Source organism: Columba livia, chromosome 3, assembly GCF_036013475.1.
Source record: "Columba livia isolate bColLiv1 breed racing homer chromosome 3, bColLiv1.pat.W.v2, whole genome shotgun sequence".
Classification (NCBI taxonomy): domain Eukaryota; kingdom Metazoa; phylum Chordata; class Aves; order Columbiformes; family Columbidae; genus Columba; species Columba livia.
The window spans coordinates 15,406,313-15,633,413 of record NC_088604.1 but is presented as its reverse complement, the minus strand read 5'-3'; the positions used below and the strand labels follow the sequence as shown (position 1 = coordinate 15,633,413).

At 39.9% G+C, this 227,101-nt stretch overlaps 3 protein-coding genes and 1 long non-coding RNA gene across 29 annotated transcripts; 3 read left to right on the top strand and 1 right to left on the bottom strand.

Annotated features, from left to right (window-relative positions):
* Nucleotides 1-1,099: 1,099 nt before the first annotated feature.
* On the bottom strand, nucleotides 1,100-10,739 carry E2F6 (E2F transcription factor 6). 4 transcript variants are annotated; one of them, XM_005506844.4, is made up of 7 exons: nucleotides 10,432-10,739; nucleotides 7,568-7,616; nucleotides 5,856-6,072; nucleotides 5,381-5,539; nucleotides 4,236-4,350; nucleotides 2,585-2,732; nucleotides 1,100-1,844 (listed from the first exon to the last, which is right to left on the bottom strand). In XM_005506844.4, exons 1-7 carry the CDS (start codon nucleotides 10,495-10,497, stop codon nucleotides 1,795-1,797), a joined length of 804 nt encoding a protein of 267 aa, XP_005506901.1. In that variant the 5' UTR covers nucleotides 10,498-10,739; the 3' UTR covers nucleotides 1,100-1,794. The 4 variants fall into 4 exon arrangements, with proteins under 4 accessions (XP_005506901.1, XP_013223887.1, XP_005506900.1 ...); XM_013368433.3 differs by having other exon boundaries at nucleotides 5,862-6,072; XM_005506843.4 differs by having other exon boundaries at nucleotides 10,441-10,739.
* A 160-nt stretch (nucleotides 10,740-10,899) lies between these two features.
* LOC110362115 (uncharacterized) lies at nucleotides 10,900-14,395 on the top strand. Its single transcript, XR_002419172.2, has 2 exons — nucleotides 10,900-11,822; nucleotides 12,115-14,395. It is a non-coding gene; the product is annotated as an uncharacterized LOC110362115 (long non-coding RNA).
* Nucleotides 14,396-18,969: 4,574 nt separating this feature from the next.
* On the top strand, nucleotides 18,970-116,539 carry GREB1 (growth regulating estrogen receptor binding 1). 15 transcript variants are annotated; one of them, XM_065055886.1, is made up of 34 exons: nucleotides 19,195-19,291; nucleotides 31,815-31,982; nucleotides 56,037-56,193; nucleotides 62,737-62,856; nucleotides 63,573-63,749; nucleotides 70,277-70,459; nucleotides 70,776-70,919; nucleotides 72,238-72,363; nucleotides 74,266-74,388; nucleotides 75,263-75,400; nucleotides 75,584-75,769; nucleotides 76,335-76,685; nucleotides 77,505-77,633; nucleotides 79,088-79,213; nucleotides 79,664-79,861; nucleotides 79,952-80,132; nucleotides 81,959-82,151; nucleotides 82,734-82,870; nucleotides 84,108-84,447; nucleotides 85,974-86,089; nucleotides 86,802-87,001; nucleotides 88,652-88,741; nucleotides 90,145-90,779; nucleotides 98,773-98,875; nucleotides 100,561-100,719; nucleotides 103,130-103,272; nucleotides 104,042-104,203; nucleotides 105,846-106,050; nucleotides 106,878-107,052; nucleotides 108,015-108,233; nucleotides 110,445-110,580; nucleotides 111,119-111,319; nucleotides 112,914-113,052; nucleotides 114,844-116,539. In XM_065055886.1, exons 3-34 carry the CDS (start codon nucleotides 56,037-56,039, stop codon nucleotides 115,005-115,007), a joined length of 5,856 nt encoding a protein of 1,951 aa, XP_064911958.1. In that variant the 5' UTR covers nucleotides 19,195-19,291; nucleotides 31,815-31,982; the 3' UTR covers nucleotides 115,008-116,539. The 15 variants fall into 15 exon arrangements, with proteins under 15 accessions (XP_064911962.1, XP_021149299.2, XP_064911963.1 ...); XM_065055894.1 differs by lacking the exons at nucleotides 19,195-19,291; nucleotides 31,815-31,982 and adding exons at nucleotides 45,686-45,849; nucleotides 52,027-52,114 and having other exon boundaries at nucleotides 56,034-56,193; XM_065055889.1 differs by lacking the exons at nucleotides 19,195-19,291; nucleotides 31,815-31,982 and adding exons at nucleotides 45,718-45,849; nucleotides 52,027-52,114 and having other exon boundaries at nucleotides 62,740-62,856.
* A 6,043-nt stretch (nucleotides 116,540-122,582) lies between these two features.
* On the top strand, nucleotides 122,583-204,665 carry LPIN1 (lipin 1). Of its 9 annotated transcripts, XM_065055905.1 has the most exons (23): nucleotides 122,583-122,820; nucleotides 145,296-145,352; nucleotides 165,953-166,153; nucleotides 167,455-167,550; nucleotides 169,106-169,440; nucleotides 169,820-169,939; nucleotides 171,072-171,179; nucleotides 174,426-174,555; nucleotides 176,403-176,712; nucleotides 178,216-178,309; nucleotides 179,624-179,811; nucleotides 180,913-181,006; nucleotides 182,333-182,402; nucleotides 185,052-185,129; nucleotides 185,254-185,346; nucleotides 186,727-186,803; nucleotides 189,200-189,344; nucleotides 190,887-191,035; nucleotides 193,082-193,168; nucleotides 195,938-196,090; nucleotides 197,941-198,055; nucleotides 200,030-200,133; nucleotides 200,927-204,665. In XM_065055905.1, exons 1-23 carry the CDS (start codon nucleotides 122,731-122,733, stop codon nucleotides 201,084-201,086), a joined length of 3,054 nt encoding a protein of 1,017 aa, XP_064911977.1. In that variant the 5' UTR covers nucleotides 122,583-122,730; the 3' UTR covers nucleotides 201,087-204,665. The 9 variants fall into 9 exon arrangements, 8 of the variants coding, with proteins under 8 accessions (XP_064911977.1, XP_005506902.3, XP_013223905.3 ...); XM_005506845.3 differs by lacking the exon at nucleotides 185,052-185,129; XR_010471111.1 differs by lacking the exons at nucleotides 185,052-185,129; nucleotides 197,941-198,055 and having other exon boundaries at nucleotides 200,927-200,969.
* The last annotated feature ends 22,436 nt before the right edge of the window (nucleotides 204,666-227,101 follow it).

Below are 227,101 nucleotides of genomic sequence, written 5' to 3'. Positions count from 1 at the left end.
CACAACAGACCAGCAAGGCAAAAATCAAATAGCAAGGATGCCATCTGGAAGAAACCAGGGACTGAAGAAAAAGGACCTTTCTGTACAAAAAAATGGTTTCTTAATTTTAACCCCCACCTCTAGCTCATCTGAGGAGCACCTTCCCTCTTTTGATTGTGATCCACATACAAAATGTGCTTTCACTTTGCTTTATTATTGTAACAACTAAGCTTGTAGTTTGATTTTTACAGAAACGCAGAAAAGTAATATCCAACACTGCACTGGCAGCACATACACAAGTCAGGATTACTTTCTGACACAAACCTGCACTCACCATATTTCCGAATTTGCGTAGCGTAATACTACACATTTTACAGAACTAGCCAACACTGTAGAGAACTGGATTGACTCACAGCCTGTACTTCGTAATATTTACGCTCTTCAGTGTCAACTGCTCTACTTTATTTGTATTTATTAGTAGAATATAGGACATTTAATTTCACAGCATGTAAGGTAGCTGGAGAGTTGCTGGTTAAAATGTTTGGTGGTTTATTATCTTTGTTGTTTCCACTTGTGAGTAGATGATGGTTGTTGACACTGTGTGATGGGAAAGCAAGGACTTGGAGTTCTGATTTAAAAATACACAAACCAATGCACTCACCTCTCCCCACACAAAAGACTAATGTACGCTTTTCAATACCGGGGTGAAATGAATCTAAGTTTGGCATTTGTATGATGACATTTCATTCACTTTGAAAACCCAGTATAAAAAATCTGAAGCTTCATTGTACAGATACTAAAGATGGATGAATACAAATGTAGTTCTAAAGTATTTTATGTATTTGTGCAAGCTAAAGCCACAAGGAGATCATGGTACCAGGCTAAAGCTATGCTGTATCTGAACTCTAGAAACTGGAGAGGACCAATTTAAATAGTTACTGATCACCATGTTTCTTCTGAAAATTGCTATGCTGCAGTGGCATCACAAGGATCAGATCTAACTGCTAGCTGCCAGCACCACATACAACAGATTTAAAATCTTCACATCAGTTTTAATGTTTCTAGCTACCCAGTGAATTTCAAAGACAACACATTTCGTTAGACTGACCAATTAGACTACTTATATGTTTAAAGTTTTATTTCTTTGCTGTACAAAAGCAGAAATGCAAACCATCTCCATAAATCTACATTGGTAACTACTTAGACATGACACAGATATATACAAAAAGCCCAATTATTTAGCTTCAGTGTTGATACCATAGTTCATGCAGAGCTGGATGCAAACAATGCAAACAGCATCTACACAGCATAAGGCATAACTCTCATGATATTTACATCTTGTTTCTTACAATGAAGGCTTCTGATACACCAGTTCTTTGTTGCATTTCTATTTGACGATCTCGCTTTGTAGTAGTGCAGCCTAAGAACTGAAAAGTGCATTTCTTTATTATATACATTCTCTTGTGGATTGTGGATCGTTCCAGAAACAGCTTTCAAATCTTCATTTTCAGAAGCAACTCACTGCCTATGTCTTCCACCAATTAAAATTATTTCATAAACTAAACATATATTTTTCCCAAAGCTCTGTAGATCGTATGCAATTATGAAAACAAAGCTCCTAAAAGCAACTCTAGGAACTGTTGTCTTCTGACTTGGGAAGATAAACAATCCTGTGAAAGCACTCTACCAACCCACTGCTCTTTTAATTTTACAACACTTTGGAACATTTCAGGTTAGGAAGTCTGTAGATCCAAGCAGCTTTGGAAAAGCTCTATAACACATATTTACATTCTGTATTAGATTTTTGAGTTGTAATTAATCTGTCATCTCAGGTGGTTTGTTTTTTTCTTCCTCCGGAGATCTCACTTTGAAAGTAAAAAAACAAGTAAGATTACTGTCACTGTAGGAAATATAATTCTAAGTGTTTTTGCAAGCAAAACAAAGTAAAAAAACCAAAAACCAAAACAAAAACCCCCTAAGCTTAAAAAGTCAACTCTTCAACTACAAAGCAGCACTGCTAAAAATACTTTATCCTTTGTGTTTTGAGCTACTCCCAATTCCCGCCACATTTATTTTTAAACCACAACATCCTGCAGCACTGGGGGTCTTGAGAGACTAAGTTTCAGCCAATCTTGCTTTAGGAAATCAAACTACTACATCCCCTCCTCTGTCTGCCTTCCCTTAGCCAGGGCAGCAATGAGCAAGCACAGCAAACTCTCATCTGAAACAGCATCCTGACTCATCGCAACTATTCCAGCTGAGCTGCTGGACTCTGCAATGGAGGAGCTGAGAACTGACACACACTGTTCCACCTGCAGAGTGCAGCTCCAACAGGAAACCAGTAACGAGTGACAGGAGGAAACGGTCAGGGAACCAGTGTGCCTTGCCATGCATGCACGTACTGTCTCTCCGACCTCCAGCTGTGGTGAGGTGACACAACAGCACAGGCTTCTCTTCCAGGTGTTTCCTATACTCCCACACATCTTGGCTCAAAAACTATGCCCAGAAAATTATACTTGTACCAAACAGTTTATCAAAATGGTATGACAGTCTTAAAAAAAAAAGAAAAGTTACATAGGGGAAAAATGTAAATGGAAGACACTACCTTCATCAGGAGGAACTGATGGCTCAGTTTTACAAGTGACAGTATCCATATCTTCAAAAGTTTTGGCACCTGGCTTCTGTTGTTCCACCTCGCATAGATACACGTCAATGGGTCCATTTGTGCTCTTCACGTGTACTTTTATGCAATCCTATAAAAGAGCAACTTGCACATAAACCAAAGAACAAATCTTACACAGCTATTTTTGCACATTTTTGAAGCCAACAGATTAAAACCAGAACAAATATATCATTCCTGTTTAAAATTGTTACTACTTCTACATAAACTATTACTATTACAGGCATTTGTAGGTCAATTATTAAGCACCATTAAGCTAACAAGGTTTCATTTTTTATGAATATGTACCTAAGGAACCTTTGCTTAGTCTTTTCACTTACATTTGATATATGACCAAGATTTACTATACTTTTAGGAAGAGTAACAAAATTAAAAATTTGACACATCGATGCCACGGATCAGAAAACAAATCAGAGCACACGGCAGCTTTAATAATATGGCAAAGCAACTAAACCTTATCAATCTTACTGCTTTCCTGTAGGAAGCATCACAAGGCACAGAGCAAATCAAATTTAACGGGCAACAGACAGAAGACTCTGTTCTCTAATGTACAGCTTTTAAAACCCTTCCTTCTTTTGCTTCAGGAAGCTTCTGAAACCTTTTTCATCTTCACAGGATGAGAACCAGCTCCTGTTACCAGTAGAACCACTGGAAATCTATGCAGTGGATCAAAGTCTTCTGGTTTTATTGATTTGTATCTCCTTTTCCTACAATAACGCCTGCCTCCCTTTCTGTGCACACAGCAAGGCAAATTTGATGATTACAGTTAAGAACATTATAAAAAAAAACCATACACATGCAAAAGGAAAACAGAATTAAAGCTCCATTTGTTATGTTAAGCCTACTTCCAGTATTTCCCCTCTTTCACAGCACTACTTTAAACAGTGGGTTACCCGTATACAGGACCAGATGTAGGTGCAAAGTGTAAAGCTGTGGCTCTTCTGTATGACCTGAGTGGCAGTGTGCATGTTGTACCATGAGGTGAGGACAGGGGACAGACAGCCCCCCCATCTCCCTGAAAAATCCTTCTTGACATGATCTTTTAAGTGGTAAAATGTTTTCTTTTGTCAACCATACTGTGTTTCATATTTTAATATTATAGTGACTATAGCTATCTACTCATTAAGCAGTAAGACACCATTTACACTTTGTTAAGATGATTATCAATTAATGCTTATTGCTTTGTTTGGTTAGATTTGTAGTTTTTGTAGAGTTTAGAATACAAACAGTAACAGCTCTTCAGAAATCTCATCATCCTGGTAATCATCAAGCAAACTGACAGTGGAAATAAGTAACATTTACTACAGCTGTTTCATTCTCTTTAATACAACCAAATAACAGAAGCTCAGACATGTTTACTGTTTAATAGTTTAGGTAAACAAAAAAAAAAAAATGCTGAAAATAAGTTTCTCAGACTACTACCCCTACAGCACTGTTTAGTGGAGCACAAGAACAATGAAGTACCAATATTTGCTATATATGACAAAGAAAATAGAAGTCAATTACTGATTGCTGCTGCAAAAAACCCACATTTGAGAACATCTGTTGCCTTAAGATAGAAATGTATAAAACTTACTTCTTTAGGAATTGGTATTTCCAATTTAGTTTCTTCTGGAGCTTTGATTGCAATGACAATCTGTTCTTGAAATGCTTGAATGCTACAGATATCTTGATATGTCACGTAAGCTAGTGTACACATTGGTCAAGGATTCTGTAAACTGTTTTGCTAATGGACAGAAGCAAAGAGTATAAGAGATGCTGAAGCAGAATACCAACAGTGGTAGATAGCTCAGCTGAGGTTACTTTAATACTAGCTTTGTGAAATTAAATATGAGCTAACAAATGGAAAACCTTTTTTCTTTATTTCTAGGAAGGAAAAAACCTTTTAAGAATTTTGAGATATTAAATATTAAAATACAGATATATTTGACAAGTTCTCACAGATGCTTTCATAAGTCTACGAAGCTGAAGGAATGCTTACCTTTGAGAAACTATCATTTGTTTTGTAATAACCATGCATGTAAACAACTTCCTGGAAAAGTATGGAATTATTTTCTTAATCAGGACAGGTAAGGCATAATGAAAAGTTTTTCTGATGTCATACAGAAAATTGACACATTTCCTTTGAGCACAGACCTTAACATTCTGCCAGACAAGGGAGATAAGCATTGTTTTATTTTATTCCAGACCCAAAATCCAATGTTTGTATCATATTAAAAGAAATTTATTTACTGTTATCAAAACTCATCAAAATGGGACTGCATTGGAACTTCACCTTAGAGACAGAACAGTATTAGGACACAACCAATGTACACTTGCATCTTCCTGGCGACAGGCCACTGGGATTCATTTTTGGGTCCTCTTTCTCATCCCACTAAGCAACTCAATCTCACTGGTAGGTCCAGATCTGCCCCTGAGTCACCTTTATAATGGAGCAAACAAGGTAACAGGGCACTGAATACTGCCCCAATTCCATTCTTCTGCAGTGAAAAGGTCTAACAAGTAGCACTCCCCTAAGAACAGGCTGGATTGCACATGACACTGCAAAGCAGGACACATGACTAGTCTACACCAATCTAAAATAACCAGCAAGTTCTTATTACAAAACTCATTATGGAGTCTTACTACATACCTGTGGCATCAGCTTACACATACTACTAGATATCTAAATACTTGCAACCAAAATCACATGTTGAAGTAATGCAAGAGTTAAAAGGATATTTTTCATTTTCTTTGTCATCTGTTAGTTCAAATAACTGATGAGCACAATCCTTGATTAATTCATCCAGAGCTTCTTCCATGGCTGACAAGTCAGAAAGTTCATCTTTAAGGTTTTGCTGCTCTGGTGCTTTTCCAACAACTTGGTCAATATTAGAACCTCTAGAAGAACACGAAAGTTGTCTAGTATGTTTACAGAAATACGAGCCTATTTATTGAACACAAAGTGTACTAATAGAAACCAATCACGAACTCCAGTATCCTTTACTCTGCTGAAATACGCTTCATCGTGCTTTTACACTTGATAGTCATTAATACACTAAGTAATTCCCACAGCCTAAAGACATAGTAGGATTTAAAAATCTTTTTGGATATTCACAGTAATTCAATATACTTAAAAATACTCTGAGTTTTAAACATTACTCAACATTGTTGGGTTTTATTGTTTCAGAAATTAGAAGTTTCAAAGCCAACTCACACCCACTGGATAAGATTCTTAGATATTTTCTGAATTAAGTGGATTCCATCCAAGACATTGGTGATGTCATACACTCTTCGTTTTCGTACTCCAAGAGTTGTTGCTACTTCATTTAAATCAAGGACACCGCCTGGAGCTGTTTTGACAAGATCCATGAATTTTCGGGTCAAATAAACCAAGGACGCATCAAATCGAGGCTTTTTGACTTTCACAGTTCCTGTAAAGTTTTGACAGAATATTAGTAAACAACTACAAGAATGTGAAGCATTCCTTAAAAAAACAATAACAATAAAGTATCAGTGAAGATAAAAGTATAAAACCAGTCATTATTAACACCGACATTGTAATGGCATCATAAAGTCTATTAACTACATAAAGCTTAACTTGTTTGCAATGATTGTATCTAAACAGCAAGCATGCATCTTCATGATTTTAACGTTCATGACTTCTTACTGCTAGTATGGATATTAATAGGTAACTGTATGTTCTATAGGAGCTCAGGCTACTGAATGAACACCAGTGAAGCCTTCAGTTAATGACAGTGTCAGGGCGTTGCCAGAGCAACTCAATCATCTGCTCTGTGACACTTAAAATCATTTTTCACAGTCTTTTGGGCCAGCTTAACCCATAGGTCTCATAAATTACTCTCAGTCATGGTTCAGGAGTTAGCCTGGTTTCAGGGACTGTTTCAGCCTGGATGCAACCAACCTGTTTTGGAGCCCAAGAATTTTATATATGGACCAACTCCAGTTGTACTACTTGGCCTCAAGGCAAAAGACTTGGTGATGCCATTATTTAATTTACTAATGCAACAAAGATCAACAGGTACCAGAACACCCTGTACAATGTGTATCCCTTACCAGCATATTCACAGAAACAGCAGAAAGTTATTGATGAACAGCTTAACTTCAGACTGTTATTCATGTATGCATAAAACAAAGTATGTATTTTTAAAGCACAAAAAAGACATGGCACACATGCACTCATCTGATGCTAGAGCCAACGAAAGCCTATCACATCCACCTTTTAGTTCTCTTTTCTTCTGCAAAGCAAACCAGCTGTTTCAGATTTGATCCATGTCACTGAGTAATATTCCAGTCTAATGCTTCAAGAGAACACGTGTGTTCGTGCACACTGTTGCCTGCGTAGGGAAACTTTCCTAGAAACACTCTACTTCAAACTTCGGTATTTTTCCCAGGATGAATGAGAGATACAATTTTACTCATACTATATCACACCCATTTCATGGTTGCAAGATTGTGCAATCTTTCACATGAAGTGACAGGTCTAACAACTCAGTTTTGGACCGTGTTACTGTGAGATGTGTGAGACTGTTCAGTTGGTGAGAAGAAAAAAAAAAACAACACATAACAAAAACGATGCAAATTCATTCAAGTTTGTACTTACATCTGTTAATACCATTTGAAAACCAACTTTTGCTAGCACAATGTTCCAGTTTTCTCTCAGTTTTCCCATAAGTTATTTTCTTTATAAAAGTGGGAAGGTATATTGCAGCAGATTTAAAGAGGAAAAACTATGAAGAATGCATTGCTTCATATCTGTTATTTCATTTAGTGTGCAGCATTAGACACATATATTAGACACTCCTATATTAGACACATAACAATTTCTTATTTGCTTACAGCGTATACTCAGCATTTAAAAAAAAAAAAAGCATGAATAGTCTTTATACATGGAACACAGCAACTTACTTCTCACAATCCGTACTTCTTGATCCACATTCAGGTTGATCATTGGTGGCTGGGGAGGGGAAAAAAAAAAAAAAAATATATATATATATATACACACACACACATATAACTGGCATAAAAAGCTGTCTACATAGCAAGCTTATTCAGAATAAATCCCCAGATCAACTCTAGATGCTACAGCCATCAGCATGCTGACAACTCAACAGATATTATGGTGAAGGAATGTCTCTGTAGACAAGGGACACATACTCAATAATTCCTGTCAGAATTTTCAGCCTTTAAATCTCAGTCCATCTCCCTCTGTCTTGGAAAGGGGGAAACACCACTGACCTCCCTAATGCTCGTGCAACAGTCACAACACCAACAGATACCTGTATAAACTCTACAAGTACAAGCTTCAGCTATTCCATGTAACAGCTCACATACAGAAAATACAATGCTATTTTAGAGCATTACAATTATTTTGTGGAAGACTTCCAGACTGGCAGCAGAGTCTGTTCTGGTCAAGACACTGACACAATGAGCCTAAATAGGTACTTAATTCCACCCCCCACTCCAATTTAACTAAAGGAGTATGTTCAAATTCAGACTCATTCCAGTTGAGAATGTCTCTGGTCCAACCTCCAACTCCAAACAGGAACAGCCATGAGATGACAGCAGCTTACTCAAGGCTTCACTCAACTGAATCCTGAATATTTTAAGACATGGAAGCTACACCTCTCTGGGCATCCCATTCCACTGCTTGCCCATCCTCACAGCAGAAAAGTTTCACTTCACATCAAGATGCAGTACCTCTTGCTTTTGCTTCAATTCACAGCTACTTCCTTTCAGCCCCCCATCATACATGGCTGTGGCACTAGCTTTTTGTTAACTTCCTTTCAAGTACTGAAGGGCTGCTGTGGCTTCACAAGCTCTCTCAGCATTTTATTAACAGCCTTCCTGTACTGGAGGGCTTAAAATGGGACACAACATTCCAGGAGCAGCCTAATATGTGCCAAGTGGAGAAGAATCACTTCTCTTGATTCACTGGCTGTCTTTCTGCTAATACAGCCTCATATGCCTCCATGCCAGGGCACAGTGTTGGTGCACATTTAGCCCACCAGCCCCCAGGACCCCCAGGTGCTGTCAGCAGGGTGGTCACCCGCCTGTACTGCTGCAGGGCACAGGCCCAGGTGCTGGGCTTCACACCTGGATTTTCAGCCTCCTTGGCTGAAGTTTGCGGTGTCTGACGACCTATTCCTCCAGCCTTCCCCAGCCAGAAATATCGTAAGGGTACACTCCACACCCTCCTATCAACAGGACAGACCCCTGAGGAACTCCAACTTGTAATCCATTTTCAGGTAAAGTATGAACCACTCCTCTCAGAGACTAATGATCCAGCCAGCTTTTTTTACTCATCTAGTAGTTTATGATCTGTAACATCCCAATTCAATGAGGAAGATGCTGCAGAAGACCATTCCAAAAGTCCAGCTAAAGCTAATGTAGATGACATCTCAGGCTCTGGATCTAGAGATCTAGTAATTTCATCACCAAAGGTAACTGTTTGCAAGTATAGTCACGTTGGCTATTCCCAATTGCCATTTCCTTCACGTTCCTAGAAACAGTTCCCAATAAAAGTTGCTTTTTGATTTTACAAGGGACTGAAACGAGGCTGACTAAGCTGTAGCTGATCCCTACAGCCTCTCAAAGATGATAAGAGCAACCTCACAATGACGCCACACAGCTCTCTTAGGATGTAGCCCAGGTGGGTGTTACGGATTTGTATGGGTTGAGATTCCTCAAGAGATTCCTAACTTGACACTTTTCCAGTGCTGGTTGTTCCTCTCCTTGAGTCCTATCTCTTAGACATGAGGCCCAGGGAACACCACTTCTGAAGACCCATGCAAGAAGGCTGAGTACTTCAGCCTTATCTGTGTCTGCACTTCCAAAATCACCTGCCCCACATAGCAGCAGGTTCACACTCCCCTCCCCTGCCTCTAATGAAGCAGCAAAGGTTCTTGTCACCCTTGTCATTCCTTGCTAGTTTCAACAGTAGAACTTTGGTCTTCCTAGCACCATACCTACATGTCCAGACAATATTTCTTAACCTTCTCCTTTATAGTCTGTTTTTGCTCCCGGTTTCTGCATATGTTCTTTTTGCCCTCCCCAGTGTGCAGGTACAGCTGTGCCCACGCCTCAACCCATTTACTTGCTGTCATGAGCATCAGGATGGAAAACGTCCCTGTCCTTGCAGGCCTCCACCTCTTCAGCTCCTCCAACTTTCAAAGTGGTCCCTGGCTGACTCATCTAAACGCCTACATAAGAAGTTGTGCCCCAAACCCTTTGTCTCCAATAATAACAAATTTCCAATTACTAGCCTTAAAACTCACATAAACTTGGCTTTAAGACCAAGTAACACTTAGCCCAAGTCAATAAAAATAAGCAATTTTTAAAAGTTTTACATAATTAAAAGTAGGGATGCTTTTTGTTAGATACCTTTTAACATTACTAAAAGTAGCTGTGGAAGCCACATATATGATTACCTGAACATCACAGATGTTCAGAGAATAACAGAACACACAGCTGTAGTCTGCTCTTCCCAAACATAGCTACAACCTATTTAACTCGATTAAGAGTCTATAGATACTGCAGCTAAGAAAATCACCCCTTTGCGCTACGAATAACACCACTGCACTTTCCTTTCCCAGGCGATGAAGGAGGGAAGTACCACAACGCCCCATCGTGCACCGCTCTGGCCGGGCCTGCCGCATCTTTCCACCTCAGGGCAGTACCTTCGGGAATCTCCTCAGGCGCTCCGGGAGCGAAGCGCTGCGGGCCCGTCCCCCGGCCACGGGCAGCGCCTCCCTCCCCCACCCGCTGTGTACCTCACTCACACGCAGCGTGTCCGGCCGCAGCGGCCTCAGATGCTCCCACTTGCCAGGGCTGGCCATGTCCGCCCGGGCCCTCCTCCTTCCTTCGGCCGGCCGCGGCCTAGCGCGGCGGGAGGCCTCTCCCGCCCTGAGGCGAGGCGGCGGGGGGCGGCCACTCAGACGCCTTCACGACGAGCCCGCGAGTCCATGTGGGAAGAAGGCGCCGCCATCCCCACCCCCAGGAGGAGGGGGCGGCCGGGGCCCTCCCGCTCTCACCACGCTCCGTTATGGCCGCCGCCCCCACCCCCAGCGGACTAGTTGGGCGGGAGAGCGGCAGCCCCGCCCCGTGCGCACGCGCGAGCCCGCTCTCCCGCCCTCCCGCCAAAGCCGCGGCGCGAGAGAAGGCGGCGACGACGAATCTTCACCCGCGGGCGGCGGGGCGGCTGCCGCCCTTCCCTTACCCAGCGGCCCCTGCGCCGCCCCGCCCGCTCCGGCTTTCCCGCCCGCTCCGGCTTTCCCGCCCGTTCCGGCTTTCCCGCCAGCACCGGCTTTCCCGGTCGTTTGTCTGTCAATCAGTCAGTCAATCAATCAGTCAGTGGCCGCTGTGGCCGGGCAGCGCCGCGGACCCCCGTGTCCCCTGAGCGCGGCGGGCAGGTGTGCCTTCAGGAGAGCCTTCTCCGCTGGACGCCGGGAGGACGGAGACTTCTCCCAGTATTCCCCGTATTGGCGCTTCTTGCGTTCTCATCACCCGCCAGGGTGCCGGAGGAAACGATCTGCTGTCCCCTCTGTCCCCTGGTCTCGCCGGCGAGTGCAGCAGCCGTAAACCCTGCAGTGGCTTCGAAAGGGAGTTCTCACCCTCGGGCTCCTGCAAGGAGGGGAGGTTTTCATCCCTTGCCCTAAAGCATGAGCGTCCTGCCCAAGAACCATCGCATAGACAGGCGTGAGAGGAATTACTATTACTTTCTTGCCAAATGATCTACTTCAATCACAACTTGCTAATATAAATAGACCAAAGCTGCATATGTTGCTCACGAGGGAGACAAGGACCGTGTGTCCATGTCAAGAATAAGTTAATGATGCGAGGCTTGTGGGTAAAGGGCCAGACAAGAGCCAGCAAATGTGGCTTGTCTGAACTATGCTTGTCCACTTCCTAGCAAGAGGTCCCAGACCTTTCCTAAATCCCAACTCCATTGCTCCTGCTTTTTCTTCTGGTAACATTTTGCAAGCACAGACTGTTGCTTGGCTTATATTTCAGCATCAGCAGCAATCTCAAAATTTCCAATTTAGTAGGTAACTTGTGTTTTTCAGACAGCGCCTTTAAAATACAGTGCCTTGTTAAATGAACAATGTGCCTTGTTAAATGAACTTTATGGCAGTTAACTGTCCGTGGCCATGCTGTACAACAGGTAAGTGTCATGTATTTCTTTTACTTAAAGTATTTGTGAACTATTTTGCTTCCTCCACCCGTATCTTAGGTGAAATGTCCAGTCACTTCCCTTCTCTGCACTCTGTACAGATGTTCTTGAGAAATAAGAATTCCATTGGACATTGCGTAAAACTGCCACTCTGGTATGAGAAATTCAAAGCCATGAAGAGCTTCATTCATCTTCTGCTATGCTAGACTGGACAGGTCAAATAGCACTCTATTATCTTGGAAAAATAATGAGTTAATTTACTAGATGTTTCTTTTCTCTTCAGGTTACACATTATTTTTGGAGTAGCTTATGTCACCACTGATACATCAGATGCCTTGGTAGAGGATGGAGTTTTCTTCATAATAACCAACTTTCAGTCAGTGACTTGCATGGTAATAATTGTCCGTGTACATGTATGTAGAACTAAGGTAGGTTGTTCTCATGCTCTCATCAGTTTGTAAGAAAAAAGAGAGGGAAAAATATGTTATAGCTCTTCAAAGGCACAATGTCTGTGTTTCAGGAGACATGAAGCCTTGACTGCACAGTTAAAGATGTACTAATGTTGCTTGTCAGTATTCTAAGGAGAGTTTAGGCTGCTGCAGGTGCAGAAGGTTTTCCTATCATGAAAGCAACACATCACTGAAATGTAAAAATGATAATTTTTGTATGGACAACATGATCATTGATAACTACTCTGTGGTGATAAAGGTAGTCCCATAAGGAATTAATATTTATCCCCCTTTGTTATGCTCTTAACTGGAAGATGTATCTTACCATTGTAATCACAGACTGTATAAATCCACTGTGATAAAGCAGGTCTTTTCCAGCTGGAACAGAAAAAAAATTTGGAATAGAGGTTTTAGGCCACTTCAGTTTGGGGTGGTGTGAGGAATGTGCTGTGCAGTATAAAAATAATTTAATAGGATTTTGATGATTGTTGGGTAGTCGGATATTAGGAGGGAGGCTAATGGTTCATAATTTCAGGATTAGGATACGTGAATTTCTGTATTAACCCATGTGGAAAACATTGCATCAACATTTAACTATGCTGTTGTTCTAGCCAGTCATAAGATCAAATTCTGTTGTTCCTGTGCTTCTCTGTCCTTGGCCACTGACCTACCCAGCTGAGCAAAGAAAAGCCCTGCATGGATTCAGATACAGGAATGTTTTTCTATATTTACATGAAAAATATAAAGCCTAATTATTTTTTAAAACGAAAGTTAGCTTTTCAAGTAACCGACTGGACTATCAGGTTTTTAGGTTGTGGCATTCAGTTGATCAAATAATTTGATTCTAGTGTGTTAGTGTTTACATTTTATAAAGCTGATAATTATTTTTTTCTCACATTTTTATTACTCCTGTAGATGAAAATGTAAATTATACCACATTTACTGTTATCTCATTGCATATGAAAATAGCTATGTGTTCTTTTTAATATCTCCAGACATTAATTGTACAAGATATGATTCTTAAAGATTTGCTCATTTCTCGGAGGTTGTTTACTTTGATTGCTTTGACTCTTTATCTGCCACCAGGGGGCAATAATTCCATTTCCTAAATCTGATCTTTTACCATTAACACATTCTGAACAGTGGTTATCATTAACGTTTCTGAAAGACTATGTGTGCAAGTCAAAACATAATTTTCTTAACAATGCTTCACTTGAATAATTTAATGCTAATTACATTAGTATTTTCATATTTTACCCTGCACTATTTAGGCATGTAGGCTTTGCTTTTATTTTGAGCAGCTGAAATTACACTATGTGAAAGTTTTTGCTGGTGAACCTCATGCAGCACTGGAATGGTTCAAGGTTATTATTTCGTGTGAAATAGGATTCTAAAATGTGTTGTATATTGCCATTGTCAGATTTAAAAATTTGTTTTGAATGCCGTTACTTTCCTGTTATTTTTTTAATTAGTTTTGTTTTGTTACACTAACGTCCAATTAAAATTTAATCCTGAATTTGGGAATTATATTATCTGACAGGTACCTTTATATCCTTATATGATATGTATTTATTTTATTAATGGACGTAATAGTTCCATCACATTGCAGTTAAAGCCAATGCCACCTTCTGTAAAGATCTGTAAAATTCTGTGTAAAATGCAATCTTCCCTTTAATACTGACAATATTGTAACTGGATCTTCCAATAGGTCTATATATATGGATCTTCCAATATGTCTATATATATATGCAAGTATGAGCCAGAGGAAATATCTTCCTGCAAAGCTGCAAAAGTACATATTAATACTGGTATATTTTATTGAAAAGGTTCTTGTGTTCTTGATAAGGTTTTGACACTTGGCAGCAAACCATCTCCCATCTGAAAGCGTATGCGGAGTTCTAGGCAAAGTCTTAACAGAGCTTGTTGGAAATTTTAATCCATGCTAAGGACTATGTAAGCCGAAGAAGATTCCTGTTGCAAAAGGGCATTATTATGTTTGCTGTTTGTTATCTTTTTAATTGCAGCGGAGGTGAAAAATTGCCTGGTATATTTCATTTTGTCAGCTTAAAATAAATGGAAAAGTTGAAGTATGTCCTCATAAAATGGTTGTCTTTATATCTTGAGTCTCAAAGTATCTTTGAATTAGTTTTTTTTTACCTTAGGTAAGATTGCAGTTCTTGTATTATTTAAAATTAATTTTATTATTTAATAGTGCTCAGTGTCCATGGCATGCCTCAGGGGTCTGTACTGGGACCAGTACTGTTTACTGTCTTCATCAATGGCATAGACAGAGGGATTGAGTGCACTCTCAGCAACTTTGTGGAAGACATTAAGCTGAGTGATGCAGTTGACACGTCTGAGGGACAGGATGCCATGCAGAGGGACCTGGACGAGCTTGAGAAGTGGGTCCATGTGAACCTCATGAGGTTTGACAAGTGCAAGATCCTGCACCTGGGTCAGGGCAACCCCTGATATCAACAGAGGGTGGGGAATGAAGGGATGGAGAGCAGCCCTGCAGAGAAGGACTTTGGAGTACTGGCGGATGAAAGATTGGATGTGAGTCGGCCATGTGCGCTGGCAGCCCAGAAGGCCAATTATATCCTGGGTTGCATCACCAGGAGCGTGGCCAGCAGGTCAGGGAGGTGAATCTGCCCCTCTGCTCTGCTCTGGTGAGACCCCACCTGGAGCCCTCAGTGCAGGACAGACACGGACCTGTTGGAGAGGGGCCAGAGCAGGCCACAGAAATGATCTGAGGGCTGGAACAGCTCTGCTATGAGAACAGGCTGAGAGAGTTGGGGTTGTTCAGCCTGGAGAAGAGAAGGTTCCTGGGAGACCTTATTGCGGCCTTTCAGTATTTAAAAGGGGCCTATAAGAATCACAGAATCACAGAAAGTCAGGGATTAGAAGGGACCTCAGAAGATCATCTAGTCCAATCCCCCTGCCAGAGCAAGAACACCTAGATGAGGCTACACAGGAATGTGTCCAGACGGGTTTTGAATGTCTCTGGAGTAGGAGACTCCACAATCCCCATGGTCAGTCTGTTCCAGTGTTTTGTTACCCTCACTGAGAAGAAGTTTCTTCTCAAATTTAAGTGGAACCTCTTGTGTTCCAGTTTGAACCCGTTACCCCTTGTCCTATCATTGGTTGTCACCGAGAAGACCCTGGCTCCATCCTCGTGACACTCACACTTTACATATTTAAAAACATTAATAAGGTCACCCCTCAGTCTCCTCCAAGCTAAAGACCCAGCTCCCTCAGCCTTTCCTCATAAGGGAGGTGCTCCACTCCCTTCGTCATCTTTCTTGCCCTGTGCTGGACTCTCTCCAGCAGTTCCCTGTCCTTCCTGAACTGAGGGGCCCAGAACTGGACACAATATTCCAGATGTGGTCTCACCAGGGCAGAGTAGAGGGGAAGGAGAACTTCTCTTGACCTGCTAACCAGCCCCCTTCCAATAAACCCCAGGATGCCATTGGCCTTCCTGGCCACAAGGGCACAGTGCTGGCTCATGGTCATCCTGCTGTCCACCAGGACCCCCAGGTCCCTTTCCCCTACACTGCTCTCTAATAGGTTGTTCCTGCCCAGATGTAAGACTCTACATTTGCCCTTGTTATATTTCATTAAATTTTTCCCTGCTCAGCTCTCTAGCCTGTCCAGGTCCCGCTGGATGACAGCACAGCCTTCTGGCGTGTCAGCCACTCCTCCCAGTTTGGTGTCATCAGCAAACTTGCTGATAGTACACTCTATTCCCTCATCCAAATAATTGGTGAATATATTGAATAATACTGGCCCCAATACTGACCCTTGAGGCACTCCCCTAGATACAGGCCTCCAACTAGACTCTGCTCCATTAACCACGACTCTCTGGCTTCTCTCCTTCAGCCAGTTCACCATCCACCTCACTACCCGATCATCCAGACCACACTTCCTCAGCTTAGCTGTGAGGATGCTGTGGGAGACTGTGTCAAATGCTTTACTAAAGTCAAGGTAGACCACATCCATCACTCTGCCATCATCTATGCAAAGAAAAGAAAGATGGGGACAGACTTCTTAGCAGGGGCTGTTGCAACAGGACAAGGAGTGATGGTTTTAAACTAAAAGAGGGGAGATTCAGGCAAGATAAAAGGAAGAAATTTTTTACAATGAGGGTGGTGAAACACTGGCCCAGGTTGCCCAGAGAGGTGGTAGATGCCCCATCCCTGGAAACGTTCAAGGCCAAGGTGGATGGGGCTCTGAGCAACCTGATCTAGTTGAAGATGTCCCTGCTCATTGCAGGGAGGTTGGACTAGATGACCTTTGAAGGTTCTTTCCAACCCAAACTATTATTTTATTCTGTGATATATGATCAGGTATTTGAGGTATTATTACTCATCCGGAGGTGGTTGCTGTAATGACTGTAAGGATTTTTTCTGATCTGAAAACAGTTGCACAAATGAAGTTCTAAGCAACTTCCTGCTACAACTTCGGAGTGGTACTCTTGTCCTTCTGGAGCAGTAAAGGCTATTGGAAAGTAGTGTGTATACTGACGGTTGGTAGGAAATACTTCTGTACATAGTGCAAGATGGCACTAGTTCTTAAGCATATTGCAGCCCAAATTCAGAAGGAGAGTCTTCATGCTGGCAGTCTGGCTAGGTGTCAAAAGTTATCCAGACATTCAAGACTTTACTTTGTATTAATTTTTTGAAAAAGCTTTGCACTGGTTTTGAGATGTGAGATTAATTTTGTTCTTTATATTAGGTGAGACATACTGAGGTGCAATTCTCTTGAGTGTGAGAATAGGCAGCATGCCTTTTTGCTGCAGCACAATACCGTAGCTCATTTCTGAGTATTAAATGTAAATATCAGTTGCATTTGGCTAAGTTTAAACAATTTGCCAAGAGGTGCACTTGCTGTGCCTTCAAGAGGGAGGGGGGATATAACACTGTGCTGTGATACAGGTCTTGCTGCAGAGGAGAAGTTGGAAGAAGCTGCTCCATTGATTCACATGCTGAGTATATGAGATTTGTCAAGTCTGGATTATACTTTTTTCTGAAGTCTTCATTTCTGGGCAAAATTATTGAGATGATTATGACACAGTAAATAGACTAGTTCCTTAATTTAATTTCAGTCATTTAGGTTATCATCAAATCTGTCTTGTTTGCCCTAGTTACTGAATGAAGATAAAGACTATGTTGTGTTTCTTTTCAAATTCGTCAAGAGTTTTATGGAGATTAGGTTATAATTAGATACAAAATAAATTCTTCACCACAAAGGTGGTGAACGGGCTGCCCAGAGAAGCTGTGGATGCCCCATCCCTGGAAGTGTTCAAGGCCAGGCTGGATGGGGCTTTGAGCAACTTGGTCCAATAGAAGGTGTCCCTGCCCATGGCAGGGGGGTTGGAACTAGATAATCTTTAAGGTCCCTTCCAACCCAAACCATTCTATGGTTTTATGATCAACAGATTGTTTTGATATGGCAGTTTGTGGCCGGGAAGAAGGGAGCAAGGAGGAGGGAGGAGGAAGCTGGGACTGTTGTACTCGAAGAGCCTCTCTAGAAGGTACCTTTCTTCTATTTGTGAGATGATCCAGGGAATGCGAGCAATTCTTTCTCTGCCCCGTGGACCACCTGCTGCTGACTGTAGATGTGTCGTGCCTCCTAGTTGCCCTATGAGGCCACCAGCAATGAAGAAACATGAGCTAGGATATCTAAAGTTTTGGATTACTTGTAATTACTGCACCTTCATTGTGTCCAGCCTTGGCCTTGCAGTAACTAACTTCCTGCTTAGTTTTAGGCACTCAGTAAAACAGACCCCATGAAGTAAGTGCCTAATACATCTTCAGATGTCACCAGATAGAGTCAGGTGCCTTTCAAGGCCTCCAGAGGGGGATCCTGTCCACTTAAATACAATGCTTAACCTTAAGCAGACAAGATCTTTTAGAAGTCTTCAACAGCAGCTACCTCTCTCCGTAGTCTCTATAACGAACATAAACACTTTAGAAGGACTAGTTTATTGCATGTCTACAATCAAGTGCTTAAGAAGAACATGCTGGCTAGCTGTAATTGTACGTGATTTTTAAAAGCCATGTACTGGTCACCTGAAGGTGCTTTAGTCATCATAACTGCTGAGAGTGGAAAAAATAGCACTTGAACACATTTATCATTCAAGCTGAAAAGTCAGAGGATTTGTGCCTGTGTTTTCCATGATCTTGAAGGTGATTATTTAATAGCTCATAATCTTAAAAAATGCCACTGGTTACTTTTTCACTTCCATTCACTGTTGCATCATCAGATTATACTGGTATTTAAGACTGGCTTTGCAGGGGGAAAGTTTGAAAGCTTCTTTTAATAAAGCTATTTAGAATAAGGATGGAGAAACAAAGAGCATAAACAATAGGTAAGCTGGATTTGGGAGATAACTAGCTATCCAGGGCACTTTTCCTTAATCTGTATAGATCTTTTAAACTAATCTCCAAGTGGCAGGCTTTGGCTACTGTGACTGGATTTTTTTTTTTTTCACACACAGATAAACCCCCAAAGCTTCCAGTTTCTCCAGAAGACTTCCACTTTCCCTTACATATCCCAGGTCTTCCTTGTGCATCTTCTGTTTTATAACCCTTTTTTTTTCCTCCTAGGTCTGCTGAAATTGTGTGCGCTTTAGACCCTGGAGCCACATAAGGCACGTCTGGTTGGGAAGATACCATATTCAGTGGGAAGCAGGGGTGAGGATGTGTGAGAGTGGAGAGGAAAAGGCAGGGGGAGGGTGAGGGGTTGGTATTCTTGACCTTAGGTAGCTGGTGCTGAGAGGTAGCGCATTGTGTGGAAGCAGACACAGAACTAGAGTTTGTGGATGGGAAGGAGAGAACAAGGAGGAGGGAGGAGGAAGCTGGGACAGCGAGGGGGGAGGAGGAGGGAGCAGCATCTCTATCTTCCTTTGCAGACCACGTTGCTAAACAGCGACGGGAGGCTCATGCTTCCCTAACATCCATCACTCCCCGCTTCCAACGTGGTCACAGAGCAACAAAGAGGGTCTCAGAGGTAAGATCCTTGCGACTTGCAAAGCTGTAGCATCTGCTGAAATCAGGAGGAGCAGCAGCAACAATGCACAGGAAAGATTATCAGCACCTGGGAATGCTCAGGGACGGCAGGGGGGTAACCGGAGCTCAGGTCCCCTGAAGGCTCAGGAGGTGTTACCGCAAGAACGGAGTAAGAGGGGAGCAGATGAGTTTGGGGGGATCAGGATATCAGTGAGCAAGATTCAGCAGTGGGCAGTTTGTGTCCCAACTGCCCGTGTAGGAGGAGGAGAGAATAGGGTAGGAGTATGAAAGCAAATACTCTGGTACTTGAAATACATGGCTAAATAAGGCTTAACAAAATATATGAATGGTTTATTTACCCAAAGTGCAGATCTGGAGTGAACAAAACAATTAATTACTTGGTGCATGTCAGAGGGAAAAAATATAAATGAAAAGCAAAGCTAAAGTCTGCATATTGTTTTGACTCATGTAAAAAGAAAGTTTATTTTTTCACTGTAAGACAATTTTTCAGTTCAGAAAGGCATTTAATAGCAACAAGGAGAAAAATAGGGAAAATACCCAAGTTATTTGTTGTTGTTGTTGTTGCTTGGTTTTTGAGTCAAACAAAATGGGCTGTTTGACAGTTACTGTGAAAAAAAATATTTGTGATACCAAAACAAGGTATGCTCTCTGACCTGAGAAATACTGTTTCATTTCATTGAGAGAAAAAAAGAAACATAATTCTGTACTGGCCTGAAATGAAATTTATAATTATGTTTGATTCATCCACTCAGCCTGAAAAAATTAGCAATTTGGTTAGATGTATTTACAAAGTGAATTGTTTTATTTTTAGTTGTGGATACTGGAAGCTTAGATGAAGGAGACAGAAGGTACAGCATCTATACATGGGCAAAATTGGTGCTTGCTTTCTCCTTATGCTTTGTGTCATTTACTTCTCTTTTTGAGGTGTGAGCTACCTGGGTTTTGATGTAACACCTCATGGACCCTTCTGAAAATTATTAACTAATAATGGTAGTAATGTCAGTGCTTGTTGTTAAACGTATTGAGCCAACTACAAAGAAAATTAACGGTGGCTTGTATGAATAAGATTCTTTGGGATTTAAAGTCTTTTTTCTTTTTTTTTTTTTTTTTCCACTGTGAAACATAGAATCATTCCCCAAAGGTGAACCTTCTGCAATATTTGTGCTTAACTGGAAGTTTTTGTGTTTTCATCTGCACCTGGGTAACTAAAATAGCTGCAGTGAGTTGATTTGATGTGTGAGTGAGGAAGTTAGAGCCACCATTCCCTTCTGCCTTAAGCAACCTGGAGATAGTGGACCTGATTGGAATTCGCTTTTTCATCAGTGTAAATTTATTGGTACAAGCGTACATGAGATCAGCATCAGATTCTGTACCGGTCTACTTTGTCATTGCCCCATTTTTCTTAAAAAGAAGAGCCACATCCCAGCAATAGGACTTTCATTTCACCAGTTTTTACAGTGATGTTAATTGCTAATTCAGGGCTTGCAGTTCTGTTATTTTCAAACAATAAACAACAGTTTGACTCTAGATCACCTTATCTGGTGTGGTAGTTGTCAGCTCTAGCTTTGAAATTGATTTCAGTCACTAGAGAATCAGGGTTTTTAGTAAAAAACAATAACCAAAATAACTTCTTTTCCTGTCAACCTACCCACTTGCTTACATGACTAGTTTAATTTTTTAATCTATGTTTTTGTTTGCTAACTACAGGAACACCTGATAGATTTTTGAAACCTCTTGATCTGTCTTGTCTGTCTTGTCTTGTCATGTACAGCTGTTTAAGAAAATCCCAAATGAGTTGAGGCTTTGAAATTGATATTTTGTTTCTTCAGAAAAACTGAGCTTCCTACATACAGAATTGCCTTTTTTTTCTTTTTCCCTACGTTTTGATTTTCTGTGCCTTTTGTTAAAGAAGTGGATTAAAGAAGTGCATTAAAAAAAAAAAAAAAGAAAGCAAACCTAATACAAATATACTACTGCAGGTAAATTTCATTTGAAGCTAACATTCTTTTCTACTTAGACAATAGTTAGCTATTGTTCTCTTAAAACAACCTTCCATGAACTATATTGTTCTTGAAGTTTATATGGGCTGGATGCAAAGCTCCCTGAAGTCAGGAAGAGACATTCCATTGACTTCAAATGGCTTTGGATCAGGCCTGTCACGTGAGATTAGCCCCTGACAGAAGATCTTACAAGCACACGGGCAGAACAGAATGATTTAGGGATGGAATTTCACTTATGCCATTGTTGTCTTTGCTGTGTGAATATCTGTTAGACACAATGTTTTTGAAGCAGTGCTTCAGTTATTTTGTGATAAGAAATCTGTACCTCTTGATATTGTGAATATATAGATTTGAAGAGACTGAATTCTGACTTAGGTCTCAGATCTATTGTCTATTTGTGTCTATATTTGAAGACTTCGTTAAGGGTGTCTGTCTTTGGATATGACGATTCAGAATCTCTTAGATGAGCTTGTATAACCTTAGTATGCATAATATGCACAAAGTTAAGGACAGAGTTTTCTAACGTGAAATAGTAAACAATGGTTTGAACTTATTTTTCTTGTTAAACTACAATAACATATTGTGTATAAGACAGTAATGGCTTCCATAGATTCTCTTTTAAAAAACCAACACCTGCCCCCCCAAACCCAGAAGAGATCGCTCTATAGGTTGTGAAAAGTGATGGTCAGTTTGACATTCATAGTTTTTCTGGACTTATGCAACTTACACAATGTAAAAGTAACCATGAGGAAAACCAGTATAGTTTTGTGTAACAAAATAAAACAGGAGCAGTTTACAGTATGTGTTATGTAAGGCCAAATTTGGATGAGGAAGCTTTAAACTTCCAAAGGTGATTCTTGTAAATAGACAAAAGCCTGTCAGACTCCTAAACACTCTCATGACACTGGACATAATTATCTTCAGGGAAAAATTGCCCTTGGTTCTTATTGATTGTGGCTTTTCTAATGAATACAAAGTCTGCACAGTGAATGATAAGTGATCTGCCATGTCTTCTTTCACCCTCATACAAAATGATGCAGGCACAACCCTGGGTTTATTTCATGTGAATAGCAGATACATTAAGGGGCATAAAAGACTAATGTAACTAAAACCAACCTAAATCTATAAACAAACATCCCTACTTATACAAAAACATGACTGCATTTGTGTATTGCACACATGCACAGGGAAAACTGTGCATTTTTAACCACAGCTGAAAATTCTTTGCTTTTTTTCCACTTAGACTGTGGTTAATGATTCAGGCAGTCTGCAAATCAGACTAACTCTTCAAAACTTCTGTTGCACAGACTGTGACAGGAAATATTGTTATTTACTGCAGAAATTTAGATGTCTCACTTATGCTCATTTTGTAGACATTTGTAGCTCTTCTTTTGTAATTACGCTTAAGGATTCCAAATAGCATTGGTTTGTGTTTCAGTTTGCCTTCATTTACCATTATCCATGTGTTGCTTTTCATGCTTGAATGTTTGTGTGAAGAATAAAGGAAGTCTAAGAAGTAACATAACCAGTGCTATATTTCTGAAAAAAACAGTAAAAGAAAATTGTCACTTAGACATTGTATATCTTAGGAAAAAAATGCTGTAAAATATACTCACTGAGTGTTACATGAAGAAAATATCCTTTTTCTAGCTAAACAACTTAGCAGTACTTTATATACTAAAAGCTATCTGTAATGATGTTGGAGGTATATTTTATGTAATTATGCAGTAGATAGAAATGAAAAATTATCTGTGGAAAGTGTATTAACATCACAGTCATAAAAATAGGCAGTACTGACAAAGAAATGCCATCAAAGATGTATTTCTAGGTATGAGCATTCATCCTGATACTTAGCTTATTGACTCTTTGAACACTTTTTGTGTCATTTTAAGTGGTTGCCTGCAAAATGTACCCTTGTTTTTAAGCTAGCTGTCTTAGTTTTTAGAGGTCCTTAGGAGGAAAGTGTAGGGCTAGGTCTAATGTTTTCATAAGAAGGAGAAAATACTTAGATTTCATCTTTTGAAGATGGGAAATTTTCATTTCCATAACATTTCTTATGCTTTTTCCAAGGATAAACATTTATTTAAAATAAGAGTAGTGGTGTCATCCTGTCCTGTGAAGTTATAGTGTCATTATACAGTGCTTTGAAATGGTAAGCTGGTTTCTAATTACTATAACTGCACTTATGATTTCATCATACATGTCCTCATCTACCTGGTATATGTATCCACTGCAAGGGGACTTGAATGGGTATATAGACAGATTTAATAGCACCAGTTTTACTTGTATCAACTAGAAGTATAGTGCATTAAAAAACAGAAGGTATAGTCTTTTCTGATTTGGGACCACATTCTCATGTTTTCAAAATCTCTGTACTTTCCCAATTTCTTTATGAACTAGAAATTAAATAGCAAAATAATACCCTATACACAAAGCGATCAAACCATATGCACAGAGTGGTGGATGAAACTGTAGATATCACTGGTGTAATAATTCATCATGTTACTTGTAATAACATTAGTGAAAATATTTTTGACCACAAGTATGATTTGGAAGTTGCTGAAAAGTTGCGGAGATAGTTTCATCCTAATCTGGCAACTACTTTCATTATTTTCACCCCAGAGGTAATTAAATGGTTGATTTATTATGTAAATGCATTTGTTTTTGAAGAAAACATTCATTACTTAACTGGAGCATCCTTTCCATTGTCAAGTAAGTGAGGGATCCAGATCTCAGTGGCATTTTTGTGTAGATGCAATTATAAATGGTTTGAGCCCTAGTTGTTCAAACCCCATGCATGAGTATGTTGTGGAGATACATGTGGACATATATGTGTAAGTTGGGCTCAATCATTCCTGCCGCCCATGAAAAAGTCACTTGTTACTCCCATTAGAGAAAGAAATGCATCTAGATACCAGCCGGTTCAGACTTGCCAGAATAGATCTGATTTTGATGTGTGGTTCTCAATTTTAACATTTTATTCAATTAAAAATCTTCTGTCAACAAGTGTATATCTTGCTATACACTTCATTGCTTTCCCCCTTGTTTGCTGTATTCCCACATTTTTCGTCATCTTTTGTGTAAAGAAGAACACAGTGTTCACATCAGTGGTAATTAACGTCTCTGTTCAGAAGGGCCTTGAAGCAAGAGCATTGTAAAAGGAAGCAGATAAGCCAAGTCTCGTCTTCTCAGTATGAGGCAAATGTCTGACTCGATATCCAGCCCCCCAGCTATGATACCAGCATCTAAAAACACTTACACTGCAGCATTATCGTATGTCTTTGAGGTTCTCATGATGCTGGAAAAGCAGGAGAGGAATCTTGGTGATGTAGCGTAGTACTCTGCCTCACAGTGGGATCCCCATTTGGAAGAGCATTTGGAAGGAATATTTCCTCTTGAACAGCATTAGTCCCATCCCATGTGTGCGATACATGGCCCAGCGTGGCGTGGGCCACAAGCTGTTAACCAGGGCTACTGATGCGAGAGGGTGGCTGAGCAAAAAGCAACATACAGTGCACTTCTGTGTTTAGAAGAGCTTATAAAGACCTGAAATGTCCCCTGAAATTCTGTGAAGCAAATCTGGGTGCGGAATCAGAGAGGTGGTGTTTGGAAACCTCTGGTCTTCCAGTGATACTGCAGTCCATTCTCTAGGGACACATAGGCTTCCACAATGTGAAAGGAGGGTGCAGCTCCACAAGGAGAACTTGCTGTAGTTTTAGTATTGTGGATGGATTATTGTGGAATTTACTGCCTCTTATATAATCTGAATGTCTTGCAATTTTACTCTTGTCATTTAAAGAATTGTTTAGAAAGTTAATTTTATGAATTAGTTGAAAATTTGTTTTTGTCTAGCAATGCTCGTCTAGGTCTTGCTCAGATTGAACAAAGAAGTTATAGGTATCCAGCTTTCAGAGTAGTAAGGTCAGTCTCCTTGCATCCTAGGCACAAATCATAAAATCACCAAGGAAAATTACATTGTGGACTTATATATCAGTAAATCTTCTGTTTTAATTCTTGCCACTGAGGGAGGTGCTGTGTGCTGTTGTCTCAGGTCAGACAGAACAGCAGTGCACAGTTACTGTCAGCTTTGAACAGCTGAGTTCTGAACCACTGAAAGTCCTTCTGACTTTCACTGAGTTTTAGTACCAGGTCTCAAAATTCATCAGTAAATATTTGGTGTTGCTCTGCAGACATATGTGGCAGGTTCAGATTACTTTGGTAGATTCCCAGACATTTATCTGTGATGTGAGGAGAAATTTATAATAGACCCTTTGAAATTCCATTTGTTTTTATGCAATACTTGTTGCAGAGCCATCATACTGTATACTTTCTTCCTTGTGGACCTCTTTACAGGAAACCTGGGCATAGGAAAGAAGCTATGTAGTAAACTATCTCATATTGTCTTCTTGCTTTTGAGAAGTTTATCCTGAAAAATGGCAGTGAGACTGTCATATAATGTTACTGTATCTTGACCACCTTTGGACTGTCAGCTGTAAATTTCATACTGTTGTAACTCAGAAAAAGAAATCAGCCTTTTTTCTCCATGCAAGAAAATTAACAAAAATATTACATAAGTGAAATTATAAGCACTCCTATTTTTGGAGTATCTTCCATTTGCCTACACTAGCCCACTGGTGAACATTAGCACCAATATTGCCCCTGAAGTTCACATGGCCTCAACTTGAACCATATACTGTCTCATTTACAAACTGTGCGTTCATGGACAAGAGTTCACAGCCTAAACAGACAACATATGCTATGGATATATCTACAAGTTACCACAGCTTAGCTGCATGCTTGATCAGCTGCTCTGTCATAGTTCCCCATGACTAAAACTTTTGTTTGTGAGACTGTAATAAAGACGCGAGAGACTTTAGGCTACTTTGCACCAAGACTTTGCCACAGTCTCTATCTTACCAACTGTGTTTCTAACCTTGTGCGCTGTATTTCTTCGATACTTCTGCCACTACCTTCCTCTTCCATCAAATCTGATCATAATTTTCTCTTTTTTGAAAAGCTCTGTATGCTATAATATATAAGTATGGTTTTGTACAATTCTTGGTACAGTTCTTGGAGGGCTGGGAGTGTGAAAGTGGGGATTTTTGAAAGGCAAGCTATTATTTTCATGTACTTGTCTACAAGCAATCTTTACACGGACAATCCTACATCTTCCAATTTAGTGCTTTTATACGGAGGTTTAATACAAAAAGAAAAAGGGCTCCTGCTCAGAAAAATAATAGGAGGAACAACTAGGAAACCAGGCAGTGTTGCTGTTTTCTGGGAAGATGTACTTAGCACTGGTGAGAGAACAGAAGGGGAGTACAGTCAGCTCTCTTTTCCTTGGGATTATTGAACAGGCATTGGGTTTGCTGATGTAAAAACTGGTCTTATTCATGGCAGTTGAGATAGCTATGTTAATGAGGCTCTTTGGTTAATGGACCTATTAGTCTTTAATGGACCTATCTTTGGCCTACTAGTGATCATTCTTTTTTCTGTTATACTTATGCCATATATTTTTATAGCTTAATTCATGTATGTTTTGTGTGACTTGGAATGTTGCTTCACCTGATTAATTTTGTGCTCACATCCATCTGAGTAATCAAGCTATAACATCACTATCCATATGGATGCTTTTTATATGGGTGGGCGCTATATCTGTCTAATGGGCTACCTTCCTGTGTGGGGAAGGCAATGATTCCTTGTACTGTATATATCAAATTAGATGCAGGTTTTATCTACAGTTTGGCTGATTAGTTGAAGTACATAGAAAATGATAGTATTCTCGAGATATAATGCAAGTCTTCTACTGAATTTAACACTGCAGTATTTTGTAAAAAAGATGAGCTTATTAAAAAGCTAGATGATGACTTTATAATCCCTGAAAATGCAAAGCTTTGTTATCCCTATGATTTTTTTATCATGTCATTATTACTGTGCCTTAAAGAATACCTACAATCTCAAAAGGTCAGTTTATTGTTTTCAATTTCACATGAATTAAAATATCAACATCTGTAAAATCTCAGGCAGTGACTGTGCATAGTCTCCTACAGATGTTAGTGTATGGGATTTTTGTATATGTGTCTTGTTTTGTTTTATGCAGTGAAGTTTCCCATCACATCCTGGTGTTTATTTTAATTCTTTTCTTTCTGGTATGCAGCCAGCATTTTATACGCTCAGGGGGAGGCCAAAGGCAGCAGAGAGATGCAACTGGGAGTATCAGTTGGTATGAAAAAGACTTCAGCAAGTGGGGCAGGTGACTTGGCTTTTCAGTTCGTTCCCAGGTTCCAGCCCAGTGCTGATGCTCATTGTGTGAATGGTGTTCTGTCTTGGGTTCTCCTTTACCATAATTCAACAATTCCCCTCCAAGGCAAAGCTTAAGCGTTGTTCTGGAGCTAATTTATTTCAAAGACTGCTCCCACTAGGCAAAATGGATGACATAATTATGACTTTCTTAATCCCACACAATTTTCTAATACTGTTTAAGTAAGTTTGTTACCCTGTGTAATGTGATACAACATCCTGTTTCATACATCACATGCTTTTAGTTCCATGCCAAAAAATGTTGCTCTGATAAAAGCTGCAATACAGCATGCATAATAATTGAATTAATCTGACTGGGGAAAGAGCTCAGACAATTATGTCAGGGCCATGGAGGCCCAACAGAGGCCAAAAGACACTTTGACCAAGCATGAAATGATGTGAACATGGTGCTGCAGTGTGGATGCAAGCAATTCTCCATCCCTTGATGTAAAGGCCAGGCATTTTTTCCTGGTCCAGATGCTTTTCGCAGCAGAGGTTCAAGGTCACGGTGATGGGCCAGTCTGGATGTGATGTTGTGTAGGTGGCAGCCAGAAAGCAAAGCTTGATGGGTGGTGCTATCCCCATTTCAAATCAGCTATACTGCTTCACAGTCTTTTCACTGCTAGGTGGCATTGCTTTTGCATGTAATTTGGTTTCTTTGGCAGTGTGTTCCTTTTCTAAAGAAGAAAAGGCTATCTTGAATCCAAGCTAAATCTTACAAAGTGTTGGGGTGATACCTTTAAATTTTGCCAATGAGGTCTTAATCTACTGGGAAAGCTTCCCTGAGGTTGGTTGGTTTGTTTGTTTGTTTGTTTCTTCACTATGTGCTTCTGTGAATCCAAGATGAAATACATTTTTCTTTTTGAGGTGCATCTTTTGATATATCCAATTAGAAATTGCTTACAGAGTTGCGTTTGTTAGGTTAGGTGATGAAAATCTGGCAACTCCTTATGAAGTTGACACAGTGGATAAAGAATAGTCTGACAAATACCAGGATTGCAAAGGAACAATCTATCGAGTCTCCTATCTTCTGCCTGCATCAGAATTAGGTGTAACTGCAGCTTGAAATGAACAGGGGTGGTGAAGATGTATTATGTTAACAGTTATAACTTTTCTTACTAAAGAGGGTCAGGGATTGCTCACAGGAGCAACTATGAGGGTAAAACTGGCAGGGCAATAATTTCCAATGGCAGAGTAGTAATGACCCTCTGTAAAAGTGTTGTAATCTTTTCAGTGGACACTGCCAGAACCAGGGGATTTGTTGATGGCCTTATGTGCATTGAATTTATGCCACTGATTTTTTAGTCTTTTCATGTTGCTATACAGTAATGACCTCAGGTGTGTGTATATGTTGCCTGTTTGGGTGTGGTTTATGTTACCTGTGGTCAGGATGTAGTTAAATGATAATAATGAAAATATTTACAGACTTGTAGTTCAGCAGAAGTTGTTGTTGTGTGTGGTGATGTTTTTTTGGGGGGGTTGTTTGTTTGTTTGTTTTGTTTGTTGGTTGGGTTTTGTTGTTTGTTTGTTTGTTTGTTTTTACCCTGGTTTAACATTATTTGTTTTACATTTGCTGGAGCCGCTCTGAGGACTCTCTACTGATTCACAGTGGTCTCCCTTGTTCTATCTGAAGACATGCAATTTGTTTTTAATATGAGAAGAGTAACCACTGAGCAAAAATGCTCAGGGTCTGGTTTAGTTCAAAACTCACTGAAACCAATAGGTTGAGTTCTAACTGCCCTTGTATAGGTATCATCAGCATTTTGTCTGAGAAGTTTTTCAGTTCCAAAAGTTAAAAACCCCTTACTTTTCCCCTTTTTTTCTACTATTTGCCGGTATTTGCCTTACTTTTTATGGTAGTAAATTAATATAGAGGAGAAGAGGAGTTTCTATAGGTGGCAAGAATTTTGGTCATTCTAATAACACTCCATTCCTTCTGTGAATTCAGTTTCACTCTTCTCTGATAGACATCTACATTAAAGTAAATAAACATTGGCTGAGTTGAGTAGATATTAGGTGATTTAGAACTGGCTTTAAAACAAGCACTATAAATCCCAATGTTTTCATTACAAATTATGAACAGTTTTAGTTTTAAAATTTTACTTTATCTGTTGCATTATCACTGATATGTCATTGACTTATAAATCAGGAGGACTATTGTCAGTGTAGAAAGAAATTGTATCAATGCTGGTTCAGAAAAAAAAGATATTGCAAAGCAGTTTATGACTTGGGCACAGATTTTTAAATTAGACTTACCTTAGAAAAGTGTATTGTGAAATCATCAAATTTTGACCAGGCTTTGTCCTCACTCCAAGCAACAGAACTTCACAGCAGGACGATATTTTAGCAGCGTGTTACAAGAGTGGTTGTCAAATCACAAGAGACAGTGTATAGACACTGCTTTGGCTGAACTCCAAATTTGTAAATACATATTGATCTTCAGTAAGTTGGTCTTGTTAGAGTTATTACTTACATATAAGAGTTCCCATAATAATGAAGGGTAGGAGGTTGTTTCTATAGATGTTTACCTGGCTGAGCTTGTGCAGAAATGTTTAAATGCTGTGGGGGAAGGATTGTGGTGTTGATGATGTTAGGGACTCCCAGTGTCTTGGCTAGAAGTGTATTATTTCTATTTGGCCATTTTCTTCAATTTTATTTGCTCAGAAAGGGAGAAAATGAAACTGCTTGATTAAAAGTACCCATGAACATCTCTGATAATTTTGTGGAAAGTGTTTTCTCTAAATATTTTGGAAGATAATGGGAAAATGATCCAATTATCGATTACACTGTGTGTAGGGGAGAAAAGATTTTGAAAACCATTAAACTGTTGCATTTTTAAAAAAATATGAACTAATGTATTGAAATTGGTATCGGTCCTTAAATTACAGCATGCACACCATTTAAAATGTGTACACTTAGTGAGTGAAATTACATTAGCAAGCTCATACATCTGCATGTTAATACTGGAATTCTGTACGACACTAAGTAATAATACAGTGGGTATGTGTGCACAATGCGGCATCATCAAGAAGCTTTAGACAGAGTGGTTTGTGAAAGAAAGTAGGTGTTTGGGAATACTTTCACAACCAGAAAATCGAAAGTGTTTTCTCTTTGACACTTACCCTTCCGCTCTTTTTGTAAACTCTTCTTAGCGTTCCCACTGGTACATTAGGACACAAAGCAATTATGAAAAGCAAAAGAAATCCTTAGTTTCTTGGCTAAATTTGGAAAGAATTTTTGACATGGCTGACCATTCTTCAAATAAGATCTTTGTGGCAGAGTGCAGAGGTCAGGGTATAGAAGCCTTGGGATATCAAAAGGTGGTGAGAAGAATGGCCGGGATTTCCAGCAGCCAGAGAGCTCTTTTGTCTCTAGTGGTCAGTTGTCGAGGATGATGCCTGTGGACATCAAAGAAAAGTCTAAACAGTGTTATCTGGGCCTGTCCTTTGCCCCCCACCATGTAATGGGCCTCTTTTCAGGAAAACATTGGGAAAGCTGAGAAAACGCCTTGTCCTATGCTAGTGTTATTAATTCAGCAAGAAAGCAGATCAATAACATTTGCACTAACCAGAAAAACAATCATCTGTTAGTTTCTAAACATGCAGATTAGTCAAGCCTTTAAATTACACATTGCACATCCAAGAATTCATTTTAATTATTTTTCATAATGTAGGTGTTATGAGACTTGACTCTTAAAATAATTCATTTTCTGCTTCTTTGACGTATTATGGAGAACTGTGCTGAGGAAACAAAGCAGAACAAAAACCCCACTTTCCTTTAGCACTTGCAAATAGGTTTTTGTTTTGTTTTTATTACTTGTTCATGGGTTGTATGCACTGAGATATTATTAAAGTTAAAAAATAAGCTGATATTTGATGCAATTCGTGCTTAAATTGTTGATTTTGATGTTTGGAAGAGTTATGCCATCATTTTCAAGGTGGATTGCTTTCCTTGTCAACAAATAAAAGTTACAGTATCAAAACAAAGCCTGTACCTAGTATATTTTGGCTCCTGTATTGCCTGTTCACCCTGTTTGTACATTGGTGAGGGAATAACCATTGCTAGATGTTTCTTTGTACAATCAAAAAATCTATTCTGTAAATGCTATGGGAAAATGAGTTTATTGTAAGTATTTTCTATCACTGCCGCTGTGCAAAAGCAAAACATATTGTTTGCTCCGTGTCATTTTTGATTTCTTTTTAGAGATCAGAGCTCTTCAAACCCCCTATTTTGCAAGTTTGAGTGAAGAACAAGGGTAATGATCTGGGACCCCAGCCATGTGAAAGCTCATTAAGCCTAAAATAGGTAGCAACAGAGAGGAAGTCGGACTAGAAATGGGCCTTTGCTTCTGATTCCTGTGAATCTAACTCGGTATGTGGGGTTTTTTGTTTTTGTTCTTGTTTTGTTTTAATTCAAAACCTGCCACTCTTGAACTAAGCAGATGCAATGTAAAAAACATTATTTGCAAGACTGAGGGCTAACTAAGTAGAATTTCTAGTTATGGATCAGTCTCTAGGCATATTAAATAAAACAAGCTTTTAGGATTAATTGCTGCCCACATTTTATTAAGACTACTTTATTGATTGAAATCTACAAGTTAGGCCACATCAGTATACATAAGTGCATTACTGTCAGAAGAAAACTACATGAATTCATTATCAGATACTTAAGGTAAAGTAAGTATTAAAACTAAAACAAACCTGTGGTTGAATCAGTGACAGTTTCTTAAAAAGAGGAAATTGAAGCTGGGATTTGTCAGTACATAGTTATGTGATATCTTTAAATATGGCTAAAAAAGTAAGTGCAATGCAGAGTGCTACAGATTTGCTGGTACTCCTGAGTGACCCCAGAGAGGCTACATGATTTTCACTGCTACATCAAGAGTCCAAAGTAAATACTTCTCACTTTCTTGAATGTTGATACCGCAGCTTGTGTATTCTGTAGTTAATATATTTTATAATATGATACGATATAATGAATGATATAACATTCAGAAAAATGTGGAGAACAAAGTATTGCACCTCTTGTAATATTCTGTGTTTTTTATTCTTACACCTGCATTGTTTTTCTTGTCATAGCTGCATCCTGATTTTGCAAACATCTACGTCCCTAGCTTTACACAGAGAACATTCCCAGTGAGTGAAAAAGGACAAAGGCCCCACAAAAAAGGAGTGTTTACAGAAGTGAGATCCTGATCCTGTAGTTAAATTATGATACTAAGGCTAAACAGACGGATTTAAATTTTTGTCAGAAGTGATACATGTCTACAAGTATCGTATTTCAGCAGTGGCTTAGATAATAGACTTAGCTAATGAATAGGTCACAGCTGTTTGCCAGCAGAAAGCAAATTCTGTTATGTCACGAATGCATAATTTATAGGTTTGTTATATGATATCCCTAATTACTATGGCCGTCCTCACTTAGGCAGGTGCTGCTGCTGGCCCCTCATTCGCACAACAGCTGCACAGCTGCATAGGTGCCATAGGCATTTATGTGGCTATATGGGGAAATGGTTTAAGGAATTGATCTGGCTGAAGATCAGCTTAGAAAAAAAAGCAATATAGTTTTCAGCTAAATTATGCTCTAATCCCACTTGACATGTCCATGTATGGATACCTGTGCCCAAACAAAATAAGAAGCATGAATGTGCAGCTTGGGTCAGCCCAGAAAGGAGAGGTACTCAGTGCACACACTGGAAAAACTACTGAAAGAAATGCTTCAGAACCTGTGCTAGGGGAGAATGGATTCCCCCTACTGACACCTGCTTGTACACATTTGCAAGTGTTCACGTCTGAATTAAGAAGTGCAAATTTGACATTCGTAGAAGTACAGAAATTACCTTTCCCAAATTCAGATGGGCTGACCTGTCTCTCAGATGTTTCTGTGTGTCTGCTGTAGAACATTTGTCTGTCAAGATGATTTAAAAAAAAAATAATTAAGTACTGGCTTTCATTCTACATCACTCACTCTAGAGCAGCCTAATTAGAATTACAAGAGCTGCTCGAAAAGTCATTATAACTTTTGTAAAGCGAAGTCAGCCATTGTAGATTTTCATCCCCAATTGTACGGTAGAATTAATGACCTAGTAATTAGATGATTGACAGCATCTAGTGTTATAAAAAATGAAAAGTAATAGAGATGGCAAGTAGATAGCCATGAATAGTGATGTGATTGGAATTAACTCTTCACTCTCAAGAGAAAGGTTTTAAAGTTGTTAGGTCAAAACTCAGTGGCAGTTAGGCAAGTAAAAAATTAATTACTTTGTTTACTTAATTATTAATTTATTATTAATTATTAATTTATTTAGTTAATTTATTTACTTATTTTAAAGTTGTTAGGTCAAAACCCAGTAGCAGTTAGGCAAGTAAAAAAATAATTATTAAGAGGATAATAAATAAAGGAAGAAAAAAGGAAAATTGTATTTTGCCAATGTTTTAATCTGTCATCTACCCATATCTTGAATAATGTGTGCAGTTCTAGTCTTAGAGTAGAGCCAGAGGAGTCCTGGAATGGAAACAAGAATGACTGGAGGTATGGAGGAGTTTCCATAGGAAAGACTGGCTGAGCAAGAATTCCTCTGCTTTGGGAAGCACAGGAAGAGGGGATAGAAGTTCTAGGAGGTCTAGAAAGTAATGGAATATAAGAAGTTTTACTGGGCATACTTATTCACTATTTTTCCTAATAAAATAATTAAGGGAGCCACCAGAATTATTGTGCAACAGGTGAAGAAACAGGTTGCTTTTATTATATCTTCTTTTTTTTTTGACATTTTTATTTGACTTCCCATGTTTCTCCATAGCACTTTTCTTATGCATATGCTCATTTTCATCATGAGAGAATGGTTTAAATCTCACTTCTGAACTATGTCACATATAAAAAATCGATGTGTATGATATGGTGCAATTAGATGAAACAATAGTGAAGCTTGAATTTTACAGTAATTTCTGAAAATGTGGTCTTCTATGTTGTTCATCAAGTGTTTTCTCTAATAACCTTTCAGAAGCGAGTTTTGATTTTGAGCAGCCAGAGATGTATTGATGTCTGAGATCTTAAATTCTATCCCAAATTTATCAGAAAGAATGAGGTGGGAAACCTGTTACAGACCATGGGAGAGTGCACAGCAATTTGAGTAAGCTGAAAAGAAGTAAAAGGTAAATGCTGCTGGATAATACAGGTTTCATGCTCAGAGAAGTTGCAACCTAAGTTCAGGGGAAATTTTGCAGCAAACTGTATCGGCTTCCCTGCAAAAAAGAGGTGCTTACCTTTAATTGCTATATTTTTAAAGGAGCCTTGGTTATTACATAGCTGGTTAGAATTAAAGTTAAAATAAAATTAAAAGAACTCTCTTACTATGCCAGGAAAAATACAAAAGCAAGCTTAATGCATTTTAGTGATACAAACGGGTCATCAGGTCATCATACAGCTTCTTATTCTTTCTAATGTATGCTAAATCTCCTGTCAAGACTTGCCTCAAAAAATGAAAGCTGGCATTGTACAGTCACTTCTCTTTGATAGTGCATAATGGTGGGGCAGAGTAACAGAGATGAAGTAAAAGCAGTTTGAAAGATGCAAACTAATAAGAATAAACACAAAAGAAGTAAACCCTTTCTGAGAAGAATGAGAATTGTCTTAAGAAATTTGCTGCTGAGTGGCCTGAGCAGCACATCACCATCCGTGGTGTTGTGCGTAACCAAAGGCACAGAGAGAAGCTAAGACTTAAATCACAGTTTGGAAAAGTCCACCAACAGAAAACCACAAGCTTATGCAGGTTTACTAATACAAAGAAGGCAGATAGGCAACTTGCTCATAGATATACTTCGTCTATGTGCTTTAAAGGTAAAGAGAACAATGTCTCTTCTCATGGTTGCATGGTATGTGTGCAGCTGCAATACAACCAGTATAGTACCTCTGGGTCTGCAACACAGTCTCAAACTGCAACTTTCTTAATCTTTCATAACAGTGATAATTTTAAAACCTAATGGTGTGTGTCAGTATTAGTTGTCTCATTGCTGGATATTTCAGTTCTTGGAAAGGAGAAGGGGAAGTGAGTGTGTATGTAATTTGTGGGAAGGGCATTTAGAGAGAACAGTTTTAAAAAGACAGTGAATAGAAAAGAAATCAGATAAAGTGTGATGAAGAAGGGAAAACTGTGACCAGGATGCACATGGACTCGAAGGTGGAGGCTGCAGTGCTAAATAAGATGTCTCGAGGTGAGGCTGAGCACTGAAACTTTGATTAGAGTGGTTCCTGGTGCACTTTTGGCCTGTGGCAGTTAATGATCTTCCAGATCAGCCACCTCGACATCTGCTGGAAAAGTATCATGGTGAGCTGTAGGCAATCCATAGGCATAGAAGAGGAATGACATTCCCGGTTTGGATGTAGCTGATAAATGGATGTGGTTTCTGTGAAACTGCAACCTCACATGAATGTGAGTGCCTGCCTTATATACTTATATACTGCTAAAGATGGGCTTTGTCTTTGTGGGTCTTCCAAGAAACTAGTTTTGACAGAGTCTACCACTAAGGACAGCTGAATGTGACACATAGAGAAAAAGCGACTAATAGGAATAACTAACTCACTCTGTAAAGGTCATATTTTATCTTTGCATTTTGTGCAGAATTCTTGTGAGGTAATGAAAGTAGGGCAATGCGTGTCAACTTATGAAGGAAACTACTGCATAAGCAAGTGTCACGTTATGCATCGATAACTGAGCCTCAGCCTGAGGACACATGAGACTGAGTGCATGTATCGGCTGATAGGTGTGTACGTACAGGTGGTACCTACCCACCCGATTTATTTTTATCCATCACTGAAACAGAGCTCTTGCTTTGAAAGAGTTTCTTATTAGCATACTAGGACACTGTTGTCGCAATTAAGAAGGTGATAAGCAGAACTTATTCAACGGAAGCAAAGCTTCAAAATTGCTTATAAAGTAAAAAACTTTTCAAGAAAAAGTTTTATAAAGCTCTAGTTTGGTAAAGAATAGTCACCTTAGTGGGAAGATGCTATTCACGTAGTATATAGACTGTTAGTTGAATGCAGAAGATGATGAGGAAAAGATAATAATGTACTATTTCTAAGTTCATAATGTCAAGCACTGAACTAGTTACCAGTCAGAATGTCAGAAGAAAAGGATAACAGATAACAGAATTCTAGTGGAGGTAGGTTTTGCAATTGTGCGAACCAGTTATTCCTCTCCTTTCTTCTTCACAGCTTTTGGCACAAGAGACAGTGAAGAAAAGTAATATTTCTGGCTGAAAGTGGCTGGGCCCTTTGTTGGCCTGACTCTTACTCTTTAGCCTGAGATCATGTTCCTGAGTCTTAAACAGCTTGTACATAAGCAACAGTTAAAATGATTATTCCTCAGTGCTTATGGAGATGTTTCCTTATGTAGGATAAATTCTTTAGAATTCTTCATATATGGCTAATCCCATATTCTATCATAGAGCTACTGTTTGGGTACCTTTAATATAATGTTTTTCTTTATTCTTCAGAAGTTAAGTTCTAATGTGGTGTTATTTCCTGCAAGTTGTGTAGTAGTATTTACAAAATAGGCAGTACTTGGGGATCCAAGGCATTTCCAAGAAAATTTTTCACTATGTTTTCAATAAGTAGAATTATCTGTATTTTACAGTGAGAAACTACATATAGGTTTAGAAAACAAAAGCTGAGATAATATAATTAAGGTATGAGGATGCGTTATGGCAAATTAGGATAATCTTAAACCTCTGAAAATCAGAGATATGAGACAAAGTAGGGAGACCAAAGTGTCCTGTGGTGGGGAGGTGAAGTGACCTGATCTGTATCAAAGAAAATTGTAATTTTCTAAGTTTGAATTAGAAGTCTAAACCTGTTGTCTGCTGATCTTGTGTTAAAATTTCTGAATGCAGCTTCCTAATGCTTTCAAATTATGCCATAAGGCTGAGATATATTTTTCTGAAAGAGCCTTTATCTAATATCTGGGAAAAATACTGTCTTTTACAAGAAATGCTTCCTGCTATTGAGCAAGTGATATGTGTGTAAAAATACTGGAGGCATAATTACAGGGAAAATGGATGCTGGCAGGTGTGAAAGAGCCACCCCTTTAAGCAAATAATTTTGCTTTTATACAAATTACAGGATAAATGGATGCTGGCAGAAGTGGAAGAGTCAGCCCTTTAAGGCAAGAATTTTGCTGTTACATAAAAGCTTGTTCCTAGCATGTCAACCGATACAATATGTGCAGTTGTGGTGTTTCAGACATACCATTTTGTGCTGTTCATGCTGTCTGTGTAGAGTGCTATTCCAGTCTTTCAGGTAGTCACACAAACTCTGTCCTTTTAAATCTTTCTTCATTGTGAGAGACTTCTCTGCTGCTGGGACAGTGCACAAAGGATAATACTCAAATGTGAGAGCAATGCCCAGTTTTTTTGAAAAATACGAGGCACTATCAACCAACTGAAAAGTGGCATTAGAAATAATATAAATGAGTGTCTTAATTTTTATACTTGTAGCTACAGTGAACTATTTATCCTTATGCAGCCTTGATGTGCCAGTCTTCATTTTGTAGACATTTAGCAAATGTCTCTAAGTTGCCTCTTTTCTGTTCTGAAGAACTCCAGCCAACTAGATAGTATTGAAGCTTCTTAATGCTTGTGGTCTTCCTTCTGGTCATTCTTTGAACCTCTTCAAGTTCTGCTGTGTCCTGTGAACCAAAGTGCACACAGTGCACTCCAGTGTAAGCAGATTATAAATTTATACAGTGGCATAATAATCTTTCTGCTTAATTCTTAAAATCTGATTTGCTTTTTTGCTTGCTATTGAGAACAAAAATAATTAAAATGTTAGAAGTTACTCAGAAAGTCACTTAATAAACTGCTGAGGTTGCTTTTCTCAACCAAGACACTGACATTCTAGGCCTTTTCTTAGTATAGAAGTATAAAATAATTTCAGGTACAAAAATTGTTCTTAATAGGCATTTTCTTTGACCACTATAATTACATATATAAACATCATAATCATTAGGGTTATACAACATATATGTACAACAGAGAGCAAGACAGAGAGAATGTAATTATCCTTATGTGGTATATAATTGCCATTGGGCTGTCTTAAGATTTTTATGGTAAACAAAATTACTACTTGTAATTTGTACTCCTTTTTGTATAGTTATATTGCTCTGGATTGCCTCTACTACTAATACTTCTTGTGTATGTGTTGTATAACCTGCAACAAAGATTTCATGCCAGAGCAAGACAAAATGTCACAAGGCAGAAATATCATAATGACAGTGTTCTTCCTCTCCAGCTTCTTTTCTGTAGTATGAGGTGGTAAAGATTTTAACACTGCTTTCAGCATAATGTCAGAAATTACACATCTGTCAAATTAAGTTCTAATTTTGTTGAAGAATTTGATATAATTCTGGCAGACTGGAGTCCAGAATTGCTTTTTGATAAATTCTGAGGATAAAAGAGCAGACATTATACTTAATCATGTAATTTTATAATAAATGCTTGCTGTTTCAAATGTTTACTTTTTTTTTCCCCCCAAAAGTCAACATCATCATATATAGTTTCTATGCTATTTCAGCACAAAATTTTGGATTTGCAGACTGTTAAACTAAAATAGATTTTGTAGAACCTTTGTTGCTGCAATTTGACACTCAGTAGAATCAAAGAACAGAATCACAGAATGGTTTGGGTTAGAAGGGACCTTAAAGATCATCTAGTTCCAACTCCTCTGCCATGGGCAGGGACATCCAGTTTGACCAGGTTGCTCAAAGCTCCATCCAGCCTGGCCTTGAACACTTCTCTGGGCAGCCTGTTCCATTGCCTCACCACCCTCATGGTGAAGAATTTCTTCCTTATGTCCAATGTAAATCTCCCCTCTTTCAGTTTAAAGCCATTACGCCTTGTCCTGTCACTACATGCCCTTGTAAAAATGCCTTCTCCAGCTTTCAGTACCTTTAGGTACTGGAAAGCTGCTATTAGGCCTCCCCAGAGCTTTCTCTTCTCCAGGCTGAACAACCCCACCTCTCAAGCCTGTCCTCATAGCAGAGCTGTTCCAGCCCTCTGATCATCTTGGTGGCCTCCTCTGGACCCTATCAGACAGGTCCATGTCCCTCTTATGCTGGGGCCCCGAGAACTGGATGCAGTACTGCAGGTGGGGTCTCATGAGAGTGGAGCAAGGGGGAGAATCACCTCCCTCAACCTGCTGGTCATGAGTCTTTTGATGCAGCCCAGGATGTGGTTGGCTTTTCATGGAGGAACAACATACCCTGACGGCCCTGTGGTTCTCTGAGGGTGATATGATTAACCACTGAAGTGTTCAGGAATTATGATACATATTCTATGATCTGAAAAAAGAGAAATCGGAGAATCTGGTGCTTCACAAATCTAAGAGGGAACCATTTTTATTTAAGTGAGATTGAAAATTATGCTGTTGTGAACATTGTCAACTATTGCATCCAATATGCAACATTAAACTCTTCAGTATCAATCAAGTGACCAGATGACAGAATTCTTAAGAAAAACGTATCTAAACCCAAGGTAAACTAAAGAGATTAAAACTTTAGTGATCGCTAGTAACTAAAATAAGGGCCTGATAGAAAGTTGTGCTGTAGTCCAGTTGTGTGTGTAGTTGTGCTGTGGTATATTTGTTCTGCTCACAAGCAGAGATATGTATTCCTCTCTGATACACTGAGTATGAAAAGAGACATCGATTGGTAAACATGGACACGATTCCTTCCAAAGTGTGTATGGGGGTTGAGAACATATATAAAAGGCAGATTGGGAAATAGGTACAAAACATGGCAATGACAATGGAAATTGAGCAAGTATCTTTAGTAGTTTGCAGTGGAATAGAACCGTCGCTGTCTTTGAAGCTGGAGATGGGTAGTGGGGGTTAATGCGAGAGTATCAAATCACACAGACTGAGCACAAGATTTGTTCAATTAGTTTCAGTTCACATTCGTGACAGAATGTAATGTGCCTGTTCCCCAGGTATAAGATGGTGCCACATCTTGTCTCCTGACCCAATGTACTGTACAGCGTCCTGCATCACATGGCTTGGCATACGAGGTCTTTCACAATGAGAGCGAAGAAAGTTGAGAGTTCTTAAGAGCTGTTTTTCTAAGCACTCGAATGGATGTTACTCAGCCTGGAGGTTCGGAGGGTTTTGCCAGTACTACAATTACTAGAGATGAAGGAACACTCTTAAGAAAGTGGTTTTTGAACAGTTCGAGCTGTTAATAGCTACAGAAGTATAAGGCTGTAGCTTTTAAATTTTTACAAAATGGTCTTTGAACATTCATTTAAGATTTTTACACAGGTACAGCATGACTGAACAAGTAGCGGGTGCTTTTGTGCAGTGCGTGAATAAAAATGAAATGTGGGTGAGATATGAAAGCAGCACCAGTTTCGGTTACCCTTGAGAGCAATGAAGAAACAGTTGTGACTCCCTGAAATGTTCCTGCTGTGCATGGAGAAAACGAAGGGGTTTTCTGGCATAGGTTGTACCAGTTGTAAAACAAAGTGTCTGATTAATAATAAATTCTATTGAAAAGGAATGGAAGTTTGCTTGGGTATGATTCATTGTTGTCTGCTGCAGTAATTAAGTCTGTTGTTTGTCTTAAGGTCAGGATGACCCTGTTTATTTTTTTGGTCCTGAGACTCTGCACAGTTGGTGTTTAAGTGGGAATTAGCAGTTTATTAGTTTCTCTAGTTTTTGGCAAGTGTATTTTTTTTCTTTTCTCATTCATTATTGAAGCACTTGGTTGGTTGTCTCATAAAACTTAATTGACCTTTTATTTCACTCTTTAAAAACATTATTTTTTTCTCAGAGATTTTAAAAACATATACTGTCATGTTTAAGATCCTTGTCAGTTCAGTGATAATAAGAACAATACTTGTATGATTTTAAATACAAAGCAGTATTTTAAAAAGTTCTTCTGTGCCTTTAATACATGTTCATAGGAAACACAATCCTGTTCCAGCTATCCTGTTACTTTATAAATAGAAGTTCACCACAGTTTCCTTTACATTTGTTAGTATTTCACAGTAGATGCCTGCACATTATTTTGCAATTCTCCTCAGTGTCTTTTTTAAAACTCCTATTTCTTTAATATCTACAAAAAGTCAAGAGTAGTCTCCTGACATTTTTTTTTCTGGCAGCATTATAGCTGCAATCTTGAGTGTAACTGTTCTCTGTATCTTAGAGAAGTGATATTATCCCCAATTTACAGTCAAACAGTGGACGGACATTGAGGTTACAGGGAAAAAAAATACAGGCAAAAAACTTAGAAGAATTTGCACAGAGCATCCCAAACGGAACTCCTGGGAACCCTGATCGACTATTGTTCCCCTGGAAGAACCCACTTCCAGTTCCTTGGACCCAGAGCTGAGGGGGAGATTAGGTGCATGGACTGTGTTGTGCGGTGGCCCTGACCCACGCTGCTTGGGGAACGGCAGGGCTGTGTCTGCCCAGCCCTCCACAGGACCTTGGTGCCTCTGAGACACAGGTTTTGTGCATGTTCAGGTGACCAAAGTACCGTGAAGTACGTGTCACAGTTAGCCGGGATGGACTGTTCACGGTCTCGTGGTGTTGCATGTGCTGCATGCCTGGGCGCATGGAGTGAGAACAGGTGGGTGAGGGCACCTTTTGGGAAGCTGCTTGAGAACTGTGTAGGGTGGTGGGAGCAAACTTGCCACAATCTTGTCCATGCTGCCTAGAAAAATGAGAGCCTTATTTAACTACTCACACAACTAAAGCTGAGCACAGAATGCCTGGCTGTAAACTAATGTGTATGTGGTGTAGACAATTGGGTGATCAGGCACTAGAAGCAAACTCGAAGCCAAGATGTTTGACAATGTAGATGTATCCATAGACATGTCAATTTTTGACTTTGAGAGTAGAATTTAGTTTGAGATTAAGGATTTGATTCAGCTTCTTGTTTACATGCTTTTGTCATTTGAGACGTTCTCAAGTACTGTGCATTATCTGGTCTCCTGCAGGTCTTACATTGTGTTTCTGGGGCTTATGTAGCTGTCTCAGATACCCTGGAGCATACAAAGACCGATAAACATCTATGTGTAAGCAACTAAATCAAGCTCCAGTACTCCTAAATATAGAGGTCTTCAGGTAGATGTCCACAGCTGTTACTCCTGGTAGTCAATGGTTGCACATTACACCAGCTCTTTCTTTGTTCTTCTCTATAAATGAATGTCCTGGTAGAATATTTTTGTGATGCTGTTAATTATTTTTGTTCTAGTATCTTAGTCTGTGCTTTGAATTTCTGAAAATCTTGTTACCCTGAGGTTATAACCTCAGGTTATGTTCCTTGTTTCACTTCTGTTTCAGTGTCTTCAAGCTTTGGAAAACATGCCCTGTAGATTCCTGTAAAAAAGCAGATTCTTTTCTGTAAGTGCATAGGGTACAAGGTATATATTGTGCATCCCTTTTGTTAGCATAATTACATGGTCAGCTTTCCCCTAACAACTGTTCTCTCAATTCATTGCTTACATTATTGACTCATTTCACACAGATTCAGCAACTCATTTCAGCAGGCAGACGTGCTCTTTTCTTCTGGATGTTGCATCAGCAGCTGCCTACTGACCAACTCCCACTGGTTCTGTGTACAGGATCCTTACATAGAACCTCATAATCCATTCCTGGCATTCCTGCGCTGGGTATGAATCAAACACAATGGGCCCCTCTGTGCTCGTTTGCCCTTTGTCCTTCTCCTCTGGAACTCCTGCTCCATGCTTATATCCAAGGCAGGCCCCTTTTACTTTTTGTATTCCATTATTGAATATCAGGTTAACATCTTCTTTAACACCTACCCTATACTAATACTCGTCTAAGAGTGATGTGATGTTTCCAATCCCACAGCAAAGTCAGAAGTAGGCAGGCACTGCAGCATCCTAAACTTCATTCTAGACAGCACCCTACTCAGCATACTGGAGAAATTTTGTTCATAAATGCACTACAGTATTGGGGCAAGTATGCTTGGCTGGCACCAATCAAGTTGTTCCTCTTTAAAATGTCAATTTTCTGGCTTGTGTTATTGTTGACCTGGTAAATTATTAAAAGTGATTCTTCCAAAAATCAGGTGCTTTCACAGACATGCATATGTATTCCTTGCAGTATTTGTTTTCCTTTCGGATTTCTCTAAACTTTGGTTTTCAATACAGTCTTTTCAAGTGTCATCTTGTCAGGTTAATATGTTTAAAGTACACAATTGTACAGTGCTGACAGGAAACCAGACAGTGATTTCTGCATTCCCTAGCTGAATGATTTTGTACCCTACTTGAAAATGACATAACTGAGGTCTCCCATGCTTGATGTTAAGTATAGAACATTTATAAAACTTCTAGTTCACTTCCATAGCAACAGAAAAACATACCGATAACTCCTAGAACATTACTTACTACTTTCTGTACAGTTTCTTTTTCACATTTTTTCATGCAGTGCTTGCATCTAAAATTTTAAGTATCGGATAGAACAAAATAGGCGATTTCAGTTGGAAGGAGCCTACAATGGTCATCTAGTCTGACCAATTCAGGACTGATCAAAAGTTAAAGCATGTTGTTGAGGGCATTGTCTAAATGCCTCTTAAACACGACATATATAGAGTATAGATTTTTAAAAAATTACCAGATAAACATTGAAAGCCTTCCATTGATGTGAAAACTGTTTTGAGTTGAAACACTGAATCACCTGTGTCTCCAAGGGATTCCTCAGCAGGCTTTAAAATTCAGGTTTTTTCCCTTTTGTGTTACAGAAGAAGAATCAGAAAGTGTAGTTTTATGATCTAAAAATGTTATTTAAAGCATTTTCATAGTCTGGACAAAAAGATCCTGCTCTCAACACCATCCCTAGGCGCATGTTCCTGGTCCTTTCATGTATATTTATGGCCTTACACTTTATGAATAACTTGGAAAGAGATCTGATCTATCTGAACGTAACCCTACAAAAAGGACTGGTTTTCAGCCATATCAGCTCAGATCCATGCTGCTGAACAACAGAGGAGGAATGTATGATCACGAGTGAGAGACATTCCTCCTCAGCTGTAACTTGAGTTTAGAGCAGCTTGAACCACTAATGAAACTGTGCCCTGAGAGTGAAGGCTGAAAATGAAGTTCCACAAGCTGTATTGAAAAATAATCTTTCCTTGTTCAGTGGATCCTGCATGCAAAGGTTATACAGAACCTTAATTCAACTGAAAGCCTAGATAAGTGCTTAATTTTACCAATTTCAGTGATGCTTAATCAAGTTTAAAATCAAGCACATATCTGAATGTTTCATGACTTGGAGCCATAGGAAAGAGAAAATTCAGTTTTCAGAATATTTGCTTTCATCATCTGAAGTGATGTACTGCAATTTGTGACCTAAGGAAACGTTTCATAAATATACCTTTACTGGAAATAAATGTTATCTGTACACGTGTTCTATATGTATCTTGAAAAGATGCAGTTTGTTTAAATGTGATCCAATAGCCGTTCCTTTGTATATCCAGCAGTATATTGAAAATAATCTCTCAGATATTTGATTTCCTACTCTGTTATTCAAAAGATACAGGCGTAATACCAACACAAAGATAATATTGCTACATATCTGATTTCTGTTGTCCTGTTAATCTTTTGTTCTGTTAGCAAAATAGTACCCACAGTATACACTTTATGCATTCTTTAGTGATTTTGTTATCTATATAATGCAATAGGACACCCCTGTTTGTTTTAAAAACCCCACCTTCAGTCCTTCTAAAAACCTCCAACAAAATTGTTGATGTTAATAATGCTTCAGACTGATAGATTGATGTGTGCCTGGCCAGGAGCACCATGACCCAGCACAGCACTTCTGTATTAATAAGACATAAAGTCAGACCATTTATCATTTAGCATAGCACACAGATTAGAGAACAGCTTGCCAGGGTATATTGTGGTCTCATTACTTTGTTTTTGCCAGAGTTGCAGAATAGATAGCTTTGAAACCTTCCTGTGCTCTGCTGTGACAGGAGAGTGTTCATGTCACGGTGACCCGGCTGAGTTGTTCAGTTGCGTACAGTGCTGACTCAGGAGCCTTAAGTGTCCTATCCAATTCGCCCAGCAGCAGACTCTTCTCAATCAAAAGAAGGAAAACTCCATAAAGATATAATCACTGGCATTTACCACAGATGTAAGGCGTTCAGCAGTGCAATCAGAATACAAAACTTTGGGAGTAATTTGCTGGCTGTCACTAAGGAACACGTGCTTTTATTACGGTACAGTATATTTTTTATTACATAGCTAGTATTTCTGTGCTGAAAAATGCTGTTACTGTTTAATGAAAACATTAACATAAGATGGCATACTCATGCTGCCTTATATTGGTTACTTTTCAAATATTGTAGCTGACAGACATTTAACATCTAATCTTCATGTTTTAAGCAGATGCATCTGTTTACATTTTTGTGTACCTCCTGCCTTGTCAGTCATTTGCTGTCTTTGGGGTGAGTGATTTCCTTTTAGGAAAACCAAAACAAAAAACCAGACAACTTGAATTTTTAAACTCTTGAAACAGCTCAGATCTCAAACTGCTAAATTAAGTTTCTTAAATGGATGAAATCTGAGCTTTGTAGTGGTTCTTTAAGTAAAGATGCTTGTTTGATGTTTTGGGATTGCATATTTATGTTCATGAACATTTCTTATGTAATTTAATTTCAACATATAATACATGTGCAGCTGATCTCATGATTGAGTGTACCTTCTTGCCCAGTTTTAATTTGCAATGTAAAATGTTCATCTAGAGAAGTATTTGCCATCCACAGATAGCATATTTTAGGCTTCTCCCGTTGTATTTCTGTCCACTCTTTGTGCATGAGATGGAAAGTATGATCCAGATACAGTGCAGTGTGCTCTGTCAGAAGAAATCAGTGCAGATGTCTTTCAAGCAGTGAGGCCCTTCTGTGTGAGTGAGGCAAAGCCTCCGAACCGGGGCAGTCTATGTATCCTTGGAGAACCTCCCCAGACGCTGGCTCTACCTCTGCTGCTCTGAAAGATGTGGCTCCGAAGTGTCTTCCAGCTGTAATTCCTGGTGTCCCTGTGTGCTTGTGGCTGCCGCAGGGACAGCTGTGGCACTGCTGCCACCAGTGAGCCCAGAGGGGTACACTTGGGGTAAGGAAGAACAAACATCTGGTTTTGAGGATGGCTCCAAGCTAACCTGTGCAGTCAGTGTAGGATTTGTATGTTCATTTGGGATTTTGAAAAGATTCTCAGAAAGTCTCTAGCCACTGGTAGCTGGAAGGAAGAATAATATACCCCATGTGCTGATTTTGTAGAATTTTCTTTGGAAAACACGCATTTCAAGGTAATCTCTTTCCTCCCAGCTTGCCACTCTGCTTTCTGCTGCTTTACTCTGAGATCTCAAGTGCTGTACTCGAAGGCACAGAGCAGAGGTGTGAGATGGTTCTTGAAAAGGGAGTTGTGTCTCTTTCCCGGGTAATAGCGAGAAAGCCTTTGCACTTACAGAGCTGGGAAAGGGAATGACCGAGGCCTGTACAACTTAGGGAATGTTTTTTACTCATTTTCCACTTGCTGCTTTGATCATTGCTCCCTAGCGTTGATTTGTGGCACCTCCTTCCCTCCCTTTCTCCTCCCTCTACTTGGCTTCTTCCTGCTGCTTAACAAGCTCAATTGGGTTTATGTATGTAATTCTTTTTTTAAGAGAGTTGGAAGGTGGTCTCTAAAAGAATTGCTTTCATCCAAAGCCAGGAGTTGATCAAAGCAACACACAAAAGCTGAATGGGAGCCAAGGCAGAGCTGCCTGGCCAGCCATAAGTTCAGGGTTCTGTGCTGGAGAAAGTCAAGCATATCAGCTGAACTGCACTGGAAGCTGCTGATAAGGGATTTTCTCTCCAGTAACACCTGCAAAGTTTATGAGATCCTACAGGAAAATCAAAGAAATCTGCATCAGAATACGTTGTTTCCTACAGAGAGGAATGTGAAAGCATTTACAGGATGAAGTGCCATTGCCTAAATGTATTTATTGCCATATCATATATGAGGCTCAGTCTGCACTGTCACCGCGACACTGGACTATTACCCAGCTCCACATTTACTTCTATGAAGTGACCCCTTACCACAGTTGTGTGGATGTTAAGTAATGGCATGTACAATTGTCTATGAAAAGAAGGTTCATTCTAAACCAAAAAAGCAAGTAAATGAAAGTCGGTGTTATCATTATGCCTGGAAGTAGATTTCCAGTGAAATTTATAATTAAGAAACAAACTAATAAAAAAGTCTAATTAAGATTTCTTAAGAATTATTTTTGCAGATACAGATTTTTTTCAGGCATTGGTCCCAATAGTGATTATGGTTTTTGAAAATGTGTAGTAGTAATCAAATGTATGGCTTTGGACAAAGGACTTTCTACTATGACCAATTCGAACTTTGTCTGGCATTCTTTCTTCTGTATTAAGATAAGCTAAAATAGAATGCCATTTTTAAACAAATCGTTACTTTAAATACCTCAGAAAAAGTCAACTCTGGTTTGAGAGTAGACATCAAAGTTTCTAGGGTGAAGGAAGTTTAAGTTTTCTGTAGTCATAAAGGAAGACTAAACTATGTCTTAAAACCAAAACAGCCTTTCATCTTTAAATAATTAAAGGAATCTGGTTGCAATTGGAGTTTTCTCTTTCCCCAGAAAACTACAATGTGGGCTGTCACAGCCTAGATTCCTTCTCACTAAATTGCCAACATGCCGTTGTCCGGATCTCCAGGCATAGCTGTATATTTTAATGTGTTTATGGCAAGGTAGATTGTTTTCTATTTAGTCAAGTTTTATTTTTTTGGTTCAAAGCAAAGCTGAATTTGTGTGAGTTTAAAAAGATGATTTTTTTATTTTGGTAGACATATCTGGAAATTATTTTTTTTATTTTCTGTAGAAAATACTAATTTGTGATTTTTGCTGCTGTTCCTTGCCTGAATTGTAACATTTTCATTGAAAAATGAGCACTCTGTCATTAATGCTTATTGATTTGCAGTTGAAAAATTTAAGCAAAAATAAGAAAATACTTGCTTTGAGCAGAAGTTCTCTTTCCAATGGCCAAAATGGATGTGAAATAATTTCATGTGAAGAATGATCCATTATTTTTTAATATTTATTATCTGCCTGAGGAAAGAAAAAAAGAATCAACAGCTTTTTAATAATGTTTTTATTGAAGTTGTTTAACATTGTTTTGTCCAAGTCTGTTTTCATCCCTTTTGATATGGATCTGTGTGATTTCTTCCAAGGACACAGAGGGCAGTTAACAAACGGGCTTGACTTTTCAGTAGGTGGGGAAAATTGCCCATATTTATTTCATTGCAAAGGTGTCCATGTTAATCTCTGCAGCAATCTCCTGAGAATAAAGACATCTCCCTATTATTTACTTCTGAAGTGAATGACCAAACTGATTTTGGTGGTTAATAGAAGCAATTTGGCTTGGGATCTCAAGCTGCCAAAAAGCTGGGTGATGTCTTCCCACTTCCCGCTCTTCCCAGGGCTCTTGAGAGCTGGGCGCCCTTCGACCTGCGCTCTCCTCCGAACACCCTGTTCCTTTGAAACACGAGTCAGCGGAGGAAATAATCTCACTGTTAATGCAGGAGAAATCCCTTGTCTGTTGTCAGCCTGATTTTTCAATATCAAAAGAAAATATCAGACAAAAATTGAAAGCAAGCGCAAAAGAAAAAAGAAGTGGTAGTGAGATCCGAGTAGTCGTCTTGCAGTATATTCTGTTTATGGAAACAGTAGCAGAATTGTTCTTGGCTGTATAAAGATGGTCGGATTATGTTCTCTGTGACCTGTCATCAACCTTAATCAGAGTCTCTGTGTTTAATCATGAACTACTTTCCAAAGTGGCATTATTAGGAAACCATTAAGTTTAAACTGGACTGGTCTGTAGATAACATTTCTAATATAATTCCACAGAAGATATATGAGTTGTGAGACCTGGTAACAGAAAAGGAGCTGGAATTTCTGGCAAAAGTAACTGTGGTTTAAGTTAAAGGTTTTATTAATATGTTGCCTTTAAAATGTAATGGCCAAATGGTGTCTACTGTACTGCCATAACATTATCTGTATAGGAAACACAGAATGACTGGAGACTTTTAAATGGTCTGACAACTTTATTCCTGTGGAATAAATTATTTCACTGAAAAAGTGGATTTCAATCAGCACATCCATAAGTGACTACAGATTTTAATCTTATTAGGACTATAGAGCTGAGCTCAGCGAAGGATCATCTTTTCATTTCTCAGCAGCTTTTAAAGCTTCAAAATTTCTCATTCTGAGTAAGACTAATAGCAGAAAATCAAACCCTTTTTGAAGTTTCTGATGAAAATCATAGGAATAGTAAAACATTGGTCTGGAAGTGATCTCAAATGAGGAAATGTATTTAAATGTTTCCCACACTCCAGTATTGGATCATAACCATCAGTCTTCTGAGCCCATTTTTCCTCTCTTTTACTGCCAAGTCATTCTGGCAGAATATTGTGAGGAAACGGAATTGACTTCCAGAAACCAATATTTTTTTGCAGAAATTGGCAGTAGTCCACCTATTTACTATGCCTGTAGATGGCTTTGTACCGACAAATAAAAAACTTTGTAAATTACTTCTACGAGCGATAATTTTGTGGTATGTGAACAACCAGATTGCTTTATGAAGGAATAAGTGATAGGACAAGGGGTAATGGGTTCAAACTGCAACACAAGAGGTTCCGCTTAAATTTGAGAAGAAACTTCTTCTCAGTGAGTGTGACAGACACTGGAACAGGCTGCCCAGGGGGGTTGTGGAGTCTCCTTCTCTGGAGACATTCAGAACCCACCTGGACACCTTCCTGTGTAACCTCATCTGGGTGTTCCTGCTACAGCAGGGGGATTGGACTAGATGATCTTTCAAGGTCCCTTCCAATCCCTGACATTCTGTGAAGTTTGTTTTCGCCCATATGAGCTACAGCAGTATTAGTAAATTAAATGGTTGCTGGAAAAATTCTTGCGTGCTAGCAATCAGTTTTCTTTTGTAATGTCTTGGCATGGCTTTCGTGCCAGTGCTCACTCTTTGCAGCAATTCCCAGGCACACTTCAGAAGTTGTGATGGGCCAGTGACCGTTCCCAAATGGCATTTTGGATGGAGTGACCTTGGTTTGGGGCTGGCAGTAAAGAGAGAAGCTATAATACTGTGCTGGGTCTGGATGGGGGTGAATATCAGTGAGAGTCTCTCTTAGTTTTCCTGAATCAAGAATTTTGTGTAACCAGTGGGAATATATTTACCACAGTATCACTGTGGTAAATATATAGAAGATTAAGAATAATTTATTTTTTCAAATGCAAAGCTGAAGAAAGCACTGTCTATAATTATGGAAAGCTTCATGGAAATAAAAGGGTAAAACATGGTTACAGTCTTGTGACTGAACTGTGAGGATCTTACAGTATGTAACGCTACCATTGAAGACAACCAGTTTTGTGCTGTCTTCAAATTTCCTTTTCTTCTTATAGTTGTGTTTGCATACAAGTCCCTGCCCTATGACTTCTCTCTTCTTAATCAGATTATAGTTTTTAATATAAGTTTTCAAAGGTTATTAGAGACTTTACTGAACTTTAAAAATAGCAATGGATTTTGGATGTTACTGAATGGATCTAACTCTCATTCAAAGAACAAAAGGATCACATTGACAATATTTCTGGTACTGTTCAGTGAACAAATTGTTGATCTGCAGTGTAGAATGCTTTCTCCTCCCAGACAAATTTTAATAGATAGCCTTTTGGATACTAAAGTCAATAGTTCATCCAAACCAACCTCTCATTTTATGCAAGTGATGAGCTGCCTCTTGCAAGAGTCATAACAAATTATTCTAGAATAACAATGAGCTTGGAAATATCTTACCATTCTCATCTTAGAAATGATACAATAGAAATTATTCTGTTCGACCATTTTAAAAGTATGAAACCTGGCTGCTTAAACTGGGAAAATGTATCCATTGCTATACGGTTTTGCTGGAAGGATTAATGAATTGAAGTAGTAATGTCAGTTATGTTTTAGAATACAAAAAAATCACAACACTGTATGGAACTTGTCCTCCTGTAATAATTTGTAAGTCATATGCAAGTTTGAATTTAATACTAATTAACCATGCCTTCCTAATTTCTTGCTTGTTTCCTTGACTATTTTTTCAAGCCTTCTTAACACAGCCCACATGTATTCTTTACTTTATTCATTTTTTGCTGACAGCAGACTTTCTTTTTCCGTCTGTTTCAATGGGAGTTGTAGAAAGCCCTGGATTAATTTCCATGCACTCAAGTCCATAGCTTTCCTTAGGATACACAGTCTACCCCAGGTATAGGATAAATTTTGTGTGGAGTTGCTGTGCTAGATCTTCACTCTTCACAAAATCTTAATACTCTTCACTGATCTTTGTCACAGTCAGGATCTCAGTGACAGGACTGCATGTCCACCTTCTGCTGGCAATCGCTCTGGGATATCGGGACCAGTCACTGTCGTGGCTCTCACGGTAGGTACAGCACCAGCACCCATGGCCACAAGTGAACGCCTGTTCTAAATCACAGCAGCTGGAGTACAGGGGCACAGCAGAATAGCGCAAGTTTTCTTCAAAACCTGACTAGTTCAACTGCAGTTGAACTTGAAGTTGACCCCATATGCGACAGACATTAACCCTTAAGAACATCCCTGTTTTTCCTAGTCACGTAACCCCTGTTTAACCACAGGAATCCTGACAGTTCCTTGTTTGAAATTTCAGGGCTGTTCTCTTTAGTGACTAACACACTACTTCTCTCATTTTCAGATGCCTGGACTTGGCATCTCTCTTTGGCAGGGTTATCCATGGGTTTCTGAGACACCGGCCTGACCGGCTTTATTTGTATCTGCAATTCTATCTTAGGCTTCCACGTTCCTCAGGGCGGTTTTCTTCTTTTTATCATAGTTTTAAGCAGTTCTTACAGGTCCAGGTCTTTCCCTTTTTTCTCCCCTTGGTATTGGCAGGTATTTTTCTCTGCATCCTCTCCATGGAAACTGACATTGTGATAGGGAGGTGCCCTTTGATTTATCAGTAGCTGGGATCGAGGGCTGTACTTCTGGGTCAGTGTGTGTGGGTTTTTTAATAGATTTGGTCACCATCTATGTTCATGGCTTGGAATTTCACAAGCATTTGAAAGTTTAGCCAGTGCCACCCACTTGTATCTGACAGAGACATAAATCTGGGCTGGGAACGCTGAGTTCATTGAAGCACGAAAACAGGACTCAAAGCCTTTGCTTCCTGGTGCCACAGAGTCAGCATTTTACAATTCAGGTACCACAGTCTGAGCAGCATTAAAGAGGGGATGACAACCACAATAGAGTTAGTGAGAAACAGCTTCTCCTTTGCTTGCTCCATAGAATAATGTCTCCTGCAACTGAGAGAGTCAGTGGGACTCTGAATGACAATGGCTGGTGCTGGCAAAACCCCCTCATTTTCTGGTGCCAGTGGTGTGTGTCTGAAAATGAAAGATGGCTGTAAAATACTTACCATGTCTTCCAAAGTATGTTCCGGAGTTTATGGTTATGTTTGGCACTGTGATCCCACAGGTACATGAGAGCTGACCAGGTGCACAAATCCAGAAAGCATATTTTTGTTTTGTTTGAAAAACCCATTTATGTAATTAAATTAGCACCCCAATGGATAAACAAAGATGCTTGTGTTGTAAAGGTTTCCAGGACCTGTCCCTTGTACAACTAATGTAATCTTAACTGATTCCTTATCTGTAACATCACATCAATAAGATGCTGGTTTCTGCTGTCCTCAGGGTTAAATATAGGGTTTCTGTTTCGTCCACCAGTGAGCTGTGTGAATGCTGAGCTTGTTTATGTCAGATCCCTTTAAAAGGTATATCTATTTTTGTTCCTGATAAACTGTACAGAATAATAGCTGACTTTGTCTATGGAATAGAGTTTATAAACAGAAATATAACATTTTTTTCTCATTCATCACAATTGGATCCAGATAGTGATTAGTAAAGCAAGTAAACCTTCATTGCATAAAGCAGTCTGCATTCATAACATCTGATAATGGTTTCGAGTTCTCTCAGAATGTTTTATTACACTCTGGATGAATTTAAAATCTTATTTTTCAGGTGCTTGAATTAAGCTTTTCAATAATTAAATAAGTTTGAGAATCAGGTAGACCAGTCTGCTTTGCATGGTCATGTTGAGAACAGGTAAAATCCAGCCCTTTTTTAAGACAAACTTCTGCCACTGCAGTCAAAATTTTGGATGTTCTCTTTGTGCTGTACCAGGGATTTTTTTTTTTTTTTAAGTGCAAAAAGTCTTTCAGATGTTATGTGAATTTTTCGTGTTTTGACTCTGTATTTAAATAAAGCAGTTTGTGTGGAATGGATGACAGCTGAATGCTGTTTCCATTCCTGAAGGTGCAAGTTTGATTGTTACCATGTCGAGAGCATGATCATGTATTTTTATTTCTCTTTGGTCCAGACTTTCAAGACTGTGATGGACAGTCATGTAGAACCATATCGTACCTGCCACTGAAAATGTAGAGATGGGTCACTGAGCCCACAGATGCCTCCAACCTAACGTGAGAAAATATTAGTTCATAATATGGGAAGGAATTTAAAAAACCAAACAATTAAATATATATCTGTCAGGTATCTTGACAATTATTTGTCTTTGTTATATTAAACCTAAACCATTAATATAACAATGACAAAGAATTATTAAGATACCTGACAATCATATAATGGTTGAAAGATGGATTAAAATTAGAACTAAAAATCTTCTGGTGCCTTTGTGCAGAAATATAATTTAATATAATTCATTTTGGAGCTTCACCTTGGGTTTCTTGCGTACACCTCTGGCAGAGGTTTTTAAGGACAATATTGAAGTTTCCTCATTGTATTCGGCTGTGTTTGGCGTGGGTGAAGCAGAAGAGGAGCCAGAGGGTTCCTGTCAGTGAGGAAAGGGAACCGTAATCTGCTTTCTGTATTGGAAGAGAAGGTGCATCCTTGCTTCTGCATTAGCACTGAGCATCGCTACCAGGCTTTACAGCTTCCTAATTACCCTTCAGCAAATGGACACATCAGTACCGCTCACTGCAAATTTTCTCTTTGATTTTGTGTTTCTATGTGGATATTTTGTCAGTAGTGCCTGCTTCTTCTCTAGATCATGTTCTTAAATGCTACCTGCATGGTTTTATAATTCTTATTGTGCTTCTCTTAATTCTATATATATGTATATATAATATCAGTGTGCTATAATATCTAGTATTAACCATGCTATATATACAGCATTAATGTGCTACAGAGAAGCATACAAGAATGTTATTATATATGTAAAACATGCTTTACGAAGTCATCAAAAGATACCCAAGTCCTCAGCTTTGTGTGTTGTCTGTCTCAAACACATTTTTCCGTTGAGAGCAGAACGTGGTTTCATGGTGGTTTTGTATTTTCTTGACTGATTCCTACCGGCCGCTTCCCGGCCGGCTGGTTTCCTGGCGGCGCTGAGGAGGGGCTGGTCCGTGTGTCAGAATTACTGCCACAAACAGGAAGCATTTCATGCTCTCTATTCACAGTGACTTGAGGAGGGGAAAGGACATGGGGCCCAGGGCAAGAGCCACTTTGTACTAGGAAAAGAAAGCTGACATGGCTTTTGGTTATACTGGTTCATTGTACTCGCTGTGGAAAGCAGGCGGCTGTTAAGTACGTGGGATATTCAGCTGGAATAGACTGGCTCCTCAATGATTGAATGAGTAAATTATGTGGTTTCACCAACAATAAAGTCCTAATAATTAAATGCAAAATCAAATAATATTTCGTTCTGAAAAAAACAAAGAAACAAAAAAAACACGTGTACTCCTTAAGGTGAGAAAGAAATGCTGTTATATTTCACAATATCTGACTTACAGCAATGCTACGTTATTTATAGACAGCACTTCTAAAAGATGTGTCAAACTGCTTTAGCCAGGAGTTTTCAGCCATGGTGGCCCGTGCAAACTTAATTACACAAAACTGTGCTATTCCACAGATCCTTCAACTTTTATTCTGTTCAAATCATATAAATCAGAAAGGCTGTTTTACAGATGAGATTGCTGACTATTGAAAATGCATCTCCTCAATTGCTATATAAACAAAGGAATTACTTGAATCAGATTTCTAGTCACATCTTCAAGAAGGTGTCGAAACTTTCTGCTAAATTACAGAAAGCTGTTACTTTTAGATAACTTCCTGTAATTTACCAGCAGGATCTGCTCAGTGACGGCTGCAATGTTCTTTTCCTTTGCCTTTCTTTGTGGACAATGAAGCTTCTCTATTTCATGAGAAATGTTGTAGTGTGAAATCAACTTGCAGTGATTGAGTTCTGAGTGCTAAAATTGAAATTATATATATATATTTTTTTTTCTTCTTGTCACTTTTTTTTTTGAGGAGATGGGAAATTCTTACGCTGGTCAGCTCAAGACAACACGGTTTGAAGAAGTATTGCATAATTCTATAGAGGCTTCTCTCCGCTCAAACAACTTAGTTCCCAGACCAGTCTTCTCTCAGTTGTATTTGGAAGCTGAACAGCAACTGTCATCACTAGAAGGTAGGAAATAGTGAAATTCATATTTCTGCTCAAAGACAATTCTGTTGTTTGCTCTCCTGAGGCTCAGCACAAACATTTCAAATCAGAATACAGAAAACCAAAAATATTTAAAGATTTTATTTGGAAATTTTATGTTCTAATACATATATATACTAGAATTGGTTTATAAATGCAAAATGCATTCATTTTGACAAAATTAAACCACTTGCTTGCTCAGATTTATTAATATGCATAAAAGGAAGTACTAGGAATTATTACATTGGATGTGTGGAGAAATCTTTGGAGATTTGTAATATAAATCTGCTATCCTATAATTTATCATATGCTGCTGAAAGTTATACAGTAAATGATGGTAAACATGATAGATTTATAAATTATATATGCTAAGACTGATTTTCATTGTGAATCAATACAGCAGAAATTCTTTTAGCTTTTAAGAAGATTTATAATTACTTTGGGAATAATATTTTAGTTATTCTGTGGTTGCAAGGGTAAAAATTTCATGTTCTCTCATAAACCCTGCACAAGTTGGTTTTTAACACATGGGATTTCTCACTGAAGTTTTGTATGTGTTTAGAGCAGTCTGCTTTCTGAGTGTTTAAATGAACTGTGTAGATCTGATAAGCTAACTCATGATACAAATTGGTGTTTTGCTGTGCTGTTATGCGTAGTAGTGTCACGGTTTTCCGTGAGTTTACTGGTGTGTGCAGAACATTGGCATCCTGGTGGAAGGCTATGTTTAATAATTTCATTATTTAGCCATTTTTGTCACCAGGGCAGTGTTTCATTTATTTTGACCAGATCTACATGGTTGTTCCTCATGTGGGAGAGGTCTGCATGCTCATGTCATGTACTCCAGCCTCATTGTAAATTAAAATCTCTACTTCTCGCTACATGAATCCCTGTGCTCTGAGGGCCAGGAGACATGTGAAGCAGAGAGCCATCCTTGGGGTCTTGTATAAGCCCCTGTCCTCCACTCTAATGGCTATGTTTCCTTGGTGTGATGGGTTGACCTTGGCTGGATGGAAGGTGCTCACTAAGCCGCTCAGTCACTCCACTCCTTAGCAGGACATAATGAGTGAGAAAATATGATGGAAAAAACTTGTGTCAAGATAAAGGCAGTTTAATAAAGCAAAAGCAAAGACTGCTTGTGGAAACAAAGGAAAACAAAAGATTTATTTTCTACTTCCTATCAGCAGGTGATGTCCAGCTGCTTCCCAGGAAGCAGGGCTTTAGTACAGGTGGCAGTTGCTTGGGAAGATAAACTGTAATAACAAATGCCCCCCACACTCCTTCCTTCTCTTAGCTTTTATTGGTGAGCAGACATCATCTGGGGTGTATTAGAAGGGGGGTGGCTAGTAGATCGAGAGAGGTCCTCCTTCCCCTCTACTCCGCCCTGGTGAGACCACATCTGGAATATTGTGTCCAGTTCTGGGCCCCTCAGTTCAAGAAGGACAGGGAACTGCTGGAGAGAGTCCAGCGTAGGGCAACGAAGATGATTAAGGGAGTGGAGCACCTCCCTTATGAAGAAAGGCTGAGGGAGCTGGGTCTCTTTAGTTTGGAGAAGAGGAGACTAAGGGGGGACCTCATTAATGTTTATAAATATATAAAGGGTGAGTGCCATGAGGATGGAGCCAGGCTCTTCTCGGTGGCAAACAATGATAGGACAAGGGGTAATGGGATCAAACTGGAACACAAGAGGTTCCGCTTAAATTTGAGAAAAAACTTCTCAGTAAGGGTGACAGAGCACTGGAACAGGCTGCCAAGGGAGGTTGTGGAGTCTCCTTCTCTGGAGACATTCAAAACCCGCCTGGACATGTTCCTGTGCGACCTCACCTAGGCGTTCCTGCTCCAGCAGGGGAATTGGACTAGATGATCTTTTGAGGTCCCTTCCAATCCCAAACATACTGTGATACTGTGATCATATGGTATGGAATATCCCTTTGGTCAGTTTATGTCAGCCGTCCTGGCTACGTCCCCTCCTGTGATCTAGCTCACTCCCAGCCTGCTGGTGAAGGGGAATGTTGGAGGGACAAGCAGAGCACTGGTGTAGGATCAACACCTTTCTGGCTACCAGTACACAGCATAGCACCATGAGGGATGCTAAGGGATACATTAAGGTATCTCAGCCAGACCCAATGACCTTGGCATTCTGACATGGTGATGCACGCAGCGTATCCCTGGTCAGAGCTGCATGCTGGGCCTCAGTGCAGCAAGTGTTCTCCTGTGGTGAAGGAGACATGGTGCAAACAATTCAAGCAAGGTAGTGTGGTGGATCAGTGCAGCCCAAATGTTCTGGCTTTCCATTTTGTGGACTGATAACACATTATAGGTGTTCAATGTAGCATTTGACAGCAAAATTAGCCACCAGTAAATAAGGCTGATATTACGGATCTTTGTTTCTGATGATGTCACAATATCAAAATTACTGGGGAGCCTCACAATTGAGTATATAGTCAGTTTAACAAAAAAACAATTGGATTTTTTTAAGGTTTATCAATAATCTGTTGTAATGTCATTATTTTTAGTTGTGTTGGTATTTTTTTTTAACTTTTTTCTGTCTCCTTTTGATACATAAATGACCATCTAAACAAGGAAAAAAGTACTTAGCCAATGAGACTAACCTAATATCATTACATATCTGTCATGATAATTTATACCTAAAAATAATTTGTGCAAAAGAGACTGTTCTGTGCCTGGAGACAAGTTAAATGAACCTGTTGGTCCCTTCTGGCCTAGGTGTTATTTTTTTGCCATGAACTTGTAAACACATACTTTCCGGTGAGAATGGTTTTCTAGTCTACATATTCTAAATTTGACAAAAACATGCACATTATAAATGTATGCCTTTATAGTAATTTATGTAACTAAATTTGCCTATAAAATTATTTGGAGCTCTGTGAATTAAAAGTACCACATTCACCTAAGTTGGTTTAGACAGAATGTTAGATCTCCTTGGCTACAATAATAGTATTTTTTACTCTGTTTTTGTTTGTTTGTTTTCCTGCCTTTTTATTATTGCTGTGTTTCCCGTCTTCTTCAGTACTGGCAGATTCATGTAGTGCTTAGAATAGTCCAAAACCATCATTATTTAAACAAACCTCTTTCTAGATTTTTCATTTTATCAAGAAGCCTTCAGTTTGCTGTGTTCTCACTGGTCATACATTTCTAATTAAGAGCTTCTGAAGTCTTCTTAATTTTCTTAGCCTTTGTAATTGCAGAAACTATATGCAAATAATTGAATCATAGAGTTGTTTTCATTGGAAAAGACCTTTAAGCTCATTGAGTCCAACTGTTAACCTAATACTGCCGAGTCCACCTCTAAACCATGTCCCTAAGAATCTTGTCTACATGTCTCTTAAACCCCTTCAGAGATGGTGACTACACCACTTCCCTGGGCAGCCTGTTCCAATGCCTGACAACTCTTCCCATGAAGAATTTTTTCCTGATATCCCATCTAAAACTCCCCTGGTACAACTTGAGGCCATTTCCTCTTGTCCTATCACTTGCTACTTGGGAAAAGAGACCAACACCCTCCATGCTACAACCTCCTTTCAGGTAGTTGTAGACAGTGATAAGGTCTCCCCTCAGTCTCCTTTTCTCCAGGCTAAACAGCCCCAGTTCCCTCAGCTGCAACTCATAAGACTTGTGCTCCAGGCCCTTCACCAGCTTCATTGCCCTTCCAATAAATGGTCTGGATGTTCAGGAACTTTCTAGGAATATACATGAAAAACTCTTTACAATAGGAGGCAAGGTTATTTGGCTTTAAGAGGTTTAGCTTTCTTGTACACATCTGCCTAGTTATTACCATATGAACTGCAAATTAAACCTGTGGACTGGATTGCCAGTTATTAGAAGTCATTATCTGTGAGGCTCTTTAATCTGATTCTTCACTTCTGAAATCAAAATCCCAATTGAATCACAATCACATTCACAGTTCTGATTCTCTAATCACATCCTGTTTCTCAAATACAAAAGACCTTTCTTCCATTTTTCGCTTGAGTTCTCAGATTCATTTGGGTGCCACCTTTTAGGCCTGTGTATTATGTTTGTGCCAAAGAGGTATGAAGCTGATTTCAAAAGTTAATGACAAGTGCTATTTTTCTGTTAGCATCCAACTCCTATAGCCCCACTATCACTGGGACATTGGTGGAACAGGCTGAGAAGCAGCACGCAAGCAATGCAGAGCAACAGAGGGACACTTGGCTCCACGGCACGGAGATTGTTCATTGTGAGGTTTTGTATTCAGCTCTAGTAGCAGCACCATGTTCTGACAGGAGCTTTGCAGCAAACTCCTCCTGTCTGTGGTTGTCTGGTTCCTTCTCTGAGCTGCATTTAAGGCAGGCTGTCTGTCCATTGATATGATATATTTTGTGGCTTTTGATTCAAGCCTTGATGCTGCAATCAGGTGACAGCAGCTCATTCTTGTGTATTATAGGTACACATCTGCTCTTGTACTGTTTTCATGTTGGGCTGAAAGTTCTGTAGCTCTCCTATTCCTTAGTCTTCACTTCCATCACTTCCATTTCTTGTCTCTATCTCTCTTTTTTTTTTTTTTTTTTTAATGTGAAAGTACTTGTTATGGATGAACAAACAGTTTACCACTGACCAAAGGGGGAATCCCACATCCTGCCACCGCCACTCCTCCTAACCATATCTTCCCATTTTCTGCCTTGTCATCAGTTTGGGCATTTGTTGGATCTTACACTGAACTAATTTAATACATAAACCCGGTAAAAAACCCTGTTTGCTTTTGTTTGTGTACTTTCTTTGCTACTGGGTTCACGAGCTGGAACGGCTCAGCACAGGCTGCAGGGAGTGCCAGAGCTGGCACAAAGAGGCAGGGAGTGTGGGGAAAGAGAAGAGAGCCAGACTCACCCCTTTTTCATTGCATTTGGATGTTAGTCAAGGTTAAGTCATAACATGTAACTTACCCCTGACTTAAACAGCAAAGATGGAGAGCTTCAGTTTTCCCTTTGTTCATTTTAATCATTTTTGTCTTTGGGCTTCACTCTTAAAACAGTCATGTTTAATATTCTGTCCTTATCTGTGAGCACCAGCACTGGAGCTTGATGTTTAGATACTTAGAAGTAAACATACCTTTCAAATCCTCTTCTAGATTGGAGTGTAGGATGTAAGTCTCAATAACCTTTAGAGACAAATCTTCAAACTCCAGATTTACTTCCTTCAGCTTCCTCCCTAATTCTCATTTATTCTGTAGAATTTGTTTAGCTGATTTTACAATCCTTTCTCAATAAAATAAAAAGTAATTCTGGAGAGGACCATAGAGAAAAAAAAAATCCTTGATGAATATCCTATGAGATTCTTATTGCCTGATCCAAAGGCAGTCAAAACAAAGAGAGTATGTCCAGTTGACACTGGGCTTTGGAGGATGACTGCAGTGTGCTTCATTGTTTTTCTGTTTCACCACTTCAGGACTGGGGTTTGGCTTCTTGGGACTGGCTGCTTAGTGTGGATGGAGTTCATGGGGAATTGCCTTGAGTATATTTTATTTCTATTTTATATATATATATATATATATATATATATATATATATATATATTTACTAGTAGTGTATCTATCAGTATTTTGTTATTTTATTAAACTGTGTTTATCTCAATCCAAGTCCCTCCCTTCCCTTTTGATTCTCTCCCCTGTGGGGGGTGGAAGGGGAAGGGAGTGGGTGAGCGGCTGTCGTGGTTGTATTGCTAGCTCGGGTTAAACCATGACAAGCCTATATCACGTATTCTTCTCCCCAGCATTCAGTATTGCTTGCCAGGCTGGCACAGTCCATGCACAGGCTGCTGTGAATCATCTTCCTGGATATGTGCCTTGACATTACAGAGGGAGCAGCAGTGCTTTACTCGGTGCTCCGCATTCTGGTCAGGGACAGATGACCTGCGAATTAGGTGTTCTTAACATGGCATCGGCTGTGGTGAACCTGGTTTCAAAAAGGAACCGGTTCTTCAGTTCCCTGTACAATATCAAGGACATGGTCAATACCTAATTAATAACATCTGTACTTGGACTGTAGCCAGGACATTCTAAAGTGCTAAGAAGTAATGACTTTGGGTTTATATTGGCTGTTACTATTATAAACGAAGGATACAGTGTTGTGATCAGCAAGAGTTCAAACACCAAGAGGCCCTTAAAAATAATGAGATTAGCTTAACAATAATGAGATTTAAAAAAATAATAAATTGAAGCTTCTTTTTATTTGTCCTCCAGTGTTTTTTTTTCACTTTCACAGATGCAATTGGGTCATTCTTTTGAACAGGCTTTTTGCACAAGAACATGCTCTATGCACAAGAGCTAAAAGCTTTATTTTTTGATGAAAGATGTTCAATTGTAAGCATGACTGGAAGTTGGAGCTTTAAGAAAACAACAAATATCTTAAGAGTTGGCAGAAGTAAAGTTATTGTCAAGAGGAGAGAACCAGTTTGCTGTAATACTTTTTGTAACTGGGTCACCCTGCTCGTTCATTGGTTGGTTGCCAGCATTTTCTGTTGTGTTGGAGTCATTTATGCTGTGATAATTTGTAGCAGGCAGCAGAGCAGATAATGAGGAAGAAGAAGAAGAGGAGGAAGAAGAAAGCTCGGAATCAAGTAGTCCTGTTTCTTACCAGATGAAGCCTCCTCCAGAAGGATGTTGCACTACTGATGGTAAGAAATGCCCTAACCGTGTTGCCAGATGGCATTTGTGCTACTGAAAAGGTAGGATTAGGGCCATTTTCCCCATAATTTATCAGAATGAGGTAATATATACAATATAAAAATCCTAAAAATGTAGCATTTGTTACCTGGCAGATAAAGCTGGATTCCTCTTGGTTGCGCTTATATTTATCAGAGTGTTTGCTTGGTGTGTTAGATAAACATTTGTGTTGGAACGCATGACATGAGGATGGAAGTTCAGTTCTCTTAGGCAAGGCGACCTTTATAAGATTGAGTTTGCAGGCCTGGTGTTTGCTGAAACGAATGTGATAATTCCTATGGCTTTATCACTGCTATTTTTTATTTAAAGTGTACCTCAATCAATGTTGCTGTAAAAAATACTCAGAAGCCCAGGAAAAGCCGGTGAAATTTGCCAGATGTTGAATTTTTGAATGTCTGACCTGATATATGATGATGTTAGTAGGTTGCAAAACATAATCAAGAGAAACTTCACTGTACATTTAGATTTGTGTTTGTTTATTGTACTGGTAGTGTCTGTTTATGGCTGGCTGAAGGCAGGGAACAAAATTATCTCTTAGTTTGCCCTTGACCTCAGAGGACACAATGTTTTTATTAAAACTATAGGAAGTCTTTTAATAAAGGCAATTTGAGTATTAAACAAAAAAATCTTGTCAACTTAAAAATACATTGAATTGATTTTTTTCTAGGTTTCTGCCAGGCTGGTAAAGATTTGAGACTGGTGTCAATTTCCAATGAACATATTGAGGTACCATCAGGGTTTTTACTTGTTGGTGCAAAGTCACCAAATTTACCTGATCACCTTTTAGTGTGTGCGGTGGATAAAAGATTCCTGCCAGATGACAATGGGCGCAATGCCCTGCTGGGTAAGTGTCTGTGATTGCAGTAGTGGATGCTTCTGTGGGCTACAATTGATAGCTAATCTTTTTTTGCAGAGTGAGTTCAGCAGATTTCACTCCCGTTTCATGTCTGCAGTAACGCTCATGGGTGATGCACAACAAGATAACAACTCAGAGCTGACTGTGTTTGCTTTGGAAAGATACAGAGTGAGCCAGTTCATTAGAAATGCTTCATCACCTTCTATCCATCAGTCCAAGACTAAAGTCCGATTTGTTTATGTTATTGCTGGAACTGCACATCTGGTAACTGGACTAGTCAAACAGCTGCCTGTCTCTATTTTAGTTTTCCAAATACTAACATGGACAGTCTGTAGGTCTGTCAAATAGAGCTTTCAGGCTACTATATGCATGTAAACAGTTTGATGATAGTTTGGACTAGAAAAGTTTATGACCTTTTTGATTTATCTTTTTGAGATAGGGATAATATTCTCCCCTGTGTTTGAACAACAGAATGGGTTCTGGACCATAACCTATGACTCTGCTATTATCACAATATAAATAAATATGAATTATTATAAGTTGATTGTTTTCCTATATGAGTACTCAGGTAATACTATGTTTTTGAATAATACTGTTTGTAGGATACTCTAATTTGTTGCTTTTCATCTGTTTAAAAATCTAGCTTCTGACCTAAAACTCGGTCCTTCTGTTTTTATTATAGCCTTTCTAATGGCCATTACCCTCATCCAAATCAAACCAAATAGGCATGATCTGCCATCATGTGGATGACTTAACTGAATATCAATGTTATGACAGTGGAATAATTTTTATATTGGGACAAGTTGTATTAATATATAATTGGGTTGAAAACTCTTTGTTCAATCGGACACTTTAATGTTATGTATTATTTTCTTAGTTAGTTAACCAAAAAATGCTGTATTGTGTCTCTGTACAAACCCAAGATTCAAAAAGGAAAAAGGAAACATTTGTCATGCCTTTTAATAGTTTTCTTTCACAAACACTGAGGGATATGGCATGAACTCAGTTACCTCAGTTTGAGCAACTCTTCAAGGCATTTGGGATGACAGTGTAGTGTGAAGGTGCATAATATAATTCCATGTACAGTAACTTCTCTCCTCATGTGATCTTGCAGGGTTGGATTGGTCATAGTACATTTGACCAGTGACAGTAAAAGAATTAAGAGGGTTGTAAATCACCCACGTGTTGCCATTTTAAAGATAAAGGCAGGAATGTTGTACCACTCAAGTCATTCAGTGCTGGCACAATTAACAGCTTAAGCTCCTTGGGCTGTTAGCAGAGAGGAAGTAATGTATTTGTTAATTGCGTGCTAAACAAGGGCAGAAAAAAGCAACAGGAATATAACTGGGAGGTTTTTATGCTACTTGCATCCTCAGCGTGCTTATTTAATACATTTTAGTTTCCTGAAACCATTTAAATGCTTATTTTTGGCTATTGTTACACACTTAAACACCAGTGAATCACATTCTTTGGCAAATAATTTTAGTAATTCTGTAGGATGACTTTTATGTATTTTATAACAAGCTTAAATATGAAAGAACTTACTTTAAGATCCAATGTCTTAATCTGAAAGCTGGGAATAAAATAAGGTTCCCGGTCCCTAATCTAATGAAAAAACATGATATATGTTATTGACATCAGGATTGCATCCTATTCATACAATAGATCATACTGTAGATAGAAATAATCCTGGTTCTCATACACTGATGCAAGTCAAATCAGGGTAAGTAAAATTAGAAGCAGACATGAGTAGTCTCACAGTTTCAGGCAAATAGTGTGATAAAAGACAGAACCATTCTCACTTTAAAATCTCTGTCTATTAGTATAACATAGTGACCTCTGCCCTGTGACAGACTTAAGATGAAAACATTTAATATGAAGAAGGAAAGCTCTTTTTGTTGTCTTACTTTTAAAGATGGGATAGAAGGTTTATTTTTGGTATTCTGAGTTTGGGCTGTTCTCATTCAAACATGCTGGACTTTTGAAACAACGTGGAAAGTGGTCCCTTCAAGCCTTTCTAAGTTTAGGGGGAAATGGAATTGGATTCATGCTGAATTGGAATGAGCCGTTATCATGGATCAGAGTATATCCCAGACTTTTGGTAAGGCTTGTTGGTAATACAGGCATATCACTTGTAACCCTTCAACCCCAATGTTTTTTCTAAATTTAATGTGTTTTTTTTTTCTTTTTTGTACTGTCGTTTTTGTAAGGCAGCTCCTACTCAGTACTGTACATTTTTTCCAAAATAATTTATTTGAAGGGAAAAAACACTAATGAATTACCCAGTAGTTTCCTGGTTTCACATAGTCCTTCTGCATATGTTTGTGAAGATGCCTGTGGAACACACAAAAATTCCAGAAGAAAACAGGAAATGTTGCAGTATTTCTGGGCTTTTGACTTATGGTCTTGTTCCCATTAGGGGCTGTTGACATTGCCTCGGGGGCATGTGCCAATTTATTGATTATGCTAATAAGTTGTCCCACCATCGAGGCATATGTGCTTGTGATTTGGAAGTAATTTCTGTTGGAGGTTGTTTTGTGTCTTTGTTTTTACAATTGATGTATTGCTCCATAGGAAAACAAAACAAAACCAAAACACTTTCTGGAAAACACTGTATTTTTGGCAAGCAAAAAGTTCTCTGTGTCTGAGCATGTAGCTTGTATGCTTCTGTTAATCAAGTTAGATCACAGGTTTAACTACTCTGCAAAACAGATTGAGCTTTTTGCCTTTAGGAAGCTGTTTCTTGGGGTTTTTCTCAACCTAAAGGAATGCTTAGATGGAGGAAACACTTCTGTGATACTGCAATATTTATTGTTCTCGGCTGAAAGCAGCTAACATGTACCACTCCCAAAGGTTTTTTCTCTTTTGGGTTTTGGGTTTTTCTCTCGAGGAGACTATTTCATGATAAACAAAGCAGCCATTCACTCATCACTTTCCTTCCCAGAAGACCAAACAGCTGCCCACTTTCCTAGCAGGGAATCCTTTTTTTCTCAATGGGTCCCTGAGGTCAAAATGACAGAGGAAAAGATTAGTTTGATTGCATGTAAGCTGTATGTAAGAAGAAAAGTGGTAGTATAAAATACTGTGGCTGCTTCTGTTAAAATGTACAATGTTCTATTGGGCTTTTGTAATAGTAGTGAGTTTCTGTCCAGTGGAGCTCTCCAGCTTGACCATATTGATTTCATTTGTTTTTGAAATTTAGGACTTCAGTCTTCAAATGGAGCTATACTAAGTAGGAGAGAAAAATGTGGAATATTGTCAGTATCCGTATGCTTTTTCTTGTGAGTAGGCTGAAAAGGAGAAATACTTTTGTTGAAAAGTTGAAAAGATAATAATTCTTCGTCTTAAGAAGGCTGCCAACTTTCAGCAAAAATAATAATGTTGATGAAAAGCCTGTTATTCATTTAAAGAGAAACAGGAGGATAATTTTATGCCAATTTATGAAAGATTAGATTATGAAATATTAGATTATGAAATGTTAGAGGGATCTCCTCCCAGCTGGAAGTCCTCTCTTTATCCGTAGCCCAAGCTTTCTGTTGACCACAAGGTACCTACTTGTGGAAGAGCTTTTTGAATTATGAGCAATTGATCATTGTGATGTGAGCAAATTCAAGCAAATGCACATGATAAAACTCCAGATACAATCAAATACCTTCTGGTTAAACAATCTTCAGAGGGTTACAGCCTTAAGTCACTATTGAACTGAGCTGGATATGAACTGGTGACCTAAAGGTGAAAGGGTTTTAGCCCCTAAACTCCAGGCATTGATTTCTAATTCTCTTGTGAAATCAATCCCGTGACATAGATATATTGAGTCACCTCATGGCTGCCCCGACTCCCCTGACCTTTGTCCTCTCTATAATGTATGGAAGAATATTTAATGCAGCTTGTTTATGAAACAAACTGTCCCCTTTATCAGCTGCTGCCCCAGGCAGCATGTGAACAGGGCATGCAGAGAAAGGAAGATGATTAAATGTTTGGGTTCTCAGTGTTACTCAATCTGCTACACGAAGTGCTGTGAGCCAGGTTGGCAGAGCCCTGCGATGAGTAATGGTTGAACAGCATTTTCTTACACTGGAATTCTAATATCATGCTGTGCTCTATCTGTGGTGTCGGGGCTGAGCTGTGTTAATGAAGCAAAGGCTGTCCTGAAAGAGAGTGTGGGTCAGAATGAATGGGGTGGAGATTGCTGTTGGCAAGGAGCTGGCAAGAAAAGACTCCTAGTCTGACTCAGCGGAGCTCAGGAAGCTTGAGGGGAAAGATGGTAGTTTGACGTAAAAGGAAAATTAAAAAATAAACTTCTAAAATGTTCTCCAAGGACTTTTCAAAAAAGTGGACAATTTAGTTCGGTTTAATCCTTACTAGGCCTCACCTGTATGCTGTAAGTAGTGTAAACTAATTTCCAGTACATATCACAGCATTAAAAATAGGTGATAAGGACCAGAGGTTGTTTCAGGCAGATGTTGTTGCTAAATCTGGTTTAGGCTGGTGATGATGTGTGAGAGTTTCCAACAGTGACTGACCTAGAGTCCACATGACAAGATGTTATGTCCACTGTCCAACTTTCTGTTGGACAAATATTTCTGCCTGTGGCTTTAGCAAGTTGCTGGACACTCTTAGCAAAATGATAAAATCTAAAAATTGCACAGGTACTTCTATTTTACTTTTGGAAATGGTCCCTTCATGCTTGCATTTGAAAATGCATTGCTTGCAAGTGGCAACCAGGCAAAATTGCAAGGCTGCTGGTCATGCTCGGTGTCCTGCCAAACGTACGGGAAGTTTTCAGTTACTAACAGAAGCATTTTTCATGATTTCTTAATCTGCATAAAATGTACGCACACTCTACAGCTTTTGCCACATCCGTTCTAATTTTGTTTCCTTTTGTTGTTGCTTTTATTGCAGCTACTGGAGGCTCTGTAATGTTAGACAGTTGCTTTTGTGCTGACTGATATAACACAGGGGATTCTGCAGAGTCATGAGTTGTCCTGATTTTATGAGTCATAATGACCTTTATCATCCTACCGACCAGGATCAGAGAGATAATAGCCAGCTTTCAATAGTTGTTAGCCAGTTGTTTCCACAGATACCAGACCAATTTCCACATGTATTTATGCTTTTAATAAATTCTTCTGAGCCACTTGAAAACTGATGAAATTGCTCAGGTTGTAAACCAAGCAACAGGTTTTTACAAAACATTATATTTCAGTGCTTGTATTTTACAGAAGGAAAAAAGTATTGACCATTAATCAGAAAACTTAATTTGCTGGAAAAATTTGTTTGAAATGACCATTCTCATTAATGGCTCTTCACTTTATCTACTGTATTATTGATCCTTTACTCCAGTTATACTATTTATTTCCAACATTATTCTGTATCTGTTATGTGAAATGCATTTCCTTTATTTTATTTTTGCCATCTTTCACTTCACTGAACACACCCTTTTCATTTCAATCCCTGTGATGACACATAAAAATGTACATGAGATATGATTAAAATAAAATAAAACTTCGTGCTTCAGGTCATGTGTAGAGAACAGACAGAAAATTTCCATGGGGAAGATCATCTTCTAATTGCACACCGTAGGATTTCTTTGTAGATAAAAATTAGAGTTGCATTGGTCTGATGCAACATGAAGAATTCCTAGGAAATAGTTTAGAAAATGGACAAAAAAAGTTGCTTAAGAATGAAAGACAATCAGCTGTGCAAGGAATGCCCTTTATTTATGGTGAAAATGGCATCACCATCATGAAACTCTCTTTGAGGCTCAGACTGTGTATCTCAGTATGAGAGGAAATGGCAGCGTCCCTGGAAATGCCCCATCAGGCCTTAGTACAATAAGCTTCTTTACGTGCAAGGACTATGTCTCTGTCGTGCCTATAAAGTTGCAGACACTTTGTTTCCGTAATCATAAATAGTTTAAACTTCTGTGAAGTGCTAACACAGTCCAGCCATAATTTGAGAACGCCACTTTAAATTAATAGCCCAGGAAGGCTTCAGTATTATTTTCCTCTCTAAAAAGGTTTCTGTAGTAGGAACTTGGTACTTAAATATACTTAAATCAGGTTGAAGAGAATAGATTAAATATACTTAATTTCTTAAGACTTAATTGCATGTTTAATTTCAATGAAAGCTGAAACAAGAGAAGTCTGTACTTATTGTAGTGTTGCGAAGGGCTGGGGTTAAGCATGTGGTTCAGTACACTTCAATCAGAAATTTCTTGGTTTAGTGTTTCACAGGTAGGTAAGTGTGATCTTTTTCTTGTGTGAGAAAATGGAAAATTATGGCCTATTTTAGTTGTTCCGTAAATGTGGGGCTCTTTTTTTGCAATCTGGTAGCCAAAGTGCAATACAGTAGGCTTGATGTAGTATTTTTTTTTGAGGAAAATGTTAATAAAAAGCTCAGGTATTGAAAAAAAAAGATAAATACAGCTTTTCTCCAGGAAGGAGTTGTGTTTGAATGTTATTAGTAGTGACTCACCTATCTCATTTGTTTATATGTATTGTTTATTTTATCAGGCTTCTCTGGCAATTGTGTTGGCTGTGGCAAGAAGGGTTTCTGCTACTTTACAGAATTCTCAAATCACATTAACCTTAAACTGACCACTCAGCCCAAGAAACAGAAACACTTAAAGTATTATCTGGTCAGGAATGCACAGGGAGCTCTGACCAAAGGATCTGTAATCTGCTGGAAAGGGGCAGGTAAGATAATGAATCTGTCTTCCTCCAGCTCTGGCTTTCATCAGCCGAGCTTGGCTATCAGAGGGACGGGCATCTGTGTAAAACCTAAGACAGACCAGTTGAAAGAAAGACTTTAAAGCTAAGTGATTACTTGGCCAGCTGTAAAAAGCAATTGACTGACCTAATATGAAGGTGGCACATCTGAAGGCACCGGTTCCTCCCTTCCAAGTGCCGTAGTCTCTAAGTAATTCATGTGTGAAATTATCAAATCAAATACGCAGAGAAAAAGCAAACGCTGCTGGTGTCAGGGGATAAGAAGTGTCTTTTTTTCTTAAAGAGTTCAGAGGCCGACAGTCTTCACCCAGCACCTGCTCAAGCACATTGTTCCAGCTGCCAGAAAGTTCGGGTCTCTCGGGAAGCACCTCAAGTGAGCTTCTCCCAGCAGCGAACCCCGGTGCTCCAGCTGGGGCTCCGCAAACAGGTACCGCTTGGGGGAAAACATGCCCGGTTATCCCCTCCTCGTACTTGTCTGTGTGTACTTGTGTGGGTGGGAAGGCAAATAAATAAGTGCGCTACCACATAAAAGAAAACAAGTTGAATAGATTGAGAGATAGATGGCAAATAAAGAAAGCAATCACACTTTGAAGGCTTCCTGCTGCCCATTTTTTCCTCTCAGGTTTATGTATGAAAGGTTAGCAACTAGTAAATTAGGTGTTCTGCAGCTTGCTCATAGCCAAGGCAAACCAACATTTTTTTAAAAGCCATTATCTTTAAAGTTGCTGAAAATAGGTATTACATTCCTCTGGCTGTTGCCTGTCTGGTCACAGATGACAGATGTTACAGGAATGTGTGTTGTTTCAGGTTTTTTTCTGATGCAGTCTATTTTATGTTATGACCAGAATCGTCTTTAATGCAGACATTATATGGGCATCAACTTATAAGCTTCAGAGGTGTGTTTGGTTTTTTGTGTTTGTGTGTGTTTTTTCTTTTTTTTTTAATTAAAAACCAAACTAATGACGAACATCTGTACCTTTTTATTTTTTTTTTTGGTAGTAAAAATGATTTCTGAAGCATTTACATTAGCTTGACATAAATGAAAGGTGACAGATAATGAGGTTGAAGTGATGTCTCTCAGCTTCTTCATAATGAAAACAGCTCTTTAGTGGCTTGTGGCTGTTACAGAGATTCACACGGGAGAACCGAGGCACACCTCTTGGTGGTTGTATTCTCTCTGTGAGATAGAAACCTGTTAAATAGTTGTGGTCTGGAATACTGGTACTCTTCCAGAACAAATCATTAATCTCCTTGTAATAGCAGATCGGCATTTTTCTTTTGTCAGACATATACAGAGAAGGTACATTAATTACATGCATGTTAGGCTTGAGAAAACCTGTCTTTTTAATCAAGCGTAGTTAAAAAGAAGCTTGGAAAGAGGATGTCAAATTGGAATGGAGACTTAAAAGATTTTTAATACATTTTAAACAACCTCTCTCTTTTAGCTTGTTCTTGAGTAAACTTCATGTAAGAGCTAGGATCCACCTGCAAAAAAGCTAAAGGATCTGACTTATGTCTTCAATTGCAGACTCAAATTTTACTCAGGCACTTAATTGAGAGTCAGACAGCAATAATCTGGTATGAGATCAGAACTGGGTTCATTTTATTCAGCATTGAATTCACTCTGAGCAGATCGCGATGGCTCTATTAAAGCAAATAAATGATCAAGTGATGAGTTTATTGTATCAACTTGGGATCTTGACCTACAAGTGTTTAATGTAAATACTTCATTTTTTTCTTGCCAGCTGCAGCCATAGATCACATCCCTTCAACAGCAGCATTCAGCTCAGCAGTTTATAACGGCAAGGAATCACCTAAACAACAGGTGGCGAAAAATAACCTGTCTGCTCTGACAAAACCTTCAGTATTAGGTATTTGTATGGATTTGTTGTTTAATAAACCTGAACTCTCTATTCTATGGGTGTAATAGTAGCATTGAACAAATGATATCTTGATCATAATTTCCTGTATAAATAGAAATTACCAATCCCTTCCAAGTCCTTTCTGATCATAATGCCTTTTTTAGTGTTAATTTTCAGACAAAAAGATGGTTTTATGTTTTCAGCCATAGCTTTTTACAGGTTAGATTATTAATTGGAAGTTGTTTTGTTATATTTAGAGTTCATTCACTTAGTGGAAGTACAGACTACATTCTGAATCCAGGTTCTTAAAAAAGTGTCGGTTTGTATCAATCTCACCACCAGGTTTTGTGAAGGGAGTTAAGAAAGATTTATAAGTAATAACTCCTAGGATAATTCCTATGTTATAGTTCACCTTGGGATGAACACTAGACTTTGACAACTGGCTCTAAATTATAGAAACTGTCCTCACTGCACCATTGTAATAATGATTTGGGTTAACTGTCTTCTGTTGCAAACTGTATTCTGTGTCACTGGCTTGTTTAAGCAAGAAAGTTAGTCTTCCCTATGGCTAGAAACACACTATAACTCTCTTCTAGAATAAGTCTTCCCAAGTTTCCCTGTTGGCATCACAGCCAAATTATTTTTCTCTGCCTATTCAGGTCCTTGCTCTGTTTCTTCCATGCAACAACATATTCTTGCCAATTCATTTCAGATGGATTACTTTCACATATTAACATATCTGCAGGAAAGAGTACAGCATTTTCAAATAAAATATTGTTTTTATTGCTCTAACTAACTTGTGACTTTTGTCACGACTTTATGCCATGAAACTAAATAAAATGATCAGTAATATGGCCAAGTACTGCCCTCAAGTGGTAAAAGTTTGAAGGACAAACTCATCTTCGAAAACCTGTATGTAAAGCTCTTCTGCAAGTGAACAATCTTATTCTAGATCTGAAGACTTCAAGTATATTTTTAATATCTTTTTCAAAATTTAACCCCCCTTTTTATATAAGATTCTTAATCTGTCTTGAATCTTATGTGGGAGTTCTGCCAGGAATTATAGCCCTGCCAGTGGGAAGTAGTGTTACAACTTCTGCATAGTTATGTCCAAAAATAGAAATGACTCAGTCGTGCGAGATGCTGAGCAATTCCTGGAGGACTGTTGACTCTCGATAATTAGAAATAGTTGGTATTAGCGGAAGCTCATAATTGTAGGAGTTTGCAGGAGTGCACAAGGAGATTCAAGAAATTAATGAAAGAAAATTTGAGAAATTAATCACCAGGACCTCCTAGAGAGACTGTGAGAAGATTATGTTTTTACAGATAAAGGTGTTTCAGCTGCATGTGGATAGGTGGAATGTGCAGAAGTAATTTGCTAGGAGTTAATATGGACTAACGTCAAACCAAAGATGGTAGCCAGCGAGAAGTGGCAAATATACTGTAAATGGGAAAATCGTTGAAAAGAACACAGATCTTTATTAATATTATCCTGAAATCCTTGAGAATTTTATTTTGCAATGTTTTACATGAAAGATAGTGTTACGTGTTCAGAAATTAAAGGAGCAAAATGCGTATACTGTTGAATCCAAAATAGCAACACTTATAAGTGTTCTTAGTATGTCTCATTTTTACTACATTATTCTTAGTACAGAGTAAACATTGGCATAAAACAAGCAAAGTCTGCCTAGATACTTAAGAGTGCTCTGCACCAGAAAGTTTCCAGACATTTAAGCAGGACATAACAATGTAAAATAAAAGTCATTAAAAAATTATTATATTAATGGACTTGACCCTGTCTACCACAGTACTTAATATACACATTCAATCTATCAAAACATATTAAATTACCATGCGCAAAACTGAATGCATTTTATTCTAATACTTTTCTGAAATATTACTCTTATTCAGGCACTTTAACAAATTCAGGGCCTCCAAAAAAGCGCCATAAGGGTTGGTCACCAGAATCTCCATCATCTACTGAAACTTGGAACTTGCAGCTCAATCCACAGGCTCCAAACAGAATTAAAAATGGTAAGCTATACCCAAGCTAATGATAATGTTTGTTTCAGTATTCAGGAAAAAACGGGGGAAAAGAGGCAATATTTTAAAGATATCTGCAGATTCGCGTTAGAGTTTTGTAAGGTCTTTGATACCTACGTGCTTATCTACATTTAGGTGTTTCATTTCTATTGATTTCTTTTTGAGGCTCTGAGCCTGACTCTCATTAGGATCTAGTCTTCAAGTCATTATTAATAAATCCCAACAGATGCCTGTGTCCATCTTTAGACACCGAAACACCTTTGGAATATTCAAATTAGGGTCATAACTGATGTCAAGGTACCATTTGTTCTTTTAACTCTTGGCCACAGCGTTCTTGGCACTTGGATTTTGTAGTGTAGATGAAGCCTGGAGTGTCATAGAAGTGTAATAAACCTGCTTTCCCAAAAATGTTTTCTTTTAATGTGTTACAGTTTAAATTAAAGTATTAACTAAGAAGTTATGATGGTGCAAATGTTGAATCTTATTTTTGTCTTACTTGCTATAGCAAGAAAACCTGTTTAGAAGCAGGGAAACTAAAAATAACATAAAGAACACACAAATCATAACTATTTGTGCATTGATATCTCTGTATTCTTGCATTCATACCTGAAACTGTTTCTTTATAAACATTTCAAAATCTTGAAATGCCTGTGTAATATTCATGGTCACAACAATATAATTAGTCCTCCAAGACAGTTAGCATAATAGGATGGATTGTAGCAACAGCTCATGAAATGTGTGATGCAACCATGAAAAGCATTTTCATACTGATTCCAAATGTGGGTATGAGATGATGCTGAGTAACTTGTCTTTGAGGAAATCATTATTAGAGCTCATTTCAGTAATAACATGTTTAAAATCTTAGATGGAGGAAGCCTGTCATCTTTACCACATTCTGCTTTGGTGGGGCCAGCCTCATCTCCGATGGTGGGCTCAGGAGAACCCGTCTCAGTTCCTGACAACTTGCTGAAAATCTGTAAAGCAAAGCCAGTTATTTTTAAAGGTAAAAACCTCAACCCCCCCAACAAGATGTTATATTTTTTTTGTAAGAGATGTAAAGATATGTCCTATTGCTAAACACTGCTAAAGCTGTCTATCTAAAAACGTTTACTATTAAAACTGTTTAATGCATACATGGGAAATTATGAAATGAATGTCATGTGTACAAATATTGTTTATTTTGTAGGTCATGGAAACTTCCCTTATCTTTGTGGGAATATTAATGATGTGATAGTGAGTCCTTTGTTGTACACCTGTTACAGAAATTCACAGTCTTTATCTAGAGCATATGAACAATACGGCACCTCCACAATACAGCCTATTTCAGAGGAAATGCAGCTCTTACTGACTGTCTACTACCTTGTTCAACTAGGTAAGATTATTTTACATCCACATAGACTGCCATGAATGTATTACATACTGGCAAATGAGAAAGGGAATATTAGGGTAGGACAACACTAAATACCAGTCTTAGGACATGTGATATTAAATAATCTCATTCATGGTAATGAAACAAAACTAAATAATTAGTTCTTGAAGACCAGACAGATTGAAATATAATAATACAAAGTTCATCTTTTGCTATAATCTGGGACCTCAGCAATGAAAAATAAAAATAAAAGGTTTCTTTCATTCTCTCCTCTTGCATACAGTCTGTGGTTTACAAGTAGTAGTATGCTGAGACAGGCAGCACTCAACCTCTTAAATATTTCTAATTACTGATACTCAGGTTCCAATTAGGGCATCTTTACCTGAGTATCACAAAGGTACTTCAAAATGAAAAATTTGGTTCACATCTGCTAAAAGCAATAGTCATGTATGCAGGAATCTGAAACATGATCGTCTCTAAAAAAGTACGTATTTGGGAAAAAAAACCAAAAACCTCAAGGGTTATGTTTAATTGTTTCATAATACTCTCCTCTTAATTTTTTTTTTAGCCTCGGACCAGGTTCCTTTGATTGAGGATTTGGAACAAATATTCATGCGTTCGTGGCGGGAATCACACCTGTCTGAAATCCGCCAGTACCAGCAGGCTGTCCCCCAGACCTTTCCTCAAGTCCCCAGCCAGGTCGCGCCTGTGACTTCAGCGCAGCTGCCCTGGCTGGCGGGTCTCGCCGCCAGCTCCTGTAACGACAGCGTCCATATCATTGAGTGCAGCTACTCTCTGGCTGAGGGGCTTTCCGAAATGTTTAAGCTGCTCATTGAAGGAAAATTAATAAAGACAAACTACGTGGTGATCATATGTGCCAGTAGAAATCGAGCCATTGATTCCTGCATTGTGATAACAGGTGAGATCACAAGGGTGTATCTCTGGGCAAAACAGAGTAATCTGGCTTTCAATAAGCTGCCTCAGAAAGCAGAGCTTTCGCCAGCAAGTAATGGGTTTTGCTGGACCCAAGCTGATGCTGCACAGTTGGGTCTCTCCCCAGCAAGTCATATTCTGCCTGTTTCACCTGTTTTCTCACCCAGGCATCCCATCCAACACTACTACAAATAATGGCGAGTGACAGCACACACAGTACATAAAGCTCTCCTGCTCTGTGTGACTGGGATATTACTGTGAGCAGAGGACTGAATATTTTCTGAGCTTCTAAAACAGGGGTGTCAAACTCATTTTCACTGGGGGACTGTATAACTGTAATTACTCTTACCTTTATATAGTCCTAAAATTACATTTGGCCCTTTGAAGGCAACCGTGAGGCTGATATGGCCACCAGTGAAAATGAGTTTGACATCCCTGTTCTAAAAGAGGGTCTTCCAATGTCATTCCCTTCAACAACCTTTTGAGGGTTGTGCTGATAATGAAACAAATTATTTGAATAGCCGTTCAAAGATTCATTATGAGTGTAAGATAACTGACAATTCCTTTGACTATTTATAAGCTCTTTTCACATACTGCATCAACAAATATTTCCTAAAAAGAGAAAAGAACACAAAGAATCATAAAACATAGTGTCTGGTGCATACATGTACAGGAGAAAGAAAAGATTCTTCTCTGTTATTTCTGTGTATGTGGGTTGTGTAGCTGGGTAGTGTTTTTATTATGACTTTGATGATTTTGGAACTTCATTTTGAAGTGCTTTCAAAATTACTTTTTTGTCTTTTAGGAAAGTATCAGGCAAGAGTTCTGTCTGAGAGCATGCTCACTCCTTCAGACTACCAAAAAGAAGTTAACTATCAGCTGGTCACTGGAAAGGTGGAGAGTCTGGGGTCCTTCTTTAACACACTCTGCCCAGGTACTGAGCAGGTTATAAAGAGGCATGTTTCCAAGTCCCTGAAACTTCTAAATCAAAGAAAATAGCTGTGCTCATTACCTTTCCAGAAACAAGACTCTATTAGTAAGATGAAATAAGCTGTGAAAGTACATTTGAACCAAAATTCCTCCTAAAAGTGTCAGTTTCTAAAATCCCTCAATTTCATAAAAATATGCCAGCAAATCGCTGAGCATATTATCCTTAGCTGTACAAAGACATCTGTAGACTGTGCAGTCCATATCCATAAGATGCATAAATTCTTTTGCCCTAAGCATGGAAATAATTTAGACCATGATAGAACACAGTTATTTTATCAAAGGAAGGATTTGTCCTTTCAACTTACCATGCTGTGAACCTGATCACGATGCACGGGAAAGAGGCAAATTGCAGAGAGACAGGATAACTGGATCATTTTTTAACTGAGTATACTGAGGATTCCCACAGGCAGGATTATCTGGGTATAGATCCAGCCACATGAAGACTTAAATTGTGTCACACAACTATAGCAAATGCAGCATGTTTGTCAGTGTCAATGGGATCTCACAGTCCCCTCTGCCATTCATGTCTCGTCAGTAAATCTGTTCTTGGATCACAAGAATCCTTCTGGGTGTGTCATGGTATTTTGAGTGGTCACTTAAGAGAAAGTCACTTTCCTTGAACCATCATGTAGTTATGTTAGTGTTTCTGTTCTTAGTATCTTCAAAGTATGGTTTTCAAAATCACTTTTGCTATTGCTGTTGTTTGAGCAGAACAAGTCAACGAGCATCCTAAGAAGAGTTGCTGTCTATATCCACTGAATTGCACTTCATGGGGCAGGCCCTGGCTTTCTGAGCTCAGTGCAGATGTGATCAAACTTCTTATCAACTGCTCAGAAAATACTAAATGCTCAGGACAAGTATACTACTGCATACTTTCATCTGCAAGCAGGGCCCCTCCTGAATAGAATAGAATAGATTTGGAGATACGCATAGTTCAATAAAACATACCTCGATTGCTTCAGCATTGTGTGTAGCTACAAAACTTGTATTTCTCTTTCATCTCCAGAGGGATTTATTTTTCTTTCTGTCTCTCAAAAATGTTAAAGATTTCTAAATATTTATCAGATTTTCCAAAGTTTCTTGTAATCCTTATTAGTAAACAGCATCGCTCTGTAAACTAAGCCAGTTTTGTGTCTTTGTTGTTGCTGATTTGCATCAGAGCCTTGAGGCTGTTTCTTTACCATCCTCCATAAATGTCCTAGTTGGTAGTCTGCAGAGCTGGTCTGTCATTCCTTGGCCTGATTTGCATTTTATTAGTGATATGCTGTAAAAGCAGATGCAATAGAAAATAACGAGAGGTTTCCTGTATAAAACAGGCAATAAGCCAAATCAAAATCAGTAAGAAATGCAGCTGTTATTGATGTGGACCTTTATTCCACTATCCCTTGAATTTGATAGAGGGTGACATTGATCTTTTGCTGGAGAAGTTTTATCAGGAAAACCAAGGACACATCTCTTCATCGCTTTCTGCTTCAGTGACTAAACCAACAGCACTGAATGGAACGGGAGCAGCTGCGTGTACAAGTAAGTAAGGAAGATTTTCTGAAGAGGTAACAGAACAGAGTGCTTGAGAGCAGGTGTCGGTGTGCAGTTAGATCCACCTGGGCAGAGTCCTGGGCTCTTGAAGGCAAAGGTTCTGAGGCAAACAGCAAGTCATTTATTGGGATATTCAGATTTACAGTGATGGAAGCTCTGCTTCCTTTCACTGAGTATTGTAGTCTTTGAAGCTCCAAGCAGAATGCTGTTGCACACATTCACGTTCAGTTCTCAGACATTTAAGAGACTTATAGGACCAAAATGCCCAAATGCAGAAAGATTTATTTGCATATTCCATATAGAGTTTACTAAAATGGAAGTCCTGTTCATAAGCAAAGTACCTTGAAGAGTAGATCAGTCATTCTTTGCCAGATTCTAACATTTTGCTTTATATTAGACTTTGGGAATATATCTAAACAAAATTTTGTCTTTTTCCAGGTTATGAGATTGAACGACATCAGATTCGTCCGTTCCAGCTGGCAGTGGCTCAGAAATTGTTGTCTCATATTTGTTCAATTGCTGACTCCAGCACTCAAAATCTTGATTTGGGTTCCTTCGAGAAAATTGATTTCTTGATTTGTGTTCCACCCTCCGAAGTGACTTACCAGCAGACTTTGTTTCATCTCTGGCACTCAGGTGCTCATTAGTTAGCTTAATTTTAGATTTACAGGAAATTGTTAACTGCATTTGCATCTGGAAATACTGATATTTGTTCCATTTATTTAGGTATTTTATTAGAACTTGGATTAGAAAAGGAACATCTTACAAAGCAGAGGGTGGAACAGTATGTTATGAAATTAGATGCAGAAGCCCAGATTAAATTCAAAGTATTTTTACAAAACTCTATGCAGAATCCACATACACTGTTTGTCCTCATCCACGATCATGCACACTGGGATCTCATGAGGTAAGAAAACTGTAACTTGTTTTTAGAGAAATTATTACCATTTGCACTAGCTCTCAAGATCAGCTTTCTGATTTATCCCTTCATTCATCTTCGTTTGCATCTTTCTGCTAACTCTTTCTTCCCATGTGTTGAATAAGCATGTTTTCTTTAAAGGTCCTTCATGACTTATTCTTATCCTGCTTACTATATTATGCTTCAGTGGAACATTTCAGCTTTCCTTGCTCACCATTCTTATCTTCTTTCAGCCACAGCTATTGTTTTTTTTGGCTGGTTGTCTTTTGTTCAAGGGAAAGCTTCCTGTGAAAATACACAGAGCTCTTTATCCTCTGTCCGTGTCCTCTGGGCTGTAAAACATGCAAAAACCCTCCGCAGTGAGTAGACAAGTAGTGACCCAACACTGCTGCTTATTTTTTTAACTGTTTGGAAATTTCCCAGTACAATGTGTTTTCTGTCCAGAATCACCAATTTGTAAGAATTGAAAGCTTCTGTGAATTCATAGTAATGGCAGGTAGACTTCTCAGGGAAGAAGGGAGTTTTCTGTCCAATGTTTACCAAGTTTCCCATCAGCTCACTTGTATCACTTAACTGAGCCCTGTTTCCTTGGCTTCTCAACAATCTGCCTGTTGAGAAGTTGGGCTGCTGTTGCTTTTCTGGCTCCTGAGGCACTGGGGAGCTTGGAGAACATACTGAATTCCAGAAGCACCAACAGGTGCCAACTTTAGGAGCACAGTAGTGTTTCTGAAACCAAAAACTACAGCATTTTACTTGTGAAAGAAATGACACAGTCTTGTCTTTCACACTGGCTAAGAATTATGACTTTGCCAAAACTTTGTTTTTGCATGTGAGGGTTCCTTGTTCAACTCCTCTAAATCTTAGGAGCTTACATGACCTGTCACAGCTGTCACATCCTTTAAGGCATTTATTCACTTAGCATCCTTGAGTGGTAGGGAAATACCTGTATTGCTGCTTACCTCTGATATTTCTTCTTATCTAATAAAGATATGTGACAAATATTTAAGTGACTGTTCTGCACAGCAGGATTCATGCCACCTGACTGCAGTCAGTTAAAGGAGATGCCTCCACCAGGAGTGTAATTGCCTGGGGTTGCTCATAAAGTCACAGCAGAGACAGGGCAGCTCTGAGGGCTGACAGATGATGGGTGGACACAAACAGTTTCTGGAGGTGCTGATCCCTCTCTGCTGGTAACAGAAGGACCTTGCAGTGATGAAGCTTGTAACTTTGTCTCTGCAGGTAAATACCAAAAATCAAATAGCATTAATTTGGACTGAAGTTTTACACCAAAGCAAGGAATTGACTGTAGGTGTTCCATGGTACTGGCATTTGCCCAAAAAATAACTACTCTTCCCTTTCGTAGTAGCTCTATCACAGGTAGTTCCCCTCTGTTTTTCTCTTATACTAACTTGCTGTCTGTCATTTTCTATCTTTATTTTTGTAGCTACGAACGATATTTTTGTAAGGGCAACACTAACAATCTGGCCAAAGTTAATACAGGACTATATGTCTAATGGCAGCTGCTCAAACATCAGCTTCCTTTCATCCTTTATCTCTCATATGCTGGTAGCTGTAAGGGACTGGTAATTTGCTAGGTAGGGAGTTATCAGACTTACAGAAATTTTCAGCTGCAGTGAAATAATTTGCATTTCTTTTCCCATCCTTCTATGTAACAAAAGCAGGGCAAAGAATAGAGTCCTAAGTTCCTTGTACATGTTTAACTTTGATTTCACATCTGGGTCAAAGCTATTCCACTGACACAATTGTTCCCTTGTGCTGATCACTTTGGAGCGTTTTGGGTTTCTTTTTTGCAGTGCTATGCATAGCCTTTATCCTCAAACAGAACTGTCTACAGGACTTGTTGATAGACTGTTGAACTGCAGGGAGGTGAAAGAGGCGCCAAATATTGTGACTCTCCATGTGACTTCCTTCCCCTATGCGCTGCAGACACAACATACTCATATCAGCCCTTACAATGAAATCCACTGGCCTTCTTCATACAGCAATGTAAGATGGATGCTTTGAGGTGCTTTTCTGAGCTTTTTATAAGTTATTTTACATATACATACCTGGTGAAACTCTGTATGTCCCATGATTTTCATGCAAAGAGTGAAGTTTGCATGGCATCTTTTTCATGTTCAGTTTGCAGCAAGTTCTTTTACCCTTTGCTTGTCCTGTCATTTCTTGCCTTTTTTTTAAACCTTTTTATATGAACTATAATAACTCTGCTAAAAATCTTTGAGCTACATAAATGGAAACCATCTGAAAATCTGTCTCTAGTGCATTACTGTATAAATATGTGTACATGCATGGATTTTCTTCATATGTGTGCACATTTATTCCATATGTAACTGTTCTGTCAGTGTATATGTATATATGGAGAGATAGAACAAATTAAATGGGAAAATTAAGTACAATCTATTTTCTAAAAAAAAATAGTTTATTTCTCTCCTTGTTTTAATATGTCTGAGTATATGATGCTTATTAGAGAATGCGATTGCAAATATATCAGATACCAATGATTAATCCATTGTAAATTAATAATTTATAGACTTTACCTTTAAATTTTTATTGCCTCATTTGCTTTAGGGTGTAGATCTATACCATGAAAACAAGAAATACTTTGGGCTGTCAGAATTCATTGAGTCCACCCTCTCTGGACACAGTATTCCACTGCTTCGGTACGACAGCTCTTTTGAAGCAATGGTCATGGCTTTGGGAAAGAGGTACAGTGCATTCCTTTGGTTAATGCAGGGAATCTAGGAGCTGTGTTCTAGTGATTTGAGTTACTAGCTAGAAACCTACTTATTTTTATTTTTTTTTCACTGTCCCACAAATCTATGTATGCAAGAACATTTAATTTGGTCTTATATTCTCCCTACATCTTTTTTTCTATATATTTGGCCGGCAGTCTGTTCAGTCTAGGCTGCCTCTTACTGTGATCATGATCACTGTTTAGCACAATTTAGAGTAACTTCAAATGTGTTATTACTTTTGTCTAAAGTTATCACTTGCTGACCCTGGCTGATTTTGATGTGTAGAATTTGTATATACCGCACTTGGACCACAAGGAGAAGTAGACGTATCATCAGATCTTGATAATACATCATCAGTTTTCCTTGGTCCTTGTGGAACAAGTTTAGAATCACTGCAAAAGAGCAGTGGCAAATTCTCTGCATACCTGCCGCTGTAGGTGACCTCTCTGGGGTTTGTAAGAAGAATGAGATGCGACAGGTAGAATCTCGTGCATTTGTATGGCTGATAGACTGAGCACATCCACACAACTGCTGGGGCTTGCTACAGGGTGCTGTGGACCTCTGATCACACAGACCAGGAACTTTTCTGAGCAAGCCCTGGTCCTTATTTATACTGTGCATGGGTTTCATTTTCATGAAAACTGGAGCACAGGAAGCTATTGCATATCCATGCCTCTCCCTTCCATAGACTGGGAATTGAGACAAGGTGTATCTGGGCTTGGGAATTTGTAGTGCTCATTGGATGCTGCCTACGTATTCAGGCTTCTTGGAAACAAGAGTGATTTGGTTCACGGGTTCAGTAAGAAAAGAGAGAAGAGAAAAAAAATAAGAATAGCATGTCATGAAGAGCAGTATTCTCATTGACAAGTGCATTCGTTTTGATTGATGGTATTACTGAGTGCATTATCAAATATTTTGTGATAAATTTTGTAACAGTGGTGAAGTCTTGGTAAATCGATGTGATGTAACTTTACTGGACTACTTGTTTAAACAATATTTACTAAGAAATGAAGACACAACATCATTTCCAACTGTGAAATGATGCCTTGCAAAGACTATCCTACTGCAATTTGGTGAGATTCTGTTGTATATTAGGTATGAAGGATTCTGTACAAGAGAAAAACCTGAATTTATGATATTTTGTAAAACATTAGCTTTTTAACTTTAGCTTTTAATGCTTCACTATTTAATTCACCATTTATTTCAGGTTCCCCAGATTACACAGTGCAGTGATAAGGACTTTTGTCCTCATACAACACTACTCTGCAGCTATGATGGCAGTGTGTGGTCTTTCTCAGATGAAGAATTACACCTCCGTTGAAACTTTGGAAATCACCCAAAACCTAATAAACTCTTCAAGACAATGTCCTAGTGGTCATGGCCTCATGGTAGTGTTGAGAATTCCATGTACTCCGCTGGCTGCAGTGGCATATGAACGTCTGTATAATGTAAGGGAAAGACTAGCCCTTGAAGATAACTTTGAAATAATCTTGGGAAATCCTAATTCTGGAATCACGATAGGGAAGCACTTTGTGGAGCAACTAAAGGTAACTTGCAGAATGATGTGTACCTGGAAGCTTCATCAGATGGGTAGGCGGGGAGACTTTACTACTGAGAGTTATGTTTGGGAGCTGAAATGCAGGTCTTACTAGTAAAAATAAAAGCTACCTTAAGGACCGTGACTTTATCTTTTAGACATACCATCTGTGACTACTGTCCTACTGCTAGTTAATACTTCAGTGGAATATTAGCTAATGTGGCTAGAACTTGACTTCCCTAAGCAAGCAGCAACCTTCCCAAACAGTTGAACTCCTTTTATCTACAGGGGCCATGAGCAATAAGGAAAAAAGCCAGATAAAATTGTCACAATTTGAACAGAATTTTCTCACAAAATCATCATAATGCAAAAAGATTTGACTGTTTGAGAATTATATTATGCTTCTCACCAGCAGGTGGCATAAAGGCATCAAATCAGTGATTCTGTAATAGTTATGGGTACTACAGCACCCCGGTAGTTACAGTGCGGGACTTTATGCTTTCTGGACCGGGTGTTGGTTTATGGATTAATTTATATCCTTTAGGTCCAGAGTCTTGGGTTATGTATGTAACAAAAGCCCCTGATACTGTCTTGCTTTTCCTAAAATTACCATAATCTGATCACATGATCACAAAAGCAAAAATATATTTACATTCATGGATGGTGTAATATATATATACAGCACACAGTCACTCTGTCTGACAGTGTTATATGTTATATGTTAGACAAAGTCATTTGAGATCCAGGGCCTAATGCTGATCTCATTCTGCTATAAATTAAGCTGTGTTCTGAAGTGTTCTGAATCACATCCTGGTTATCTGACATGCATAATAGTGGTAAATGTATGAATGTCAGAGGCTGAGCTGTTGTACTATTCATCCTACTGTGCTTCTTATCTGTCATACAGCAGAAAGGACTGACTGGTGTAAATAAAGCAGTATAGCCTGATGCTGAACAGTCAACCAATAGATCTAGTTACCAAACTTCTCATGAAGTTTTCAGGAAAATTGACAGCTTTGGGGGAGAGCAGGAGGCTTCAGAGGGTAGCAAGTGAGGACAGTGGTGTGTGTGTGTTGAACACTTCCAGCTTTGCCCTGTTCCTCTAAGGGGAAAAAGCCTCGTTCCCAGCTCATTTCATTCCTTGGACTCAGACATCCAGACCATGTCTGCCACAAGAAGTAACCCTCTGGACTCTCTTCTCCCCCAAACCTCCTACTCAGCTTTACCATTGTACCATATCCACTCTACCTGTCTGTGTCCTGCCCTCAGTGCTTTGCAGCTGGGAAGCTGGGATTATTTTCAGGCTGGGACATACTGTCTCAGTCTCCTCATACTTACAGCAGGCAGATTGCTAGCTGTAATGCTTTAGGAATTGTGCAATCTACTTCTGAAATTGGCCCTGCTCTGTGGTTTCCTTTGGTGGAACATCCATCCACTGCATAAACTGATTCATATAATGGATGATAAAATTATATATTTCTGTATATTTATTCACATCATATAGATATACCCAGCAGTATTTCTTATATTATACAGGTATGGCAGAAAATTGAAGATGTAGATTGGAGGCCACAGACATATTTGGAATTGGAAGGTTTGCCTTGTATATTGATATTTAGTGGTATGGATCCACAAGGGGAGTCTTTGCCACGGTAAGAAGATCCAATATTTTCTCAATGGCAGTTTTTAATCCATTGCTTACCAAATGACTAAAGATTAACTGTGTAATCACTTGCGGGAGAAGAAAACACATTTCAGTGTCAAGATGTTTCTTTTCAATTTTTTGACAGCCTTTGTATCATAAATATAAACCCCATATTATTAATAACAACCTCCTGCCTATAGCAAGACATAAATAGCTCAGAACATATTGTAAGAGTTGCCCCAGTTTAGAGGACAGAAGAGGGTGTATAAAGAAAAAAAAAATATAGCTACCTTAGCTACCTTAGAGTCTCTGAGGCATCTGTATGATGCTGGCACATGTACTACAGGACATGAGGGGAGATCGGTGCCTTCTGGAGTGGAAGCTGGAAGCCAGACAACCTGCTCTGGGGCACTGAATGCTTTTATATGTTCAGCTGAATCCCATTCTGTGTATTAGGCTTGGAACCCAAATGATTATTCTTTTTCTTATGCTGATGCTAATGCTCAGTGCACCAGATTAAGCTGCATAACTGGATTAAGAAAAATACAAGTGTATACACTGCAGTGGTAAACCTATTAAGCACAAAAGATATACCGTGTTCTATCTCATCTGTAGTTTAAGCAGTTTATGAAAAAATTCCCCTTTGGCTGTGTTTGTAAAAGAAATAAGGGAGTAGATTCCAGTGAGTTTTCATACTAACCCCTCTTGTTTCTCTTCAGATCACTGAGATACTGTGACCTACGTTTAATAAACTCATCTTCTTTGGTAAGGACAACCTTGGAGCAAGAACTTGGTTTGGCCGCATACTTTGTGAGCTCAGAAATTCACACAGAGAAAGCAGTTGTGAATGATGTGTTAGAAAGTGACCCAGAGAAACTAAGCAGCACCGATAATGAAGATGAAGAAATAGCAATGGAAGGTATTAGTAGTGCTAAAAAAGAAGCTGTAAAATGATTGAGTTGTATTTGAAAAAGCAGGATTGTATGGACACCTACTTGGTGAGGGTTTCTGGAGTTGGCATTGCTGAGTGAGCTCTGTTCCTCAGTTTTGATTCATCTCATTGACCCTGTGTTTTCCCACCCTCTCTGCCTGAGAGCTGTTGCTGCTGCAGCATTTTGATTTCTTGCAGTCCTGCTGCTGCATCTGTGCTCTCTGTTTTATTACTTCTTTCTCTCCCCTTCCTCCCTACCTCCTTTGCCCCAAATGTTCTGGCAGCCACAAAACTACCCCTACATTTATACAGTCCTAAAATTACATTCGGCCCTTTGAAGGCAACCGCGAGGCTGGTGTACCCACCCCCATGAGAATGAGTTTGACACCCCTGCTCTAGTTTATATGGTATTAAATAGTATGTCTAGAAGATATATCTGAACATAGTAACTCCTCAGTACTCCTTGAAAATGACTTCGAAGTGACCATGTAGAGTTTGTGAGTTTATAATTTCTTAAGAGAGCAATTAAGAACATATAAATGTGTAAACAAACAAAAATAATTTACCCAGGAACTGTCAGGGGTTTTTTTGAATGATAGTTGATGTATCAGTTATCATTAAGTTATTATATTTTTCTTTGCTGTCTATTATGCCTTGGAACTGTGGTAAACAAGGGATTTTTATGTCTGTAGTTTATTTAAATCTCAAATTGCCTTCATTTCCTTTTCTATACTATGAGGAGGAGGAGAGCTGGTTACTGTTCACCTATTAAGTTCTTACTCATTGGTAATAAGGATAGCATAACAAGCAGAACAAAAATATTTAATAAAATATGTACTTTTCATAGAGGAATGAAATACCTGAGGTCATATTCAGACTGTGATATAGGCCTACTTTAGATGTGATGAGTACTTCTGTCTCTTCAGTTGAAGTACGCCAAGATTGTATGCGATCTGAATTGAATGGGCACCAAAGTTGTTAGATGTTTAAACTGTAAGGCTGCTTTCCTAATCCGTGAAGTATGGTTTGCTCCTCCAGAGTCCAATTCAGAGCACCTGAGACAGACTTACATTCCAAGTTTTCTGCTGGCAGTGCTTATGTCTCTGTTTATCATGGTAAAACTGTACAGAAGCAAGCATTTTAACTTAAAGACCTAAGCTAGGAACCTCAAGTGAATACCCTTGGTGGCTGTTCAAATACGGATTTTCATCACCAAAACCTGAGATGTAATCTGGCCATAAAGCTGTAATGTATGGGATGGGAGGTAATTTCATACCATAATGACAAAATAGAGCTTGTAGCCTGTTGGTTTCCTTGACACTGTGTTCATGAGGAAAGTAAGACATGGGTAGAAAGAGAAAATGTGGTTGAAACATGCTTAGAAATTACCAGGTCCTGGCTGCAGCATTGATTTTCTGAAGCTATTGCAGCTCAGCATAGTTAGATTATACCACAGGCTGATCCAATATTGCATGGCAGGCACAGATACTCTCTACACTGAAAACAGTGTCAGAATGAGGACAAAACCCACACAACCTCTTGTGTCCTTTCCCCTATTTTGACAATGTAGCTGTGCCTTCTCACAGGCTTAATTAAATTATATTTTGTTTTTGTTTTCCCCCACCACCCATGAAACAGGTTCTACTGCAGAAAAGAGAAGTCCTATGAAAAGAGAAAGATCTCGTTCTCATGATTCTGCATCTTCATCTCTCTCTTCAAAAGCTTCCAGTAAGATCTTAAGATGATCTCTATTAAGTTACACTTAGGACATGAGACCTTTTATTCAGCTTATTAGAGGAATAATCAAAGGCATAAATCACTAAGGTTTTGGTAAAGCCCATTTTAATGGGATCACTAAAGATAGCTTTTAAAAAAATAAGAATCAGAATACTGTTTCTTGAAAACATATGGATAAATTTCATCAACGTTTTCAAAATGTTTTTTCTCCTTTAAAGTTGGGCTGCTCATCAGTTCCACAGAGTCCATATGTGACCTGTCTGTGGCTTTGTGGCCTCAATTTGTCTGTAGTTAATATTTTTTTCCTTTATTTTTTTTCTGTGCCCTTGGATACTGGTATTTTGGGATATGTCACAGTGGTTTTACTTGAAACCACTCATACTACCGGCGATATTTTTGTATTTAATGCTAATGTCGTTTACTGGCTACTTTAGTTTAATATGCATCTAGAGTATACCTGACTATTTCTTGAGACCAAGAGAAACTATGGATTTCTATTAGTTCAAAATGTATGGGTTTTTTTGGAAGCAAAATTGTTGTTTTCACCATGAGAGCAAAGCTGCTTTTATCTGTGTTCAGCTTCAGACAGATATTCCTATTACTATGTGGAGACTGATTCCTCAACCTGTTCTCAGTCTTCTCTGAAGACTCAAGTATTTGCATCTTCTCTTTGAAATTCACTAAGCATTAAAGATGCTCAGAATCACTTAAAGTGAGGCCTTGAACTTCCAAGAAATCTTAGGGGTTAGAATATATAAGGTAAAAATACACCACTTTCAGAAAATTGGTGCTTAGCTGTGGGTTATATCTGTGTCACATATTCAAGGCCAACATTCGTGAGTTCAGTATGTGCTCTGAGCTGACCAAAAGCTGTATGAATGCATTACATAGCACCAGAGACTTGAGAGCCAGGCTTTGTTAGATCAGCCTAAGTGCTGCAGTGATACAGACACATGAGTGTCAGACCAGATCTGACTCAGAGCTGAGGACTGCTTCTACATGTCAATCTGTGTAGGTATTTCTGCAGTTTGATGGTGTAATAGCCTGTGAATACTTTTCTTACGCTCTCTTAAATGATGGTTTCAGTAATTTTGTGTTTGTCTTGAGTGATGAAACTATCTGATGAACACCTTGAGCAACGAGTGGATGAGGGAAGGACAGGACAATCACTGGCATCTTTCCTATGCACTTCAGTACTTTAAAAGCCACTTTCTGCCTTGAGATGAATATCCAAACTATTATGACTTCCTGTAAGAGAAAGGTGAAAGCAAGAACAGGAGTTGCAGTGTTTGATGGATACTCTATCTAAAAGATTATTTTGTTCTGTTTTGTTTAACTGTGACATTGACTAGCAGAGATAGTTGCACTTTGTTGAAATACAAATTTTCTTTTAGTTACAGCATTCTGCAGTGAGTCATCACCTCCTTTAACAGCAGCAGGTGATACAGCAAAATCCGTTCACCAAGTCCTAAGCAACAATGCTGAAGAAACTGCAAATAACCATGAAAGACAGAAGCAGAAAGTAGACAAGGAGGCACAAACAACAACTAGCAAACACCTGCCACTGGTAACTGAACAGCTGGATATGAAACAAAACATAAAAAGTGCCCAAATTTCCATCACCTCGTCATCCTCTTCACCTTTCTCCTCCTCTTCTTCCTCCTCTGCACCTACTCATAACTCCTTCATCCTACAGACCTCTCAGTGCTCCATGACCAAAGCATCAAAACAGCCTCCCATAGTTTTCCTGCCCAAACTGGTTTATGACATTATTACTTCTACGGACAGCAGTGGACTTCCCAAATCATCTTCCCTCTTGCCTTATCATTCTGTTATGTGGGCAAGTTCTTTTCGCCCTCTTATGAGCAAGATGATGACTTGCACGGAGCAGTCTCTATACTACCGCCAATGGACGGTTCCCAAGCCAAACCATATGGACTACAACAATAGAAATGAGGGCAGAATGGACACCTTTCACCCAAGGAGGCTGCTGCTGAGTGGGCCACCACAGGTGTGTAGTAAGAACAAGGTATTATAATTGATTTATTTAATTTTATCATAATCTCAGAAAAAATAGATTAGTTATTAATACATGAAAGTTTTTTTGTTGGTGGAGAGTAAGTTGCTTATATTTTATTTCCTAATCACTTTTTATAAACAGACTAAACAATCTTAGATTAAACAAACTTCCTTTCTTTACTGTTAGCCTGGGTTCAAAAACAATGAAGTTTCAACAATGTTCATCTTGTATCAGTCTCTCTCCACTTAAATGTTTTAAAAGATAGTTCACTCAAGAGATAGATTTCATGTATAATTTCAGTTTGGTAAGCTTGAATATGCATTTGCATTTTAAATAAAGATCAAAGATCTTCACAAAACCACTTTCTTATGACCAATCTGAAGGCAGTTGGCAGTTAGTAATTATTTTCTCTGTTTCCTCCACACAGCAGACAAAAATAGAAGCTGTTGTAAATAACATATGCAAGTAGGCCAGCTCAACATAGCAGAGTCATATGTACAAGATGAGTAACTGACCCAAGAGTTTTTAAATTACTTTGAAAAGATACGTGGAAATGGATATAGTCCTTAGAAGTTCCTTCTCTTTTAAATTCTCTAAGAAAGTTTAGCACTTATTTTTCTGAGCAAGGTATCTCCTAGTTCAATGCACAAGTTACATGCTAAAGGTAATGTTGTGCCTCTCATGTTCTGCTGAAGTACAAAGCAACAAGTAAGAAGAGACATCATGTGTACTGAGAGCATAAATATGCCAGAAATCAAAAGGATAAATCACAACCCAGACAATGACCCATGTTTCCAGTTATTTTAACATCAACCCAAAGAATTAATCTAAAGTTAGTTACTGATTTAGCTTGCCACGTGATCCACTCTTCTATGCCCATCCATTGCAAAAGGAAACCACATATTGCTATTTGTTAAATGTATTCCATTGTACACCCAAATTTATGACTCAGCAGAGTAGAAAGAGCATAAATGGACTTTTCATACTGGGACTTCCTGCAAATATTTCTGTAGTTCCTAAAGCATTCCAGAAGGTACTCTGATGAGCAGTTTTTCACTGTCCATGCCTTTGATCTAAATTGTCCATGTTTGGTATATATGGTCAAGAAACTAAATTTCTTACTCAGTTTCACCTTAAAAACAAATACATTCTGGAAGAGAGATGTTTTCCATTTCCATCTCAAAGAAAAACATGGGCTGTGACCATTTTTATTAGAATTTTATATGCATACACGTCAAATCCTACAAAGATAGTATTCCCAAAGCTACCCTAAATATCCAGATTAGCTGATAAGTAGGTATTTCTTTGTTATTCATTTGGTTGTGGGTCACCAATGAAAATCTGTGATTCTCAGAAGAGGCATTCAGAGACTTCTGAGACCATCCTACACACCTGTGAGAAGGTTTTGATGCTTCACACACTTGGTACTTGCCATTTATCTAATAATAATTATACAGGCTGATTATTTATTCATCAGCTCTGTGCCAGGGTATGGTATTCACCACTTTTCACTATCAAACTTTTTTTGTAATATTAAATAGTACTCCTCTTGGCCCTCTGTACAGCAGTGAGTTTCAGCCTTAATATCACTTCTTTTACTTGAAACTCCATCTCTTCTCCAGCTGTCTCCACAATGCAGGGTATTTCCTAGTCTTGCATTGGGTCATACAGGGAGATCAGTCACTAAAGGACACACTTCACGTATTTATTAATTTTGTATTCCTCAGTCCTTTCTGAAGAATATACCCGTTTCATAGACAACAAATTAACATGCTTCAAATTAGGAGTATCGTGTCTTCTTCCTTAGTATCAAAATGTGGGGGAAGTATGTGGAAAAAAACAGTAGCTTTTCTTCCTTTATTATTTTAACCTCCCAAAGTACTAAAAACTTCTGTAAACCAAACCAAGAACTGTAAAAGTACGTTAATTGCTTATTGGTCTAAAGTAAAAGTACAGTGTTTCTTCTAGGGAATAGTTACAATAAAATACACAGGAATTAGCACTACCCTTCTCCTTTTGGGTAGAAGTAATTTTGCTTCCTGAAATAGGTTTTATGTACATGTGTGTTTGGTGATATTAACATTTTACATGGACTTAATGCTTAATGCATGAAGAGATATCGGCAGAAATCAAAACAATTATTAGACAGCACCTCCGTGTTAATAACATCTCAACCGAAGTAGAAGACTGCCAGAGTACTGTCTTTTCAAAAATTCAGAAATAGTTGTTTTCTTTATCAGTATTACTTTACTAAAATTCAAAACAGGAAGCAATTTGTTGGTTTAAATGACAAACATTAAATCAATGCAGGAACAAAACTAGGCACATTAGTGAACTGAAACAGTAATTCTTGCTGTCAAGATAATTAGAAATTGGATACACTCACTGTTCACTCACAGAGACGTTTTATGCTCTGGACTGATCAAAATGTTTCACTAGAAGACTTGATGTATTTTTACAAGGACAATTATGTAGTTAGAAGGCAATGCATGCATTATTTTTTACAAGAGGCTTCAAGAAATACAGCAAAAACTGGATAGTTATAGAATAGATCTATATATTTATCTGGATGTTGGCTCACATCATTGAAGTTAAGCCATTGACTCATGAGTATGAATAAATATGTACAACCATGAACAACATGTATCATATCTATAGCTAGAAATCTAGTCCCTAGTGCACCCAAGAAATGCCTATAAGGAAGCCTAAATTCACAAAAATATTTTTCTTGGAAATGTTACTCTTAAAGGTCCCCAACCTGCAAATCAAGGTTTTGTACCTTTGCTTTCTAACTGGATATTATGACTTGGAAATAGCGTTTTCCTTGAGTATCAAGGCTGCTCCTGAGCACGGCTCAGTCCTGTGGCCCCACATCCAGGGAATGAAGCAAGTGTGTCTTAAGACACTTTCTAAGGGAGAAAACTGCTGCCTGTATTATTTGGATTTCCTCTATTCCTAAAATCATATTACAACGGGCTTATCTACCATTCACCTTATGTAAGAAAAATATGGGGAAATATTTAATATATCTATTGTTAGCTGTCTTTTAGAAGAATGTATCAAGTGGCAACAAGGAGAAAAGCCAGCACCATTTGACCAGCTGCCTGTGGACCATCAGCCTGTGTTCTATTAATCACCATTGTTTTGCAGACCACAGTTTGAAAACCACTGCTGTGGTATGTGAAGAAATATCTCCTTTGGAAATTAAAATAGAAAAGCCTTATGGAATTATTTCCCCTTTTGCCATATTTCTCTGCATATGAAGACTGAAATCAGATGCTACTTTATAGCAACATGTAAGAATAATGAAGTATTTCTATTGCTCCTGGCATCCAGTGTCTGTAACAAGTTAAAAAAGGGAACTCACTGTTGTTAGACTTGCTGCAACAGCACTTTTTGATGTCACTTCCGTGAATAATCGTGGAGGCACACACGTAATTTCTCTGACTGGAATATTTGTCTCTTAGATTCTTAGAGAGTTTGTTTTCAGCTTATCCTTGGCAAGTGCTGCTCAGTGGTCAAAATCCTTGGGTTGCTTTCCACTCCTCTTAGGTATTTGTGTCTTTGACACAAAACTAGACCTTCATATGTCTTGAATTCTCTGCAGGTAGAATTTGAATTCATATTCCTTCCTCACTGCTACACTTTTCATAAATGAAGAGCTTCACTGTAAACAAATTCTTAGTTTTTTATAGGCAAATCATCCCTCACACTAAGGATGAAAGGACACTAAGGACCAAAATACTAAATTTTTGCAGACCCCACATTCCTTTGTTATCAGAAGTTTTCACAAGATTTGGCATTTTTACTTCTTAGTCTTCTGGGATTTTCTTCTTCCAAGTCTGATTCATCAAACTTCTGTCTCCCAAATTCAGGTAGACAGAAACACATTAGAGTAATACTTCCATTACATGGGAATATCTGGCCCCCAGGTGCCTTATCTGATAAGGCACTGGGCACAGCTACATATTTGAGGAACCACTTTCTGGGAAGTAGACCTGCCTGTAGTAGCAGCACCTGTCATGCACATTTTGTTTCAGGAATCATAAAAATGCAATGAAGATCCAGGTTCCTTCATTCTTTTAATCTGTTTGCAGCTTTTCATTGGAGAGCAAAGACAGGATAGGGAGAAAAAACACCTTGCTCAGAGCACTTCCCTACCTGTCATCATAATTTTTAATATATCATATCCTGTTTAAGCCCAGAGTCACTATTAGGATCGACATAACTTTGTACCAGGCTTCTCTAAAGATGTGTAAAGCCACAGCCCAATCATGTATCCAGATCTTTTGTTTTGTTGCAGTTGGGGGATGGAGGATGGGCAAATATGGGGCGTTATACTTCAGACTTGTTCATATGCTGCATGCAGGATCTCTTTGCAGATACCTGTGATGCCCAAAGTATTGAAAAGAGGGTTGGTGACAGATGGGACAAGAACTCTCTGGAGAGATATGGAAGCTCTGTTTTTTGATAGCTATTCAGTATTTTCAAACAACAAAAGACACTTTGTGCACTTCAATTTTGCCTAGAGGTGGTACATATACAAAAAAAAAAAAAATTAAAGGCACATTTACTTGTCTGGGCATGCTACAATTTCAGTTGTTCAAGGTTCTTCCCTTTTGGAGTAAATATTGATTGTAAATGAGAAGTGTGGGGTTTTTTTGTTTGTTTTGGCTTTTTTTTTTGTTTGTTTGTTACTTAGTTTTTGGGGTTTTTTTGTTTGGTTTTAGGGTTTTTTTTGGTTGGTTGGTTTGGAGGGGTTTTTTTCCTCATTTTCGGTTTGAAAATCTCAAAATTACCTGGAAAAGGTGTTCTCTATGTCACCAATTCATTTCTTCAGCAGAAGATGCAGGCAGATGTACAAGTGAATGGAACCCAAATATGAATGTCGCCGTGTGTTCAGCCTGGCAGAGAAACAGTCTGAAAATGTGGAGAGACTCCTTAAAGTTCCCACCAGCATTTTACATGTAGTGTTGCTGATATCTAACAGCTCATAAAGCTCACAGTAATGTATTGGACAATTTTTATGTGACAGATAATGAGACTGAGTAAGATACGATGCATGGAATATCATGTTTTACTTTGATGGTTAGGAAGTAGCATTTGTTGTCCTGTGATTTCCAGCACTTTTGATTCATGACATTACAGCTTTGTGTATGTTTGAGTCAATTGACAACTGAAACTTTTCATCTAAGTACCACCAAGTAGCAGCCTACTCACTACCGGGTACATTGCTGAAAACTACTGGTGACGACCAGTCCCCTAGGAAGAGAAAAATACATTATCTTGATAGAATAAGTTTTAAGCAGCTACCAAAAAGAAAAAATAAGGTTTTCAGCCTGTTGTTCTGTTGACAATTCTAAGTATATACTTCAAACAGATTATGAATTAGTTTTTCATGTAGACATCTGATACCAGGGGAAGAGGTTGTGTACTTTTGCCAAATGATGTCTCATTTGTTTGAAGTCAGGGAACTCTTAATCCATGAGGCCATCCTGTGTTTAATGAAATGATGATCAGAGGCACTTTATAAAATATGTTCATGAGGGTTCATAAAGGCAATCTCAGACTTGAGAGAAAACATTGCAAGTATTTTCTTCTAGAACAAAGTATCATCAAGTTTGCCTCTGATGTGGGAAGATGCCTTTGTTTAGCTCTCCAATAAACAACCATTGTTTGGAACCTTGTTCCAAGATCAATAGAAAGATTCTCATCAGTCTCAATGGATTTTAGATAAAAACCTAGACTGGGAGTTAGAAACATCTGGTACGTGGGCTGACCATAATCCGTGCTGTCATTTCCTCTATTCAAGGTCTCTTTTTTTCTGTTACTCCTGGATAACGCAGAGTTGTGTGCTAACACGTGGTCTACCATGTATACCTGATAGGGTTATTTCACCCTCACAAGGGATAATCATTCCCTTTTCCACCCTTGGCAAGCAACTGCTTCAAAGGCAATCTGGTTTGTTAAGAACAACGGATAGTGAACTTTGAGCAAAACAAATGTTTTCCTACTCTTGCTTCAGCTTCAAAGCCTCTCTTTTTCAAACGTTGAGAGAAAATGAAAGTTTTACTTGGACTATACGGAAAATAGTAAATCCAATGCTATTTTCAATAATCCAACACCCTATGCTTGCGACATGTTGTAGCAGTAATGGCAGTGAAGCTGAGTTTTCAATTCAGTAGTAATATAAACCTAGCAAAATCTGATACCACTTTGTGAAATCACACAGGTGCAGCAGGATGTCTCATAATTGATCTACATGTACAGGGTGTCAACTGGACTTTAGTGTCATTCTGAGGCTGAACTGTACACACAACACACACACTCAAGAAATCACATTGTGTTCGTTCTCCTGTGAGTGACACGAGTGTGATGGTCTCTTTTTTTCTGATTGAAGCCCATTGTGTACTGCTGACTGTTGAAGTGTAATAGTTTGTGAAGATGTCTGCTTAGATACAACATTATTTACTTGATGTTATCATGTTATCATCAGCAAACTTTATGTGGAAGACACAGAACAATCCATTGAATAAATCGTTGGCTGTGGCTTATATATTTCACCTGAAAAAACTGCAAAAGGGCAGCACTACTATTAGACATAATGAAGAGAAAATGTTTATAGTGTGTTGGTGGGGTAAAAAAGAAAGGAGAAAGTTGTTATCTTAAGATAATGTTAAAACAGACTTTTAAAAAGTAATTTTAAAATAGTGGAAGGGAAATAATGTGTTTCAGCATAAGAGGTGGAACAACACATTGTTACATATACCATGTTCTCCAGGAGTGGAAGTGCCACAAATTCTCCTATAGATGGATGTGTTGGATCACAACAACCCTGGGCAGCACTACAGGCTCGGGGAAGAGTGGCTGAAAAGCTGCCTGATGGAGAAGGATCTGGAGGTGTTGATTGACAGCCAGCTAAACATGAGCCAGCAGTGGCCCAGGTGGCCAAAAGGCCAACAGCATCCTGGCTTGTATCAGGAATAGTGTGGCCAGTAGGACTGGGGAAGTGATTGTGCCATTGTACTCAGCACTGATAAGGCTCCACCTTGAATCCTGTGTTCAGTTTTGGGCCCCTCATCATAAGAAGGACACTGAGGTACGAGACAGAGTGCAGAGGAGGGCAATGAGGCTGGTGAGGGGTCTGGAGCACAAGTCTGATGAGGAGTGGTTGAAGGAGCTGGGGCTGTTTAGCCTGGAGAAAAGGAGGCTGAGGTGAGACCTAATCGCTGTCTACAACTACCTGAAAGGAGGTTGTAGCATGGAGAGTGTTGATTTCTTCTCCCAAGTAGCAAGTGATAGGACAAGAGGAAATGGCCTCAAGTTGAGTCAGGGAAGGTTCAGTTCGAATATTTGGAGACATTTCTTCACTGAAAGGGTTCTCAAGCCTTGAAACGGGCTGTCCAGGGAAGTGGTGGAGTCACCATCCCTGGAGATGTTTAAAAGGTGTTTAGACAAGGTTCTTAGGGACATGGTTTAGTGCCAGAGTTAGGTTATGGTTGGACTCAATGATCCTGAGGGTCTCTTCCAACCAAACTGATTCTGTGATTCTGTGCCTGACATTTTGTTCTTCAGGATGGTCACTGCACTTCAATAGCAGTCAGTGTACTGGTAAATTGTCCAAATATGAATGGATTGAGGTAATTACTTAGTTATCTTGTATTTCGAGAAGGTTTTTTTGTAGCCTTTTATGATCTTGTAGGGATTTTAAAAAGTTCATTGCTTATGTAGAAGATATAATATCAGGAGAGAAGATTCTCAGCTATGGGCCTGTAATTAGACTTGTGATATAAAGAACATTTTCCAAACTGGGTTCCTGCATAGATAGAACAAAACCGTTAAGCATTTCAGCATGTCATTTGTGCCAAGGAATATACAAATACAGGGACATGCAAGCACTGAATATTAATAATCAGCTTCACTGTAGCTGCAATTTCCAGATATGTGGAAAGGCAACATGTTGAAAAATGAAAGTTTACTTTTGTATTTTCTATGTTTACAGATAGGAAAAACAGGTGCCTATCTGCAGTTCCTCAGTATTTTGTCCCGAATGCTGATTAGACTGACAGAAGTGGATGTTTATGATGAGGAAGAAATCAACAATAGTAAGTTCTTGATATAAAAATATTTGCTTCTGGAGACTGTAGAAAATTGACGTGTTAAACTGAAAAATAGTTGTCTGTTTATTCTATTCTGTTCACTTTTGCAATTTATTTACATTACTGAAATATTTTAAGAAAATTTTGTGTGATCTTCAACTGGTACTTAAGAATATTTTATTATTCTACTCATAATTTAGAGTTTAGTCTTCCTCTCAGTAAGAACCACATACATCTGTTTTACTTGCAAGTAATCAACAGAATTTATGTATAATAAATGGTATCCAGACATTGTTTTTGAGGTTAGAATCGGAATTAACTTTCGTGGTAAAGTATATAAAAAGAATCAGTGAAAGTCCGGCAGATTTACACCATGAGGATCAATGTCATATTTTCTAAGTACATAAGACTACATGAGGGAGGAAAACAGTTCCTGCTCTCTAATAGCTAATTTTAGTCCAAACTTCCTTTATTTACAGTGTATTACTCCCCTGTGTTTCCAGATGTATTTGTGACACTCAGTCTCAGTAATTAAAGGATGGATTACATAGAAAAAATGGGTGATATTTTATGGAATATGTCTAATACTGCACTGAAAGCATGTCCAGTTAGCCATGGAGAGTCTCAGGTGCGTGCTGCCTGCCCCTGGCTGGAAGCTGTTCAGTCATTTTGCTCTGGGATGGTGCCTCAGCTCTGCTCCCTCAGGGCTTTTGGGGGCAGTACCCAGGGGTCTTCCTGCACACTGAGCTGTGCTTGAGAAAGAGGCAGCTAAAGCCTGGGGAAAAGGTGACCGGTCTGCTAGGGGAAAGGTTTGTGGAAGCAATCCTTTCTATTTTAGGCAGGATTTTACAGGTAACTCACAGTCAGGACATGAAGATATTTTCACAATCTGACTGATTCCACCTGAGTTTTGCTTTGGATGCCAAAAGACAGGGTCTTACCTCTTGTAAAGAATTATTTAGACTATACTTATTATGGCTCTTTACAGCAGCTTACAGCTGACTCCAAACTGAACTCCTCACTAATGTCTGTTTTACTCCTGTCGTATCTTCCATTCTCTTGACAAAGGCAGAAATATATTTTGTAGGGACTTCTGCACATCTGAGTTTTTATGTCAGTTAACCTGTTTCAGAAAAAGGCGTAATTTCACTGCACATTATACCAGTATAATTTATTATTTTTCTCTTACCATGCCATACCATGAATTATCTTTGATTACTCTGGTCTCATCACTTGAACAAGCATTAGACTTTAACTCTCCACTGTACTTAGTACTGCAACTTCTGAAGCTTTTAAAGGGCTTTTTTTCCTCGGTGAGAATAACATATCTTTCCTCAACTAAATTCATGAATGTTGTGGTCAATGTAAAGACTCCACAAATGCTTGGGTGCAGGTAGATCAGCCTTACCTGACCCTTGACATTGTTTTCATCATCATCATCCCACCAGCTGCTCCAATAGGATTACCAAGGTCTTAAATTGATAATAAAGGTTTAAAAACCAGAATTGCATTGAGGTATGAGGTACATTTGCTCAAAGTTTCACCTCTTGATGCACATTAATATTGCTTCCTCAGAATGATGAAAGAAAAAATTGTGTGAGAATGATAGGCATAGCAAAACCATCTATAGTAATATAAAGAGTTTTAAAAATTGTAATTACATGAATCCTTATTTTTTAATAATATCATAGACATAAGAGAAGAATCTGATCAATACTACCATCAGCCAGAAGATATGTGGCCAGATTTGGAGACATTTAAGAAGATGCCTTTTGACTACACTATCCATGACCCAAAATATGAAGATGCAAGTCTGATTTGTTCAAAGCTTCAGACTATAAACAGTGAAGGTTAGAATTTGGGAAATTTAGATTGGTACACTTATATGTGTTTATTTGTTTTTAACCTGAGAATCCTGTTAAAACTTTTAAACAGAGTGAATTATCATAATTGCTCTTGACTAATTAATAGTGAAAAAAGATTCTGAGTTTTCCAGATAAAGCACCAGAGTATGGGCCTTATAAATGTTTTATGGAATATTATATATGTAGTTTTCCATTAAAATGCTCTGATTCCACAATAAGTTTGTGCATTTGAATGTTTCTATGTAGTAGCATTGTCCTGCTCTGTATCAATGAAGTGACCTCTGTGAGTAAAGTTATTTATGTACTTAAAATTGTTTACAGGTTTATTTTTTAGGTCTTGGTTTAGGTTTGGAAAGTGTGAGATGCATATGTCCACATCTAGATTCCTGGAGTACTGAGGTGTGAATTAGTCCTCTGAATTATCTGGCTGGACATATACAATCTCACGGTAGGGTGAGATGTATCCAAGCATGCTGAGGGAAACGTCCAACATAATTGTGAGGCTACTGTCTATCATTTTTAAAAGGTAATGACAACTGGTAGAGGTTCCTGATGGCTGGAAAAAGGAGCTGCCCTTGCTCTACAGGACAGAGGGAGGACTGAAGCAATTACAGCCTAGTCAGCCTACCCTCAGTCCTCAAAACAATTATGGAACGAACTCTCCTATAAGCCATGTCCAGACCCATGAAGAACAGGAAAGTGATTTGGAGCAGCTAGAATGGATCTATCATAGGCAAATCATGATGGGTAAACATGATTACATTTTATGATGAGATGACTGGCACTATGGACAAAGAAAGAGCATGGGTTTTATCTTGTCATCAGCAAGACTTTGCCACTGTCTTCTATGATACCCATAGAGCCAAAACTGGAGAGAGGTGGTTTGGATAAGTGGATTGTAAAGTAGGTGGGAAATTGGCTGGACCACTGAACTCAAAATGTGATGAGTGGCACAAATCTGACTGACAGATGGGTATGCATGGCAAAACTCAGAGACTGACACTGAGGAAAATGCTGTTTGAGAATGCCATTAATAATCTGGTCCAAGGGACAGAATGACACATCAACAAGTTAATCGTTGATACCAAATTGGGGGAGCAGTCAATATGCAGGAAGATAGCACTGCCGTTCAGGAAGTCCTTGACAGGCTGGAAAAATGGAACCTCCAGGGAGGAACCACAGGAACCTCATACATAATAGCTCAATAAAGGTAAATGCAAGATTTTGCACTTGGGATGGAATAATTTTTTCAACTGTACAAGCTTGAGGCCAGAGGTATAGACAGCAGCTTTGAGGAAGGTGACCTGATAATCCTGGTAGACAACAATTTGAACATGAGTCACCAGTTCTCCATTGTGTTAATGGCTTACTAAAATCTAGCAAGCAGGTCAAGGGAAGTGATTATTCTTCTGTGCATGGCACCTGTAAGAGTATTATGTCAAGTATTTGGCTTCCCGGTAAAAGAAAGACATAAGCATATAGAAGTGAGTCCAGGGAGTAGCCACTAAGATGGCCAGAGGCCTGAACATAACATGATGAACATAAAAAACTGAAGAGAACTGGGTTTGTTTGGTCTGGAGAAGTCTCTCAGGGGCATCTGATTGCTGTGTTCAATTTCCTAATGGGAACTGGCAGACACTAACTATTATACAGCAGAAGGACAAGAGACACCAGACACAAGTTGCCACGTGGGAAATTACAATTACATAGTATGAAAAATATTTGTAGAATAAAAGTGGTCAAGCTATGGAACAGGTTGCCTAGAGAGACTGTGGAAACTCCACTCTTAGTGATTTTCTAAACTTGTCAGGACAAGGAATAACCTGATCTGATGCAGAAAATCTGAGTGAAAGATTTGGCCAGATGATATAACTGAAGTCCTTCTCAGCAGAAATTACATCTCATCTTCCTTCAGCCTCCCATAAAGGAGACTCTTTTTTAAAATGTGGGTATTCGCTGCAGAACATCACTAAATTTGCCAAGTTTACATAATCTACGCTGCAGAACATCACTAAATTTGCCAAGTTTACATAATCTACTGTGATGTCCATCACCAGACAGCAGATGTCTGTCATATTTATTACTTTTGTAAGTATTCAATAATAGCAGCAGCAGCAACAACAGTAATTTTAATAATCTGGCTTTGCTTACACCTCAGCCTCACGTGAAATCTGTACAGAATTATCATAATGAATTTTCTTTGTAGTCCCCTTTGTTGTGCATAACAATTTATAAAATATACTGTGCTTAGAATGAATTAATAGTTTGTTTTGCATGTGGTTAATCCTGCCATTGTTCCCAGAAGCTAATTACAGTGACAGCAACGGTTTGTCACAAGGGAATAGATTCTGGCCTTGAATATTTGTTACATTTAAATTGTTTCTTTTTTTAATAGACAGATCAACAAGCAGGCGACAGGAGGATATGTATACACGCCGTCAAACAACTAGAATGAGGTTGTCCAAGTATGCAGCATATAACACCTACCATCACTGTGAACAGTGTCACCAGTATATGGGTTTCAATCCCAGGTACCAGGTAAAGATTTCCAGATATTACTCTGCACATTAGAAACAGAAGACGACACAACCCACACACTGTTTTACGTACATTTGTATATTTGAATTGGCTGACAAGTTGTATGTATGTGTTAAAACCAGCTGATTTACAGATTTTTTTATTTCTTGAGGTTTGCTTGCCTTGAACAGACTGCAGGTTTGGGGACATCAGAGGACTGATCCTTGCCTCATTTACACTGTCTTTTTCAGTACTGTTATCTGCATTCTCCTCATATACTGCCAGTTAAAACTACTTTCCTGGTAAACATTTCCCACTGGGACTTCACTGCATTTTCAACTGAGTAACTGCAGAAGATGCTACTAATACTTCTGATACAGGAGTAGTCCGGCATAGAGTGGACTATGTGTGACAGGCAGACGTGTATTACTCAGAGTAACCCTCCAATTTCCTGCCTATTAGGATGTGAGGAAGAAGGTATTAGCAATGTAAATAGTGTTTTTTTGGAATCAGTATTTTTGAAAGCCAAGGCTGGCCATTACTATTGGTGCCCTCTGCAAGACAAAGCTGAAACAATGATTTCAAAAGAGGGAGCAGTTTAATTTATATATTTTTTAGTGTATGCTCTAGCCTAAGGGGCATTGCTTAACAACTAGTGAATCATGAGGTAAAATCTAATGCAATACAATAAGTGATTGTTTGGTAATGTTATAGATGTGTATTAACTACACTGAGATCTTGTAGTTTGACTCTAACCACTGGAATTACCCTATTTTTTTCCCATCCTCAGCTTTATGAGTCCACTCTGCATGCATTTGCTTTTTCCTATTCTATGCTGGGAGAAGAGATCCAGCTGCATTTTATCATTCCAAAGTCAAAGGAGCATCATTTTGTCTTCAGCCAACCAGGAAGACAATTGGAAAGCATGAGGCTGCCACTAGTCACAGACAAGGTAGATGGATAATTATATTTATGGCCATATACAGGAGAAAGACAACACCAATTTTAAAATTTGTTGGGTTAGACTTCTTTACACTTCTGGTCCTGCTGGCAAGAGATAATGAGGTTGTTCTGTTACTAAGCTTGTATTTTCTCCCAGAAAGCAAGACATGAAGCAAAATTGTTAAGCCACCAATAAGCTGTTTCTTTTGCTCGTTATCAAGGTTGATCCTTTGATATAAACACTTTTATCTGGGGCAAAAGGTCTTTGGTTGTAAGTTTAAGATGTTAAAGTGAGAATGGTTTTGTTATCATAAAGTTACTAAGAAGACACAATTTTTTACTCTAGAGGAAGGTAGTGGATTATCCTCTCTTATTCTGTGTAACTGCTCAGTTGCTTTCATATAAATATAAGGCTTTCAAGGAATCTTTGTCGTGGCTTCATACCTGTCCAAAGAATCACGTCATACTTGCAGAAAACACTTCGTAAGATCACTCATCTGACAGGCTATGTAAACTCTGATGTTGACCTTTACAGTGACTCCTAATATCTGTGCTTAAGATGAACTGTGCCTTGCTCAGGCCACACTGTGTGGAGTATTGCAGCAATTTGTGGAACAGTAGTAAGCAGTAGCACTTCTGGAGAAAATAAGCTGCTTCCAATAAACAATAATCAATCAATACCACCCTCCAGTTTGGGCTTTTATGTCCAGTTCAGTTTTGAAATGCAAGAACCCAAGCAGCAACACAGCAGCAACTGTGCAATGTGAGGATGAAACCTCCTGCTCTTCCTCACCCAGTGAACTTGTGCTTGGCTACACAATGCTGTGCACTGGGCCCTTGTGGTCCTGCTTCTGCCACTGACATGCCTTGAGGCTTTGACGAAACCATTTCCTCTTCCTTTGCTTCTTTTTTCTGTTCACTTGCTCCAGAATGATGCCTGCATTCTTGCTGCAAGTTTGAAAAGTGCCATAGGATACAAATCCAGTTTATTAAACCATTTTAAAATATTTTCTTGATCTGCTTTAAATTCCCTTTCATGCACTGCACTGGCATCAAATTCACCATTTTGTGCTTTGTCAGTTTTAAATCAGGAGTGCTTAATTGTGAGGGTTTTGGAGAATCTCTGTAAAGAAACATACTTTCATTCTAGGTCCTTAATGACCTTAGTAGGAACTGGGCTAAAATCAGTTGCCCAGACAGGAAGAGCCCTGGATATCTGTAGAAACAGGTCTCTCAGATGCTGTGCTATCAAACTTGGAAGCACCTACTAATTTCCAATGCATTAAAGATTGGGTGACAGTCACTCATAAGGGTCATACTGCGGTTTGGGAGTAAGATGTTTCTTAGCATCTTCTGTCATATGGACCTAAATCGTTTTCCAGATATAGCCTTAGGGTTCTCGTGCAGTTGGCAAGTCAAGTTTAGCAGTCCTATCCAGTCCACCACACTCTCACCAGCTGAATAAGCTAAGTGATAGAGTTTTCTTTTTCCCAAATTCTGTGAAGGGTTTTCATTTTCCTATTAAGCTTATTTAAAATGTAGCAGCTTGCCCAGAATCAATTAATCTGACTTATTCTCCTAAAGGATCTGGTTCTCTTTGTTTAAACATCCTCCAGGCTGATACAGAAACTCACACTTCTTTTTATTTACAGAGTGAAGATTACATTAAAAGCCCCACTTTTACTCCCACTACTGGTCGTCATGAACATGGACTTTTCAATTTATATCATGCAATGGATGGAGCCAGTCATTTGCATGTGTTAGTTGTCAAGGAATATGAAATGGCCATATATAAGAAGTATTGGCCCAACCACATCATGCTTGTTCTTCCAAGCATTTTCAACAGTGCAGGAGTAGGTAAGTATAACAAAAAGTTCTAACAAATGCAGACACATGAGTTGGGCCTTTGAGGCGTTATTATTCAATAGCAGAAGGTAGACACACACATTGTAGCCAGCATATTGGATCTGGTGACCTGGATTCCCTTTGAGGACAATGTGTCACAGTTGAAGATGCAATTCACTTAATCCAGGTCACTTAAAACAAGCTTGATTAATTGCACCCTAGTAATACTTACCTAGAAATACTCTCTCCTATTGATTTTAAAGGGTGCTGAGGGTGTTAACTCAGATGGAGTTACCTGCTCCGTTTCCTTGTGGAAATAAGAGATGTACTATTTGCATAGGCAGTGACGCATTGATTAGAGACATCTCTTAGGTGGGTTTTGCTAATGTGATATCTGTGAAATATTCAGCACCTTGCTTTTACTGCTGGAACAACTTATAGACAGCAGTAGTGACAAACATTTAATGTATATCATCAGAGGAAAGTATTTCCGTGTTATTCAGCTGGTCAAGCAACATCTCTAGATATTTTCACTAAGAGATGCTAGTGCAGCCAAATACCTGTCAGCTTAAAAGAATCAGTCTCTAAACCATTAAGACACTAGCAAATCTTTACCACAGAAATGCGGCTTCATTTTTGGTGCTTCCCAGTGGGGTCCTGTAAGTCACTTGCTTGGCAAGTGACAGACTAAGTTGGCTCTGGGGAATGTTAGGTGTTAAAATCTTCAGTGTGATTCATATTCTGGTCTGCAGAAGTATTCACTTCAAAGCACTTCCAAGTTAAAAGCAAACAATTTCTGTCCCTACTTTTAATCTGATGGTTTATGTCCTTGGTTTCAGGTGCTGCACACTTCCTGATAAAAGAGTTGTCTTATCATAACTTGGAGCTTGAACGAAATCGGCAGGAGGAGCTGGGGATCAAACCCCAGGATATTTGGCCTTTCATTGTAATTTCAGATGACTCTTGTGTTATGTGGAATGCAGTAGAAGTTGATTGTTCTGGAGACAGGAAAAGGTAAACAGAGTAATATATACTTTTTCAGCTGATCTCTTTTAACCTTTCACTGAACAGCAGTTTTGAAATTACGTTTGATATACTACAACTTTTACCTTCTACAAGCAGAGAACATTTGCCTAATGACAGAAGTATTTTCCCTAGATATCTGCCTTTGCATAGCACATAGTTTAGTGCCTGTTTTTCATTGCTGTCCCCTGGGGATTTCAGTGCCCTGCAGCCTTTGCTGTGCAGCTTGACTCTAGTTCAAACTAGACTTATTTGGGCTGCAGATTTCAGTATCTGCAAAACAACCCCTAATATACTGGACAACATGGGCATTCACAGGTACATCTTTAACAGGATTTTTCTAAGGAAGCTAAAAGACATTTCTGTGCAAACTGTGCAACTGATTTCCTCTGGCTGTCAGTCCCAGTCTGTATGGCTCCTTTATTAGCTCCCCAAGCCCCCAAACAAGTATTTTTGTTTATTTTTGTTTTCATAACTATAGAACATTGTTTGTACTAGATATTTTATCTATTCCCAGAATGGTCCTATGCAGGATTTACAGCAAACCTTCAAAGAGAGCTAAGCTCAGTGAAAACTGAGATTTATGTCTCTAGGGGTGGGCTAGGAGAATCTTAGGCTTTGCGCTTAAGTTATGGCACAAAGGCAGCAACCCTCCCAGAGTCATTTGGAACATTATCCAGGTAACTTTCTAATTTTACATATCTGAGTGAATATTTTGAAAGATCCAGACTTAAGTTTCAGATCAGTCATACCAGTCCCCACCACATAAGCACTAGTTAATTTTAAGTTTTGGTTAGAGTGAGAGACAAGAAGTTGCAGTAAAGTAACACAACGCTGAAGTTGTCTACCAGGTACTCATGGCTACTTTCAGCTGTTGAGAATTGCTCTTCTGAATGAGATTCTGAATGTTCTCTATATGCTTTAAAATTAACACATTTTCATAATTATTGTAGTGACTATACATGGACTGAAAGGAATGTTTCCTTGAAGCAAATTCTGCAACACATTGAAGCAACTCCCAATGTCACTCACTATGCCTTAATTGGGATGAGGAAATGGTCCAGTAAAACGAACCGTGCTGAGATCAAGGAAGCATTCTCCTGCTGCCATGTGCATGACTTCATCATGCTGAATGTTGATCTGACACAGAATGTACAGTACAATCAAAACAGGTAAGTGAATGAGTAGCATAATTCAATAGAGATAATGAACTATATAAGAGGTTTTTTACAGAAGCTCTTGTTTGCTTTTTGGGGAGGTTGTTAATGGGATACAGAAAGGTTTTGTTTTCTTATTGATGGTTCAAATCCTTCCCAAATTGTCAGCAGTTGGAAAAAGACATTAATGTCCATAGTTCCAAATAAACCAGCCGTATCTGAATTGCAGAGCAGACACACTCAGCAGTGTCACCTGCAATACTGGTGCCCCGGTGGTCTAGTCCAAGTGGCCTTTTGGTGAACACTGTCCTTCCCCTCCTGCCCACTTACCTGCACTCCCTTCCAAAGGAAACAGGGCTGTATGGGTGAATAGCACATAACCACATTTTGTTGTGACATGGAACTGAGATATAGCTGGGATTTTTTACCCCGAGGAGCAGAACACTGGAGCATACTGCATGTATGCTCATCAGGACAATTAGAAGAAGGGAAAAAATGAACCTCATTAGCATTGCTTTTGGTTTTCACATTCAGTTGTCTCAGAATTCCCAATTTTTAATTTATTGTGCCACACAGGATGTATCAGATTATAATACTGCCATGCACAGTATCACCACAGTTACCAGAAATGCATTCACTGGGTACATCATCTCACAGAATTTCACTGATCTATGTGAAATAAACTGTAGCTTTGGACCCATTTCTGAGACACAATCATTTATTACAACAGAATGAAGTAGATATCGGTAGAGGTGGGATTCACTTGTCTAAAGTCAGCCCTTAGACACCTCCAGATATGCAAGATGTCCATATGGGGCTGACAGGTATGACATGAAATCAAAATGTGGTTTTCTGTAAGCTAGGTGGGATACCCCAGGTAATCTAAAACGGCTCTACACACCAAGACTTAGATAACTGAACGTCACTGTACCTCTCAGAAGAACTCTTCTATATCAGGAAGATGTCTGTTGAAGTCCAAGTTTACTTATATCTGCAGGGAAGCACTTCTGTTGTCATAATTCCACGGACAAACAAATGACCTAACTTTCTGTCACCACCAGGCTGACACCTTAAAAGAGCATTTTAAACATGCTCTTGTGCATCTCCTAGCCTGTCTAAATATTACCTTATGAATCACTACAAAGGGCTAATGAAGATAACAACAATAAAGCAAAACTATATGAGTGCAGGCAGCAAAATTAAAATGTCAGGAATGCCAGACCACACCACTCGTTTCCTGCCTGTGTCCTTCAACCATGCGTGGCTCCCGTAATCCTCTGCGTGGGTGCTGCTGAGCCCGATGTATTGCACGGCATTCCACGCCTGGGCTGGCAAGGAAACAGGTACTTTTTAAAACAGAGACACTGACATTCAGGGATACCAAATATCCATGTAAATATTACTAAGATCAAAGACAAGATTTTAAAAATGTATAATTAAATGCCACATTTCTCACTGGTGTTCACCGTTGCAGTACCTGCTCAGCTCTCTTAAACTCAAGCCCTGGATGTTAATCCAACAGTTCTGTACATCATCCACTTTGCTGTGTAATACCTACATTCAAAACGGAGAACTGAACCTCAGTTTTCCAAAGGCCACAGATAAATATTCATCAAATTTAGCTCAGGGATGTTTGGCCTCATTCTACTTAATTTATTCCTATGTCTCAGCAGTTCTGGTGTATTAAGAAAAGACTCCTTGCCTTGAAATAGATTTTGTCTCTAATGTCAAATGACATTATTTCTGTAAAGGAATGTTGAAAAAAAAATTCTGAAAGGGAAAAAGGAGTAGTCAGAGACCTCTGTGCATTTAACAAATTGATTGTAGAGCCTCAACCATTTCCTTGGAAGTCAAAGGAATTAATTTCCTTGACATTATTTGAAGTAGTAATGTATGTGGCTATTTTCTCTGATGGCTTTATTGTAGTAAAAGGCAAAGAAAATATTTTAACTCCTCGGACTCTTCCGTGGCAATTTCCTACATTTCTCCTTCCATTTTTCTCTGTGTTTCTGGTTCTTTCACCCCCTAAGTGGTTCTCTCCCTCATTCTGGTCTTCCTGAACTCATTCTAGCCTGGTTTATTGTTACAAAGCAGAAGCCTCTTTCCCTGACTGGCACCAGTGGAGAGTCAGTGTATTTCACACCTGTCAAAGACCCTGAGCACTTGTATTTGTTATTGTGTGACGAGAAATATTCCTCTGAACTGCTTTGATTTTATTCTTTCCAGATTTACGTGTGACGATGTTGACTTCAACTTGCGTGTCCACAGCGCTGGCCTTCTCATCTGTCGGTTCAATCACTTCAGTGTCATGAAAAAGCAAATTGCAGTAGGAGGACAGCGATCCTTTCACATTAAGTCTAAGGTGGGAACTGAGACTGCTGTTTCATTATTGTTAAAATGCTGTTTTCGTTTTTGTACCCTGTAACCAGGAGAACTGAGGTATTTTGGTGCCACTAATGGGGTATGTCTTCCATGTATTTTATTGTATATTTATGTATTTATTTACTTCTGAAACCCACAATATTCTTGACATAAATGCACCTTTCCTTAATAATTTTCCTTTAAAACTTTTTAAAACACCTAAGGTGTCTCTTTACAATCCAGGTAACCATTCACTATGATTTTTTTCTCTATAGCTCTTGAATTGCTCATCTTCATATGACTTCATATGTAGGAGGACTTTGTGTTAAAACAAGAAACCACAAAGCCTTTATAAGTACAAATATCATGCTGTGAAACTCTGAAACTTTTTGGTAGCAGATATTTTTGGCTGAATGATTTCGCTTCTTATATAAATCTTAGATTTATAGGCTAGAGCTATATTTTATACAAACCAAAATTCAGATAAGTACAACTTGATTATCAGGATTGATCTGTACAAGAAATATTTTTCCTCATAGGTATCTGACACTCCAGTTTCAATCTCCCCCGCTCAGTACATTTGTGCTCCCGACAGCAAGCATACCTTCTTGGCAGCACCTGCTCAGTTGCTCCTTGAAAAATACCTCCAGTATCACAGCCATCGCTTCTTCCCTCTCTCACTGAAGAATTATAGCCATCCAGTGCTATCTGTGGACTGTTACCTTAACTTAGGACCACAGGTACTGAACAACATAATCTTTGAGCAGCTCTAAAAATGTATAGGCTATGTTTTGGATGAGTTTGTTGATGCACTCCTCAATAATAGTTACACAGCCTTTAAAGAATCAGGTATTAGATCCCTGTAATGTTAAAATCAAGTTCTTAGACCCACAGAGGTATTATTTGAGACTAAGAATAAACTACATGGAGAACAATACCAGAGTTGTCCTAAATATTACTGTAGTCTGTGAATTGTATTAGATTCTGCATTAACACAAAGCACTTTTTCTTTAAGTGTTTGCTCAGTATGCTATAATTTGGCCCTTCCTACAGCAAATTTCTTCCATAAGAGTGTTTTACAAATACTAGCTAGCCCTTAGAAAGCACTTCGAAATACAAATGTTTTTGTTCACTTTTGACTGATAAGCTGAGGCAGAGAAGCAAATACCAAGAAAACAGCATGAGAGAAGCTGACATTAGATCTCGGGAATGGTTGACTCTCTCTAATGGGTTTGCATCTAAAGCCAAGGTCATACTTAGACACAAATGTAGGTCAGATCGAAGTATGATACTAAGCTGTTGTTCAAGAGAGGGAACTGTGTTTGTCTTTTCACCTGACTTGAATACTAAATGAAATTCAGTCTTGCTGAACTTCTTTACCAAAACAGCAGTGTAATGACATTTCCATATAGGCTGCTCCCAGAAAATTTTGAACTATATATTTTAATTTTCTTTCTGGCTGAGCTGTTATAGCTCTACATTCCCTCCATGCTTGGATAAACAAACTCTGTGGAAGGGTGTTGTACTGTTACTCTCTTCAGCCACTGCATCCTTTCAGCATTAACCCATTCAACACATGAAATGAGTTCAGTTCACTCTGGAATTGTTGCCTGAGCTGGGATATGACACAATAGACTTGAAGGAATATGGATAAACATAAGCTCCCTGGGCCAGAGTCTCAGTTGCTGTAGGTCAACCTTCCTCCACTGAATCATGCTGATTTATGCTAGATGAGGGTCTGTTCCAACTATGCAGTACAAAGGCACTTTGGAAACAAAGCCTGTGTGGAAGATGCCTTAACTTAAATGTATAAAATCCTGAAAGAGTGCTATAAATATTCCTGGTTCACAGTGGATTTGGGAAGTAACCCTAAAAACAAAGAAGACAAGAGGAAACCTCATGCATTTATGTATATGCACAGTTCTACTGACTTGATTAATCTTATATAATGTAAATTAAATTAGGCATTACTAAAGGGTTCTTTTCATGTCTGACCGCGGAATTACTGTATTTACTTGTGTGAACTGTGCTGGGCAGGTCACAGCATTATGGTTGTTGGGAGTTACTGCAGCTTTCAAACCCTGTCATATCTGAAACTCATGATAAGAACAGTAATGAATAGTAACGACTAAAAAATAGTTACAAGTAGTGCTTTTATGTAGATTTTTAATAAGCAGAGGGATGTTTAGGAAGAAATTATAAAGATCAGAATATTTGGAGTTGGAAGGCAAGTCTGAATTTGAGCCAGGTGCAAGTACTGAAAGCTTGATATCAAGCCTTAGCTTTATATAGTGGCATGAAAAATGTTATTTTTTTTTCCCATCTCACAATCAGATTGCAGTTTGCTATGTGAGTTCTCGGCCTCACTCTCTGAATATCAGTTCCTCTGGGCTGACATTCAGTGGTCTCCTGCTGTACCTCTGTGACTCCTTTGTTGTAGCCAGCTTTTTGAAGAAGTTTCATTTTCTTAAAGGTGAGAGGCAATAATTTTATTATGGAGAGTTATGTGAATTGGTCTCTGGGAAGGTGGGAAAAAAATGTGTTTTATATGAAAATATACATGCATATATATATATATGTATATATTTGCATGTATTCATGTTTGTCTTTATATGTCCCACCCATCTTTGATGCTTGATCGTGTTGACTCTGTACAGTAGTAAACTGGTATATAACAGTGTTATAAGTTCTGCAGATTTCTAAGTGGGGAGGAATGTTGGATCTGTATCATTATGCCCAGTGTATATGCATAAGTCCTTACCTTATGTTCAAAATTGGAGTATTTAAGATTTATGTATGAGTCATTTACCTATTGTGTTCTTGCAGATTTTCTAATTTTTCACAGAAAGTGGGTGATGAACAAGCCTCCATCAATATCTGTTTACTACCCTTGGAAATACAAACTGGCTCATTCAAAATTTATTCATAACAACCAGTTTCTCCCTGTAGTCCTTACGATGGTGGATAGCAGTGGAGACAAATAACTTCCATTTGTAGGCAGTCGCATTGCAAACTTCCTTGGGCTTGTTCTGCTGCTGTCTTAGGCTTTTAGTGCTCTGGGGATTTGTTTCACTCACAGCTGTAACTGTCACTGGTGGAAGAACACCATGGCGAATGCCTTCATGAAACAGGCAGAGTTGTTACTAACTGCTGTGTCCTTTGTTGCAAAGCGCAAACTGGTGTATAAAGTACTTTTACCTGCAGACACCACTGAAGCCACATGTGTGCCAGTGTCTGTGCTCATAATCAGCCCTTAGTTTCTCTATCATGGTTATCAGAGTAACTGCAAATGAAAGCAGTGTTTTGTGTTGCATTTTTTGAGTGACTGGAGGCTGTCAATCAGTTTCATTTTGCATAAACCAGGAAATTTTTATGCCATATAGCACAAAGTGTATTTGATTTGAGATTTCTCCATCTCCCTTGGCCTTCTACTTGATTTGGTAACCAGCCACACGAGCATTAAACACCACATGACTGCCTGTCTTGTTTCTTTTTATTATATTCTCAGTTTTTTTTATGTCTTGTGCATTTCCTCCTACTTCACCATTTCTCATTCAGAGTATTGAATGCTGGTGAGGTAATTATTTCCTCTTGATTGAGCACTTTTCTCAGAAGCCAGGAAATCATGCACACAAGTTAAAATGGCATCAGCACGTCGGGCAAGACATTCAATATTGTTTATTAAAATCTGATGTTTTTAACTTTGGCATTCTGGATTCTCTTGTGTCCATAGCCATACAGACCAGGTTCTTCCTTGCCAGCACGTTGGCTTACCAATCTGAAATGCACTCAAGTTTGTGACTAGCTTTAAGGACATGTTTAGACCCTTTCTGGCCAGCAAAGCACACGGAGCTCATCCAGCCTTCATGGCGATTGGCTGTGCTGTGTTTTGCTGAGGGAGGGTTTCACTCAACAAGGTAGGGCTAGAACAGGATTGGATGTAGGGATTTGTCTTGTTTTCTGCCAGGACCCACCATCACCTCCTTAGACCTGGCAGTTTTACTCTTCCTTACCCCAAAGAGTAGGGAATGTATGGTTAGTCTTGTTTACTAGATGAATACTAGGTACCTCCAGTTACACAAGAAGATTCTGATAAACAGGGAGTTGAACAGAGCTCTCCTCAGTTCTACGTGAGTGTCTTAATTTTCTCCCAGGCTCCTGTTGTGAAAGTGGTGGCGTTGTACATGCTAAAGGGTGGTGGGAGCTGAGTGATATGAGAATGAAGGGGATATTCATGTGGGTTTCTTTTCGACTGTTTGCTTAGGTGCCACCCTGTGTGTCATATGTCAAGATCGCAATTCTCTTCGCCAGACTGTTGTCCGGCTAGAGCTGGAAGACGAATGGCAGTTCCGACTGCGGGATGAGTTCCAGACTGCCAACGCAAAAGAGGACAGACCACTTTTCTTCCTGACTGGACGACATATTTAATTGGAAGGAGACACATTTCCTAAATGAAACAAGAGACTAATTGCCACCATCTCCTGAAATGACTTTTGAGAGGCTCTGCTTTCTGAACAGAGACAGGACTGTTTTCCGTTGTTTATTAGAATGATACCTAATCAGACAATTCACGCTCATATTTCCAAACCCTGAAGTGACTTTTCTAATTTAATTGTCTGATGGAAGCAATTTCTAATTCCTGAGAGAGATGCAGAAACTTACTACTCCGCATGGCGGAAATACTTTTGGATCAGAAGGGAGGTCAGTGAGTGCACTTCTGCTGGGACAAAAAAGATCACATGCAAGTTCATAAGCAAGAAAAGAGAACTACTTGTGTTCCAGAAATAGGAAGTTTAAATTTTGGAGCATATTTTGTCTTACGAGTCTTATTTATCTAACAGTTGGCACAAGGCAACAAGAATTGTTACAGTTTTGTAGTATACTGCTACTGATTGATTCAGGAAGGCTTTTTATATGAAGATTTGTAAAGTATATTTCTTTAACAGTGGGCACTCAGTTGGAGCCTTAATTTCTGGAATAGGTGCCATGCTGGATAGTTTTACTGCACAGGACTCTTGGGATAGAAGCATAACTATATGTCTAATTTTATTAGCATAAAGAAGAGAGTCAGGAAGGTAGCTTTTAAATAAGATCTGAACATTTAAACCTAAAACTGAAATTACCTCAAGTAGCTGAAGAGACCAAATGGTGAGACTGACCTGCAAGTGACTTACTACATCTGGTGTTTCCTGGCTTCTGATTAAATTGTTGCACTGGCTGCAGACTTCAAGCCCAGTGCACCCAAGACAGCAGATGAGGTGGTTTGAAACACTCCTAATACACTTTCTGGGGATATTTTCTTGCCAAAGTGCTTCAAAAGAGTGAGAAAATAGAGACTACATCTCTGAGGAATTCAGGTGGAAATCTAATAACACATTCTAGAATGTACACTTTACATGTGAATTCAGTGATCACAGTCTTTGTCTAGACTTTTGGTAATATTCTCTGAGTTGCAAACTTCCTGTTTGTCTTATTGAATCAGTGTTAACTTCACTCACTCCAGATGGAGGAAGGATGAGTATAGATATTGTCAGAAGACCTCTAATATCTTTTCTTGCTGGATGAACCGGTGGGAGGATTATTGGTTTTATACTGATGAAATGCTATTAGGCGGCTGAGTTCATTACAATACTGACTTGAAATGCAGATATCAGTACGACTATGCCAAAGAGCTAATTTAGGTTCACTTACAGGGAAAAGGTGAGTTCTCTGAGTTTGAGAGACTGAGATCGCTATTTACAAGGTAACTGCTAGAGATCAGTGTGTCTCTGTATTTCATTGTCCTTGTTTCAGAGTGAGAATTCACTTTAAGTTTTGGGAAGGAAGGTGAGCATTGTCCTATGTAAATAGTATTACCTGTTCAGTTTTCGCCAATTGATTAGTTAATTTAAACTTTTTTTAAAGAAGTGTGACATTCATGTCTAATCCATCCTTTATAAATAAAGTTAATGCTGCATGGACATCTGTCTTGGTGATGTACCGTCAAGTATGCTTTCATAGGGGGGAAAAAAGAAGAAAAGGGTTGGCTGAAAGAAGCTAATATAATTAAGGAATGCCCTGAACAAATCAGGAGAAAATAAAGTGCTACTTAATGGCCTAAAGCATAGCATAGGCTTAAAAGTGTAAGCCTTTTTACAACTCAGAACTAAAGATGACAGGCTGAAACCTCCTTTCCTGTAACTGAATACTTAAACAACTTATACTGAGTGCCTGTGAACTTCCCCTGTGTTTTAGATCAGAGATTTGTTTTGCAAGTCTTTAGACATCCATTTTCTCCAGGAAACTGAAAAAGGGCTTAAAGTATAGATTAATATTAGTAAATAAATAAAAATAAATCACATCCTTTCTTAACATTCTCTTTTGCCACGAAGTCTTCAGAACTTTGACAAAATGCAGCCACTAGTGGGCTGAAACCATCATAACTCCTGAGTGTTGTTTCACCATTAGCCTTTTGCTCCATGACTTGCCTACCGTGTCCTGTCTCCAGGACAGGAGCCTCAGGACCTGGCCTCACCAGGCATATGTCTACCATGCGAACATGTGCAATCATTCTTCATCGTGGAGTATATACATAAGCAGTCGTATATGGCAAAACTTGCTTGCACAGCCCATTGTGCAGGATGCAGTGCATCCTGTTAAAAGACCAGATACACACATACTGCGTGACCAAAATGCAGCTACTTCCCAGCATAAAACCAGCTATGCATCCAACATGATAGAAAAATACAACATTTTGTTCACAGAATGCTAAAAAAGTAACAGTGGATGAGTCAGGGAGAGCCACCCTCCAGAGCTCCATCCAAAAGTTTCTTCATCCCTGACCTAGTTTACAAGCTAAGCTTCATTAGAGTGTAAGCTTTCAGGGAGAGGGACAATGTAGGGCTCGTGTCCAGCTGTGACTCGGAGATGCTACAGTAATGCAGATAAATAATAATGGTAAATAAAAGCAAGTCTGTTTGGGTGGGACTGGCATTCTGTGCTTCAACATCTTTGTGCTGTAGTTGTTTGCCACAGGGGCACGTGTAGGGCTGGGAACCCAGGTCCCAACTCCACCCTTCTCTTATCTTGCCTATGGTGGGAGGAGTTCTGACTTTCAGTGCCAGTGACCTTTGCGAGAAAACTTGGCCTATGCCCATTATATACACAAATCTTTTAAGTATTTCCTTTCTGACTTTGGACACAGCAAGAAGATAGAGCTCACCATCGCATGGATTGACTCAATGATAATGTAGTAGCAAATAAAATAAAAGGCACAGCCTGCATGCTTTTGCAAACTTTTTACAGCCTCTACTCTTCTCTAGTGCCTTCCATACTTGCTCGTTTAGTCATCCACTATTATCACCTGCAGGCAGTATTGTCAGCATGTATTGTGTGTCACAGGGTGAAGTATTTATGATTCAGCTCCTGCAAAAAACAGTATCCAAATATAGAGAAGGTTGCTGGGAAGGTGACATTATTTTACTTCTTACCATCCTCTCTCCACTATCAAAGCACTCTTCAGAAGCATTTAAGCACTAATGTCTGGTATCTATTCATCCGGGCATTACAGATGATTTGAACACTAGAGGATGTAAGGGATTTCATCCTTCCCTAGCAAGTGCTTCCTGTCGTGGTGATAGGGAATGTACAGATCTCAGCTCCCACTCTGCATCTAAAAGCAGCTGCTAAATTTTGCTTGAGAGGCGGCTGGTTTTCAAAGGCTTTATCTGTGACACTCTGTGGTGAAATGTCTCACTCATACAAAAAGAAAAGGTTAAAGTAATAGACAAACAAGCCAAAGGAAGGGTCACGGGAGAGGTTTGCAGGGTGGGAAATAGGGAGCAAGGGAAGTGGGGACTACGACTGGAGGCAGCAGCATGGAAGAAACCTGAGGGCAAGTTGGGCTCCTGGCTGCGGAAGGAAATGTTTGCTGGGGCACCAGGGCCCTGGGCAGGGGCTGTGTGCGGTGGGAAAGAACGAGGATTTCCATGGCAGGGGGAATTCAGGTGGGTGGCATGAGCACCCAGTTCAACAGGCCCCGGCCACGTGCCGTGGGGGGCTGGGCTGGGCTGGGCTGACTGCTTGGTGGGTTTCACCAGACATCCCTCGTTCCTGGGGCCTGTTCCCATCCACTGCCACAGTGCCTGTAGCAGAAATGACCACACTAGAGCTGTTTCTCAGCATGGTAACACGTTGCAATTATCTTAAAGACCCTCTCTGTCTGCATCCCTCACCCACACACCCCTGCACAGCCCTTCAGCACCCCACGCACAGCGCCCCCCCCGGCTCTCCATCCTCCCACCGGAGCCTTCCGTCACATCTTGTCCCCCACTCCTCAGCAACCAGCCTTAGTACTTCATCAGCTGTCACTGAAATACAGTGGCTATGCTGGTGTGAAATAAAATCCATATTCATTCCTTTTTCTTACTTCCTTAAGCATGTAGCTTTTCAATGAAAAGTAAAACTAGTTCCACACATCCTCTGCCTGTTGACCCTTGCTCCAGTCTTCACCTGAAGAAATATTCAGTGGTTCTGGTCATTTGCAAATGCTTTTATAACATTTCCAGTCCTGTTTTGACAGCCCCCAAAACAATCATTGAAGATTGTGGAGGACACAACTCAGGGACTTTTGAGGCAATAGTTCAGTTGCTGGGATTGTCCATTGCTGACACGCTGTTTGGTAACGGAGCGATGGGGTGTCAGGTATAACAGTGACACTCCCGCTCACCGACAAAAACACATTTGGAATCAACTAGCATGATTTTAAGAAAGATTCATAAAGCTGCTTCATAGGTCGATGTGGTTTTGACTAAAATTCTCAAGAAAATCGAAATATTTGGTTAGATTTGCATAGTAATATAAACAGAAGGAAATTTCTTCACACTTGTTAGGTGACCAATGTGTTGATTTTGGAGAAACAGAACCGTCAGAATGTCACACACTTTCAAATGATTAACTCTATAGGTGAGTGACACTGTCCCAGTACAGTAATGATTGTATTTTAAAATATCTTAAAGTTGAACATCTATTCTATTAAAAATAAGATGACATAATCTTATCACTTCAGCAAAATAAAGTTCACATGAAGGTTACCATGAGCTAATATTACTATACTTAAATATTCTGGGATGATTACAAGTGTTTTTTTTCCTTCTCATGATACAGCACTTACAAATGCCATTTATAAAAAGAAGCTGGCTCCTACTTACCCTGTGTCATGCAGTGGAATCATCAGGCAATGTTTAAAACTGACATCGAGATTTCTGTTTATACTGCATAATTATCCAATGAAACTCATTGCTACAGGATCTCACAGAGGCTACAAGCTGAGCAGGAGTCCAAAATCCCTTGTGAAGCTTATGTGAACTGTGAGTCTGAGAACATCTTCTGTGAATTTTGAGTCAGATGCTGTCTTCCACGTGTGTCTTTGGTTGAAAACACCAACTGGGGAAGTAGCAGTGAAGCCACAAAGTCCTGAGAGTGGGGAAATGGGAAGGGAGTGAAGGAAAAGCAGCTGTTTGGGCCATGGGGGAGTGGAGCTGGGAATGGCAGCCTTGGGAAAAGGCAGGGAACCACTGTCCTAATTGAGGAAAATTATGGAGAAAGCTCTTTTTACATCCAGTTATTATTCCTTTTCTGGATTTCTTGATCAGAAGTGTTTGGTGATGGTCACCCTCGGACATGGGATGCCAGACCATTCATCTAGGAACAGCAGCTGTTGTGTTCATATATATTGCCCAGTAGAAATGCCCATACTTGTTAGTGCTGCTTGGTGAAAGCAGAAAGGTTGGACAGTGCAGAATATGAGAAAGGCTTCAGAAATGCAGTGTGCTGGGAAAGGTACACAGCCACTTCTTGAAGAATTTTGTAAATAAACATTATGTAATGTATTACGATGATTTAAACTGTATTTCTGATAGATTGTTGTACTTACTCATCGCAGCTTGAAAGCAAATTTAATAGAATAAATGGGTGGGACAGTGGAAAATTACTTCAACAAACTGTGGTTCCTATCTTTTAAGTTTAGTGAATAGAACTTTCAGCAGAAGCAGGAATGCCATTGAAATTCATTAGGTGTGGCATTTCCCTGTTTAGCTGAAATAAGGAGAATTGTATTGAATTTCCTTCCCCGAAATTGTTCCAGAAAGAAAATGTGATCTGTCAGATAACTAATAAATGGGTTTCTGTGCTCACAGTCTTAACATTCGGTAACTTGAGCATCTTGGAAACTTAATTGCTGTGATGTTTTCTCTTGAAAGCATTAGTCTACAACTTGAGAGTGACGTGGCTATATGAAAAAGTTTAAGCAAGCATTAATTTTTCTGAAAATTAGGTCTCTTCCAAGTCAATGTCCTGCGATCCTAAGTGACCCATCAGGAGGGATGTCCATCAGGGACGGGCACCAGTGGGCTGGAGGGGCAGAGCTTCAGGGGCAGGAGCAGGTCTGAGCTGCCAGCACAGGAGGGATGCTGAGCAGATTCCTGTACACCCAGTGAGTAGTTGGAGTGATTGTTGTGTTGCTTGCACCTGATGTGTGTCCTCTGGTGCAAACTGACATTTTCTTTGCAGCAGGTTGGCAGTTGTGTTAGTTTTGGTGGATCCACTGGAATCCTAGTTCCCAGTGCTCGCAAAACTTCAGGCAACTCCAGGCAGCAGTGAGCTTCCCCTTGAGCTGGCATGTCCCAGCTCTTCTTGAGACCTCAGAATAAGTTGTTTCAGGAAGCTGCTTCAGGCTTTTAAGAGCCCTGCATGTTGTAGGTTGGGATAAGGAGGATGATGGAGGAAAGTACAGCTGAAGCTGGTGTTGCTGTTGAAAACAACCCACTGTCAAACCACAGTCTGGGCAATACCCTAATCCTCAAGGTGACGATGCCTGATGGGCTGCTAGCTCTCAGGGAGGGATGTCACTTTTTAGCCCTCTCTGTTAATACTTGCTGCCAAGCTCAGTGACACACAGTGAGAGACCACATGCCAGCAACAGGCCATTTCTCTACTCAGTGCTTTATTTCCAAAGTTTTGGTTTTCCATCACTTAATTGTTTTCCTACTTACCGAATTTGCATGTAGCTTAAGGTTAAATATCAAACATAGCTGGGCATATTTGTTCCTTTGATAACCACTATCAGCTCATAGCTAACACTAGGACTGTCCTGCAATGGTGTGCTATAAACAGCGCATTTCTATACATAACTCAGCAGAACGGTTTAGAAGCCTTTGCCTGAAGTCAGAGATATATCCGATGGGTTCAGGGACTTTGACAGAAATTTTATTTCACCAGCTACTGCAACTGGATGCCTTATAAACAGGGAAATAATAAATAATAAAATTCAAGCTAAAGGTTGTGAATTTGAAATAATTTCATAGCTGTGAATTACTGGTAAGTTCAGCTGCAAAGCCTCCCTTAGGCCTGATCTAGGAGACAAAGCTGCCATTCCTGTCAGGTGCCAGAAGGGATTTTAAGGTGCTGGACTCAGCTCTACGGTCTTCCAGAACTGTAAGTCCTGCAAGGATCAAGAGTTATGTAGGGTGAGATTTATAATAATCAGATTCTACACTCTGATACCAAACCAAACAGACAAAGAAGACCAAAAGGAACAAATGGAAATGTCTGCCTTTCAAACTTGATTGCACTGGAGAACAGAAAAGCTGTGCTGCCTTCATGTCCATACAGGTATGGTTGTGGAGTTGTGTGGCTGTTCAGAATGGTGAAATAAGATTTTGACATTAAAAACCTGTCTTGAAAACAAAATTAAACCACTAAAATCCACACTAAATATGATTAATGATGGCAATAAAATGTTTGCAGTGAAAATTCCTTCTATTCTCTTAATGGAATTTATAACTCAATGAATTATCTGACCATAAAAATCTCATATGAAAGTAAGGATACTGACTGTTTGGAAGTGGATTTGCATTTGTCAGGCTCTAATTTTTCACTGAATCTTATGACTTAATCAGGATACTTGAGGAGTCAGTTGCAAGGAAAGTGTGCTCCGGTTTACTGAGCTCAGGTTTCTTGCTCTGACTGTGCTTCCAAGAACCTCAGCAGGTAAAATTAGCACGCAAACATGATCACTGAGAAATTATATTCTCTGGAGCTTTGTTGTAAACAGCTAAAACCTGAAGGCAGAATTTTTGTACATGGCCGAAACGAAGAGTGGCTTTAGTAGCGTATGCAAAGAATGGGCGAAAATGATCAGCTCAGAATGTCGTCTGAGGAGGAAGACCAGCCAGAGACCCTCACCGGCTCCCCGTGGTCTTGGGTAAGAGCTTGTGCCCTGAGGTTGTGTAAATATAATTTTAAAGCTCTAGAACGAAAGTAACAAACTGTGCTGTGTGAACCCAGATAGAACTGAGGATCATCAGCTTTTTTACTCTGCTGTTGAGGTTTCTGTTTTGTTAATGGTTACGTTGTCTACTCTATTTCTACCTATGGACATTTAAAGAAAAACTGAATGGGGAAAACCTTCCTTTGCTCCTGTTGTGTCTGTCAGATGCTATGAGAAAACCTGGCTGATTCCGTGCTGTTTGCTCTGCTGTCCCAGAGGCTGTGTAAAGCAGCACTGCTGAAAGGTACCTTTTGGGTAAAATGGAGGGAAAATTATGTAAACAATAGTGTAAATGTTTGCTCTGAAGCCAGTGAGACTCCTATTATAAATAGAGGAATGTTTGCTTTAATTTTTTTAGCAAGATAGAAGCTGCCTTAATGAGACAGTCTGCACTGATGGTCCTCAAACAGTGGTTGCATTGTCCTGTGTTTTAAGATCTGGGCTTGATACCCAGTGCTGCTAGAAATGACAGGGGTCTGTACAGTTTTCTGATGGAAAGACAGAGGATGCATTCACTCTGAAAGGGCTTCAGGTGGAAATAGGAACAGCTCTACTGAATGGTCTGGGAATTCTCTAAGTTTCAGGAAAAGACAGGGAGGTACAACCAAGCCTTTAAATTACTTTTAAAAAATCAATAAAGTTGTTTAAAAATCAATTATATATCTTGAAATTAGTATTTATGGCTTTATTTCATTTCCATATATTTTTATAAACATACACATCTATGATTTTTCTGGAAATGGCGATGTTTGAAATGGTTTCTAAGTATTTGTGGTCAGGCATGAATGTGTGCATAGCACATGGAACCAACGTTTTCTGCAGGTACCCAAGGAGTTATCAGAGACAATGGCTTCTTGGAGGCAGAATAAATAGATTCAGCTGATGATAGAACTGTGGATTTAAAATAGTCTCATCTTTAGAGGAAGATGCAGAGAGGATGAAAAGGAATATGAGTTGTTATCACCATCAGGACACAGGATTTTTGTGCTGGTGAATGCCCATTTTTGACATGTAGAAAGACAATTTAAAGATATTGATTTCTTACTTAAAAATGAGTGGAAATGTTCTGTTTCCACTGAAAATCCTGTTCAGATTAAGCAGACTGGAGGCTGGGTGTGGACAGATTGGTACTGAATGGTTAGCAGATGGCTGGAGCTCTAAGGAATGTCTAAATTACATTCAGTATAAACCAAGCTCTGACTATAAATGAAGGCAGAGATGATGATGATGATGATGATGATTATTATTATTTTTACTTCTGATGTCAGTGGATTTCTGGTTATCAGTTTTATTAAATATTGAGATTTCCTGCACACCGTTTTGACTATTGCATTTCTATGATGTGTACTTTACATTAAGTTTCCTCCTGGGAATTTCCTTAACATATAAGTCTCTTAAACTGCCAACGGAAATAACGGATCCCACTGCTCTGTGGGACAATCTATTCTGCAACAAATGTGTAAGTTTCCTTACAAGTTAAATAAACACTGTTATTTAGAATGTACAGCATATTGGATTTCTGATAGAAATAGATGTGGTAAAGATCATTTGAAACAGTTGCTTTTGGCCTTTAGGTGTTGCTGACTCTGTGATTCTGCTAAGGGCTTCAGAAAAGAAGGACCACTTGCCTCCATAGATTTACAGAAGTGTTTCTGCATATCAGTACATTGTAGAGTACAGAGAAAACTGTGGTCCTTGGAGAGGATGACAGAATACATACATTTGAGAATACTAAATGCTCATAAGAGAGAGCTCTTTGATAAAAAGATTTCCTAGGTATGCAAAGATAAACATACGAACCCCAGGCTTCGAAATGTACAGTGTGATTAAAAAATTACATGCTTCCAGAAGCAAAAGCTTGGTTTTGTGAGCATCTATACCTCAAAACGCTTCCTCTGATTTACCATGACGTTGCAAGAAGACCACACAAATATTACTTCATACATTTTATTTCTCTAAGGAAATGAAGGAGATTGTACGCTTCTGTCCTTTTCAGAGGAGTAATAATGAAAAATTATGAAACAAATTCCAGACAAATAAATTATGCACCACTGAGAGAGGCTGATATGGTGGGGATGGTGGTACTAGAATTTAAACAAAAGCACCCTTAGACTTGGAACAGAAACCTACTTAGGAAGGCAGCTTTATGGTAATGACAAAACAGATTAAGCAGCAAGAAAAAGTTACCTTAAAAACCTGTTCAGTTTCTTCTCCACCAGTAACAGCATGTGAAGTTTGAACAGAAAATGATGACTAACCTGTGTTGTTGGAAATGGGAATGTCAGGAGGAGAGGATTCTGCCACGGCTGGGGAGTTGAGAAGTTCATGATGTACAGAAAGAGGGGGTAGAAGACAACACATGCACCTCAAGGGATTGGTCTGGCTGTGATAGAGAAGCAGTGTGTCACTGGCATTTTGACACGGCTGGCTCTTCCACACTCCCCTCTTCCCATTGGTGACAAACCCTCAGTGATGGACTCTACCAACCTGCAGACAGTGACAGTGTCTGCAAGCGTCAACAAGCTGGGCCATGTGTGACTGGTGAGGAACTTGTCCCAGCCTCACCATTAGTGTAGGGCTGGCACTGGGACTGGCAACCACATTTGAGCATGTGGGGCATGTGGTGGCAGCTGGGCTTGTGTCACCTGCTGTTGTTGGCAGCTGGGCACAAGTGTGATGAGCAGGGACGAGGCTGATGGTGGGGACATGGAGGAAGGCCCTTTATTCTAGTGATTACTTTGTCTGGATTCCAGCTTTTTCATTGCCTCACCAATTCAGTCAGGGTTTTTTATTTTTTTCTTCTTTTTAAGAATGTGCTGGAAATCCCCGTGCTCTGGGTCAGGCAGATGCCTCACCAGTGAATGATGGTGTGAGGCTGCTCTGGGGGACACGTCCATGTCAGGCTGTACGGCTGCTGCTTTGCAGGGACAGCCACCGGCTGGGGTGGAGGAGTCCCAGGCTGGCTGTGGAGCTTCTCTTCCAACCAAATATTGCCCAAAAAGGACACTACTGAGTCATGTGTGAAGAACGTTTCTGCTCCTCCAGCCTGGGGCAAAGAGCAGTCGTATTCATCGAATCATAGAGCAGTTTGGGTTGGCAAGGATCTTCAAAGCTCATCTAGTCCAACCCGCCTGCAATGAGCAGGGACATCTTCAACTAGATCAGGTTGCTCAGAGCCCTGTCCAGTCTGGCCTTGAATGTCTGCAGGGATGGGGCATCTACCACCTCTCTGGGCAACCTGGGCCAGTGTTTCACCATCCTCATTGCAAAAATGTTTCAGCAGGGTGATGGAGCTATCTCAGACGGAGAGCTGGTAACTTGCCTGACTTGCCCCCAGCCATCCCTGGACTCTGTCCCCCCACCCCTCCATCTGTGTCTCCCCAGCAGCCCCAGTGGGCCATGGGGGCATTTTCTGAGTTGCAGAAACAAGGAGATCTGTGCAAATTCCTGGATCAAATACAACCTTCCCATATGGCCTGAGGCAAAATTCAGGTTTTATTTTCCAGCGTTTCCGCTGACTGTAGGTAGCTCTGCTCTGAGATACTGGCTCAGGACCTTCACATTCAGAGGAATTTCTACAAATCTCACCTGAACTGCGAAAGCCGATCATCTGTGAAAATCCCTCCTGAGCCGCTTATACTGGGTACCCAAAGTATATAGGCACACTTGAAAACTATAACCTTAATTTCCCTCCTCCCTCCAAATTTTTTAGGCTAATTTAACCTGGAGCTTATATTGCGTTCTCCTCTGGGAGAAGCCTTCTAGGAATGTGGCGCCTTGCTGCAATTAAATTGCCATCTGCTGCCAGTGCTGCAGCTGCCATTGATGCTGCCATGGGAGGAAGACTTGTTGGCTTCTCAAAGGCAAGTTTCTTGTCAGTCTCTGCCCAGTCCCAGACCAAACCACTGGCTCATTGATAAAACACTGTTATTTCTCCAGGGCTGCAGGTACTCCTGGATTTACCAAATTCCAGAGGGGCTAACAATTTAATTATCACCAGTTTTTTAGAAAGCTAAAAACATTTGTGTGTCTCTCACTGTGAAACTTTTACTGCACAAAAACCATCTGGAGATCAGAGCCACTCACCTGGTGGCTGTGGTCACCTTGAGTCTCCTGCACTTTACAATAAGGATGCCCCAGCTACCCTGACAGTGGGACTGTTCTTAGCTGTCCCCGCAGATGGGAATGGCCCGGGCTCTGGGACTGCCCCATCCCATGGACCTTCCCTGGTGAGGGATCTCTCATATGGGACCTGATTCCCTGCCGGCTTTCTGCCCCGCGGCTGGACTGCAGCACTTCAGGCACAAGATTTCAACTACCCCCTGTGCACAAGGTCCACGGTGTGGGCTCTTGTTCTGTTCTATTTTGTTGGGCCTTTTTGCACTGACCTGCTGAGCAAACCTCAGAGTTTTCAGAGGCAGGAGCTTCTTATCCCCAGCAGGCCAGCAGCTGCAGCTGGGGAGCAGGTATGACCTAGTCACAGCCCCTTGCTCCCATTCCACAGGGCTGACACTTCAGCGACAGGAGGATGGATTTTGGCATGGGTAAATAAGGCTCAGAGGTTTTCACCACAGATCTGCTTTCCTTCACCTTCATCAAGCATGTGTGCTGCCTTCCCACCTGATGAAAAACAAACAGTAAATCGAACCCAGACCATTCCCTGTGGTTCACCCTGCAGCTCGCTCAGCACCTCTCAGGGGAGATGACCGGAGACTCAGTCCTTCTGCATTTTATTTAGAGCAGATTGCTGGAGGTCAGCGATCCTTCTGTATCTGCAGATCACGTCTCAGGGAACCTGCCCTGTCTTAATATAGATCTGAAAGTTCAGCTTGGTCCTTGGGGACCTGAGGCTGCTGTGAGGGTATAAAGTGGTACAAAACAGTATCAAGGCTGTCAGCTGCTTCGCCCCCCAGTTCCTGCCGCCTACACTGCCTTTGTATGATAACCTTGCTCTGCATGACGAGTAATGCTTTAATAACACTGATTTATCTTATGCTGCCGTAAATGCAGAGTGTTAACCTCTCTGTTTCCGGCTCTCCTAGTCCTTGTGGTGGTCTGTGACAGGTGAACCTCACCTGGTGCAGGAGTTTGCACCATGTCAAGGCCACAGGCTGAGGGCTGGTCAGCCCAGGGGTGAGCTTTTCTCCGAGCAGCTGAGAAAAACCCACACTGAGATCCAGGCTGCAAGTTCAAAACACTCCTAAAAGTGGAGCACACAAGAAAAACCCAGTCCAAACAGGCACAAAACACAAACTCATCTCCAAGAACTAGGGCTGCCTTAAAATCTGAGATATTTTGAAGCATGGATACATATTTATTTCCTGCTACCCACTTTCAGACGTTTGTATTTAAAGATTTATCAAGCTCTTACCAGTCATGGTGAAGGTTAAAACTTTTTTCCATTTAAAGTCCCCTGTGTCAGGGAGATAAGAAAAAGCTTCCTGAAAAGCAGCAGACATCTGGCGCTTATGCTGCAGGCTCCCAAAGAGCTTCTGCTCCAAATCGAGGAGCAGATAAGTCTGGGCTGTCATCATCTGAGCATTTCCCGCCACCGTCACCCAGGGAACCACGAGGCCGTGGGTGTCATAACAAGGACCAGTGTGTTGGCACCCCAGAATGTGAATCCTCTAGTTTTAATGAGCGCATGGTGAGATCATTGGAGAAGAGCATTCATGGCAAAATGGTTCAGGAAATGCAGAACTGTCCTCTACTTTGATCATAATTATATATATGTGGGGGTGGGTAAGGAAATGGGAGCAAATGTTCTTGTGGATCTCGCTGTTTTTACAGAGCTAGAAGTAATTAAGAAATTGCAAACATAGCTGCATATGTTGAGGGCTGGAAATAAGCATGGAAGTGAGTGTGGGAGCAGAAAGCAAAGCTGTGCTTGCTTGTGGAATAAAGGACCAGCAAAAAGGGCACGTTTCACCTCAAAGCCCTGTGTATGCCCATCCTGACAGGGCACACTGCCTTACAGCTCAAGCCCTACCCATGCCCAGTTTAAATGCGCTGTGGTTTAGAACCGAGGTACATCCCACCTGGGACTGCAGTTCATGAAATGAGGAAGGAAAGTGACCCAAGGCAATCCTCAGAATTAATTTTCTCTCTTGGTACCAGTATCTATCCTCACAGGAAAACTAGCCACTGATTTTTATGAGAAGTTACCAGTACAATGTCATATATATGAATGCAGAGAGAAAAAGAAGCTTCTGAAAATGTTTCTCCTTTAACCTACGACCTGTATTGTTTCAGCTGAAGCTGGTACCTTCTGCTGCACCTTCACTGCCATTCTCGAGCTCTCTGGACACCTGTACCACTGCCCATTGTTGCTGTATTGGAATAATTTTCCTGCAAAGCTGACAGCAAAGTGTCCTATCAGCTTCGCAGAGACTTTGCATTGGGTCCTATAGGGGCCTGACACTCCCCTCGTGGGCAGGGATTTTGTGTGCTTGTGAGTTTTGTTTAGGGTTTAGGAACCGAAGTGAAAAAAGAGAAGTAAGTAAAAAATGTTAAAAATATGTATTTTTAGGAAGGCTCCAGGGACATGAGGTTTCAGTGTCCTGGGAAATTCTGCAGCACTGCCATGGTGCTCATAGGCAGGAGTCGAAAGTCTGTTTATCCCTCAGTATTACCACTCAGAAGTTATAGCTCTTTAAATCTTCAACAAGTGGCAAGCTGTGATTTTTATCTTTACAGTCTCCCAGGAAATTCATCATCAAAACCACAGACCACAGGACAAAAGAGCAATCATTGCCTCAAACGCACCAGGCACTCTATTATAGGCACTGGCACTAGGCAACAGAGACGTGCTCATTCACAACAAATTCTCTATCCTTCCTTCTGAAAGGCCAAGAAAAAAAATACTTGATGGAGGGATTTATGTAGTTTCTATATTCTCTTGCCTTCTCTTCCATTTTTCCCTTCTGTCTGCTGAATTTTGCAAGATCCTCAGTCTGATCTTGAAGTAATGCTGGTTTTGTGGCATTGCTGCTGAAATGCACTGTTATAATGGATGAGCAAATTGTCCTTTGCCCAGCAGAGATGGGGAATATGAAAGATGAAGGAATTGCATGGCCAGTTCCAAGCAAAAGAGGCCAGGAAGCAGCCCCATTTCATGAGAGCCTGAGCAAAAAGAAAGAGGCTGAACATGGAGGCTAGTCTAGAAAACTTTTTTTATTTAGATACACTTTGCCTCTGAAGTCAGTTGTATCAATCATCTAAGGATGACCCCGTCAGAGAAGTAATATTTTGCAGGATTAATCTAGAAATTATGCCAGTACACAAAATATTGCTACTTTTCTTTGTTCCTTCTTCTTCAGTGGCAAAAGGCTGAAACTTGGAGCCTTTGAGCTAGTGGTAGATATCTGGTCCATGATCAGGTGAATTGTTTTAACATTTTTTTTCTTTTAAGTACACAGCCAACCAAAAAGACAAAAAAAAAAAGTTATTTTTCATTCTAAACCAGTCCTATAGTTGTTGTTTCAATCCATTGATTTATTAGCTCCGGGAGACCTCATAGTAGCCTTCCAGTATCTAAAGGGAATCTAGAACACTAGGGAGGGACTTTTTACAAGGGCATGTAGTGATAGGACAAGGCACCATGGCTTTAAACTGAAAGGGGGGAAATTTAGATTAGCTATAAGGAGGAAATTCTTCACCATGAGGGTGGTGAGGCACTGGAACCGGCTGCCCAGAAAAGCTGTGGATGCCCCATCCCTGGAGACATTCAAGGCCAGACTGGACGGGGCTCTGAGCAACCTGATCTGGGTGAAGATGTCCCTGCCCATGGCAGGCGGGTTGGGCTAGATGAACTCTAAGGTTCCTTCCAACCCAAACTATTCTATGATTCTGTGATTTTATGATTAATGTTATTGCCTTTCAGGACAAAATAGCCACATTGCAAATTCTGCAATTTGGTAGAAATTTAGTGGGAATAGCTGTTTCATGAAGATAATTTGCTATAATTCCCTGAAGCCCTTCTGGGTTACAAAATATCCTAAAATGAAATAAATGTTTTCCAATGAATTTTCATTGTGAACTCCAGTTTTGCTCCCTTCCGCTTTTGCAGAACTTGCATTGCTATCAAAAGGCCTCTAAAGTAGAGGATTTCTAAATCAAAAGTGACCTCCAGTGGTCACACACATTATTTATGGCTGGTATCCATTATTTATCTTCCTTGTGTTAAAAATGAGGCAATATGATAATTAACAGCCTGCAGCAAGCATGGTCAATTAAATTGGATGTATACTTAAAAAAAAAAAGTCCATTAATCAGGATGTATTCTTACATACAGATATTTTGTATACCTACTAATGAGGATGAAGGTATTTAATTTATTTACCTTTGCATTTGTGTTTTATGTCTCAGGGGTGTTTTTTTCTGCATTATGCTGGGGTTATCTTTGCTCACCTTCTGCACGTAGTACAGCTTTGATGCTAACGTCCTCCATATGGCCATCTGCTACAGGACAGAGGTGACCTTTTAAAAAGCAAATAATATATCATCTAGCATCTCAAGGTTAATTTTTATTTAACAAGCAATTAGGAGTTCTGCATAGCTTTGCTAATAAAATCATTCATTTTCCTTTGAAATCTGGAAATCATGATGGATTGCCCTGTCTTTTCCTAAGTATTTTAGAATCCCATGGACTAATAATTCTTAGATGCTTGAAGACAGAGAAACATGAGGCACAGGTATAAGTCCAGGCTTTATTGGATCTCCATCCCACTAAGTATCTCTGAGAAATCTCTTGAGTTCAGGGATCTCCTTTCACCATAAACATCTGAGCACCACCAGTCTGAAAGCTTTGCTTAGAGGTTCTTATGAGTCCAAGGCATCTGCAGGGGGCTTTCCTGCAGAGGGACACTTAGAAAATTCAATGCAAATGTACTCTTTAATAAATAAATAAATTGCAAGAAATACTTATATGAAAACTCTCTTGAAAAACAACAGTTTCCTTAATTTGTATTTGCCTAATTTAAAACAGATTGAACTTGAAGGAGAGTTTTCCCACAGGTATTTAAATGTCCTTTGTCTTTATATCCCTAGCTAAATTGAATTCACTGGCCAAGTCCCGGCATTTTTTGGAAGGTCAGTGGAAATGCAACAGTCATTACAAATGAGCTAATTTAAAGTAATACAGACACGACCTTTGGTAAAAATGTTTGTGTACTCATAAATCCCTTGCCCTGGAAATTTTATGTCGTGTGCAAGAGAAACCAAAACTTGACTGTAAATCAAGTAAAACTTGGCTCTCAGCTAAGACTGGGAAATGAACTATAGCTCTTGGCCTAATCAGTGCAGTGCTGGCCTGACACAGGATGATGAAGCTATTTTCCCTTGTTCTGCTGGGTGAATTTCAATAACCCACTGCAACTCTCTCAGTTTCTCCACCTGTTAAAAGAGAATTATGCTAATAACATCTTTTGTAATATAATTTGAGATTCATGAAGGCTGTGTTGTATATAAAAGGGGGGTAATGCATTTAATAAGCAGATTGTAAACACAATAATTCTTTCCTCCCCCTTCTATGTAAAAAGCAACATGAAGCGAAGGAAGCTAAAATGACGGAAGAAGGAAGTTTGCTTTATTTTTCATCTGTCCCTTCTGCTCCTCTCCAGCTGCTGCATTAGACTTGTAAAGCAGGAGCCCATGAAGATGCCCACAGAACATTTCTGCAGCAAAACATTTGGATATAAACTGTGCTTGTGTTTATTCAACATTAATATTCTTTCTCTTTCTCCCTTACTCCCCTCTAGGATGGTAGATTGTGCATAGTCAGGCCATAATGGCACAGCTGAGAACAAGTAGTTTCCTGTAACTCTTATTTATGTGACTAGTTCACTGATCTTGAAATTCTTCATCCTCTTGTAAGTGCTGCACAAATCTCAGTAGATTAGGAAACAGTGCAGAAAAGAAAGCCATGTCAGGACCTGTGGAACACAAAGAAGTTGGATGGTAGAAGGGAATGGCATTTTATCTTGGCATAACTCTGCGACAGACAAAAAGGTTGTTTATTAATAGGGGTTTGGCAGACATACTACACCAGCACTTAATGACTGCAAGAAGACCGAAGCAGGTGTCTACTTTCCTGCTGGCAGCATGTGCCTCAGGGGTGACAGGGCAGTGTAGCAGGAGATGCAATGGTCAAGTTTCCCAACTGTTTTCTCAGCAGTTTTGGGCAGCTGGATAGGAGAGGGAGGTTTCTGTGATGATTGAAGCACTATGAAAGTGTTCTGGACTAAGTATTAACTCAGTGCTTAGTACAAGACCCAGATATTTAGCTTTTGCTTGGGCTGGGAACTTTACCTGGAGCCTGTAAGTAGGAAAAGACTGTTAGTGGAGATAGAGCCAGGTTTGAGAGAAACACTGGGCAGAGATGGGGGGTGAAAGGTGAGAGTGAATCGGAGTCAGGGGTTGAGGGATGACAGATCCATGGGGATGGGGGCACTGGCTGGTGGGGAAAAGGTTTCCCTCACACAGAGCACCCAGGTAAGGTGTGTACAAGAGCTGGGCTGCATCCAGCCCAGCAATGCTCTCCCTTAGCTTCTGGCAGGAGCCGGAGTGAGCCTCCAGCCGCCACTCTGGAGGGCTGCAAATACCAGAGGCATGAGCCTGTAGCCCTTCCACATGTGGCATCTGGGGAAGGAGGAGCCTCAATCCCAGCCACGCCTGGGATTCCCACGGGTTCCCTGGAGCTCCCCACTCCTGCTTTCCCATGGATTCATTTAATCTCCACCTACATCAGAGGGAGTGAAGTAGGATGCTGCAGGGTTTGTTACCATATTTGTGTTCAGTGGAAGGAGAAGGATGTCCCAAAAGAAGGGCTTGTTTTCTCAACTGAAGGCATCACTCCCATTGGAATAAATCAGCCCTGGAATAAATTAGGATGAGGGGAAGTGGCCACAGGTTGCACCAGGGGAGGTTTATATTGGATATTAGGAAAACATTCTTCACCGTAAATGTTGTTAGGCTTTGGAATAGGCTTCCCAGGGAACTGGTGGAGTCACCATTCCTGGAGGTGTTTAAAAGGCATTTAGATGAAGTTCTCAGGGACATGGTTTAGTGCTAGAGTTAGGTAATGGTTGGACTCAACGATCCTGAGTGTCTCTTCCAACCAAAATGATTCTGTGAAATAACTTCTACCTCTCCACTGCCTACAGAGGGAACTGTAAGCTTGCTTAAGCTCAGGCTAAGGTTAGGGAAGATACTGCTACTCACTAGAGATCTGCATGACATTTCCACATGTGAGAGGCAGTTCCTCACTTTAGCTGACTTCTGGCAATACACAGCTATTGAAAAATGGTGGCCTTATTTGCTTGGTAATGCTGGTGGTTTATTTTTTGCTTGTAAAAGGCCTTTAAAAATCCCCAGACAAGCATCCCTGAAACCAGAACATCCGGAGTGATGAAGCAGAAATACATCCTGACTGCTCGCCAGCCTCGCGGCAGCCGGGCAGCACATTCCTCAATCTGCTTATGCACATCAAGCAAACTTTTCAGCTCATCCTACGCTGCCTGCACTAAAGATGCCTTGCTTCTTATTATATTAATAAAACTGGTGACAAGCAGCAGCCAGTAAATGACTGACCAGACTTTTAATTGTTAATATTTGGAAATCCTTCACTTTCTTAAATAAGGGAGGATTGCACAAAAGACAGATCCTGGCACAACATTTTTGTTTCGTCCCTGTAAAGTGTGTGGCAAAGTTGGCCACAATTTATGCTTCTAAGCATTGCTAAAAGCCAGTAAACAGCAGTATGAAGTGAGTCTTAGTGCATGTTCTTTTCCTTTGTAAACCCTGGCACAATTTAATACTGATAAAAACGAAGCTCTTTTGACAGCTACTGATTTTCGGGATGCATATGCACTTGTTTTCAGTTTTCCACTGCCCACCTTTGCTGAAGGAAAGCTGGCTTTGTGTTGTGGAGCTGCAGCCACTGTTGGAAGCAGTATGCTTTTGGCAAAGTACAAAAGCAGATCCATTCTGTGGGGGAAAAGGGTGAAAAATGTAAAGGAAAAAGAAAAGCTGGCAGTTACAGAAATGGTCTTCCCCAAACAAGCCAGAGGTCCATTGACAGAAAACAAACTACTTTTGAGTGCTCTGTGTCATGTGCCATGGGCTTAAACTCTTCCAGGGGAAATTTAGGCTTGATATTAGAAAGAACTTCTTTACAGAGAGAGTGGTCAGGCATTGGAATGGCTGCCCAGGGAGGTAGTGGACTCACCGTCCCTGGAGGTTTTTAAACTGAGATTGGACATGGCACTTAGTGCCATGATCTAGTAAATGGACTGATGTTGGACCAAGGGTTGGACTCGATGATCTCTGAGGTCTTTTCCAACCCAGTCGATTCTGTGATTCTGTCAGCTTAAGGTAGGTCAGATGAATCATGCTCTAGCAATGCTACACTTCCTGTCGATTAGGAAGGGAATCTAAATGTAACTATCTTCTTTATGGTAAGAGGGACAGCTTCAGGATCTGATGCCACTAGAGAAAGGTGACCTTGGAGTCAGGGGGACTATTTTCTCTCCTTAAATCCAGATAGGTGCATCTGGGCTGAATATAGGAGGGTTCTTATGTTAAACATCTTTGCACTCTATACCATGTGGACTCCAAATCTAATGTTATCTCACTAAAACTAGTACAAACCAACCCAGAGGCAGGAAATCTTTCTACTCAAGTGATGACACATAATGAAGACTGTGATATGGGTGAGAAAGGCTCTGAAAAGGTAGAGTCCTGTGTTGCCACCTCAAGCAAAACAAGAACAGCTGGACCTTTGTGCTTGCTCTCTGCAGGGCTCCCTTCACATAGGAATAATTACATTATGGGCACTGCATAATGGAAAGAAAATGAGTAAATATACTGGAGCCTGATACAGTGAATATATCATCTCTTGTTGTCACTAGTTCACTTTTTGGTGACTTACTAATATATGAATTTAATTTAAAAATTTTCTGGGGAAAACCAGCCCTGTGTAGGTAACAAAAATACCAGTCAGGATCCTCCACCGACAGAGGTGGATTTCTGATGTTCTTGGTCAAGTCACTGGACTCTGGGAGAGGTTTGTGGCACAGATCTTGGGACCCGACTCTCCATAATGTTCTTAAGCTACAAATTCAGAAAACAGAGAGCCCCAAGGCATTGCCACAGGCAGCTGGTTGTTGCTGTATCAACCTAGTGCTGCTTCACCCCCAGTCTAGCAGGAGTGGCATCTTCAGGAGCATAAAATAAGACACCTGTAGTTGATGTTAGGTCCTGTTGCTCCACAGCCGAGATGTCTGTAAGGCTTCACTCAGCATCATGCAGAAGAACTATTGATACATGACATTTAGCAAAAGAGAGCAATAGATGCCAGGCCACTGAGCTTAGTTGAGGCAAAATATTGAGGGAAGTAGGAGAGGCAGGGAACCTCTAAAGTGTGATATTGTTAGATGGTGGAACAGTTTCAAAGCCAGTCCAATTATTTTAGTATTAATTAAAGTCCAGTTAAGCCCAAGGGATTATTAACATGTTCTAAAATACTTCTAAAGACTTTTAAAGCTTTTTTTTTTTTTTTTTTTTTTAATATTAGCAAATACTAAACTTGCTCTGCAGGAATAATATACTCCCTCCCCATTGCATTCTGTGATCCTTCTCACCAAGGATTTGAGTTAAAAACGTCCTCTTTTTCTGCATGTGCTGTTTATCTACTAGTCAGAAAAATTGTAGCATATTTTGATTGGTTTTTATGGCCACCTCCTTCTTCCTAGAAATAGTCCTGTACAGCATGTAGCGTTAGTGAGAAAAACAAATCACGTGCAATGAAAGGCACACTTTGCTTTGCCCTCCTCCTTATTTTCTGATTTCCTGGATAAAATCCAGCAGGGAACTGCCTCCAAAGTCTATTTATGAACTCATGTTTACTTTTATGTATATGTAGTCTTTACTATATGTGAACACTATGTACTGACCCAAGGAACTCAGAACTGTTGTGAACGCCAAGAAATTCAGTTCATAACAGTAGTCTGAGTTTGATACTATTTTGTGTATTTTATATTTTTAAAAAACCCAGAAGCTGGGCTGTGCAGCAGAGCACAGAAAACCTGTGATAGTGCCAGCCACAATGGAAGTTTCCAAACTTCCTGACGCACCCCTCTGATGTAGGATTGTTTTTCCTCTCCTGTTGTTTTCACTTCAGAAATCTGATCTTGTGACACAAGGTCTGTCCTCTCCATATTACAAACATACCCATGTTTCCCAAAATGACCTACACTTGCTCCCTAAAAGGCTGTTGCTAGCAAATCCCTTTAAAAAAACTATGAAGACTACATAGAAGACGATACATTTTTTTCTGCAGTTAATTATGTGCATGTGAGCCTTTACAAGTTGACTTCATGAAGGGTTTGAAAGAATCATAGCAAACCTGTCTATATTCTTTCTTCCCAGATGGACAGAGAAAAATGGAAAAGCCACACACGTATTTTAATACACTGGCGCTTTAATGCAGGCTTGTTATCACTCTTTCAAACCTGTCATGAAGCCATATATTGAAATCTGATGTACACATTACTCTGCCGGTACTCTGGATGGTAATTTATATACAAGTACTTAGATATCAGTACTGACTCAAAGCAGCTTCCATATGTGGCAAAATTTAATCTGCTCCAAATAAATTGCATTCTGATGGTAGGCTTACCACAAATCAATGGGCAGGGGGATGGGAAGCAACATCTGCAGTAAAAAATAGCTATGATACCCACAGGGAAGACCTCTGAGTAAAATCCTACAAGCAAACAAAGCGAGTAAACAGAGAATGAAAGGCCCAGCTGATTTTTAAAGGTCAGCCACAGATGTGACCATTACCTCCCACTTGCTGCTGCGACATTTATGCCTCGCTACAGAGGCAGCTGCCTTGGGCAAATGAACAAAGGCTTCAATTCACAACACAAAACACTCGTGCAGCTTTTCAGCGTGCAGCACCCACTTTTGTGCCTGTCATCTCCCTAACCCCATCCCCACTCCTGAAACTCCTGCCTAGATTTACACAGAAAATAAATGGAATCAGAGAAATGCTCCTTTCCAAAGTTCGCCATAAGCGTCTATAAAGTATTTGTTTGTGACCTATGGCAAATTTTCCTAGCCAGTGAAAACACACACTGCCTGTGCCCGGTGTTATTTAGAGAGCAGGCAGCAGCACAGCAGCTGTAGCAGTTTATATTCCTGCACACTTCTCCTGCTGCAGAGCCTGGAGATCCAGCATGTGTCACAAACCCCATTTCTCAAGCTTGTAAACAGGACCGCTCAGGGTTTAGCTCTGCTGCCCTACCTGTTTGACCAGAATGTGTCTGAACTAAGCCAAGAGCTCCTTAATAGCTCCTGTATTTTTTCCTTCCTGAGGGTCCTCTGTGAGCATGACTAAGCATGGATGTGGTGTCTCAGCATGAAAACCAATGGGACAGGCATCAGCTTGGTCTGTTCTCTATTTATCATGCAAAACCCAAAGCTTCCAGATTCTTCATGGGTGCAAACCCCAGATTCTGACAAATCTACTCTCAACTTCTGTGCCTCTTGCTTAACAATGAGGGTCCAAACAACCCAAAGCTTGTCACAAGACTAAGCCCAACATGCAGGGGCATGTATGGTGCAGATACCACAGTTGTGCAGCTCCACTTTCTGCCCTGAACTGTGAGGAGGAGGTGGTCATATTAACCCTCCTCTGGTGAAAGACATGTATGGCCTTCCTTGGTGGTCCAGCGGAGAGCCAACAGCACCCATTTCCAGGCCTGATGGCCAGGCTGCCCCATAAAGGAGAGGGCTGGGAGGCCCCTGGGTCTGGAAAGGCTGAAGTCATGAAGGAGAGTGTGATCATCGGGTGATGTGGAGACATCACCTCATGAAACATCTTTTGGTAGCCTGGGGTAGTTCCTAAGAGGAACACTCCCAGGTGCGGTGTTAACTGCAGTCATTAAAATATCTGCCAAACGCCAGCAGCAGGCGTGGTGGTGGGGCCACCACTCCAGCCAATGGAGGTGGTGGTCAAACACGCTCCTCCAGCTGAATGGTTTGGTGGAGATGAGGAAATGGCCTTTATCAACCGTCAGTTGATGTGTCAGAAGATTTTAGATAAACAGCTGATAATTTTCACTATGACTAACACGGCGTTTAGAAATGGGAGGAGCTCGGCAGAAAGAATTCAGACCTGGCCTAAGGCAGCTGTATGCATGTATTTCAAAGACCTATGCTAGAGTCTCATGTGTTAACCCAGTGCTGAGACATACTCAACAAGGCATCTGGCAAAATAATTTAACTGCCATGTAATGCTCCTTCTGCCTTTGCTCAAATTCACTTTCAAATGTGGTCAGCAAAGCAACACGCCTGGGCTCTGCTGCAGACTGCTGCTGTCCAACAGTTCCTCTTCTCCCACTGATGCTTAGCAAGAAGATTGGAGCTCCAGAGCAGGAATGCCATGGATGCTGGATTGTTAAAAAGCATTCAGCATAAGTCTAGATTTTTAAAATAATTTACAAACTTTAGGTAGTGCAAAATGCAGCTATCTGTACCTTCAGCAGTGACAGGGCAAGGGAGAACATTGTGCACATGCTGCAGGAGCTGCCCTGGATCCCAGGCTGACCCCAGAGCAATGCAGCCTGTGAGGGCTGGGCAAGGAGGCTCTGAGCTGCTTGGGATTTTCCCACCCCACACCTGTGCCTCCCTCTCCATGAGATGCCTTTGGACTCCAGAGCTACCAAAATGCTAGAGCATTATGGCGCCTCTGACTTGAAAGCAATGATGCAGGCCAAGTTTGAGTGAGGTGACGAAGCAAAACTGTTTTCTTTTTGGGCCTCATCCACTTCATATGAGAAAGCTTGACTATGCTTTTCATGCTGCAAAGCACTTAAACTCCGCTGTGCTGATTTGCATGTGCTGTAGTCCTCCCCTATGACCTGCTACAGACCAGCAGCTCTATTTTGGTAGCCTTTGTGTAGAAAGTAAATGTAGACAGGAATTCTTTGGCTTGGTGGGATAAAACATCAGGTCATTTGACTAGGAACTCACTACTGCAGTTTCTGACAAAGGTCTCTGCAGTTACATTTCATTTACCATATTTACGGATGTCCCAAGTTTCATCTGACTCCAGTTACATCTCTCCACAGAAACTTAATGTTGTCAGTCAAATCTGACTATTCTAGATACAAGGAAGCAGTTTTCTTTATGACATTTAGAAAGGTAATTTGGTCATATGCTGAATTTAGGTATGTCATCTTATCTTAAAAGAAAGTGGCCTTCCTTTTATTTGTTGCTTAAAAGATGTTCAGTAGTAGAGACTGCATCTCCTCATCAAAGGTACTGGCTCTGGGCCTCTGTGGAAGAACAGATCAGCTGCTCTGCACTAGTCACCCACACCACAGAGAAAATGTTTTATAAATCACCTCTGGGCATCAGAGGTGGGTCTTATAATTGTTTTTTAAAATCAGGTGCTCCTCAAGGGAAGAAATAGGATGTTTCTATCTGGTGTTGGCAGCAATGGAGCACACACAGTGTGTACTTAACTACATTAAGAGGCATGATTACTGTAGGAACCAGATTTAAATTACTGAGTAATGCAGAAATGAGTAACTTTGTTTACAATACCTGTTGCATCAGTGTGATGAGTTAAACACCAGTCAGGTGATGTCGTGAGACTGAGTCGGAAGTTTGAGGCAGAAGAGCCACTTAAATCACTCAGCCCATCCCTTGGCTACTCTGCCATGATTCCCTACAGCTCTCTTCTGCACTATTTTCTTAGTCAGATTCAAAACATTTCATATAACAGGGTTTCAGCCACCAATGTCTGAATTTTTTTCCCTGTGAGATTTAATTGCTAGGAAAGAACTCCTGAAAATGCAGCCTCATCCTGCTGTGTCACTCCATCAAAGTACAATAGAATACAAGGCTGGAATACTCACAGATCATCCAGTCCAATTCTGTGCCTACAGGCAAATTCAACTACAATTAAAACATTTCTGACAAATGTGTTTTCAGCCTGCTCTGGAAGATCTCAGCCTCTTCTGGAAAGCCATGCCAGAGCTTGCCTGCTCCCGGTATTATGAAGTTTTCCTAATGCTTAAATGTTTCCTGTTGCATTTCACGCTCACTGCATCTCCATATCTTTCCCAAGGAGACATGGATTACAGTTACCACCTTTTCATTCTTTCCTTGCGATATTTTAATACATTTTGCACTCCAGTAAGAGTATGAAATATGGACTAATCTGTTCTGTAGATATTATACTGTAATACCTGTTATCTCTGAATCCTCTCCTGTTTTACTCCAACTTCTGTCAGCTATAAGAAATCTCTTAATTCTTAAATGCTTCATAATTAGCTTGGAAAAGTACAGCTTGGCTTAATGCTGCCAGACTGGCCAAGATAGGGTCATAAAGCCTTTCTTTAGGAGTTAAAAGGCAAATTTTGCTTTGCACCAAAAGTTGCAATTCTCTTACGAATTTTATTAATGAATTTACTCTGGCAACTTAGGAGGATATTATTCCTGTTAGATACAAGGAGAATTGAGCAACAAGGCTTGTGATATGTTCACACTCCTGGAAGGAAGAAAGGTGGGGTAGCTCCGTGGACGCCTGGATCTCTTGGCTATGCTGGTGCTAGTGAACGAAACAGTGGCAGTGACCATCATCTGGTTTTGATGCTACCTGGAGTGATCTCGTCACCTCCAGGCTATGAAGCTCCTTCAGCCCTCAATGTTCAAAATTCAGATGCCTGTTCAAATGCTCTGTGCTCATTCCCAAGCTGAGAGCTGCCAGCTGGCCGGGCTGCAGACATGCCAGGCGCTGTTCTTCCAGCGTCAGGGCACAGACCAGAGTGTCCCCGTGCCTCCCCCTGTGCCTTGACTCTGTTTAGTTTTCTTGTACAGGAATAGCCCTTGGGTCCTATTTCACTAATTTAAGTGCCAGGTCATCTTTTCCCTACGTTAGCTTTGTTCTCTAAGGTCAGCAGGGTGACTGCAGAGACTGGCACAGCTGAAGAAAAGATTTTATGCATTCTGTCTGCTTTAAAATATATTTTACTTATGTCAGTTTGCATTTCCAAGCCTACTAAACAGTAAAGGCAGACAGTGGATTTATAACAGTCACTCTAAACAATGGACAAAATATCATTCAGTAAATGCTAAATTTTTCCATTAATAGCAGGACTGAATGAAAACTCCTTAGGGTTGTTTTTCAAATGCAAGCAGGACCAGAGATGAGACAACTCTAAAGATCAAATTCTTAGCTGCAACATTAACTGTACTTTTAAACTGCTGGCAGGGATCCTGGAGAGTCGCGTGGTTGTTACACCAGCATACAAAGAATGTTTTACAGGACTGTCTCACTGTTTTCCAGAGGAACTGAATGCAGAGGCAACAGCACTATTGTACAATTACCAACTCTGTTGCGACACACTGTTGACTTTTCTGCTAATGACATGTACTGTTTTCCTGTGGCAGTTCCTATTATTGTGTTCAGAGATTTATTTATTTAATCGTGGATGTGATTTGTCAGGAACTTGGTTTTTAAGAAAGAAATAAAATGAAAGAGAGAGGGAAAGAGGGAATAAAAGTGACAGAAAGGAAAGGAAAGAAAAGGAAAGGAAAGGAAAGGAAAGGAAGGAAGGAAGGAAGGAAGGAAGGAAGGAAGGAAGGAAGGAAAGAAGGAGGAAAGGAAGGAAAGAAGGAAAGAGAGAAAGAGAGATAAAGAGAAAGAGAGAGAGAAAGGAAGAGAGGGAGGAAGGAAGGAAGAGAGGAAGGAAGGAAGGAAAGAAAGAAAGAAAGATAGAAAGAAAGAAAGATAGAAAGAAAGAAAGAAAGAGAAAAAGAAAAAGAGAGGGCCAGTCTAATATTTTCATTACTATAGATATTCAAAAAGAAATGTACTCATATGAGGTGTTTTACAGCAGGATGGACTCCAGATCAGACTGCAAATGTTGGGGAAAGAGGAGGAAGGGATGAATTAATATAGGAAAACCTTGGTTCATTCTGCCAACATATTCCTGATGTTTGGGAGTCAGAAGGTGTCACCTCCTAGTGTACTGCCTGCCAGTGCAGCTGCTCCCTCCAGCTCATCCCCAAAGCAGCTATTCTTGACCCAGCAGTGTGCATAGGTGGTGGATTGGAACCTAACTAGTTGTTGTTTTGCACAGCTGATTTCCCTTGGGAAATCTGGAGGCTACAGCCAAACTGTGGGGTGGGCATTTTCCAGGGAATGAACCCAGTTGTTCCTCAAACACTGCATCTAGACAGCACATCTGGGTTTCCTTCTTACATGCCCAAGACATGGATGGGGCTGGCACCTCTCCCTGGGAGGTGGAAGTGCTCCTGGAATTCAAAAAGTGACAAAGACTGAAGAGAGACACACATCCCAGACCATGTAAAATGGGATGAAACTTGCCCCAGCAAAATACAGAACACATATACCATATGTATTTACATGCACCAGAAATACAAACATAAAGTATATAAACACTGTGAATTTTATCTGATATTTCATGTTCTAAATATTTAATGTTATCCCTGAGCAGCCAATTGCTATGATCTCTTCAAGCCACCACCTTGGTCAACAAAGCAGCAAGATGCATTTTAGCCCCAAACAGGCACATGCAACAGAAAAATGTAATTATATGAAACCTAGCATTTGCATAAAACACACATTTGTATTTCAATTAATAATTTAGCCTGTAGCGGTATTTCTGATCATTTAATCATTGATGCTGGTATTTTTGTTCTGCTTCTGAAAATAGAAAGGATAGACTTGTTAAAACAATGGGCCATATGGAAAGAGATCTGTTTCTAATTCTGATGCTAGACTTCCTTTGTAATATAGAGTAAGTGATCTAATCAGGGTGTATATCAGTTTCTTCATTTGGAAATTGGAATTAATAATATCTCCTAGCCCATAAGGTTGTTGAGAGATTTGGTAAATTGTGTTTGAATAGCGTGGTGCAATCCCTAATGGAATGCTCAAGTGTAAGGTATTATGGTGAATAGAGAAGGGCTACATGCCAGACCTCTACTGTCCTCTCTTGATGGTGCCACCCCAATCTTGCTTTTCATGTGACCCACATGAAATGTTATTCTAATTATACATATAACAGAGTGTGTGAGTGAGTGTAATGAACATTAATGAAACCCTTAAGAACTGCACCTCCCAGAACTGGGTGAATTGATTTCTGTAATGCTTGTTTTTCTATATCTGATTCCATCTTATTTGTTATTGTTTCATTAGCTGTATTTAAATGAGAGTTCAGAAAAGGCATCATTTCTTGCCTTTTCTATTTGCTCAGTAAGATTCCACAGAATGTGCTGGGTGCCATATAACGTGAGGATAAAGAATAGAATGAGGTTGTTTCTTTTCCAGTAAGTATTTGTGCTAATAAAAAATTTTGAGATTTGAATATGAGGGAATATGAATGTTTTCAGAACGCACATCACCAGCAAACCTGGCTATATTTGAATGTTAACTTTTCTACACACCAAAAAGAAATCTTTCAAATTATTTGTTCATATCATCATATTTGTCAATTCTGCAGAATTAGTCCTCTCAGTGTAAAATTTCACTATGGAATAAGAAGTAAAAAATGCAGTACAGAATTTCTCTTCAATAGCTTTTGCTTTTATTTTAAACGTGAATCCCATCATCTCCAGCAAAACTGGGAGCTTACCCTTTTGACTAGGTATTAATCTATTTCAACATGTCTTGCTACTCTGGCTTCTTTAAAAATGAAGTCACCATACCTCTGTGTATTCAGAAAGAGGTTGTGATAGTGTGTGCCACCTCACCTTCATGGCTGACTCTGAAAGTGCAGCCACTCTGCTGAGGCTCCTGTGATCCCTGTCACCAGGGGATGACTCAGGGATTAAAGTCCTGGCTCTGATACACAGCCCCTGAACTCCAGGTTGCTCCAAAGGGGCTGAATTTTGCTCTTGTCCTACAAAATTCCTTCTCCTGTCCTGCTGGGTATTAGAGGCCGGTACAATGAACAGATCTAGGGATGCTGCCATAAGAAAAGATTTTTTTACCTAGGATGGGATTACAGGTCTACCTCCATCCTTTGCAATGGACATCCCCATCCTGCAAAAGAATAAACAGAGCTTGTTGTTGTCCGTGTGTCTTCAGAACTCACAGGGATCCCCTGCTCCCGAGCTCTCTCTGGCTGATGATACAGACCCTACTAGCAGAGGGCTAAATCCTTCTGCCAAAACTGTGAAAACTGAGATGGTGGAAAGAAAGAATCAAGAACAGCTCTCAATACAGATAACAAGTGAGGATGACACAAGGGCAATGTGGCTTGCAAAGGAATCACAGGAGAGGAAGCCATAATTGAGGCCTGGATACATTAAGTTCTGTTCATAGTTAATTAACTGTATTATTCCTCATTATTCTTTGTTTCTTTCAGATACCATTGATGAAAGATCCTGGTTGGATTCGAAATGTCTGGACTCGCAACCTAAACGTAGGAATTTAAGTGTTTATTTGCTTTTTATCTCCAGTGCCTTAAGCCAGGCCCAGCTTGAAGCCTGGTGAGGCTTTGGGAAAACAGGATAAGGCAGTGGTTAACTCTTGTCCACATTCTGGTACCCAGCGCAGCATGTCCAAGTGTCACCCTTTGGACACTGTTACCATAAGTCCACTAAGGCATTATTATTGTTTTGAAAGACTGTGTGGCTCTGTGAAACTGGTGGCCCTCACATGTGTCAGATACTAGTAGGTTACAAACAGAAACAGCACAAAAATTTGGAAATTAGGCACTTGACCTGGGCAATAAGAACAGAATCAGGAAAGCTGTGGCAAATGTGAAATGTGAGACGTCCCAAGCCAGGGAAAACGTGCCCAGATGCCCCTGCTGATGCTCTCCTGGAAGGCAGAAAGCACATCTCTGAGGCGCTGGTCTTGGGACACAGCCATGAACTGGACAGAAGAACCACTCAGGAGGAGCAAAGAGAGAGGGAGAACAGCACTTCCCACCCCAGTTACGGAGCTGCAGCTGCTGAACGGTTGGTGAAGGAGGGAAAAGAGGCAAACCTGGGAAACCACCTGATGATTTCCTAAGTGACTCTGGACTGTATTACCTACTCTTACAGTGATGGTGGGGCAGCGTAATTAGGGACTGACATGTTTGAAATCACAGGAAGGACCACAGCACTTCTACCCAGCACCAAGCAGTGCCACACAGACACATTCGCTTAGCTGAACAGAAGACGTATTATCCTGGATGAAGTAAGTTGGCATAGCTACACTGCTATCTCACGTGGATCCCACTTGTGTTTCCATACAACCTACATGGTGCAGTGTGGGATATACTCTATAGCTTACAGAGGAACCTTTCTGATCCAGGAGTCTATAGTGACTTGCATGTAGCTCCTCAGCTGGTTGGTAGAGCCTGGCAGCTTTAAAGCTTGGGTTCAGCAGATACAGCTCAAGAGTTCCATGAAGGTATGTCAGCTTTTACAAACTGGCAATCCAACCTTTACGATGAATTTGATACTAGCAATGCCATCTAAAGTGGACAGGTGGATAAGTCAAACAGGCAGTCTGAAATGTGGGTGAGGTTGGTTGCTGTTGGCAGGGTTTTGTTTGGACAGCTATTTCAGCAGCCGACCTATGCAGACAGAAAGGTATCATCTGGCAATTCAAAATGCCAGTAAAGTAAACAGGGAGGGAGCTCCAATTAGCAAAGGATAACATTAAATCTGAAAATTAAATGAATGTAAAGCAATACTATGGATGTAATTTTTCCTTTCCAAACTTGAGGAGCATTCAGATCTACATTCAGGCGGGATTCTGAACTTTACAAGACCATCTTCTGGGTAACCAAAACATGTCATGTGAACTTGTGCTGTAACTTTGAAAGAACTGAGGATAATGTATTCTCGCAGTAAGATTATACTTTAAGAAGAATCAGTTTATGTTTTATTTTCACAAAATTTGGAATTCATTTTTATATATCAACAGTATGCTGTTTGTCCCAGATTACTCATAATAGAGTACAGAAAAGTATGAAGGAGGAGGAAGAATTTTGCAACATGGATGTGCTATATTTAAAATGTGCTACATAGAAGGGAGATCATGTGAAATTAGCAAACCACTAATACCAAAAAAATCCTGAAGTTGTTGCAAACAAAAGACATGTTTGCACTAAGGTGTGCTTACACCTGTGCAGACATGTCAGCAGTATGAAACGGAAAGTAAGAAAACCCTATCAAACTGTATCTGTCACAGGAAGCAGAATTACTCAGGATAAATTACATCTGACCTGGACAAAGCAGATGAGCAATTAGCATGATCCCAGCCCCACGCAAGCACCATGCAAAACAAGCCGGGTGAATGAGCTGGGCTGTCACTGAGGGCTGCAGGGGAGGGACATCTGATATCAGCAGGATGACCGCACAGGGAGGCTTGTTTGTGCCCAAATTGCAGTGTGGGGGTGGGCATGGGGAAGAACAGGGTGTCTGAAGTGTTCAGATCAGAAGCAGACATGTACGTTGACATGACTCTGAGCTACCTGTGGGTATGGTTTTGCTTTTTATTCTATTAAATAGAATAATTTTACGTATTTTCTGACCGGGCCTTTGTTCTCTTCCTGTACTATGGCAGAGCCTGATACAAAGCTCTACCTGCTTGCCTGTTCTTAGTCTTGCTTTAAAAAAAAAAAATTCCACCTGTTTGAAAAAAATGAGCAAGACCCTTTGCTTGTGTAATACAGATTTCACTGGCTCGAATGGGATTATGTTGCTTTGTGTGAACTGAGCATCAGGCCTGATACTTTTCAGGATGTAAACTCGCTGGGATGGGAATTCTCTTTGCACATGATACACTGAACACAATGTCGCTGACGAGTGAATAATAGTAAAACAAGCTTATGTTGCTTTTTTGGGCAGAAGCTGCTAGGTTTGAGAGACTGTTCATGGTATGCAGATTTGTCTGCAGTAGATAAACTGTACAGTAAACTGTAACGAGGGTAGCAGGATGGGGGTGAAGTCTCTGATGAATTCTCAGATTTGCATAATGGAATACGTAAAGCACACAGCCTGCCAGGACAAAGGCTTTCTTCCCCAGAACATGCTAGACCTAACAAAACGGATTCCACTAATTTCATTGAAGTAAATGATTTCCACAGACTTATGCAAAATGCTTCTAAGAAACACCTCTGCCAAATCTATGGAAAAAAGATAACTTATTTTCACAGTGTGCTCGTTCTTGAATGCAGACATTTTGTTGAAATATGTCTGAAACATAAAACAAAGTTCTTGTATGTATGTGCAAGGGATTGCAAGCTTTTTTTCAAATTGTGAACAGAAATATATGGATCCTCATTGGATTTTATGTAAGTGCAGAGTCTAGAGAATAATACATAGAGCAGGCAGAGTTGATTACCCATTTGTTTACAGTATTTTAATACTGGACTAACTAAATGCTTTCAAATTTCTTAGTTCAACATTGAGTTATATTTCCTTAATGGATCATTGCTTCCTGAGAACGGTTCAAATACATCATACCTTCTGGCTAGATTACGTATCCATAATAACCCCACTTTAAGATAAATGTTTCACGTGCAAAAACTTTTGTGCATTTTCTGCTTCAAGACTCTTAAATTTCAGTCTTTGTTCAAATATTAATATTCAAATGCTGAAATTTCCCATTGGGGTAAAATTCCAATTTTTGCTCTGCTTTAAACACAACAGCAAAAATCAGAAAAAGGCAATACCTCCTGTCAATCTACAGGATGCATTTCCTCCATTAAATAGTTCATTTTCCAAACTGGCTGATATATTGTTGTCACAGCAAATCTAAACCTACTTTTCCAAATAATTATTTTTAGACTGGAGATGGAATGCCCTTTAATTGCAGTTCTAAAAAAGCATCCATTACCACATCAAGGATTGTAGTGCTCTAACACTTATAACACTTCTGCAAAGACTACACTCAATTTCAAGAATATTTTGAAGGAAGGCTTTACTATTGCATTACCAGGGACACTTCTCTCACTCATGGAAATTTGAACATGAAACTGGAAAAAAAGTACTATTTTCATGATTTTGCAAAGCAAATCACATTTATTAACTATATAAGTACTCCAGATACAGAAATCATAAAAATGAAGCCAGTTCCTAAGAGAAGGTCACATAGATATGCATGTCCTCACAGAAGACGTAAAGAGAGATAACAGGTGTAAAACCAAAATAAATTACAATGTTCCAGCTTTAAAATACGAAGCTTAGAGGCACCAGTGAAAAGTCCTCAGCCTAAACTAGGAGAGTGAACTGCTTAGATAAGAGAAAGACTGCAGTAAACAATGTTATTTACTGAGAAATTGCTCAGATCTGGTGCAATTAATTAAAGATAATTTCTTGTCCTGTGACTGCATGCACAGGATTTAATTCTGTGTCCCAACACGTTTCTGGGATTTCAGTACAATCTCGATCATTATATCTTGGTCTCCAAGTGGAAACCAGTGACAAGTGGCATTCCTCAGGGGTCAGTATTGGGACTGGTGCTGTTTAATGTCTTTGTCAGTGACAAGGACAGTGGGATCGAGTGCACCCTCAGCAAGTTTACCAATGAAACCGAGCTAAGTGGTACAGTTGACACGCATCTGATGGGACAGTATGTCATCCAGAGGGACCTTGACAGGTTTGAGAGCTGGTCCCCCGTGAACCTCATGAAGTTCAATAAGGCCAAGTGCATAGTCCTGCACATGGGTCAGGGCAACCCCAAGTACAAAGACAGGCTGGGTGGAGAATGGATTGAGAGCAGCCCTGAGGAGAATGACTTGGGCGTGTTGATTGATGAGAAGCTCAACATGACCTGATAATATGTGCACACAGCCCAGAAAGCCTCAAAGCCAGAAAACGATATCCTGGGCTGCATCAAAAGAATTGTGACCAGCAGGTCAAGGGAGGTGATTCTACCCCTCTGCTCTGCTCTCATGAGACCTCACCTGCAGTACTGCATCCAGCTCTGTGGCCCCCAAAGTAAGGACATGGACCTGTTGGAGAGGGTCCAGAGGAGGGCCACAAAGATGATCAGAGGGCTGGAACACCTCTCCTATGAAGACAGGCTGAAACAGTTGGAGTTGTTCAGCCTGCAGGTTCTGGGGACACCTTATAGCAGCCACTCAGTACCTAAAGTGGACATACAAGAAAGCTGGAGTGGGACTTTCTACATAGGACAAGGGGTAATGGCTTTAACCTGAAAGAGGTTTAGGTTAGATGTAAGAAAGAAATTCTTCACCACAAGGGTGGTGAGGCACTGGAACAGGCTGCCCAGAGAAGCTGTGGATGCTCCATCCCTGGAAGTGTTCAAGACCAGGCTGGATGGGGCTTTGAGCAATCTGGTCTAGTGGAAGGTGTTCCTGCCCAAGGCAGGGGGGTTTGAACTAGATGGTCTTCAAGGTCCCTTCCAACCTGAACCATTCTATGATTCTATGGTACTATGATCTTTACCAGTAACAATGTATTTATGAGAACATGTAATTCTGGAAGCAGTAAGACTAAGTCAGCTCAGACAGCAAGCAAGACTGAAAAGACCATGTGCTTAAGCCAAGTGCATTTTTAAACATTATCATTGCTCCATACAGCTCAAATTTTGCCTGAAGAAATGATCACAAGCATTCAAAGGATATACTTTAAATACAGAACAAGCAGTCCTTGGCATAAACTGTAATCACTAAAATCTCCAAGAATTGGAAATAAGATGCCTCTAAGACTGGTTATCCCAAAACAATATCTCACTTCTCCCCCCAAATCACCTGGGCCTAGAGGCTAAAGATCAGAGAGATCTGAAATCTGTGCTGCCAGGTTGTGTCCTCACCACTCAGTGCATGAGAAGGAACGAAAAGACAATGTGGAAAGACCTGTGTGCCAAAGCTCTTGACCAGACCTGCTCCCCTGCACCTGCCTGGCTGTGACTAAAGCCTGGCAGAGGCAAAGCGATGCCCTTCAGGCAGGATCCACACCTGCTGCACAGGCTGAACTGGGAACAGTTGAAAAGTGCTCTTTTAAACAGTTGTTTAAAAAAAAATACCCTAATTTGGTTACATTCTACCACTTCAAATATTCAAGAAAGTTGAGTCTTCGTGAGAGAAAAAAAAAAAAAATAGTTGCAAGGGGTTGGATTATCTCACTTTTTTTCAGAAAAAAAAAAAGGAAAACTTTGGGCAAATCTTGCAGAGGCCTCTCCCATCAGTTCACTGGTGCAGGAGAAAGCAGCCAGGGTCTGCCTCTCCTCACAATCCTCCATCTGCCTCTTTCCTGAGGAGACACTGAACCTTTTTCATCCAATTTATATGACAGCATGAACTAATGACAGTACCTGAGACAGTACAGAATTTTCTGTCTTCAAAGCCAAGTAAACCTGCTTCCCATAACCACAAGCAAGGGACAGAGTGTCCCTTCATTCACCAGGAGCCACATACAGAGCAACGACTCTTATACCTTGGTCTGCACAGAAGTAATGAATTTTACTGTCATGGTGAGAAACACCAGATATTGTTACTTTCATTATAAAACTGATTTTAGAAACTTTCTGTCAGTGCACACTGAGCTCTATTAGCACTTAGTGCCTAGCTTACCATAAGAAAAAGCTTTATACAAAATGTTTCTTTATCTTATTATCTGAAGTTGGCTATCGCTGTTACATCTTGGCCAGCTACAGGAAAGAGGGACTAGTCTGCATAGGAAGGAGGTAACAGTGCAGTAAACTAATCAAGATGTGTTACTCCACAACCCCAAGCAATAACCTTCAGAACCTGTTTGCGAGGATAATTCAATATTGGTAGGCAGTCTGCTGTAGAAATTGCAGACATGAGGCTGATAAAAGAGCAAAAATTTTCCCAACAGAAGGAGCTGGTTTCCAAACATATTTTTCTCTCAAGGATTAAGATTTTTATTGTAGTTTGCAAGAGATGCAGGACTAGTAAAGATTATACCCTGGGAAGTAGAGCAGCTTTGTTTGAAGTTCTCAAAGCGTGTTTTGCACTATTTTGTTCTAAACAAATAATACTGATCATCTTGCTTTCGATTTGCTGTGCTTTGAAAACAGTATTCTGGGCAAAAACTTTGCCAGTCATGCATAGACTTACTGGACTGATGAAAAGCTAGTCCAAAACAGGACAGAGGGATTTTCCATTGAGTTGTATACAATCTCCTATTTATTTTATGTGTGCACATTTAAACATCAATATGTATTTTGCCTGCGCAGAGTACAGGCCTGTGTTTGAACATGCCTATGCAGGAATTCTGGGCTTTGGCTGAAGAAAGAACATGATGATTTCACTGTTACATCCTTAATCTCAGACATTGTGATTGCTTTGCTTTATCAGGGCTCAAGATTTTCTAAGCTTTCTTACATTATATTTAGAGAGCTCAAGCTTGGTTTATTAACAGACTGGGAGCTAAATTACTTTCTAATGAGATTGGACTGGTACAAGTGGACCTCTGGCAGGGTTGATATACGTAGCCTAATTTAAATATCCTAATTTAAATATCCTAATTCAAATATTCCTACACTCTTTTTCTTTGGCAATGTTTGGATCATAGGAATCAATAGATGCCTCTGTTTCTCAGTAGCCAAGTATTTTGTAGCAGAGAACTGAGTTTTGACTGTGGAAAGAGCTGCTAGGATATAAGGGCAGCACTGAGGTTTTCATGGTTTTGCAAGGCTGCATGTGGATCTAGAGGAGAAAGAAAGCCTCTTTTGAGAACTTTCATCATCAAGACTTGTTATATTCTGAGAAGGAAAAACAACTTGTCTGGAAGGTCATTGGCTACAGATCCCCTTTTTGGGACTGTATTTTCAGTGCGTGTGTGTGGGAACAGTGTATGTGTCACAAAACTAAGTCGAAAAGTACTTGGTTCAAAATCAAGTTTGGTTATGCAACGCAAGCCCTGACGGCACTAGAGCTGATAAGCGTGTTGTCATCACAGATGAGCATTTTGGTACGTGACCAGTGCCTTCTGCCCTGCCTCGCAATTCAGCTGCAATAGTTCCTGGAATGTTACAGTCCCACATTTGATCATTCAACAAAACAATCCTCTCAGTTTCCCTTTTCACCTGTTACCACTCTGCCTCACTGATGACTTAAACTTTATAGTAGTTCTGATGACATCGCAGTCCTTCTGAGGATGATGTCATCATCTCACCTCTGAAAAGTGAGGCCAAAGAAGGAAGATATGAAATTATGTCAGCAGTGTATTGGCTAGCACATGCTACTGTCAGCAGACAATTGCAATGCTTGGGAACTGTGACCATATGGAAAGCAAAACCCAAAACCTGCAGCCGGCAAAGTGCACAGAGCTCAGGTGGGACAGACTTGACGGCTGGTGCAGATCAGAAGCATCTGCCTAAATGTGACAGATTGAACACGCTGCCGAAAGCAAGATGGTTTCATGTGGAATAAGGTCTGTCCTGTATGGATTATGTTGGACAAGGATGGCATTCTTTCTCTTTTCAGAGTTTTTACTACTCAGATCCTCAAGCATCTGGTACTGAAACTGCAGGAACAGTTGATCCCAGGAAAAGAGACAAAGCAAAATCAGCAGGACAGACAAAACTGGCAAAGAATTAAAGTCAAGGGGGCCAAACATTTTCGAAATCTCTGCAACTAATTAACATCTACTTACACTTTATTTTTTTAAAGCTCTCAGATAAATCAAGCACTAAGAGGCAGATTAAATGCCAGGTTTTACATGCTACAATAACCAGCACTACTGTGCCTTCAAAGGAAGGACAAGAAGAAGTACTAGATAATTGGACTTGAAGGGAAACGAAAAAGAAAGGGAAAAATAATGTGAACCAGACAGAGAATTCAGTAGATTATCACAGGTACTGTAGGTATTGTACAAAAATATCTACTTACTTTAGGAGAACTATTCCTTTGTTAGGATGGTGGGACATTTAATTAGGTAATTACAGAATCAAAGTCCAACTACTTCCTGATGCTTACACTGGAATAAAACTAGATCAACTCTTAATTTATATTGCCTGAGCTACTCCGAGTTTGATACTAACATACAGAACGTCAGCACGAGACTCCAGAGTCATCTTTGCTTATGAGTTCATTATAAATTAAAAACTAAAAGGTCAACTCTTCTATTTATTGAATCATTTTTACATGCATGGTGTGCATGCATTAACAATTGAGATCATTCATAACCCAGGTACTATGTGCCCGAACGTGAACTCCAGTTTTAGTGGGAGAAATGCCACATGATACTGATAATGCATTAAATAATGAACTTTTTGGTTTGAGTGGTTATTTTGCTCTCTTGCTGGGAAAATCTGGTGTCCCAAGTCAGAACTGAAGGCCTTTTTTTTATTACCCCCCCTGCATGTATGCAGGCACTGCTCTCTAGGAATCTGTTCTTGAGTTTTATGAAACTCTTCTGTGCTTGTAGACTTTTTTTTTTTTTAAACTCAGTTTTATTAATTTAGAGAAGACAACTTGTATTTTCACGGTAACTATGAGCCAGATCATAGGCTAGAATTCCACTCTGCCAGAACCATACAAACACAGAGTGAATGTGTAAACTATAAGCTCTTTGTGACAGGAATCATGAGTCAGGTAACAATGGACGGGTATGAACAGACCAGCAAATGAGTGGAAAGAAAAAAATCTCCATTAGCAGGTTCTTTGAAAGTTTGTGGAAGGTTTTAACACAAATCTCAGGAAAAAAGCTTGTGTTGCCCAACACAATGCCTTCAGAAATAAACCTGTCAAGGGGGAAATGTTACTGGAACAAAACGGTAATAGTTCAGAACTTCATCACTCCCGTTTTGGAAATGACACCGCCAGGAACTGTTCTCTTGCAGTGGCAAAGCGTTGCCTCCTGCCTGAACTCCCTCAGCCATCTAGTTTTGTGGGTAACTCCAGATTATTCTTAGGAACTGTCCCTGACCATATTGTCCCCCAAACTCTGCACTGGGCTGAGCCAAAACCACAGCCATGATCACGCTAAGGCTTGGATGGTACGGAAGACTATCTACTAGTGCTTGGTCCTCTAGATAGATGGAACTGGTGAGAATAGTTATGAGTGAAGTGCAGCGAAGACAAGTAAGGATTTCAGAATTATTTGACAGAGGTTGTTCCAGAGAAGTAATATGAGGAAAACTGCCCTGCGCTGTGGTCACACCATCAGTAAGAACAGAGTACAAAAGCACAGAAGGGCAAAGATGGTGCCCTGCTGTTAACAGAAGCTCACTGGTGCTGTGCAAGCATTCAGCACTTTCCACAGCGTCTTGTATCGTGGCTATATTTACACTGCTCTGGAGGAAGACAAAACATGACCTTGCACATGGAATCATCAAAAATGTGAAGCATTATTCTGTGGGTTATTTTACATTAAGCAGCAGATTGTTGGACATGATAAATAACTAAAAACAATACAGTACTTCCCAAAGCTGAGGCTCCAGCTTCTGGATTTCTGAAAGAAGCAGAGAAGGGTGGGTGTTGTTGAGGCTGTGGAAAGACAGTGTTTTTGATTCAATATGTTACAATCATGCTTTCAACTTCAGTGTAGTAGTGAAACACCATAGTGAAAGAGCATGTTAGAGCAGTCCTCGACAGTGATAGCTGGAGGATACCACCCCCTCAGAAATAGCACAATTCAGGATTGTGTTCCATACAAACGTGGTGGGCAGAGCACTGGCCAGGATCCACAGCCAGCACAGACACAGCTTCTTGTATTTCTATCAGGAATGGGATTATTTACCAACACATCTCTGTCCAGAATGACTGACTGCCCACTGACAAGGGCTTAGACACCATATGCCTGGGAAACAACGCTCAGTTGTATATTGTTTTCTCTTTGGGATTAAGTAAACACCTTTGTCGTCTCTGGGCAGAAACTGTCTTCACTGACTTTCGTGCTCTAAAACGCAGGTGAACTCCTTAGTGTAGCTGCATAATGGGGAACAGAGGAGAACACAAGGTAGGGATTCGAGCCTGTGAGCGTGCACCAGGCCTTGTCACCCAGCCGTTCTGTCTTAGCTGAGAGCTGTGCAAAGACCAGCCAACGTGGAGACAGAGCTAGCGGAACTACGGGAGGAAACACGTCTGAGGAAAACTGTAGGAAGGGTTTTAATTGGGTGAGGACTTAGAGGAGATTGCATTGAGATTGTTTTACAGTGTAACTGGAAAGGTAACAGAAAGCTGAAGGCTTAAGTGCTGATTACTCAACAAGAAATCCTTCCCAGGCTCCAGCTGCATGCGCATTTTGGGGACTAGAACATGCAAATGCACTAAATCCAGCTCTGAAAAACTTGTTTTCAAGCCTAAAATTAGCAGGATCGTCTTCAACTAATGAACTTTGATCCTTTTTTTACTGTGCATATTCTTTGTCCTCTTTTTTTTCCACATTACTCTGCTTCCTGCTCATTTGTTTTGCACTTAGCATTGGCCTTTTCTGTAAACAGAGGTGAAAAAGGCTGGAAGACTTCTCTGTTGGTTAATTTTTATAACCGACATCCACTTCCCTGTTTAGCTGTGTAAGGCACTCAGTGTAAAAGGAGATTACAATATTATTTTAATGCAAGAGACCCACTATCTGGTGGAAAAACTGTATTTCATCACATTTCTTTAGAGTGATAAAGCATATATGATACTGAAAGATGTTTCCCCTGTGGCCCATTACTCTGGGAACCCTGGCTTCAACCCTAGCCTTTCAAGGACCTTCTTAGCAGCCTGGACAGGACGATTCCCTTTTCCGCTCCCTGGTTTTCCTACCTATAAATCTGAAAAAAGATGTCTCTGTTAAATGTTTTTGACATCGACTGAAAGGAGCTGGGAGAAGAGAAGGTACGTCTGTGATTATAATTTCAAGCTTGAAGTATTGGTTTAAATACACCAACAGAAGCACCACCCGAGCGGCCGAAGCTCCCCGCGGGACAAGGCACAGCAGCGGCCTGCGGGACGGCCCGTGACCGGCCCCGCGGTGGCGTGAGGGACGGAGCCGCCCGCCCCCGCCAGCGCGCCGCCCCCCGCGCTGACTCAGCGCTGCAGGGCCCAACCGTCCCGTCCCGGGGCCGTTACGCCACCACCGGCTGTCGGCCCCGCGGTGCTGGGGGCGGTGGCGCTGCCCGCCCCCCCCGCGGCGGTCGGTAGGCGGGGGCCGTCCCGCCCCCGGGGGCGCTCCGCACACCCCGCGGGGCAGCTCGCTTCCGCCGTGCCTGGCGGGAGGCGGGTCAGGCGAGGACCACTTCAGTGCCGCCGCTGAGGACCCTCCCCGCCCGCCCTCTGCCGCCCGCCTTCCCCGTGCGCTGCGGTCCATCCTCCGGGGCGGGTCCTGTGCCTGTCGCCGCGGCGGGCGGCGCGCACAAAGGCGGCGGCGGTGAGCGGAGCCGGGGCGAGGCGGCGAGCGGCGGAGGTGGGTGCCGCGGCTTGTGGCGGGAAGGAGGAGAAGGCGGAGGAGGAAGGGGAGCGCTGCTCCCCGGCGCTGAGCTGGCCGGGGTAGGCTGCGGGAGACAGCGGGTCCCTCGGGCCTGGGCATCCCGCTGGTCCCGGCGGGGCTCCGCAGCACCTGCCGTTTCCCTGGCGGGGAGTCTGGCTTTGGGGAGTGACAGCGAGCAGCGGAGCTGTTGTGTTCGTCTGGGGTTGGCAGGGCTTTGTGCACAGGGTGAGAGGGGAAATCTGATGCTTTCCTGGTTTATCTTCAGAGCGAGGCACCCAGCGCTGGGCAGCTGCGGGGGTGTCGGTTTGGGGTCCCTGCCCGTGCCGAGGTGTGTGAGCTTGTGGAGTCCAATGCCCCTCTCTGCGCTGCTTTGCTTTTCACGTTAGAGGTGATACTTTGCCTCCCTTTGGCTGGCAACTGCTGATGCAAATCGCTGCATTAGTGCCCTGAGATGGAATAATGAAAGTGGTAACAGGCCAGAGGGATTTAATGCCATAGCTGAGCCCGGCTGGCAGTAGTGCAGTTGCTGCATATGATACTAAACTCAATTTTTGTTTTCTCTTATGTGATTCCCCCACCCTCGAACAGTATTAATTTTTCTACTGATCAGTGTATGTCATCTACCTTCAGGAAGATGAAGAGAATGTATCTTGTGGAGAGAGGGTTGGAGACAAAACTGTTCAGTGTTGTTGTTATCTCTGTCAAAAAGAGGAATTATGTACAGGCCAATACTAATAACAGGGTCTCAGCACAGATATTGCAGACTAACCAGCAGATAATTTTTCCTTTCATGTGTAAAGTCATCAACCTCAATAGATCTATTGGCCTCTGATTTGGTCCACAGTCTGGAGAGTGTTTTGGAGTGGTTTGTTTATTTTATTTTCTGGCTGGCTTTTTCTGTGTCTCTGCTGTCTTAGGAAAACAAATACCAACATATGTTTAGTGTATGTAAATATGGTTTTGCTGTCAGCAAGTCTACCCAGTTAGAAGTCAGGTGGATATGGGCCTGTTACAGTAAAATGAGTCTAATTCCATTAAGAGAACTGGAGAAAAAGTGCGGAGACAGTGAAGGAGATAATATGGGGAAGACTCAATTATGTTATGATGTTAGGCATAACGCCATGAAAGTAGCTTCTAATGGTTTTAGATACTTACTGCTTTTCTGATAGCTGAAATTCACTAATGTGGAATACAGACTACCTGATGATATCTACTTACCTGACTCAGCATGGTTGTTTGCAAGGGAGTTGGGCAAATTTTAGTCTTTAACCCTTTTCCATACCTGAGGATGTGCAGGTGCACACATTTCTTTATGAACACACCTACATACACTCAGCAACTCTAAGAAACAGTTGGAATGCAGTAAGAGCTTACTTTAAACTCTGAAAATGCAGAAAATGTAAAGTTGTAGTCTGACAAACAAATTTATTTTCCAATTCCACTGAAAGAAAGGATGCCAAGTCACCTGAGGCATCAGCATAGAGCTACTGCTGTGATTCCATGCTGATTTATGTTCCTCCTCTGACATCAGGGCAGTAGCACAGGGCAGCACAGTTATTTCAAAAGTTCTCAGTTTCAGGCGTCAGTTTATATTTTTAAATTTGTTGTAAAGTTTGATCCTGTTTATGCAGAGTCAGTCCAAAGGGGTGTCAGCCTTTGTGCGTGTTCCCCCCAAGTGTCTCCATGAGGAGGGAAGCCCTGGACAGTTGGGAGGCTGAAACACAGGAAGATGGAGGGAAGTGTGGAAGGTCTCCCAGGAGATCCCAGTGAAAGGAGGAGATGAGTCTTGAGAGAGGTGATTTCAAGATTGCCTGAAATGCCAACAGAGGTGTCTCTGGTACTGCCAACCACTGACTCTTTCTTAGCTTCTCTCTTTTTAGTTGAGGCAAGCGCTTGTATGGGTGTGCAGTGAGTCATGTCATCTCATTGATCCAGTTGGTAATTATTTTTGTATGGCTTTAATGATGTTAGTTTTCAGTGCTGACACAAGGGCAAGATTTGAGAGAACTGGGAATACATGATTGGGAGGCTGGTGTGGGGACCATGGCTGTACACTTGAAGTGGCCATGAAATAGTTCTCTTGGACCCCTGTGTGCGAGTCCGATGCCCTGACTGTGGGACTACAGGACAGTCCTCCCTTTGAACTTGAGGATTCATTACAGGCAGGTCTTCAATTTGAATTTTTTATTTTAGCTGCTCTGAAGAAAATATTCTGTCCTTTACAGAGACTTTGTGAAGTACTGACCAAGTAATATTTCAGATATTCAAAAGGCAGTGCAATAACAAGTGAATTGTCATCTCGTAGTCAGAGTAGGTATCTGTGAGTGAGTGTGAGAGAGTGGGTTCTGGGAGAGACTGGAAGCTCCACAGGTAAGTTTGACATTTGATCCATTTGACTCTCTGGCCATTTTAAGAGGTCAAAGTTTTTGGCACCTTGGATAAATTGGAATAGGAGTCAAATAGTTCCTAATAGAATTAAGCTGAGGATAATCCCAATCCTAAAATATTTCTGGAGATTTGGCTGTCAGGAATCAAAATGCTCTTACACTGGTATAGAGGCAGCCACATGCTGCATTTTGCTTTCTGATTTGGGATATACAAGTGAATTGCACCTGTTTGCTGACTGATGAGAGGTATTGTCAAATCACCTGCAGGACTGTGGTCTGTCCCATGCCACTGTGCCTGTGAGGAGGTCTGGAAAAAATGTGCACATAATCAGGTTTGGACAGAGTTTACCCTCCTCTTTACAGAACAACCAGAGTCACGCTGCTCAGCAGAATGCTCTGGAGTTCTCCCTCAAAAACTTGTACAAATCAGGGCCATGGCTGCTTATGGCTCCCTTCCAGCTCATATGTCCAGGTTTCCCTTCCCAGGGTAAAAAATAAATGCCCAAGGGAGAGTGCTTGTCTATGTTTCACTTGGATGAGCTTGGCATGCTGTGGTTGAGAGACAGCCACACTGAGAGACCCTGCTTGAGAGACCCTCTAAGAGGTAAGCCTTAGCAACTTGCCCAAGACTGTGTGGCTAAGCAGGGACCTAAACTGAGGTCTCCTAAAGTCCTGTGCAGTGCCTTCACTGCTCCTCTAGAGAAAGTAAATCCAGGCTCTGATTTTCCTTTGAGAAACGCACAACTTCTGGCTGGGAATTTATGCCAAAAAAGTGGGATGGGAATTTATGGCAGAGACTCTGGGTTGAATTGATGTAGGAGCTAATAAATAGTTAAGAAAAAATATTTAGAAAGTTATTGCTGATTTTCAATTTCCAACTTGAAATTAGTTAAAATATTAAGGACTTTGAATGTGATGGTCACACAGCATTAGTGGCTTTATAATGTATTGACTGTTTACTAATAAACAGAAGTAATAGAATTATACTTATTATAAGCTATTGTAGTTAAGGAATCATTGCTACTGTGGTTGTGGTACAGACATGAACGGCTAAGCTTAATTTTGAAGGAGTCCATCTAGGGAATCTTTATGTGAAATATTTCCTTCTCTCAGGTTTTTATCATATATCTTTTTTAGAACATAACCTGTGATACTGTTTTGCATGGTAAAGAATATGTCAATAGCAGAATTCCATTAATTGCTGTAGAGGGAGCTGGTGTTCAATACTGTAAACAAAACTGATTGCTTCAGAGTCAGGAAAACAAATGTTTGATACATAGTAGGCACTTACCTAGGAGTCTTTGAAATATTGTCATTTACTTTTTTATAAATGAGGAATAATTGTCTTGATGGGGCCACAGCCTGATTCCAAAATATAATCCAGTCTCCTTCAAGCTTTACGTCTTCAAAGCATAAGCCAAGGGCAGATCAGGGAACCAGATGGATCAGGTTTGTAAAATTGTTATAGCTCCAGTGTCAGCAGCAGAGCTGCAATGATTTATTTTAACTGAACACTGGCCCATCAGTTTTTGGCTCCCTTTTACCATTTCACAAGTTGTATGGAGAAGTTCTTAGGAAAGTTGGTTTGTTCTGTGCTTATGCCTGTTGCTTCCATCACAGACAGGGGTCTCATCATAACATCAGGTATTAGAGGCCTAACTGAAAGATGTATCTGTATGCATTTTCTTTGTGCTAAGCATTTGGTTTGTGTTATGCTTACCATTGAGTGCACAGTCAATAACTGTAGAACTCTAGAAAAGAGGCTGGAAGGGACCTAAATGCTACATCCGTGCTAGTGAATGAAATGGTGCCAAAGTCCATTTTTGGCAGCCAGACCAGCTAGCACCATCTGTTCTATAAACCTTTAAAAGAAGATGACTACTTCTAAACTGGCCATGGGGGTAGTCCCCAGTTCATCTTAGCTCTGTCCAGGAATCTTTGGGAGTGTGATTTTTGGCCTGTGCCTAAATTGTGCCAGAAGCACGTTTTGTAATTGAAATAGATTCAGTATAGATGTAATGGTCTGGTCTGTGATGTGATATGGTTTAGTTTACTGCTTTGGACACAGGCACAGTGACAATTTCTGTTCCAAAGATTACAATTGCCTGTTCCTAAACCACTCCCAACAGATGTTTGTCCTGCTTTTCAAAATTTTCTGTGCTGGAGATTTCATATGTTCCAAGGGAAGTATGTTTCAGTTTTTAATTACCCTTGCAGCATGCCAGCATGCTACCTAAATCATGGTCCTTTTTTTTTTTTTCCAAAAAACTGTACATCTTTAGAGCATGTTGAATGGCACTTGTATCCCTAAGTAATTTCAACGCGTGCAAATATCTAACCTGTTAAACTTTGCATTGTGGTGCCTGAAGAGACACTGAGACTTGCAAAAGGAAAAAAAGGCCTTTAGTTCCTATGACTTTCAGTATTTTATTTTACAAAATATAGTAAAGAAAGGTGAAATGTTGTGGGGAAGAGCTGGGTTGTAAAAAAAAGCCCGCTAAGGGTGCAGTTACTAGCTTTTTCAGTGAAATTAGGACATAGTCTCCTGTACCTGTGTGAAAGAAGTGGATTATGGAGATTACAGTGCATTTGATCTTACCATGGCATCCAGCAGAGCGGTACTTTAAAGAATTATCTTTATTAGGTCAATCTTTGGTAAGGTAATAAATCAGTTCAGTAATAAGGTAACACCTAGCTATTATTTTTTCACATTTTTTTCCACAAGATTCTCAATTCTGAAAAATGACTGCTGTCTTTAACTCAAAAGATCTGGAAATTTTCTGAGCCTCCTGGCAGGTGACGCTAGTTAAATTGACATTAAAAGTAATACTAGAAAATACTTTAAATTTCATAATAGATACAGAGTGTAGAGGTTGTGGAGTGTCTCCTGCCAAAAAAACCAAGACTCAAGACGTTTGAATATCCTGGCAGATGCAGTACAGGCTGTACTCACTTGCTGTAAGCTTAGATCAAAAGGATTCTGATTGTTCCCAGCAGCAAAAAAAAATATTCTATGCTATGTCCACTAGCATGGTATGACAACAAGAGTTTTACTAAATTCAACATAATTGACAGGCAGGCTCTGGGGTTTAGCCTATGACGTAAACTCTTTGTTTGCTGCCAAAGTTGCTGCTGCCTGGTTAGTAAGTGAAAGACTTCCAGGAGTGGCCAAAGTAATGCTCCAAAACCACATGCAGTCTCTCTGGGGTTTGAGGAATGCTGGTTTCTGGGAGTACTGACATAGTATGGACTGACTTTAGATTCAGAGTATAAAATTAAAAACCTCTGACTCCAAACAATCTCAGCTTTGGCTGGCGTGTATAAAAGTTAGGTTAAAGGGTCTACATCCATCAGAGTCCAGTTTCTGAACTCTCCCCTGTTTTAACTACAGCATCTTTTGTTCCCTATGTTCAAAATATAAACCCATTTTTGTCTGGTTTCCTGAGGAAGTGGGGTTTATATGATTAGTCTGCCAGTCTGTCTTTTCATTCCACAGTGATATTGTTGCACAGGCCAGGTTCAGCCCAGCTTGAGAGGACTGTCCATCAACAGCTGACAGTTTGAATGTGACACTCTAAGGGATAAGAGATTTTCACTGCAGGGAAGCAAGCTGTGCTGTGCCAGTTGGCCGCAGAGCTTGAGGATGGTGTCTAACTTTTTTAATTCACAAGTATAAAAATAATCTCTGTTTCCTAAGACAGGGCAGACAATACAGCTAAGATTTGTTGTGAACAAGAATAGTTGCAAAATTTAGAGGTTTAGAGGTTTAGGAGACCGCCTGGTGCAACTTGTGAAGAGGATGTGTGAGTCCTCATATTTGGATTATTTGCCTGTAAGTCTCCCAGACAGTGTGGTGTATGTACTATCCCAGTAACTCCTTCCCCACCAAGGAAGTTGTGGCTGTTTTGCACCTAGAAATTTTGTTGCTTCAGCAGACCAAGCATTAACTAGGGTGAACTACACCATGTAATTTTGAGTCTAATTGTAGCCATCTTTAAATTCAATCCTAACTCAGTAAGAAATGTGTTTCTTACCGGGCTTTAGGTGAGAAAAATCCCTAGAAATGGAAACATTTTCCAAAGCAGAGGAATAATTTTAAAAGTTTGCTTATATCCGTCACCCTGGGGGCTCACTTCTGAACTTATATCTGTGCCTGTGTGGTACCAGCTTTTTTAAGGAGTTCAGGTTATGATCACCAAGATATGTAGGAGGCTAAGAGCTTATGACTTAAAAGGAGAGGCTGGTAGAACTCCTTTTGTTCCATCTTCAAGATATTCAGTTAACTGTTGAGGGTTATAGAGGAAATGGAACTGGAATCTTAGGGATACGCAGTGATGGGACAAGAGGCAACAGGCACAAGTTGCAACAAGGGAAATTCAGATTAAATACTGGGAAGAAATATTTCACTGTGAGGAGAGGCAAACATAGGAACACGAGTGAAGGGAAGGTGAGAAGTCTTCATCCTTTAAGAACTTAACGACACCAAGGTCATGGGCAGCCTGGTCCAAGTTGTCCCTCCTTTGGGCAGAATTTGGGAGCAGGTGACCTCTAGAGGACTGCTCCAGCCTGTTGGTCTGTGACTCAGCACAGGGTGTGGCATGAGTTTCAAGTGCAGTTCCCTATGGAAGTTTACCACTAGATTTGCATTCAAGAAGGCATGTTTTTAACGTATAGTAGAAGTGATATACCAGTTGAATGCTGGAGAACTGAATATAATTGCTCTTTCTGCCATGAAGTTTCTGTTTGTTGACTTTTCAGTAGGTGGCATTTCCTAGATGCCTTAATTGAGGGCTGTGCAGAAATGCTTCTCCAAACAGTGTTCTTTCATTAGTTAACATCTTGTATACTAAATACTTCAAAAAAGTCTGTTTGCTTTCCAGAGTTAGTGACTAGTTTTAATCTTTATCCTTTTGTGATTCCCCAGTTGTCAGATGAGGAGAGCATCATCGCTTTTCAGAGGCACTGTGGTGATGACTATCATAAAGACCAAAAGAACATAAATAATTCTTCCTTCAGAGCATGATCTGTGTCCTGATGTTCATGTATTGCAATAGAAACAGCGAAGAAAGCAAAGCTTCAGTCCATCCTGTGTGGATGGACTTTTGGGGAAAAAAAACACAGGTGCTCATTAATTAACTAGAACAGCTATGCATGCATTAACCAGCCTTAATTATAGCGTTTCCTAGCTTTCTGATTATTTTTTTTTTACTGAAATGCTTTTACTGTATTCTTTTAATAGTTTATTGTTTCTAAGCATAAATCAGTTAGGAATTGGAGCTATTTTTACAGCATCACACTTGCATGTCTTTGTTTATGGGAGAGCACAGCTGAAGGAGTCTCTTGTAGCAGTTGATGTGCTGTGTGTAGCAGCTCAGTGCTGTGCTGTCTCTCGGGCTCTGAGCTCAGTTCTGTTCTCATCACCATCAATGGGAATTTCACCCTTGCCTTCCCTCCAAGTGTATGTCTTAAGTATGCATGCTGTCCTGTTTAGGGGACTGAGTGTATTAACGAAGTGCAAACAGAATGTGCATTAACAGTGTAGATGTGGGAAGCTAAATGTTAAATACTAAATAAATCCAGGAGCATGGGAAATAAAGCCAACCACTTCAACCATCAGCACAGGCCTGATTTTTAATAAAGCTGCTGATACTAAAAGGCAATTTTAAAACAAGAATGGTAAAGTTGCGTTAGGAAGCACTCTAAAGTTCAGATGCTTTGAAATGAAGGTTGCTTGTCAAACCTTAATGTGTATCTATTGTGCATATGCATTATAATATTTTAATGGGATAAATCCATGGAAAGTGCAAAAATAGTCTTTGACTTGAGTGTAGTGGAAAATTAGTTCAGCTTAAAACCGTTCACTTGCCATGCACTTAAAAGCCTGTAGAAATACATGAGAAAGGTGTATTTAGTGTTGAGGGCACAATAAATGATCGGAGGAGATGTTATTTTGGAAGTAATGCTTTTCAGAGATAATTGGAGATACTTAAGAGCTGGAGAATCTAAAAGTGACAGTGGTTTTGAATGCGAGTGATTTTATGAACTTTTGAAAGTTGTTACAATTCTCTCACTTACAAGGTCTCTTTTGGTCTTGTCCTTTAATAGCTCTCTACAAACACGTGTCAGCTGTGAACAAGTTAGGTGTGGAATTCTGATTCTACATGAAGTTTTTTATTTGTGTAACAGGAGAATTCCCCACTGCTGGAATCTCTGGCTTTCAAATGTCTCGAAAATATAAAGCAGGGTTCAAAATCTTATTTGTTCCATCTTTTGCGTTTCAGGTCCAAACCATGAATTACGTTGGACAGTTAGCAGGGCAAGTATTTGTGACTGTGAAGGAGCTCTACAAGGGACTGAACCCAGCCACACTGTCTGGATGTATAGATATAATTGTAGTACGTCAGCCAGATGGAAATCTTCAATGTTCCCCTTTCCATGTACGCTTTGGGAAAATGGGAGTCCTACGTTCTAGGGAGAAAGTGGTAAGAAAATTGAGAATTTTTATATGTTCTGTGAGGGGGATTCTAATGGTGTGAAAGTTACTGAGTGTTCTATGATATGCTAGTCAAGACTTTCTTAAGACACTCTTTGCAAGGTGCCCAAATTGAGGCTAGATTCAGTTAAAAGTGATCATTACTTATTCTTCCGTTTCAAAGCATAATTTCTAAGACATTGACTATAAAAAGAAACCAAGAAGACCATGAAATTGGCAATATTTATTTTCAATAAGCAAAGTTTTGAGTGTGCTGATCTAGGATTATAATATTTAATTAGTAACTGTGTATTAAGACCCTTTTGTTTAACATGTTCATTGATAGTTATAAAAAGGGAGTTAATAATGAAGTAATATGTTCAGATGGCAGAATGTTGAGGCTAGTTGAAGATAGAAAAAGCAGTGAGGACTTTTAGATAAGTGTAACCAAGCTGAGTGACCTGGCAATATGATATCAGATGCAAAGTTGCCAGTAAGTAATGCATGATGGGTTATTATAGTAAATAATTTGTAGCTACACACAGTCTAATTCTAATGTAGTTATAATTGTTCAGCAGAAAGATCCTGATATTGCTGTGGACTGTGTTAAATTATTACATGAATCAGAAAAGAATACCAGTATTTATGATGGGCAGAAGTTAATAATGTTACTGTGCCAATACTATACTGTGTCCTGCAATATAAAATGCATGTAGGCTTGTCCAAACGTCCAAAAAAACCCACCAGTGAGAATAGAGTTTGTGGCAAGAAAAGTTACAGGTGAAGAGAGAGATCCTTCTCACAAAAAATGGAAATAGTTGAGGCTGTATAGTGGTTAGATAAATGTCTGGAAGAAATAGCCGATTTTTCACATTTGTGCTTCTCATAGTGTAAAGAGAAGTCTGTTTAATGCAACTGAAAGACAGTATAAGAATTTGCATATTGAAGTACTTATTGCACAAGGCAAAATTAGGCTATGAATTAAAAGAGCAAAAAGATTTGTGTGGTGAGTGAAGCATTCAGAATTACATTTAAAAATATTCAGGATTTTATATAATTACTATAAACCTTCCTGAGTAGAGGACCAAGACAGTAACGAGCTGAATGAGTTAGAAAAGCACACTGACAATTGATGGCCTTGTGAAGGGGTGGGGAGAAAAACAGACAAGTTCAGTATTTTATATTTATTGTAAGGTTTCCTACACTTCCCTGAGAAGCATTTGTCCAGTGACAATGGTAGGAGATCTGAACAGGAGCTGTGTACCTAAAATAACTTTATTTTCAATTAAAAATATATTTATTTTCTTCCAGGTTGACATAGAAATTAATGGAGAGGCTGTAGATTTGCACATGAAACTAGGAGACAATGGAGAGGCCTTTTTTGTGCAGGAGATGGATAATGATCAGGTGAGAGTCAAAACTAATTTTAATTTGTTAAAAATTCAATGCCTGCTTTTCAGAGTCAGTTTTGAGTTAACAAATTTTGTTGAAAAGCATCACCTCTACCCATTTTATAGTTTTGAAAGTTTCAGGACAATTTTTTGCTAAGGAAATTTAATATAATACTATGGAGTTACATTGTTTTTTGGGTCACCAAAACTGAAAAAAATCTAAAGATAGTAATCACATAACTAAAAAATAAATTAGAAGTTATGTGCATGCCAGTGTGTGAACAGAAGTAACATGTACAGAGTTTACATACTCCAAAGATGTGTACAACAGAGGTGAATTTGTCCATGGACCTGTTTTTTGTAGAAATCTTTACTCTGAACACCACAGGTAAAAGTGTTCATGCTTTGTAAACATTGGTGCACACAGTAATTCTGGTATTTACCAAAGACATGATCTTGCAACTACTATTTATGTGGAACTCTGTTAAATGAGAATGCCTGCTTTTGAGCCGTGTGATTAAATATTAGTCTATGTAAGTTATGGGCACACAAGTTTTGAATAGTCCTCACATAATGTAACATAAGAAGAGTTTTATACAGGCACTTCTCTTCAGATATCTCCCATAATTTTTGTCACTGTCCAGAGTGTGATGAGTTTTAAAATTACGTAGGACAAGGGGTATTGACTTTAAAGTGAAAGAGGGTAGATTTAGATTAGAAATTCTTCCCCATGAGGGTGGTGAGGCATTAGATCAGGCTGCCCAGAGAAGCTGTGGATGTCTCATCCCTCGACGAGTTCGAGGCTGGATGGGGCTTTGAGCAACCTGGTCTAGCGGAAGGTGTCCCTGCCCATGGCAGGGGTTGGAACTTGATGAACTTTAAGGTCCCTTCCAACTCAAACCATTCTAGCATTTGGCAGTGTTAGGTTAATGTTTGGACTTGATGATCCTGAGGGTCTTTTCCAACCAAAATGATTCTGTGATTCTCTCTTGAGGATGATACTACTGTCTTCAGGTGAGAGCTGTGTGCACATGCAGTATTAATCTCTGTATCTTTATATTTAAGTCTTCTCTGTGGTAACAGTTATTCGGTGGGTGAAAATTGCTAGAATTACTTCCATGGGTGTCTAGAGATATACATATAGGATGGAATAAGAGGAAGTTTGTGTGACCTAGTTATATACTGGTGACCTACCTGATTACTATCTGTCATCTGAGTTGTGAAGGAAAATTGGATTTTACAAAATGCTCGGGTTATAAACTAGGACTTTGTTTCTGCTCTGTATCTAGCATCTAGTGGATAGAGACTCATGACATAACCTAGCCAATAACAGATGCTCAGAGAATCCTTTTTAATTAAGAGTATTGTTCCTGGCTTGTCTAAGGAGATGGAGCAATGGAACAATTCCCCTATGCTATAGGATCATAGTGAGCACCCAGATGTCCAATCTTTGTTATTTTTCTGGGGAATAAATGACTTAGATTTTGGCAATTGTGCAGAGATTTTAGAACGACGTTTACAACTGGCAGAGGGACTAATATGTTATGTGGTTTGCATGTTTTCTTTCTCAGGAGGTAATTCCTTTTCATCTCTCCACGTCTCCTATTCTGTCTGAGGGAACTGCTTTAATGGAAGCTCAGCTGAAGAGGAACTCTATAGACAGAATAAGAAACCTGGACACCGGTGCACCCTCACAAGTACCACCTCAAGCCTATGGATCTCAGCCTTCTACTGAAACATCTTCAGGCTGTAGCTCTGTGAAAAAAAGGAGGAAAAAGAGGAGGAAGTCTACCCATAAATTAGATAGCTTAAAAAGAGAAGACAATGGAGACACGTCAGAAGATGAGGACATGTTTCTTATAGAGATCAGCTCAGAGGAAGAAAAAGAACCACTGGACAATTCAAGGTATCACCGTGGAACTGAGATACATAATTAAAACCTAATGCTGGGTTAATGTTCCATTACATACCTTCTAACAGTATTTTCTGTTTAAGTCAGTATCTATGATTTATGAACGTGTTTTTTTTTTTAAGAAAAACCTTTAGGCTAGAAAGCTATTAAGAATGTTACTGACAAAAATAATGAAAATGACATTGAAAACATAAGAACAATTCTCCATCACACTGTGATCTGGAAGATGTGAACTGGGTAGCATTTCTCTATCTCTTTTTAGTTCAAGTTATACTAATTCTTCTCTACAGTAGGGATTTTTTGTTATCTGGAGTATATGACAGTTCAGTAATCAAGGATGGTTTTTAAATATCACATCTTTTCCTGTACCTAGAGTCCCTGTTCCAGATGTCTGTGTTGATGAAGTGTCTAATACAAAGGCTCCTGCAGCTTCTACATTTTCTCAGTCTACATCTTACCCCCATTCAGATGGAGAATGGTCACCTATTCAAAGGTACTTTTTCTGATAGTACAGTTCTAAATTACCTTCCTTTAATTTCTTATGTGCCACTGATGTATGAAGTCTTACTAAAAATTTTGGTATCAAACATGGTCACTGTCAACTACGAGATGAATGCTTTCTATATTTGAGATCAGGTAGTGTACAAAAATTTCAGGTTCACTTTTTCCTTGATTCAACAAATGCTTGCATACAAAGGCAGGTCCACAAATTCTGAAGAGTATGTATATCTGTTAATGTCACTGCATATAAATGCTGTAAGGAGGATGAACATTTTGTGAAATCTGACTCTGCCTGATGCACACACCTTTTAAGGTCTTCAGTGAATGCAGGTATATAAATCTGTAGTACTTTGGGTGTAATCCTTTTAAGAACTATCAAGGTTGGAACTGGTGTTTAAAAAAAGTTTTCTTAGTGAATAAGAATATGAGCTTCTTCTGTCTCTTTGAAAGCTAATCTGTTGAATTGCAGAGGTAGATGGACCTGAAATATTGATTGTGTGACAACAACACATACAGGACTTTGCTTACTTTTTCCTGTATGTGTATTTGTGTGCGTGTGTATACCTTTGACAGAGCAGATTAGTTTGGACATCCACTCTTGTGTCTGTGGAACACTGTCAAAAAGGGACAATTTTTTTTCTTGATATGCATTGTGTTATCAATCCCATGAAGTCTGTGTGTGTCTGTGTGCATGTGCTGCACGTCTTCCGTGTGATCTATGGAAGTGAGGCAATATTCACAAGACTATATCCTAAGCAGTCGAATCTCAGTAGACTGCGCTGTAGATGAGGGACAGCAGAAGGGAGAGGAGGGAGATGATTTCAGAGCAAGGGCTTAATTTGAATTGCGTTCTGGAAGTAACTTTATCCACTGACTGTAGAGCTTAACGTGATTAGCTTCACCAGTCTGGTGATAGCGTGTGTCAGTACCCTGCCCATTCAGTAGCTTTTTGAACTGTATGTTCTGTTTGTTTCTTGATTGCAGTATTCCAGAGTTTGAAAACTCTAGCTGTAAATTCAGCATTCGTGTAGCTAACACACAAAGAGCTTATGTTAATCAACACTTGTGAATAATGGCACCCTGTTGTTTTTTTTTTTTCTACCAACATGCTGTGTGCTGTCCAGTAAACCTATAGATTGCACAGGGCAATCCTCTCTTCTCAGTGTTCCAGCAGACGGAGGCCTATCTAACTCTTGTCCTCAACAGTCTTCTCACTTTCCTCCTCCAGACAGGTAGAACAGTTGTCCTCCCTCTTTCTGGAATGCTCTTTAATCCTTCTAACACGTTAATGCACTTCTAACATGTTAATAGTATGTGGACTTTACTGAACTTATAACTGCACTTACTGCTAACCAGCACACTTTGAAAGAAAGTAACAATGAGAGCTGCTTCTCCTACTTACTTTTTTGAGGACATCCACTGGAGGTAAATTGCCTTGGAGAATCATCCCTTGAATGAGGGTGGCTAATATAAAATCAGGCCCATGAAAACCTGGGTTAAAACTGAATTCTATTAAGGTGATAACAAAAAGGGAGAACTTAGCTAATGAAAACTTACATTCCTCTGAAGACTGACATTTCCATGTGGCTCTTTACGGTCAGTATACATTTTAATGACATATTTATCCAGTGGTTTTCCAGAGTTGTTTGCTTGTGCAAAAGTAAAAACAAAGCAAAGGCCTCAGGGACTGAGTGATAAATAAGGAGTGCAGAGCTTGCAGTGGAAGGAGCTCAATACCAAAAGAGAACTTATTTTGTTCCCTGGTTCAGGGGAGGGGAAAATTTTCAGTATGTTGGTTTACAGTGGGGGAACATCTTATAGAGTAAAGGTGATGCAATAGATAAGGCATCTTGTGTAAAGTTTAGGAGACTTAAGCCTTTGCTGTAGTGTAGGATTCCTCTGACTGTATTTTCTACAGAGCTAAAAGTGGATACAGACACCTTTTATGATATTTTAAATTTGAGATGTCTGAAGATTCTGCAGCCAGGCACTTTCTCTCCATTAAGTCACTGGAGAGAAGTTGCAGCAACTCAGTTTGAAGTGGGTGTCTGAATATGACCTCTGTAATTCCCCACTGATGCTGGGGAAGCTTTGAGTAACAAATCAGGCTAAATTGCTCATTGCTTATCTCAACAGATGCCATACTAGGTGCTTCAGGCTGTATCAAAATTGATAATCTCGAGGTTTTCTCAGCTTCTAGATCAGATCTGCTCTCTTTAACCTGACCATGTTGCAGCACCAAGTTAAGGTGAGATCCTGGAACATTCAAGGCTGCTCTCCTCAGTGTTTCTCATGGTAAGGAAGGACAGACAGACAGGTTGGGATGGAGCAGTGATGTGTTCTGGGTGGCTCACAGAATCACAGGATGGTTGGGGTTGAAAGTGACCTCTGGAGATCATCTATTCCAACCCAGAGCAGATTGCACAGTATTGCGTCCAGGCAGGTTTGAATGTCTCCAGAGAAGGAGACTCCACAACCGCTCTGGGCAGCCTGTTCCAGTGCTCTGTCACCCTCAAGAAGTTTCTCCTCATATTCAGATGGAACCTCCTGTGTTTCAGTCTGTGCCTGTTGTCGCTCATCCTATCGCTGGGCACCACTGAAAAGAGTCTGGTCCCATCCTCTTGACACCCACCCTAGAGATATTTATGAAGATTGATGAGATCCCCTCTCAGCCTTCTCTTCTCCAGGCTGAACAGACCCAGCTCTCTCAGTCTTTCCTCATAAGAAAGGTGCTCCAGACCCCTAATCATCTTTGTAGCCCTCTACTACCAGGTCATCCGGCTGGGTAAGTGAACCTGGGCTGAACATACACCAAAGCCTAGACCAGAGATGTTTCTAAGTAAATGGGTATTTTCAAGGTTAAAATATGTATAACTGACAGATTATTTTGTGCAGTGACACCACTTCCTTAAATCCAGATGTTTTGGTCTTAAAGCAGCTGTGGAAGCATTATTGCCTGCTGAGATTTTTCTAAAGTGTCCAGATTCCTGATTTTCAAGGTTTCAGTGGGCCTTAGATGCAGGGAAAATACTCTAAATCCTACAAACTTGTCAGCAGGTGATGCAGAAGGTGCTGAAAATGTCACCAGGCATTTCCTGAATCCTTAGAGCTTGAAAGTAGTTTTAAAATCCCATTTATTAATTCCTTCATCTGTCAATTGGTAGGTTATATCCTAAGGACTAATAACAATTTGAAATTCTTAGGGCCAAAAAAGATCTTCCACGGTATTGCTTATATATTTTATAGTTTAGTTGGATAACATAATTATATGTAGCTAAAAAGTCAGAGTGTTTGTCCATATTCAAAGTATACCTAACTACAACATAACTGAAAACAAGGAATAATGTAGATAATTAGGTTGCTGTTTTTTCAGATGTGAAATTCACGGATTATTTGAAAGCTGCTTTGTGCTAGTGTGAAGTAATTATTTGTCTGTGACCAATGAATTCCCTATCAGCTAGCTCTGCAGAACTGCCATATATTGAAAGAGTAAAACTGGTTTGGATGTTCAGTTTATCAAGAAGAAGGTAAAGAATACTAAACCTAGGAAGCCTTTTGTTTTTGAGAGTGAAGGTAACTCAGTTTGGACATTTGATTTAGGAATGTTTTAGATTCTCTTGTTGCTTTTAGTTTTTAAATCAGGATTGTGTGAGTATACCAAAGACATGCTGTAGCTCCGACAAAAAATAATGGGCTTTGGGGATTCTGGGTGAAATTCTATGACTTGCGTTATGTGGAAAGGCAGAGTAGATAATCAGAATTTTACCTTTTGTCATTGGAATTGGTGAATTGTTATTTGTTAATGGCTGACTTGACATCAGATTATTGACCTCACCACATTAAAAATACACTACAAACTGATAATTTACTAATTAAGTATTAAAAATTTTATATTGAGTAGTCAGCAAAGCAAACAGTTAAATATTTTTTCACTGGAAGGGCTCAAATTCATTGTATGGTTTTTCTCCTGGTTTTGCTATAAACGTGCATCCAAGGGTAGAACTGAACAAGTTAGTAGAAGGAAATAATCAACTGGATTCCTTAGACTAGTTTATTACTTACTCTGGATAAAGTGTCTTGTTGATGTGAGTAATTTCTGCTCTTCACATCCATTATAACAATACTAACATCTATTCATCTGCTGCTGCTTGTGCCATCCCTTTTCCTTTTTCCACACAGAAACCCAAAAATCCTCCTGAAATGCTCAGGGCCAGTCTCTTCCAGCTTCTCAAATACTACTTCTGTAATGCACATTTAAAAACAGATGAGACCTCAGAATGCCAGTCTAAGAGGATCCTGAGCTGTTTAAACTGTTTTTCTGTGCTTGCACACTTTCAGTTGGCTGATAATTATTTAGATTTTCAATGCTTTGCATGGGTGGATATCAGTTTGGAAAGTGTGTAGTGCATTGTGGTTACTTTTGTTTCTGTAACATTTTTGTAATAAGTAGTGTTTCTGTTTGTTTGTCTTTTCTTCAGCCCCTCAGATTCACGCCCTCCTACTCCCCAAAGTGACTCAGAATTAGTCAGTAAGCCTGCGGACAGAAGTGGACTGAAGAATAATCCCCACATGCACTGGGCCTGGGGAGAACTACCTCAGGCTGCAAAGGTATCCAACATAATTTGTTTAATTCCTGCTAGCATCTATGGTGCTTTAATGGGGCAAATGTGCTTATTCTATTGCAGACTGCCCAAGAGGGAATGGATCCTATTTTTACATAAAATCGCAGTATTTATGTAAGAGAATTGCATCTTGCTCCTTAGGAGGTACAGGAAAGGACCTTGTGCTATGGATGTTCTCAACATCGATGATATGCAGTAGAAAATCCGGATGTATCTGAGACCTAGTCTTGTAGAAGTTAGAAGCTTAAATAACATAGAAAATCAAACCCATTGTCCTTTGGTAAATCATTGAAATTCAGAAATGGTCTTAGAGGGCAATTAGGTGCCTGGTGTTTGCAGTGTGATTAACAAAATGTGTTACTTGAGTACATAAGCATCCAGAAACACCTGCAGTTCTGTGTCTCTGTGTGCCAAGACGTGCTGTTCCCTTGGCTGAGTGACTGGCTTGTTGCCTGTCTCGTTTTAGATGGCAGGATCTGCAGTGTGCCAGCAGCATTGTCACCCATGCTGCACATGGCGGGGCAGTCAGGTGCTGGCTGTCACCTTGTGGTAGCTCTGGAGTTGGAGCATTCCTGTGGGAAAGGGGAGATTTGGGGCTTACACATGCCTCGGGGTCTGAGAAATAAAGATGGAGTTCCCGTGGCATACTGCAGGTATTGGGGCAGGAATGGTGCGGGTCTGGTCCCTTCTGCTTAAAACTGACTTAAGGGCTGTGATGGCATCAGGAGCAGTATAAAGAAACAGAGCCCTGGCTTTGCAGGCCAGGGAAGTGGGTATCCTCCTCAGAAAGAAGATGACTTTTTCATTCTGGTGGTGACACCAGAGTCATAATGGGACTAATATAATTTATCTTCAATTCACTATTGGTAGCTAGTGAAAAAACAGAGGTGGGAATCCAGAATTCTTAATTCCTTCAGAAAAGCTCTGGCCTCTTTTTTACTAGGCCAAACATGAACTGTTGTATCACCTCTGCCTTATTCTCCTCATCATGTATATTACAAGAAAATTGGGAGCTGTCTTCTGTACATAGAGACCTGATTTAAGTGTGCAGACCCAGGCAGGAGTTTCACATTGGCATTTCTGGTTTAGAGTTCAGGGTTTCCTCTTAGTAGATTTGGTTGTTTCATTTTTATCCCAGTCACACAGCCTTGTCTGTATTGCAAATCTTATTCCTGGAGGCTTTTCCCTCTGCAGTCCCTTTCTATGTCCCAGCCAAGCTATTTGGCAATGATCTGGCCATATGTGACTGGGAGTTACACTTTGGATGCTGTTGACCATCATGTAGGAATTTGCTGTGACAAGAAGGTCACAGCAGGTATACAGCTGCTGCTGTAGGAGCTCAGCTCCCTTCTGTAAGAACACTTCCTGAGCAATGTTCAGAGAAGATGTAGAATTGTTCCCATAAAGTGATATAAAATCTAAATCTGGGGTATAAATGAATGACTTTATGCTCCTGTGCTCGTCCCTGAGAGCATCCTGATTGTTTAAGGACTCCAGTCTGTGTTTCCTTCTCATGTTTGTCAGGGTTACCTTGTGATGAAAAGCTGGGATTTGCCAGGAAGAGGGCAGGGTTGGAGTTGTGACATGCTCCCAGGTAGCTGAGTGGGAAATGAGGGCTGTAGAGCACTTTGCAGAACAAAGCTTTCCTGACCCCAAGATGCAGATGAGTTTTGTGTGAGCGAGTGCACAGCAGAGAGGTCTTTTGTATGCTGTAGTCTCTACCTGAGTTAGTTGTGGCTTTCTACTGTAGCTGTGTACCTTGAGAATCTGATCTCGCTGGAGTATAAGAGCTTTCCTTAATAGCAATCTGTTTGTTTTTTTTTTCCCTCACAGGCCAGTTCTGTGCTCAAAGCAAAGGAACCCAGTGTGGTGGATGTAAATCCTTCAGAAAGCACTCACTTTCGGGTCATCCAAAGTTCTCCTGTAGAGGAGTTTAACACTGTGTCTCCTCTACCTGCCATTGGAGAAGCAGGTGCAACAACTGGGGATGACAGTGAGCCCTTACCAGCTGAGACAAATAAGCCAGAGATAGAGTCTCCAGGAGCAGCTGTACCATCACTGCCTGCCAGTGAAGAAATAAAACAAGCTACAGCTTGCTCGGCCCAATCAGCTGGCAAGACAGATTCCCCTTCCAGAAAGAAAGGTAAAGCTGTTGATTCTGCACTTTCATATGTATGATTTTGTCTTTAAATTTCATGGTGATAAAGCATCTCATTGTCATATAAATTAATCTGTGCCCTGAAGGCACTTTCAGATCTGAAAAGAAAGAAGCTTTGGAAAGAAACTTCAAAACCTGAGCTGTGCAGCAGGCTGTTCACAGGAGCCATGTAGTAAGATATAAGATTCTTCTTGGTCTAAGGTTTTTGTCAGCTCTCTGTATATGAGCAAGACTGCAAAACTTACTCCAAATTCATCCATATTTGACAGATTCAGAGATTTCACTTTTTGGTACAAGCACACTGTAGGTCTGCTGCTTTATGTGCTCTGACTACTTTTGGAGGTGTTATGTGTCGCTGGTAATTGTGGAACCTCTCTGTGATAATAGAAAGTAGTAGTATGTCTTTTGCACAAACAACAGATTTACCGTAAAATAAGGTGTTTTGTTTCACATGAGCAATTTCAGTTCCCTGTGGTACACATGCTATCTTGAAATTGTGAAATATAATTCCATCTGCTTTTCTACTTCTTAATTTCTGGGCTCTGTACCCATAGTGCTTTATAATAAGTGTCACAATATTCACATGAAATTTATTTGCTTACAAATGTTATGTTTTAGAGCTCTGATTTTTTCTATAATTACATAAGCCTTAAATAAGCCCAGTTTGTGTGGCTGCTTTTTAGTCAATAAAGGCACAAGTTTTGTAGCCACTTCCCCATGCCTTCCACTGTCTTTGAAGACAAAAATGACAGTGTTACTCTGCTTACTATTCATTCTTTGCATAACTTTTTTTCTGATTGCTTTTCTGATGTTTGATGTTGGAAATCAGGTCAGTGAGAAGTTGTGGGTTTTAGAATGAATTCTGATTAGGTCTTGGCCTTACAGTGGTTACTTGTCTAGATGAACCAGCAATGGCAGGGCAGCGATGGCTCTGTGTGTTGGTACAACCCAGGAGGGTTTTTTGTCCCCTGCAATGATGCATGTGCACACGCAACACGTCAGGATGTATGTGCTAAAGTTAGTTGTCTCCGTAACAAGCTGGTTACAGTCTGCTAGTAACTATAGTATAGTCTGTTGTATTACCCTTTTGCAAGAGGGCATTGAAGATTAGTTCTTGGAGATTAAATGCCCTGATTACCTTACTGTGATAACAGGCCTACACAATGACACATAAAGTTTTCCTTTTGCTGTTTTCCTACAGTGACCACGGACTTCTAATTCCCAGTGGTTTTGTCTGAGATAAGGAGGCTTCAACAGATTTCAGAACTAGCTCCCTATTGTCCCATGTTGTGTATTCAAAGTCTGAACAATGTATATGAGCAACTTGTTTTGAAATTTTTGGCAGTACCATTTTAAAGAAAAGTTCACACACTGTTACAATTTGTCTGGTTTCTCAATCTTGAAATAAATAGTTAAACAGGAATAATAGTTCTGGCATGTTACTCAGGAAAAGTTCATTAATAGGCTTATTTGTGCTATCTCTTACAGACAAACGAAGCCGTCATCTTGGTGCTGATGGTGTCTATTTAGATGACCTCCCTGACATGGAACCAGAAGTTGCTGCACTTTATTTCCCCAAGAAGTATAAATCCTTTTCTTATATTTTTCCTATTTAAAGAGCTCTTGTCACCTTCCAGATTTAGATCAGACTCTTAATTGCCAACCAAATAAGACTACTTTTTCAGAGTACAAGCAGAGATGAAGGCAGAATGAAAATAAAACTCTGTGGAGGGAAATATTAGAGCTTTTAGAAGGCTCTGCATTTGGGCCTGAGGAATGTACTTGAAGCTGATTGTTCTATTTGGGTCAATTAAGCATTGTATATTGATTGTGGATTGTTATGTAATGTACACTGATGTTTGTGAGTATTACTCACATGCCCTGGGAGAGCAGTTGGCCTTGGGATATATTTATCCGTATGTCCTTGCCTGTTACCGTGAAGAACATGTCTTACTGTTAACAGCATTAGCACAAAATAATTGCTATAATGTTGTTCTACTGTGGGTGATGACCTATAAATATGAATGTTATAATAATTTTTGGATGACACACGACAGATTTATTTATGAAAATATTTTACCCTGAACATATAATTTCCAGCTTGTTCTGATCTACATTAGAGCCTTTTATCCGCTTTCCACATCAGACTCTAGTCACTTGACTGAAGTCATTGAGCAACAACTAAAGTAGCTTGCATATTTTATTTTTCTTTCTTGCTTGCTTAAATTTAGTTGTTGTAATATTAGCATTTCAGTAAAACAGAGAAGGATCAGTAATATTGAGAAAAAAGTTGGATTGATAATTCCTTTTTCAAATGCATTCATATAAATCTAGAATGGAAAGCAGAGTTTGGGCCCACACTCTGTAATAATTATTTCATTTCTACACGGATTTTTAAGTGGGTATAATTAATTTTTGTTTCTTAAAATTTTAATCCTAATGGTTTATATATTCAGTATTTTATTTATATGTACATGACAAATAAATACACATACACATCCTTTGTTTTGGCTTTAGCTATCAGTTTATATAATTAATATAAAATAATAAACTAATGCGTTTATTCTTGTTCCAGCATGGGAATAGTTCTACTAGTATAAACTCTGCTTATAGTAGCATTATTTTGTCTACTAAGGTTGTATAGTTTATTGTCTTATTTGCCCTGTCTCTTGTAAGTAAGTGTGGGTATCATTATACATGCCTAGTTTAGGCAAATAAGCAGAAGCAATCTGGTGTTTGAGGGTACATGAGGTCTCTGCTTCTTTGTTTAAATTTTATGGCAAAACCAAGCAATTTTTTTTTTCTTAAGTGTGTGCCAGAAGGAAATGGTGTTTATTGAAGGGAGAGAAATTGGGAATGAATACATGAGGACTGAATTCCGTATTTTTCTTTTCAGTGGGGATACTGCCCAAAGCAAGAACACGAACGACATGGGGCCGCGGTCCGCCAGTCAATCTCCGCAGTCTGTCGGGAGCTCAGGTGTTGACAGTGGAGTTGAAAGCACCTCGGATGGAATTCGAGATTTGCCCTCCATTGCCATTTCTCTCTGTGGAGGCCTTACTGACAACAAAGAGATAACCAAAGGTACAGGAATCCCTTCCGAACTCCAGGCTTGCGCTGTCAGCCAAGTTTTAGCATCCTAGACCGAGGAAGCAGTGCCCTCCTGTGGCTGTGCTCAAGAATGTGTTGAGAAGATAAATACTGTACCTGAAATAAGTTTCCTAGAATTAGTGGGCTTACGTAGGTCTTGTGATTTTTAACACGTCTCAGTAATCCAATATATACTAAATTTTTTCAAAGTATATTATTGGTATTTTTATTTCCTGACAGTACTAAATTTTGTATCACACTTGGTACAGTGTATAGCTAGGAAATTCCCAGCTGCTGGTGTCAGACATGAAAAAGGTAGTTTGTAAATGGAGACAATGGGAGGAGGGGTTGGAAACTGTAACCTGAGTTCCTGCTCTACATCCGGGTTCTTGTGTGACTCTCAGATAAGTTATTTAGAATGCTCTGTGCTTTAAATTTCCAGCTGCATGAAGTGAAGATAAATGCGTTAAGACTTGCAGTTGCTGCAGTTTTGAAAATCATATGAGCCTGATGCTACACTGATTGCTGTTCAGAAACCAGTTATTAAAACACTTGAAATATACTGTGATTTATTGGAGTTGTATTTATTATATGCATCACTTGTGAATTGCATAGATTTTGTGAAAGGTGTTACAGGCAGTAGAAAAGGGTGTTTATGGATAAACATGTTCATTTTGCTGAAGGCCTTACAAGTGATAATTAAGTTTCTGGCTATGGGTTTACACATACATTGAGCCTGTCAGTTCCTGTTCCTAATTTGGACAGAGGATCAGTGAAAGACAATGGCAAAGCACTTGCCTTGCTTAGAAACCTGATTTTCCTCCCTGACAGTTTTATCCCTGAGCTTTCACTTAGCTTGTATTTGGAACGGGAAGGGCACCCAGCAGCTAACAAAGAAACCCTCGGCATCTTCCTGAGATTGAGAGTCTCTGAACGTTTTTCTTCCTTATTACTACTCATCTTGGAACCCTAGTAATGAAGAGCTGATCTGAAATGTGAAGCTTATGTGTCTGAGAGATGCTAAGAGGTTTAGGTTGGCCCATCGTAGGCATCTGTAAACGCATACTTTATGTATGTACTTTCTTCTTCCCACAGAAGAGTTCTTAGAACATGCAGTAACATATCAGCAGTTTGTGGACAATCCTGGTATCATTGATGACCCTAACCTCGTGGTTAAGATTGGAAATAAGTAAGTATATTTCAGGAAAAAGAATATTTTACTCTTGTAACAAAAACTTATGTGATGCTTATGTGTTAGATCAGTTTCATTGTAGCTGAAAAAATAGGTTTTAAACATTCGTAGCTTAGATTTGCTCTGAAAGAGTCAACTCTCTAGTGAATTCAGGTTCTTCTAGTTATCTTTCCTTCTTTAAATTGAGAGTAAAGAGCAGTTTCAGATGACCTGTTACAGCTTACTGGCACAGTTTGAGTTTCAAGAAGCTGATATTAAATGCTAATAATGTTCACACTCAATTGGCAGACTAAAAATGAAATAGGATATGAACTTGCTAAGGCTTGCCCTGAGCTACTTTGAATAATTAGTATTTACAGGGATGTGGCAGTCTGCTTGCAAGCGCTCTGTACCCGGCAGTTTGTCTGTGTATACTGAATATTTTGCTAATACGCCTCTATGGAGACATTGCTTTTCAAGACTTGTCAAACTTCACCCACTGAGTATGAGACTTCTATTTCTGCAAGACTAAGACATTATTTCTTATGTTTATATTGCTGGCAGCAATGCAGCGCTATGGTCTGTGTCAGATGCAGCTTTTTGGAGGGTGTTTTAACTTGAGTTCCTTGCACCTGGCATACAGTGTAACAGGGGAGAGATAGTGGCATTGTGCTGCCCTTAGAGGTTAGGCTACCTTACTCATGGACATCACTCATACAGATCTGGTGTGCCTGGTACATCCTAATGTGATAGTTTGTTACAGCCTCCTACCTGACCTCTATGGTCTGAGGTGAATTTGATGGCAGTGTTTACCTACCTACTGATATGCTGGGAAGAGAAGAGGACTTAGTGAGGCTCTTACTGTCATATTCTCTCGATGTCATGTGAGCTTCAGCTTCCCTAGACAGATGGATGATAATACTGTGTTTTTCCTATTGTCTGTAACAAGAGCTGACCTGTGTTCACCACGTAATAGCAAAAGCTTGACATCCTGCAGACTACGACCCTTACCTTTTGTGTAATTCCTTGATGGAAAAACAGTTAAAACAGCATATAAAAAATGTAGTTCATGCTGTGATAATGAGGTATAGTAAGGACATGAGGAATGTACAACAAATACCATTTCTACTTAAGGACCTAGCATCTGTTGCATATCTTGAAAAGTATATGCCATAAATACCTATGAACATACTGTGGAATAAGGTGAGTCTGCTGTTACTGGTGCAGGCCAGAGTTTGACCTGTGCTAAAGAGGCCTCATGGCTTTGACCTGCCAAATGATAAATACAAGGTAGATTGTGAATTGGATTACAAAATGCGGTAATTGTCTCTTTTGCGTGGCCAGGTACTACAACTGGACGACAGCTGGTCCCCTTCTGCTGGCAATGCAGGCATTCCAGAAACCTTTGCCAAAGGTGAGATTGAACCTGAAGGTTGGTCAGAAGAGGGGTTGTGATGTTCTGCCATTTATTAAGACAGGGAAGAGGGCTGTTGTGCAAAACAATCTGCACATCAGTAATATCTATCTGCACATAACCATTCATCTAGCTTATGCTAAGGGCTGAATAAGCAGGAGTAAATTTGATCTGTGAATTGTATTTATTTGCTAGGCTAAGATCGTTACAAATATTTTGAAGGGAGAGAAATTCCTGTTTTCTTTCATTAATATGGATTGTAAACATAAACTATATTGACCTATGTTAGTGTGTTTGCTGTAGCTCAATACTTGGTGACAGATTTCCATTTTATCTGGATACAGTATGCATTATCAAATACAAATAGAGGCTTGGGATTGTAACTTCAGTGACTGAACTTCAACAACTAGATAAGGAAGGCCTGTACCTTTCTAGCTTTCTCTTTCTTGGTTGTTTGTTCATAACCAACCCAGGTAGGTTGTAGCAGATAGCTACAGCTATGTGACAGCTCTATATGTTGGCTTATATTAAATGTGTTGATGAACTTAGTCCAATTCCACGTGACCAGGTGCCACGTAGATGCTCAGGACAGCAATACACGCTACTGAGAATGTATATAAACAAGTAGCATCGCCGTTGGCACCACTTTGTATCCTGGCAAGTCATGGATTTAATAAATTTTGGAACTTAGGCTTTTCCTCTGTGATTTGCAGCACTTCACATGTCTTTGGGTTTAATCTATGTGAATTCAAATACTATCTCTGTTGCCATGAACATGGAATAAAAATCTATTCAGAGTCCAGAGTACTCTCTGCCACCATGTTCTCAGTGCCATGTTACCTATGTATGAAGTAATGTGTATCTGCACTGTAGCATCTCAGTATAAAATAAATTTATCCTAAATGTCCCAAACATCTGGTAAACCTGACTTGAATTTCAAGGATGCCACAGAACCAGATGTTTTGTGGTTTACTGCAAATATTTTAGTAATCATCAAAGGTGGGACTCATACCATGGAACACAAATGCCTACAGAAGGTGTATATTTACCCTACTCTGTGTTTGTTGGGCAATTCCACAGAGCGATTCAGACTTTGATAGGAGCCTATTAGGTCTTCAGTGGCAATAAATATAAGGAAAGGAAACAGCATTTTTAATTAAACATTTTGATGCCTAAGCCAGATGTTTTGGGTTTTGCCTAGAATGGGTAAATGGAAAGAATTGGTATGAAATATTTTTGCTTAACAGCAAAGTGAAATGGCAGTTCTTTAAACAGCGTTATGGTATGGTTACATCATTATTCATGTAGGTTATCCGTTAAGAAAAGTCTTCTATGAGTGTGAAATTCAGTGTGTCAATTTTTTTTTTAGTGGATAACGTATCCTGAATGCTGGTAACTTTCAGACAGTGCAATTTTAATTTAATGGAGAAGCCAGTATATATAATTGGAACAGTCTGTAGGATTGGGAAGGTTTACTTGGCTGAACTGTACCTCTGAAACTAAAATTGCTCATTTATGCTACCACTCATCCTACTGGTTTTCTTAATGACCTGTTAATTAGAGGTTTGATTTGCTGTAATAATGAAACTAAGGAATGAAAATACTAAGTTACTTCATCGAAACAGGCTTTATGAAGTGATTGAGAACTGGAGTTTTTGAAAAACAAATCGCTCATCTTCTGCAAAATACACTTAACCACGTCTAATCATAAGCATGTGAATTATCTCAATCAAAGTCAATAGGACATCTGCTTGAAGTTGTCCATATGTTGGAAAGTTAGCCACTGTTCTCAACAGTGGTATTCCATTCTCTGTAGCTCCATCTGCTCCTTGTTTTTCCTATTTTTCTTTAAAAAGTTCTCAACTTATTTGCTCAACTTTATTCCTCTGTCATTCCTCTCTCTTCTCATATAGTTTAGATAGTACAGTGAAGAGAACCTTTGGAAAACTTGAGAAAAGGGATGCATTGTACCATGTATTAGCTGTATGGAACCCTCTCTCTTAATTGTGAGGAGTTCTCAGAATGATTTATTATTTTTTTAAATCACTAATCAGTGTCCCAGTTTTTTTCTGAGGCTATCAGCTTAGAAAGCCGCTGGCCAAGCTGTTCTCAGGTGTATCAAACACTGTGGCCACCTTTACTGTAATATTTTCCCCTTTTGTCTTTTGCTTGTTCTCTGGGTGAAAGAATTCAGCTCTCCTTGTTACAATGCATAAGACTCCAGTCATTGCGGGTATTGAAAGAAACTTTTTTCTGAGTTCTTGTATTTACAGCCAAGGAAAAATAGCCAGGGTTAAAAAAAACCCAGTTCTAACATTGTCAAACTCATAACATCCTACTAAACTCATAAAAGCTAGTGACTTCTTTGCTTTTTTTCCAAACTGGTGATTAAATATGAACTTTGTAGTTATTTTTAAATTAGAATAACCATTTTGCATGTGTGTTTGTTACCGTTTTGCACAAGAGCTCCTTCAAGAAGTGATATTTTCCTTTCTTTTTTTTTTTTTTAAATATGATTTGCACTAAGTAACTTCAACTTAAAACAGTAGGTTCTCCATTCTAGACATTATACTAACATCTATTTATGCTTTCTTTTTTTTCTTCTTTGATTTTATCTCTTTTTCATTTTCCTTTTAAAAAAACCATAAGTATTCATGCTTAAGTTACTTCAGAGCAGCTCTGGATACCATTAGATTTTGCTTTAGTAGAATTTATGGTCCACAGACAGTATGTTTACTTTTATTCTATTTATTATCAGTTAAAATTGTGTGTTTGACACTTTCTTTCATTTACATGTATCAGGCTGTCCTTTGTTTTGGGTTTTTTTTATGTTGCCATGCATTTATCACAGGCCACTGTGGAATCTATAATGAGGGACAAGATGCCCAAAAAAGGTGGAAGGTGGTGGTTTTCATGGCGAGGGAGGAACAGCACTATTAAAGAGGTAAGTTTAAGCAGCAAGGGGACTTTCCTTCTAGTTGCACTGGGAAGGCTGGATGCCTCCATAGTCATCCCTTTGAACTTTGCTTCTGAGAGTAACGCAATATTCAATTTGACTGAGGATATACACATTAAAAGATGTTTAAACAGGGTCTAAAGTCTGACTTCTTTTGACTTCAGAAAGCTTTGGATCAGACTCTACCTGAAACATTTGCCTGCAGGGTTTTGGTTCTGCATTTATTTTCATTACATAGACCTGAGGCAGTATTATCTAATGGATTAAATTTGTGTGTAGGAACCTGGAATCGAAGAGCTGTGCCACTAATTTAATGTTTCCGTGCAGATTACCTACCTTCTGCAGCTTTCTTCTGATAGTTGGTGAACAGACATATTTATGAGTAGTGTGAGCTGTAAAATTCAGAAAAACCTAAGGCAGAAAACTGACTCTATATTAGTTTTGAAGTATTTTTGAATTTCTTAGCATTAAAAGTTTGTGGTAACAGTCTTAAAGCCATGGATGAACATTAAAAACAGGGAAAAAAAGCAAAACTTTATATGAAATATTGATCCTCTGTCTAGACATATTTAATCGTTAAAGCTGGCTAATAAAACCTCTTCATATTAATTTGTACTACTAAAGCATTAGTACTTGAGGGGAGAAAATAACTTCTAATACATTTTCCTGGTTGTGCCTCAGTCGATGAAATCTTTCAGCCTTGCATAAAATAACCGTTGTATTGATCTGTGGATATGAGATTCAGAGCATGAGATTTATATACAGTTGGTTGAAGTTTTTTAGAGTTTCTGAGTGGAAGTGTTTGGTTATCTCTTGAGCTGTGGTAGCTATGTTGTGGTTTGTGTATCTCATAAAATCGTTCCCTATTTAAAAATCTTGTGGGACGAAATTGATAGAGCTTACCATCTACTCAAGGTAAAACCAGTTTGGAAAGATTTATTGCATTGAAGATTTTAATGATTGTATGATAGGTAACAGTATGTTTTTTTTCTTCTCCAGAGCCATACTTTGCTTTTTCAGGTGAAATCTTGCTGTTTGAAGTGCATGAGCTGAGTAGTTATGGGATTGATCCCTGAACTTCAACAGTACCAGATGTGAAATCTGATATTTCTGTACTTCTTCCATGCAATACTAAATCTTAATTCTTCTTCTGAGTTTTATTTTTGTGATTTTTAGTTCTTTGTACAACCTTTATTTTTATAAGAAAACCATTAAGTTTTATTTTGTCTACAAGTAAAGGAAACAAACATGCAGTTGATTTTTACCAAGTCTGTACAGGACACAATTTGCTTTTCAAATATTTTTCTAAAAACTTTTGCTCTCTCTCCAGCAGGAGATGCACAGCTTCTCATTTTTGTATTTTTACAGGAAACAAAGCCCGAGCAAGGTATGAGCGAGAGCAGACTTACAGGAGCAGGCTCTTCACAAATGAGCATGGCAAACAGGTACCCCCAAAATGATCTGTCCCTGAAATGAGCAGCAGTTACCATTTAAGAATGAAAGCAAGCTACCTCTTACTTTTGAATAAAGAAACACTGCGTCAGCGAAGTATGTTTAATTTGTTATTCGCCCCACCAAATGGGTGCAGATAGGAGGGCTCTACCCTTGGCAGGGTTGCAGATCTTGTGAGTGCTCTGGCATTTCTGTGGTTTGGCTGCAGCTCCATGACACACGTTCCAGCCCCTTGAAAACAAACAATAAGCTGTATGTATCTCTCTAGAGTTTTCAAGGCAACTGGGATTGTTTAGCCTGGCGAAAAGGAGGCTGAGGGGAGACCTTATCGCTGTCTACAACTACCTGAAAGGAGGTTGTAGCATGGAGGGTGTTGGTCTCTTCTCCCAAGTAGCAAGTGACAGGACGAGAGGAAATGGCTTCAAGTTGCACCAGAGGAGGTTTAGATTGGATATTAGGAAAAAATTCTTCACTTAAAGGGTTGTCAGGCATTGGAACAGGCTGCCCAGGGAAGTGGTGGAGTCACCATCCCTGGAGATGTTTAAGAGATGTGTATATGTGGTGCTTAGGGACATGGTTTAGAGGTGGATTTGGCAGTTAGACTTAATGATATTAAAGGTTTTTTCCAACCAAAACAATTATGACATTCTAACATCGTAGGTAACCCTATGCTGTTGTCAGATCCCAGTTGCTTAAATTCCTGATTTACATATACTTATGTCCTGGTAATTAATTTGTTCCTGCATATTCTGGGAAGTTCAGGGGCCTAAGTCTTTCCAGAGATTTATTTTTCCTAGGCAATAGTCATGGTTTTCTATTCTTTCAAGGACTGCAGAAGTGTCTCTTCCTTTGTGTGCTCCAAATTAATTATACTGTATGGCCAGAATCTCTCCTTTAGGAGGGTTCCATAAGATGAGCTTTAACTTGCTTTGGAGGGATTACTTAGCCAGGGACAGCTCTCCTACCTTAGCCCTGTACTGTACTTAGAGATCTCACTGTAAAGACACCTCTCTGTGTGCTGTCAGCACTTAAAGCTGAGAAGGGCCAGATTCGAATATGCTTTATGCTCATTAAGTTCAAGGATCACGTGATCTTTGTGAAACAAAAAGGCATTAGCTGTCATTCTTTCCCGGGGTCAGCAGTTGCAGTCCAGGAGAACATGCTGGCAGGAGGATTCCTCATTCTGTAGGAGACTAGTTGTTATCTCAGTTGCATCTGAGTTTGTGAGAGCCACAGAATAAATCAGAAAGGCTCATTTGCCTTTAAGGGGTGACAAGTGACATTTATGTCTGTTGTTTCTTACGTGGCTGTTTAAGATAAGCTTTAAAGTAGGATTAAGACTTCAAGCAGATGAGATCCTGTAATTGGTGTTCTTTGTTTAAATTTTAACTGACCTTAGAAATGTGTCATTAAAAGTTTATTGCCTGCAAGCAAAATGCGATAAGAGGGATATTGAGTAAAGCTTTTGGATCTGCTGTTACAAAGGATAAGCTAGGCTTTTAAATGTTGCTAGTCATGACATGTGGTATCTTGATATTTGGTCAGGATTTCCTAACATCAAACAACAGCCAGGTGTGATTGAAATAAGAGGCCAAGTGACGCTTGTTTGAGAGATGAGGTTTGTTGGATCCGCAAGGGATATTTTACCTTCTCTATAAGGTGATGGATTTGTTTACTATAGGAAACCTTTCTCTCTGAAGAAAAATATCCTTAAAACATTTCTGAAAAAAATAGTTATAGCAGGAAAAAAAGAGTAAAAATTATATTGATGTGTATTTAAATGGAATTGTGTAAAGGAGCTCAGGTTTTATGACTTTTCATCTTCACATCCTGAATGGGGTAATCCTACAAATTCTGGAGAAGAATAATCCAATGATCTAAAGTTGCTCATTGAAAGAGAAAGAAGACTTAGTTTCTGTAATAAAATTTCCATCACCTGGGTTGTTTTTTATTAATTGCTAAATTCTTTGGAGGAGGAAAGAAGTGAGTAAGAGAAAGCCAGCATAACAAATCCCTATTTATTCTTCTGAGAACTGAAGAATTTTTGTAGTTACAGTATCTAATGGTTATTATTCCTTTACCACTATGAGATTTTGGAGTTAATACGGTACATTAATTTAAATCCATTAAATATAACTAATGAAAACTAGCTTGTAGGCAAGTGAACGGCTGGAACAGTCCAAGTATGAATAATGGGGAACATGTGTGAATGAAAATTCGGCACTTCATTGATATATTTAGAGCCATGGTGTGAATGGCCTCCTGTGAGACACTACTTAGGAGTAGAGAATTAATGAATTATTTGGTGACTCACTGTTAATGCATTTTTAGTGGATACTGAGATGCATTTACTGACATGATAACATTGTCTGGGTGTGCAATGTTCCAGAATAAAAGATGAATCTTCTTCAAGCGATGAAGACCCTAGAGCTGCCAAACAAAACCTCGGGTCATTACAAACCAACTCAAGTCATCTCTCATTATTGTCTGGAATCAGTTACAAAAAAACACTTCGACTCACTTCTGACCAGCTTGTGAGTTAATTTTACCTCCTTGTCCTAGAATGTCATTTCTAATACAACATGGACAATACTGTTATTCAGGCTTGCAAAGCTTAATTAGCTCTTATGTCTTGCATTTAATTACTTCTCTTGTTATATTAAGAAAAAAAATGGTTTTCCTTCTCTTTTCACTATTAAGCATGAATGTTTCACCTTGCAGTGAGTGCTGGGGTTTAGAGATTGGGAGACATGGGATCCCATTTAGAAAATTATCAAAATTAAATTCCCAAAGTATGTGTTAGCTGCATGAGTAAATGTACTAGAACCATGTCCTTCTTGTATTATGTATAATGTGTATATGTTAACCCACAGACCTCTCTTTTTTCTTTTTCCTCTCCTCTCCTTTGTAGGCAGACAGCCATATTTTACATAAATACAGTTTTCTTTTAGTAACTTCTGAATGTGAATTCTGCTTGTGAATTTACTATGAGGCCAGGCTATTAATTTCTTTGGAGCCAGTTCTTTTCCTCTGCGACAAAGGTGTTTTGATTTACAGTGACAAAACTGTTAGTTTTCTGTTCTGCCCATTACAATTTGATCTGGAAAAATGGGCTATTTTAAGGAAATACTTTTTATCATCTGATTTGCAGCCAGTTAATTTTCTGAAGGAAACCCACACAAGGCACACAGCATTAAACAGCCCATCACTCACTGCCTGAATAGTTTGCAATAAATACAGAATTTTTCCCAAGAGACAGATGGGATGTGTTAGTAATCTTCTATAACAAACAAAAAGGAAGGGTTACACAAATACATTGATGCATTTCAGATTCAGAAACCTTGCAGAAATTAGCTGAAGCTAGAACTATTAGATTGGTTTCTTGATAAAACAGTGGGTGAGGGTCATCAGGTACCCATCAGTTCTTCTGCATTCCCGCCTCCTTTTCACTTCTTAACTCACTGAACAATTGCAGTGAAACATAACTAAGAAAGTTTTGTGAAAATGAATGGTTAGATCCACAAATAGAATCAAATAGGTAGTCTCTTGCCCAATGAGTAGCTGAATGACACAGGAGACAGTGAGAGGGAAGGGCAGGGAAATGGCAGAGTTCATGAAATTTGGTGGGCACTGAAGGACAATAGGTCATATAGTATGAGAAGTGAGTTATTACAGGAAAGAGGTGTAATACTATAGAACACAAATCCACATATAAACACTATTAGTTAGAGTTACCCACATTTCTGCATATGTATCAATATCTCAGAAATGGAAAACCTCCATAGATAGTCCCTATTCCATAATTAGTTATTGTTTATATGAACTTTCGGGGATTTTTTTTAATATCTCTGACTGTGAAATTGATTTTTTTTTTTCTTTGTTTGCTTTGTTCTGCTCCATAAATAAATGCCTAATGTACACTGTGCAAACCCCTGCTGTCATTGTTTAGACAACAGCTCTGCTGAAAGCAATAAGATTCATTATGACGAGCGCAGTGATCATCTGTGGTTTGTGTTTGCACTGTGTCCATTTCACATGCTCAGTTTGTTGATTATCTTGCTGATACTGTCTTGCAGAAAAGCTTAAAGCTCAAGAATGGCCCCAACGATGTGACCTTTAGTGTTACAACACAGTATCAGGGCACTTGCCGCTGTGAAGGCACCATTTACCTGTGGAACTGGGATGAAAAAGTTATTATTTCTGACATCGATGGAACAATCACACGGTGAGTTCACAAACAGGGAGAGGTCTTATCTGCAAGGACAAGCTGTCCTTTAAACTAAAGGAAAAAGTAATTGACAGGGAATTGTGAGTCCTAGAATCATCATATTGTAGGGGGGGTTGGGGCATGGTTGTTTTGTTTTGTTTTTGTTTTTTAGCTTTCAAACAATGCAAGAATCATTAGCTGAATTCTTAATTCCATGAAGACACATGCCATCTGCACCCATTATTTGTCGCCTATTGGTGTTCCATGGTAGTATTTACAGTGGTTTTGGAGGAACTTCTGCAAAATAATAACCTTTTTGCTGCATCACACCTATGAAGTACACTGGCTACATTAAAAAGAAGAAACGTGTGAATTCTGTTTTAAAAGGCATTATTAGGGCATTCCAGTGAGAGGCATTGTTAGTTAGAAGATAAGACTCCAAAATCAATGTCAGAATTAGAATTTGATGGAAAGTTTCAGATTAGTGCTTTGAGTAAAACCCACCATGCTGGAGTGACCAAAATGAATCACTCTGTTGCTGATTTTTTTATTTAGTTAGTCATTTAATATTGGGGAAAACAATAGTGTGTGCAACAGGGAAACACCTAATAAAAAAATAAATATTTTCTTTTGATCTTTTAAAATGAAATGCTTACATACGTTTCAAAATAATTTTATTTGAAAATCAAGCTTGGTAGTATCTAAAGACATGGACCTGTTGGAGGGGGTCCAGAGGAGGCCACCAAGATGATCAGAGGGCTGGAACAGCTCTGCTGTGAGGACAGGCTGATAGAGTTGGGGTTGTTCATCCTGGAGGAGAAAAAGCTCTGGGGAGACCTTATTGCAGCCTTTCAGTGCTTAAAAGAGGCCTGTAAGAAAGATTGGGACAGACTTTTTATCAAGGCCTGTTGTGACAGGACAAGGGCTAATGGCTTTAAAGTAAAGGAGGGAAGATTCAGACCACATATAAGGAACAACTTTTTGACTATGAGAGGGGTGAAACACTGGCCCAGGTTGCCCAGAGATGTAGTAGATGTCCCTGGAACACTGCAGGCCAGGCTGGATGGGGCTCTGAACAACCTGATCTAGTGGAAGCTCGTGGCAGGAGGGTTGCATTAGATCACATTTAAAGGTCTCTTCCAACCCAAACCATTCTGTGATTGCATTATAATTATTAAAAAAAGACAATAAGGAAGAATAATTTCCAAGAGCAATTGGGGTGAATTAAAATACTTGATTTAAAATGAAACTACTTTCTTTGTCGTGATTTATCCACTGTAGGGCAAACCTTTTTTTTGGTGCCAGCATAAATTAATATCCCCTGCTTTGTTTTCTTAAACTTCAATGAAGTGAATGAAATCTATTCTTCTCTCTGCTGTTGAGCTGGCAGAAAGTTACTGGATCACTTTGTCTTACAATACCATTGCAAATCCATTCTAAGACAAGGGTGTGGGTCTCTTTCTGTATCTGCATAATGCATAGCCAAGTGAGCTGCTCAGTTTTTCTAGGTGTTACTATAGTGTAAATAATATTCTCCTATGTAAAGCAGGAATAGATATAGTATAGCTATCTTATGGTACTTTGTACATGACCAACTGCTGGCTTTTTGTGGAGAGATTTGTTTCAAGTCAGCTAGAATGTGACTTACCTTATGCTTACACTTTCCCATAAACTTCTCTTATGGGTATATGTGGTTTATTTAGTAAACATTTTATAGAAACCTCAAAAAGTATGCTTAGTACCGGCTGGCCTACCACACCGATCTGATGGATAGCCTATATGCTGTGACTTCCATGTTACCTATGGGTCATGAGGTTATCCACAAAGACAAGTCCTGGGGCACAAGAGTAGTTAAAACAATGTGGCCAAGGATAGGTGTGTCAGTTCTGTCTCAAAAGAAAGGGGAGTAAAATAATCCTCTTCTGATCATAATCAGTACCTTACAGAAAACCTTATTTTCCTTTACCGCTAGCCGGATAAGTTAGTGGGGTTTGTATGAACCTCAATGGTGGTTGTAAGTATTGTTCTTTTTCAATTAATTTATATTCTTTTTCCTTTATTAAGGTCAGATACTTTAGGTCATATTTTGCCAACTCTTGGGAAAGACTGGACACACCAAGGGATTGCAAAGCTGTACCATAAAGTGAGCCAGTGAGTATTCAGTATATCTGTTTGTGCATCTGTGGCTTGTTTGTGTTTATTCATTTGCATATAAAAATTAAAATTTCTCTAGGCTTCTCTTAACCTACAAGGGTGATAATTTCATCAGTATCTTGTCAATTCTGCTGTACGATAGCCACAGCAAAACCTACTTTGTGATATCAAAAGCAAAGGCCCCAAATTAATGAGTAGTGATTGCTCCTCCAACCATCCCAAACATATGGCTACGTTTAATTCCAAAACCAGTAGTAATTTGAAGTGGAACTTCTTTTGCAAACTGGGAATTGCAGCAGCATTAATTTATAAGATGCTTTTATACTTTCCCTCCTCTCCTTGCTGAGGAGACTCTGAGATGCATAAGGACTGTTCAGCCTGGGGTGGTCACTGTAGGTGGAGTTCTCGCCAAACTTAACTTACCTGGAGTTAAGCAGGGATGAAATCTAAAGCACATGGGATGAATCCATTTGGGGGAGTTCCCTTGTTTTCCAGTGAGCATAAAGGGAGATTAGTGAATCTTACCTCTATAGCTCAGCACAATGTCTTGAGTAGAAATGGACCCATTTTGGATATTCACTGCTGATGTTATCGTTGTTTTTTTTTTTGTTGCATAAATAACAAGTTTAAAAGATAGAGATGATTTTTGCTACTGATGATTTTACAATTCATTTTGTTATTTCTGTATTTAAGTATTTTCAATTCCATTATTCAATTGCAAAGTTAGAAAGGATCAATCTTGAAATATTTTTGTGTCATTGGTTAATTTTGAGAGTAGGTGATAAGAAATCACTGCTTAAAGTGCAATTTGAAGACATAAAAGTCAGTAAGACATACGCTGTGAAGACCTTGATGAACTGGCCTTTACCTGGCAACACCAGTGTGAGCTGCTCTATTAATAGCTCAGTAGTTGATCTGTGCTAGTGCCTCTTGCTCCGTAGTAATAAATACCTTTTGTGCTACAGTGGGTGAAAAGATCTGGATTCATCATGTTTACTTGTGGGTCGTACACTCTGTGCAATTCATGGAGAAAGACAGGCATATTTGAAAAGTAGCTCAGGATACTTGAGATCTAACGATGTTTGGAAAAACTTCTTTTTCCAATAGCTTTTGAAATACTGGACAACAGTAGATCAGTTGTGCTTCTGGTCAGTTAATGTCATTAACAGGGAGACTAGAACAGGGAGACCTAAAACAATATATTTCAAAAAACTTGGGTATTTCCTCTGATAAATATGAACAGGAGAAAAACAGTCAGACTGTACCAACTCCCATGGGGTGATGTGTGGGAATCCTTCTAGGTGAGCAAGGCTAGTGCAAGAGTACAGGTGTACTGCTGGTCCCCTGGATGCAGTTTGCAGTGTAGTCAGGACATGGGGTAATCTGGAGGATCAAAGAGAGAATGTGGCGAGTTTTGTGATTAGCAATTGGGAGAAAAAAGGAAATGAGGAGAACAATTAATTGATGTCTGAATGGAATCAGATGAAGTATCTGATATATTCTGATGTTATACATTCAGATTTTAACTTTTACAAAGAGAATTACTGATTGCTGTCTGTTGGTATTTTTGCTTTATGCAGAAAATAAAATTGGTTTTCTTTATGAAGTTAAATTCAGCTGTTCTTACATATTCAAATTACTGTAAATGTTTGAAGAGCCTCTGGTACACATCACTCTGTCCTCTTAGTTAATCTGATTTGTTCTGTGTACTAGGGTTATGCTAAGGTTCATTTAATGCTTTTCATTTTACATGGATGATGAATTATAAATTATGGATGATGGAAACTAAATTGTGCCAGAGACACTTGTCTGTGGTTTTATTCTGTATGGACATATGTAATCACAGAAAAGACAGGATAGCCTGGGAATTCACATGCTGAGCAGTATTTAGTTCTGTATATAACCTTTGCAATACATCTGTTGAAAATTATTTTTTTTTAATTGCAGTTGTTATTTCTATGTCTGCCACCATTATGAATCATTAGGGCTTTGGTGATCATAAACATGGGGGAAAAATAGATTTGAGTCATTTTGTTTTTCAAATTACCGAATTAATTATGTAGGGACTAGATATTACAGCTGAACACCATATTAATGTTCAGTGGTTAGATTTTATGACCACATGTGCACTGAATACAGCATTTATTTTCTGAACAATAATTTTGTATAGGACTTTGGAAGTAAATTACTATTATGTTCTGTCATAAACAGAAGGAAGGATAACTTGTGACTTCTGCTGAAACTTTTATTTCAGTGCGAAGTCAAAGATTGCTTTTCATACTGTGTTTTGAAGTTCAAATTTGCTCTGACTCTAAGGAATATGTTACTGCTGCACATAGACTGGTGGTTTTTTGCAGAGGCCCAAGAGATAGGAGCACAACACCGTTAATACAGCCAAGGCACTGTTGTCTGCTTTATGCCAAGTGTTTTCCTCTTAGCAGATTTCTTCTCAGTTAGTTCGAAGGAGTATGGTTCCACTATGGAGGGACAGTTAGAAAGCCATAAGAAGTCTTAAGCCACAAGAAGACCAGAGATAAATGAGCCCTCTTTAGGTGTAAATCACTAACTGCAGTGGAGCTGGACAGATTTTTAATGATGCAAGGTCCTGGCATAAATGTTTTCTTTCCTTTTAAATAAGTCTAGGTTAAACGTAAATCTTTTTAGCAATCATGATTTGATTCATGTAAAAATAAACCTGCAAAATTATTAATGTCAAAATATCTACTTTATTTCTACAGTAATTTCTTCTTTTATTTCCGTTCACAGAAACGGGTATAAATTTTTGTACTGCTCAGCACGTGCTATTGGAATGGCAGACATGACCAGAGGATACTTGCATTGGGTCAACGAGCGAGGGACGGTGCTGCCTCAAGGGCCACTGTTGCTGAGTCCAAGCAGCTTATTCTCAGCTTTTCACAGGTATTGCAATGTCACTTGTATGCAGAAAGAAACTCAGAGGTTGGTGGGAGCTGAATGCTCAGCGCTTTTTCATGATAGTGCTTGAAAATCATTCATACTGTTGTTTCTTAGATATTGGTGCAAAATTTAAGAAGAAATTTTGTTAGAGAAATGCCAAAATTCAACAGATAATTGCTTTGTTTGGTTTATCTCTTAAATGTGCCTCAATATACATCTACATTCACTGTTTACGAATTGGTACTTCTGTTGACTTGATGTGTTTTGCATAGTATATGAATATTTAGCTATGGGAAATCTGTTCACCTGTTAATAACAAGCACTTTTGTCTTGACTTGTAAGGTGTTCCAACTGGCATAAGTGTATATATATATATATAATATTTTTTTTTTTTTTTTGGTGGAAGAATATTGCTTGGTGGGTTTTGAAGAAATTAATGTGAAAAAGAAATGAACTTTTTATGCTCCTAACTGCAGGGTGGTGTTCTGTGTGGACAGTGTTGGTTTTTCTAGGTGTTGAACTATAATAAGTGAATTATAATAACACAGATTGTGAATATTGTACCTTCTTCCTAATTCAGTGAAGCGTGTCAAGTGATTACTGAAAATATTTTAAGTTGTTAAAAGCTGCTGTGACAGGATGTATTTCCTTAGAATTTTTAATGGATGGTTGTTCAGGTGTTCTCCTAATTGAGTGGCACGCTACAGACTGTCTTAACAGTCATGTTCTAAATATAAGAGACTGTGGAGGTATTACAGTGTACTTCTTATACTGATTAAATAATAAATGCAGTGAAAGGGTAGTTACTGTTATGATACTCATATCTAGAAATATATTTAAAGTGATAGTCTTTTTGGTATCTTGTTTAGACGAAAGAATGCCCATCTTTCAATATATGCTATCATAACTGTTGTGATGTGTGGGCAATAAATGACTTCATTGTCATCCATAGATTTAGTTATTGTGAATTTGAGGGCTCTGAGATCAGCTGCATGCGAGACTGGGGAAAGATGGTTTTATTCCTCTTTTGCACATTCTCAAACTTTGATTTGGAGGTGCTGTTCCAAAGTGCTGTATTACTCCTATGAAGCTTCTGTGCTATTCACATCTTCCTTGACATATGTGTTGGTGCTAGGATGTGGGATTCTGAGCTTCTTAAGCACTTTTGTGTCATGCTGGCATCTTCCTGTGTTTTGGGAACTCCAGACTCTGCCACCTGTTCCATCTCCTTGCCAATAGAAGCTGTTGTGAAAGGGCTTTTGCCCAGAGATGAGAAAACTGCTCTGTTCATTAATGAATTCTGTATTCTGTAAGGAGCAACTGAAGAGAAGCAGAAGATTACTTTGTTCCTTAACTTCTGCTAATTAGCAGTGAAAGAGGATCCTGACTGTAGAAATATCTTAACAGGCTGAGGTGCTTGTAGCACATGAGGTAATTGCAATCCTTTAAAAGAAAAGAAAGAAAAAAAGCTATACCCAGTGAAGGCTAATGCGATCTATGAATCATTCTGCAGATCTCAGGAAGCAGTTTACTTGATGACAATTTATGTCTCTTAAGTCTTTATTTAGCACCTACTCTTGTAATCAACCATCCTTGCTCAGTATCATCTTTACAGCATATGTTTCAATAGAAGCTCCCTTGTTTCAGAGCATTTATTTGCTATGCCCAGTATGTAAGCTTGGGAAAGCGATTTTTTTCTTCATGGGCCTGTGATATCCAAAGGGAGATTTATTGGAGAAGGGTGGGGGGGTCTGTAGGAGTATGCAGCCAGGTGAAAATCTTTAATAAAGAAAACAAAATGGTTTGTGCTATATTTTATGTTCATATTCAGCCTCCCTTTTTTATCATTTCAGGGAGGTGATAGAAAAGAAGCCAGAAAAATTTAAAGTTCAATGTTTGACAGACATCAAAAATTTGTTTTATCCTAACACAGAACCCTTTTATGCCGCTTTTGGAAACAGACCTGCTGTAAGTAATAGCTGAATTAATTTCTATTGCACAGAACAAAAACATTGCTGTTATGTTGTGGTTCTGTTACATGAGAACCTAGAAGCTTTAAATGGAGGTTAGGAATGTTTTATTAGGCCCTGTACAAAGGAGAATATAAAGGTTTTTTCTCAAAGATCTTACAATGTCAGATACAAACAGAGATGGAAGAGCAGCAAAGTAAAATTGTTATATCTGCATAAGTTAGCATAACAGTAATACTGGTTGAAATCCTAACCAAAAAATCCTTGAGCTTGTGTGAAAACACTGATCTTATTTTACTGCACACTGATACAGTGTCAGTGAGGTACCCGCGGACAGACAAAGCTTTTTGGATGGATACTGGTGGGACTTACTCTGGAAACTCTAAGTACACTCAAAATAACTTGGACATCCCACTGAAATCAAAGGTTCCACTTTGCATGGGAAGGGATATCTTGTTTGACACAGAGAGGGGCAGACATCTCTGTAACCTGTGTGAAGGCTGAATAGTGGGGCTCTCGGCTTTTCTTACTCCTATCCTCTTCTGAAGTAACTTTTTAGACGCTTTTCTGGTCTTGTGTTGTGGAAGACACCTACCTCTAGTTCAATTTTTTTGAACACCAAGGAAATAAAATAATTATTTTCATGCACACTTCAACAAAATTTCAAGTAAAGCAGTAAATGAATATTTCTAAAGGAATTACTGGTAGCTCACTCTGATTGCTGTTGGAGAGCAGTCCTGAGGTGTGAGATGTGCTACTGGCTTTGAGAAAGTGATGAGCCTGATGTCTTTGGTAGTGTGTGTTTACTGCGTACCCCCCGCCCCCCAGTGAATTTTCAGTGCTTATGGACATTAGAGGTGTAGATAGTGCATGGACTGCCATGATGCTGAATTCTTGAAGTGACTGCTGTTTGCTTTTGTTCAGTTACTTTATTTTTTTGGAATATTCTTTACAATATGGAGATTAAAATAATCTTTAATCTTCATGAACATTCCAGTCTTTCACCACCTCAGCTTTTTAAACCAAACCATTGACTTATATTAGTAAAGTGGAAGCTTGTTTTTGCTCTGATCTTCTGGGAGTTATTTTTATCTTTGCTTTGGTAACGCATTTCTTCAGAACAGATCAAAACTGATGCCTTACTTTCCTTAACAATTTGAATTTCTTAGAATACGTTCTTAATTTTTACTTCTAATTCTACTGCTTCCCAGCATTGCATTTGCATTGCCTGCTGGGGCTCACTGCTGCTATTTTGGCATCTATTCCTTCCCTTCCCTTCTTTCCCCTGTGCTCTGACATGGCATCAATATATGGGTATGGCACAAATCCGAACTTGGGAGCTAAGACATGTTTCCAGGGGTTTTAATATGGACACAGTTGTTGTGGTTTCCTCTTGTGATCTTGTCCTTACAAACTAATCGCTATTTTACGTGTCACTTACGTTTTAATCTTTTTACACTATTGCAAGATATTGGTACAACACATTCAAGAAATTAATTGTTCTCTGAAAGAAAATGGAAGTGCAAATACTTTTGAACCAGATTTCATTAGTTTTTAATTGAATGTTATTTTTGTGTCAAGGGAAGTTACTGAAAACCAAGCAAATCAATAACAACAACCAAACAAAAACACAAACCAAAACAAACACTCCGCCCCCCCCCCAAGAACCCCAAACCAAACGAAAAACCAAACATCAACCCCAAATCCAACAAAACAGGTTTTTGATCACTAGTTTAAACAGAAGTGGCAAACTCCTTACCTAGCTGCAAATTGGCTGTTTCATGAGCATTTTGTTAGTCTGACCTCAGGTTTGTAATATATTAGAGAATTTCAGATACACAATGACTAGATAGATGTAGTACCAATCCTGTGCAAATATGTTCTTTTTGTGTGAAATAATCCAGCAAGAATAAACATTATTGTGCAAAGGCAGAATCATGATTTTTCTTTTTTTTCCCTCTCTTTTGTTTAGGATGTTTATTCATACAAACAGGTGGGAGTTTCTTTAAACAGAATATTTACAGTTAACCCCAAAGGAGAACTTATACAAGAGCATGCAAAGACAAACATCTCATCGTAAGTAATCTCTTATGCCTAACACCTTGCAGACTAAATTAATTTGCTATTCTAACTGATGACTCAGGTTGCCCAAAGATGCTTTTAATTTCTTAGACATTTCAAACAAAACAGAAAAAAATACAGACTTGACACTTTCCTTCAGTTAAACTGACAAAAAGAAATTGTTTAGTATTTAGTTTAATATATTACATGAGTAAAGCAGATGGAAATGAATTATCAGTGTGTACTATTTAGTCAGCATAAAAATGAGACTAGCCGGTTTCCTGAAGCCATCCGCCTTTTCAAAACTTCCCTTTCCTGCAGCTCCTGTCTGGAAGAGACAGAAAACAAAATCTGAAGATAGGGCTGAGGGCTTCCAGCGAGATACTTAGGCACTGTAGCACCTAAAACTGAATGGAAATGGTCTTTTAATAATGTTAAGATTGTCCTTAATTGAAGGGGAGCCATATGTGTATGAAATATGAATAATGAATTGAGCAGGGATCTGTTTGAGCTGAGCTGGACAGAAATGGAGAAGCAAAATAGGGGGCTTGAATATTTTAGCAGGTGATCTGGATGGAAAATATAATGTATTTATTATATAAGTATTGTTGCTTAGAATTTATGGATTTCTTATCTGAACTCTGAATCCTCCCTGGAAGCTAGGAACCCAAATCGAGTTTAGTTTCATTTATTTGAGTGGGCTGACTTGTCTGTGTAAGAGTAGGCATACCTTAGTGGTTAGGGACTTATAAAAATTCAAAACCCATCTGAAATGGCTCAGTGTTCTTGTTATTTGTTTATTTTCCAGCTATGTCAGACTATGTGAAGTGGTAGACCACATTTTCCCTTTGTTGAAAAGAAGCCATTCTTCAGACTTCCCTTGTTCTGATACCTACAGTCAGTTCACCTACTGGAGAGAACCTCCGCCGCCTTTTGAAACTCAGGACACACATCCATCCTCGTCTTAACGGCACCTCCACATGGTTGGCCTCAGCTCAAAGAAGGTGTTAGCTTGTATTGAATGGACAGCACTTGGCTTTGGCTCTTGACAGTTCAGCTGGAATCTGTGATGTGACGTTGTATTCTTTTGCTGTCAGCAAACTTAGAAATGCTTTCTCATACTTAGTCACATTTCCAGATGACGAGGAGTCTCACTAGGAATAGAAGTTCTGTTTCTAGCTCCTCAAATTGTGCCATACAGTTTCATTTTTTTAAGGTCAAATAAAAGTGAAGTTATGTTGGAGTTGCAGTTTAACATGCCATAAGGTTGTAAAGTGGTACCGTATCTCTTCTGCATCGCTGAAGTCATCTTTCATCTCATCAGAACCCCCTGCAAGTAAGTAAGGGAGCTGAAGATGTGCACCTGTCCTGACAACTGGTGACACGGACAGGGGGTTGCAATCTGTATGTCAAAATTCCTTTCTCTGAAGGAGTGAGTGATAGATTCTCTTTTCCCTTGTTTGACCAACAACTGTTTAAGAGTTAATTACTGGTCTAGATCCTCAGCCATAGTAAATCAGTGCAGCTATCAAAGCCGATTGAGCTGTGTTGATTTATTTCAGCCTGTTGTTTTGACATGGTAACACTTTTCTGAGGAAATGATGTGTAATTAAATAGAAAGCAAAGGAAATAAGGTGGCCAGATCCTGGCAGTCTTTCTCAATTTGAGAAAAATTTCAGGAATAGCCATTCGTGAGAGGAAATGGCCTCAAGTTGCACCAGCGAAGGCTCAGATTGGATATTTGGAAACATTTATTCACAGAATGGGTTGAGAAGCAGTGGAACAGGCTGCTCAGGGAAGTGGTGGAGTCGCTGTCCCTGGAGGGGTTTAAAAGCCATGTAGAGGCTAAGTTTAGGTTATGGTTGGACTTAATGATCTTAAGGGTCTCTTCCAACCAAAGTGATTCTATGATTCGGATTAAAGTAAGCGTGCAAGTGGAGGATACAGGCCACTGCACATAGTGCCCATCTTACTGAAGTCAATGATTTTCAGTAAAGACTTCTTACCCACCAAATGTACTGGGTTTCGAGATTGTTACTGAGCCAGGAACACTAAGGATTTTGTCAAAATGGAATGGTTTTATTTGAAATATTATTTTGGCTAAAATGTGAAAATGTGAACTTTGATGCTGGTGAATGATGCATCTCAGGTTTTTACCGTACGGATTTTTTTTGGTTTTGTATCATAATGAATGGATGCTTTTAGTGCAATTTATTCTCCGAGATAATGAAATCTCCCTTTTAATATATTTTTTTTTTTTTCCTTATTTGTCCAGACACAAGCTGCAGATACTGGTTTTGCTACCTGCTTTTGACTGCCTTATGCCTTAACTGCGCATGCTAAAAGCAATACTGCAGATCAGTTGATAATGTTTTCCCAATGGTCTGCCTTTCCACAATGCGGTACTTGACTTAAAATGTAGCCATCAAGTTGCCACATGCCAAATGATCCTCAAATGTGCTTGTAGCTAGGAAAGAAACTTTTTTTTTTCCTTTTAAAATGTATTTAAAAGTCTAATTATTCTCTGAAACACTTGAAAATGGCATCATGGTATTCCATGTATATTGTATTTCAATATGGCTATAACAGTGGCTCACGAACTGTGGTCTCTGCCAGCTTATGATCTGTGGGGCTGTGGTGCATGTTTTGCAGCTACTTTGTAGTGTTCTCAGTTAAGAGTTTAATAATAGGAAGGCAGAGTGGTCCAGGAGAAATTTTAATACATGATTGTGGTTCGTTAGCACCCAAAAGTTTGGGAATGGCTGCTCTGTATCACATTTGTTGTGTTTCAACAAATTCTGGTTTTGCATGTCATCAGAGATCGCAACATTGGTAGGATGGTAACTCTATAGTAGGGGTTTTCTAACTTTTAGTGCTGAAGTCTTTATCTGGGATGTCAGGGGCCAATTTATGATTTCCCTGTGCCTTCAGTAGTAATGAATACAAGTGCAATCCTTGCTCCAGCTGCAATGTTGAGTGGTGAGCCCTCCCGAAGCCTTCCTTTTCACGTGGACATTGCTGCTTTGGGCAAGCTGCGTGCCTGCTTTGGAGATACCAGGACTAGTAGACAGACACAAAGGGGAAGAAAGGTACATTTAACAACCCAGACTCGAAAAATTAAAGAAAATGCAGATATTTTTTTACTTATGGATTGAAGGAATGTGGTATGGATTTTCTGAAAGACAATCAGTGTGGATTGTAGGTTGCCAAACTGAGATGGTTGCATCTCTAAATATAGCCACACTGTATCTACATAGTATATATTAGTATGCGTCATTAATGATGGAATAAATGGATAAACATACTAACTACATCCTGTTTTAATTCAGTTTTGGTAAAGGCCTGTCTCAATCCATTTATTCTTCAAAATAAAACCAACCCAACCCTTCTCTTCAGTGAGAGGCTGTTGGTTTTGTTGTTTTCATCCTTCTCAGTGGTTAAAATCTGATCCCTGAAAGTTCTTCACAATTAAAGCCTGTGATTTGTTTACTTATAACTTAATAAATAGCTAAATCAGGGTTGTTTGTTGCAATTAGTATTTCAAACCAAATGATAGTGTGAATGAGTGGTCATTTTAATTCCATTGTATTTTTAGCTGTAGTGCAGCACTGGCACAGGTAACCCCGCCATGCTGTGGAATCTCTATCTCGGAGTTTTTCAAGGCAGTAGAACAGTTCAGGCTCACTTGATCTGGTGTTGGCAACAATCCGCTTCAAGCGTGAAGTTGGACTAGGTGACCTGCAGGGGTCCCTTCTGACCAACATTTCTGAGATTGTGTCAAGTTAAACGCCTGAGTTCTGGCATCCTGTTATAGCCCTTTGTGTCTGAAAGTTGAAATACAGCTGAACAGTGAAATGAACGTGTTGTTTGTATAACTAATGTTTTATTAATTTGCTCACGGAAAAGACAGTTAGAGAAATCAGAGTTTTGACCTGCTACAAACATCGCTGTACTTTTTCAGAGAGTGTAAGATGTTTTGATTTGGTAGCGGAGCAATTTTATGCATAACATTTAAACTGCGTTGTTAATTTATATAGAAGAAAAATGAATGGTTTAACAAATTTGTACTCTTTCTGTGAAAGAAAAAAGATTCAGCCTTGCTTGCAGTGTAATGTTGGTTTCTGTTACAGAAAGAATATTTGGCTTACGTAAAAATGCAGACACATTAAATCATAGTATATCTATTTATACAATACACATAAACTAGAATAAGCAGCAGTGAGGAGTGACTAATGTTTATTTTCTTGAAGCTGCTGACCATACTGCTCCAGCTGTGTTGTGTGCGGGAAAGACGACCATACTTGCTGCATTAGTTATGTTGAAGATAAAATGTTACCGCTGTAATTTGGAGAGGGAGGAGAGAGAAGGTATTGAGTATTTTTTATTTATAGAGAAGGATTATTATTTCAAAGCCTGTTTATATACAGTATTGACTCTGTATATGTGTGTGCTACTGCAACAATGAAAATCATTTTAACACCTCATTTTGATCTGCTGAATACAACAAAGGTAGAAATATATATTGTAATAAAAGCAAATATAATTTTTTTCTGACTTTTCTGTTTTTCTGTATGCTTTGACTGCGGCAGAGTGCTTTTGCATGGCTGCTGACACTCTGTATAACATCGCGTTTGTAGCTCCAGTCTTGATTGTCTGTCTCTTCTCAGGGCTATCCGGTGTAACTTCCAGCACTTCCAAAACATTTGCTGTTCAGCTGCAGCATTTGACCCAGAGCTATTTCAAATGGAAAGAGTTCATTGAGAAGATGGGGCCAGGGTCTGGGCTCTGGCTGTTTTGGGGGGTAGCAAAAGCACCTTGAAGCCAAGAGCAATGAGGTGGAAACTGGAGCAAATTGGATCAGTCAGGGATCATACCCCACCCCAGAATTTTTTAAAATCTTCCTTTTGTCTAATTCCTAGTGTGACCTAAGGAAAGACTATCCATTTTGAATGGGAGTGCTGTTATTCATGGCAATGAGACCAGGTAACTTTTTCTTTTTTCATTCCCATTGACATTGGCTGTGCTGGTGGCGAGAAGCAAATCCTCTTCCCTCCTGTCTGCGAGCCCAGAGCTGCCTTCTGCTGCCCTGGGGTTTGCTGAGCAGACTGGTCACGGCCCTAGTGAGTCTGCCAGGCTTGTGTCAGTCGGTATGAAAACAAAGATGTTTGGGGTTGATAAGGCTCTGCAGCAGCTCAAGTTCTGTGTTAAAAATACAAGAGCAGCCGTATTTGGTCAGACTGCAGTCACTGCCGCTTCAGTCTTCTCTATTTTTCTGTATGTCTCTGGCTTGTGTAAACATTTACACTGGAGCTCTGGAGACAGGCTTTGAAATGAAGGTGCCTTTTTAATTAAAAGTTGGAGAAATGGTGCTTTTGCATCAGCAACACAAACTTTATAAGGACATAGTAATTGCTCCTGGAATATCCCATTAACACTAGAGGCAGAGCAGTCTGCAGGAGCAAGCCCCTGAGGGGTGAAGATCATAAAGTTGTTGTGTTTGTGTGGCATGGTTTGTTTTTTTACCCAATGCCATGGGGAATGTTTTTTTTTGTGTTTTTTTTTTTTTTTTTTCCTTATAAATAAATAGTCTTAATTCAATATGCATTGCAGATGCCATCAAGTACCTCAGGATAGTTCATTGCAAGAGGCAGGAGGCCATTGGTGCCAAGAGCTAGTGTCTAAAAATATAAATAATACAGCTTTCAGCTCTTCCATGAATGCATAAAAGGTGAAGCCTGGAGTTTTTTTCCTTGGTGTGTTGTTGTTTTGTTTTTGTTTTTCATTTTGTTTTGTTTATGAAAGTCCACCAGTGTATAGTGGTGAAGGGAGTACTTGCAGTGCCACAACCTCAGGTGGTCATAGCTCTTTTGTTTGCAATAAAATCCAGCCCCTGATTTTGTTCTGTACCATGTTGGAGACATGCAAGGAATGGGCTAGTTGTAAATGAGAGGTGAGACTGGCTCTAAAAAAACCTGGCCATGGGTGCAAAGGAATTACAGTTGGTGGATGCCTTAGGGAAGAGATCCTCCTCATCGAGACGTTTCCAGCCACTGGGATGTGAAGGACAAAAATAAAGGTAGCATGAGAAATTATTATTGATTTATTTTTTTTGTCCCAAGGTGGAACTAAAGAAATGAAACAAAACCAGAGCAAGCGGCCAAAAAGCAGCTGCTTGTTTCCATCCCCATGCTGAGCCTGGGTGGCACCAGCTCAGGCGCTGGGCTCTGCCCTCTGCCTCTCAAGCAGCCTTGCCTGAAATCCCATGTCTGCATTTCACAAAGAGGTGAGAAGGCCATTTTGGCTTCATTTGCCAAACCAGAGAGAATGTCGTTGACCAAAAGGAAATCTATGTGTAAGTGTCCAAGGGGTACTGCTAACAGCAAAACAAAGTTGCAATTACAGCTAAATTTTAAGCTTATGTAAGGACTAGGGATGCTTTGTTCTTTGATGAAACAAAGCTTTCGTCTGCAATGCACACACCTCTGTAGCACCTTTTAATAAGGATTGCTTTGGAAAATAAATACAGGACATAATTTATCAGCCTGTTTAAGTATATGCTCAAGTCACCCCTCCTTGCACTGAAACTTAGGTGTATTCTTAAGCACTTTGCTGGATTAGGGGAACTAATGCCAAGAAAGCTGTGTACTGGGGAGATACAGTTTCCGAGCCGAATAATCGATCTGGCTTTTCTAAAGGCTACTCTTGGCCCGGTTTTTAGCCTCCAGCACTGTCAGGTGTTCTGCCTGCTGCCAGCAATCTATTTATTGATACAGGAAATCCATTTTGCTGTGCCTTGCTTTTAATGAGTTTTGCAAGCAAGTGGCCCCTTCCTGTGACTCATTCTGTGTTTTCTGAGCGGGAGATTGTGGTTTTAAGTTTCACGTTGGAAAGTAACCGCTGTGTCTGCTTTCCTTGTCTGCTGGAATCTCAACAAGAGGAATACATTTTGGAACAAAGAAATGTAAATGGAGTAGAACAGTTCACGTTTCTTTGCAAAATTGTATAAACATCCTTCTTTTTCAGGACAGTTAAAGATTAGTGCAAAGTGAAAACAGATCATGTTTTAAAATAACAGCTTTATCTGAGAACATTGCTGTTAACACGGGCAAAAAAGGCACTTTCCCTGATATCTCAATATGTGTTTGTCCTTTGATATGTAGCCAATAAATATCCAAAGCTTAAACAGTAGAGTTCTTTCTCTGATCTTCCACAGGAGCAGCTCCATTAGCATCTGGATGGCTGCTCAGATATGCACAGCTACGAATGCAACCTGAAGCATGAATAGCAAGTGCTACAGGTTTCCATCCAACTCCTGATCCATCTCTTTCCTTTAGGATAGTGGAGGCAAAGAGGTAGGAGATGTGGATGTATTTGTTTCTGACTTTTGCCAAAAATATGGTGGCGGAAGGAGAGAATCCTCTGCAAGCTGGGACCGTTAGCACTGAAAACTTAGATTTACGTTAAAAGCAGCCATAAATACATCAAAACCAGTGACTGGGACAGTTTCCATTCCCCATTGCTAGATGTAACTATTTATATTTCAGGCTCAGTGGCTATGTATGTACAGATAAATTGCCGCCCAGTAAAGGGCAGGGTCTGTTCTTTGCCCGCCTTGTCAACGGGTAGGCTTTGATGAGTGTCCAGCTGCCCCCCGGTCAGGTCGGGGTGATCAGTGGCCTCTGCTGACCCTCAGGCTGTGCCCAGGCATTGTTTGGCACAGCACGGACTGGCCTGGCCAAGGTGGGGCCAGGGACCGTGCTAGCACCATGCCAGATAAGTGACTGTGTGCCAGAGCCTGGCCTTGGCCCTGCTGGTTTGCTGATGTGTCCAAGATGTACCTGGGAAGAGCCGGGTCTGCGTCCCAGGCCCTATCTCCATTCTACATGTGTTGCAGCTGACTGGATAATGAGATATTGGGATCTTTCCTTCCAGGGGGTCTGGAGTGAGCTGGGCTCTTCCTATGGGCCTGAGGAAGTGCTTCCGTTCTTCTCTCCTTCAGCTTCATTTCAAGAGAAGGAACTGGCTGGTCCTGAGTTGTTTTCACCTCTGTCTAGTGCAAGTCTGTGCAATATTAAAGCACATTAGGGAGGCTGAGATCATCCCTGCAGGTCTGCAAAAGGCCAGGAAAAATCTAAAAGGTCTGCTAGCATAGGCTTCTTAGAGACAAAGCGTGGATGGGGATGTACAGAAAATCATACTTGAGAGCAAATAAACATGTTGAGAAAGCAGGAATTCAGCAGATCATGGTAAAAACATGACCTCAACTGTCAAGTTCAAGCTGGCAGACAATAACTGGAAGGAAAAGTTGTGAGGATCAGAAACTGAAGCAGCTTTATTGGGAAAGTACTGAGAGGAAAGAGAGAGAGACCTAATACTGTCATATGTGCTTTCCAATAGGGGTTTTGACATCACATAAAAATGCAATGTCTTCCATTGTGGACTTCATTTCTGATCCATGTACTGTGTGAAACGAAAGAATATGAGAAATGTCTCTATTTCTCAAAGTATGATGGGGTGGGGTGTTATTTGAAGGGGTTGTTTGCTTTGTGTCAGTAACAGGTTGTATTGAGATACGGTGACTTACGCAGCAGTCCAGCTGTTCAAACCCATGTTGCTTTCTAATGCACTCTACACAGCTTGAGAGCTCATGCAAATATTAATATTACACTTCCCTGCAAGACTTGTTTCTTCTCTTACTCTGCACGTATCGTTGGCAAGGAATCACTTCCATTTTCTTCTGACCTAGTAAATTCCTGTAAACCAAGGCTGTGGTTTCATGGGCAGCTGATCTGATCTACCGCTTTGTTACTGCCTGAAGGAAAAAGTCACTCTCCCTGTCTCCTCCTTTGCTCCTCCTGCTTCTCCACCCCACCTCCTCTCTGTACTCCTGGGATAACTTTGTTTGCTTTAGTGAGTTAAATGGGCTCGGGGGGAAGCAGGACCTTATGACTGTGCCTATGGCCTACAAAACTACAACCTAAATTTTAATATGCCCATCTCCATCCTACACATGACTTTTTCATTCTTGTAGTAATCATCATATAATTGTGGGCAAACCTTATAAAGTTACACACCTGGTGTCTATCAGTGCACTTGAGAACGTGGAGGTAGCCACATCCAGATGAGACTATGACTGGTGACGTACCACAAGAAAAATAGACACCGGATCAAAACTATCTGCCCAAGATGGAGGGACTGGGAAGCAAAACTCTGGTCCCAAGTCAGGAACAGGATCCAGCCCAAGTCCTGACACAGACATCTTGTGCCGAGGTGGATCCTTCAATGTGCTTTATGTCTCAGTTCTCCATGCACAAGATGGGAATGATGGCAGTTCCTCTGTCCCAGGCATTAATGCCCATGAGATGCTGTGACATGAAGCTGCAGGGTTGTGAAAGATATTTGAACCACCATCAGTGGCTCAGCTTCTGAAAACCCAACAGTCAAGTTCTGTCCTCACTGACCTATGGGAGGGGGAGAAATACTGTCTCCAGTTAAAAACAGGAAGCAAAAGATCTTGGTAGCCTTAGTAACCTCAACTTCAATTTCCTGAGTCCGATGTCAGAATCTCAGGTACTATGTCAGCTTTTGGTCTGTTCAGAAGAAGGACTGAGAAGAAGTGGGAGCTCAGGGCAGACCCTAATTTGTTGAGTAAAGACCTTCTGTCGTTCAGACTTTCAAAGTGACACTGCTTTGCCAATGGCCTCTGGTACTGTTGTGGCCGCTAGGACGTCTCACCATGATCCATGCAGTAGGGCACCCAGAGTGAACCACCTACGAGAATAATGCAGAAAATTGAAATTGCATGTATAAGGCTTATTTGGATTTGCTGGACAGAGAGTTAGGGTGGTGTGTAGAAACACCAAATTAGTGTTAGTCATTCTGACAGAGTGGTATAGGCCAGGACAGCCTGGCTTTTGTGGGCTACATCTGAATGGCTAGGAGATCTGCTCTTGGGGTCACTTTATAAAATTTGTTTGCTTGAGATTATGTCCCAGCTAATTTTGCAATGCGAGTCTAAATCCTTCAACCGCACATCCATTTTGTAATTTAAGTCTGCATAATTTTACCTCTGCTTGCTTACACCCACTGTCTCCTGGTTTACATAGGCTATTGCTGTTTTGTTTCTGTAAGAACTGCTGCATTGATTGATATGCGAAACAGGAAGGTAGGATGTTTTAATGTGGAATGGTATTTAGAGAGATGCGGCATCTGCGTCTAAAGTGAGAGATAGTTACAGAGTTAGACAAGTAGGCCATCAATTACAGGAGACTGAGGTTAGGACCATCTGGCTGTTTGAAACAACACCAGGTGTTAGCAAAAGCAAATTTCCTGTGTTGCAACATCGGAGGAGAGCGGCAGGCGAGAAGCAGCCCTCCAGAGCGAATCTCAGCCATGAAGGTGGCTGCTTCTCATTTCCTTCTTCAGTGCTGTCTAGTGGGAAAAAATCACTTGAAGAGCCTGACACACCTGCGTCTGCTGCTTGGTGCCTCCCAGGGCTGCTCTGGGGGAAGAGTTTGGCTGGGGATGGGGAGCCCTCCTGTAAGGAGGTCTGAGCAGGACTTGCGCCCACGCAGCTGCCGCAGCCAGCTCCTGGCTTTCCGTCCCAGCTGCAGCCTGACCATTGCTGATGGACCTGAGCTCCAACACACTGGTTTGCATACCATGATCCTTTTGAGGTCCTTCTGACCCATGGTACATGGTGTCTCCAGCCACATGCAGACCTGCCTCAGTTTCCCTCCCCACTCTGATCTGTCTCTGTCAGCCAAGGGTGGGATAGACTCATGCAGAGGGTCAAGATGGGCAGAGAAATGACCATCACCCACGGTCTCTTCAGGAGAGGAGTGTGTACTGATGGCTGTTTTCAACCATTCAGGGCTACTGGGCCACATTTTTGGAGTCACTGGCTTCATGTATGCAGAAAACATTCCTGCATTACCCATATGTGTATTGTTACATGCGAACAAACCTCCTATGCACTTAACGCTGCTTCAAATTTTCCCATGTGTACTCGATGATACTTTATTATGATTATCTACATTAAAAGGGGGAATAGGCCATAACACTGAATTTCCTCCAGCCTAGAAGTTATACTAATATAAATAAATCAGGATACAATCACATCTTCCACTAAAGTTGCTTTTACTGTGCTACACTGTAAGTGTGGCTAAGACTTGACCGAGGCTCTGGCAAGGGGCAATTTCCAGAGCACTGTTCCTGGTGAGCCCCCAGCTCAGCAGTGTCCTTTTGCAACAAGCAGGTAAGAGGTTAAAAATTAGGTAGATGCAATCTCAGTAACTGACGCAGAACCTTAGATTAGTTTTTCCTAGTTTCTATTTCTATCAGTGAGAAACAGCCCTCACGGGTTTATTTTAAACTTTAATTATTATACTTTAATTATCTGGTGACAGAGGGAAAAGCCTTTGATTTGGTTACAAATGCTGAAGTTACATGAATTCCTCAATAAAACACTTCATTTAGAGAACCCAGCAAAGGTTGCTAAGTGACAGTGATACAGTTCTGTATCAGATCACTTCCAAACCCGCATCGCCAAGAAGAAAATGAAATAGTTGGGGGCACTGGTGTGTAGGCAGGGTGGGGAGGCTGAAGGGCTGCCCCTCCTAAGCAAGCCTGTCCATGTGTATTTTTAGCTACCGATTAACTGCAGGCTGTTTTGCAGAAGCTCTGAGCACTGATGACATCCACTGAATCATGGCAACAGAGTCCAGGTCACCGCTATCCAGGTACTCTTGTGAAAGGGGATAATATGGTGTTAGTGCCAGCTGGATTTAAAAATATGGACTATTATGCAAATTGGAAGGGCTCATTCCATTCATTAAAATGCAGCAACAGGAATGCTGACCCAGGGATAACATTTCTAAAATGCATTGGTGGCAAACATAGAGGTTGAATTTTGGCTAATCTGAATTTCTAAACACTGCTTTGAAGAGAAAACTTTTGGTGAGGAATACTGTAGATAACAGCAATAGCCATTCCTGAAAACAACGCTGTGATTGCAATTCTTAATTAAAAAAATGGGAAATTCCAGATATGTGGTCAAATTTGGTACCTACTAATTCACCTGTGAAACTGACTGACATGTATTAGTGGTAAACACATGCATGGCCTTCCATAGTGATAAGCAAACACTTATTAAATTCAAGAGGTGTAAGCACATAAGTAAAATAAAACCATTGCCTATTTTTCCAGAGTGGCATAATCATTTTTATGTTCCTTTTTTGCAAAATATTTTGTCCTATATGAGTGTTTCATATTTTGCACTTAGGGATGAAAAGTACTGTTTATTTTAAAGAAGGGCTATAGAAATGCTTTTTAAAGCTTTTATGTGACTATTTGTCAGCTGTAAGATTTTTTTTTTTTTAACCTGGAATAATTTTACATTAAAAGAAAGTCTTATTTGCAAAGCAAATGGAACTCCAGCTTCTAAAACTAGGTAAAAGTGAGACAGAGGGTTGGTTTCACTGTTAAATGAATACATAAAACTAACACATAGCCACAGAATTCCACGATTGGTCTAGAAAGAAAATATCCAGAAAATTGTATTGACTGTATCTATCCAGGACATTTGGTTTGATGCTTTGGATGGGTTATTACCTATTATGTATTTTGCTCTTCTTTTGCATCCTCCTCTCCCTCCTTCTTTTCTGGAGACTTGTGTTTGCATTTCAGATTGTGCTCTCTTCCTAGATTTTTTTTCTTACTTTTCTTAAGAGCTGCCTGTTTTGTGTGCCAGTGTCAGGATCAATTTCTGTTTCAGACAGACTGTGAGATGAGGTTGCATCAGGCTTGATCCTGCCTATGTGCTCATCTGCTTCTCTGTTGTCAGGAGGCTCAGCTGAAGGGTTGCGGCAGGAACAAAATGATAGCTGCTTGTGGCACCAAGGCTGTCTGCAAAGATTTCACAAGGACTTACTATATTTATTAACCTCCTGAAAGCTGCCAGTGCTGCCACACCTAAATCAACCTTCAGCCTGCCCAGTCCAACAACCGGTTGGTAATGATGCAATGGGTTTGTGCAGAAAAGCTGTATAGCATCACTTACAAAAGTGCTTACACCAATGATTATAAAGTGACCTTTATAAGGCCTTCGTATAGGAGCCAGATGACTGGCTCCATTGGTAGCTCTAGCCTGGCTTTGCACATATTTTCAATCCAGTGTAAGAGCATTCGGGAAATTTGGCCCCAGACAGCAAGAATACTGTGGTGAGAGCAGTAGAGCTCAGAGCAACTTAGACTAAGTTTGGGGCTTATCTAAGCCACAGGGTGATGGATCTGGCACAGACCTACTGCGCTGGATGAAACACGGCGCTGCTCGGGCAACCACCACTGCTTCAGATTTTCTGCTTCAGAGTCCAGTGCCGGTGCTTGCTGGCCATGAAAAGTTGAAGCTTTTGAATTTGCAAAAGCCAGACCCGTCTGCAAATGGCTCCTTGGCTTGATGGATCCGTGCAGGCACGTGGTAACTCAGCTGGTGGCGGTGAGCTCCATGGTAAAAGAAGCTTGGCCAGCAGAAGCACGATGCTGGCACATCCCACATGAATCTGCTCCTGCAGCCGAACTACTGGTAGCCCCAGAAGCACCCTGAGATATTTAAATAACCCAGGCTGGGAGTGGTGTGGGGGATGGTTTTGTCCCCTTGACTGTCAAGTTCATTCTTGTGGTTAATGGGCCAGGGGATTGTTTCAGGTACAGCCTTGAGTAAACGCCCTGCAAGCAGTCCTAGGAGACACCAGGCATCCACATGCATCCTCCTGCCTTTTTGCTCTGAAGGACAGGATAGAAAACCTGATCCTGGGATCTGTGATGCAACCTTCTTCCTTTTGCCTTGGTAGGAGAAACCAAAAGAAAAAGAAATAATACCACGACTGTCTCTGATCTGACTGAGAAATTAATTCTCAAGAATAACATGTGAGAAAGGATCAGGATTCTTGCCTGCTTAAAATTTCCCATTGTCTTCTAAGGAACAAATACTTTGGTGTATACTTTGTTTAGCTGGATTCTTTTGCTATGATGGTCTGTCTACACTGACTAAATTCTTGTACTAATGGCTCCACGATGCTGCATTTAGAGATTATAATACATTAATACACCACTGATAATGAAAAAAAAAGCTGTATAAAAGCCAGGTATTAGCTATTACTAAATAAAATAATTTACAGCTTACTGTAGTCACAATGAATGAGATTGACTCACTCATGGGCTTCAGGACATGTTTTTCTGGTTTTTGTTTTACAAGACTGTACATGAAGGATGTTAGCTCAGTTGGAGATTTTCTCTTTTACTCTATGCCAAGGTTTTCAGAAGTGACTAATGACTTTGGGTGCCTAACTGGAAACATTGTAATAATGCCTGAATTTCAGAATGGCTGAGCACCCATCGTCTGAAATTTAAGTCCTTTTATGGTTGTTTAAATTCATCTCTCAGGACTGAGATCCTCTAATTCATCAGTAACTCTTGAAAAGCTTTGAAGTTATGGAAATATATTAAAAACTTTAAAATGCAATTTCCTCCTTAAAAGCCTCCCCTTACCCAATTTTCCATGTCCCAACATGTGTGGAATTAGGAAAAATGAAATTGGCAATTATTGAAGGCAATAGGCTCTGATTTTATGATAAACAAAACCTTGTGTTCATTTTCATACTACAGCCCTGATTTTCTGATAAATCATATCTGTAACCTTGCTATTAAAGAACATTGTGTCAGTTTTCTAGATCCTCAGCATAAATCAGTGAAGTGTTCACAGGAATTCAGCCTCTGTTTTGCAGTGGTAGACACAACTCTGTTGTTTCTATCCAGGGAGGAATGATTCACAGGATGTAGCAAGCACAAAAGACTTAGGATACCTGGGGTTGGAAGTCTCACGCATGCCGACAATACCCTTTATTTCAAAGACTTTCTGGTGCTGTGCTGCCACAACCCACAGTTGTGTAGTGGACAGATATCACATTTCACTAACGTTGCCTTTGCAGATACCGAGTCAGATCTTTCTCTGATATCCACTGGTGCAAACTACCACCAGTTATATTATGCCATTTGACACCAGGTGGGCTTAGTATTTCGTTGCTCAGTGGGAGGTGAAGTCTTTCCTTAGATAACTGGAGAGCTCTGGCTGATTATCTCATAAAAATTGGCTATTGCATGAGACACAGAATAGGAGGAAGTTAGTCTCTTAAATGAATTGTAACTGGAAGCATTTACTCTGTCTAACTGGGCTGTTACCCACAGCTTAGATTAGATCTGATCATTTTATGCTTCCCTACAGGTTTGCTTTGATTGTCTCCCCATTTTCCAATAAACACTGTAAGATACCATTGGGCAATTACTGAGGGAGTCCCTGGGAATGGTTCACAGCAAGTCTGACCCGCAGCATGCAGGGTACAAGGCGCTTGCCCAGGATCACATGCTCCCAGATACATGGGGCACAGGGATGGCTGTTCCCAGAGGTGGATGCCAAGAAGCGAGCTGGCGAGGGCCATGGGAACAGCCTTGTGACCGCAGCCAGTGGCAGCAGTGGGAGATGAAGAGTTGCAGCTGAACTGTGAGAAACGAAGCAGCATGTTTGGTTTTGAAGTGAGAAACCCAACTGCCTGTCTAAAGCACACTGGACATCACTAGGCACCCAGTTTTATAGTGACAGTCCTACAGAGAGGTGCTGCGAATTCTTTATCTCTGACTGATCATTTCATCACCTGAAAATTTAGCTCCAGGCAAGGACAGAAGAGTAGGTTTATCTTTAGTATCTTCTACTCTTCTTTTATTAAAGGGTTGTGGAGTCTATTATTTCCTCTGTTTCCCCATGTTCTACTTCTCTGAACCTGGACCATGATCCTACGCTCATTTTTGTACCAGCTCCTTACCTTTCCAGTCTGTCATGTGTCACCGACCATGTCCTCTCCCTGGTTTTGGCCAGGTGACTCACTGTCTCTGTGAAGGACACAGTGGAGCCAGCAGCCCCTTGTACCTTTTATTGTAACTGTTTATCTCTTCTTGTTCAGATGAGCCTATTCCAGTCTGCATTATTGAAATCCAGCAAGACACATGGGGAATGCCCCAATCTGCAACCCCAGCCATGACCAAGGTCTCCAGTACCTTGCTACCCACATCCATCCCTTCTGTTGGGCAGGCTTCACTCCTCCTCTCTGCCAGACTCATTGTGCAGTGAGGGCAGCATGACAGCCTCTTTTCTGCTGTCCTGCGTCATCTGAATTGCCAGCCTGGCAGCCCCAAAGTACTCAGCAAGGCAAACACCACGGAGCCGAGGGCAGCCTAATGGCACATACCCCTGTATTACTCCTTCTCCCTCTCCCTTCTCACGATGTGATGTGCTGGAAGGGGAAGCGTTCTGGCTGCCCAGCCACCCTTTAGCTGATAGCGAGCAGCTTGTTCTCCCAGACATACCCAGGTGCCTAGACCAGGTGTTCGTGGTACCTATGGCATTGTTCTTCAGCTAAACTGTGTGACTTGTCTTTTCATAAGAGCAAAATAGCAAGACATATTCAGGTGTAAAATGAAGCATACATATTTTTTTTTTAAATGAGACTAAGAGTTTGGACAACAGTATTGCACAGGAGAGGATAAAATCCACTCTAACTGTACTCAGGCAATTTGTACTGAGTTGGTGTCTGGACTGGAAGAAAAGAGAGGGCAATGGACTCTACAAAGAAAGTCTGAGAGACACCATTGGAGGCATAACCAAACCAGCAATCTGTTGCCTGGCTCATCACTGGAGAATAAAGTTTACCACACTTACTAGGAAATTATTAGGAGCCTGGAGGTGTTTTTGAAGAATGAGACACTGTCATCTGCACTAAGCATGGCTTGATACAACCTCTAAACCTCCAAGGCCACATTTTCTCCTCATAAGGAATCAGAATGTGCCCTGGCCGCGAGGTGTCTGTAGAGCACTGTGCTGCTACAGCCCCACAGGCAGCGCCCAGGGCAGCAAAGTCCACAGCAGAGGCACAGCTGAAGGGAAAATGCCTTTCCACCCCAAAAGTGTCCCCTCTGGCACCACTTTTACTGGCAGAGTGATTTGGTAGCATTTCTGAATCTTTCTCTTCCTAGCGGACACTGCTCTGGTAGCCTGGTGTAGACTGAGACTCACAGATGTTTTCATATTTACTTGGCTATTGGTTTTACACAAGTGCCTGTACCTGTCAATACTGTGTGCAGCACTGCTTGTGTCTTTATGACCCCATGGTGGGGTCACTTGAAGGGGTTTCCTACAGTAAAAATTTGGGAAATTTCAGTTGCCCTACCTGTCCCTTCCCTTGTGCCTTCAGCAGCCTTTTCCATCCATGTGAAAAGCTGGTGAAGCATCTGCTGCCAAGCTGGTGATTGGGCTGGGTGCTCTTCCTCCCTTTGCTGCATCAGCCTGCAGCCCTGTGGGATGTCACAGCACCAGGATTCCCTCAGTCCCAACAGGTGACCCTGAGCAGGGAGCCAAATATGTCTGCAGGCTTGTGGGGACTGAGGTTGTTTCCAGGCAACGCGGCAGTGGTGGGGACACTGAGCTCTGGAAGAAAAAATGAAGTGTGGCATAGCCAAAACAGCCTGAACAACCTAATGGACATATCAATGTGAAATGGTGTCCTAATACCACTAATTTGTCTCATAAATTGTGCTGTAAGTCATCAGATATGCCTGTATCTAGTCTATAAGCTGCATATTTTTTTTTTTTTCCCATAAAATAAACCTAAAATTAAAGTCTATTTCGCTCTGAAATTTTCTGGGAAGAATTGATATCAAGTTGTGGTGGCTTAAGGAGATACCAGTTTACTGCTGCCAGCACCATGAGTACCACAGCAGCAGCAAAGACAGCAAACACTGTGCATTGAATCGATCCTTCTTTGGGCCAACAAACACACAGATGTATCTTTGTAATACACTCTTTTTTCTTTCTCTGTCTGTCTGTCTGTGTTGTGCTGATGAGCCACCTCTGCAGATATGACATTTCTGAGAGGTGTCCCCCATCTCTATCCCATCCCTGCACAGCATCACCCTGCTCCCTCCCATCACCCTCTCAGGTACCCACGCACCGGTGAGTAATTGAGGCAGTGGCTGGTTTTAATATGAGGTCTGAACACTGCCTTATTTTGTTTTAGATGCTAAATTGCTTTCAAAAAGATGGTGCATCATTCTTCCCCTCCAGCCCACCCCGCGCTGGCCCCGGAGTGGAGGAACAGCCTCTGCAGCCTCCAGGAGATGGTGCCCTGCTGTCAGGGAACGAGCCTGCCAGCAGCAGCCACTCCAGTTCTCTGGCACAATGTCACACAAAACGCTTTGTGTCTGTCAGCACATTCCTGGAAGGTCACAGTGAATGATGAATGCTCCTGTGTAGGAGCTGAGGAGGTTTTTTTTTCTCTCCCCTTTTTTTTTTTTTTTCTTTCGTTCCATGGATTGCATCACTTGGCGGCCTCTTGGCTTCATTCATTTGACTCCTGTGGTTACAAATCTTTCCCAATTGTTGTGAGCCTGCTTCCTCCACAACCCCTCTGTGGCCAAAGCAGGATATTCATGACTGACTGGCCTGGGGAAGCTGGATAACTTCCAGCTACTTTCCACAGCAGAGTTGCTCACTTCCCTCCCCCTGAGGTCTGAAATATCCTGTGGTTCTGGTTAGCTTTCTCTCCGGATGCACATCAGCTAAAGCATATGCATCATCATGTGATACCCAAGGTTGTTTCAGTGCAGCTAATTGTGACAGAGGCTTTATTTAGATGTTGTGTATAAAAAGATGAGTAAAGCACTCCAACATGAAGTCACAATGATATTTTTCTTGATCCTGAATGAAAAGCTGATTTTCACTGGCATGTAGCACTGGAGTACTCCATTGAGCTTTGCACATATGTCTAAGATGTTTAAATAATTCCAATAAACTATGATGTCACCTTTGCAGCTCCATTGCCATTTCCTATGATTTGGTTCATGATTTCTTTCCCCTCTGAGTTACTAATTGCTCATGAAGCTTGTGCAATTGAATGGGGCTCTTTTATTTTTTCGCACTCCCCTCCATACAGAAAGAACAGACCTACTAGTTTTAATTGGGGAAAAACACCTACAGCCAAATTCAGCATTATTTCTCGATGAGAATTTACCAGCACCTGAATACTGGTAGTCATTTGGCATAATCCAGACAGCCACACTGAATGGCATTTTGTCAGTGTGGGGAATGTCTGAATCGGGACGAGAGCTCAGCAAAACCCATGCCAGGATGAAATCAAAAGACGAACACCCGCATTTGCGAACAGTGTTCATGGGCCTGTTCACAGGCTCATGTGGGCACGCATCCTTCTGAAGGATGGAGACACACGTTCAATGGTTAGGGAAGGTTAACAGCCCCCAGTTATCCTGCTTTCGTTTGCACAAATGCATCAGGGCAGAGGCTTTGAGAAGAGACTGCTGTGACTCTGAGAGAACATCTGTTGGGGTCTCATTCTCTGTCTCTGAAGCATCTGGTAATGTCTATACTGTTAAGCTCTCTTTGCCTTCAAAAGAGGGTGGCCTCATCTAACTTGGCTAGTGAATAGTCCCTGTTCTAGTCCAGTCCTTGCTCTGTGTGACCTCTCTAGCTGTGCCCAGGAACTGCTTGGAGAATGCTGGTTGGTCCCGGTCAGAAATGGTCCTGGTACTGCTGTAACGACTCCTGGTTTGAATGATGGGGATCTGTCCTTGAGTCCTGGTTCTGCTTAACTTGCTAGTATGGATGTGGCTGGATGGATTCCTGTGGGCTATACAGGGTTCACTTGTAGGACTTGGAATCTTCATTTTAGCAAGAAGAAAAAACAACCTTGGTCTGGAGAAACTGGATGGGAAACTAGTGAGAACAGAAGATGGAGATTAAATTCTGGGTGAGAAAGAGAACAGTGTCTGGACTTCAGTAGGAGACTAAATAAGGCCAAAGAGAAATAAATTCAGAGGCCAAATGAGTCCTTAGGAGTCAAAGTGTGTGAACTAGAGTAGGAGATATTTTCCAGAAAGCTGCAGGGAAGCACATGTTGCTGCCAGCTCACTGATGTGTAGGGAGAAACTACTGAAACTTCAAGAAGGTTTTTCAGCAGCAGCAAATAAGGACATTTTGCAAAAGCTTTGGTGAAGACGAGCAAATTGCAAACTGCTATGCAATAATGGCTACATGTTGCAAAATGTGGGATAAAAGCAAAGGATCTGTGAAATTTCAGGACATTTCATGCTTTATACATTTGCAGAGAATTCATCGTGTCTTATTCAACCTTTGAAGAAAAGTCATGGAATGGAAAACCAGAGGTTTTGCACAACTTACAGGTAACTTTTAATAAAAAGTACTCTAGTCAGGGAAAGTAATTAAAACTTGTTTGGTTTTATTTGGATTTAATGGAGCCCCTTGGTATTATTATTTCCCAGGTCTGCATTTGCAGGCTCAAGTTTCTTTGTCACTTCCCTTTGTACAGACCAAGAGCTGCTCCATATACAGGCACACAAATAACATCAAAAATCTTCTTTGAACAAAAGTCACTTCAGATCAAGTGAGCTCTTTGTCCACATCACTAACAGCTTGATAACAATATGTGGAAGCAGGTTTGCCAAGAGAACTCACAGAAATGAAGACACATTTTTCTTTCTACTCCAGTATTTCTGGGTGTCACTAAAGGGAGTTGCCAGGAGGACCCTCATCCTGTGTATTACTGTATCCAACCACATGGGTGCCCTGTGTGCCACTTGTGAAAAACACATGGAAAACTGATGTCTACAGGGTTGTGGGTGAAGAGCTGGAGGCACTGTGTGGTGTGAAGCTAGGTCTGCGTGCATTGCAGAGGTGTGACAGAGATCCATGTAGACATGCCATAACCAGCTAGAACGGCCCAGCTGAGGCCATGCAGTCTTTACCAGAGGCTGTAGATGCTCATGCAAGATACTGGATTTGTAGCTGGTGGCTATAAGTCCACTGTGTCTGCTTTTCACATGATGCCTATAGCTCTCTGTGTTGTGTCTACCTGAGGACAGAAGATCTTTAGATCTTGCCACACAGGCACCATGCTCCCAGTACCTCTTGGGAGAAGATGCCACGTATACAAAGAGCAATAAGAAGGTCAATGGTGCTGTCCGCAACTGTTTCCAAGGCCTTTCACATCGATATTTATACAGTCAGTAATAAAGACTAGAGATCATCCAACAGCATCCCTTTTATATCTGTCCAAGAGTGAACCTCAGTGTACCCTGATACAGCCAGAAGAGCCTGTAGAGTCTCAGAGAAGATGGTGAAAAGAAGCCTCCCATCATGCTCAGTGCAACACAGCCTGAGAACTCATGAGTCACTGTTTGTTCTCGGCCCTGACTGAAGGAAAATGCCTGCTGACGTGTCAAAGGAACTCGAAAAAAGTAAGTAAGGATCTTCTCAAGGTATTCTGACATGCACACCACATCACTTGAACCTGAAGAACAGCAAAACTGTAACCCAGCATCAGTAGAGTGACACCAACATGCAGTCATCATTGGGACAGAGGGGAGGAAGGAATTTAGCACGTGCATGTGTATATATGAGGAAATATAATTAGAACTGAAGTTCTTCAAATAAGGTGATTTGCTGTGCTCTCTGAGGTTTGACCCATGCAAATAAAAACCTCCTGCATATTTTGTCCTCTGCAAATCAAGATGCTGAAAACTTGGAGCTATTTGAGAGTGAGATGTCAGCTCCCACAGGCAGCTGGAGTTTCCTTGGCTTTCATGATCCAGAGAGTAAGCAGAGCTACCCAGGGAAGATAGCACAGCCTTTTCTGTCATGGCCCTCTCTGCCATGGCCCATAACCGGCTTTGGCAGAGGAAGGCAACACCATGGCTGTGTCCTCAGCTTCTCTCTCTGCTCTCCCAGTGTGGACAGAGGTGGGCGAGGAAGAATCTCCTCCACATGTGAAATGGCCTGCTCCTGGGTGGTGCAGGACTCCCATGTCCTGGCTTCTTCATGTGTGTGTCACAGGAAAACCCCATACCTCCTTTCAGTTTTGTTTTTCTGAGGCTCCTGGGAGGGAAAGGCCAGGGTACTGTGGGATGGATGTGAAAACTACCAAACATGCTTCTCAATTACTAGTACCATAAATCTAAGCAAATTCAGCATTGAAATCAACAGAGTTTTCAGCTGGGCTTGGATTCTTACTCTAATTGCATTCACATGCAGGGTTTGAAGACTGGGATTCATCCACTTAAATGTAGGCATTTGATGAAGGATTCTAAGGTAGATCAGTACAAAGAGAGAGGTGCAGTCAGGCAGCAGGTCAGACTATCTGACTGAACACATCGCACACCATTAACTGTTAAGAGTCATTAGAAAGATTAATCTTCTAATTTGGTGCCTTGAATAGTGCCCAAACTTAGTGGGAAGAGCAGGTTGAAGCACCTAAGTACCCAACTGAAACAGTGGGAAAATTATTGCATAATTTTCCTGTGCAACACTTTCTAAGATCAGGGTGGAAATGTACACATGTTGCTACGTTTGACTGAGGGATGAAGAAGGAAGATAATAGATTAGAAAAATTAAATGAAAATAAACTTTTTATTTTTATGCTTTACCCTAATGTAGCTAGAATGTTTGGAATTTATCATCTGAGATAAAAGACTTAATCATTGCTAAACCCTTTGGCAATTGTTTTAATAACATTAATCAAGATGAGCTCATTTAGTGCTAATGGGGGTGTTTTAAGTACTTTTATAGGATTTTCACTGAAATTCAGAATTAAATAATTGGGCCATTATTCTAAAGTGTTTTCGTCATCCCTCAGGGAAGTCCCAGCTTCTTGGTTTTCATCTGCCTGATTTTATTTCGTCTCAAGCATTAATTCTGATTGTCCTTGACAATTTTGGAGCTCCCCCTCCCAGTTATTAACCTGACCCTCTTCTGCACAGTCTGAGGTTGGTTACCCCTGACAATCTATTTTGTCAATGCAGTCATAGACAGCAAAGATTTAAAATACCACTAAATGAGTGTGGTGACGGATAATGGTGAAGGATGGTGATTGCCATTGACGAAAGGCTCTAGTGAGTTGGGTTTTTCCCACACCCAGACTGGACGAGCAGTTGGTTAATTAATTCCCCAATTCTGCATATAATGTTGCCTTAAGCATACTTAGTCCTTATTAAGGGAAATATTCTTCTCAATCTGGAATGCATCGGCAGTTGTTGAAGGCATTATGGAGAGAAGGCAAGACATGGACTTAGGTTAATTGCCTGAATTTATCTTCTTAGTGCTAGCTGGTATGCCAAAGTGTGTCAAACATCCCAATAACAATGGTAGGTGTAACACAGGACATACAGTAGACCTTTGTTTTTCTTCAAAAGCAGTTGGATGTCATGAGTGATGCCCTGGGTACCTGAAATGACACTAAATGTTTTGGGGAGCTGTACTGAGCCCTGTGGTTGGGAATCCATTTGAGACTAAGACTCCCCATGCCCAGGTACACCCATCGACACATAAAGTAGGTATCTAGGCTCCTGTTATAGTCAGTGGAGATCTAGTTAATGCAGTCACCGAAACCCAGCAAGTGATTTGGCTCCTCAGCCACTACCTGTCTACAATCGGACAAGTTGAATCACCCTCTAGACCCTGGTGACTGTATTGAGTAGATCTCTGCTAATACAGTGCAAAATTGGATGCCTCAGACTCAATTCAGCTGAGTAAATTTCGATGCCTAGTACCATGCTCTAGAGTCTCCTGACTGGCTGCCAGCTGTCTCTTCAGAAGCAGCAGGTCATCTCTGCCAGCCCAATGCAGATCTCTCAGACATCCTATGACACCTAAAAAAATTGCAAGAAGTCTCCACGTGGGTAAACTCTGGCTTTTGTCACAGATCATAGGATGCAATACATTAAGTCACTTCAATACAAATGGTAACATTCTCTGAATAATTCATATAATGATATGTTCATCTAGATGATATTCATATTATATGGCTATATATACTTTATATACTCTGATGGGAAAGCCTGCATCAGTCATTCCTAGTTTTGATAATCACTGAAGACATTGCCACTTCAAACTCACCCCTGTGAATTGTCAGGTCATGTTCTACCAGCATATTTGTTAACTCAGATGCCTAAGCCCGAAGAATGACAGCAGAAGTTAACTGCGATACTTTTAAACATGAAGTAATACATATTTTTTCATATCCAAACAACGTTATGACTGTTGTTTTCTATTTTTTTTTTTTCAGAATAACTGAAAGTTTCTAATCTTTTACTCCATTATGGTGATTCAAAATAGTACAAGCTGGTGGATTTATAAATATGAAGGGAAAAAAGGAGGAAGAAACTATTTTCACTTTATATCTTATCTGGAAAATAAGCTCTGAAAATTTATTTGAAAAGATTATCCCCAGTGCAAAGATCTTTATTCAGATCATTGTATCAAGAGTGATAAACAGCCTACATTACACACAGCAAAACTTCAGCTTCATAAATCCTATTTTCCAGGGCTTTCTGTGATAATGAAGATCACATTTGTAACCAAAGCGTGCATGTTTCCCAGCTTGTACATTTTGTTTGGTTTCAACTGTTGGCAAATTGCTCAACATCTCAGATAAATAGGTTTGACAATTCCTACTTTTTTATTGACAGAAGGAAGTTCAGCTATTACACTGAGCAACTAATATGACTGAGAATAGTTGTTTTCAGGATAGTTTAATCATTGGGGAGGATTGTTAAGATGTCCAGTTTTACTGTGTGATAGAAGCATCTCTATTTTTGTGTGCTTTGTGCTCCCACAAGTGGGTCTCAGGTTTTGCAGCACACATTGGACATGGCTTATGACTGTGCCAAATATATAATGAGTCCAGGATCCAGGTAAAAATATATGACATGTATCCTGTTTACACTTACACAATTATAATAATTCAATCCTCTAGACAAGAATGATGCAAGAGGGTTTCCATTTTAGGAGGTTAAACTCTGCCCACATGTGTGACGTATGCCCTTTGTTATTATTCAGCATCCTACGGCTGTAGGCTGCAGCTGACAGACACACGTCTCCGCTACAGCTCTGTGTTACCCGTCCAACAACAATTAACCGCATCCAGTCCCTGAAATTATTTATTCAGACCTGCCGAAGGTCTAACTTGGTTCAAGCTTCAGCTAAGCCAGAACTGAGAAAGGATTTAATGATTTCAGTTACAGCAGGTATCTGATGCAAAAATGAAGCCAAAAGATTGACACCTTTTGTGCCTTTAATTCATGGCAATATTGTACCAAACAACAGCCAAAAAAGCCATAAAGAACCATGTCTTGAGAGGCCAATTTTTTATGACTAACCCTGTAGGCTAGAGCTGAGGAAAGGCAGTTTGATTAATTGTAACATTTGTTTTCATTTAATAGATTCATAGATTTCAAGGCCAAAAGGGAGCTCTCTGATTATCTAGTCTGACCTCATGCAGAGCAGAGGCCATGGAGCTTCGCTTGGTGATTCCTGCACAAACTAAGCGGTTCTTCCCTGGTCCATAAGGAAACTCTCCAGCCAGCTCTATGGGTGAGCATTACCTCATGCAATGTACTGGGCCGGATCCTGAGCTCATTTTACCAGCTTGTAAATCCTCAGGAGTTTCACTTGGCAGCTCAGGGCTTACATGGATGAAAGTGAAATCAGAATTTGGCTCACCCTTCCTCACAACATGGTAGCCAGTGAAAAGCTTTCTTTACTCCCCTGTATAAAAAAGTGTGAGATACATATTTACGTATTTGTGGTACATTTCTTTATCCTGATGTGTGATGCTTAGACTGGATTGGTGAGGTTGAGGTAACTGGCCTGTTTGGTCCAATAATGAATTTTGGACTTGTTTAGCTGAAAAGGAAGAATTTTCAATACTTTTTTTGCAGTTGATAGGTGTGTCCGACCTTTTGCCTTCTACACATCAGATTTTATTCATAAAACCTGCACTGAATCCAGTACTTCTCATGTCATCAGAGCAAATCCTCCAAAAGACTTAAGAATACACCATATCATTAAGCTGCTCTTTTCAAGCACTTTTAGAAGCTACGTGTCTACCTCCAGTGAGGAAAAAAGAGAAAAGAATGATATTGTGGATTGAAAATCCCTGAATGTAGTAAAATTACGTATTTATCCTTACTGTTAAAAGCAAACCCAGTGTATTTTAAACACAGCTCAGTCAAATGTGACAAGAAATGAAACAGTTCAAGCACAGTCAGTATTCAAGGTAATATTCTGCTGCTCAGAAATGGTCTTCATCTGTGCACCTAATTATAGCTAAATAGCAGACAAAAACCATTATATTACAGTCAATGGAGAAAAAAAGGGACTAGGACAGCTATGCTTGTCAATCAGGTTATTAAGGTTTCTGATTTCTTCCAGCCAAACTTTTCAAGGCCTATATTTGTCTAAGGCTGCATGGTGTCATTGATACACACAATTTTTTGCACTAATGATCTGTATATTGTGCATTGTGTCACGTTCTTTTTCAGAAGAAAAGGACAAAGTTCCTTTAAGCCCTAAGTCTAAAGTGAATATATGAAAATGATCCACGATGCTCTTATACTAACTACACTTCCCAAGTGATACTTTGTAATATCAGAAAAATTTGTTGCCATGGTGACTGGACTGACCTGAAGCAGTTCAGCTGATGTTGAGCTTACTTTCCCTTCCCCAAAAAAGGAATTAAATATAATCTTTCAGAAAGGCAATTCTTCTTTTGATTAGGTAATGGCAACCTCTCACAACATGTTGTTGATGCTGTATTGGCTTATTAACACTCTCAGAAGAAAGGGAGAGTTTAGAGAAAAGTGGGCTTGAAAGTAGACCCCAATTTTAACTAAACATTATCCATGTAAAAGGATGTTGTTCTCAGGCCACTATCTAATTTAGCATCTGCTGAATGGAAGTGAAGAGTTCAAATGTGTGATTAAAAATACAAGAATTCTGTAATGGGTGAATTCAGCATTACCTGCCCACAGATAAGGTGGAAAGTGGCATGTTAAAACTTTCTTTGATCCT

Coding starts and splice junctions, on each gene's coding strand:
- GREB1 (XM_021293624.2), top strand. CDS start 56,037: ATGGGAAATTCTTACGCTGGTCAGCTCAAGACAACACGGTTTGAAGAA. Junction 74,389..75,262: donor TCCAAACAGAATTAAAAATG/GTAAGCTATACC, acceptor TTAAAATCTTAG/ATGGAGGAAGCCTGTCATCT. Junction 108,234..110,444: donor GTACAGTACAATCAAAACAG/GTAAGTGAATGA, acceptor TATTCTTTCCAG/ATTTACGTGTGACGATGTTG.
- E2F6 (XM_005506844.4), bottom strand. CDS start 10,497: ATGGCCAGCCCTGGCAAGTGGGAGCATCTGAGGCCGCTGCGGCCGGAC. Junction 4,351..5,380: donor GATGACAAAGAAAATGAAAA/ATATCCTTTTAA, acceptor ACCAATGTGTAC/ACTAGCTTACGTGACATATC. Junction 2,733..4,235: donor AAATACCAATTCCTAAAGAA/GTAAGTTTTATA, acceptor GCTCTTTTATAG/GATTGCATAAAAGTACACGT.
- LPIN1 (XM_065055905.1), top strand. CDS start 122,731: ATGCAAAGAATGGGCGAAAATGATCAGCTCAGAATGTCGTCTGAGGAG. Junction 191,036..193,081: donor ATCGATGGAACAATCACACG/GTGAGTTCACAA, acceptor TCCTTTATTAAG/GTCAGATACTTTAGGTCATA. Junction 193,169..195,937: donor CTGTACCATAAAGTGAGCCA/GTGAGTATTCAG, acceptor TTCCGTTCACAG/AAACGGGTATAAATTTTTGT.